This window comes from Delphinus delphis, chromosome 12, assembly GCF_949987515.2.
Source record: "Delphinus delphis chromosome 12, mDelDel1.2, whole genome shotgun sequence".
Lineage (NCBI taxonomy): Eukaryota > Metazoa > Chordata > Mammalia > Artiodactyla > Delphinidae > Delphinus > Delphinus delphis.
The window spans coordinates 31,171,521-31,459,878 of NC_082694.2; the positions used below are offsets into that span (position 1 = coordinate 31,171,521).

General features: G+C 40.9%; 5 protein-coding genes and 2 pseudogenes across 7 annotated transcripts; 2 read left to right on the top strand and 5 right to left on the bottom strand.

Annotated features, from left to right (window-relative positions):
• Positions 1 to 3,721: 3,721 nt before the first annotated feature.
• On the top strand, positions 3,722 to 4,605 carry ASPRV1 (aspartic peptidase retroviral like 1). The gene has a single exon (XM_060027560.1). The coding sequence runs from the start codon at positions 3,826 to 3,828 to the stop codon at positions 4,603 to 4,605; it is 780 nt and encodes a 259-aa protein (XP_059883543.1). The 5' UTR covers positions 3,722 to 3,825.
• Positions 4,606 to 14,016: 9,411 nt separating this feature from the next.
• LOC132435401 (STARD3 N-terminal-like protein pseudogene) lies at positions 14,017 to 14,725 on the bottom strand (annotated as a pseudogene).
• Positions 14,726 to 21,438: 6,713 nt separating this feature from the next.
• MXD1 (MAX dimerization protein 1) lies at positions 21,439 to 47,901 on the bottom strand. The gene is made up of 6 exons (XM_060026429.1): positions 47,609 to 47,901; positions 46,762 to 46,861; positions 41,878 to 41,907; positions 28,049 to 28,163; positions 25,915 to 26,074; positions 21,439 to 25,676 (listed from the first exon to the last, which is right to left on the bottom strand). The coding sequence occupies exons 1-6, from the start codon at positions 47,679 to 47,681 to the stop codon at positions 25,489 to 25,491; spliced, it is 666 nt and encodes a 221-aa protein (XP_059882412.1). The 5' UTR covers positions 47,682 to 47,901; the 3' UTR covers positions 21,439 to 25,488.
• Positions 47,902 to 57,710: 9,809 nt separating this feature from the next.
• Positions 57,711 to 65,959, bottom strand: SNRNP27 (small nuclear ribonucleoprotein U4/U6.U5 subunit 27). The gene is made up of 6 exons (XM_060027562.1): positions 65,833 to 65,959; positions 64,711 to 64,831; positions 63,437 to 63,549; positions 62,550 to 62,629; positions 59,083 to 59,147; positions 57,711 to 58,116 (listed from the first exon to the last, which is right to left on the bottom strand). The coding sequence occupies exons 1-6, from the start codon at positions 65,864 to 65,866 to the stop codon at positions 58,062 to 58,064; spliced, it is 468 nt and encodes a 155-aa protein (XP_059883545.1). The 5' UTR covers positions 65,867 to 65,959; the 3' UTR covers positions 57,711 to 58,061.
• A 4,017-nt stretch (positions 65,960 to 69,976) lies between these two features.
• On the bottom strand, positions 69,977 to 118,542 carry GMCL1 (germ cell-less 1, spermatogenesis associated). The gene is made up of 14 exons (XM_060026430.1): positions 118,115 to 118,542; positions 112,475 to 112,598; positions 110,565 to 110,661; positions 109,370 to 109,467; positions 106,909 to 107,021; positions 105,880 to 105,945; positions 103,733 to 103,817; positions 101,891 to 101,981; positions 98,938 to 99,075; positions 90,816 to 90,885; positions 85,910 to 85,985; positions 80,556 to 80,701; positions 78,388 to 78,475; positions 69,977 to 71,886 (listed from the first exon to the last, which is right to left on the bottom strand). Exons 1-14 carry the CDS (start codon positions 118,372 to 118,374, stop codon positions 71,758 to 71,760), a joined length of 1,581 nt encoding a protein of 526 aa, XP_059882413.1. The 5' UTR covers positions 118,375 to 118,542; the 3' UTR covers positions 69,977 to 71,757.
• A 3,282-nt stretch (positions 118,543 to 121,824) lies between these two features.
• ANXA4 (annexin A4) lies at positions 121,825 to 191,486 on the bottom strand. Of its 3 annotated transcripts, none has more exons than XM_060026431.1 (13): positions 191,348 to 191,486; positions 163,642 to 163,694; positions 157,119 to 157,206; positions 152,436 to 152,530; positions 147,627 to 147,740; positions 146,701 to 146,791; positions 145,029 to 145,108; positions 143,866 to 143,922; positions 137,302 to 137,395; positions 134,023 to 134,118; positions 133,012 to 133,070; positions 131,868 to 131,990; positions 121,825 to 122,933 (listed from the first exon to the last, which is right to left on the bottom strand). In XM_060026431.1, the coding sequence occupies exons 2-13, from the start codon at positions 163,642 to 163,644 to the stop codon at positions 122,874 to 122,876; spliced, it is 960 nt and encodes a 319-aa protein (XP_059882414.1). In that variant the 5' UTR covers positions 163,645 to 163,694; positions 191,348 to 191,486; the 3' UTR covers positions 121,825 to 122,873. The 3 variants fall into 3 exon arrangements, with proteins under 3 accessions (XP_059882414.1, XP_059882416.1, XP_059882415.1); XM_060026433.1 differs by having other exon boundaries at positions 157,119 to 157,202; positions 191,348 to 191,484; XM_060026432.1 differs by lacking the exon at positions 191,348 to 191,486 and adding an exon at positions 163,919 to 164,090.
• A 59,298-nt stretch (positions 191,487 to 250,784) lies between these two features.
• Positions 250,785 to 252,060, top strand: LOC132435403 (elongation factor 1-alpha 1 pseudogene; annotated as a pseudogene).
• The last annotated feature ends 36,298 nt before the right edge of the window (positions 252,061 to 288,358 follow it).

Consider the following 288,358-nt stretch of genomic DNA (forward strand, 5'->3'; position numbering starts at 1 on the left):
TTTTTGTGGACCTGATGCCACGACCCACTGAAGGGAAGCACTGGAAGCAGCTGGGGCCCCGCTCCCGGGAGCTGTGCCATCACCCCTCCCCAGCCCCGCGCTCACGCCAACCCCGGGATGGGGCCTCGGGAGGGACGAGCCGGGGCGGGAGCTCCTTGGAGCGGGGCAGGCCGAGGGGAGCTTGCTCGTGGTGGCAGAGCCGAGAGGTAGGAAGGATGGAGGGAGTCGTGTCCTCGGCTCCGCACCGTGGAAGAAGGGCAGAAGGCGGGACGACCCACTCTCAAAGTGGCATGGCCGTGACTGGGTCTGCTTCAGGGGGTCAGCCTGCATATACACGTCGGCCTTAAACTCTTCAAAACTGGGCTGTGAAACATCTGCATCATGGTTTCATCAGCTTGTAAGCCGTGGTGATGGGACCTGCCTGGCTTTCTGGGCCAGTAAGTGTGCCCAGAGGCTCATTAACATCAGGTTCCTCCAGTAAATACGATATTAGCACTCGGTGGAAATGTGCATGCAAAGAAATCTGTGAAGTGAAAGGTGGGGGCTGAATTCTGTATGCATGTTACGCAATTTCTTTCTTTTTTTTTTTTTTGCGGTACGCGGGCCTCTCACTGTTGTGGCCTCTCCCGTTGCGGAGCACAGGCTCCGGACGCGCAGGCTCAGCGGCCATGGCTCACGGGCCCAGCCGCTCCGCGGCATGTGGGATCTTCCCAGACTGGGGCACGAACCCGTGTCCCCTGCATCGGCAGGCGGACTCTCAACCACTGCGCCACCAGGGAAGCCTATGCAATTTCTTAGTGGTTTTGAACGGAGAATGGTAGTGTGACTGCGTGTCGGGGGTGGGTTTTACGTGTGCAGGATGTGTGCACAGTGTGTGTGGGGGGTGCGTTTCTGTGGACATGTATGTGTGTGTGAGGTGGGGTAAGGAGGGCGTTTGTCTCTCTGTGTGTGTGTGTGTGTGTGTGTGTGTGTATGTGTGTGTGTGTGTGGGTGTGTGAAGAGAAGTCCCAACAGATTGGATGGAGACAAAACCAGCTACATAATTTACAGGGCCTGGTGCAAAATGAGTGTTCGGCCTCTTGTTCCGAACTATTGGGAATTTCAAGACAGCAACAGCAGAGCCTCCGAACGAGCTCGGGCCTTGCTGAGTGCAGAGCACCCGTGACTCCCCAGATCGAATGCCCATGAAGCGGTCCCGGTTAGAGCACCTTCTGTGTCCCCTCAGCCTCCTTTTGCTGCCTGGAACAATCCTTAAATCCCCGCCTGCTCACTCCCCATCCAGCTCCCAGGGTGACCTTGATCTTGGGAGTGTGAGGCACCCACCAGAGCCCGCGTGCCCAGCAAGGGCTGGTGGTGCCCTTCTTTCCCTCCTGGTGTTGCAGTCTGGGCCTCACGGGGGGCCCCAGACTCCATAAAGTGTCTCCAGGCTCTTTGCTCAAAATGATCTCCTGAGAACGTGCGGTTGCCCTCCCAGGCCCCCCTTGCACCCCCTGCACCCTGGGGCCCTGCCCACCACCCTGGGGACTTGAGGGCTCAGGCTCCTCCCCGGGCCCCCAGTGTGGCCCCAGCAGTTGTCAGGAAGCAGACACAGGGACGAGAAGGAGGCACGCAGTTTTTGGGGTGCCCCAGTGCCCACCAAGCGCGTCAGCTGGCAAGCCACCTTGCCTCTTACTTCCCTCGGTCACATGCCAGCCCCTTCACTCCTTCCCACTTCCAGGGGACCAGGTGTTTGGGGTGACGAATACCGGGGAGCCACAGAGCCACTAGGTCAGTTCCCTGGGCCACAGAACAACACCCATCCCAGGGACTGGGAGTCTGTCGACAAACGTCCACTTGCAGAAGGGGTTTCCTGGTCTTGTGGGTGCAGGGCCATTCCTGGGTGCAGGTTTTGCATTATGCAATCTTCTCAGAGACCCACCTGCCCTTGACACCTTCCCACTGACTCCACTTCCCCCTCCTCTGGGCTCCTGGAATGGCATGATGGCCCCACCTCAGCCAGGCAGCTGTGACGAGAGGTGTTGACCCAGCTGCCTCTGTGCTGGTTCACTGTGTCACGTGGAAGAGACTGACACAGCCGCAGGGACTAAGGGTCTTTCGGCATGGTCAGGGACCCTGGGACCGTCCATAGGCAGGACTGGAGCCCGGGGCCTCTGGAATTCAGCCAGGCACTGGGTGATCGGTGGTACAGGCGGCTCGTGAGAAACAGGCTCTGGGCAAGGAAAAACAGCCCAGAGCCACGGGTGTGCCACTGCTTCTCGCTCCTCTCCTGTGTTCATCTCTCCTGTTTGGTGATGGTACTCAGCCAGGCCTGGAGCCCAGCAGAGAGCACCTGCTGGCCCCAGAGTAAGTTTCTACGGGGCCTGGAGACAGACGTGCACGTGCATGAGACGGACTTGTGAACAGACCAGCACAGCCAACGCACGGCTCAACGGGGAGCAGGTACACCAGCGAGGGCCGGAGTAGAGGGCTCCATGGAGGGGCGACATCCGAACGGGGTCATACATGTGGGCCCCCCAACAGCTCCGGTCACCCTGCGCAGGCCCGAGTCAGGCTCCAGCCCTAGGACTCCCAGATCTGCCTTCTGGGCATCCATGGGGTGGCCCGGGGTGGCCCTCCACCCTCCCGCACCCTCCCCCTGCAAGAGGTCCCACAGCCAACCTCCTCCATCCAAAGCCTTCCAGACTCTCACCACTGGCTTTGCCAACATGGTGGACGTTTCCCCCTCTTGGAACACAAAGGAGTGGAATTCCCTGGCTGCTCTTTCCACGAATGACTGGGTGAGGGAATGGACTACAGCACCTGGGGAAGGGGCTCTTGGAAGGTTCCCGGAAGGTGAGAGAGGAGGAGCCCATGGTGGGGCCCACCCAGAGCTAGAGCAGGAGCCCGACTCCGGATTCTGGACCCCACTCCCATAAGTGCAAGATACGCACCAGCCCACTGCAAGGCCCTAATGTGGGTGTGCGGGCCAAGGCTTAGCCCGCAAACACGCTGACTCTGAATTAGGTGTGATCAACGAGGGAAAGTTACTCTAACAATTGCGTTCATGGAAAATGTGTGTGTCCCCTCATTTGAAAATCGATTTATTTCTGGACATTCTTGATTCTGGGACTCTCTTCCACCTCCCTCTCCAGAGAATCTTACGGGATTCTCTACTTGGTTCAGAACGCACGAGAAACACCTAGCCCTCGCCACACGGAGCAGAAGCGCGATAAATGTAAGCTCCTTTCCCTTAACCACTCAGAGGGGTCACTCGAGGTTGATGCAAAGGGGCTTCTCCAGTCTAGAAGCTGATGGGCCTCTGGTCCCTGCCACCCCCTTCCTTCTCCAGCTGATGACAAACACCTGGATATCGTAACATCCCCTGTTGTCCTCATCTGTTATTCTGGGACATAGGCTGGGGAGGGTACCTGAGTAGGGCCCCTCTGACCCAGGCTGGCCTTCCTTGCAATGTGGCTGGCAGGTACCCGTCCCGATGACGAATGCAGGAGGGTGAGGTACTGATCCTGCTAGATGGACAGGATGCTGGCAGGAGGGTAGGAGGAGCAGGGCGGAGCTTCCAGAACAAAGGCAAATGGGGAGCCCTGGGGGCTCAGGCTAGGCATCAAAAAGGCTCTGCAGAGTGAGCAGGCTACAGCAGCTCTCCGTCTCTGCACCCAGCAGTCGGTCAGACAGTCCTCACCTGTTCCCTTCTGCCTGCCCATGGCGAATACCGAGCAACACTTTGCTTAGAGAGGCCTCGTGTCCAGCGTGATTGCACCGACGCTGCTCTGTGGCTTTCTCTGCCTGGTGTGGGTTGCTGCTGCAGTTCCAGAGGAAAGCAGAGGGATGGCCGGGAGTGCAGCCAGGAGCTGGGAGGGCCACCGGGAGCATGCCTTTGTCCTGGAGCCTTTTGATGGAGCCAATGTGGCCCCGCACCTCTGGCTGAACCGCTTTGAGGTCATCAGTGACCTCAGCCATTGGGACCACGCCACCAAGCTGAGGTTCCTGAAAGAGTCCCTCAGGGGAGACGCCCTGGAGGCCTACAGTGGACTCAGTCCTGAGGACCAGGGGGAATACGGGGCTGTGAAAGAGGCCCTCCTGAAGACCACTGGGGGACCCGGGGCGGCCCACAGCTACCAGCCCAAGGAGATCCTCTTTGCCAACAGCATGGGTAAGGGCTACTACCTCAAGGGGAAAATTGGCGACGTGCCTGTGAGTTTCCTGGTGGACTCTGGGGCCCAGGTCTCCGTGGTCCACCCGCGCTTGTGGAAGGAAGTCACCGGTGGCGACCTGGATACCCTGCGACCCTTTGAGAATGTGGTGAAAGTGGCCAACGGGGCTGAAATGAAGATCCTGGGTGTCTGGGATACAGTGATATCCCTGGGCACGCTGAAGCTGAAGGCGGCTTTCCTAGTGGCCAACGCAAGTGCCGAAGACGCCATCATTGGGACCGACCTGCTCCAGGACCACAACGCCGTCCTGGACTTCGAGCATCGCACGTGCACACTGCAAGGGAAGAAGTTCCGCCTTCTGCCTGTAGGAGGGTCCCTGGAAGACGAGTTCGACCTGGAGTTCATAGAGGAGGAGCTCTACTCAGAGGAGGGGCGGCAGCAGCTCCCCTATTGAGAAGCCCCCTTTGCCTCACCCCCCAGATACTGGCGGGAGGACCCACCACGGTGGAGGGGATGGGCACATATCCTCAGGGGTCACTCGGCTTGGCCAGCCCTCTTACACCCACCCTTGCCTTCCTGCTCCTCCTTTGCAGGGCCCTTAATCTGCCCCTGATGGGGGAGGCTTCCATGGGAAAAGGAACAGGTGAGGGAGAGCAGGCTGGCTTTCTTGGGGGCGGTGGCGGGTCCTCGTGGCTGTCAAGCTGCTGCTGGTGGCAAAGACTCGGAGGCTAGAAGAAGGTTCCAAGAAGGCTAGAAATGATTATCTTTGGGAGAGGACTGGGGGACGCCTTCAGGTTCCCTGAGATGTGGCTCAGTCACCTTTGGGCCCAGGTAGCCTGTCTCGGCTGGGCTGGGTCCTGGCTGCAGGGTCCTTACAAGCAAGACCCAGCCCTCATGGTGTGGGTCACAGCTGCCCTGGGGTTCTTCACTGTTGGGTCTTCCCACATGCACAATGTGTGTTTCTTTCTGTGATTTGCTTCGAAACCCATTGAGCCTTGTGCCAATAATTCATTACTTCAAAAACCAATAAAGGTTGACTCATGGGAAAACCATGTCATGTGCTTATTGGGGATGAATGGAATGGATGTGAGAGGGTGGGGAAAATACGCAGTGAACGGAGAACAGAAGGAAGGTTCAAGTATTTACGGAGGGTCTCGCTTGGAGATAGAAGAGAATACATATACAGTGACGATATATCTTGGATTTTCCAAGACAGCCTCAATTTCAAATATCTTGACTTATTCCCTCCATAATTCTTGTCATTTCTAATCTAATCGTGATTCCTCTAATCATTACAACTACAATATTTTAGTATCCAAACTGACTCTTATAGCCAAGAGTGACCCTAAAGTTGTGGTCTTGATTGGGGGTTGGAAAATTATGGTTATTGTAAACAACTGAGAAAGTATCTGCCTGCGAAATAGGTTCTTACAGCCGCCTGGGATCCAGGACTTGGAGGCAGAAAGCAAGGCTGGGGGCCAGGTGTTAACCTGCATGGGGCACCCAAGGGCATCTGGAGGGTAGAGGGGGCCGGGCGGTGGGAGGACATTCTAGATCCAGAAAATGGGGTCATCCTTCTTAAGGGCCTACCTCGTATTTGCTTCCAAGTTCCTGGCCCTCTCTCTAGAACTCAGCAAGGCTGGGAATCTGAAGACTCCCTGGTCCAAAGGGAGACGAAGTGTGCAAAGCTTCAAGACCTTTTGATGGGAGGCAGGAAGGGCATCTTCCCTTCATGAGGATGGAATGAGCTTCTCCTGGGAGTTTCCACCTGGACATCCCTGAGGGAGAGAGAAACAGCCTGAGTGGGAACCAGAGGTGGGGACAAGCCTTCTAAGAAGCCTCTGGGGACTTGACCTTGAACCTATCTGAGCCGAGAGTGGCTGCTTTTTCCTCAGATTCCAGCTATGATTCTCCTGGGAACTGAGGCAACTGCTCAGCCCCTAACCCCTTTGATTACTGAAGCCCCTTCCCTGGGCAGCCCAACATCTTAACTGGAATTAGCTCCATCAGTCCCAGGGCACGTGGGGCCATAGGCAGTCCTGGATCTGGAAAAAGTCTTTCCCCAGGAACGCGAGGACTGGAGAAGGGGCAGCCCAGCCAGAGGCCTTGGCTTGCAGGGGAGAAGGAGAAATGGAGAAGGGGGTGGTCTCGTGGCATCCAGGTCCCCCATCCCCCTTCTCAAATTTGGTTTTCAACCCCCTAACAAATGTAGCTTCTCTCCTAGGCCAAACCCTCCCCCCAGGGGACAACGTAGGTGGCATCTCCCTGTGACCTGGCTAGGTCCTTCAGATCCTAGCCTCCTGCTGGGCTGAAGGAGGGAGGGGAAAGAGTGGGTGGGAGGTGGACAGGGGAATGGGGAATTGGGTGCCAGGCCAGAGTTTCAGGGCAACACCCAAGTGGTCCCCTCCCTGCAATTCCCCACGCAGACAGGGTGCCGAGCCCTGTCCTGGGTGAACAGGAACAGGGTGACCTGTGTCCCAGCCACAGAGACCCTCCCTGCCCTGCTATGAGTGAGGAGAGCGCCTGATCACCGGGCTCTCAGCCAGCTCTCTCTCCTGGAGGAAAGTGAGCGCCTGGGGTGAGCCCAGCCAGACTGACACATCATGGCACGGGCCCCCGGGGAAGAAGGTACTAAGTGGTGGTTCTTACCTGGAGACCTGCTGCGTGTGTGTGTCGGGGGCCGGTTCCCAACGCAATTGTGTGCAGGGAACCTGAGGTGCAGGTTGGGGACACTGCTCTCCTGGGAGCAGGGTGTCAAGGGGGAGGGGGAGGCTGGCAAGCAGCCAGGTAAAGTGGGTTTTGGCCACAAGTCACAGAGGGCTTGACCCCTGGGTGGGGAGTTCACACCTGACTTGCACACAAGTGTCTGAACAGGGAAGGAGCATAGGAAGATTCACCTGGCTTCTGGGTAGAGGACAGAGTAAGGCAGCAGCAAAGAAGGCAGCTTGGAAGCCAGGGCAGTGTTCAGACTGAGGGTCTGAACTTGAGATGACAGATAGGAGGAGACAGATGCTGGCAAGGTCATCAAGGTCTAATCCTGCTGCCCGTTAGAATCACCTGGGAAGATCAATTAACGATGCCTCTTCTGGTGGTCCTGAAGTGCAGCCAGGCTCCAGAACACCTGGTCTTAATCCCAGCTGTATCCACCCCCTTGTGACCCAAAGTGTGATCCCGGGACCAGCAGAAAGGCAGCGACAGCATCACCTGGGAGCTTGTCAGAAATGCAGGATCTCACCCCCACCCAGACACACAGCAGGGCCTGTACTGAGCAAAATCTCCAGGTGATTCTTATGCACACAAATGTTTGAAAATCCCTGGCCTAGAACATTCTGATACCTCTAGTTAAGGGGCAACTCATGGCCCCCACCAGACACACTCTTTAGTAATGACCACCTTACACTAAATGCCTACTAATTCCACCAACTGTGCTAGGTAATTCTTCATGCTTTTATCCAGCAAACATTTATTTTATTTTTGAGCTTTTGTTTCGCTGTAACCCCAGACTTACTGAAGAGCTGCAAGAGTAGCACAAAGAAGTTCCATATATGGTTCACCTGCTTTCTCCAAATATTAACATTTTACCAATTAACTTTATCATTCTCTCTCACATTCTCCGTATCTAGATGTGTATGAACTGTTTGAAAATTGCAAATATGATATACATGTACCTCTAAATAGTGTTTATTTCCCAATAAACAAGGCATTCTCTTATATAACCACAACACAAGGATCAAAATCAGGAAATTAACATTGACATAATATTGCTATTATCTAATCTACAGACTTTATTACGTTTTCCCAATTGTATCAATAATGACCTTTATAGTGAAAGAAGACAATTGTTTTCTGATCCAGGATCCCATTCAGTCACGTGGCATTTAGTGGTCATGTCTCTTTAGCAACCTCTAATCTGAACAAGTCCTCAGTCTGTCTGTGTCTTTCATAACCTTGACATTTATGAAGAGGCCTGGTCAGTTATTCTGTAGAATGAGAATCTACATTTGGATGACTCTGATATTTTCTCAGGATTAGATTCAGGTTAAGCGTTTTGGGCAGGAATACCTAAAAGTGATATTGTGTCCTTCTCAGTGGATCATATCAGGAGGCATGGGATACCTATTTGTTCCATTACTGGTGACGTTAACTTTAATTAGTTGGTCAAAGTGGTGTCTGCCAGGTTTCCCCCTGTAAACTGCATGTATTTTCCCTGTATAATTTTTTTATTAATTAATTAATTAATTTATTTTTGGCTGTGTTGGGTCTTCGTTGCCAAGCACTGGCTTTCTCTAGCTGTGGCGAGCAGGGGCTGCTCTTTCCTGCGGTACACGGGCTTCTCACTGCGGTGGCTTCTCTTGTTGTGGAGCTCAGGATCTAGGCGTGTGGGTGTCAGTAGTTGTGGTGCGCAGGCTTCAGTAGTTGTGGCGCACGGGCTTCAGTATTTGTGGCATGTGGGCTCTAGAGCGCAGGCTCGGTAGTTGTGGCGCACAGGCTTAGTTGCTCCGCGGCATGTGAGACCTTCCTGGACCAGGGCTCGAACCCATGTCCCCTGCATTGGCAGGCGCATTCTTAACCAGTGCGCCACCAGGGAAGTCCCCTTCCCTGTGTAATTAATGAGTGTCTTCTGGGTTGATGCTCTGAGACTATATAAGTAGCCTTTCTCATGAGTCACCCGCTAGATCTGTTGATGATCCTTGCCTGCCCATGGTGATTTTCTAATTCTACCCTTCTACATTTGTTAGCTGGCACTCAACTCTAAAGAAGAGTTTTCCCTTCCTGTTTGTTTGTTATTTATTTATATAATTGTAGGCTCACAGACGCTTGTTTTATTCAGTGAGTTATACTCTGTTACTACCACTATTTATTTTGATGCTCAAGTTGTTTTAAATTTGGCCTCGGGGAACTCTTCAAACTGGTTTCTGTCTTCTTGGCACATGTCCCCGCCATCATCTGAACGCTTCTTTATTTTCTGTCACAAGATGTTCTAGGTTCATCTTGTACCTTCCCTGTACCACCCCTGAAATCGGCCGTTTCTCCAAGGAGCCCTGGTTCCTTTTGGTGGAGTCTGGTATTTAGAAACCAGGATCTGGGGGTTGGGTGTGCTTATTACTACTAGGGTGTCACTCCTCCTAGATCCTCTCAGTGGTCAGAAAAAAATATAGTACATCTACGTATGTTTCTGTGTCTATCTCTCTGTATATATACTCTCTCTCTATATTTAAAATATGAGTTCATACTGAACCTCCAATTCCAATGCAGCATCCCAGGGTTTATTCTAATCTTCCCCCTTTCCATATTTGCAACTTCTTTCTCCAAGGAGAAACCTGACTCCAGGTTACTTATTTGCTCTACCCTAAATACCCATAAAGTAGTTTCAGCATTGCTAACCCGTAGCCTATGAAAAACAAACACAGAAGCAACCAGTTATTAATCACCTACTCAGTGCCAGGTGTGGCTGGGCCTTGGCAGTAAATAAACTTCATAAACGATGAAATCAGACTGCAGTTATCATAAGGAGAGCTAAGGCTCCCAGGTATGCTTAGGTGCCAGTCTATGGCTATTACTTTACCTTGAGGACACAGTGCATCCATCAGGAGGGCAGCTGAGGGAGTGGCCAGCCTCAACATCCCCAGACAGGTGACCTGGCCTGCCCACCTGGTCCTCAGCCCCCCGAGGAGACGCTGAGGCAGCTGTCAGGGCTGATGCCGCCACATGTTCCAGTCCCGTCGGTCACTGTCCTGGCCAGAGTCCGCTGTTGCCAAGCAACCCTGCATAATGAACGTGGCTTCCATGGCTGGGCCACAGAGGGGGAACCCTGGTCCGGCCACTCTAGCCACCCACTCCGCCCAGCTGTTGTTTCTCACTGTGGGCTCATAAATCGGTTCTCAAGTTCTGACTGCTCAGATTCTGTGGGCCAGCCTCCCCCAAGCCTGGATGGGGGTGAATTCTCCACCTGTCGCCTGTGGGACTCGCCTGGGGCTGGCCTTGCCCTGCCCCTTCTCTCTGAGCTCCCGTTAGAGCGTCTTCCAGTCCTGGGAAGTGTGTGAAGTGAGCCCTGCCCTCTAGGGATTTACAGTCTGAAGAGGGAGGCCGCCAGGCAAAGGAACCCCGGATCTTAGAGTGGCCCGGTGTCGCGTCCCCTCCTCACTCCCATCTGTGCAGGGGCAGAGGGAGGGTCACGTGGTGGGGCTGAGGGCCAGGAAGCGTTCCACAGAGGAGGTCTTTAAGCTGAGTCTCAAAAGACAAGTGGTTGCTTTCCAAGACGATGCCGGGCAGAGGAAGAAATGTGAGGGGCGAGAGGGAGGCAAGCCGGGCTGGTGCCGGCTAACGGGGTGACTGGGGCAGCGGAGACAGAGGGCCAGGTGGGAGGGGCCTGCACGGCCTTTGAGGAAACTCCAGAAGGCCAGGGATAGCCAACGCCGGATTTCTTCACCTTTAAGAGGCAATCAGTTCAAAAGTGCATTATAAATTTAATACGTTTTGGAGAAAGAAAAAAATCAACCCTGTTAGCATTAATGTATGCACCCACGGTATATCCTGATTTAAAAAGCAGTAAAATGTGTTTGTGGCGGATGGGAGGGGGGTGGCTGTGGGTCCTTAAGTAGAGAAAACACGTGACTTCATCTCAAGCACCAACTCAGACCCATGCAGCTGTCTGATGGGAGGTGCTGCACAGTATCCTGGGACTGTGTTCAGACACGGCCAGAAAGGTGCCGTGATCGATTAGTGCTGTCTGTCCTGGGAGCTAGTGTGGAGAATAAGCCCCTGCCTCCTCTGCTGTGTGCAATCAGGGGCTCTTCAACCTTAGGTAATGGGAAGGCAGGGAAGTGACACGGTGACATCTGTATTTGTAACACACCTGAGCCTCTCCACAAACTCAGAGATGTGTGAGAAATGTCATTAAAAATTTTTTTTTTCCAAAATTAAAGCTAATTATGTCTAACTCTGAGCCCCCATTCAGCCAGGCTCTTAAGACAGTCACTCTCAGTCATTTTGGGGGCATTTCCTGCTCTGGATTGGGGAAAGGTCCCAGGATCTTATGTGGCACTGAAGCATGGAGGGGAGGGAGGCTGCAAGTCACAGATACCCATGTCTCCGTCCACAGGATCCCTCTAGGCCACGTGACTGTGCTGCTGTCTGTGCCCTGCACAGTCGTACAAGGGGTCTGGGGTCCCGCCTTCCTAGGGACACCAGGCAGCCCCTCCCTGTGATGTCTTATCACTTCTTGGGATGAGGCTGCTGAGTGGTGTGTGGGTGTCTCTTCTCTCCAGGACTGACTACTGTCTGTCCCCTGTCCAGTTAGATCTGTCCTCTTCATCTCCTCTCACTCACCCTGAGGCCACCCCACACCTCCCGTCCTGGGCACTCCAATGAACATATCATCATCTTGGGTTTGGGCAGGTACAGAATACAGGAGGGGGAAGTATCTTCCGTCTTACAGGCAGCACTGACTCTTGGCCCAGTGACGTAAGAGAGCCCTGAAAGCCCTGGCTACTTGACTGAGATGGAAGAATCAGGAGCGAACCACACCTTGGTATTTTCCTGTTCCACAGCCCACAGATAGGGCTCAGGGAATACGACAGGGTCAAGGGAGGTCGTCTGGTGGGGATTTTGTGCTGCTCGGGTGCTGGCTGACGAGGCTACGCAGGCTCAGTAGGGAAGGGGGCCGATTCCCAAGGTAACAAGGAGGAGGAACCAACAGGACTTGGGAACCTCAGTTATGGGGTGCGAGAGAGGGACAAGTCTAAGGCAGCAGCTCTCAGCTGGAGGCAGTTTTGCCCCCAGGGCACATTTGGCAATGTCTGAAGACCTGTTTGGCTGTTACTGCTTTGGGGGGTGTTGGGGGCGGGTGGGGAGGTTGCTAATGGCAACCTCCAGGGATGCTGTAAAGCGTCCTGCAGTGCACATGACACCCCCCACCCCACTCCCAACACAGAATTCCTCAGCCCCAGATGTCAGCAGTGCCAAGACTGAGAGAGTGCGCCTGATGTGACTCATAGGTACTGATGTGGCCACTTCTTTCTAAATTTCAGGAAACCCCTGCAGTGTAGGTTTTATCCCCATTTAACCGATGGGGAAGTTGAAATTGGGAAAAGTTAGTCTGCCCAGTGTTGCTGTAATGGTAAGTGATTGAATGGTAAGTGATTACAGCATTGCTGTAATGGTAAGTCAGGCAGGTTGAAGCCTGCCTGACTTTAGAATGTTCAATTCAGTCCACCGGAGCGGTTTGGACAAACAAAGATTTGGCTAAAATGAATTTAGGTTGTTTGCATTTATTATAAATAGAGCAAGGCAAGACATAGTGGGTGAAAATGAATTTGAACAGCTGAAATGACCAACAAAGAGGTTAACTGAATAAGTGTATTTGCAAAACTCATGAACATGTTAACTGTGGTTGGAAACATTCATTGTTTTTATCACATTTTTTTATGAAAAAATATTCACAAAAATCATCAAACAAGTAGAGGAGAAATATTGGCTGAAAATAAATTAGGAGGGGAAAAAACCCCCTAAAAACCTTACCAAAGTTCCACGACCATTTTTTTATTGTTGCTTCTTACTGCTTGATGATTTTTTCATTGTTTAAATTCCTTTTAGTGTTTTCTTCTTCTTTCTTTTACAAAAGCAGTAGTGCTCATTATAGGAAAACCAGAAAATTAGGTCAATCCAAAAAAATATAAAGAAACATCATGAAGAACCTTGCACCCACTCACCCTCCCTAGGTCAAATGTGGCATATTTTTCTAGATCTTTCTCTATAGACATTCATATGGATGTATTTTCCTTCATTCTTTCTCTTTCACTCTCTTTTCCTTTTCAAAAAGGAAATCCTCGTTTTTCCTTTGTAGCAAAAATAGGATTATGCGGTAATTTCTGTTTTGTAAATTCCCATACTTTATGTGGCCAATTCCCTATTTTTGCAGATTCAGATTATTTCCAACATTTTGCTGTTACAAACTGCACAATAGAGTAATGAGAAGGAACGTACTGCGACCACACGACACACAAACCTCGCAGCCATACTGTTGAGTGAAAGAAGCCAGACACAGACATGTACGCTGTGATTCCATTTATAAAATATTGTAAAACCAACAGGTAAAACTAAACTACAGTGGGTACAGATGTCTCCTCAGGAGGCAAAATTATAAAGACAAGAAAGAATGTAATTAGGGCAGAAGCAGGGTTGGCCTGTCCCTTTGGGCTATGAGAGTTCTGTGTCAGGAAGGGCATTTAGGGGCGCCTGGGGGCTGGCAGCGTCCTGGCTCTTGCCTGGGTGGTGTTTATAATAATTTACTATGCAGTACATTTATGTTTTATGTACTTTTATCTGTATGAGTGACATTTCACAATAAATTTTTTTTTCATTTTGATATGTTGGATTTTATTACCTTTTAAAATTGTACAAATAGTGCATGTGCGTGAGTTAAAAAAACACAAGGGAAATGTAGGGAGTTAAAAAAGAAAGACAAAAGAAATCCGAGACATGGAACAAAACAATTCCATTCTGCAAGTCAAAATAAAAAGATATTTTGCATACTAAAAAAGTGTTATTCCAATATATTAAGAAGTCCTTTGATCAGAAACAGCACAAGACTTTCTGCAACTACTCAATGACAGGTCAGACTCAGTCTCACTGAATACAGGATGGATCATGACATCTTACCAGCCACAGGCAGGTGACTAAATGTATGTGGAGATGGTACCATGTCTGTGAGGTATTACAATCAATAAATTTTTTATTAGCCGTTCAGTAATGTCAGCAGTGGATGTCACCATTTCAGCCTTCAATAGGGAGACCCCCGGTTCCAGTCCTTTTTTCCCTCTGGTGACTTTCAGTGAAGGTTTTTCACGTTTAACAGAAGTCTTACTCATAGTTCTAAAAGTGGTTTTCCACTGTCCTGCTTTTCTTCAGTTTCATTTTCAGATCCTGCTTCGGATCCAGGAGGAGAATAAAACTGACCATCAGAAAGACCACCAGGTATCAGTGCCGCCCTCTCCGAGGCATCCTGAGCTATCGGGAGTGTTTTCTTCTGCCTCTTGAGGTAACACCTTGAAATCCAGGAACCACGTCTCGATCCAGGCAAAGATGAAGGAAATGATGGGCAGCACGTAGCCGAAAGCCCCTTGACAGAAAAGCTTTGAGAGGATCGCTTTTGCTTTTGCTAGTGAAAGGGCACTGGTCACTGCTGTCATCAACGCTATGGCCCACCAATGGTGCAGTCTGCACGTGGCATATGCAAGCGTTAACACTTTAAATTTAAAAACTGCCAAAAGAAATATATCGAAATAAGAAGAGAAGTAATCCTACCGCACCACCTCTTTCTCTAACGTGTTCTCAATACCTCCATTCACATTTAACTCTATTATCCACAGTAACGTTACAAATAAGAGGTCAAAGGGGACAAACAAACAGAAAGTCCTCCTGACGTCAGATATGCCTTTCTTTTCCCTTCCTTCATAGGACTCAATCCTGGCCATGAGTTGCGTGGGGTTGATGGAATGGACGTCGCGCAGGGAAGCGTGCGAGCTCTGACTCCCCATGAGAGCGTTCTCCATGTCTTCTGGCAGGGGGTTCATCCTGCAGGAGGGTTAAAGGAGCCTCTCTCCAGCTCCACCAGTCCTAGAGAGAAGAGATCTCACCAGGTGGTTCCGGGCCGGCTGCCCGAGGCTGCACAACAAATTTTTTTAAATGAACAGAATGAAAAGAAATAGCTAAAATATTAACTAGAAATTTAAAGCAGAGAGTAAAACTCTTCTGAAATTTAAGCAAAATACTTGAAAAGGCACGAAAGAATGCACTCCACTTGCGTGCTACATCAAAATTCCAATGTTTGAAACGTAAGGTGGAGTATATTTTTTAGACCAAATCGTCCTTCGGGCTGAATTGTTTTCCTCTCACCTTGTTCGCAACCAAATTGTTTTCTTTCAGATTTCTTTTGTTTTTGACCACGTCATCTGGATTATTCTAAAGCTCAGGCATTTTCCGGGACCCTCATTATGCTGCCTTCATACAACTCTGATGGTGATGAAGCCCTTCCTGTGTAGTAGAAACCTCACTCCCTGTGTCCCACCATCTGTCCTTGGGGCACGTGACACTGGAGACTATGGTCTGCCTCAGCTCTGAGCCAGAAGTTTGTCTCTTATTCATTCACTCACTCACCCATCCGTCCATCCATCCGTGCTTCTATCCATCCAACCATAAATGTGGGTCACTGAGCGCCCACTGCATGCCAGACACTGGCCTCTGTGCTGGGGTAGAGCCGTAGTGGAGAGTTCAGCCTCTGCTCTGACACAGATGCATTTGAATACCAAACGGACAAAAAGATGATTTGTCCTGTGCTGATGAAGAGAAATGAAGCAGGGTGAGGGGGATAGTGGATTGAATTGATGGGGGATGTGCAATATTATGCTGAGGGGGTCAGGGAGGCCTCGTGGATGAGGTGATGTTTGCGCAGAGACCTGAGTGAAGGGAGGTGGCCGGGATGGCATTCCAGGCAGGAGTAGCGAGTGCAGAGGCCCAGCCCACAGGCCAGGGCGGGCGGAGCAGAGTGAGTGAGGGGTAGGGTGCTAGGACCTGAGCTCGGGCAGGGTGGCCAGGGCCAGATAAGGTGGGGACCCACCACTGACGAGACATAGACGGGCTGCTGAACTTGATGGAGATCAAGGAGGGTTTGGGCCAGTGAGGAATGCTGAGACCTGATGTCTGTTTTAAAGGGGTCATGGATGGGGGTTTGGGGAGAGCCTGGGGTAGGGTGAGGGCAGCAGAGCCAGGGAGGAAACTTTGCTGGGCCCAGTGCTGTCTGGGGCCCTGAGCCCCCATCCCGGGGCCCCTCCTTGCTCTGCTTTGCCCTACGGACCTCTTCATATAACCTAGGGCCTCTGCTTTGTGGTGGCCCCTTCACTCTGGAGACTTGGCGTCGAACCTGCCTGCCGACAGCCCCTCTGTGACAGGTGCATTCATGGCCGAGTACTGGAGTCTGTCCTCTCTCTTAAAATGCGTCTGTCCAAGATGCCCCTCACTTCAGCCTGTCAAGAACATTTGGATCCTGATTCTGTCAGGTGGTCTGGGTGTCATCCCAGATGTGGAGAACATGCCAGCCACACCTGACTCCAAGTTCCCGGGGTCCTGGTGAATGGGTCAGGGCTGAGGACAGTGTTCCATTCACACCGCCTGTCGCTGTCTTGCTGGTCGACCCATGTCCACTCATTTAACCTTGGCGTGGCCACGAGTGATTTGTTAATAAAATACTGAAATTTGCAGGTGATCTACTTTTTAAAAATATGCACTAGAGCAGATTCCACACTAGTCCTGTAAGAACGTTATTCTCATTTACTTTCAATCCAAGGAACTTTCTTGAGTTGGGAAGAAAGGGCGGTGTTCCTTCTGCTTCTGACAGGTGACTCAGACCCACGTCGACTCTGCCGCTGCCTCTGTGGAAACCCCCAGAGGAGCCCCAGTTCCTCTAGACAAGGTGCGGGTTACCTTCTGCCCTGAGGCAGCTCCCTTCTATACTTTGGCAAGTTTATTTCCGCTACTTAGAGGAAAACACACTCACCTTCCCTCTCCTCACTCTTGACCCTCATAACCTCACCCTTGCTTAGTCAACCTCACTTCTCCCTGCTTGCAAAAGAAAAGACTGGAACGTTTTTCATTATACACAGGCAGTGCTCTTTTTTTTTTTTTTTTTTTTTTGCGGTATGCGGGCCTCTCACTGTTGTGGCCTCTCCCGTTGCGGAGCACAGGCTCTGGACGCGCAGGCTCAGCGGCCATGGCTCACGGGCCCAGCCGCTCCGCGGCATGTGGGATCTTCCCGGACCGGGGCACGAACCCGTGTCCCCTGCATCGGCAGGCGGACTCTCAACCACTGCGCCACCAGGGAAGCCCATCCTGCACTCTTTTGATGAGTTCCTTGAAGATGTAGGCATTTTAGCAAGGCCCTCTCTCAGAGCCACCCCTGCACTGCCTGCTTTCTCTTTGAGAGCTACCCTGCAGGGCTGAGGGGCTTAGGGCTAGCTTTGCCCTTCTGAGGAGCAGCAAGGCGAGGGACCACCTGGAAAACGGCCCCTCCTCCACCCTGTCACCTTCAGTCCCTGAGTCATCCTTTCTCTGCTCCTCCTTTCAGTTTAACCACTTCCTGCCCACAATGTGTTGTCTAAATAGCACAGTCAGAATGACATACTTGAACACTTCCCTACCCTCTCATGTAATTTTCCCTTCCAGGCTGATTTCTTTCTGAAGTCAGAATTTTGTTTCCTAAAAATCTAAGTTACGTTCCCAGCACTCCTCCAGCTTCTCTCCTTGCTAGTGAAATAACCAAAATTGCTCATAGGCATTAAATGCTTCCTGACCCTCAGGCACTGGGCTTTCCATACTTCATCTCCTTTAATTCTCCCAAAGAGACCCAGGAAGTAAATACGGCCCACGACACTTGCCCCAGGTCACCCAGAGAGGAAAGGCTGGAGTTGGCTTTGGCCTGCGGATCCATCCCACCAGAGTGTGTGTGCTTGACCTTCACCCTAGGGACACAGTGCTCCCCCTAAGGATCTCTCCTTCCTCCACTTGGCCAGCCCACTCGTCTTTGTTCATCAGAATTAGCTCCAGCGCTTCATGAAAACATCATCTCCTACCTTCCGAGCGATGCGAATATCAGCAAGGCCGGGCAGGAGTCGGTCAGATGCTCTGCTTGTAACTAAATGAACTTTCCAGCAGATGGATGTTGGGTCTCTTATCCCACTGGTCCCTGTGCAGGGCTGGGGACTGCTTCCAGGTGTGACCCAGCCTGGCATCTGGGTGGCCAGCAGGGTTGGCTGGGCCGGTGTGTTTCTCGCTTTTCTCTGTCCCCTCGGCCCTCCAGGTGTCTTTTCTCCCGGGTCACGGTTTCCCTGAAGGTAGACAGATCCCCGACACAGAGCTCCCTGCCTTGACTGTCCTCGTTCATCTCTGCCCCCAGGTGAGGCCAAGGGCATCCTATAAAAGGCGGCCCCTCCTCCCCCAGAGCCTCAGTGAACCTCTCCAGCCCCCGAGACCCTCGGCTACCAGCTCTGTCGTGACTCAGGGGCCATACCCTTTGCTCCTGTGCTGGCTCTTGCCTCAGCTGCCCACTAAATCCAGAGCCTGTCTTCACCAGAGACACTGCCTTCACTCACAAGGAGGGAGGCTCCCAGAAGCTCCAGCCAGGCGGAGCCTGCCCTCCTGTCTGCCTGAAAGGGACTCCCCCTCTCTCTCCCAACCTGCAGCTTCCTTTGCGTCTGGGCAACCTATTCACTCCTAATCAGCAGCCCCATCCACCTTATCTGGGTTCCACATGGATGCCCCAGGAGTCCCACATGGGACAGAGGGGGAGCAGAGCTGATTTGACACCCGGCCAGTGCCAAGCCCTGCTTCCCATGGGGCCCTTGACCCCTGGAAGCTGAGTGTCCCAAACTGATGGGAAGGAAGACCTAGTGGGCAATGGGAACAGGGGCTGCTATTCCAGAGTCTCTGGGCAGGGAGCCTCGGTGTGTCCCTCCTTGTCTAGGTCACAGTGACACCTCAGCAGTGGACAAAGGGGCACTCGATGACAGGGACTTGGAGGCTAAGTAGGAGCTGTATTTAATAAATACTGGTTGAATCAATAGAGTGATGTCACGGGGTCTTCAGCCCAAAAAACGTGGTAGTGGAAGATCGCCTTCAACTCCTCTACAGGTCGTGCTCCCCCAGGAGCAGCCTGGGCTGCTGCCACAGGGCCTGCGTCAGGGTCAGGAATGGCTGGGTCAGGGCAGACTCAGAGGGGAGTAGGGATCCGGCGGTGGGTGGGAGGTGGGAGGGAAATGACTTAGCAATGACGATCCACAATTGTCTTGTGCCTTCCGCGTTTCTGCCCCACTAACAGGAACCGAGGACCCCTCCGTGGAAAATAGGTAGCTGCATTCGAAGCCTTAAAAAAGAAAAGGTGCTCTGCGTGGAAAATAGATTAGAATCGGACACAGTTGCAATTTGCAAAAATGGAGGCAAGGGAGTGTTGGGCTCTGGAGTCAGAGCTCACCGGCTCCGTGGACTTGAGGCAAGATGCCTCAGCTCTCTCTCTGCTTCCTCCCCTGTGACGTGGGCACGACGAGGGCCTCAACCCCAGAGCCGTGAGAGTTCCCCAGGGCACAGAGCAGAGCGAGTTGACCGTGATTAAGACATGGGTCCAAACAGCATTACAAAGGGCACTTTTCATCAGGCTACTGTGAACCAACAAAGTCAGGAAACCTTGGAAATAAGATTTGTCATCTTGTAGGGGAGGCTATCTTTATGTGAGAGCTGTCTTCGTAGTTACCTGTGGTTCAGAGTCTCCTCTCCTCGGCCACAGTAAATGGGGATCCTGAGGCTGGGGCAGAACGTGGCTTTCTTCCATGTTGCTGGCAATGTAGTCTTTGGTGGGTTCAAATTGGAGCCTGACCACAGAGATGGGTTCTAGAATCACATGTCCTAGGAGGGTTCAGATGTGTCCCTCCTTTTTGGAGAAAGCAGAAGAGCTAGGCTACTTTCCCCAAGCAGAAATACCAGAAGGATCCTTTTTTTCATAAGACCCCCAGGCCATCACAGTTTACGTCTAGGGCATCATAAAAACCCTTCAAAAATTTTTGGTGGTATTTACGATAAGAAGTCACCGGTCAAGAAAGAGAAAGACACCTCTTTCCTTCCCCTTAACTCGGAACGAGCGCTCGGCTGAGGGAATGTGCTTCAGGATGATGTTCTTGGCTCAGAAAACTTGCCTGGCCGAGGACTTGAACGCCAGTCGGTTGCACTAGAAAGGCAGCTCCAGAGGGCAGGGTTTTGTGTGTTTTGTTCATTGGTTTGTCTTCAGCGCTAAGATAGAGAGACTAGGCACTCAATCCCTGTTTGTCAAATGAATGACTAAATGTGAATTAACCAAGGGGTTAATATGTAAAAAAACGAATCTCCGAAATCAGGTGACTTTTCTCCTCTCAGTAACTTGTGCAACACAGGAGGTCCTTCCCTGTGTGGTGTCGCCACACCGCCCATCACACACCACGGGCTCCCAGCCACGTCCCAGTCCCAGGAGCTCTCCCTTCCCCATCACCTGCCTCGTTGCACTGGCTGTTCTCTTTCCCTGCAAGGCTTCTTTCCATCCAACACCCACACTTTCTCCAGGGCCCAACTCGAATGCCACCACCTCTGTGATTTCTCACAGCCCGTCCCTGTACGACTTTACTCCACCACCGACTATATTGCATCAAACTGTGAATGCATCTCCCTCTTTCCCACCAGACCACAGGCTGCCGGAAAGACGGGGCAGTCTCGTTTGCTGTGCGGCCCCGAACGCAGCCTGCACGGTCAGACGGGTCGCAGGGAAGCCTATGGAAAGCTAGGTTTTCTGGGATGTTAACAGAGCGAGCGCATGAGCAGGAGAAACGGGAGGAGAGCAGCTGGGAAGCGCTTCAACCAGAGCCACACAATCAAAGCTCCCATCACAGAATCCAAGGGCTGAAAACTTTTGGCCAGCAAATTTTCCATGAAATCAAAAGGGAAAAGAAACCTGATGATCTCAGCTCTGTAAGTAAAAACCATGGAAGGCTAAACTGGGATACAAAACATCCAGAAGACCAAAATATCTTTAATAATGAAATAATTTATTATTTGTTAACAGTTGAACAATACAGAAGTTTACATATACACAGCAAAGATTCTCTGAAACATGAGTAGTTCTCAAAATGCACGTACTAACTGTAGTAAAAAGCACCATTCTCTATGTCTTGACACAGGATTTACATTGGCATCGTATTTACATAAAGAAATAAACATCTGGAAACAGAATTTCATACTCTCATCTGCTGCTCCCTGTTTAGGCTGTGTTCACCGTTAGGAAGATGGCCCCCAACGCTGACGGTTCACAGCAACATTCCCAGAGCACCAATTCTAAGGACAAGGGGTCAAGGCAAGCTTGGTTCTCTGGTAAAAGCTAAAATGAAGAAAGCCCTCTCAATCCTCCACACCCCCTGGACAGAATAAGAAATCAAAATTTAAAATCTGGGTAAATCTTTGAATCTAGTGCTTTACTAATTCTCATTTTACGATTTTGCGAGAAGACAAAGATACTCAACTTCTTCAGCCATTCAACAGCTGACTCTAACGGTGCCAGGCAGTTATTTCTTCTTTCAGAAGAACACAGGGTAAGAAAATCATCCATGTAATAAATATTAATGAAAAAATCAGGATAAATCACATATCGTACCCCCCCAGCCCCGGCCTCATCCCCAGGTATTTTTGAAAACAAAACATCCCACAGTCTACAGAGACGAGAAAATCCACCTCACCTAAAGGGGTCTTTGGGTCGTCTTCTGCCAGGAAGGATTTTTAAAATCAGGAGTAGCCAGCAACCTAAACATACTGCATCCAAGAGTTAAACATAGAAAAATAATAGATTGACTTGTAGGAAATCGCCTTGCAGCCTTTGACTTTCTGGTGTTCAACACACAGGGCCGATAAAGGGGAAAGACAAAGAAACTTGGGGAAACAAGAAGAAAGAAAGGAGTGAGATTCGGGGGAATAAAGCACAATGAAAGTGGTATCCTTGCCAATACAGTATGATATAAAAACCTGAATCATGTGTATGTGTATACTTTTCAAAAATAAGTTTTTTCTTTAACGGATGGGGGAGAGGCAAGAAACAAGCCCACAAAATCCATTATCAAGCCCCAAGATATTGTTAGTTATTTTGAGCATCACAATCTTACCTAGTTTACACACCCCAGGATTTGCTTTTGGCCACTTCAGGGACTGAGAAGAGAGGCTCCTAGGAAACCCAGGTAAGGGCCCTTTGTTTCTTTTGAAAAAAGTAGAGGTTAAAGGAGAATGCCCACCTTCAAAAATAAACCACTCAAGCGGCCGATTGCAGGGTCAGGGCCTTCTTAGTACTCAATTCTGAATCGACACTGAAATTATTTTCATTTTGGGTTGACAGGAAGAAAAATGTAGGTCCTGCTCAAAAAGGTGACACTGAATCACTAGCATTAGATCTGTGACTAGAGAAAGGAGCCACGGTCGCTATCAGCACCTTGAATCCCAGATCTCTGCTTAGCGAAAGAAAACAAATATACCCTGGGCGCCTGCCCGCCATTCTAAGCCAACAGGTATGGAAAGCTAGGTTTTCTGGGATGTTAACAGAAGTACACATATATTTTCTCACTGCATGAAATTAAACTGCACTACATACTCTTTACTTTCCCATTTGCATTGCAATGGTATCAATAAGAGTGTAGACTTGATTTTAGTTTCTTAAAACCAGTTTTCACATAAAAATATGCATGTGCCTATATATACACACATCTGTATTTACGTACAACAGTCAAAGTCTTAAAGGCTGGGGCTTATATCTTTGCCCGCCCCCTCCCCCCAACAACCCTAATAGAAAGGTTTTTCGTTTTGCTTAAAAAAACAAAACAAAACAACAACAACAACAAAACAGAACCAAAAAGACTGTATAGCTCTTAACAGTTATGCTGGTGGATCAGTGAATGACACGACAGATTGGCGCATCAGGGCGGCTGGTCAGCCACGTGGGGAAGGGGATTAGCTGCCTGGGGCTGAGTTCGCTGGTCCTGAAGGTTACAGTTTTGGTTAGAGAGAGGCCTGTCTAGCATTCGGTCTACCTCAAGATTTGAAAGTCGTGTCTAACCCTGGTGTCAGTTTATCACAAGCGCATTAAAAATATAGAGATCTATTAAGTTCCACATTTATATGCTATCAAATTGAAAAGGACCAGACAAACAGTGCAAAGGTCAAATAATTACTATTTTATATTGGGACAGTACATTTCATATTTCAACCAAAAGACAAAAATGCAGTTTAACTCAAAGGCACAACAATTAAAACACAGAAAATAATGGCATCTCTCAGATGCCTTATTTCTAAATTAAACAAACAAATACACAAGTTTTGTTCCCTTCCCTCCCCCAATGCAAGCCCACAAGCTTTTGCCAAAGTCTTGAGTTTTTGATGCCGTACAGGATCTAGCATCGTGGACTTGTGAGGCGCTTGAATGTAGCAATTAAAATGCTTGCGAGGTCTAGCGAATGGCATTCGAAAGGGACCTCAAAGTGCAGGTATATCTTTTTCAAACATGTTACAGGCTGAGCTGGCTCTTTGAACACTATCACTCTGCTTAAATTCAGGAAGCAGGCTTTAAAAATGCAAAAGGCATACAAGTTGTATTTCAGTGCAAATCTTCAGCTGGTAATTGGAAAAGATTCCAACAATAAAAAAAAAAAATCCTTTGTGTCACCTGCCCCTCCCCCCACCCAAACCTGAAATGGAGAGAAAAACAGAACAAAACAAAAACAGAAGAATTACAGATGACTTTGGAATCATTTAGGAATCACTACTTCCAATTAAAAAATTTTAATACATTAAGAAATCCATAAAAAGAAAAAATAAACACAAAAGTAATCTTTGTTTCGACTGTTCTTCACGTCCAGAATGAGCTTCCGTGAGGAGTGCGTTTGAGCTTTTAGTCGTGGGCAAGGAAGAGGCGCTGAGGAGGTGAGTCTGGGGCCGGGGAGACCACAGGCCAGCGGGGGGCACAGGCGCCGCCGCTACTGGTTCAGCCAGGGAGCCCTTAAGTTGCAGTGCTGCTGTGGATTTAGGAATGTTCTCATCACTTTGTGACACACGCTCTGTTTCATCGTCACAGGTTTTACAAATGGTTTGAATTCAATGAAAAAGATTCACCAGAGGCTGAAAGCATCGAGACCTCAAAACTATGAATGCAAAAGTATTAAGGGGAAATGAACCAATTCTGTAGATACCTACATACAAAGTTTCTAGAACATCTATAAAAGCACAGTCATAAGAATTTATTTTCCATTACATTAGTTTATATAAAATGAATAAATAGTATTTATAGATTTAATGTGTCTTATGTACATATACATGTGCTCTGTTTTAGCTTAAATAAAAATGCTACAAAGTGGGAGACCACTTAAGGGAGAAATCATAACCAAAAAGAAAAATCAGCCTTTTAAACTATTAACCCAAAAGCCTCCATAAAGAAGTTTCTGGGTGTGTCCAAAAATAATCAATAAGGAGAGGAATTGTAGTAACACTGTACCATCCCCTCCCGTTCACCTGCAACAGAGAGTAGAAATGTAGACTTCTCCTTGCACTGATGATGGACACTAGCTCAGCTAGTGCCAAAGCTCAGTTATTGCTGCAAGTTAAACAGCAAAATAGATTAGAATTGGACCAAATGTCACTTATTTGGGGGAAAAAACCAAAACCAAAAACAAAACAAAAGAGGCATAATCAGTTTGTGTTAAGTGGGAAATGGAGATCTCATTTATCTCTGAGGTAGGAAAAAAAAATGTTCCAGAGACAAGGAGCATAACCGACTTGGAGGGGAAATGTGCCTTGGGAGAGCAGGACACAGCATGGTCCCAAGGACAGCGCACAAAAATAGACTGTACCGTTCTGTTCGTGAGAACAAACGATGCTGGAACTTTTATAAGCTGTGCTACCCCAAAGACGTGCTCGCAAGGGGTCCGTTTGAGAGTGAGAAATACTGCGGCCATCCACACGCGGGTCGGGGGCGTTGGCGCGGGACGTGTGTGAAGGGTGTGTTTTCTGGAGGTATTCCTGCCTGCTCACAGGCGGTGAGGGCCATGGTTAAGCGCTCTTAAATCCCACTTTCAAAGCTTACTTTGGAGTTCTGAGATCAGGATCTCAACTTTAAAAGTTTTGTTTCCTTCAGTTTCCTAAGCACAAGACACATTCGGACATTTCCGCTAGGCAAGTCACAGAGGAAGCCAGAAAACTTCAGGGAAGGTCTGGTAGACTACACGGGGACAGTAAATAAGAGGGGGAAATTGCCGAGATGTGAGTAAGTGCTTATCCCGTCTAAGAATTCTTGGGTGCTTCAAAGTGATTGGAATGTACAGTCTGTCAGAGACGAATTTTTATGGAAAGAAAGAGAGAAGCTAGAGGATGCAGTCAGAAACCCACAATCCTGGGGACGAGTGGCATTCGGCCACCCCAGACTGAGCAGTAACGGGTCGGTGACGCCCTCAGGTGTCCAGGCTGCACTGACTGGCTCAGCGTGTGCCTACCCTACGCCAGCAGGCGCGGGGGCCCGCTCAACCCCATTCAAGATGGGGATCGTGGATAAAAGAAAAAGAAAGAAAAAAAAAAGAAACCCACACTCCTAAGCACTTCCTTGACAACTTTCGCACAGCTGCTTTTGGTGACGGTGGAACACGGAAGCTGACGTGCGAGGAAATTGTGGGCAGGTCCGATACGCTACCTAATCGAAGCCGACGGGCGGGACCATCCGGGCGGCAGCCGAAGCGACCACGCTCTCCTAGAGCCCAAGACGCGTCTTGTGGCCGTCCTGGAGCTTTCTCCTCTTGATGCTGGAGCTGGAGTAGCCCTCATCACTGCCCAGGCTCTGCATGCTTCCCCGCTCGTCCGAGTCGCTCACGCTGCTGCTGCTCCAGTCCAGGTCGCCCGTGAGATCGTCTGTGCTTTCGACATCCACGTCGATCTCTTCTGTGGGAAGGACGAGACAGAGCGTGGTGAAGGCCTGCTTCGGAAGGGCCAAGCGACTCGGCAGGGCCCCTCCTTGGCCGCGGTGCCTAACCGCTGCAGGAGAGGACGCCTGTCCCCGCAGGCCACGCCCCTCGACTTCTCCGAGTCACGGGGGTTCTCGGCTTCCCCTCGGCTCCGCCTCTGGCAGGCGGCAGGGGGCTGGGGAGGGGCCTGAGGATGCGGGCTCGGGGGGGCTCACCCCTGTCAGAGTCGGAGCGCTCCGAGGAGACCGTGGAGCCGGTGCTGTCCGTCCGTATCCTCTCGATGCCCAGCTGCTCCAGCTGCCTCTTCAGGTGTCGCTGCTCTCGCTGAAGCTGGTCTATTTGGTGAATGGCTTTTCTGTCACAGTCTTCAAGTTTCTGCAGGTCAAAAGGGGTAGTTGTTGAAGGGCACAGGCAGATTTCAAAATTGGTAATGACCCTGCACCTCCCTGCCTTGTGGGGAAATACGGCAGTTTTCCTCAGAAGCCATTTGCTGTGTCCCTTGTCAAGCTTCTCGCAGGGACAGGAAGCTGCCTGGCCGGTGACTCCTGTCTACATCTAACTTTTTCAGCATCGACAACACTTTGGAACCTGCACTGTCGCATGGCTTCCGGGGTGAGCTAACACTCTAGCGTCCAGCACCCCTCAACTGTGATAGTGGAAAGACTGTGGCAGGATCACCCAACCTGTTCTCCCTTGTCTGTTGTGACGCCCCAAACACCTACTCCCTGAGCTAGAGCACTGCGTGTGACGGGCGCTTAAGAAACAGACTTTCCTTTAGAAGTATGTTTATTCAAGTACGTGTCCCAATTACATAGGCGCTTTTTTTTTTGCGTCATGCCAAACCTCATTTAACTTCTGTCTGTTGGCAGGAATAATATTCCCTTTTGAAGTCCTGATTCTAAATTGTCCAAATAAGAGCTTAGAAAACACATTTCCATAGATCATTTTGATTTTACAAATCTGTTCTCTAGCTTCTCAGATAATTCTTCAGATAATTCTGAAGACTGTGTAACTGTGGTTGTTTTGCTCTAAACAGAAGTTCTTTTCCCTCCTACAACTGCCATGTACGCAAGGCTATCAACCATAATTCAAGTAACACGTGTCCAGCTATGACTCTGACTATAAGAACATGCTAAACAGTGATTTTGGCTGTGGCTCTCAGGAGTTACCCTTTGCTATTCCAGCCATATACTGAGTGCTGACTCTGTTTCAGACCCTCCGGGAGGTGCTAGAAATACAAGGTGAACACAAAGATCTGGTCCCCTCCCTTGTCCATACTCTAACAGCATGGACAGAGACAACCAAATAGCCACACAAGCCATGGTCAGGTGTCAACTGTGATAAGTGCTAAGAGAGAGAGATCCAGTAATAATAAGGACCATCTGTCACAGGAAGGAGGTGACCTAGTCAGGGAAGGTTTCCCTGCACGGTGATACCTGTGCTGAGGTCTGAAGGATGACAAGAAGTTAACTAGGTGAAAAAGGGAGGGGAAAGAGTACCAAGCAGAGGGAATAGCACGTACAAAGGCCCTATGGTGAGAGAGCCTGACAAGTGCAAGGGACTGAAAGAAGGGCTGAGGCAGAGAGGGGAGCCTCTGGCACAAGCTGCTGCTGCAAAGGCAGGGGACGGCCGGGTCGGGCAGGCCTGGTCATACAGTGTGTCCTGAGCCATGGAAGACTTTTTTTTTTTTTTTTTTTTGCGGTACATGGCCTCTCACTGTTGTGGCCTCTCCTGTTGCAGAGCACAGGCTCCGGACGCACAGGCTCAGCGGCCATGGCTATGGGCCCAGCCGCTCCACAGCATGTGGGATCTTCCCGGACCGGGGCACGAACCCGTGTCCCCTGCATCGGCAGGCAGACTCTCAACCACTGCGCCACCAGGGAAGCCCCACGGAAGACTTTTAAATGTGGTGACATGTTGATTTGAGCTCCGGCAGGATTGCTCTTGGCAAGCCTGGAGATTAGCTTGGAAGAGGCCTCTGAGGAGTTTACTACAGTACATGATGGACTTTGTGGAAATACAGCAGGCTGTGACATATGTAAGTCTTGGAGACACGTGGCTAAGGAGCAAGATGATCATCAGCAGCAAGGATGACCCTGACTTTCTGGCCTGTACATGAGATGGACAGTTGGATAGACAATTTAACTTCTGGCGCACAGGGGTGAGAACTACTCAGCTGGGTTCTGGACATGTTGAGTCTGTGAGTCATCCAAGACATTGACTTGGTTGGAGTTCGAGGAGTTCAGAGGAGAGAACTGTCCTGGAGACAGACATCTGCTGTCCCTCATAACAACAAACAAACCCTCCCTGGGCAGGTAAAGACAAAAAGGCATCCCAGGATGCACTTACCTTTATGTGCAATTTGGCTTTTGTTAATAAACTCAGTGTAGTGTGTCGATTTGATTCTGGACCAAGTGGCACCAGCCCCTTCAACTTTTCCAGGCATAAGCGAAGGTGGGCCCGTCTACAAAAACAAGATCATAGTAGCATTGGAGACTTTCAAAGCCAGCCGGATGTCACCCGGGAGAACAAGCTCAAACAGAGTATGAAGTCGCCCAGCCCAGTGATGGCAAATGCCACCAGTGACTTCCAGCCAAGTGGACATCTTTTGAAATTATACAACTCTGGTAAAAACCAAGGAAAAGCAAAATCCATGGTTTTCTAAAGTTAAGTCTATAATATGTATGAAGGGGTAGAGATTCATATCTACTATTTTTTAAGCACATGAATCAGGTTATCTCCAGGTTTCTGGGTTATGATGTGACCTACAGAACATCCAAGTTCAGAAAGTAATGACATGCCAGTGAGAGAATCCTTTGAACCCATACTGTTCTTTCCCCTTCCGGGACCACTAAATCACTACAACTATATCTTGCTGTATATAATATTTACCCATGTGAATGACAAATGTATATGGTTATTCATTACAACTTTATTTGTAATAGCAAAGATTAAAACAACCCAACTCATCATCAATAGGGAACTGATCAAATAAAGTATGGTATATCCATACAGTGGAGTACTATGCAGCTATGAAAGAGAATGAAAATGTACTCTATGTACTATGAGGAAAGAACGTTCAGATATACTGTTAAGTAAAGAAAAGCCAGATACCAAACTGTGCATATAACATGCTACATCTTTGGGTAAAAGTGGAGGAAAAATAATTATCTAAAGGCATGTTTTCTTGTATAACATAAAGAAAGCTTGGAATGATACATAAGAAACTAGTAACAGTGGCTGGGCAGAAAGGAGTCAGGGGCTAGTCGAACAGGGACAAGGAAAGGGGGGGAGTTTTTACTGAATAATTTGTTACACTTTTTCGTCCTTCAACCATTCAAAAAGTTAGATGCATTTTTTAGAAACAAGGAAAATGCCCATCAGTGGTATTGCTATACTAACAAGCATGCTGACAGCTGGAGAGAACCACCAACAGGTCTTGCAGTGTGGCAGAATGTGGCAGAAGCACAAGAGTCCCTAAAATTTTGGAAATTAATACTTCACTGAAACCTTGGTTTAGGCTTTATCCTAGAGGCTAGCAGATTCTGTGAATGTGAGAAACAGCCAAGATTCAGAGTTTTTGCTTCAGCCCACCACCTCCTTCAAGTCTTCACAGGCCATTCCAGTCCACAGTGCTTCCTCCATTTTCTGAGTGCGTACTAGTTTATCCTATTCATTGGGAAATTCACTGTTCTGCCTGCCTTTTTTGGTATTTGTGACTTAACCTTTCATTGCCAACTCCTTAGAAAGATGGGGCCGCAACTTAACCATTGCTGGGTTGCCTTGGTGCCTTCCCCTCCCATCGGCTTAATGCACGCTTGCCGCGTGGTTGGTGTCGTCTGTTCCACTAGACTTGAAGCTTCTCGGGGCAGAGTCCATCTCTGCTATGTCTCTGCACCTTCAGTAGTGCTCAGGGTCCTGGGGTTTTAGGTACATGTCCACTGCCCGTCCCCACGGCAACCTGGAGAAGAGGTCCTGGGAGGCTGAGAGGCTATCCTCCAGCTGAACTGGAAGACAACTGGAAAGCTCAGTTTGCCCCTTTTTCCCTCTTAAAAATTTCACCGTATTAACAAAGGTTGGGATCGAAAGAAGAAAACTGCTTCAGAAAGCTCAAATACAGGCCAGTATACCTGATATTGACCAAGGCAGTCAATTCACACCCTTCACATCAAGACTTCAGGAGGTTCCCCCAAGGCAGATCCAACAAGTGGTTCTGAGCTCTCACCTCACCTGCTTCTGAGCCTCCTTCCTCTTCTGGCTCTTGAGGTTGTCCTAGACTCTCCAAGGTCCCCTAAGCCCTGGCAAGCTAGAGAAGTCCAGCATTCACTCCTGAGCTAGAAAGAGGTAGCGGTACAAGAGGCTTACTATTTTACAAGACTTCCGCTTGCTCTGAAAACCTGCCCACATGGAATGGCCACCAGCAAAGAGCCACATTAGAGGTTTGCTCCTCCAACTACTACATGAGGAGAAAAAAACAAAAACAGAATTTGTGTATAAAAGGTACTTGTTCACCTTGGATAATATTCTTCACCAAGAGCCATGAAAATAGATCATGTTATTAGAAACACCATGAGAATGTATGATTAGTCACATATAGTTATTCTCACTACGAAGTTTACAGACTGTCAAGTTTTAAAACAAGTTCAAAAATAAAATTAGATTTAGACATTTTTCAGCCTGCTCATTGCAAAGACTACATGATTCAGAACAGTGTCATATTAGTCCTTTTATGATGTGGGTTTATCTACAGATATGAGTATGTAAATTTTTAAGGAAGTTTGTCTACTGATAAAAATAATAAAGTCATCTTTCCATGCGTCGTCATTCCTAGTTACTCAGGGAGTCTAGCCCAGAAAGTACAATATTCACTACCCAAATGTGGGTTTCCAAAGAACACTCCCAGTTGTGAAACTTGAAATAAGCCATTTGACTACTTCAAGTTTAGGCTAAAACATGTTCATTCAGTGTTTTCTGACCTAGTTTTATGGAAATAGGAGCACAGTGCTTTCTGGATTCTCGTAGAGAGTCAAAGCCAACTTGTATCTTTCGCAGTGCCTGCCTCACCGCTCCAGCCTGATGCCTGCCCTGCCCGCCTGCCGCCTACCTGCAGCACATCCCCGGGGTTGGTGCCTGGGCCACCCCCACGGGAGGGATGAGGTATGTGAAGCAGGCTCAGTTCCATGATATGATAGTGAAATTCAATTCCTGAACCAGACAAAAAAGCAAACAGACCCCTCTGTAGCAGCTCCCACTGAGGGGCCTCAAGCCTGAGACACACCCCGCCCCCCTCTACCCCACGCCGGGATCCGGAATCCTTCAGCCAGCCGTGAGCACCCATGGAGTGCCCAGGTCCCAAACAAGTAGAACAAGCTCCTGTCTCAGCTCTCTGTCCTCAGTCCCGACCACGCCTGTGCCCAGGGCTCTGGCCTTCTAGAAGGAGCCTGCTGTCCCACTGTGAACCAGGCCTAACCCCTCTTTCAGGAACTAGCAGGGGTTTTGCTACATTTCCTCAACAGGAAGTCACCTGGTACCCACATCTGACCCCTACTTGGAGCCCCTCTCATCACATATTCAGACAGAGCTCCCCCTGTTGTCAAGAGCTGCCTCCCAGCTCCCCACTGGCAGCAGAGAAGGGTAGTCAAGTCCTGGCTCCCTCCTGCCCCAACTGCCTCGTCTCTCACACTGATCCAATGGACTTTGACAAACCTCACCTGCTGATTCTTCAGAAATATCACTCTCCTTACTCTGCATGCGCTGATATACCTTTGGTCTCCGGTAGCACACAGAAACCAATCTTTGAGCTACAGTGAGTGACGCTCAGAATCAAGTGTGGCCTATGATAATTAAACTAGATACGAACTAGAGCTTCTCTTCAGTAAGCTTTTTATTGTTTTTTTCTTTTTAGTATCTCAAATTTTATTTATTTTTGTTTTTAATTATTTTTATATTCTGAATCTGTCAGTCACTATACAACCAAATATTAGTGTAGTGATTAAGGGTAAAGGTTTGGGGTCCTGGCCTTGCCACTTATTTCCTGTGTAGCCTTGAGCTACTTAACTCCATGTAGCATCCGTTTCCTTGGCAGTAGAGGGACGATGACAATGCCTCCTGCCAGGGCTGTCATTGAGCATTAACTGAGATAGGGTATGGAAGCCCCGGACCAGGGTCTGACATGAAGTGCTCTGTATGTGGCAGCAGTCATTCTTTCAACTCTAGCTTCCTTTGAGGAAGGATAATTGCTGGGAGCAAACACAGATAATTATAACCCTATCATATTCCTTTCAAAATCAATAGGGAACTCAAGAGTATCTCACAGGGTAAATAGAGGCTATCTGGTAAAATCCAAATTCACTAAACTCTCCCTTAAAGAAAACTGACATCTTTTGTCATTAAAAGATTTAATGGAAAATCTAACCCATTTTCTATGGAAATAAAGATCTTGCTTATGCTAAAGGTATTATTTTTTTACGTTTAAAAATCAGCAAGGACTTTATAATGCTAACCCAGGCTAAAGGAAAGACTCCTTTGGAGCCACCCCCATCGTGTAGAGGCAGGGCTAGAAGGGACTCCAAGGTTGAGGGGGAAGCATCTGAAGCACACCGAGATCTCTGCCTACATCTCTCTACTGTGATGGCCAAAAGAAAATAAAAATTGGGGCAAATATGTATTGACCTTGTTAATCCAAGCACATCTCTGGATGTGTTATCCATACCCAGAGAACCTAAAATATCTCACGTACAATAGCAAGAAGAAAGGAGAGCATGTCTAAGAACAAACTTAAAAGAGTTTGGGGGGCTTCCCTGGTGGCGCAGTGGTTGAGAGTCCGCCTGCCGATGCAGGGGACACGGGTTTGTGCCCCGGTCCGGGAGGATCCCACGTGCCGCGGAGCGGCTGGGCCCATGAGCCATGGCCGCTGAGCCTGCGCGTCCGGAGCCTGTGCTCCGCAACGGGAGAGGCCACAACAGTGAGAGGCCTGCGTACCGCAAAAAAAAAAAGAGTTTGGGAAGGATCTCTGGGAAGAAAACTATAAAACTTTGCAGAGAGACATAAGAAAATCTGAATAAATGGAAAAAACCAGCACTTTCCTAGATATGAACCCTCAAAGTAAAAATGTCAATGCTACCCAAGTTTGTCTACAAATTTAACATAATACCAAGAGAAAAAAATCCCAACTGTAATCTTTTTAATGCTGGGAAATTAGTCTAAACCTCACCTAGAAGCATAACTGTGTGAGAGACCTCCAAAATTTTTGAAAAAGAAGAATGAAGAGGATCGTTTGGTACCAGTTATTAAATTGTATTATAAAGCTGCAGTAATTAAAAACAGAATATACTAATACAGGAAAAGATGGACAAGTCACAGGAAGAGAAGAAAAAATTCCCAGGAACAGACTTTAGGAATAGATATGAATTTAGCATATAACGGAGCTAACACTGCAAATCCTTGGAGATAGCCCAGATTATTCAGAAAATGGCAGGGGAGTGGGGAGATTAACATCAAAATAAATTCCAAATATATTAAAGATTTAAAGTATATTTGGATACCTCAGAGTTCTGTTGTTAGTTTTCCTTCACTCTTGTCAGCCATGAAGTACGGAAAATTAATATGCAAGTGAAGGAGGTCATCAGTGAAGTGGGCTCTGGGCTGTTGGAGGCGCCACCCCAACCCGAGCTTTGGCACTGATGGACGGCACCGGGGCTCACCAGTGCGCTCTCAGACAATTCTGAAGTCTGCTCTTTATACCTCTGCCTCCAGACTCAAGATTTTTTTTTTTTTTTTTTTGCCACGCCACGTGGCATGCGGGATCTTAGTTCTCTGACCAGGGATCAAACCCGCACCCCCTGCAGTGGAAGCACTAAGTCTTAACCACTAGACCGCCAGGGAAGTCCCCAGACTCAAGCTTCTTTGACTTTATTCATACCTCTCTCTCTCTCTCAGGCCAGCAGATTTGTAAATTGGGAGAAAGATGCAACAAAAAAAGTAAGATTACAGGTAGAGACTATGCTACCTGCAGACAGTGCTCCTGAATTTACTCTGTCGTCCCTAAAGTTCTTCCTGACTTGGATGCAGTCAAGACCAGGAATGGTATGAAATCAGGTGTGTGTCTGTCTGTCTTTGTCTGTATTGTGAGGGAGACACTGTTATCAGATATTGCTCTTCTTTATTGAAGATCTAACTGAACTCTCTCCGTCAGACTTTCACAGTGAAGTGTATGACAAAAAAGAATCAGGTTGGGGCACAGTAAACAGTATGGCAGCCAGTTAAGAGGGTAGATAAGTAATTAGGTTCGCAGGTGGAAATCTTGAAATATATGCTTGGCTCTTTCATTCATTTATTCCTCTAGCATTTCTCAAAGGATTACTACATACTGCCACTTTCCTAGGCGCTGGGGATACGATGTTGAGTAAGACCAAGTCCCTGCCTTGAAGGTAAAAGTTTAAAGGTTAAAGTTTAGCTGAAGTGATTAAACACGGAAACAAATTATTGCAGAATTATTTATATGAGCTACCTTCAGACCATGACAAATATCCGTTCCTACTGAAAGTTCTAGAATGGGCTCCCCTTTGCCCTCTACCAAACATATTCTTTCTTTTCCCTCATCCACATCTTGTTTGACTTAACTTCTCCATAAAGGTTTTCAAGCTTTCATAGCCTATCAGAAGCTTTTTTCCCTTTCCAAATAGATCACATTCATTCATTCGTTTATTTGCGTGCTGCAGACCTGCTATGTATTTAAATATTCTGCTTCTTTCATTACCAAATAATGGAAATGACCAAGTCTTCTATTTCGTGTTAACCCACTGGAGCCTAGAAATAATAATGCACCTGCAGATGCTGACCTAAGAGGAGAATCTGATCTCTTTGGTAATTCATGTCCCTTCTCTTTGAGGAAAGCCCTACTTAACGAACATGATACACTGGACCTCACTGAGTACTAGTTTTCATTAAAATTGGGCCCAAGATTATTTCCAAAGAAGAAAAAAAGAGTTGCATAAACAATACCTATTTCCTCTCCTACCTTTGTGTGGACACAGATTTAGCCCATTAAATAGCTTTGTAAATCCTATAGGATAACTGGAAGTTGAATAAAAATAACTTCAGATATGGGTATGTATGAGCTGTGTAGTGATTTAAAAAAAAAGGATATTTAGTATAGACTAAGAAGAAACAAATCTTAATGGGTCAAAAAATTACTCCCTAAAAGTGATTACAGGTCACAGAGATCATAACCTTCTCCAGATTTTGGGTTGAGAACAAAGCCTTACTGGGTTAAACAAAAAATCCAGGGGAAGACTACAAGTCACTCTCTGAGGAAGAAAAGTACTCTCCTTTTTCTAAAATGGACCCTTTAGAAATAATTGCCAAATGCATCATTATTACCGACTTAGGCGGAACCTTGGAAGGTTTGAAGATTTCTCGTAACTGTGATCGTAATCTTTGTAAAATATACAGAGATAGTCATATGCTTACTGTATGGGAACACGGCACTCAGTAAGCAATGTGGAAACAGCAATTCATGGTGGCTACATTTTAAAGTAATAAAGTCACTTCTCTATTAAAGTATTAAATACATAAGTATATATTTAATATTTCCTTTCTAGAGCCCAATTAAAAAATACAAAATATAGATTATAATTAGTACTTGCTAGCTCTTTCTCACCCTTTGACTATTAGTGTCTATGACAAAAAGTCAGGGAGTGCCTCCAATGTTCCCTGTAGGGGACTGGAAATTGGCTGAATAACCAGCATGTCTCTTCTTCATGTTCTTCCAAGAGGTACCGTCCAGGAAAGATGGATTCTAGTAGTAAAAATCAGTGTGCGCCTCCACACCGCCACCATAGACCACACTAATACCTATATTCTTCCTTCGTAATAACCAGGCCATGCCCTTAGCCCCATGTGGCAACAAAGCAATGTGGATTTATTACAACATCCTAGAGTGAAATCTGAATGTGGTCAAGGGCGTTCAGAAGCGGTAAGAATGGTGCAATGCACACCACAACTCAGGACCCTACCCCTTCCGATATAAGGAGTTTGGCCATTTGAAAAACAAGACCCAAGAGAAACCACTCTAGGGAACTGCAATCAATTAGAATATCTTGCCAGAAGAGACCTGACTGGAATGGTTTCTCATGACAGACCAGATGCCACTGAAATACTGTTTGACCAGATGAAAACAACAGCTTAGATCAGGCTGCTGAATCCTCCTCACAGAGCACACAAAAAAATCTTTTGTCATAGAGTCATAAGACTCTGGCAGAGGTAATCTCTCTAGACCAGCTGCCTAATTCCAGAAAGGCCTACATATGTACCATTCCAGAAAAACGAGTGTCTATAATTAAAGGAGATACTAGAACCTTCTTTTGAAAAGGAGCCCATTCAAGCACCTGACTCCTGACCCACTGGCTGCAGCGTATATGTGTTCACTCAGCCTCCATTTGCTGAGTGGCTTATTGAAAGGCATTCAAACAAGAGGAGTTCCCAGCTAAGGAAAGGAAAGAGCAGAATTATCATCAATAAAGGGCATATAACAACAATCAAAGACTAAAAGGTTTCCCACATCCCAACAATAATTAATCAGTAATTACAATGGGAAACCAATAGCAATTTTAAAATATATACAAATAAACCCAGGAATACCTTTTACAAGAAATGTGCAAGATCTATATGGGAACATCAAAAAACTTTACTTAGAGACAGAAAAGAGATCTGAATAAATGAACACACACGTCAAATCCTGGATGGAGAGCTCTAAAATGTCAACATGAACTTTTAAAGGTTAATTTATACTGGAATTGTTTAATTTGGATTTTGAAAATCCCCAAAAGAATTTGGGGTACGGAGAATTGAAGGACTGACTACAAAATTCATTAGGAAAAATAAACTGGTGAAAAGAGCTAAGAACATAGTAAAATAAAAAAAAGGAGGAGGGGGCTTCCCTGGTGGCGCAGTGGTTGAGAGTCCGCCTGCTGATGCAGGGGACACGGGTTCGTGCCCCGGTCCAGGAAGATCCCACATGCCACGGAGCGGCTGGGCCCATGAGCCATGGCCGCTGAGCCTGCGCGTCCGGAGCCTGTGCTCCGCAGCGGGACAGGCCACATCGGTGAGAGGCCTGCGTACCGCAAAAAAAAAAAAAGAAGGAGGAGGGAAGAATAGAGATTTGCTTTACCAGATCCTGAAGTGCATAAAACCACGATGATGAAAACAGTGTACGCTGCCACAGGAAGAGCAGGTGGGTCAGTGGAACAGAAGAACAAGTCTAGAACCAGACTTAGCCATAAGCAAGAACTCAGTATACAACAGAGGCGGCAATTTCAGATAGTGAGAGAAGACTGATTCCGTAAAGGTAAATGACAAACTGGACAATTATATGATACATGAAGAGGCAATCTCTTTCATATATATCCTTCATATAGTAGAATCTTTTAAAAATAAAGAAAAATATAAACTCCTCAGTAGAAAATTGGGCAAAGGTTATTTAACAGGCAATTCACACATACACAAACTGTCAAAGATATGAAAATTATTAAACTGTGCTAGTAATACAAGAAATGCAAATTAAAACAAGTTTGTGTGTTTCTGTTTGCTTTTTACTTATTAAATTCATAAAAGTCTTAAGGTAAAATATAAACTTGTAAAGGTACAAGGAAAATATGACCTATAACCCGCCTGGTGGGCAATCCAGCAGTCAACATCAAAAACCGTAACAATGTGGATACCATGAATTCCACAACTATACATTTACCCTAAGGAAAGAATTACGATGTTGGACAGAGAATTACCCATAAGGTAGTTTAAGCAAGCATCACTTGTATTAGGAAAATACTGGGAAAGGGCTTCCCTGGTGGCGCAGTCGTTGACAGTCCGCCTGCCAATGCAGGGGACACAGGTTTGAGCCCTAGTCCGGGAAGATCCCACATGCCGCGGAGCAACTAAGCCCGTGCACCACAACTACTGAGCCTGAGCTCTAGAGCTGCAAGCCACAACTGCTGAGCCCGCGTGCTGCAACTTCTGAAACCCATGCGCCTAGGGCTGGTGCTCCGCAACAAGAGAGGCCACCGCAGTGATAAGCCCGCACACCGCAAGGAAGGGTAGCCGCCGCTCGCCACAACTACAGAAAAGCCCGCGTGCAGCAACAGACCCAACACAACCAAAAATAAAAATAAATAAAATAAATAAATTAAAAAAAAATACTGGGAAGAACCTAAAATAGGGGATTGGTTATATGAGTTATGGCACATCCATATGATGTAATACTGGGCATTCACTAAAAGTAATGTAAGAAAAGGAGATTTAACGGTATTGGAAAATGTTCATAACGTAGCTTGAAAAGAAGCAAATTATTTACTATATAATCCCATATTGATTTTTAAAAAGTATGCACAAAAGTCTAGGTGGATATAAAACTCAGCGGTTGCTACTGCTGCAAGGTCTATTACATGTAATGTTTATCTTCTTTGTGCTTTTCTGAACTTTCCAATTTTCTACACTAAACTATTTTTAAAGTTACTTTCTAAAAAACAATTGGAAAGATACGTTTCAAAGTTCCATTGGTTTCCTTGGGCTGCTAGAATTAGGGATGATTTAATTTTTAGTATGATTTTCTATATTTCTCAAAATTTTCTACAAGATTAGTTTTAAAAAAAAAAGAAAGAATGACCACACACTCACCAAGGGTGTTTCCTTAGGAGGACAGACCCACAAAATTACTTACAATGCAGAGAAGCACAGGCCAAGTGACAGACATATCTACAGTGAGACTAAATGGAGCCCTCCACCCTGGGGGCTTGGCCTCTGTGGGCTCAGGATCCCCAGCACCATCTTTGGTGCTCCACAAATGCCTAGTCTATTGAATGAAAAATACTGCTGCTGCCACCAATACCACCTCCCACCTCCACCTTTCTAGAAGTCTTTTCTTCTATCTTCCCACCAATGCCAAGATTATTAAATGGGTGGTGTTGAATACAGTATTCTCATAGTGGAGTCCTGATGCACACCAACTCCCCAGAATCTCTAACGTGCCTCAGAAAAGGTTTCTGCATGAAAAAACTAACACAGGTATAATTAACTTCGCAATATTAAAGAGAAAAAAAATCCAATTACTGAAAGTTCTTTTCCTCAGTTGCTTTTTTGTTTTTTTGAGAGCCATGCCCATCTTTTTAAAAAATGTGATGTTAAGGTAAAAAATGGCAAGGGTGTATTAGCCTTTAGCAAAGTGGTACTGTTTTATAGGATTCAGCTACTGAAACCAAGGGGACTACAAATGCAGCTGTTCAGCGGACCACCAAACCCTAAAATCCTAAGCAACTACACTATACGGGAGAAGAGCCCAACAATTTTAACCCTCCCTCCCCCCACCCCGGATTGCAGCAACCAGTGCTTGGTTAAATTAAGTAAATTTGAGTCCTGACTTCCTTCTCTTCTGCTCACATGCTCTAGACTAGAGAAAAAATGCTCAAGACCTTAGAAGACCAAATTCCAAAAAATAAAGGACAATAAGGAAACTAGATAACTAACTTTTCAATAAGCAAAAGTAGACTGGTCACATGCAAGCAATCTGAATTATAAGCAGCTTGCTCAGTGATGACTTCAAATCCAATTTTCTAGAAACTTCGCCTCCACAGCCTCCTGTGCAGACTGTTTCTGTGTCTTTCTCGTTAGACAAACTACATTTCTCTAGGATAGAGACCATGCTGATTTAATACCCCAGTATGAACTTACTTAGTACCCAGTACTGAGCACAAGCTCTTAAGACACTATAGGCAGAAAATAAACATTCTTCAACTGCTAAAATAAACGATAGGGACTAAGGGTCCGCATGCTGCAACTAAGACCCGGCGCAGCCAAAATACATACATACATACATACATAAATATTTAAAAAAAATGATAAAATCGACATCCTGTGGTATTCCTGCAGAGGTAAAAGGCACAAAGCTGTAGTAAGTAAGCCTAAGAGCCCTTACCTGAAGGGATGAAATTTTAATAATAAAAATAAATGCCTAGGGGGAGGAGAACTAGAAGACTTTTCAGCAGAAATAGTCCCAGTTTACCCAGTTCACCCCAGAGGCAGGAAGATGGGAGAGAATCTAAAGATGAGAAAGAGAAGCCACATCTGAAGACAGAAAGACTACCTTTCTGTCTTCAGAAGAGATACTTTGGAGTTTCCAGCTCATGATACATAAATCCCTAATGCATAAAGACGCTCTGATTTCAAACATGGTCAGTCACGATCACAAAGAAACTGAAAGGGGAGAAGAAGGATGGGGAGAAGCACATGTGCGAGGCACACTCACCTTGCATCCATCTCTCTCACACATGCTTGCGTGCACGCACGCACACACACATACACAGTGGAGTAATGCTAGATCTTTGCCCTGTTCCAAGATTTTCCTTCCTAGTCAGGGCCTGGTCTGCCCTTTCACTGACGAAACATGTCATTCACATCCTGACTATCAGAGTCAGGCTCCCTCTTCAAAGAGGGTTTGCATGAAATAACCACATATATTTACAGAACCATCATTACATATCATCTTCTTCATGCAGGCCACCAAGAAAGTCACTCAATCTGGATGGGTAGCCTGTACTTCAAACTGATGGGAGCTCAGAGACCAGAATGAGGCTTGTTAAATGGTTTGGAACCCTGGCTGCATATGAGAATCACCTGGGGAGTTTTTATAAAAAAATACTAGTGCAGACTCTCAACCCAAGCCAATTAAATCAGAATTGCTAGGGATGAGGTCTGAGCATTGGTGTTTTTGGGGGTTTTTTTGCCCTAAAGCTTCACAAAGAATTATTAATTTTTTTTCAGCATGGTAAAAGCAAGTGGTTATGTCTTTTTTTTTTTTTTAATCTTTACTAGAGATAGAAGAAAATGTGCTTTAAAACACTCCACAGAAAGGGGTGGTTTTGACTATACAAGATTGGAAAAATATTGATAATTGTGGAAGCTGGGTGATGGATACATAGGAATTGATTACATTATTCACTTTACTTTTGTATATTTGAAAAGTTCTATAACAAAAAGTTATTTTATAAAATCAGCAGAGGGACTTCCCTGGTGGCGCAGTAGTTAAGAATCCGCCTGCCAATTCAGGGTACGCGGGTTCGATCCCTGGTCTGGGAAGATTCCACATGCCGCGGAGCAACTAAGCCCATGTGCCACAACTACTGAGCCTGTGCTCTAGAGCCTGCAAGCCACAACTACTGAGCCCACATGCCACAACTACTGAAGCCCGCACACCTAGAGCTCGTGCTCTGCAATAAGAGAAGCCACCACAATGAGAAGCCCGTGCACCACAACGAAGAGTAACCCCCGCTCGCTGTACTAGAGAAAGCCTGAGCGCAGCAGTGAAGACCCAACGCAGCCAAAAAAAAAAAAAAAGGCATCCGTAAGAAACAAAAAATAAATACATAAAATAAATCAGTAGAAATAAAAATTTGTTCTCTTACCCCCAAGTATATGAGTGTATGTGTATAATGTATTTCATATAAAAATATTTAAAAACATTAAAATAAAAGCTTTGCAAGTGATTCTAATGTGCAACCAGAGTTGAGAGTGACTAGGCTATGTCATTTGAAAAATAAAGATTTAAATAAGCAGCAAGAGGGGATCTAGGTGAGAGACAAACTCCAGCTTGTGGCAAGATGGAGCCCGGTGCAGGTGGCCGGCCTCGTCTGAGTGCCTCACCATCTCCAATTTCTGCTATGCATACATTTGCCTGACTTTTGAGAATCTTTATTCACAAGTGAACTGTAAATACACATATACACATATGTATGTGTATGTGTATCTATATCTATATAGATCTATATCTATATCTATATATCTGTGTGTGCATGATTTAAGACAGCGCTACCAATTATGTTCAGTAGCATGTAATTTTTAAAAAACACTATTTGTAGAAACACTGCCTCTGACCTAAAATGCTTTGGCCTTAGAATAGTCACACAGAAACACATTGCTCGGGAAGAGCAGGCTGCGGGGGCTGAGGACTGGGGGTGTTGTCTTTGGGTCTATCTAAGTGATGTACGGGCAGTGCTGATTAGAGGACCCTGAGTAAACTCTTGTATCAGGTGCTAAGTGTGGGAACTTAAGAGCCACAACTAAGTCTCAACTTAATGAAAAAAGAATACATCAAAACTCCCCCCATCCCACCCCCAGAACCTGCAACTCACCTATTCTTCTCCATTTCATTGTGAGTCGATCTGAAAGAGGGAACAATAAAAGTAAGATTATTCTTGTCTTAAAGGACTACTCCAACACCAACACAATTATTTTAACTGCTTTCTCTCCCAAGTTGGTAGGAGAGAAGACAGAGAAAGGGCTCTACTAAAGAAATTAGTCCCTTTGGGGAATTAGATAAATGTAAAGATCTAAAACAGAGTTCAAGGAGGAGTGACAAACTAAGAGGCATGCATTCCCTAGTGGAAAAGTAGTCCATTTTAAGAAAGGAAATAAGAGGGTTCTATTTACACAAAGAGGAGAACAGCCGCACACTGCTATGTGAATTTGGGCCGTATAACACCGCAAAGCTCTCTTCAGGCCGAGCGTGCAGCAGTGGAGATGGGGCACCCCACCCCTGCCCTGCAGCCTCAAGGTGTGCTGTACACCAAAATTGTATGCTAAGTTGTTTGACTATAGGATACAGTTTAAAATGGATAAAAATAACCCTTCTTCGCTCAATCTTTCTATTTCCTGAAGTTATTTTATCATGTACAACCTCCTGAAAGATGCTACTGTTGAAGAGCTACCAAATTATTTCAGGAAGAGGCTTCCAAGACTCAGCTCAACAGAAAGACGATAGGCTAGTTAAGGCAGCACTTCGGGTGGAATCTCAAGTCCAGCTTTGCCACCGACTGGTACTGTGAAAGAAATAAAATTCCTTACCATCCTGTCCTCGGTTAACCCCTCTGTAAAATGGAAATAAAAAGGACTGCCAGTTGTCTACTGAACAAGCGTGGATCAATGAGGTAGCAACTGTACAAGTGATTAGAGAGTCTTGGATGAAAGTGGAGGTGTATGTGAAATCATACTCTTAGTGTGTTTATAGCTGACCCTGGTCTAAGGATTTATGGACAGGTTTCCACAGAAGTCATAAGAAATCAGTCAATGTGGCTATTGTCCTTCTCATACAACTCATGCCTAACTAGTTATAAATAAACTTGAGGAACGTCCCAGCATTATAAAGGAGCTGAATCTTGACTTTACTTATGGAAATTCTCTGGACCCTAATCAGTTCAGGAGAGATGACACCCTGGCTCAGGTCGAGAATTCTGTGGGGCCATAACTGGAACCTTACTGGGCCTAGGAGATAAATTCTCACAGTAATCATGGAGGAACACTACCTCTGTGAACGCTCAGCCACTCATTTACATCAAGAGGCACCACCACCAAGTTCATTCACACCAGAGACTGGGGGTGGGGTGTGTGCGGGGTAGTCTTGAATGGGAAATTTCCAACCCAGCACTAAACTTCTCTTCCACAAGGCTTCTGGGGTGCCAATTTTTATTCATGAGGAAAAACAAATAATAAGATAATGACAGTAGTTTCAATTTTAGAATATTTGTTTTCTAGATAAAGGACATGGGAACCTTAAAACTGGTTGACTTAAAAGCTTTAAATTGATTCACTTGGTTATCCTTCAGTGTTCTTCAGTTATATTTTTCTGATGGTATACTTCCTGCAATGGCCATCAGGATATCACAGTTAACAAGAGTCTGGCCTGCAACTGCAAACGTTTGGCTTTAAAGCACGTGGCATTCTGGTTTTAACAGGGAATAACAAGTTCAAAGCCTGACAGAGTTTTTAAATGGATGAAAGTGTATGATGAAAGCTGGTCAAGATTTCCCTGTTTAACTGTAGACAAGGACCATTCTGGGAAGGTGGTGGAGGAGAGAAGGGTGGATATTTGAAAAGAGCATGGTCTCTGATTATAGAAAAATCGTAGCACACAGGGCACCCTTACCCAAAATTTCTGGATTCTTTGAAGATACATATAAAAAAATTCAGAATCCCCAAGATAATCTTTTAAACAAATTCCATAAGCAGCATAACTCCTTCCGAACTTTGAACAGAGCTTTGGAAACTATAGATCTTATCTGATTACTTAAGAGTGCTGAACATATGGTGATTTCTACAAGCGGACTTATACCTAATGGCTAGGGCATTACTGAAGTACATTTGGTTTAGTGAAACTGAATTTTTCTTTAATAAAAAGCAGGCCGTTCAAAAAATGACCAGTTAAGAGACTGCCCGCCAACTCTGTTGATGGGAAAACATTTATATTTTAAATTAAAGCATTATAAGAATATACAGATACTTTGTGTCAAAATCATCTTCCTTGTGTCAAAATCATTTTCCATGTAATTACTGAAAAGATTTGATAACTCTGAAATCACTGATAAAGGTCAAATGTCACCATTTAAAAATATATTCTAACAAAAAGATAACTAAGCCAAACCAGTCCTTGGTTTAAAAAAGACTCACCCTGTCAAGTCAGCTATACGGCCAGTGTCTCATAAAAGAACTGGGAGGCAAGTGCTGAACTTCCTCTTTCACATTACTGCCAATGCCTGCTTTACCAATTTAACAAAACATACTTTTAAAACCTCTGGATTTCAATTCTAAATATTTAGTAACTGATTTCAAAAATCAGTAGGAAAGAAAAAAAAAAAAAGATTCCATCTCCCTGCAGTTCTCTGGATGATTCCAAGACAATCAATATTCACAATTTCATTTGTTTTTGTTCTTTAAACAAGCAGCTAGAGAAACTTAAGATCTGCATTTTCATTTCCCAAGAAGTTTGATATGTAGCTAAATCTTATTTTTTATTGTCCAAGGAAAAGTACACCCCCCCAAACACTACAAGCAAAGAGCCCAGCATTTCAACCTGAATTAACAAGAATAAACTGTTACCAATGGTTATGTAAACCAGCAGTAATCTTTCTATAGCCCTTACCTCAGTTCAAAATCCTGACCATATATGGCCTTGGATATAAGTCTAATTCAAATCAAGGGGTCAAACTGCATTCTCTGGGGAGATGTCTCACTGCTCAGGTAAGGGTCATTCTGAACAGGTCATAAAGGAAGTGAGTACATTTAAACAAAACAACCTGCTCTTGCTTCATATGTTTGCTTGGTGCCATCTTCAGGTTTAATCATGGTCTCTCAGAAATCCTTGCACCACTTAAGTTATTGCACAAATTCATTACTAGTCAAGAGTATGGACAACGGTGATAGCCTCTGGTCTCTAACCATGGAAAGCAAACCAAACCCATTGACAGAAATAACAGAGTTTTTCCCCAAATCCAGAGTTGCAGCCATTTCCCCAGAAATAAAGCTGGATATTAAAGAGAAGAGAAAGAAGCTATTTCCTGAATTGAAATTCTCAACTATCATTATTTTTCTTTCCTAATCAACTTTGGGGCCAAGCTACTTCTCTTCAACAACATCCCCTTCTTTTCCTCACCACTGAACATCCCCTCAACAACTTTCCCGTGAAACTTAGAAAAAAACGAAACTCAGAAAAAAACAGAGAGTGCTAAGGATTAAGCTTAGAAAAAAACAGAGTGAAAACTTTGAAAAAAATAGAGTGAAACTTAGAAAAAAATAGAATGCTAAGGATTAAGCCTTGACTATTAATGTGAGCAATTCCTCTCAAATCATGAGTGGACAAGGATAAAAGTAACAAATGAGCTACACTTATCCAGAAAAATAAACCCAAAGGCTTCAACGTTCTTCCAAAAAAGTTTTTAAAAATACTGTAACAAAAAGCAACACATAAATTGTTGTATACCATTGCATAATACAAGTCAGCATTAACCTTCTTCTTAAAGGCTGTCAGTACTCATGCACAGTTTTACTTGTTACCACCTTCAGATAATGTTAAAGGTGGGAGGGAAATTTACAAATTTCAAGAACTACCAGGTAACTAATTAACAGATCCATCCTTCATGTGCCTTCCTATTCAAGAGCTCGGCACATATGTGCTGTTCACTCATATCCTGTGGTTCTTCCAGTGCTAAGGACAATGGGGTGAATCAAGGACAGAAGAGGCAGCAAGGACAAGGGAGTTTAAGGTTTAAGTGCGAAACCTCTGGCTTTTAGTTGTCTGTATTATGCCACAGAGGTTAACCAAATACAGTTACTCGCAGGGAATTTTCATGAGAATGGGAGACAGATAAGGATTCTAAATCAGTGTTGAAAATGTCAATGTTTTTAATTTACTGGAATAAAAGGTATAATTGAATGAGTCTAATAAAAGCAGATTTCCTAGCTAACATATATTAAGGGCAAAGAGGGGGAAAAAAGGGTGCAATAGCATTAGTGGAGTACTCAACATGTACCAAGAAGTACATTCAGGGTTTTAGTATGTGATTTCATTGACCATTAACCAGTATTTACTTCCCAGTGAAATTTACAAATTTCAAGAACTACAAGGCTAACATAAAAGGGTTGTGGCATATTAATATTTTAATATTATATGTTCCTGCATCACCAAAAAGGCAGGTTTTAGCCTCAGTCGTTCCTCTTTGCCGTTATAAATAGAGTGACAAATTAGATTATCAGACACATAACTGTATTTAATTTACATGTCAAATATGAAATCCTATCACCTATGCCAAGTCAAATACTTTAACACGTCTATAAAATCTTTACTATGAAAAGTAAAAAGTGGATAATGTCCAGTATTTTCAATTATAGAAAACTTGCCCTGAATCTGCAACTTCTGAAGGCAAAATATTGTCACTGTTGCTAATCTCACTTGAAGTTTCCACAGAGTTTTGCTCCAAAAGGGAAGAAAAGCAAAATTAAGTTTTAAAAAAAGTTCATAAAGAAATAGAAAACATTTCCATTTCTCTCTTCTTTTCAGTCCCCTCAACCCAAATAGAAGGGCTTCCTCCAACGCCTTAAGACCATGTGTACATTACTGAATCATGATCGCCACTTCATTTACATGATTATAACCCTGTTATAATCACAACAGGCAACGTCCATTCTGCAGTTTGTATCATCTACAGTATAACCTAAAAGAGAAAGGGAAATATTTACCAAATTACCTGCTACTGCTGTTATTCTTCTTGGATTTGCTCCTCCGTTTTAAGGCATCTCTGTCCTTGTTATTGTATGGTAACATGGAGGCATAACCATGTTCAGCTTCTAGAAAACCGGAGGATCCAGTTAATGAATGAGCCCCGAACATTCAACACTCTCTCCCCTCCACAGTATTTCCCTTTTAAGATTGATTTATTTTTCATTAAAAGAAGATTGTGGAAATAATTAAACGGAGCAAGGTGGAATTCTTAGAACAATGATTGGTTTTTTTTTTAATTGAGTGAATATCCTCAGTGAGGAGCAGGTGTAAGGAGCATTCCAGCTGCTCATTGTTGAGAAAGACAGCAAGTCTCCTGGAGCCTGGGTTTCCCACTGGCAACGTCCAGCAGGTTGGTGTGTATTAAGTGGGACCAGCCTCAGGCGAAGGTGCGGGGCAAACACCGGGAGCCAGAGCCCGGGAGGGACGGTGTGGGGCAGGGGAGGCGCTGCTCCTCCGTCTGCGAGACCCGGCGCCAGGCCCACTTGGGGGCCGGCCGGGACGAGCCCCAGTGAGGTAAACCAAGGGCCTGGCTGAGGGGGCCCCGGGCCCCCCACTCGCGACGGGGTGCGGAGCGGGCGGCGCTCCGGACCCCGGGGCAGCGGTCCCTTTTCCACCCCCATTCATTGCCTTTGGGGCAGCGACGGCCTCCCTTCGGACCGCGCGTGGGGAGAGCTGGAGGGGTTGGGAGCGCTCGAGGTCGCGCTCTCAGCTCCTCCAACTACCCCCGGAGCAGCTGGGCACCCGGACCTGCGGCTGGGCCCCTCAGAGCCCCCAGTCCCCGCTCGGGCCGGACTCCTCCCGTCCCCGTGCACCTCTCTCTCGCCGCTCCAGGTAGTCGGCCGCCTCCAGCAGCATCTGGATGTTCATCCGAACCGCCGCCGCCATTCTGCACCGGGGTCCGGAGCCACTGGACCAACCCCCACTGCCCACGGACTCGCCGCCGCTGCCGCCGGACACCCACGCCCCGCTGTGGACCCCGCAGAGCAGGGCTGAGAGAAGCTCTCTGGCGACCACGCTCGCCGGAAGGGGGAGGGGACCGGTGAGCCGAGCACCACCGACACCGTGACAGAACCCAAAGAAGAGCAGCAGCCGCCACCGCCGCGGAGTGTTTATCTCCGACTCACCGTCCCCCCGCCCCCAGCCCCTTCTCTTGACAGGCCCGCTTCGGCTGCGTTCCTCATTGGGCACCCCAAAGAATGCCCCGCCTCTGGCGCTGTCCGATTGGGGGAAGGCATTACAGCCCCGCCCCTCAGTGTCCGCTCCTCTCGCTGGTTGGTCACGCTTGATAAGGCCCGGGCTCCACCCTCTCTTTCCAATTGGTGATAGGATTCGCAACTCCGCCTCGTGCTCCTTCCCTGTTTTCCATTGGTTCTATACCGACAACCGGGCCCCCTTTTGCTTTGTTAGTATTGGCCAAGAGCTACAGAAAGCAAGCCACTCTGCCTGTATCCCATTGGTGGAACCTTCCTACACCGCCCAGCTACGATGACGTCACCTTTCCCCAAGCCAGCGAGCCCTGAATGGCTGGTGGTCAGCGGCTCGGCTACTCCTCGCGGGATCTGGCATGGGCCGTCAGGGCTGACCCGGGCGCAGACCGGCGCTGATTCACCGGCTGCCGCCGGGCTCGGCTCCACCCGACCCCACCTCGGACCTGTTGCCGGGACCTGTCTCTGGGGAAAAGTTCCGGGGACCTGCTGGGCGTCCCTCGAGTGGAAGCTGGCACCGCGCGTCACCTGGGCGCTCTGCCCCGCTCGGGTTCGGGGCTGGATCCCTGGGCCTGCCGGCCGAGACCCGGAGGTTACAGGCTTCCCGAGGTCGAGGGCCCAGCCGCGAATCTCTCCGAAGGGAGAGCGGCAGACAGCCCGACGGTAGGGCGGTGGGCCTGGGGCTCCGCCGAGCGCCACGTGGCTGAGGGGCTCGGGGGAAAAGCCTGTCTCCTGTCCAGTGTTCGCCGCCCAGCGTTTTTTTCTCTCCTCAGAAAGCGCTGGAGTAGGGAGGCTGTATACAGAGCTGAGCTCTCCGAAGGCACTAGGCACTACCCCCGCCCCAAGTGCTGGCTAATTACTCCCTCACGCGACTGGGTTTTAAAAGCTCAGAAACTTCCTGTACCTACAGATTGGCGTTGAATTCTGAGATTCTTTGACATAAATCTCTTTCGGGGTCTTTCCTTCCCTTTTAATTCTAGAGGAGAACACTCAAAAAGAATCCTTTCTTTTCAAGACGGCTATGAATGGTGTTTGTGTGGTACCAATATAAATGTACATAGACAGAACTAGAAACTTTATTTAGGAATTGTTCCCTAAGCTATCTCAAGACCCAAGTTACTCTGTTAATATACTGACATCTTCATTTTAAGAAACGGAAATAAAACTCTTCGTAAATTGAGAGTCCTGAATATAGAAATGAGTAAAGCATGAACATATTTAACAAAGCTTTTTAGAAAAGTTTATTGTTGCCAATATGTGAAAACAATAGCCTGTCAGGTAACTTACCTACATTATTGCTAATCCTCAATATAACCCCATTAGATAGGTTAATTATCTACATTTTGCACATGAGGAAACTGATGCCCAAGAAGCTAAATGACTTTCCTAGACATCCATTCAGCCAGAAATGGAAACTGAACCTAGATCTGTTTCACTCAGAGCCCATGGTGTCAATGCTCCAGTTGGTAGCTGTTCTAAAAACAAGACAACTAAGAGACGGATTTCTATATGAGTCACAAACAATGACACTCAAACACTGGGGAAAAACAAAGAAACACATTATGATGGTAAGTTTTTAAATGTGTCCTTTTTAATGGTTGACAAATCCATTAAAATTAAATAAACTCAACAGAATTAATACGCAGTAAACCAGGCCTGACATACAGAACACATATTTTCTGGTTTTAATGGTTAATTGGACCTAAAAGGTGATTCTTTATGAAAACTAATAAATATTCACCTTTACCACTGAAGATAAAGGTTTTTAAGAAAGCACAAAAAAGCTAGAAGAATGGGGATATAAGTTTTAAAGAGTATGTTTTAACTGCAAGTTATCTGTAAAACAAATTTGAAAATCATAGTGAAATTCTAAAGAGCCCAAACTGACAGTAAAAACACTTTGATTTCATTACCTTAATTTTGGATTTTGTATACTTCTATATTTTCTCTTTGATTTTATTATGAACACTCAGACTCTCTTTACTCTTTCCCTTACCCTCAACTCTTTTTTTTAAACCCAGTCTTATTTCAAAGTCATGATTCTTCCCCTAGAATTACCCTGACTGAAAATCACACTTATACAAAATTAAAAAAGGAAAAAAGTTTGAAATCTGAGATATGGCAAGGAACCATTTAAACACCAACAGGTCTATCTTAAACTCCAAACAAAAATACTAAGTTATATAACAATCAGAGAATTAGACTAAAGAATGGACCCCTTTCTGTTCCTTGGCAGTGGTGGAAGACAAGATCAGTAAGCCAGCAATACCAACCAGGAATTAGTATCATGAAGAACTCCAAAGGGCATTTGGTGCCATCTACTGGACATCAAGCAGTAAGTATAAAACAAAGGGTTTTTTCTTGTTTTTCTGGAAATTATTTTACACAAATACATTACAATGACCAGTTAAATAAGATAATCTGAAAGTACACATTTTGAAAAAAGAAATGAAATCCTAAAACAAAGTAGAAGTGGTGACTCCCAGCATCTAGCACTTCAAAGGCATTACATAAGCACTGACAGATAGGCACAACCCCCAAAATAAGAATTCGAAATTCCAGAATGTTTGAACCTGAATTTTATGACCAGAATTTTAAATAAAAAGCTATCTGTAATAAGATAAACGTAGGCTGACAATGGTTTATATCTTTGATCAGGCATCAAGCTAAACTAATAGAACTGGGGAGTAAAAGAAAATATTGAAAATGGGAACCACAAAAGATTATACTTGTCAGATAATCCTTACTACATATTTTAGAAAGCCCCAGTTTCCTTCCTCTGAGGGGTTTATACTCCAGGTGGGTATAGGACAGTATGTAAATGCCGGTGCTGAGGGGAAGGTTCATTAAATGCAACAGGAGCTCTGCCAGAGAGGTGCTTTTCAGCGAGTACCTCAGAGTGGCAGGGAAGACAACTGTTGATATTATATAACTGTCTAAAAAGTTCCCAAACTGCTGAATTAAAAAACACTATTTATAACTGAGTTTGACATAGTTAACCACTATGACATTAAAATGAATTCTGTTTTATAAGTTTTTGAGGAATTGATTTTATTCTTCTAAGTGTAAAAATCAGAACTGTAATTTTCTGCTTTAATATCAGTCCCTTTCTTTGTGGCTACTTTGGACACTCAAATATCATGATACCCAATATCAGAAAATTAAAATTTAAAAACCTTTAAAAACACTGCTTTGCAAAAGTTAGTTATTCCACAAATATTTGCTACTTTAAAAATAGAGCAATGGCTAGACAAGGGTACATACATTACACTGAACACTATGTAGCAGTTAAAAAAAAAAGGTAGAGGTACATACGTTGGCATGGAAACATCCCCAAGGCCAGTGCTGAGTAAATAAGTTGTAAAATGATCCCTAAAGCATATTATTTGTGTTAAAAAAAAAAAAAGAAGGCCAAACTGTGTATTTTCCTCATTTCCAACACTAACTCTGTTACATACATACATGCATAAGATCTGGAAGTAAACACCACAAAGGATTCACAGTGAACCAGGGCTGTGCAAAACAGATTTAGCTGTCATAATGTTTTAAAATTTTTATAGGAAAAATGTATTCATTTATGAGTTGGGGAACTAAAGGTTAACTCAGAAACCAAGGAAAGTGGAGTGAAGTAAGTCAGACAGAGAAAGACAAATATCATATGGTATCGCTTATATGTGGAATCTAATGAACCTATTTATAAAACAGAAATAGAGTCACAGATGTAGAAAACACACTTACGGTTACCAAGGGGGAAAGGGGGGAAGGATAAACTGGGAGATTGGGATTGACGTATACATACTACTATATATAAAACAGATAACTAATAAGAACCTACTGTATAGCCCAGGGAACTCTACTCAGTACTCTGTAATGACCTATATGGGAACAGAATCTAAAAAAGTGGATATTTTTATATGTATAATTGATTCACTTTGCTGTATCAGTACAGCAGAAACTAACACAACATTGTAAATCAACTATACTCCAATAAAAATTAATTTAAAAAAAACACCAAGGGAAGTGGTTAAGTGAAAAAAGTTTACTGAACTATATTCATGAATTCAACAGATATTTATTGAGTGCTTTGCTGTGTGCCAGGCACTGTGTGGTGCCGGGGCTACAGCAGCAAACAAGACAGAAGCGCTACTCCTGAAAGTTCAAAGTCTAGTGGAAGAACTAGACAGTAACAGGTGAATATAGAGTGTGTCAGGCCGTGATAAGCTATAAGGAAAAGGAAACTTTGCAGAGCATGTGGAGAAACTGGAACCCTCATACATTGCTGGTGGGAATGTAAAAGAATGCCGTTGCTTTGGAAAACAGTTTTGACAGTGCCTCAAAAAGTTAAACATAGAGTTACTGTATGACCCAGTAGTGCCTCTCCTAGTTATATACCCAAGGGCGTTGAAAACATATGTTCATACAAAAACTTGTATATGAATGTTCATAGTGGCACTATTCGTAATAGCCAAGAAGTGGAACAACCCAAATGCCCATCAACTGATGACTTATAAATAAAAATGTGGGGACTTCCCTGTGGTGCAGTGGTTAAGAATCCGCCTGCCAATGTAGGGGTCACGGGTTCGAGCCCTTGTCCGGGAAGATCCCACACGCAGCGGAGCAACTAAGCCCATGCGCCACAACTACTGAGCCTGCGCTCTAGAGCGCGCGTACCACAACTACGGAGCCGGTGCACCTAGAGCCCGTGCTCTGCAACAAGAGAAGCCACCGCAATGAGAAGCCGGTGTACCACAACAAAGAGTAGCACCCGCTCTCCACAACTAGAGAAAGCCTGCACGCAGCAATGAAGACCCAGCGCAGCCAAAATAAATAAAATAATTTTTAAAAAAATACGGTATATCCCCAGAACAGAATACTATAAGCCATAAAAAGGGATGAAGTACTGATATATGCTACAACATAAATGAACCTTGAAAACATTATGCTATGTAAAAGCAGCACAAGAGGTGCCAGACACAAAAGGTCACGTATTTTGTGATTCCATCCATTTGAAATATCCATTTAAATGAAAACGTCCAGAATAGGCACACCTTTAGAGACAGAAAGTACATTTCGTGGTTTCTGGGGTGGAGGGTAGAGGTGGATAGGGAGGGATGAGGAGTGACTTTAATGAGTATGGGGTTTCTTTTTAGGATGATAAAAATATTTTAGAATTAGATAGTGGTAATAAATACTTAACTCTGTGAATATACTAAAACCACTGAAATGGTGTACTTTATTTATTTACTTATTTTTGGCTGTGCCACACACCGCTTGCAGGATCTTAGTTCCCCGACCAGGGATTGAACCCATGGCCCCTGCAGTGGAAGCACAGAGTCCTAATCACTGGACCGCCAGGGAATTCCCTGAAATGATATACTTTTAAAGGGTGAATTTAATCTCAATTTTTAAACCGCTAAATAAAAAGAGTAAAACAGGGTAAAGGGATAGAGAGGGAAGGGGAAGCTACTATTTTGGACAAGGTGGTTAGGAATGAACTTATTTTGAGCAGTGACCTGAACAACATAACCACGTAAATCTACTAACCATGTAAATCTGAGAGGTGGGGGAGGGGGAGGAGGAACATTCCGGGAAGAAAAGCAAGTTGGAAGACTCTTCAGGTAGATGCATACCTGTTCTCAAGGAACAGCAAGGAGGCTAGCAGCGTGGCTGAGTGCAATAGCAAGGGTGAGGCTGCAGGAAGCCAGGTTCCAAACTATACAGACGTGTAGAGCACAGTAAGGATTGGTCTTCACTCTAAATGATAGAAAACCACCAGAGCCAGAAGCAATGTGACCAGATGTACATTTTAAAAGGTTCACTCTGCTGCTAGGTAGAGAATAAACTGAGGCTGAAGAGGGAAGGAAACCTATTAGGGGGTTACTGTAGTAGTCCAGGCAAGAGAGATGGCTTCTGTTAGTACAGATGGTGAATAGTAGTCAGATTCAGTGTACATCAAATCACAACATACACTTTCAATATCTTAAAATTGTGTGTCAATTGTATCACAGTAAATCTGGGGAAAACAGTGGTTGGATTCAAAATACACTCTGATGTTAGAGCCAAAAGGATTTCTAATGAATCAGATGCGGGGCACAGGAAAAAGAGCGGAGTCAAGGATGACCCCCCTAAGGATTTTGCTCTGAGCAAAGGTGTGAATGGAGAGGCCACTTGCTGAGATGGGGAAGCCTCAGAGAAGAAGACTGGGCAGGGAAATGAGAATTCAATTCATCTTAAATTTGAGCTGCCTAATAATCCAAGTGCATATACAAGCCTGGAATTCAGTAAAGTGGTCAGGCTAGAAATATAAATTTGAGAGCCATGGCAGAAGACGTTTGAAGCTATGTGGATGGACGACTCACCAGAGGGAGATTGGAGAGTCCACGGATTGGGCCCTAGAACACTCTTAGCATTTAGATACTTAGAAGATTTAGCAAAACTTATGTCTTCTGAGAGGCAGTAGCCTGTTAGAGGAAGACAAGGATGCTCCATTTTTCTTATTCTTACAGAATCAGATGATCTGATGGATAAAAGTTCCTTCAAACCAAGACTTCTATTAAGATCAGAGGTGTCTTATCTCTAGATCTTTAAAGATTTCCTCCTGTTCCATTTCTTTGGTGTTAGCTTACGGAGAGTGAACCTATTGACCTACCGGGTATTCTCAGATTATTTCTTTACAAAGTATGCTGCCTTGAGGATCTCAAGTCAAATCTCTACTAAAACCACACTAACATGACAACCCAAAAACCTATCATCTGATTTTGGGCATATTATTTCATCCCAGAAGTTTTAGCTTCCCAATAAGACAACAATTGGGTCTCATTTCTTTAGATGTGCAAAAATGTGGTCAGAAAGTCCTTGTCATAGATAATTTACAGATAGACAGTATTTTGGAGGGTGGGGGTATGAGAATCTATTTAGCTTACCTGGCAAAAAGTCTAAGCAGAATAATCCACCTGCTCGGGGTAGTGACACTTGTGCAATGGGTACTACAAGTTGTGCAGCTGATGCAGCACATTTAAATATTTAAGTAATGAAGCCAGTAGGTAGTGTAAACATTAATCATTTCTGCCTCTAGGTCTGAATAGCCTCAGGTTTCTCATCTGGGAATGGAGATAATAGTACCTGCTCTATCTGATAAGGATTAAATGAACCAAGGTGCTCTGTACACTGTATTATGCAATGCAGTCATACTACTATTATTTTCTTTACAGGGAACTCATTTGCCAGGAAAGCTTTTAGAGACCTACAATAGGTGGTCAAATTTCAGATGCAGTATGGATTTAAAATCCAGCTAGACACTTGTAAAATCATGGACATATAAGAATAGTAATTACATCATTAAAAAAAAATAAATTTATTTATTTGTTTATTTTTGTCTGCATAGGGTCTTTGTTGCGGTGCGCGGGCTTCTCATTGTGGTGGCTTCTCTTGGCGTGGAGCACAGGCTCTAGGCACACAGGTTTCAGTAGTTGTGGCATGCGGGCTCAGTAGTTGTGGCTCATGGGCTCTAGAGTGCAGGCACAGTAGTTGTGGTGCACGGGCTTAGTTGCTCTGCGGCATGTGGGATCCTCCAGGACCAGGGCTCAAACCCGTGTCCCCTGCACTAGCAGGCAGATTCTTAACCACTGTGCCACCAGGGAAGTCCCCACATTATTTTTTTTTAATACCAAAAGATAAGAAACAACTTGAATGTCCAATTATAGTCCATCCTACAACGAACTATAATTGCTGCCCTTAAAAAATAAGGGGCAATATAAGAAACAATCTTAAGATGTAGTAGTAAATGAAAAAACAACAGGTGCAAAATAGTGTGTAGAGTTTGCTCAAATTTGAGTAATAATATACATATATATTATATGCTTGTGTATACATGGAATATCTCTGAAAGGATACACAATTACCTCACCACTATATACCCTTTGTGCTGTCTAAATTGTGTTCCATGTGTTTATATTACTTACTCAAAAAAATACAACACAAAATTTAAAATCTAGCCACAAAGCCTCAAATATCACTGAGATAGAAACAGAATAGGTAATAGTCATTATCTTCAATATAAAAAGAGCTTCCTTCAAATAAGAAAAAGAAAAGCTTGTCAAAAGACAAATGGACCCAAGGTCTGGAATTAGTATTAAACAAAAGAAATATACATGGCTAACACATTCTTAAAATGTTCACCTTCCTCAGAAATTAAACAAAACCAAATGCCATTATTTTAACCTTCAGAGTGGAAACTTAAGAAAAAACTACACTCAATACTGGTACATGTATATGAAATGGAAATGCTCATACTTCACTGGTGAGGGCCGCGGTGCAACTAAGCCTGCATGCCACAACTACAGAGCCCACATGCTCTGGAGCCGGTGAGCCACAACTAGAGAGAAGCCCACGCGCCACAACTAGAGAGAAGCCCACGCACCACAACTAGAGACCAGCCTGTGCACTGCAACGAAAGATCCTGCGTGCCACAACTAAGACCAGATGCAGCCAAAAAATAAAATATTAAAAAAAAGCCTTAAAACATGCACACAAAGGGTAAAACATGCACCCTTTATCTCACCCAGCAATGCCACCTCCAAGAATGAAACGAGGAAATAAGGCAACAAGTACAAAAAGATACGTGTAACAGGGATACTACTCAAGGTGTTGTGGTTTGGTTTGGTTGGTTTTTTTTTTGCCACACTGCATGGCATGGGCATGTGGGATCTTAGTTCCCCGACTAGGGATGCAACCTGTGCCTCCTGCATTAGAAGGCAGGGTCTTAACCACTGGACTGCTGGGGATGTCCTGGTGTTGTATTTTGTTTTTTTTTTTAACCCCTAAATAATCTACTCACAGCTTTAATTCTAATAGCAAATCATGGGAGGGAAGGCAATGTTCACCAATAAAGGATTAATTAATAAATTATGGTATCACTATAACCAACTAGCTATTAAAAGGTAAGTTTTCAAAGAATTTATAAGAGCATTTAAAAAAATGTTCACAGTATGGGCTTCCCTGGTGGCGCAGTGGTTAAGAACCCACCTGCCAATGCAGGGGACACGGGTTTGAGCCCTGGTCTGGGAAGATCCCACATGCCGCGGAGCAGCTAAGCCCGTGCACCACAACTACTGAGCCTGCGCTCTAGAGCCCGCAAGCCACGACTACTGAAGCCTGCGCGCCTAGAGCCCATGCTCTGCAACAAGAGAAGCCACCGCAATAAGAAGCCCGCGCACTGCAACAGAGAGTAGCCCCAGCTCGCCGCAACTGGAGATAGCCCAAGTGCAGCAACAAAAACCCAATGCAGCCAAAAAAAAAAGTTCACAGTACATGGGAGTATAAAGATTAGTAAAAGAGAGCGGCATAAACATTCTGATCTCTTTGGGTAGGGGCAAGAAATACATACCCATAGGAGCCTGGAAACACATATACCAAAATATTAATATTCTGGTGGTAGATTATTGGCTGATTTTTGGCTTTTTCCCCCTACTTTCTGATTTCTTCCAAGTTTTTTTTTTTTTAATTTTTAAAATAATAAGCATGTATTACTTTTCTATTGGGAAAAAATGGTATTTGGGGGGCAAAAAACACAGAAGATACAAAAATCCAGTTATACTTTTTCATTCTTCTAATTTTTAAACTATAAAGAATCATGATATCTAAATCTATGTATGAAAAAAGAAAACGTGTAGGGAGATTCTTTTACCTAGTAATAAAAGTATCAAATACAAAAGGGTAAAAATATTGCTTTATTTGAGAAACTTACTTCCAAATTACTCTTATGTGTTTTAAAAAGTCATAAAGAGCATCCAAGAAGAAGACATATACAGTTTCCATAGGAATAAGGAAAAAAAAATGGGGTTGATGATTGCCCCAAATGAAATTTCCTAAAGGAAAAAAAATGTAATATTTAACCTTTTTTTGAGGCAGGGTAAGTGAACTACACACATCATAAAATTTTCTTACTTTACAAGGAGGAGGGACTGTGATCCTGTTTTTGATGCATATTAAATACAAAATACAAAATCCACTGTTCTCATCAAGATGAGGGGAAAAAAATCATTCTTCAATATTTCAATTCTCATGCAATGAAATCCAAAGGTCTGTTGAATCCACCCTTTCGATTCATGTACTGCCTATGATGAGAAAATTTATTGTCATTAAAAAAATTCTGGATTCGTCTTATAAAAGAACTAATCACTTGCTTCAGAAATTAAACCTATAAACCATTTTTAAAATGGCAGAGTCTAGGGCAAGAAGTATTCAAAGTTAAAATCCAAATAGAGGTACGGAAATATACTTTCAATATTATTTGGGAAGATTCTACAGACTTTAAAAAAATCAACTGAAAATCCATATTTATTTTAGGTAACACTAAACACCTAGCTAGTTTAAGGAAATAGAGAAGAGTTTCAAAATACATACCCATCAAGCAAATCTGATTTCACACTGTACTAGTTCTCCCCATAAGACCTTAATTGAAAGTAATTTTACAATGGACTGTTGATGATTCTGGTACTTTAACTCACAGCAGTCTCAAATCACACTATTCATATTCTAAATTAATTGGAATATTAGTCTTTTATCAGTGATAAATGTAGACAGAAAGGCAATGTTTTAAGATGTCTTGACTTTTCCATTCATTCAGTGAGATTTCAAGTATGGATTGGTTTGTTCTGTGGTATTAATAAAATATACCTATATTTAACAGAAGGATATTTACAGTTGAAATCCTTATACAATCAAGTTAGGTAAATAATTCAAGAGGAATCTATTTTAAAACCTAGAATTATAATGAAATTAAAGCCTAAAGACTTAAGACTATGTTATTTTAAAGAAAGAACTACTTAGAGCCCTAAAATATTTAAGGCAACTACCCTTCTTTATAATAGTTACTAGTTCACATGTAAATGGGAAACTATTTTAACATACAAGAATATAAACAAGGAAGATTAAAACAAGGGACAATATGGAAACTATTAAAGTAAGGGACTGTTTGGAAAACTGCTACATTTCCTACAAACATCATTATCCCATAAAAAATTCTTTCCCAAGCATATAATTTATATTAGTTCAAACATAATAATGGCAGCTATGCATACCTATACTTCCTCTTCTGAGACACATTTATGGCATAGGCATTTACAGAGCCATCCACCTTTTTCCCCTGGAGAAAAGCAAGAAACAAAAAACAAAACACACACACACAAACGAGCAAACAACACACCAGAGAAAGAACATATTATATGCCTTGATCAAAGAGCTGCATCCCACAGACCCTCTTAAATGGCAAGATTCATTTAAGCATGAGGTAGTCCAATGAGTGAAAGAATTTTCAGATCCTGATGATATCCCATGATCTCCCAAGCGTTATAACTCTCTGTTCACATTTTTTATAGTCACACATAAGCAAATAAACCAATATTCAGACCAACAAACACTCATGGTATATGTATTATATGCAAGACATACAGGGAAATTGGGTAGCAGAGCTTCACCTTTTCTGGTCATAGAATTCTTCAAAACCAAATACAAGTTATGGATATTTTCTCTAGAAAAATCCATTCACAAAAATTTAACTTATGACCTTAACTGATGGCATTCTCAAATCAGTCACCATTCCTATCTAAATCCCATTTCTTACATAGGCCTTGAAGTTTTGATTTTTAAATCAAGAATCAGAATAACAGATGCTAATGTTGTATCACTTGTATCTCAGACTTTTTTTTTCAGTAATTCCTTTATGCGTCTTTTGATTCAACCTGTTCCCCTTTCTGTTCCTCATGCCTGAATTGTCTTCCTGACCCCCATCCAATCTTCAACCATCTGGTTCTTATGCATCCTTCAAGGCCCAATTCAAATGATCCAGCTGCCAGGAAGCACCCTCTTCTCTAACTCCCACAGAATGTTAACTGTGCTTTCCTCGCAATACCCTGCATTTTCTACTCTGCATGATCATGATGTATAACATCATATACATGATGTTATTTCCCATCAGACTGCAAGCTCATATGGAGCTTGATGGAGGGATATGGCTGTGAGTGACCTTTGCAACTGTCACATCCTAGGCTACTGCACTTGCAGGTACTCAGAAAATGACTGTTAAATGTATGAACACTGCCAGTTAATGCCACCATGAGTGCATGTGCAGGAACACACACATAACCTCCCTCCCCTATTATTACACATGGGCGTGTACCCTGTTTAGCATACTTATTAGATATCTGTGTTAGGCCAAAAAAAAGGATTCCTATCCACTGGCATGCACAGGTGAGGTATATATTTGAAGTTGAGCTAAAACAAGTATATTTGGTCTTCCTTTTCTATTCCTGTTTTCACCGCATTTTGGGGGCCGGGGGAATACTGAGTAAATTACTTAAGGTGTATTATTTTAACCTCCCAAGAATAGGAGGTAGGCATGACTTGGAAAAAAAAGTAAATGATGTTAACCTTTTTACTAAGTTCAATTACTAAAGGCTTTCTGATTTTTGAAAACTATTTGCAGAGTTGTATATTATTAGCTCTCCTCTCATTTACATGCTGGAATAGAGAACTATCCATTAATAAGCATAGCCAAACTTTGAAACTTTCTAGAATGCTAAAATGGAAGGGAAAATAAGTGACTACGTTGGCATATTAAGAGGTTCCACCATAGATTAATGATGAAATATCACAAGATACACATTACTGAAAAATACAAATGAGCTGAGAGACTTTGTAACTGATAGTCATGAAGCCAACTGCATATGAATTAAATTAACATCCTTGTAGATGTCATTAAAAAAACAACTGACATCATTTGTTCTTGTGGTACTCCATAATTTTTATGGGATCTATAAATTCTCACTTAATTTCTCCTTTATACACAAACATTTAAAAGACTACATTTAAAAGTAGTGGCTCCATCTTTACATCTGATTCTCAGGAATTTCAAACATAATATCCGGCAACAGTAAAACCAAAAGAGAAAAGAATTCTAATAGTGAAGGTCCTTCACTATTCTAAAAACAATAAAATTTAGTTGTCTCACTTTGGAGATATTTTTATCCATATATTTACCCAATATATGTATTAATAAACCAGTTCACTCATAAAATGTTCTTTTGAATAACAAGTAAGGATTTGGTATATTCAGGAAAAAAACCTGAGACATAAACTGCATTAAATTCTAAAATGGGGTTCACATAACCATTTGTGAGAACAAGAGCGCATTCTTAATTTTCTCACCTCATAACAGTCATGCCTCTGGTACTCCTCTTAGGTCATACACTGTCATTTAAAAAAAATACATGGGAGCCCCACATAATCACATCAGTTAGAAAGAAACTCTTATAGCACCTGAGATTACCCCACTCCGTTCACAACTCAATGGAACACAAGATTAGGGGAAGTGGATAATTTTTGACAACTCTCCTCAAAAATTCCAACTTCAATTTGCAAAATTAAAAGGACTTAAAATTCTATAAAAGAAAGTTTTTAAAATATATTTTCTCTCTCTCCACACACACTCTCCCTGCCTATCCTTACTAGCTTCCTCTCTCTATCCTCCCTTCTCTCTTCATTCAATTTCCTCTCTCCCTCCATCTCCCCTTTGCTGTACTTCCCTATCTCCCTATCTCTCTCCCCCCTCCCTCTCTTCATCTCCCACTCCACAAGCCCTCCCACTTTTGCCTCCCCTACTTTCTTATTGTCTCCAGGATTACGGTCAGGGCTAGAGAGCATTCAAACTCCTGTCAACCCCTCTTCTGAGCTATGAGATATGCATGCAACTACGCAATGCCATCTTTATCTGGCAGTTGCGCTTCGTTCTGTTTCACAGCATTTCCCCTTCCTATAATCCTTTCTTTGGTTAACCCTATCAGCCTGACACTTCAGAGTCATCACTGACTACTCACCTCCATCCCACCACCACTAACTCTGGTTCCTGAATGGTTCTCCATATTCCAGCCCCTCTCTCAGTTCAGGCCTTCATCATCTTTCACTGCACGACGGCAGTTCTCTCAGCCTCCCATCTGTCCTCCATGAAGCCCCAGATCATCATTCTAAAACACACGTATGTTACTCCCTTGCTTAAAAACCACTGCTTCCTCTCATCACCTAAAGAATCAACTCTAAGTTCCTCAGCATGGCTAAGGATATCACAAGCCTTCTGCGATTTGCCTCCCACCTCTATTTCTAGCCTCATTCATAGCCACCAGCCCACCAACATGCTTTCACTAGTCACTGAATTTGAAATTCCCACAATACTCTATGCTCTTTAATGCCTACATGGCATTGTCATGAGCTTTTCCCCCTGCTTCAAATCATCGTCCTCCTCTTCTTTGTCTGATCACCTCTACTGGCCCTTTAAGATCTAACTCAAATATCCCAGGCAAATACTCCCTGAATTCCAATGGCAGCTCACCACTTCCTTCTCTTTGCTTTCAAATCCCTTCACACAGATAGTTACTGTCTTCTAACAAAAAACTTGTATCAGTGAAAGAAATTACAAGTGATAGTAAAAGAATATGGAAAAATGGGACAGATCAGTTCAAATAAGAATACTTAACTGGCTACATGTTTTACTTACTTTTGTGGAGTCAAAGGAGGCAAATCCCATTAACTTCATCATTTCTATTTCTTCCTCTGTTTTGCCCTCCAAGTCTTCCTCTACAAAAATAAGTGACAAAATTTTAAACTCTATCATTCTATACATATAAAAAGAGAGGTGGCTTACCAGCAGAGAATACACTAAACAATTAGCTAAAGACTTGAGTTTAATGATAGAAATTCCTCAATTTGGATAGCATATAACTTAAGGGGCAAGGAAGGATTGCGCTCTCCTTCCTCCATCATAAGAGACTGCTTAAAAGGACATGCTTGGGGGCTTCCCTGGTGGCACAGGGGATAGGAAATCTGCCTGCCAATGCAGGAGACACAGGTTCGATCCCTGGTCCGGGAGGATCCCACATGCCGCGGAGCAACTAAGCCCGTGCACCACAACTGCTGAGCCGGCACTCTAGAGCCCACGAGCCACAACTACTGAAGCCCACGTGCCTGGAGCTCATGCTCCGCAACAAGAGAGGCCACCATAATAAGCCCACGCACTGTAATGAAGGGTGGCCCCCACTCGGCAACGAAGACCCAATGCAGCAAAAAATAAATAAATAAGTGTTTTTAAAATGACATGCTTGGAGCCTTTAGGAAGGACCATCTTTAATATCAGACAGAACACTAGTTTTGACGATACTTCCAAAATATAATATTCTCATGTTTTTAACTGTCCTTGTATCTAGAGCACCAGATAACCAGCAACTAAGGTACAACTAAAACAACATCTCAAAACTACATGCAATGAACACTATTAAAAACTTAATAGTTAAATGTTCAAAAATTATACTTTTATAATTTTATCATAACTGTAGTTATCTAAACATGGCTGTACTTTTCCTACAGTTATTTATCTAATAACATTACCAGTTATCTGACGTTCTTTGCTCTTTGTTTCTTTTGTTTCTTTCTTCTCTTCATCTCTTCTTTCTTTTAGTCGAGAAGGGGAAGGAGATGTGGATCTATGTCGTCTTGGGGATCTAAAATTTAATAAGTAAAAATGTCAGAAACAAAGACATACCCGGCCACTTGTGCTGATGAGCACAGATATACATGAGTGCCTGCAAGGTAAAGGCTGAACAAAAGCCAGGCTCTAGAGAACCAGGAATTTGTTCCCCAAAGCAGAATGAGGAAGAAGGCCCTGAATGTTAGCAAAAAATTATTTATTGTTTAATCATCAGTTACACTCAGTATAGCTAGGGCAAAAAAATTTTCTGTAAGGCAGAAAAAAGCAACGAAACAAACAAATGTGTCTGATGCTTATTAAGAATCAGAGTCCAAGGACTTCCCTGGTGGCGCATTGGTTAAGAATCCGCCTGCCAATGCAGGGGACACGGGATCGATCCCTGGGCCAGGAAGATCCCACATGCCATGGAGCAACTAAGCCCGTGCGCCACAACTACTGAGCCTGCGCTCTAGAGTCCGTGAGCCACAACTACTGACACCTGCGTGCCTAGAGCCGGTGCTCCGCAACAAGAGAAGCCATCACAATAAGAGGCCTGCATGCAGCAACAAAGACCAAACGCGGCCAAAAATAAATATATAAATTTATTAAAAAAAAAAAAAAGAACCAGAGTCCACTTCTAAGATTCTTCCAAGATCTCACATTCTGTTTTTTTTTTTTTTTTTGCGGTACGCGGGCCTCTCACTGTTGTGGCCTCTCCCGTTGCAGAGCACAGGCTCCAGACGCGCAGGCTCAGCGGCCATGGCCCACGGACCCAGCCGCTGTGCGGCATGTGGGATCTTCCCGGACCGGGGCACGAACCTGTGTCCCCTGCATCGGCAGGCGGACTCTCAACTACTGCGCCACCAGGGAAGCCCTCACATTCCTGATTATATACTTGAATAAATTATTATCACCAAAAGTAAATAAAAAAGCAAGACAAAAATACAAAACACTTATTTCTTACTCTTGCTAAGTGCTTTTCACGTATTATTTCTCATTTACTCCTCACGGCAACTCTACTATGTGGAATGTTATCAACCCCATTTTATCAATGCGAATGTTAGGTTTAGAATAAAGTGGGATAAAGTTCCCCTCATTTCATGAAATCATAAGTGCCTTTGTAAGTGATAACAACAGAGTCAAGCGCAGCGACTACAAAGCTGTGGTAAAACTTCTGGTTATTTTCTGCACTTACCTGGAACGTCTTCTGTGCGGGGATCGAGAGCGGCTTCTTCTCCGGTCTCGCTCTCGGGACCGGGACCTTTCTCGGCGCCTGCGTTCTCTCTCTCGGGAGGTGGACCGGGACCGCCTACGCTCTAATATAAATACAAAATTGTAGAGCCGAAAATTACCTCCAACATCTACTGGATGCTGCGCCGACCAACAGTAATATAATGCGCGCCATTTCTAGATGTCACATTAAAAAAGTAAAAAAGACGCATGAAATTAATTTTAACAGTATAGATTTAACCCAATATATCCAAACTATTAGCATTTCAACATGTGCTCATTATAAAAAATGGACACTTTATTCTTTCTTTTTTCCGCATTAAATCAAAGAAATCCGGTGTGTATTCGACTTCAACAGCAGCTCTCAATTCCGATTGAGAACATGTTAAGTGCTCAATAGCCCTTTGTGGCTCGAGGGCTCATTTAACTTTTAAGATCAACCCTGATTAGCTGAAGGTGATAAAAACTAACGAGGGGGCAAAATCGAGGGACTACCTGACATCTCCCGATCCAAGTCCTGGCTTCTCTACCTCTCACTGCCCACTTCATGGGCCAGAAGACATTACGAGGTGAGCTTACGAGGTGAGCTCCCTGCACGCAAACTCCTAACCATCGATTTCCCTACTATAAACTGGAAAGGAAACCCTGAGCATTTAAGAACCTGGCGGTATCACATGCTGAGTGTTACGCAGTGTGGCATCAATTCTCACTTCAGTTTTTAAAGGTAAGCAATATTACCCCCAATGTCTAATTACGGGAACTCGGACGCAGGAAGGCTGAATGACTTGCAATCGGTCACCCAGAAATGAAGGGAACCGTGGCCTGACTCTACATTCCCCAGCCACAAGTACAACAAAAGTTACTGTATGAGGGCGACAAAGGGTCGGCGAAACCCCAACTTCGGAAAAAAACTGCCTTCAAATCCGAGGGCTGAAACGTGTAGGGCCCAGGTCTTCGTTCCCCATCCACCCCCTCTCTTCTCCTCCTGAGAAAAGGTCCCTCCTCTCCGCGGCCCTTGGACTGGGAACAAAATGGGAGACGGGTCTTCGACCGAGCCCCAGACCCTCAGAACTGCTTCTGGACTCACCCCTTCGCGGGGACCGGCTGCGGCTGCGACCCATTCGGAGTCCTCCCCAACCTCACGCCGCCCCGGAAACGACTATGCAACAACTTCCGGGAGGGCGGGGAACTGAGCTTTCCCTGCAGCCTGGGAAGCGTCGAAACGAGTCGCCAGGGTTCCGGCTTCTAAGGAAGGCGGGAGGTGATGCGCTTGCGCAGAGTCACGCGGCCCCGGCCCGATGTCCCCTCTTCCGAGTCTGGAGTTTTCGCCGAGAGCAGTTATCCTGTCTGCTCTTTCAACCCCCGTTTCGAGGTGGCTTCCCCATTTTCTTTGTCCACGGTGGGCGTTAAAATGTGTTGCCTGATGTTATTATAGAAATGTCTGGAAAAAGCCATATATAAACCACCCTAATACAGTTCTCATTCCTCCCCACCCCCCATTTTTCTTTCCGACTGTCTTGTCCACATGCATAAAATATTTCATACCAAACCAATTGTAAACACAGCATACGCAAATAGTTTTAAGTCCACCTGGGGAAGAACTAGGGTGGGTCAGGAGGCAGAGGGGGAAAGGGGAAATAAAGTATGGTTGAGAGCTTTTATTGAGTTTTGTGGGAGGGAATAGCAGAGGCTGGGAAGCAGGCTAAGTAGGTTTAAGACTGACTAGTTTGAATAATTACAGCGGGCCTTGGGATTTAGGGGCTGTCCAGAGCTGTTGTTACCTGGCCCTGGGGTCATTATAGCAGAGGAAAAATGCCTTGGCTTGTGAGCTCGATAAAGGAGGTGGTTGGAGAGTACGGGCTTTCCCCTGGCTGGTTTGCATATGAAAGGCACACTCAGAAGGGGAGTCTTTTGCTATCTCTAGAAATTAGCTAGCCCTGGGAAGGGCAGTCTCAGCAAGGCCCCAGATGTCAAAACAGCAGAAAATGAAAGAAATAAAGGCATGATTAATACAATTATTCACACAAATGTTTACTGCACACCTATGTGCCAGAGGATTTAATCAATGAAAAAAACAACTCTGCTCTTGAGTAGCTTGCAGTCCAGTGAGGGATACAGTGTCAAGATGCACTGAGAGGGGCAGAACAAGATATTATGAGTGCACATAAAGTGGGTACCTAACTGGTTTGAGGGGAAAGCTTCTCAAGAAAAGTTTCCAGGAGGAAATGATGTCCAAACGAGACCTTAGGGATGAGTAGAAATTAGCCAGGTTAATTGGGGTGATTTCTGTGGTGTGGACAGGTGGAAGAGATTGTGTGGGCAAAGGAGACTGCATATGCCAGGGCAAGAGGCAAGGGAGCAGACAGGCTAAAAGTAGAGAACTAAAGAAGTATGGCAGCCACCTAGGCAGCAAGAAGTGGAATGTACAGACAAGACTAGAAACCTTGTAAGCTATGGTAGAGTTATCCTGAGGCAAAAGCAATAGCCTTTGAAGGGCTTTGAGGACCGGAGGGAATCACATTTGCGTTTATTCAGAGAACACTTTGGGTAACTGGAGACTTGACTACAGGGGGAGAACACCTAGGGAGGATGGTACAATAATCTAGACTGGAAACTCCAGTGGCCTGTACTAGAGTGTTAGCAGTAGGTAAGGTGAAAAGTGGCTGAATTTGAGAAGTAATTGATAAAACTGGAAAAACTTGATTTTTGGAGACAGAGAATGATAGAATTTTAGATTCAACAATGACATCCAGGTTTGTGCAACTGGGTAGATGGTAGCATCATTTGCTAAGGTACATAATGTAAGTTTTGGGTAAAGACCATATATGTTCAGATCTTGGACATACTAATCCGAGGTGCCATTCTGAACATCCAAAAGGAGATGCCAACTAGATGTGTTATCTGGAGCTTGGAAGAGAGATCTAGGCTGATTTTTTGATTCCAAAAAAAAGGAATCGTCGGAACATAGATGTTCATTTGAAGCCATGAGAGTGCATGAAACCACCCCGGGGAGGCTGAGAGAAAAGGGCCTGGAGACAGCTAGAGGAAGAACCCCAAAATGAGACTAAGGGGGAGCCAGAGAAAGAGAAGGAAAACCCATTGAGTGTGAGGTCAGAGAAGTTTTAAGAGAAGGCTGCTGTTTTTAAGGAGAACAAAGCGGTTAATTTTAAATGTTAAAAGGAATGGAAAAAAAACCCCACATCTAACCTAAAGGATTTAGCAACAAAGTCTTTGCTGACTCAGTTTTAGTGGAGTTGGGTTGTGAATGGCTTTTGCAGTGGAGAGAACTTGTATAACCTTTTGTTTTTTTTTTGGCTGCACCACACGACTTAGCTCTGCCACCAGGGATCGAACCCAGGTCCATGGCAGTGAAAGGCAGTGAAAGCAGAGTCTTAACCACTGGACCACCAGGGAATTCCCTGCATAAAACCCTCTTGAGAAGTTTGGCTTATGCAGGGCAAAATATGGCAGTGGGTGGAGGTAAATGTAGAAGGTTTTTCAAAGATGGGAGAAACTTAAGCATGTTTAAAATATTGGTGTGAGTATAAAGGGAAAAAAAGCAAAGTACAGAAGAGAAAGAAAAAAACCAAAGGAGTAAGTTTCCTAAAGGGACAGCCCTGAGATTAACCATAGGCAGGAAAAGAAGTGGTATGTCTCTAAGTGGCTCCTCCCCCTTTAAGATGTGGGATAGAAACTGTATTCTGCTAGGGCTTCCTTATTTACTGATCAAGTTGCCCGCTCTCAGAATGCAGATTATCCAGCACTGTATCTGGAAGAAAAATCCTGTTTTCAATACCTGAGTTTCTCTCATTCTAATGGCCATTTTAATGGGTTTTGAGTGGAGTAGGGCTTATAACTTCCCTCCCCAACCAGACAGCAATTTTTCAGTAAAGGCAAGCTGTAAAGTATGTATGTACTCTACATAAGAATCAACATTAACCATCTGTGATTCCGGCAAATGTACTATTTTTAGCCTTGGTTAAACTTTGTTTCACCTCTTCTAGTCCTATTTTATGTAAAATCACCAGCCTTTACAAAAGTATCCTACTTGATCATTACAAATGGATGCACGTTGTTGAGTCAGTAATTTCCCCCCCTAATTTAGATGCAGTCTGACCACTAGTTAACAGTGATTGATGATGTTTGAGGTTTTTTTGCTTTTGTATCCCTGTACCGTGGACTTTGGGAAGAACTGCAAACTCTGTGGTTGGGATGAAACTGTACAATGACTTTTGTTTTTGAATGTAGTCAAGTGATTTAGGTACACATTGCTTGAAATTATGATTCAACACATCGTTCTAGGTGATTGACAAGTTATCTACCATTTGCACCCCTGGCTCTATTATCCTTTCTATTCTTTACATGGGTTCATCTTTAAGTGAATGTAACTCCTGACATAGTTTCAGCGTTAACAGTCCAATATTCTAGATCACCTTTGTTGGACAGAACTTTCTGCAATGATGGAAATATTCTATATCTGCACTGTCCAATACAGTAGACACTAGTTACATGTGGTTAACTAAGCACTTACAATGGGTCTAGTGTGATTGAGGAAGTAAATTTTAATAAGTTTTATTTAATTTTAATTAACTTAAATTTAGAAAGCCAAATTGACTCTTGGTAACCCTAATTTTGCATTTGATGTTGAAATCTGCTCATTAATGATGGCAATGAATCCTATTTAAAGACTTGAAATGCGATAAAATGTTGGCTGCTAAACACTTGGTTAAAAAGCTAATGACTACAACATTCATTTAATTTTGCCTACCTTGCTAAGTTTCAAGCCAAATTTATTTAAGAAAAAAAAAAAAGGAAAGGTACACTCATATCTCTCTTTAATAATTTAGCATGGAACTCTAGAACATTTTCTCTTAAGGACCTCTTCTTTACTGATAGCCAAGTAAAAATAATTATTAGTGGGTAAATATTGTTTTCTAGCCCTTGCAACTTAAAAAAAGACTTGGCAAAGGTTATAAGGCAAAAGCTGACAAACACCTTCATATATAATAGTTTATATGATACTTCAGCTGACACTTTTAATACTTTATTGAAAATATTCCAATTATAAAGAATGAAAAGTATGCAAACATTAAAGTATTTGGTAAGAAAACAAAAGCAGATCTTTACTATCAATGTGAAGTACTAGCTGACAATTACCAGTTTCTCCAATGAGAACACAACCTACTTATGACTGAACAAATATTTATTTTATCTGGGAATGACATAAGCAATTTGGCCAGGAAACAAAGAATGGACAGGAACCATATGTAATTCCAATTTGATTAATTCATATAAGTGAAATGAAATAATTTTACTCACTAATATACTCAAATTTTAAGTATCTTTACTCCCAAGATTTGGAAAAATTCAATTATTCAAAGAATTCAATTTGTTTGGTATTTATTTATATTTTTTAATATGTAAGGGTGAGGAACCTCTGATGTTACCATAGATAGGAAAAAAACAAAAGGATCTCATGGAAGAGATATATAGTTATAGCCAAATACAAAAACAAGAAATGAAGCCTCAATACAGCCAAATTATTGGATTTTTTACTACAGTTCTAGGGGTAGAGATAGGGAAGGCATTTAAAAGCTTCCTTTAAATTTACCATGAGGATGAATTTTGAAAGGACAAAAGTGATTTATGAATCTATGGACATATCACTAGGGAAGAAAAACTAGCAATAAATTCTAAAAGTTAAATCTAATTGGAAAAAATCTAACTTGGAAAAAAAATTCTGGTTTCAACTTATTTTTTTATTTTGGTCATTTTATATAATAGCTGATTCTTTTTTCCAAATGAGTATTTATTTGTACAGATACACAAAAGTAATTCCCATTTTTCTTAAAACATACTAAAAATATACATTAACCACAAAAAGTACTCACTTTGACTGGAAAGACAATGAGCATGGCTATTTTCAAAACAGCAGTAAACACAAGAAACCAACATATATAAATCATGACAAATGTACATCTCATTTTTGACAAAAATAAGTTCTATTTGTATATTAATGTTTTATTATCAGCTTCTATATGATATCCTCCGACCTTATTTACATTTACTATGAGATTTCTAATAGCATGTGTAACTCAAAGGCACTCAATTCAGAGGTTATAAAGTCCTGAGCTTAAGTAGGAAATAGGATTCCCAATTTAAAAAATTTGAACATAAATAAAAAGATCACAGAATATGAGAATGTTTAAAGTGTAATATTTGGTACATAAATAATCTGTGACCTAATAATAGAGTTGTACAGAATGTCAAAGAAAAGACCATGTAAGGCAAAGGAATATCCTCAGAATCCAACTGATTTTCTCCCCCATCCAAGTTCATTTGAAAGTCTGGACCTGATTTTTTTGTTGTTAAAGTCTTAGTAAAGCTAAATATCAATAAAAAGCAAAATAAAATAGCATGAAAATGTTTAAGTTAAAGAAAAAGTTCCTCAGTCTTCAAAACCATGAAAAAAAATTTAATGATTAAAAACATATATAGATTGGAAGAATATTCGACTAGGAGGAGGAATCATAAAGAGCAGTTGAAAAAATTAAAGGACAGCTTTAAACACACCAACTGAAACAGCATTTATAATTGGCCAAATTATTCCTTTAGCATTCTTTTAGCCAAATAAAAATAAAACTTACAGATGGATAATCGAGGTTCACTAACATTAGGTAGGATCAAAGTTCAAGCTAAAAATTAACTCTATATTTGGTTGCAGAGAAATGTGAAATTTACCTACGGCAATTTTCTACTGATGCCAAATTAAAAAGCATGAGTCGACATCTTTATAACAAACGGTTTGACAGATATTTTCTTGGCTTTAAAATGTTTTTTTAAATATGCATAGAAATATAATGAGGATAAGAATAGTCTTCTGTATTATCTGAACAGTTCATAAGGCCTTTGTCACTGTTAGTCACCTTAGATGTGAATATCTGCAGGGCCATTAAATTAAATCTGGCCAAAAAAGTTTACAAAGTGCTACTGTTTCCAGCTGATGAGATCCTCAGTTTTCTGGATTTTCTGGATGGTGATTATTTTCAGTTCTTTTTTCTGGCGATATATACAGGAAGTTACAGCAGATATATAAAGGGAAGATCAGAAGCCTGCTGTCCAAGTTCATCACTACTTGTTCCTATAAAACAAATTTGTTGCTTTAATAATAATAGTAATATTATCAAAATAAAACAGAGAACCAAACTATTGAATTGAGTAAACTGAAGGTTAGTATGGTGGTTAAAAGTATGCATCTGGAGTCTGAGAGTCACTGCTCAAATCTCAAAACTCCCACCCACTAGCTGTGTGACCTTTGGCAAGTCACTGACCTTATCAACTACAGCTTCCTTACTGTAAAAGGGGACAATAAGAATACCTACCTCATATGATTACACTGAGGATTAAATGAGACAATGCACATAGAGGGCTCACAAAGCCAGCTATATATTAAGTAATAAATAACGGTAGTAATTTTCATTACTGAAAAATTTCTAATCAAGTAACTACATATTTTATGAACAGACACAGTGCACAAATACACACACTTCTCATTTGGCTTCAACGTCTGATGGTCTTTATGTATAGCAAATACTTGGGATGAAGGTGGGGAGTCATTATTATCACCAATAAGCATGGTTCCCACTCTTGTCTAAGATTTCCCACTGTCTCTAATGCAAACACGTTATTTGTCTCTTGGAACCTAAAATACATTATCATGTAAAATCAGTTTCAGGTTCAGTTACATGAATACACATGAGAATGACCTGAAATTCCACAGAGACAGGAGTTGATACTACACCTGAGAGTGACGAATGGAACCCTCACTCACTCAATGCTACAGATCTCTGGAACCCTTTACCAGCAGTATTTGGTGAACAGAATAAATACTCAGAATATAAGCCGTAGCACTGACATGAGAACTCCTACTTTTTAAATACTTGGATACTGAAATAATATGCATTAGTTTCACCTTTATACATTTTGGAGAATATACCATTAAAATACTGTTTAAATCTAGAATTTAAAATTTTTAACTGAAGCATGTGCTCCTGCAATGAAGAGGGACTAAAACTGCAACATTTGAGTGATTGACAAAGGCTCAACTGGACACAGCTTGTGTTGGGGGAGCAGCAAGATAAATTTGGATAAAGAAGGTAGGGAATAGAAATGTGACACACACACACACACACACACACACACACACACACACACTCTCTATGTTCTCCAAAATGGGCAAAGTGGTGTTTTTTTTTTTTTTTAAGTTAGTGAACAAAATGGATATGATGATAGGTCAGGTGAAGCAATCACCTGGGCTGATGGTGCTAACAGGGTTAAGCAGAGAGCAATTATGTCAAATCATAGTTGATCTTTAGATGCTTGAGTCACCCTGGACTAGTCAACATTTGTAGCAATAACCTGAGTGAAGGCACATGTACTAACTTTGTTGAGGACATATGCTTTGACGATATGTGTATCTGATGACAAAAGCAAGATTCTCTACCACGACCAAACAAAGACTCCAAGGAAGATTAGCATTCTGGTATCTGAATATAGTTAAGGTTGGTGGGGGAGAGGAGATCAAAGGGCCAACTCTGGGAAAAGAAGGGATCCATGCGGACATCACTTGGGGGCTGAATGGACATACCAATTTCTGAATATTGAACTGTATTAATCCCCATTTCCCCTCCCCAAACTAGACAGATCTAATTCTAGCTTCATCAAACCTTTAACTCCACCTGAGGGCTCAATTTACACCTACATTTGCATTGAAGCATCTTTATAGAAAAGCTCCATTTTCCTTCTTCCACTAGGCAGTGGAAGCAGTGAAGTCTACACATCACAGCATCAGAGTGGTGGTATCTTCCTGGGTTTTCATCTCTTTCCAGACCGTTATTTCTATCTTCTCTGCTTTTCTGAGGCTCGTGCTACTTACCTGTACTATAGCTCTATTACTGCCCTACATTCTATTTATAGGTCTAAATTCCAGGATCCATACATCCAATTCCCTACTAGAAATCTTCACTTAGACATAAAGCAGCTCAAATTCAAATCATCAGCTACTGAATACTACCTATTCTTTCCTTTCTTTCTGTGCCATCTATACTTTCACCCTTGCAATTGGCTTTGATTCCCCATCCCAGCTCTTACATGTCTCACCAGATTACTTTTTTTGCCCACCCCTTAAAGACCAGTGTTCCCTAGGTTTCCCTCCTGTCATATTCTTGACATATTTTCCTGTAGCTTATCTCATCCAATCATTATTTCTAGCCCAGGCGTTGCTTATAAACTCCAGACCCATTTATCCACTGGTCTATCAAATTCTCACCTCAATGCCTTCAAATTAAATATGCTTTAAACTGAATTCATCATCTCTTCACCCTCACTTTAAGTCATGTTCATTTTCCTTCCTATAATTCAAATACCGGTAATTATAGGACAGATTATTATTACCACTATAAGTAAGTTGCCCAAGTCACAAAACCAGGTACTATCTTTGACTTCTTTGTCCTCACCCTCACACATACTTAAGCACCAAATTTTATCAATTGCACCCCTTTATTTCTAGAACCCATCAACATTTCTTCATCTTCATTGCTACCTTCCATAAGGTTCTCACCATTTCTGATCTGGATTATAGCAATAGCTTCTAAATTGTCTTCTGCCACTATCATGTTTCTAGTCCTTCTTACACATTTCTGAGAGATCCTTCTATAGTGCAAGGATTAAAGTTAGCATAGTCCTGTAAGAGGGATAGTTTTAAAATAAATATATAAAAATCACTAGCTTTCCTATAGTCATCAAAAACTATTTATAAAGGATTCATTTCATGTTAGTAATTAAAATATAAAATACCTAGCATTATACTTCCAGGAAACATATAAGAATAAATACGGGGAAAAACTAAATTTTAGAGATGTAAGGGAAGACCTGATTAAATGTAGAAAATACCATATTCCAGAAGGGAAGATATCAATTTCTCACAAATTACTTTATATTTAACAGTATATAGCAAAACCCTCATAGGATTTTTTGAGAGGAAACTGGACAAAATGATTCTATACCCCATACAGAAGAATAATCATGCACAAAGAACCCAGGGATTTTTGAAAAGAGAAGGGTGAAGGTGAATTTGCATTACTGGTAATAAAATTCTTTTTAAATTGAGTCTAATTAAAACAAAGCATTATTGTCTCCACAATAAAATCAGTAAAACAGAAATCTCAGAAATGAAACCAAGTATATAAGGCCTTACAGTATATAATAAAAATGGCATTTCAAACACATTGACACATCTGATACACTTTAGATGTATCAAAATACTCCAATGAAAAAATAAAAGGAATAGGAAAAAAACCCAGATGACTATATAATCCCAGTTAGAAGGCCTAAATAGCACATCGAAAGAAGAACTCATTAAAGGAAGAGATTGATAGACTGTTTCATGAAGGGTGAAAGATAAATTACAAAAATGGAAAAAGTATAGCATATCACAAAGTTATTATTCTTAATATATAAAAGGTGTTAAAATTAACAAGAAAACAAACACCTTAATTAAAAAAAAACCATAAACTGTCAATTTACACAATATGTTCAATAAGTAAAAAAAAATATCAGAAACCAAACAAATGAAAACTAAAATAAATGATTTGTTTCCACTTATTATATTGGGAGAAGGACTAGAAAGAATGATACATTTTGTTGCGTATGCTCTCCTGTACTACTGGAGGGAGTGTAAGTTGACAGTAGTTTTGGAGGGCAATTTGGCCATTAGAAAATATATACACCGGGCTTCCCTGGTGGCGCAGTGGTTGAGAGTCCGCCTGCCGATGCACGGGACACAGGTTCGTGCCCCGGTCCGGGAAGATCCCACATGCCGCGGAGCGGCTGGGCCCGTGAGCCATGGCCGCTGAGCCTGGGCTCCGCAACGGGAGAGGCCACAACAGTGAGAGGCCCGCGTACCGCAAAAAAAAAAGAAAAAAGAAAAAAAAGAAAATATATACACCATTTATTTGACAAGAACTCCACTTTGTGGAATTCATCTTCTAAAAAATCAGAAAAACATATAAAGGTACATGTACATTTTTTATAATAGTGAAAAAAAATCAACTTTATCCAAAAAAGCATTATTTAAATTATGGTATATCTAAAATAACTCTTATGCAGTAATAAAAATGATGTTGTGGATATATATTTATTGACAAGAAAAGCTATCTATATACAACAAAGTGGAAAAAGAGCAGGCTACAACATAGTTAACAGTAAGATAAAATTTTGGAAAAAAGATATAGGCGATGAAAAAAATATCAGCGGTGTCATCTCTCAGTGGACTATGTATGATTTTTTTTCTGCTTATTTTTATTTTCTATTTTTCTATAACAAATGTCTATAAGCTACATAAAACACATATGCAACCCCCCAACTAAAATCCTTCCATAGCTCTCTAACAGAGCTCAGGAAAAAGTCCAAACTCCATCCATAGCCCATCATGCCCTGGCTCTACACCTACTGAACCCTTCCTCTTCCAAACCTCTACATTCCTTGAATGACCCATGTGCTGCCTTGCCTCTATCTTTTTAAATTTATTTATTTATTTAATTTTGGCTGTGTTGGGTCTTCGTTGCTGCGCGCGGGCTTTCTCTAGTTGCAGTGAGTGGGAGCTAATCTTCGTTGAGGTGCACGGGCTTCTCATTGAGGTGGCTTGTCTTGTTGCGGAGCACAGGGTCTAGGCGCACGGGCTTCAGTAGTTGTGGCACGTGGGCTTAGTTGCTCCATGGCATGTGGGATCTTCCTGGACCAGGGCTTGAACCCGTGTCCCCTGTATTGGCAGGTGGATTCTCAACCACTGCGCCACTAGGGAAGCCCCCTTGCCTCTATCTTACTCATCATCTGAGGCTTGGTTCAGGTATCCATTCACTTTTCAACTTGTCCAGAAGAGGTTTTCCCTGAACTGTGTCTCTGCCCCTCCCCCAATAACCACACCTGTCCCCAACCCCACAGTAAAGGTTAGAGATGTCTCCCTCAACGTTACACACTCTTTGAGCCCATCCCTCTCCTTCTACTTAGCTATATAAGCTCCTCTTTATTTCCTCCACTCCTAGCATAGAACCTAGCATGAAGTAGTAGGGACACAAATGTTTGCTGAATGAACAAATCAAGGAACACTAGGAATACAACTACTATCTTGGCCTGGTGCTTTTTAATTAAGTCTCTGGCTGCTTTGAGCCATGACAATTCTTTTTTTTTTTTTCCAGTATGCGGGCCTCTCACTGTTGTGGCCTCTCCCACTGTGGAGCACAGGTTCTGGACGCGCAGGCTCAGTGGCCATGGCTCACGGGCCCAGCCGCTCCACGGCATGTGGGATCTTCCCAGACCGGGGCACGAACCCGTGTCCCCTGCATCGGCAGGCGGACTCTCAACCACTGCACCACCAGGGAAGCCCCGACAATGTTTTTTAATGAAGTTCCAAGTTGAAGGTAAACATAGATATTGTCCATGCAGCTCAAGAGGGTGAGAGGGACCAACAGAGAATTCCAATGGAGGCAGATTTGAATCTTCTTATGTATCTACCCTCTCACTTACACCTACCACACGACAGAGCTCCCTCTCACTAAGAGTTCCAACAATGGTTGAGGAGCCTCTGTAAGAATGCTGTTAAAGGAGTTCTCATACAGGGTAGGTGAGGTCAGAACTATCACTTCAAGGTTCCTTGCAGTGCTAAATTTTGATGTTTTATGAGAGTCTCTTCAGTCTGAGGAAAACTGCTAACTTCTAATAATTTATGTGAACCATAGGCTCCAAACCCTTTATTAAAACAGTATGTCCTTTGGAATGGTGGTTAGCTTTACTAGAAATAAACAGCCTTGATTTTTAACAGCTCTCGTTTTACTTTTTGAAACTGGTTTACTTTTTCATCATGACATTTTGAAACTTCTACATGCATGTGATTTATGAAAAAACAAATGGCTTTAGAGATAATTTTGGGAACATTACAGACATCTGTCATTTTAGAAACCTACTGTGCTAGAGGATAATGTTCACTTAATATCTAGGAGCTATGGAGATATACTGGATTGTCTTTAAGATATGTTATTACTGTATAAATAAATGAACACATGGAGAAAACAATTAAGATTCATAACTTTGTGAAGCTCATGTTCAGGATGAATAATTATTTCCTTATTGTCAGCTCTGCCCCTCAAATCAAATTGGTTTTCTTTTTTTTTTTTTTTTTGGTATGCGGGGCTCTCACTGTTGTGGCTTCTCCCCTTGCGGAGCACAGGCTCTGGATGCGCAGGCTCAGTGGCCATGGCTCACGGGCCCAGCTGCTCCGCGGCATGTGGGATCCTCCCGGACCGGGGCACAAACCCGTGTCCCCTGCATCGGCAGGCGGACCCTCAACCACTGCGCCACCAGGGAAGCCCTGTTTTCTTTTTATTATTATTGTTTTTGGTCTTAGTTACACTTCTGGTAGAATGGAGTAAATTATGCAAAAGTGAACATGGTACTTCCATACTTACCTTCAAAAAATTCTCAAACCAATCTTTAAATCAAACATTAAATCTACTTAAGAATTTTCAAAAGAGGAGTCTAAAGGCAAATACTATAATGAAAAAATTAACAGAAAAGTAATCAAACATACCTGGTCCTTTTCAAGTGTAAGTATTTGATAGCCAGTTGTTCTACTACATATTAGTTTTCCACTACTATCAAAAGAAGCCAAACGTAATCTAGAATTAAAAACACACACACACACAAAAACTAATGATTTTTTAAAGCACGTATCAATTTAAATAAGCCCTACCTTACTTTAATAATTACTTTTTTCTTCCATATTCTTTTAATTTTTTAAAATCTTTAAGTCTTTTATTTGTTAAGAATTTAAAGTCTTTTCAAACTATAAACTGATTCCATTTAGATTTACAAGCTTGTGCTATTATACATATCTGAGATATAAAAATAATTTATAAGTATGCCTTTAAAAATTAATTAATTAGGTTACAGCAGGTCTTAGTTGCAGCACATGGGCTCCTTAGTTGTGGCATGAGAACTCTCAGTTGCAGCATGCATGTGGGATCTAGTTCCCTGACCAGGGATCGAACCCAGGTCCCTTGCATTGGGAGCATGGAGTCTTAGCCACTGCGCCACCAGGGAAGTCCCCAAGTATGCCTTTTTTATTGTGATAAAATATACATAAAATTTACCATTTTAACCATTTTTAAATGTATAGTTCTTGGCATTCAACACATTTCACACTGTTCTGTAGTCATCACCTCCATTCATCTCTAGAACCTGTTCTTCTTCCCCAGCTGATACTCCGTACCCAGTAAACATGAATTCCCCATTTCCCCTTACCTCAGCCCCCGACAATCACCATCCTACTTTCTGTCTCTATAAACTTGTCTACTGTATGTACCTCATGTAAGTGGAATCATACAGTATTTTTGTTCTTTTGTAACTGGCTTATTTCACTTAGTGTAATGTCTTCAAGTTTCAAGCTGACATGTTATAGCACATGTCAGAATTTCCTCCCATTTTAAGGCTGAATAGTATTCCATTGTAGGTATACATCACATTTTGTTTTTCCGTTCATCTGTCAATACCTGGGTTGCTTCCACCTTTTAACTGTTGTGAATAATGTTGCTATGTGTACAAATATGTTTGAGTCCTTGCTTTCAATTGTCTTGGGTAAATAACCAGAAGAGGAATTCCTAGATCATTTTGGTAATTCTATTTAATTTTTTGAGGAGCTGCCACACCATTTTCCACAAACTAAGCACCATTTTACATTCCTACTAGCAATGTACAAGGGTCTAATTCCTCCTCATCTGCACCAACACTTTTGTTTTGTTTTTGATATTAGCCATCCTAACGGGTGTGAGGTGGTATCTCACTGTGGTTTTGATTTGCATTTCCCTTATGATTAGTAATGTTGAACATCTTTTCATGTGCTTATTGGTCATTTGTATATTTTCTTTGGAGAAATGTTTATTTAAGTCCTTTGCCCATTTTTGAATCAGGTTGTTTTTTTGTTGGGGAATGTTAGGAGTTCTCTATATAGTCTTATCAGATATACAGTTAGCAAATATTTTTTCCCATTCCATGGGTTGTTTTTTCACTTTGTTAAGTGTCCTTTGACACACAATTTAATTTTGATGAAGTTCAACTTTTTTTGTGGTTGTTGCTGCCTGTGCTTTGGTATCATACTGAAGAAATCATTGTCAAATTCAATGTCATAAAACTTTTCCCCTGTTTTCTTCCAAGACTTCTTTTATGGTTTTAGCTCTTATGTTTAGGTCTTTGATCCATTTTGAGTTAATTTTTGTGTATGGTATAAGGTAAATATATGACTTTTAAATAATCCGTTCATTAAGCTATTTTCCATTTTGTCAGCATCCTCTCCAGAAAAATATTGCCAGCTCAACTATTAGGCAAAGTTGGACATCTGAAATCCTATAGAAAGTTAAGGAAAATACCAGACATGTTTTCCTCTAAGAATACCTTGTTGTATTTCCAGTTTAGACCTTTTATTTTCTAGGAATAGCAGCAAGGCAACAGCTTCAAGCCCAGTATCAATCCTACACCATTCATATTCCAGCCCATTCTTTCTTCCTGACATACTAGATCTGGGTCTTATAATTTTGATTATTAATACATTTTGTAGGAATGGAGCTTTATCATTTCCTTGCAGTTTCATATATATTGTATCTTACCAAAGTTCTACTATTGTTGGTGTAAATTATGGTTTTATTTCATTTCTTATAGTTCTTTTAGAGTGAGGAAGAGTGGGGTGGGAAAATCTCATCCTACCTAAATGCTATGCTCCTTCGAGGTTGTAAACTGACAGATCCACTACATGGCTGATTCAGTGTATTGCGTTTGAAAATGATGTATCGATTGGTGTAAGTTACAAGCAGGTCAAAGCCGAAGTTAAAACCTGTCCACCGCCAGCAGTACTAAAATACAAAGGAGAAAGATTTACTTCAGTTTATCATATTAGCAAGTCAAAAATAAAAAGTTCAAACTGTCTTTTCTTTTTCTAATTCATTTCAAGTATTTCTGTCTTATGGGTCCCTACTTTTTGTCAGTGCCTTAAGGCTTAGCACACACAATATATCTGTGATATATATACAAGGTTTACCACATAGACATAGTATATATCAAAGCCAGCAAAAGCAGCCTCTATGATCATTATTCCTTCAGGTACTTTCCTAATATTGTCTCTTCATGATCTGTTTCATCAACTCTCCACATTTTATCATAACTAATATGTTAAACTAATTAGTTTATCATAACTAATATGGCTTAGTTGATAGTTATAAGCTATACCAACTCTAAGTAGGTATAGTTTAGGGGACTAGGAGTCTAGATAGAGGTAGTAAGAATCCGCTAAAATTTTTCCTGCTTTAAAAATACTCTGAAATACCTTAAGTGATACCTTGTGTGATCCCTCTTATATGTAAAATCTAAAAAAAAATATGTACTAAAAAAAAACAAACCCTAAGCTTACTGATACAGAGAACAGCTTGGTGGGTGCCAGAGGCGAGGGGTGGGGAGTGGGAGAAATGGGTGAACTGTTTTTTTTAGTTTAAATAAATTTTAAAAATACCCTAAAATACCTTAAGTAACTAACCAACAGATACACAACTGAGTTATTTTAAATACCATCATGAGGTTCACAAGTTTGTTTATTCTATCACCTAATAGTTAATGAGAGACTATTAAGTAAAGTGGCATTGTATAATGAAGTAAAGTTAGGACTTCAAGTGTTTGGTTGACCCTCTGAATTACAACATTAAATCAAGAGTTCACTGATATTTATTGAGCACATATTTTGTGCCAGGTACTGCTCCAGCCATTAAAGAAATGGCAGTAAAGAAGTTTCTGCCCTAGTAAATGTATATTTTAATACGTGTGTGTTTGTGTGGAGGAGGAGATGAACAACAAACATGAAATGGGATGGAAGAGGACAGAATAGAATGCCAGGAGAGAGTGACAGGGTAGGGGAGGTGGGCTGGCAGCTGGGGAGCCTGTTGGTTCAGGCAGGTGGTCAGGGAACATCTCTCTAAGGAGGTGCTATGAGACTAGGGTCCTGAGTCAACTAAGGAGTGGATGGGGTAGCTATCTGGGGAAAAGTGACTTAGACAAAGAAAACAAGTACAAAGTTCTGGAGGTAAAAACATGCTTGGCATATCTGAGGAACAGCAAAAAGGCTACGTGGCTAGGGCAATAACTGAGGGGGACGGAGGCTGGAGATTAGTTCAGAGAGTCAGTCAGGGGCCAGAAAACATATGGCCTAGAGTCCACAGTAGGAAAGAGTTTGGATTTCTTCTAATTGTGGTAAGAGGCTAACGGAAAACTTTAGGGAAGGATGTAACATGATCTAACTTGCATTTTAAAAAGATGATTTTGGCTGCTGTGTGGAATACAGAATGTATAAGAACAAGAGTAAAAACAGGGAGAGCAGTTATGAAGCTACAACAGTCCAGGCAAGAGATAATGGTGGCTTGGACTTGGGTCGTAGTGGTAGATGTGGTAAGAATATATTTGGGGGACTTCCCTGGTGGCACAGTGGTTAAGAATCCACCTGCCAATGCAGGGGACATGGGTTTGATCCCTGGTCTGGGAAGATCCCACATGCTGCAGAGCAACTAAGCCCGAGCGCCATAATTACTGAGCCTGTGCTCTAGAGCCCATGTGCCACAACTACTGAGCCCGTGCACCACGACTACTGAAGCCCATGCACCTATAGCCTGTGCTCCGCAACAAGAGAAGCTACTGCAATGAGAATCCCGTGCCCCGCAAGGAAGAGCAGCCCCCGCTCGCCACAACTAGAGAAAGCCCATGCATGGCAACGAAGACTCAATGCAGCCAAAAAAAAAAAAAAAAAAAAAATTATATATATATATATATATATATTTGGAAGATATATATTCAAAGGAACTTCTTATGGACAACAGATATGGAACAAAAGAAAGAAGAACCTGAAGTGTGGAGCTTATGCAGTGGATGAACAGAGGGGTTATCTATGGGCTGGAGAATACTTGGGAAGGAGGAGTTTGGGAATGAAAATCAAAGAGTTCAGCTGGAACCATTATATTTGAGAGGCTATTAGAATTCTAAGAAAGATGTCAAGTGAGTAGCTGGATACAGGAGTTAGGAATGGTGTAAAGTCATGGGACTATAAGAGATCACTTAGGAGTCAGCATAGAGAGTACAGATATGGAAGAAGTCCAAGTGCTGAGCCTCCAGTCACACCAACATTTGTTGAGAAAGAGAAGGATCTAGCAAAGACTTAGAGGGAGCAGCCAACGAAGCAGGAGGAAAACCAGCACAGTATGCTGTCCTGGAAGTCAAATGGAGAAAATCTCCATGGAGTGAGTGAAGAACTCACTTGTTGCCAAGAACTTTCGGAAGACTAAAAACTACTCGACTTGGTAATGTAGGAATCACTGGTGACAATGGCACAGCGTTTCACTTGACTTTACTGGAGTAAATGAATTGGAGTGGATACAGGCAACTTTTTTCAATGAATTTTGCTTAAAAAGGGTGCAGAGAAATGGAGTGGAAGCTAGAGGGGAATGTGAGTCAGGGAATGGTTTAAGATGGGGGATGCTGTAGCATGTTAATATGCTAAATGAGAATGATACAGAAGAGAAAAACTGATGATGCAGGAGAGTGAGGTGATGACTGTAGGAGCAAACTTTTTGAACAAGTGAGAAGGGATGGGGTCCATTATAAGAGGAGGTGGACTAGGATAGAAGCAGACAGTTCATCCATTCTAGTAAAAGGAAAAGCACAGCACACGGCTGCAGATGCAAGGAGACTGGTAGTATTGTTGGTAGGAGGATGCACAGATTCTCTTCCTACTGCTTTTATTTTCTGAATAAAGAAAGAAGCAAGGCCAATGGAAAGAATAAGGGTGGTAGCATTGCCCTTTTGAGAAGGTATGAGTTACTCCAGGAGTAGGAGGATAAATTCACTAGGGAAATGTAGGAGGATCACCATTTAGCACTAAAAACCTGCTTGAAGTTTACAGTTACAACATTCAAGTGAAACCTGCTGGGGTTTGTATGGTGTTTTTCTTTAGTCACATTCTTTGGATGGAAGCAGGCATGGAATGCATGGAAAGGTGGGATTTAACAAGAACTGGGGTTTAGCCTGGTGAATTTGACTGAGTGAAAAAGGGAAAAAGGAAGTTAAGAGTATAAGCCAGGGACCAATTTTTTTTTCACCTTGTATATTGTTTTTAATTAATTGTTACCTACAAAAGTTCCCAGCCTTAATTTTGCTCAATAACTTTTTAAAAATAAATTTATGTATTTATTTATTTATTTTATGGCTGCAATGGGTCTTCGTTGCTGCGCACCAGCTTTCTCTAGTTGTGGCAAGCAGGGACTACTCTTCGCTGCAGTGCGCGGGCTCCTCACTGCGGTGGCTTCTCTTGTTGCGGAGCACGGGCTCTAGGTGCACGGGCTTCAGTAGTTGTGGCATGTGCAGGCTCAGTAGTTGTGGTTTGCAGGCTCTAGAGCACAGGCTCAGTAGTTGTGGTGCACGGGCTTAGTTGCACTGTGGTGTGTGGGATCTTCCCAGACCAGGGCTCGAACCCATGTCCCCTGCATTGGTAGGTGGATTCTTAACCACTGTGGCATCAGGGAAGCCCTGGTCAATAACTTTTTAAAGTTAATTTTTATTGGAGTATAGTTGCTTTACAGTGTTGTGTTGGTTTCTACTGCACAGCAAAGTGAGTCAGCTATACATATATACATATATCCCCTCTTTTTTGGATTTCCCTCCCATTTAGGTCAGCACAGAGCATTCAGTAGAGTTCCCTGAGCTATACAGTAGGTTCTCATTAGTTATCTATTTTATACATAGTGTCAATAGTGTATATATGTCAATCCCAATCTCCCAATTCATCCCACCCCAGCCAGGGACCAATTTTAAGATGGAACATAAAATATAAGTCAAGTAAAGAAAGAAGTAGGGATGTGGTGAGAGGGTAATGGGGAAAAGATAGTAAGAACAATGTATTGTACATTCTAGTGGGGTTAAAAAGTTGTTGGGAGTCCAGGTACTAGAGGGAGAGTGCTAGAAAGATAACACGAGGTGGAGTCTGCAAGTGGTATGCTTAAAATGGAAATTTTGAAGAGGGTACATGAATTAGTGATACAAAAATTGAGGATATGCTTATAAGACATTGGTTCCTGAGGTAGGGTAGAGCACAAGATCACGGAGGGAAGGAAGGTCAGGGAACAGATGCTAAAATCACCAAGACTGATAAGAAGAGTAGGGAGAAAGAAAGCCAGCAAGCCGAGCGAATGATGGCCACAGTCAGAGTAGTGAGTGGTGCAGAAGTATGCACTTCAAAGGAGCTGTGATTCAATGACGATGAGGGTGGAACAAGGTCTGGAAGCGACAATAAGGAGGACTAAGGAATAAATAAGATGCTATTCCTCTTTCATACTCTGAAATTATGAATGCAAACATAAAATAATGAAACTTTCAAAATTAAAGTTAAAATTAGGGAAAATCTGGGAGAAAAATAACCAAATGGTTATCTAAATTAGGCTGAACTGTTTTCAAAGATGAAAATTACAATTAGGGTAGAGTTTTTAAAAAAATGTAGTTCATGTCTCGTTAGTGGCTGTAAAATCAATTTAATGAGTCACAATCAGTTTTTTAAAAAAAATTAAGTAGAAATACATCTATAGGACAAAGTAGCTGTAAGCACTGTTTTGTAATACTTTTGTTTCACTTATATGCATTTGTACTGGGTGTTAATGACATACATAATTTTTAATGTGGGTAGCAATCAAAGCGTTTGAATGTCTTTGATCTAGGGTAACTGTAAAATAGAATTACTTTTAAGACTATGTAACAGCTCCCATTTAACGTCTTATTTATCTTTATTTCTGGTTTGCTGAGGGATCTTCTCATATCTCATATCTAGACCCAGAAAGTTCAACAGTCTCAGGGAAGGCTGAATAATCAATCACCACTGAGTATGTAACTCCTTGCCCAGGAGATCATGCTACAGAAACTAATCCACAAAAAAGCTCTTCTGAGGTATAATATGTATCACGATTGTTATTGAAAGTATATTTTGCACTAATAGTACAACAATTTGTATAAGACTATTAAGAGTCACAACCCATACTTACTTCACCATCTTTGGCAAGCTTTCTACCACACCTCATGCTATTTCCCTCTAGCTCTTCTTTATTGATTTCTTGAGGCCTAGAAATATATACAAAACATGAAATCTCACAGAAAATCAGCAACTAATATTTGAAAAATAACTGTGAGTTACAACAAGAGAAAAACTTTCTACTAGATTTAAAAATAAAATTTTGTAGTACAGATAAAAATCAAAATGCAATGATAAAATCTAGCCCATTACCTCTGCTAAATAAAAAAAAATTTAAATCTTTAGTGTTTCATTTATTGCCTTGACTTCTAGAATACTTTTACTAGGGCCCAGTGAAACCAGAGAAGAGGGGGAAATAATCTATGAGAAATTCTGCTTACCGAGAAAATAAAACACTTAAAAGTCTAACTACTAAGTAAAATTAAATTAAAATCTATTATTTAAGACGTGACTTGGTATCACCTACCATTTGATATTATTGTTTCGCACACAAGCCATTTTTTAAAGTAGTACAACTATACAAACTCAGTATTTAATAGAAAACAGCTGTAGAATTTTATCAGTTAATCTTTACTTGGCCCTCTTACTTTAAAAACCTTAATCAACTAAGAGAAACACTGTTATTTCAAGATGTAATAATAAAATGACATTATTATTAGCTTAGAATTCCAAATGATAAAATACATTCATTCATATACAGCATTTATTAAGTACCTAGATACCGGGGCCATCTTCATCATCATTATCTAATAAATATATTGAAACAAATACAATACATAAAAAATAATGAAATGGAAATAAAACTAATAAAACATATCCTTGACATCCAAGAGCTCAGTCTAGCAGGGAACTAGACATAAGCAATAAGATAATAACGTGGAGAGAACTGATGTTAACAGCATGAAGAAGGCACAGATTTATTGCCTGGGATTAAGAGTGGGGATAATAACAGAGGAAGTATTATTTGTGCCTGAGAGGGAGTTTGTTGGGGTAGACGTCAGGGGTGAACTCTATGCAGAGGAAGGGCATTCCAGGTAGAAGGACTAGCAAAAAAGGACCGGAGCATGAAAGGGTACTAAATGTATGAAGAACTTAGTGCAGCTGGAGCCTAAAATGAGCATGAGAGGAGATAAAGCGAAAGGCATTTGGGACAGACTGTTGAAGGGCCCCACAGGCTACGTTCACAGGAGTTTCAAATTTTCCTGTAGATAAGAGAGAGTTCCCATGTATTTGTTCTGTTACTTTAAAATTTTTTCTTACGAAAACTTTCAAACATATAAAAGTAAATAGGGACTTCCCTGGTGGCACAGTGTTTAAGAATCCACCTGCCAATGCAGGGGACACGGGTTCAAACCCTGGTCCAGGAAGATCCCACAAGCTGTGGAGCAACTAATCCCGTGCACCGTAACTACTGAGCCTGCACTCTAGAGCCCGTGAGCCACAACCACTGAGCCTATGCGCCACAACTACTGAAGCCCACACACCTAAAGCTTGTGCTCCGCAACAAGAGAAGCTACCGCAGTGAGAACCCTGTGCACCGCAAGGAAGAGCAGCCCCCACTCGCCGCAACTAGAGAAAGCCCATGCACGGCAATGAAGATCCAACGCGGCCAAAAATAAATAAATTTAAAAAATAATAAATAAATAAAAGCTTTGCTTAAAAAAAAAGTAAATAGTACAATGAGCCAAATTTTCTCACCATATAGGTTCAATAATCCTGTTTTAGTTTTACTCCCATTTCTCCCCACATCCCTCCCAACTGTTTATTATTGAGGCTGACCCTCCAGACATCATATCCTTTAATCTGTAAATATATATCACACATAAAGCAATAATCCCTAACTATCATCTAATGTCCCTGGTCTTATTTAAGCAGGGAAGTGAAATCATATTTCTACTTAGGAGGCTAATCCTGTTGGCAATGTGGAAAAGCGTTTGGAAGAGGAGAACCCTGGAGGGAGACTTTACTAGATTATAACCTAGAGTCAATGGAGTACACTGTCTTTCTCACTTTAGCAGCCCTACAGTAGCGAGCAGATACTCAGTATGTGTGGAAGAGAGTGCTTCATTAGGGGCAATACAGTCACATACATAATAAGAATGCAAGAAAGCCACTTATTCTAACTCAGTCTCTTCGGTGAGACTCTATATTAAACTCAAAAAGGATACAGATGAGAAAAATCTTGAATAATAGAGAACATCCAACACTTAAAAACTGAATATACAAAAGAAGTAGGTAGGATGGTTTATAAAACATTTCATACATTACAAAATGCTTCAAATCTGAATTCCAGTAAATAATTAACTCTCATTTTTTGGAGGGGTCTCCTATTTCAACAATCTTACTGTATTTGTGCAAGATAAGTATGCTATGAATATATTTGGGAAAAGATGGGATATAAGTTACAAGTAAAGTAGAAACTAAGAACCCTGGATAATAATCTTGCAATCATTATCTTAAGTTTATAGAACCCTTTCACACACTCACTGTTTAGCTATAAACACAACTAGGCTATTATTTTAGGAAGTTCTTTAGTGTATAAAAATAAATTAAAAGAGATCAGGGCAGAAAAAAATTTAAATGTAAAACCTTTTTATGTACTCACAGGTGGACTGTCTCTTCACGCTGCCTATACCAAGGAGCTAGTATAAAGATCAAACAATAAATGTGGAAGTACTTCACTGAACTGCACAGCACTACACATTGAAAGAACAGATAATATGCTTTCTCTTAAAATGAAGACAGTACATAAATATTTTCTAGAGGGGTCATATGCTTTTGATGAAGGCACCTGTGTAACCAGATGGGTTAATTCACCTTATGCTCAAGTCTTCAAAAAAACTATTACAGGGGACTTCCCTGGTGGTCCAGTGTCTAAGACTCCACGCTCCCAATGCAGGGGGACTGGGTTCATCCCTGGTCAGGGAACTAGAGCCCGCATGCCGCAACTAAAAGATCCCACGTGCTGCAACTAAAAGATCCCGTGTGCTGCACCTAAAGATCCCACGTGCCGCAACTAAGATCTGGTGCAGTCAAATAAATAAATAAATAAATATTTTTAAAAAAAGAACTTAAAAAAACAAAACAACCCCTATTATATTAGTGAGAATTTGACAATACTGCCACAAATGAGAAAATTGGCTTTACCTATACATATATATGAAGATCATGCTTTATGAAAGTATTATTCCAGGTAATATTTCAATAGCTTAAAAGAATATCATAACACTAAGTGAAACAAAGTATATCAATTATTCAATTTTACTAATATATAGCAAGTGACAATACAAACATTGTTATACTAATTGACCAAAAAGATAAATATTTATAATATTGATAGTTATAGAAATATAAGAATAAAAGCTGATTACATGATCTTTTTCTCTAACAGCTCTTGACTTTAATACTGTTACTGGTTTTTCAACATAATGAATACATTTAAAAATTCATAGCAAAATCCATATACCTGTGGTCAATTAATCGACAACAATGGAGGCAATAATATATTAATACAATGGAGAAAAGACAGTCTCTTCAACAAGCGGTGGTGGGAAAGCTGGACAGCTACATGCAAATCAATATGAACACTCCCTCACACTACATACAAAAAAACTTCAAAATACTTTAAATACCTAAGTATAAGACATGACACCATAAAACTCCTAGAAAAGAACATCGGCAAAACATTCTCAGATATAAACTGCAGCAATATTTTCTTAGATTAGTCTCCCAAGGCAAAAGAAATATAAGCAAAAATGAACAAATGGGACCTGACCTAATCAAACTTAAAAGCTTTTGCACAGCAAAGGAAACCATAAACAAAATGAAAAGACAACCTAGGGAATGGGAGAAAATATTTGCAAATGATGTGACCTACAAGGGGTTAATATCCAAAATATATAAAGAGCTCATACAACTCAAAAAAACAAACCACCCAATCAAAAAATGGGCAGAAGACCTAAATAGACATTTCTCCAAAGATGACATACAGATGGCCAACAGGCACATGGAAAGATGCTCAACATCAATAATTATTAGAGAAATGCAAATCAAAACTACAATGAGATGTCACCTCACACCAGTCAAAATGGGTATCATCAGAAAGTCTACAAATAATAAATCTGGAGAGGGTGTGGGGAAAAGGGAACCCTCCTACACTGTTGGTGGGAATGTAAATTGGTGCGGCTCCTATGGAAAACAGTGTGGAGATTCCTTAAAAAACTAAAATTAGAGCTACCATACCTAGCAATTCCACTCCTTGGCATATATCCTAAAAAGATGAAAACTCTAATTCAAAAAGATACACGCACCACAATGTTCATAGCAGCACTATTTACAAGAGCCAAGACATCGAAGCAGCCCAAGGGCCCATCAACAGATGATTGACTTAGGAAGATGTGGTATATTTATATACAATGGAATATGTATTACTCAGTCATAAAAAAGAATGAAATATTACCATTTGCAGCAACATGGATGGACCTAGAGAATATCATACTAAGTGAAGTAAGTCAAACAGAGAAAGACAATTATAAGATATCACTTATATGTGGAATCTAAAAAAATAATACAAATGAATCTATATAAAAAACAGAAGAACTCACAGACAAAACAAACTTATGGTTACCAAAGGGGAAAGGGAGGGGTGGCAGGATAAATTAGGAGTATGAGATTAACAGATACAAACTACTATACAGAAAATAGATAAGCAACAAGGATTTACTGTATAGCAAAGGGAACTATATTCAGTATCTTATAGTAACCTATAATTGAAAATAATCTGAAAAATATATATTATACAACTGAATCTCTTAGCTGTATACCTGAAACTAACACAATATTGTAAATTAACTATATTTCAGTAAAAAAAAAAAAATTTTTCTTTTTTAATGAACAATGCTATGATGTACCATACTTACCCCACCTCACTGTCTTGTTCTGCCCGGAGCATAGCAAACCACTGCTGTTTATACACAGAAGATAGCCATTCTAAAATGTAAAAATACATATAAGAATAATAAGAAATATGTAAAAACATAAAGGATTTAAAAATTTTAAGAAGCTGATAAAATTTTTACCATTTTAAAATTCAAGTTTAAAACAGCAATAAGTAAAGCTGGTAATTTGTATTTTATAAACATGCTATAACGATACAGCTTAATGATTTTTAAAGTGGTAAATGTTATCTTCCTTTGCTTTAGGATAGACTCTACTTAGATCACATACATTTAAAACTTTAGTTAAAAGTATATTCTTGTATTTAATAATTTCCTTTTCATAGCTGATACTATTTTTCATTTGTAAGAAACATACCAAAAGTAATATTTTCAGTTTTAACAAAAGCTTTAATAGCAAACTGAATAATGGATTGTTCCTAAATTAAATTATCTAAAAACAATTAATGAGAAATATACCATCTCTAAATTATTAGATGAATTATGCAACTCAAGAAATAATTTTGACACGATTTAGATAACTATTATAATTTAAATTATTGCAAATGGAATATAATAATTATAGATATTCTTCCCTTTAATAATAAGCATATAATTTTTCCACAAAATGAGACTGTGGAAGCTGAAATTTTAATTATTTTACATAAAACATGGATTTATTAAAAATATAAGCAGAACTGGCTTAGCACCATATTTATTTTTTGCTCTTATTTATTCCCAACTAAAAGGGTAGTTTTTCTAATTTTTAAGTTAAATGATTTCTCTACCTCTACCGAAAGGCAGGGGAAAAACCCTAGTGCAATTAAAATCTGGGTTTTCACTTCATAATTCTCTACCTAATAAAAGGTATCCAGATGACTTGCACTGATTTATTGGTGTCCTTCCTTAAAATTCTCTATAAATACACTTATGAGTGCTTCTTTCCCTAAAATAATATTGTTGCTATTATAAGGAATAACTGCTGAATATCTAGGCCACAAACAATTCATTTTCAGTAGGTAAAGACTAACAGCAAAATTTATGTGACTGTATACCTACACACATATTGTTCATCTTATTTGCAAGGTATTTGGATTTTAAAATTCTGTTTTACTGTATTTTATTAAAAAAAAAAAGCTGATCCCTTCCCATTAAAATGATTTCTCAACTCACTACAGGTTATGCCTGTAGTTTGAATAAACTCCTTTAAAACTAAAAGCATTTTGTTTTTTGGCTGCGCCACCTGGCTTGCGGGATCTTAGTTTCCTGACCAGAGATTGAACCCAGGCCTCGGTAGTGAAAGCGCCGAATCCTAACCGTTGGACTGCCAGGGAATTCCCTGAAAGCATTTTTAACAAGTTAAAAATGTGGGTACACATTTTTGTCCCTCCTTTCTTGCCTTAATCTAAAAGAGTAAAAAGTCAAACTAGATATCTTTTTGGTCACAGGTAGTTCATCCAGTAGCAGCAGCCCCAAAATATGTCACTAGAACCACTAGTTCAAATGCAGTGTTGACAGTTGATACACAGGGGGAAATCTCTGATAAAATGAGATTGAAAAACATGGGATAAAAATAAGTGAAACAATTTGCCTTATACAGAGTTTTTAATACGATTATATGCAGACGTATCTCCCAAAACGCAGATACGCTAGGCAGAGTTTCCCAGAATCCTTTTTGGCAGAGTTAGTGTTCAGTGGAAAGATTCTGAAAAAGTGCCTTGAAGAAACTTCCACTCAGTGAAAACAAATTTAAGCACTTTTAAACTTTATCAGACCAAAATACAAAACAAAAACTCAAAACGGGCACATCAAAGTGGCATTTGACAGTGCTATAAATCAGCAGCTGCAGATCTAATCGACAGCAGTTTTGAATGTAAACACAGTACTTTTCTAATAGAATAAATGAGATAAGTCAGAATGAATTTATTTAGATCATTCCTCTTGTCTTATACAAAGGATATGGGGAAGGGGGTCTCCAAAAGTATACTATTTGAAAATCTAAATGTCTTAGATTTACAAAACTTTAAAACACAAACAGAAAGATAAGATACACCCTGAATTTGCCTAGTTTTATTGTTTAAATCAAAGAAACAGTGTATATTCAGGTATATACACATACAAAAATCTACTCACAACCAGTAAAGCATATAGCAAAAAACAGCCTACAGGTTGAATGTTATATGAAACACGTTAAGTCAGAATTAGATCATGAAGGTGAAGGAAGTCTACATAATAAAAAATTCCTATCTGGATAAAAGAATATTTTGTACAGAGCATCTATAGGTATATTAGTATAAAATTATGGAGAAGTTCATCTCAAAGATCTTCATGTATAATAACCTAAAAATCTAGTTCCAAAAGATGACAAATTTACTCTACTGAGTACAGTATTTCTCAATAAAACTAATTACATGAATTTATATACATTTTCATTTTAAGCAACTTATTTTCATAAAATTCATACTGCTTTAACAATTATCATCTCTATTGAATTTACGAAAATATTAAGCATTGTTTCCCCATTATTCCCACAACAGTAATTCCTGATATAAAAAGTTACAAGAATACCTATTTTCTTGCCCACAATGCAAAGTAAGGGAATAAATCTATTGCATTACTTTGTTATCAAAAGCCAAAAAATTAAACATACTCAAAAGAATGGTGATTCAAAGTTAAGTTTGAATTCAAAGTTAAGTTTGCTTAAGTTTCTGCAACTGGATATGCAAACTTAAAGAGATTAAACATAGCGGACTTCTTCTAAGTAAGATGGAGCCAAAAGCAATATGGGCTTTAGAACAGGAAAGACTTGGGGTTGCATTTGAGCTCTGCTTCTCACTAGCTGTATGACAGGATAGTAATACTTCATCTATAAAATGGGAACTACCTTGATAATTTCAAAGATTACGTTACATGATAGGTGTTAAATGTATAATCTGGCATATTACCTGGGACACTGAAGAATCTACACATATTTGTTTACTTTTCCTCCTCCGCTTTAAGGTTCTTAGGTTAGGAGCTAGAACCTAAACTTATCTGATAGAGTAAATACTGTATTAGGCCGTATGTAAGTTAGTATGTTTCAGAAAATGATTTTAGTTCACACAAACTGAGTGCCTACTACCTGTCAAGCACTGTACTATGTACCTGAGAGAAAAAGATGAAAAACATACAGTCCAACCAGGACACAGATATATTCTGTACTACAGTAATCTAGCAAGAGATGACGATGTCTTAACAAGGAAGTGGTAGCAGGCAAAAAAAGGAGGTGAGTTTGAGAATTATCTAGGGAAAAAATCTATAGGACATAGTGAATGGATATGGAGGAAGACAGTTTGAGGAGGACAGGATGACTTGCAGGATTCTGCCATTTTCTGTGAGGCTGGGTGTTTGTTTTTTTTTTGTTTTTTTTTCCCCCCGTACGCGGGCCTCTCACTGTTGTGGCCTCTGCCGTTGCGGAGCACAGGCTCCGGACGCGCAGGCTCAGCGGCCATGGCTCACGGGCCCAGCCGCTCCGCGGCATGTGGGATCTTCCCGGACCGGGGCATGAACCCGTGTCCCCTGTATCGGCAGGCGGACTCTCAACCACTGCGCCACCAGGGAAGCCCGCTGGGTGGGTTTTTAATGTTGATGACTGATAAGCGAACATGGGAAGAAAAAACCAGGGACTAGAGCTGGAGGGGAAAGATATAAGTACGTTTTGTTTTTTTAAAAAAATAATTTATGTATTTACTTATTTATTTATTATTTATTTTTGGCTGTGTTGGGTCTTTGTTGCTGCGAGCGGGCTTTCTCTAGTTGCAGCGAGCGGGGGCTACTCTTCGTTGCGGTGTGTGGGCTTCTCATTGCGGTGGCTTCTCTTGCTGCGAAGCAGGGGCTCTAGGCACGCAGGCTTCAGTGGTTGTGGCACATGGGCTCTAGAGCTTAGGCTCAGTAGTTGTGGTGCACAGGCTTAGTTGCTCCGCGGCATGCAGGGTTTTCCCGGACCAGGGCTCGATCCCGTGTCTCCTGCATTGGCAGGCGGCTTCTTAACCACTACGTTACCAGGCAGGCCCATAAGTACTGTTTTGAATAGATGAACTGAAGCAATTTACACATGGCTAGTAACAGTTGGATATTCAAGTATGAAACTCAGAGGAGAGGTCAGAACTAGAATCTTTCAGTGAGTCATATGAATGAAGGAAATCACTCTGGGACACTATATAGAATGAAAATATCAATGATGCGCTAAGGGCGCCCTCAGGAAGTTAAGAGGTGGGCAGAGTAAGAGAAGCTTACAAAAGAAAAAGAGAAGGAATGGTCAAAGAGACCGGAAAAGAATCAGGAGAGTACAGTATTTCTAAACTAAGGTAGTACTGTAAGAATTTCAAGAAAAAAACTAACAAACCATGATATAAAATGCTAGAGAAGTTAAAGTAAGACTAACATGAGGCCACTAGATTTTACAAACAGGACAAACCTAACTTTCGCTAGAAAGTTTCAGTGAAATAGCGGGGCCAAAGACAGACTGAAATGGGCTGAGGAATGACTGAAAGGTAAGGAGATAGAGACAGCAACTCTGAAGAAAGTGATTATAAGGACAAGAGCAGTTACCATGAAGCGGACTCAGGGTCAAGACCGGGGGCGGGGGGGGGAGGGAGGGATTTGTTTTGTTTTTTAATAAGAGATTTGACCACACTTATAAGCTGAGGGAGAACAGGAGGGGGTTGAAGATACAGATTATTAAATGACAGTGCAAAGTTCCATAATAAACAGGAAGTGATAGGATTATGAACACAGTAGAAGGTTGGCTTGAACAGGGAGGGAGCACCTCAACCTCTGGGACAAGACAGGAAGGACAGGTGAAGAAACCCAGGAATCTAAACAAATTTTTGCCTGATAACCTTGCAAAATTTTATATAAAATTTATATAAAAATTTAAAGGAGAATTTATATAAAATAATAGAAGGAGAGTTCCCATACTCCATACTGACAGCAAGGTTATTGGAGAGGAAGCTTGAACAGAGTGGCAGAGGTTTGATATATAATTGCTGAAGCAAATGAAAATGAGGAATGACCAAGTAAAAGTAGTATATAAGGAGTCCCAAGGTCCAGGCTTAGCACTGAAATATGAGTTTGCAGTGGCACCAATACAAAAGTTACAGAATGCTCTGGAGCAGCACTCAGCACAGAGTAGAGGGTATAGAAACAAAGAAGGTTTAATGTAGTTTTAGAATTTTGTAAAGTAGAAGGACAAAGAGTTGAAAGCAACTGTGAAAGAGAGTGGTCCAGATGATCTAACATGAAATCCAGGCCTGAAAGGAAGAAAAGGCAGGAGGTTTGAAAGACTGGCAGAAAATGGGGGGCTTAAAACGGATTGGAGGGCTTCCCTGGTAGCGCAGTGGTTAAGAATCCGCCTGCCAACGCAGGGGACACGGCTTTGAGCCCTGGTCTGGGAAGATCCCACATGCAGCGGAGCAACTAAGCCCGTGCGCCACAACTACTGAGCCTGCACTCTAGAGCCTGCGCAACACAACTACTGAAGACCACGCGCCTAGAGCCTGTGCTCTACAAGAGAAGCCACAGCAATGAGAAGCCCAAGCACTGCAACGAAGAGTATCCCCCGCTTACAGCAACTAGAGAAAGCCCGCACACAGCAACAAAGACCCAACTCAGCCAAAAAAAAAAAAATAAATAAATTTATTTATTTTAAAAAAACGGATTGGAAAGCAAACAACAGTGTAAAAGGAATGAGGCTATGAACATGCTAGAAGGTTACAGCTTGCAAACTACTGGATTTCTCATGCTGAGAAGTTCTGGGTTACAACAAGGTTCATAGGTGGCAAGTGCTTAACGATCAGCAAAGATAAATGTTACAGGAGTTGAGGTCAAATTACTAGGAGGCTAGGGTACTAAATGGAATGCTAATATGGACACATTATGTTACTGAACAGGTGTAGAGAGGCAGACAGAAATTAAGTGCCCAAGTCTTAAATGAATGTGGAAGAATGCCTAGGGATCAGAAGAGAAAGAATAGAGGGTGAGCTGGATCATATGCAACAATGATTTGGAAAGGGCACTGAGGGGGCTGGCCCATTACTATCTGGCCTCCTAACCCTTTATTAGCAGGGTGTCTTAAGAGACAGAATGTCCTCTACAGAGGGAAAATAGTCTCTTCTGGGAGAGCTAAATAAATGGAGAGAAGAGATGGAAGACATGAGAAGACAAAAGAGAAAGGTTAGGGAGGAATGGCAACAAGAGAGGTCAGAGGTATCAAAGGGAAGGGAAGTATGACAATGAAAGCATGGAATGAAACACACATAATGATCTGACCTAAGGTAAATCTAATTCCATGATATAATGGAATTCAACTGTGCTTGACACAGTTAAATCCTAAAATACAATGCTTCTATACAAAATCCTGATTTAATTTGGAATTAAACATATTTCTATTAAAATTTTAATTTAAATTTAATTTTTTCTATTTTAATTTCTATTTGAATTTAATTCTGACCTAAAGATGATCAAAATGTATGCATTAAAATTCCCCAGATTACTGAATGCATGACTTTGAATAATGTTAACACGTGTTTGGCACTATTTCTGAAAAATGAGCAGTCAATTTTAGCTAAGTAATTGAAATTATTTTCATTTATTTCAAACCTAGGATACATTGCTATTGACAGCATTTACCAATGTACCTTAAAAATGTGACCTATGTGGCCACTTTCTGCCCTCTCGCAAACAGCATGGGATATAATTTTAATTTATACTCTGCTTTTGAAATGATAACTTTTATTTGGATATATAGGAAAAACTATTTGTCCATTTATATTCTAAAAGGAAAAAATAATGCCCTTTATTGTAATTTTAGGTCAGGAAAAAAAATGGCTGAAATCTGGTCAGAAATTTAGGATACAAATTCTTTTTAATTTTGTAATAAATAAAATATTTCGGACTAGAAATACTTGTACCCATTTGCATTCCAAAAATACAAAGCTTATCCACTTGCGTCACAGAAACGCCTAAATTAAACTACTTTACAACAGACTTTATCTTTTAACCTCTTTCAAAATTCATTTCTAGAGAGCCTTAAAAGCAAGTATGATTAGAGTGGGAGTATGTAATAGGCCTTGGCATCTAATATTACACCATTGCTAGGGTCTGGTGTATACACAAACTAAAACTATTACAGAACTGCTATACTGTAAGGGAACATAAGCTTCAAGAGAAAGTGTGGCTTAAAAAACAAACAAACAACAAAAAACCCCCAGACCCACGACCCACACAAACGTAATACAAATGATTTATACAAAATTAACCAAAAAAACCACTGTCTATAAACCTGCCTAGAGTGATTTTATAAAAAATGCATTATTTTAAAACTACCAGAAATGTTAACTCTGGGTTTGTTTTCCATTCAATACTTTTGTAAATAAATTACAGATTTCAGTTAACAATTTAAATCTATAAACACACAGCTATATTAAAAACCGAGGTGTCAAAAAACTTACAACTTTCAGACAAATCTATACAAATTTACAAGTCAATCTTCAAACAAATTCTATTTTCTGTTTCTTAAATGCAAATATAGTACTAAACTTAATCCTACACAAGCACTAGATACTTAACTTAAAAAACTAAACCAGTAATTGTTTCAAAATTTTAATTGGCAAAGATATTACATTTACTTTGACATAAAGTCTTAATTAGGATAAGAAAAAAACAGAAAATAACAAATTTAAGGAGTATTAATAGAAAAAGCAGTTGACCTCTAAATAGTACTTCAAAAGTCTTTTTTATTTTATTTAATTAATTTATTTTTTTTTCAAAAGTCTTTTGAAAGTCTAGTCCAAAATAGTGTGCTGGTTAAGCAAATTAAAGAACACACACATTATAGAATACTATATAGCCATTTAAATGTTCTGAAGAGTATTTAATGATATGGGAAAATACAATATATAATGTGAACACAGAAAATTATCTATATGGTATGATTCTGCTTTGGTATAAAAATGTATACCTTATTGGAATTAAGGATAATTTCTATTTTCCTCATTATTTTTTCTATGATATTACTATTATAATCAGAAAGATATTACTTAAAATCATAATTTCATCATGTTCTTACCTGAAGGTACTAGAGAGTCTTGTTCAATAATTCTCGCGGAGGCCAAATCACTGATAATATACTGTAACCTTAAATGTCTGAATACTGACATAAATGGTTTTCCTTGCTCAGTTTCAAGGAAGGTCATACCTTCAAAATCTGTAAAAGAAAACAAAAAAACAGATTAAATTAAATAGCCATTCTTTTCAAATCAATCTATTTATTCATACATGTTTTTATGGGCAGGGACACACACACATACACATACACACACACACACACACACACACACACACACACACACGTCTACTAGAATACAAATAAGCTAGTTTCAAAGTTTTCAAGGATTTTATAAACTTTGGGTGTGTGGATTAAAAACTTGGGGAGATTTAGAAAAAAGCCCCAGGAAATTAACTTTGGTCCTAATTAGACCCTTGGGCTGGGAACTCAATTGACACCTTTCTGGAATTTGGAGCTTACAGTGCAGCAAGGTGGGAAAAGAAGGTTTGAGAATGGTGGTTAGGGTTCAGGTATCTTTCCAGAATCCCACCACTTCAGTGGAACTCTAGAGCCCAGATGCCTCACTCAAGGGTCTTCACAAGATACACAGGACATGGAACATTTCTTGGGATCTTTCTAATTTATGCTTTAGTTACATGTGATGAACACTAGTTAATATATTAATTCTCTATTAAAATACAAAATAAGATACAAAGACATGGTAGCCATGGATTTGCAACACAAGGGTAGTATTTATTGTTAAAATAATTCAAGTTTATCAATTTTTTCTTATAGGGATAATTTAAGGTTATTTCTAAAAATACTCTCAGTTGCATTCTAATATGCTTTCATGAGTGGGAAGGAAAGATCTGGAGTTACTGCTATCAAGCAGAGACTTGTACATAATCCCTAGCCTGTTCTCTATTACAAGGTATACCCATGGCAGTATACTCAGCCTTGCTGCTATTAAGGATAGTAAATAAAAGAAGCAATCCCTACATATAATTGTGCAGAAAAATTTCTATTGTTCTGATGGTCCTGACCCATATATATCGGCAAAGTCAAATAATTAAGAAAACCTAAGAGAAATATACTAAAATATAGTGGGTGAGGGGACCATGAGTGATTTTTTTGGTCTTATTTCCTGAGTATTCATCACTTTTATAATTTAAAAACTGTATGAAATAAACCTATAAAGTCCTCACTGATAAACAACTTATAAAGTCCTCACTGAAAAACAAGGGCATCAGACATACATTTTGCCTTATGCAATAAATGTTTCCCTGAAAAGTTATCTTAAAATGTATACTTTTACACTACTGAGGCTGGGATGGAGAGCCTGGAGTGGGAAAACCAGAAGGGGACCACAGCTTCTTATTCTAGTTTCTGCACTTAGGCTACAGAATAATTTCTCTCTTGATGGACTGCTGCAGTTAATCCAACTGGAGCTCAAATGAGAATAAATTTATGTCAACATTTACCTAACATCTATTGTTTCCATTGAGTCCCTTTGCTCCTCACACCCACAAATATTTATTTTATTTATTTTGGCTTTGCTGGGTCTTAGTTGCGGCATGTGGGATCTTCACTGTGGCATGCATGCGGGATCTAGTTCCCCGACCAGGGATCTAACCCAGGCCCCCCCTGCACTGGGAGCATGGAGTCTTACCCACTACACCACCAGGGAAGACCCCCTTTGCCTTTTTAGCTTCTCCACGGTCCGTATCTTTTTCAGCTTTCATCTCTGTTTTTTAAGTTAAATTTTCTCCTCTACTTTTTTCCTTTATAATTTCTCAAATTCCTCTTTAAATGCCATAATGTAGCTCTAAAGTGTAATTTAAGATAGAAGTTTAGCATTTTGTTCTTCAAGCAAATCAAGTTAGATTTTATTGATATGGTCATTTACACATTTTTGGTTCATGAGCTTGAAGGAAAAATAATTAGCTAGTAAATCTCACTACATAAAATAATTCCCAAAATTTGTTTAAACAAGACAAAAAGAGCACTAAATTTTAATATAAGAACCTCTATTCATCAAAAGACACCTTCAGAAAAGTAAAAAAAACACTACAAACTGAAAGATAAATGCAACACACACTTATGACAAAGAATCAAGAATATATAAAGAATGCCGACAAATCAGTAAGAAAATACAATATTAAAATAGGAAAAAAACCTGAACAGACATTTCACAGAAGAAGAAACATATGGCCAATAAACACACAAACAGGTGTTCAGTCTCCTTAGTTTTCAAGGAAATGAAAATCAATACCACAATATGAAATAGTTCAATAACAAAAAAACAGGATGATATATTGTCCAGTGGTGTGCTGGATCTGGCTTGTGCTGGCTCACAGGAGCCGATGGTATGCATTTCTTCCCAACTCCACATTCAGCGGTGTCACGTTAGTAGCCTGAAATTAGCCATGCTGGGAGAATTTGTATCATGAAAATATAAAAAAATGCTACAAATAAGTGATTATTTTTTCAGAGAGGCAGCTTACCAGCACATCACTATGTAACGCATTCATGTAAAGACGTGCAAAATGCCATAACATTAAACATTTTTTAAAAGCAAAGTCAGAGGGACACAATAGGAAAGAAGCCCATGAGCAGACTGAAGTTACTAATGTTCTAGTACTTGAAGATTAGTTCACTGAGGTTCAATACATTATTTAAAAAAATGAAAAAGGTGGCCATGCATGGACCAAAAATGACAGTAAACTGTGAAAATCATGAGCTAAGGATTACGATTTTTATCCACTTCTTTGCATCTGAGGGCCATTAAAATTTTGTTTTTTCTATGTCTGTTTTATCCAGTCTCAATTTTCTCAGTGTAAATGCAGAGTTGAATTAGATCATTGCTAAGGTCCTCTCCAGCTCTAAAATCCCCTAGGTTTATCAGGGCCTGATTTTAATTAAATTTCAATTTAAAACAAAAAAGACAAGTTCTCAATAAAAATTTCAGGCATACCTTTTCTCCTGTTAGAAAACCAGACATCTGTTTCAGTCAAAAGCTGTTTTAAAGATCCATTCCAAGAAGGCACAAGTTGAAGGAACATCCACTAGGTTAAAAAAATAAATTTAAAAAATTACAAGACTTCATCTAGTTTATGATTTTACATTTTCAAACTGCTTCCTTAAAACATAATATCGAAAAAATTTAATTTCCATTTTACAAGCAATTGAAAGAAGTAGAACTATCACAGGATATGCTCAGAATTCTTAAATTCATCATGGCATTAATCATGGTCCAAAGATAAAAACTAGATGAGTATATGATAAGGAATAAGCTAATCTCTGAAAAGTACTTATGGTCTCAAACACACTGTAATTATAGTATTAAAAAGGTAAATGTTCTATGTGTGTGTGTGTGTATATATATATATAATATACACACACTATTATGTATATTATATATAATATACTATATATATATAAAATATACTAATTTATTCTACTCACCAATTAATTCAGTTTCACTACATACTATGTGAGATTATAAAAGAAAGAAATTAAATATGGGAAAAAGGAGTTTCTTATTGTCTTAATTGCTGTTGAGACAGTATGCAGAGTAATGAAGAGCATCACTGTTTTTTAAATCCTAGCCCTGTCATTTAATAGCTAGGGAAATTACATCATTATGTAATCTGGGCCTTAATCTCTTCATTTGTAAGATGAGCATGATAATATGTCAATGTCACAGGACATTAAAAGAATTAATATGTGTAACATACTTAGAGCAGTGCCTGGCACATAGTAAGCATTCATCAATAATTACGGGAAAGAATGAATACTACCAGTGGCTCAGAGATAGAAATGGACTCTGGTTAACACAGTTACTAAACTTCCCTGAGGAAAAATAGTAATAGAGTCTCATCTCTATCATAAGACAAACAATCCCAATGATATAACCTAGAAGGTAACTATTCCCAGATTTTATGACCGCGTTAGTATAGACTCAACTACACTGTGAGTGTAGACTCAACTACATTTTTTTTTTTTTGGCGGTACGCGGGCCTCTCACTGCTGTGGCCTTTCCTGCTGAGGAACACAGGCTCCAGACGCGCAGGCTCAGCATCCATGGCTCACAGGCCCAGCCACTCTGCGGCATGTGGGATCTTCCACATGCGCCACCAGGGAAGCCACTCAACTACATTTTTGTCCCATGTTAGCTAGGGACAAAGGCTAAAGGCAAAATTATGCAGTGGGAAAAGCAATGGACTGGAATTCACAGGCCTGGGCTCTGCCTCGAGCCTGCCACTTAATAATTGTAAGAGTTCTAAGTTTTACCATCTACAGATCAAGAGTAATAGTCAATTTGTCTCTTCAGAGACGTTGTGAAAACAAAATTATATTAAAAATGTTGAAACCTTTCAAAAGGATGAACTGAAATATATGCCTGAAGTACAAAAGACCTTTAAAAGAATTTCAACATTCTCTAGAAAAACATGTGAAAACTTCATCATAAAGTTATTAATTCAACTAAAGCTCAATTTTGCAAACATTTCTGAAAAACATATAAAACATTTAACATTTCTGATTATGTAAATAACAACATGTTAACTGTTGAAAAAAATCTGGGAAAAAACAGAAATGTATTCTTAGGAGAGGAAAGTATAAAGAATACCACTGAAATCAATCATGATATCAACTCCCTAAACACAAAGACTTCTTAACATTTTGGCATATTTCCTTTTACTTTTCTCACATTTATAACCATTCCCTTACCACTGGACACTAGCTGTTTCCAGCTTTTCAATATTATAAGCAATGCAGTGGGGATATCTTTACACACATCATATTATGGCAATACCTTTTTAAGGGCTGTGTATACATCCATCTCCACTTGCATCACAAATAAGTTAGATGAACCAATGAGTTGTTTCATGACATTTATACTAGAAAAGATAAAATAGAAGTAGTGAGCCTCTCTTCATGCACAAGCTAAAAGAACCTGGTGGAACTGAAAACTTTAAGTCTTTTTTATCAAAAGAGACTGTGGAATTAAAAATTACATCAGTCTTTTTGCCCAAGACAAAGAATCTATCCGAACATAAGGATACTTTTAATTCAGACAGTATGCTGTGAAAGGTCTTTTCTTGCACTGACAAGGAAAAAAGAGCTTTGCTGTGCTAATTTATCAAGTTAAAGCAAGGTCCCAGTAAGATAAGTTTTAGTATGCTCTGATAAAGTGGCAGCCTTCCTCTTTTTTCCTTCCCCCTCATTCAATTTAAAAAAAAAAAAAAAAAAGACACTTGTCAAAATTCACTGAAAGAGATGTATCTTCAAATTTATCTTTCACCTCTAGGCTTAAGAGAATTGCTTAGTCATAAAACATGTTTTTATTACTGTTAAGGAGATTAAAATCAAGAAATATGTGTTAGTTTAAATTTAGAATGGAAATAATATCACTAGCTGTTTTCTTTTCTTTTTTCCTTTTTCTTTCCTTCCTTTAAGCCACAAAAAGCCAGAAGAGCATCTGGGGCTTTAAGATGACCACTATGATTTATCTTCCTTTTGAAAAAACTCAACGAGAAATTATAAAAGAGAAAAAGTGTTTCGAATGACTTTTAAAAAAAATAAATTTATTTATTTATTTATTTTTGGCTGCTTTGGGTCTTTGTTGCTGTGCGTGGGCTTTCTCTAGTTGCAGCGCATGGGCTTCTCATTGTGGTGGCTTCTCTTGTTGCAGAGCACGGGCTCCAGGCACGCAGGCTTCAGTAGTTGTGGCACATGGGCCCAGTAGTTGTGGCTCGTGGGCTCCAGAGCGCAGGCTCAGTAGTTGTGGCACACAGGCCTAGCCACTCTGCGGCATGTGGGATCTTCCCGGACCAGGGCTCGAACCCACGTCCCCTGCATTGGCAGGCGGTCTCCCAACCACTGCAGCACCAGGGAAGTCCCCTAATGACTTTTAAACCAAACATACTGCAGAGCTTTGTTTATGCCTTGATATCATTAGGTGATGATTTTTTTGGTAGAATAATGCTTCTCAAACTTTTCTACCAAAGTACCTCTTAAGGGCAGAGGAAAGGAAAGGACCCAGGAATCCAGGAGTAGGCTAGCCATAAGAATAACATTTCTATTAATTTTTGTATTTCATCTTGTAAATCCAAAGAAACTTAATTCTCTCTATTCCACAATGTACTTAAACATAAAAGTGTTTACTTCTCTCCTACTCCTCCCCACACCTCCCCCCAAAAATCATTAAAATTGACATCCCAGTAAGCTATGCAATGTTAAGGCTTTGGTTTTGCATATTTCCATCAGAATGCCACACATTCCTAGGGACATTTGTACCCTTGTCTCAGAAGCACCACTGTCAAGGAACTGCAAGCCTGAAAGTGACTGCATAGTCTACTGGCCTTTAAAAGTTCATTCCCACTCTGAATTTCTCAGACCCAGGGCAGATAAGTCATCTCCATTATTACAAATAAGCTCCTAGAGGGCAGAGACCATGACATAATCACCTCTGCCTCCTTCACAGCCCTTAACATAGTACCTTTACACACAGTAGACATTCAGAAATTATTTGTTGAAAGAAGGAATAATAAGCAAACTTAATTCAAAAGACCAACTTAATTGTGAATTTAATTTCACTAAGCTTAGCAAAAAGTTTAAAGCAATTTCCTCAAATGTAATTTCTCAATGGGAAAAGATGGTTTTTAAAATAAACTTTTAGATTCTCTAAGAGCCCAGCAAAAGTGAGGTAACCCTTTTTCTATAGTTTTATAGCAGCAATGAATTTTTACATTAAAATTGGTTAAAGGAGTATTCATAATACACATTGTATCATTTACAACAAAGAAAAGAAATTTGTGTAGCATTTTTTCAATTCATGATGTAGTCAAGATACCTTTCATTAAATTGTTCACTTTTTCATAAGCAATATATTTTTCCTTTATACAAAAATGTCTTGCATACTTTAACAAATGATAATAAAGTTATTTAAAATTCAAGTACCTGAGTTCTTTAAAAAGTTCAACATTCTGGTGAGTCATCAGATTGTTTAGAAGCCATTCAAGGCACCTGAAATTAAACATGGAATTATTACATTATATATCATGTATCTATGATTTATTAAGTAGTACATACAGTTAAAATTAAAAAAGAATATTAATCTTTCTAGGACATGCGCAAATTTTTAAATTTAACAATTGGAAAGTTAGTATTGTTTTTGTCAGCAGTTAGTAAGGGAATATTCCCTTTATATTAAAAAGAGCATTTCTAATTAAGAAAACCTCATTTTCAAGTTTGTGTTAAATGGTTTATGAAGGGGTTTACATACTTCTATTACCTTCTTTATAATTTGAAAATGGGTACTGCAATTCTCAAGAATTAAAAACATTGCCAGTAGTTGCACTGATATACAGTCAGCCCTCGGTATCCGCGGGTTCTGTATCCATGGATTCAACCAACCGAGAATTGGAAATATTGGAGAAAAAAAAAATAATTCCAGAATGTTCCAAAAAGCAAAACTTAAATATGCCGCAAGCCAGCAACTATCTACAAAGCATTTACGTTGTATTTGTAACTATTTACATAGCATTCACATTGTATTAGGTATTTATAAGTAATCCAGAGATGATTTAAAGTATACAGGAGGATGGTTATTTGCAAATACTACACCATTAAATAAGGGACTTGAGCATCCGCAGATTTTGGTATCCACCCAGGTCCTGGAACCAATCCCCTGCGGATAGTGAGGGACGACTGTAATGACTATTATGCCTACTGCTTAAAAAAATTTAATAGAGATGTGCTGTAAAGAGTGGCCATAGTTTTAATAAGCATGTATAACCCACCCACAATCACAAAGACCACACTTTTGAGGAATTTACTAAATAGTCCAAATGTAAAAACAGACCTTTTATAACAAATTCTATCCTCCCTTTTTTTTCTTTCTTTTTATAGCTATACATTCTCTTAAGAAACCAAAGCAGCCAAATTCCCTAAAGCAGGATAAAAGGAAAAACAAGAACGGTAACTCACTTTTTCTTTACAGAATCCAGTCCATAGGTCCCTGCTGATGTGTAATAGCCACATACGGTTTTCACATTAACTGTTTCCTTCATTGTCTCACCACACTGCTGTATTAAACCATCCTGTAAATATAAATAAGCACTGGAAAGGCCCATTTCACATGGGAAAAATAAGCTCTGAATATGTGCTTTTACATATTAAAAAGTAAAAAAAAAAAAAAAAAAGGAAGAAAGAAAGAAAACTCATAAGTGCAGCAAACCTAAGTCTTTTTATAAGTCCAGTAAAAATACCTAAAAAAATCCAGCAAGTATTAAACTAAATACTTGGAAGTGAAAATGGAAGGGAGGAAGTAAAAGCAGTAAGACAGAGGTGAATATTGCTATTCTCTCTTTTCTGTCCTTCCCCTCTCTGGGACCTTTGCAAATTTAAGCAGCATTCTGTCTGTTTTGCCTGTTCTTTTAAAACTAAGACCTCTTTATATAGTCAGATGACCAGGTGATGGGCTAGGTAAGTAAACAATATGAATCATCAGAAAGTTTTTATTAGTTTAAAACACCTATCAATACCTAAGAAATACACCTAAAACAAATAATTATTGTTTAAAACTTACAATGAATTTTTAATCTAAAATGTTTATATGGAAGATTTCAAATAGCTAACTTTATTTAATATATGGAAAGGACCCCGTCATTTTTTACTCAAATTTCTGGATATATTCATCATGCAAGTGTATTATTGTTAAGTAGTTAAATCATAAAGATAATGCAGAAAGTGAGTTAAGAACGAAACCAAAAAAGGATTAAAAGTTAAAAAATAAAGTATAATTATTGGAAATAAGTATTGAAAGGATCAAAACATTTATAAAAAAACAAATTACCTCAGCCAAGGATATTTAGCAAGCTATTAACTAATACTTAAAATAAATCAGTTTACAAAAGTCACATAAAAAGAAACAACTTTTTAAAATGATCAAAATAAAATGTTGACTCCACTGTGATTTTACACTTACCTGGAAGCCATTCTAGACTCCTTCCCTTTCCTTTTAATATCTCACCTGTCACCAAGTCCAGTGGATTATCCCTGCTTAACCTCTCCAGTAACCAGTTTTCCTCTCCATGCTTTGTGCTACTACCCTCATTTAGACCCTCCCGTGGATTACTGCAATAGGTTTTTTTTCATTTTCTTCATATTTAATGGAATGTACAGTAATTTTAATATATCTAGTATAATTCTCCTAGATGTGGCAACAAATTTTTAATGTTAATATACCTTGAGTTTTTTTCTCATCATTATTTTTCTAATTTATTTATTTATTTTATAATTTTTATTGGAGTATAGTTGATTTACAATGTTGTGTTAGTTTCAAGTGTACATCAAAGTGAATCAGCTGTTGGTGGGAGTGTAATAGGTTTTATACTCATCTTTCCTTCAGTTCATCCTTCACACTGTTCCCAAAGCATTCTGAAATATAACTTTGTCTTTCCCCTGATTAAAACTTTCCAAAAGTACTTATATGTAAAGTCTCAACTTCTTAAAAGGTATTGATTGAGGGGCTTTCGTGATCTGGTCTCTGCCTCCCTCTCTCGAACCCTTCTTATATTCTGTGCTAGATCTATGTTCCACTCAGATTCTCTAATCCTCCGTTGTTTCATATTTCTAGGTCTTAGTTTTCTGTCTGAAATGTTCTTTCTTCCCCTCTCTTCTTACTTCACAAGATAAATACATTTTCAATTTTTAAGGCTCAACCTCAAACACACCTTCTTTCTTTGACACCAACAGGTTAAACCAACCACTTTGTGCATCCACTAAATCCTACAGAAAGTTTACCATCACATCTATAATATTGGATAGCTCTTACTTTACCTTTGAGTCTGTATATCAACCCTCCCTCCCCCACTCTACACACTCATTATATTGTGAGCTTCTTAAAGGTGGGGATTATATCTTTATTTACCTTTGTATCTCTATGCCTAGCTTGACACACTGCTCAATACACTTCCGATGAATGAACAAATCTGTCATTCTACCAATAGATTATATACATTTAGGTGGTTTACACACAATTATTTCATAATTAAGAAAACATTTACATAGTAAGCACTCAATGTTTCCCAAACCCATGAACTATATGAATTAGTAATAAGCCACCTGCTTAAAACAGTCAAGATAAGTTATTAACGAATAGAAATCTGTAAATGGATTTAAGACAAGTACCTTCCTTCCACATTATAGTCATTCTAAGATATCCACACAGAAATAGCTTGCATTCATTTTACATAGGCATCAAGACCATCTCATTTGTAATAAACTGCTTTTCATTAAACATTTTAAATGACTTATCATGAATGGAATATTTATACATTTCATTTAAAAGTTATAAAAAAGCTAAGTTTTATTATGGTTTTTGGAACAGATACCTTGAAACAAAAATACAAGTGTGATCCTTTTTTTCAGTACTATGCATACTTACCAACTGCAGCATACTAGCTGCTGCCAAAATGGCAATAACTCGACTGGGCTTTATTAAGACATCATCTCGATACAATGACCCAAATGCCACCTGCAGTGCTTAAAGCAAAAGTACACAGGTAGAATGAAATAACAGTTATAGCTGTAAGAGTATTACAAAAATAACAATGACAGTCTTCATACACTAAGACATATGTCTAAATCTAGTAGGTACAGAAAAGGATAAGATTAGTATCATTAATTTAACTATTAGTAATGGTTATGGATTGATGGTGCTAATTTAATAACAATGTTATACATTTCCATCTGTTCTACCAAATCATGCTGGATTTTTCTACATCTAATCTTGACATTAGTTAGTTGTCAGAATTAAGACACCCTTGGAAAAAGTTTTATAAAGATATCCCTGAGTAAACCAATCATTAAGTACAACTACACAGACCCAATGATAATCTTAACCCTGGTGCTTTCAGTGCTTTACCACTGGGGAGTGTGGAAAAGCTCCTGGTCCTATGCATGCCACACTCTCACCCAGCTGCCACAGCTATTTAAGTCTGTCACCCTTTTCTCTACTGCCATTCTCATGCATGTCCTACATGGTTTGCTTTATAAATGTTCCTTTCTGTTTGCCTATGCGGTGAGTGCTGGGTACTTCCACTTCAGTTATCAAAGACAGGAGCAGGAGCACTAGGACAGGAGTTAGGAGACCTACGGTCTGATGTAGGCTCACTAAACCGCTCTGAGACCTAAAGTAAGTCTCTTAAATCCTCTGGACCTCAGCTTCCTCATCTAAGGTCCTTACAGCTCTAAAACAATACTGACTACATGATTCATATACTTATTCCCAGAAAAGGTCTTCATATATAGGGAATAATCAATGAATAATGTTTATTGGCTTATTGTTTATTGGTCATACTTCTCCTTCCTTCACTCCACATCCTCTATATCCCAGGCAGATATATTTACAAACATGAAGTAAACAGATTGATAAGGCTGACATGACTAAATAGATTAAAGATACTAGAACAGAACTGATAAACTCTGGAGTAAATTAATATAAAGTTGTCACCTTAGGGTGTTAAATGGAGCTTTTCTCTAGCCAACAAAGTTAGAAGAAAATATTTATTTTCTGTGAAAAGAATACAAAGTTTATGTTTTTATGATTTTTGCATAATAGTAATCATGGTGGCGGTTACCTTCTATATCAATATTCTGGTCTGGAATCTCCAGTTCAATAATATTCATGCTGGACTCCTTCCATGAACCACTGAACATACTAGAAAAGTAGCCAGACTTAAAAACAAAAACAAAAACAAAAAACACACTTATGCAGTACTTTCTGTGTCTTCCAAATTATTTTCCCATTTCTAACTCTAAGCAACTATTCTATCAAAACTAATGCATCATATTATTTCAAGAGAAAACAAACTGCCAGATAGGAGAAAAGAAATTAAGATAAGGACACTCATTAGGCTTATCAAAATACTTGAATTATTGAAAACCAAACCAAATTCTCGTATTACTATCTGAACTGACTTCCTATGTTACTATTTGAACCAACTAAGCTTTTTACTTAGTTGAACAATTTCTGAGTATATTACATGAATATGTTTTCCTTTTCAATAGCATTCTAAATTCAAGCTTAGAAATTATATCATATATTTAAGTATCTCTCATAAACATATAACAACACACAACGTGGATACAAAATAATGTACTGAGGAAGAGAGAAGAGAAAACTAAAAGCTGTTGAGTCCTTACTCTATCTCAGTGGCTATAAAGGGTCCAGACCAGTCCCAAGTCAACACTAATAGGATGATCCCCAAGGAATTAGGGGAAATCCAAAGTTTAGTTTTATCTTATAAAAAAAATTCCAGAATGAATCTGAATTATTGGAAAGACACCAGAATGGATGAAGTCTTTAGTTACCTTCTAGGTAGCACCTCCCATAACTAGAATTACTTTGGAACGGATCAAATACTAACTACTAATTTTTTAAAATTTACTGAGTATGTAGTTTAAGGCACTGTGAATATAGCAGAAAACAAAACAGACGTTTCTGTTCTCAGGGGACTTATAATTTAGCATGTGTCTTGCACTATGATCAATCCAGTTTCTCTTGAGAGGGAAAGCCTTAACAGAGGCATTTTCACCCTTGAATTCACAAAACTGCTTTCCGAGATCAAAAAGAAAGATATGGACCATGTCCTCAAGTTAAGACCAGTATTCTGATATAGTCTCTGGGGTATATAATGCAAGCCAAAGTAAACTTGTTCAAAAAAATTAAATAAAAAACATGATTAAAGTGTAAGAGAAAAAATTCCTTTCAAATGCTTCTACTGAAAAATCTTATACTATACCGTCTTACCAGTAATGACTGTCATATTGTGAAGAGGAGAGGGAAAATATAAGCTCCATAGGATAAAAAGTGAATTGTTCACTGTTCTATTCCCACTGCCTAGACCAATGACTTGAAAACAGATTTGATGAAGGAATAAATGATTAAAATATTTGAGCCATTAGAACATTTTCTTTTATTTTGAAAGTCTTGAATCTTTAAAATGGGGTGGCTGATAATAATATTTTCACAGAAATCAAACAGGTATATCAGCTAAATGACTTAGTCCATATACTTTTTTGGTTTTGGTTTTGGCATTTTCCAGGAGAGAGGGAAGAGTAAGTGCCAAGAACTTTCCATTTACATTCAGTCTTAACTACAAAGCAACATTTCAGCTGAATTTATCCAACTGAAATAATCATATACAAAATAAACAAATTCAGCAATCCTAACTTAAACGTTGAATGGTTTTTCCCTTTTTGTCAACAGAAGGCACCAAAATAAGCACCTTATTGGAGTAATGACAAAAAGGCTGGTATGACAATGAAAACTCAAAATCTGTTTTCTAGACCAAACTAAGTTTTCACTAACAATGTTCACCATATCTCTTACAAAACAAGACTTTTCATCAGACAGGACTTGAACAACAAATGTTCATGCAAAAGATTACTGTGAAATGCAATGAGAAAGAACAAGACTTATAAGAGTGTGAGTTGTTTTAAGTGACTACCTTGGTTACTCAAATATATAGAAAAATAAAATACTTACTTGACATAAATATATTTTGTGTAAGCTCCACTCTTCTCCTAGAGCACAAATCTTAATGTCACTGTTTTCACCATTTAAAAATAATGTTTGATAAATATATTTGGATGTACTCTTCAATTTTTTCCTGTTAAACGAAATACAAACATTACATATATGTAAAACTGAATGTTTTACTGATTTTGCATGTAACTCAAAATACTCCTTTTGCTCAATTTCTATTAAATAGAACCAATTTGTCCACTGTATAAAAAGATAGAGGGATATTATATATTCAAACGTGCTCATGTATGAAAGGGTACATAAGAAACTAATAATAGTGGTTACTGGTGGGGTACTCTATTCCCAAGAGGGGGAATAGTGGATAGATGGGGGCAGCGTGGAAGAGAGACCTTTCACTATACAGCTTTTTGCAATTTCTGATTTTTGAACTAAGAGAATTACCTATTCAATAAAGAAAAGTCAGCATGGTGATTTTTGCGTATTTCCTTATTTAGTAACCAGCACTATGGATGATGTAATACAGCTGCAATAATACTGCTACGCAATTACAAAATGAAGACCAAGAATAAAAATTTCACCCTACACAAATAATTTTAAAAATAATTTACATTTAATCTTATTTTAGTATCGAACTATTCTTAAACTCCTTAAAATGTCTTTTTCCCCACATTGGACAAATGGTTTGCAGCCTTAGACCAAAGGTTTTCAAAATTATGCTCAATGGAGAAGTGTCTTAGGGGCCACCAGGGAGAGCCGAGGTGTGAACTCTGGGCATCCCATCTAACTTCAACCAGAGCAGCATCATATATTATATTTGCAAACACCCTGGATTTGTGCATAAGATTTAATTTAAAGGAAGAATTGTTATTTTTGTTTTGACAATCATTGCTCAAGATGGTTCAGTAAGTAAGCAAAGCCCTAGGCAGAGGCTGATCAATATCTTTTATATTCCTGGCCAATCCTGATAGCTTTCCTAGGAAAATTTTTAAATCTTTTTAAAAAATGAAGTAATTGTTTCAGATGGTGTCTTAACAGTGTATTGAACACCCCTTCCCAACAGACGGTAAAAAATGTACATGCTTCAGTGCAGACAGACTTGGGTTTGAGTCCCAGCTCTACTATCACAGCTCAGTTACCTTAGATGTGAAAAGAGGATATTACTATCCACTTCATTGGGTTACTGTAAGAAATAAATGAGACAATGTAGTTTCCAGTTCCTGACAGCACTCTCCCCAAATTATATGAAAAGATTAAAAGTACAGAAAGGAATAAACCCACAACAGGAAAAAGGTGAGGGTGGGCTTATCACATGATGAGAGAATTCCATGGATCTGGAAGTTAGAAAATAAACTGGAATGGAAAAGAGCAGTGACAACCACAGCCCAAAAGATATCACGGTCTAGGATGGACGTTGAAGCCCATCTGCCCTTCAGAACCGTGGGGGTAGGGATGGGGCTGGGAGGATGAGGTCTCAAGGGAAACAGAAGGCAGAAGTGAGGAGTGAGGCAAAAAATGGGGAAACTTGTTCCCCTAATGGCCTCCCCCACTCTCTATGAACACAGAGTACAGATAACTTATACAAACAGATTCCAAGGTTTTTCTAGAAAGAAACTGAACAAATCTATCAGGAAGATCTAAGACTTTGGTGTAGGTGCTGGTGCCCCAGACAAAGCAATCCTCATTCTGGCATTTGAGGAATCTGTAGCCTGTTAGCTCCCAACCTATTCACCCTAAATCATGGTTCCCAAACTGTGTGCCAAAGCACCTAGAGCACCACAGCAAATTCAGGGATGCATGTGGAATATTCCAAAATTAAAGGAAATCACAGAAACATCTTTCAGATACCATGCAATCTACGCTATTAAGTTGTTTGGACCTAACTATGAGATATTTCTTCAGGACCAGAGGTGCCATGAAAAAAATTACTGAGACACTAAGGGCACTGTGAACCAATAAGGCTTGTGAATCTCTGCTCTAAAACAAAGCATGCCCCACCCATATCCAACTTAGTAGTCAGTCTACCTACTGAAAGGGAAGGCCCAGCAGAAACAGATCTATTTACTCAAGACACACACACACACACACACACACACACACACACACACACACACACACACACACACACACACACACACACACACACACACACACACACACCAGTGACTCATTCTGAAGCAGACAATCAAGGATCTCTCAACATGAGGAAAATTAACAGCATTAAAGACTATTTTAAAAAAGAGAAAAATTGGCATCAGAGGAAACATATAATTCAGGGAAAACAGAACTTAAAAAAAAAACTCTAACACTCTAATTATAACTAGTACATCTAGAGAGTTAAGATTACTACATTTATAAAATAATAGGATGCTAAGCTAAAGTATTACTCAGAACAAGGGGGAAAAAAAAAAAGAGATCTTTGGGACCAAAACTACAGTTGCTGAAATTCAAAAAAACAAAAGGGAAAGTTAAGGAAATTTCCCAGAACACAAAGCAAAAAAGACCTAGAAAGGAAAAAAAGAAAAGAGAAAAGAGGTACAATCCAAGAAATCCAAAATCCAGTTAAGAGGGGTCCAAGAAAGAGAAAACAAAGATAACAGGAGAAAGAGAATTTCAGAAGAAAGTTTCCCCAAACTAGTCTCCAGATTGTAAGGATCCACCAACTACCAAGGCCATTAAAAGACCTACAGTTAAGCACCTTCTAGTTAAATCCCAAAACACTAAAGAAAAAATTCCCAAAGTTCCAGAGAGAAAAAAAGTCGCCTAAAAAGAAAAGAGAATTAGACCAGCATCACATTTTCTCATCAGTATGGTTGGCTAGAAGACAATGAATTAATACCATCAAAGATATCAAAAGTTATTTTAGATTTCTGCACCCAATCAAAAGATGACTAAAGTGAGAGATTAAATTTACAACTAGATAAGCACAAATTACCTTCCTTTGCACCTTTCTTAGGAAAATAATTGAGGATGTAGTTCCCTCAAATGAGTTCAGAAACAAAAAGATACAGGCTACAGAAAACAGTGGATCCGATCCTAGAGACAGAGTCAAAGTAAGTCCCAGGATAAGTGTAGACCTAGAGAGCAATGGATCCAGATTGGAACAAGAAGATGCAGGGACCCAGGAGGGAGGTCTTGGGTTTAGAGAAGAAGGACTCCATGCAAGTGTGTTAGGAAAGAGAAAAATCTGAAGATATGATGAAGGAATATTATTATTTTGTCAATGGCGGGGGTGGGAGGGAAGGCAGTCAGAAAGTCTAAGAAAATAAAAAAGCAATACGAAAAAGTATTGTTCTAATAAGCTACAAATGAAAATAGGGCCCAACATGATGGAATGTAAAAAAAAAATTTCATTTAATTATGAGGTTAGAAAATTTCTCCCAAGAGAAAAACAAGGGGTTGTGACATTGGACCCAAGAAGTATGATTTATAATCCCAGCACACTACTTGACTCTGCAGTGAACAATATTTACATAGCTATAACAACAACTAACTGTTTACTAGATTTCAATGTTTAGAGACAACCTATGAACGAAAAACTAAAGATCTGGTTGCTGAACAGTTGAGTTTTAAGTCTTGTTAACGTAAAAGTAAAACATGCACTTGACAAAAGGTATAAGGTAGAGAAGGTGGGCCTGGAGGCCAAGGCTTTTCATGGAGTTGTTAGTTGAGGTGGAAGTGCACATGAGACAACCTCAGGAAGCATATTAGTGCCAACATACAAGATTTTCTTACACCCTTCATCCATGCTGAGCTGAATAAACTAGGCATCTTGTACTGATACAACACATACTAGACTCGGACATGCATTTTCCAACAAAAATTTGCTTTAGAAGCTTTCCATTCCACTCCACTCATGTAGTTCAGAGGCTGGCAAACTTTTTCTGTAAAGGTCTAGACAGTTAATATTTTCAGCTTCGTGGACCAGACAGCCTCCAAGCTAGTTTTGTTGGCATGCCAGCGGGCAGTTTCTCGCTTGCCAGTCTCAGCCTTCCACATCTTAGCAAACTCCATTACCATCCAGTGGGCCACAACTCCTCCAACATCTGAATCTCAGCTTGGGAAAGGTGGTCCTAGCCCAAATTTGTTCCTTCCTTGGGTATTCTGTCTCAGTCCTAGAAGTAGTGACAGCTCCCTATGTCCTCTATTCCTGTATTTTTTAGAGATCTCTTTACCTTAGTAACTTACCTTTAGTAGTTAATCGCTTGTTACTTCCTAATAATGGTTATTTCAAACTTTCCCTGTTCAAATTACTGTGTGATTTCTTTGAAATGGACCCCTGACATATATATTTCTATAGTGACACTGAATGCAAGCGGTCTAAATACTAATTAAAAGACAGAGATTATCCTATTGGATTTTAAAAAAATCAAGACCCCACTAAATGCTGTCTACAAGATACTTAAAGACACAGGTTTAAAGGGAAAGAGTGGGAAAAGATGTAACATTTAAACACTTATCAAAAGAAAGTGGCAGTGGCTATAGTATCAGGAATGTAAATGTCTTTACATTTTGTAAAGATAAGGGGAGCCAATTCATCAAGGAGTCCTAATATTTACTGAGTGCTTCCATACCTGGCACTGTGCATCACATGCATTCTAATATTTGTCAAGTCCTATAAGGCAAGTATTAGTATCTCCATTTTACATATGAGGAAATAAGGCTATTAAGTGCAAAGTACAGACTAGAACTCAGAATCTGAGCTCTTAAAATACTAATTCTCCAAAAAGGTAACTGAACAGTTTGGAAGTGGGGGTCCATTTTTGTAAATATAAACATTCATACATAAAACTGTATGAAGGGATTTATAAATCAAACTACTAACAGAGATTGTTTATGATACTCTTATTTGACAATAAATATGTAACACGTGTAGCATAAAATTTTAGAATCTTTCAAACTTTCGTTTAAAAAATTACATCTATGTGACCCACAGATGGCCTTTAAAAAAAGAGCAACCGGATTTTTTATGTGAAAATTTATTCCACTTATAAACTACATTTTAGTTCACAAGTAAATATTCCGTTTTTCACCTCTTCTAAAAAAGGTTAAGCAAGCTGCCTTACATATATCCACGGTCAACGACTTCGAGTACTAGAGACGTTGAAAGACTCTGTTCCTAGTGAGGAACAAATGTACACAGTACTGATAAATTTCACCTGTACAGCGAGAGTTCCTGTTTGTAATCATTTCCCTTCCACTGTGGACCGACAACAGGGGTGCCCACTTCAGAGCCTAAATTTACGTGTCTTGGCCCATAGAAGGCAGCCGGATGCAAAACATCTTATTCTACTGCCACCCGCTCAGAGAGGACCAAGGTGTATTACGAAGGGCCAGCCGGCCGGCCCTGTCTAAGGTTTAATGAGGCGCAAGTTCTAGCTTGGCGTTTCTCAGTCTCGTCTTGGGGCTGTAGCACCACCCTGGCGGCGTCTGTGGTTTACAAACCAGAATACCGAGCGTCTCCCCAGGTGCTCCCCATCCGCCCTGCCTCGGACCGGCTCCCAGGTCTACCCCATCAAGGGCACGTCCGCTCTTCACAGGCTGGGGAGCGCCGCAGCCCCCGAAGCCCCCCGGGCACCGGGCTCATCCCCAGGCCGGACCGAGGCAGCCGCCCAACAGGTGCGGGCGCGTCCCCCCACGTACCTTCGAGGGGTGTTGAGGAGTCGCTGCTGCTCGTCCCCTTCCTCCTCATCCTCGTCTGTCTCGGAATCGGGGTGACAGGAGCAGAAGGCCTCTCCGCTCCGCTTGCGCTTACGGCTGCCCGGACAGTAACAGAAGCCGTGGGCGGCCGCGTCGCCACCACTCTCCAGCCTCCGGGCCGAGCCCCCAGCCCCAGAACCCGGCTCCTGCTGGCCTCGGGCTCGCCCCGGCTGGCGTAGCACTCGGCTGCTCAACGAGCCCATGGGTCACGGCTCGCCGACACTTTCAGGGAGCGCACCTCAGGGAGTCCAACGAAAACGGTCTCCCGCCATGGCCCGACCACCACCGCCGGCCTCCACGTAGCGCGCGTGCCTACACCGCCACCTTCTCACGCGCAACCCCGACCGTTGCGTTGGACGCTACCGCCTCCATCCTCCGCCACGCCCACCGCGTCTCGCCGCGCAGCGCGCGCGGACCTCAGGACCTTGCCCCCAGACTTTCGCAATAAAGCGCGAGCCGTAGAGCGCATGCGCACGGCGAGCCCCCGGAAGGGGCGGGGGGAGGTGCGTGTACGTCACGGATGGAGCCTGCGCAGAATGGGATGAGGGCGGGAGCGCGGACGTGCGTGGCCAGATTGGCGCTTTCTGCCGTGAGGTCAGCTAGGCCCACCTGCAATCCTGAATTGGGGGCCGGGCTAGCTTTTAGAATTACTTTATACATCCCTTTGTGTTAGCAAGACCGGCAATTCCACCTCGTTTGTTCTTTCTGCGAAGGTTCCTTAAGCTCCAGATGTCTACCGGGCCTTGTGTTAGGCAAGGGGCAAAAAAGACATTGCTGTTTGGGGTCATCTTTGGAGGAGTTCACCATGTGCTAGGGTCACGCCCTGCGCAGGCTTTCCAACAGAGGAGGACCTAGAATGTGGAACTTTGCTAGGCCCTCGGGTTTCTTAAGCAGCACCTCTCCGCTGCCCTTAACTGATTATGGCAACCGTTCCATGCTCTCTTTTCCTTCCCTCCCAGCGGCAGTGGGATGTCTGAATAGGGTCTGAACCGGGACTCTCAGGTTTTAAAGTGCCTTCTGGAGACCCAAGCAAAATTTACAGGTGTCTGAGCAAAAATTACAGGCGTATGCCTGGAGTTTGCAGCCATTGCTATGGACCCTGGACAGTCAGCTTTCATTCCCTGATTCCCTTCGGCTACTTTTTTTTTTTTTTTTTTTAGCATTTTTATTGGAGTGTAATTGTTTTACAACGTTGTGTTTCTGCTGTGTAACAAAGTGAATCAGCTATATGTATACATATATCCCCATATCCCCTCCCTCTTGCGTCTCCCTCCCACCCTCCCTATCCCACACTTCTAGGTGGTCACAAAGCACCGAGCCGATCTCCCCGGGTGATGCAGCTGCTTCCCACTAGCTATCTATTTTACTTTTGGTAGTGTATATATGTCAATGCTACTCTCTCACTTGGTCCCAGCTTACCCTTCCCCCCTCCCTGCGTCCTCAAGTCCATTCTCTACATCTGTGTCTTTATTCCTGTCCTGCCCCTAGGTTCATCACCCTTCGGCTACTTTCTAAATAAAATGTTTATAATGAAAATATTTATAATGAAATACCATAAATGAAATATTTATAATGAATTACTCAAATCGAGTAATATGATAAATACCTATCACCACAAGTATAATAACTTAAATTTTAATAAAAACTTCAATGTATAATACTTGTTTTGATTAATTCTTTTAAGTAGAACAATACAGATAGGCAGAAGCTCCCTCTCCATCTCAGTCTGTTTCTCTCCCTCCACTCTAGTGACCACTATCCTCAGAATGGTGTATATCATTATTCCCATGCGCGTTCTTATACGTGTACCCATAGCAATACGTTTTCTTTTGCACGTTTAGACATGTAAGCTAAATGGAATCATTCATACCTATCATTTTGCACCTTTCTTCTCTCTCAAAATTATACTTTTGAGACTTATTCAATTAACAAATCTATAGCTAATTTTCACTGCTCTTGTGTGACACCCAAAATTTATCCTTTCCCTCACTGAGGGAGTTAGGTTGTTTCTACTTTACTACTCTTATAGAGCAGCATTAAACACCATGTGCAAGAGAGTCACCAAATAGATCCCCAGAAGTGAATTTGCTGGGAACTTTTCAACTTTATTATCTGTTGCCAAATTGCTCTCTGAAATGACTGCACCAGTTTATACTCCCATCAGCGGTATGTGTAATTTGGACATCCCAGTGTACTCACTCTGAGAAGTCTGAACTGAGAGAGGCTAGCAGAGGCAGCTTGGTGGAGGTAGGGGGTAGGGGAGGAGCAGAAAATGATTGCTGCTAGGGGATCAGCCTGCATGCCCAGAATTTGTCAGCACAAAGGATACGCATGGAACAAATGTGGGCCACTATAAGACAGCCAGCATGGAATCATCTTAGATCCTGTCTAAAAGGCCTGGGTGGAAAGACAAACAGACTTCAGCACAAAGAGCTTGAATTCCTAGGGGCTGAAAAAGGAGAACTGCATTTGCTTTGCCAAAGGAACTAAAGATGAGTATTTTACTGGTGATGGAGTTGTAAAGGAACTCAGGAGAATGCCAACAAGAATCAGCTTTAAACTTCTGACAGAACTAAAAAGCAAAAAACATCTGACAGGGTCACACAGCATTGATCATCTACCACCACAGCACTAACAGATAAGAACTTTCCTGCTCCCATTTACTCTCCTCCCTTCTGCTAGGTAGGGGAGGGGAAGGTAGGGTCTAGAAAGAAGACTAGGTGAAGAAAGAAAAGAAGCCCACCATATCACCCTCCCCAAACTCCAGCTTCCTGCTGGCAATAAGCCAGATCTGAATGAGGGGAGAAGCCTCAACTGTAAATGAAGTTTGGAATTTTGAATGAAAACATTAATTGCTGAAATGACACAGTTCTATAGTAGGACTTTTTAAAGCCAAAGAATGACCAGAAAAGTCACGACCCTATCCTCTATCTGAATTTTCATCTAAAGACAGGAGAAGAACTGGACCCAATGAATAAATGTAAATGGACAGTGGGAGAAAAAAAACAAAGTTGCTTCCTAGTTATATTACAAAGTCATGCTTGTTCAGTACATCAATCATTCCTCCAGGGTGGCTTTAACCTACTCTGTAGAAAGCTTCCCATCAACATATGTAATTTGTTTTAAAATTCTGGCTAAGCCATATATAATTTAAAGATAACCCCCCCCCAAATTTGTAATGCTTCCAAAGCCAAATAACGTTAATTTGGAAATTCCATGCTCTTCTGGGTAGGTATTGAAGCAGCAGTACTATTTCCTATAATTAACTGGAATGACTAAGTATTCATGTAAATAGCTTTCACCAGTAGTCAAGCACTTGTAATAGGCAAGTAGAAACAAATCCTTATATTTCACCCATCAAAATACAGCAAATAACTATAGAATGAAGAAGACAAATATTCTTATTTAATATGAATGTTCTACTTAGAACCGAGAGCATCACTCATTTCCAGAGATAACTTAAATATACTATTTTATATCATTAAGTAGTGTTTGGTATATATGAACATTAGTTTTACAGCAGTAGAGGTACATAAGATTAAATATGTTATTTTGCCTAATGTTGTACTTTCTAATAGAAATTGAGTAACACAAATCCTTCAAAAATATCTACTTTCAGAGTCCAGGATGAAAAAACTCACAAGCAGAAAAGTCAGTCAGAGAAAGCATACACGTCATTTGAAAGGCACTGTGTTTTATTGAAATTATTTTTCCATGTTGTATACAAAGTGAACTTTTAAATTAAATCCAAGTACACCTTTACAGTAATTCTAGAGTTGAAAGGCACAGTGCAAGTATAAATTACTACAAATCAACAAAACTGAAAATGATTTTAAAAATTTTGGGCACAAAAATTTTTCTTTAAGTAAAAATAAATTCAGAGCACTACACCATCACCAGAATACGCAGTTTGACACAATTCTTTCACATTCATCTTCAAGCTGGATCAATACCATTATTATTATTTTATTATATTGTTATTATTAACCATAATATTGTGGAATGTTCAGCATTTATGTTTGGTAACCAGACATATATGATCTGTATAACCACATTTAGAATTGAATTCGTTCAGAAGAGTTGGTGAGTTTGGTATACTTTAACCTGGAGAGACTGAGATGGTAACATAAGATGTGATGGAGGAAGTCTCTAATGCCAAACTTAGTAAAGATCAACTAACACTTTAGACAAAAACCTAAACAAAGGAGATCTGTGGATGCTTTCAAACTATGACATGTAAAATAGCAAATTGGATAGATTTTCTTACTAACTAGATGCTCACAATTTCAAACCAAGAAATTACTAGCCACTCTAAAAATAGAATTAGGGAAGAAAAGTGATTTTAGAACAGTCTTCCATTTCAACAGTTTTCACCAAAAAGAAAATATGAAATAATTTAATATAGTCCAATTTCTGTGAAACACAAACAAGGAAGAAATCTGTTGAAAACATGGAGCACATTCTTATTTCTAATTTAAAATCTCCTTTTAGGTTTTATAAGCTTTGAAAAGCAAGTACAGCTTTAAAGCATCATAGTGAGTAATTACAGATGAATAATAATGCAGTCTATATCTTAGGAGGCATCTGTAGGCATTTTAATTGGAAATAACCATTCTGAGGTAATGCTAGTAGCAGTGTAGAAAAATGAAGTTAAAAAAAATGCGAAGTGTAGGGAATCCTCCTATCCTTTCTGGATTTTATTTTAATCATCTCCTCCACAGAGAATGAGCAATACCTTCTTATAGTCTCCAGATGTATCACCCTGGGGATAAGGAAAGCAGAGTTACAATCAGATAAATGGGTTTAAAAATAGAATACACAGCTCAAAGTCATCTAGGTTAACTTTTTCAGTCTTGCCAGGATCATTCTTAGAGAGGTTTTTTTTTTTTAAATGACATTTGTTATTTTTTATTATAAAAAGAACACCTGTTCAATGTAGAAAATAGACATAAAAGAATATAAAAACATCATCTATAATTCTAACATCTAGAGATTACTCTGCCTAACATTTTGTTTTTTGCATATCCTTCCAGACTTTTTTCTATGGATATAGATTCCTACATGATGGGATTGTAGTATTCTTCCATATTCTACTTATTTAAACTTCTATACCTATTTCCCTATTTTAATTTATTAAATACTCTTCCACAGTATCATTCCTTAATGGTTACAGAGTATTCTATTGTACATAGGTAAAATAATTTATTTGATTACCCCCCATTGGATATTTATGTTTTTTTTCCAATTTTTCACTATTATAAACACTGCTGCAATAAACATACTATAAATTTTTGTGCATTTTTTGAATGATGTATTCAGGATAAATGTTCATAAAATGGGAATTACCAGATTAATGATCATGTATTTTCTTTGAATATGGGTTGCAAAATAGCCTTCCAGAAAGGTGCTATAATTTCTACATAGAATTTTTCATGGCCTAAATAATAGATCAATTTTTGCTAGTGCTTCATGGGCACTAGAAAAGATGGGATGGGATTCAAAGTTTAATGTATATCTATTAAAATCAATCTTAATACACCCTTGTTTATACTTTATCTCATTGATCTGCCAAAAGAGAAGGATGTGTTAAAGTCTATCTAGCATAGTATTTCCATCAACGTCTTCTTTTGGAGCCTCAAGTTTCTTATTTATATATTTGAATGCAATACTATTTGGCAACTAACGTTTTATGGTAATTTAATCTTTGTTGTAAATTGTTGCTTTTATCAATATAAAGTGATCTATTACTTTGTCCTATTTAATGCTTTTTCCCCTTAAATTCTTCTTTTTACTTATAGTATAATCCCTGCTTTCTTTTTGTCAAATGTTCTTTTCCCTGGCCTTTTCTTTTTAAAGCTTCTTACATATCACTGTATTTCAATTGTTCCTTATAAACAGCATAGAGTAGGATTTTATATTTTTACCTAACCTGAGAGTTTATTTATTATTATAACTTAAATTTGTAACCTTACTCCTGTCTTTTTTCTATTATTTACATATTTTCTATTTCTATTCTGTTTCTTTTGACAATTTTTATTGAATGGGCAATGTATTCTTTATTTTAAATTTCTTCCAGTGTTGTGTGAGTGTGTGTATACACATATTAACGTATTTATATATATACAAACATATAATGTAAATGTATTTATTGTGCTGTTTCCCCTAGTCAATCAATATTTTTTACCCCATCATTTTAGTGTCTGTATAGTATTCCACTGGATAGATTTCCCATAATTTGAGTCATTCTCTATTGGTTAATAAAAATTAAAATAATGTGTAATAAACTCTGTAACCACTAAGCAAGAACTTCCTATTCCCCTTATCCTCCAGCCCCTGGTAAACTCTAATCTACCTTCTGTCTCTATGAATTTACCTAGTCTAAATATTTCATGTAAGTAGAATCATATACAGTATTTGTCCTTTTGTGTCTAGTTTAGGTCACTTAGCATGTTTCCAAAGTTCATCCATGTATCGGAAACTTCATTCACATTATGTGTGTATATATCACGTTTTGTTTATCCATTCACCTGTTCATGGACCCTTAGGTTGTTTCCACCTTTTGGCTATTATAAATAATGTTAACATTGGTGTCCAAATACCTGTTTAAGTCCCCTTTTTCATTTCTTTTGAGTATACACCTGGAAGTGGAATTGCGGGGTAACATGGTAATTCTATGTTTAAATTTTTGAGGAAGTGCCAAACTGTTTTCCACAACGGCTGCACCATTTTACATTCACACCAGCAATACACAAGGTTCTAATTTCTCCACATCCTCTCCTACATTTGTTATTTTCCATGTTTTAAAAATTATAGCCATCTTAGTAGGTACGAAGTGGTATTTCACTGTGGTTTTCATAATGATGTTGAACAGCTTTTCACGTGCTTATTGCCCATTTGTATATCTCCCTTGGAGAAATGACGATATTTAAATCCCTTGTCATTTTTTAATTGGGTTGTTTGTCTTTTTGTTATTGAGTTTTAGGAGTTCTTTATATATTCTGGATAGTAAACCCTTACTAGATATTATTTTCTCCCATTCTGTGGATTAGCGCACTTTTATCTTATTATTTTGCCTAAAGATATTCTTAAATATATAATAACTAAGTAAGAGGTATAGTTTATTTTTTAAACATTTATTGGCAAGTTGCCTCCCCGGAAAGTTAGACTAGTTTATAGTGCTTCCATAAGAGACGGCGAGATTTTCCCAAGCCTTTCTCAATGCTGGTTATGACCTCTTTAAACTTTTTTAAGGTATTAGGTGAAAAATGATGATTTGCTTTTATTTGCAATCCATTGTATATTAGTGAGATTAAACATTGTACATATTTATTGTCCATTTGTGTCTCATCTTTCATGAAGCTCATGTTTTCTTTCTGTCCAGTTTTCTTTTAGGATTTTTCTCCTTGTTCTTAGTAATTTGTACAAGTTCCTCATATAGGGATATTAACCCTACATTATAAGTATATGTTACAAATATATTTTCCCATAGCTTCATTTATGGTCATCCTTGATTCTTAAAATTGTTTTGCTTACACCTAGCTATATTTCAGCTCTGCAAAAAACAGTGACCTCACAGACTGTACAGAAATAGAAACAAGTTCCTAAATGCCTTGTAGACATAGTCATAAACTCTGCAGCTCAAATCACCTAGTAGTTAAACCTCTCCAAGCTATGAGTAGGATCAGAATATTTAATTCACAGATCAAATCCTGATCTGTGCTGGCAACACCAGCTTCTAGGGAAATGGGTTTGGCTTCATATTCCTGAGGCACTTCTGGCATCCTCAAGAAGCAAAGTCCCAGTAATGAGGGGTTTTGAGAGACGTGAATCATTTCGCATCACTCCCATGCCATGTTAGGACTCCTAGAAGTCTGGTGCAAGGTAAAGAATAGCAATCCAGGATGACTATCATGTTTTCCCATATTTTCAGCAGACCTCAGCTGGCCCTGGATGTGGTTCTGGATGACTGATTCAGTTGCTTCTCTTTTATTGTAAGCAGGTAGAAATGGAAATTGTGCTCTTAAAACCATTCATTAAAATATAATCTTTCTTGAGAGGTGGAGGGTGGCTGTGTCTCACCGTGAGGACAAGGACACTGGCAGCAGAAGTTCTAGGAAGTACTCCTTGGCATAAGCCCTCCCAGAGTCCGCCATTACCCCCACCAAAGAGCCCAGGTAGGTTCTAGTGTTGGGTCGCCTCAGGCCAAACAAGGAGGGAACCCAGCCCCACCCACCAACCATCAAGCGGATTGAAGTTTTACTGAGCTCTGCCTACCAGAGCAACATCCAGCTCTACCCACCACAAGTCCCTCCCATCAGGAAACTTGCACAAAACTCTTAGATAGCCTCATCCACCAGAGGGCAGACAGCAGAAGCAAGAAGAAATACAATCCTGCAGGCTGTGGAACAAAAACCACATTCACAGAAAGATAGACAAGATGAAAAGGCAGAGGGCTATGTACCAGATGAAGGAACAAGATAAAACCCCAGAAAAACAACTAAATGAAGTGGAGATAGGCAACCTTCCAGAAAAAGAATTCAGAATAATGATAGGGAAGATGATCCAGGACCTCGGAAAAAGAATGGAGGCAAAGATCGAGAGGATGCAAGAAATGTTTAACAGAGATCTAGAAGAATTAAAGAACAAACAAACAGAGATGAACAATACAATAACTGAAATGAAAAATACACTAGAAGGAATCAATAGCAGAATAACTGAGGCAGAGGAACGGATAAGTGACCTGGAAGACAGAATGGTGGAAATCACTGCCATGGAACAGAATAAAGAAAAAAGAATGAAAAGAAATGAAGACAGCCTAAGAGACGTCTGGGACAACATTAAATGCAACACATTCGCATTATAGTGGTCCCAGAAGGAGAAGAGGGAGAGAAAGGGCCAGAGAAATTATTTGAAGAGATTATAGTCGAAAACTTCCCTAACATGGGAAAGGAAATAGCCACCCAAGTCTAGGAAGTGCAGAGAGTCCCATACAGGATAAACCTAAGGAGAGGCACATAGTAATCAAATTGGCAAAAATCAAAGACAAAGAAAAATTATTGAAAGCAGCAGGGTAAAAATGACAAATAACATACAAGGGAATTCCCAAAAGGTTAACAGCTGATTTCTCAGCAAAAATCCTACAGGTCAGAAGGGAGTGGCATGGTATAATTAAAGTGATGAAAGGGAAGAACCTCCAACCAAGATCACTCTACTCAGCAAGGATCTCATCCAGATTTGATGGAGAAAGCAAAAGCTTTAAAGACAAGCAAAAGCTAAGAGGATGCAGCACCACCAAACCAGCTCTACAACAAATGCTAAAGGAACTTCTCTAAGTGGAAAACACAAGAGAAGAAAAGGACCTACAAAAACAAACCCAAAACAATTAAGAAAATGGTCATAGGAACATACATATCAATAATTACCTTAAACGTAAATGGATTCAATGCTCCAACCAAAAGACACAGGCTTGCTGAATGGATACAAAAACAAGACCCATCTATATGCTGTCTACAAGAGACCCACTTCAGACCTAGGGACACATAAAGACTGAAAATGTGGGGATGGAAAAAGATATTCCATGCAAATGGAAATCAAAAGAAATCTGGAGTAGCAATACTCATATTAGATAAAAGAGACTTTAAAATAAAGAATGTTACAAGAGACAAGGAAGGACACTGCATAATGATCAAGGGATCAAACCAAGAAGAAGATATAACAATTATAAATATATATGCACCCAACATAGGAGCACCGCAATACATAAGGCAACTGCTAACAGCTATAAAAGAGGAAATCGACAGTAACACAATAATAGTGGGGGACTTTAACACCTCACTTACACCAATGGACAGATCATCCAAAATGAAAATAAATAAGGAAACACAAGCTTTACATGACACAATAGACCAGATAGATTTAATTGATATTTATAGGACATTCCATCCAAAAACAGCAGATTACACTTTCTTCTCAAGTGCGCACGGAACATTCTCCAGGATAGATCACATCTTGGGTCACAAATCAAGCCTCAGTAAATTTAAGAAAATTGAAATCATATCAAACATCTTTTCTGACCACAATGCTATGAGATTAGAAATCAATTACATGGAAAAAAACATAAAAAACACAAACACATGGAAGCTAAACAATACGTTACTAAATAATCAAGAAATCACTGAAGAAATCGAAGAGGAAATCAAAAAATACCTAGAGACAAGTGACAATGAAAACATGACAATCCAAAACCTATGGGATGCAGCAAAAGCAGTTCTAAGAGGGAAGTTTATAGCTATACAAGCCTACCTCAAGAAACAAGAAAAATCTCAAATAAACAATCTAACTTTACACCTAAAGGAACTAGAGAAAGAAGAACAAACAAAACCCAAAGTTAGCAGAAGGAAAGGAATCATATAGATCAGAGCAGAAATAAATGAAACAGAAACAAAGAAAACAATAGCAAAGATCAATAAAACTAAAAGCTGGTTCTTTGAGAAGATAAACAAAACCGATAAACCATTAGCCAGACTCATCAAGAAAAAGAGGGAGACAACTCAAATCAATAAAATTAGAAATGAAAAAGAAGAAGTTACAATAAACACCACAGAAATACAAAGCATCCTAAGAGATTACTATAAGCAACTCTATGCCAATAAAATGGACAACCTGGAAGAAATGGATAAACTCTCAGAAAGGTATAACCTTCCAAGACTGAAACAGGAAGAAATAGAAAATATGAACAGACCAATCACATGTAATGAAGTTGAAACTGTGATTAAAAGTCTTCCAACAAACAAGTCCAGGACCAGATGGCTTCACAGGTGAATTCTATCAAACATTTAGAGAAGAGCTAACACCCATCCTTCTCAAACTCTTCCAAAAAATTGCAGATGAAGGAACACTCCCAAACTCATTCTATGAGGCAACCATCAGCCTGATACCAAAACCAGACAAAGATACTACAAAAAAAGAAAATTACAGACCAATATCACTGATAAATATAGATGCAAAAATCCTCAACAAAATACTAGCTAACAGAATCCAGCAGCACATTAAACGGATCATACACCATGATCAAGTGGGATTTATCCAAAGGATGCAAGGATTCCTCAATATATGCAAATCAATCAATGTGATACACCATATTAACAAATTGAAGAATAAAAACCATATGATCATCTCAATAGATGCAGAAAAAGCTTTTGACAAAATGCAACACTCATTTATGATAAAAACTCTCTAGAAACTGGGCATAGAGGGAACCTACCTCAACATAATAAAGGCCTTATATGATAAACCCACAGCAAACATCATTCTCAGTGGTGAAAAACTGAAAGCACTTCTTCTAAGATCAGGAATGATGAGACAAGGATGTCCACTCTCCCCACTATTATTCAACATAGTTTTGGAAGTCCTAGCCATGGCAATCAGAGAAGAAAAAGAAATAAAAGGAATACCAATTGGAAAAGAAGAAGTAAAACAGTCACTGTTTGCAGATGACAGCATACTGTACATAGAGAATCCTAAAGATGCCACCAGAAAACTACTAGAGCTAAACAATGAATTTGGTAAAGTTGCAGGGTACAATATTAATGCACAGAAATCTCTTGCATTCCTATACACTAATGATGAAAAATCTGAAAGAGAAATTAAGGAAACACTCCCATTTACCATTGCAAAAAGAATAAAATACCTAGGAATAAACCTACCTAGGGAGACAAAAGACCTGTATGCAGAAAACTATAAGACGCTTATGAAAGAAATTAAAGATGATACCAACAGATGGAGAGATATACCATGTCCTTGGATTGGAAGAATCCGTATTGTGAAAATGACTGTACTACCCAAAACAATGTACAGATTCAAATTACCAATGGCATTTTTTACAGAACTTGAACAAAAAATCTTAAAATTTGAATGGGGACACAAAAGACCCCAAGTATCCAAAGTAGTCTCGGGGGAAAAAAATGGAGCTGGAGGTATCAGACTCCCCGACTTCAGACTATACTACAAACCTACAGTAATCAAGACAATATGGTACTGGCACAAAAACAGAAACATAGATCAGTGGAACAAGATAGAAAGCCCAAAGATAAACCCAGACACCTATGGTCAACTAATCTATGACAAAGGAGGCAAGGATATGCAATGGAGAAAAGCCAGCCTCTTCAATAAGTGGTGCTGGGAAAACTGGATAGCTACATGTAAAAGAATGAAATTAGAACACTCCCTATCACCATACACAAAAATAAACTCAAAATGGATTACAGACCTAAATGTAAGTCCGGACACTATAAAACTCTTAAAGGAAAACATAGGAAGAACACTCTTTGACATAAATCACAGCAAGATCTTTTTTCATCCACCTCCTAGAGTAATGGAAATAAAAATAAACAAATGGGACCAAATGAAACGTCAAAGCTTTTGCACAGCAAAGGAAACCATAAACAAGACCAAAAGACAGCCCTCAGAATGGGAGAAAATATTTGCAAACGAATCAATGGACAAAGGATTAATCTCCAAAATATATAAACAGCTCATGCAGCTCAATATTAAAAAAACAAACAACCCAATCCAAAAATGGGCAGAAGACCTAAATAGACATTTCTCCAAAGAAGACATACAGATAGCCAAGAAGTACATGAAAAGCTGCTCAACATCACTGATTATTAGAGAAATGCAAATCAAAACTACAATGAGGTATCACCTGACACCAGTTAGAATGGGCATCACCAGAAAATCTACAAACAAGAAATGCTGGAGAGGGTGTGGAGAAAAGGGAACCCTCTTGCACTGCTGGTGGGAATGTAAATTGATACAACCACTATAGAGAATAGTATGGAGATTCCTTAAAAAACTAAAAATAGAATTACCATATGACCCAGCAATCCCACTATTGGGCATATACCCAAAGAAAATCATGATTCAAAAAGACACATGCACCCCAATGTTCATTGCAGCACTATTTACAATAGCCAGGTCATGGAAGCAACCTAAGTGCCCATCGACAGATGAATGGATAATGAAGATGTGGTACATATATACAATGGAATATTACTCAGCCATTAAAAGGAACGAAATTGGGTCATTTGTACAGATGTGGATGGATCTAGAGACTGTCATACAGAGTGAAGTAAGTCAGAAAGAGAAAAGCAAATATCGTATATTAACGCATATATGTGGAACCTAGAAAAATGGTACAGATGAACCGGTTTGCAGGGCAGAAATTGAGACACGGATGTAGAGAACAAACGTATGGACCCCAAAGGGGAAAGCGGCAGGGGGTGTGGGGGTGGTGGTGGGATGAATTGGGAGATTGGGATTGACATGTATACACTAATGTGTATAAAACTGATGACTAATAAGAACCGCTGTATAAAAAAATAAATAAAATAAAATTCAAAAATTAAAAAAAAATATGGACACTCCAAAAATATATATATATAATCTTTCTTTGTCTGGGGTCAACATGAAATAATTAACTCTATTTAGAAAGCAAACATTTCCAGCTTCTAACCAGGCAGAGATTTAAACATCTGTGGGAAAGGAGAGAGACTGGAAATATCTGAATTAGAGTACCATCCTTAAATGGAATGATGTCTGCCAAGGAGAGGATAAGAAGTGTCTAAAAACCTAGGTCAGAACCCCCTCCTTTCATCAGCACTTTCCTCTGGGCCAAGGCAAGGCTGCTGTGACCCACCTTGATGAAGGAGTACAGAGACTTTCCGTAGAGCCTCTTGAAGTTTGCCCGGATGTCCAACATGTCAATCTCCGCTCGAGAAACCATCACTCTGATAAGGGTGTTGTCATCAGTGCCCAAGCCCTAAGGAAGAAACAAGATCCCTGCATGCAAAGCTGAGCTAGTTTTCAGACAGTGCTCTTTGTTAGTCTATCAAGGTAAACTATGTATCAGTCTCCCGATGACATCCCTTGTACTCTAACCTTAGAGGCCTGTGGAGTCTGGTTCCTTACCACGGAGCTCAAGGGTTTCCCCAACTTATCTTTTCAACACTCAGTGTTCTGACCAGAGGAGATAGCTCTCTGCCCTTCTAGAGACACACCCTGTGTTCTCCAGCCCTCCTGCCTCACATACAGTGATCCACCCACCATGTCATCCTCCCTTCCCAGCTTTACCGTCCTTCCTACCATGTAAAACCCTCTGATGTAAAACTTCCTTTAAGGTCCTGCTCAAATATACCAATTTCTTTATATGTCCTTTTCTGATCCTCACCCCCAAACAAATATTTTTTTAAACACCCTTTCCTCTGTGTTCCTATAATATTTGGATCCTCAACTACCGTCTTACATTCTATTTTGTTCTTACTGGTGTTTTGCACATAGCTGCCTTCCTCTCAGAGCTAGAAGTTCTTTGAGACCAGGGATTGCATTTTGATCTCTCTTGCCCCTCCCATGGCTCTCAGCAAGGGTGCTTGCACGGAGTACAATGCATGGTTAGGAGCTGGGGCTCTGAAGTTGGACCGCCAGTGTTTGCATCCCTGCTCCATTCCTTTCCTCACTGAGGACCCTGGGCAAATTGCCTATCCTCTTTATGCCTCAGTTTTCTCATCTGTAAAATGGAAGATGATAACAGTACCTGCCCCACAGAGCTGTTGTGGGGATAAAATTATACATGCAAAGTATTAGGAACAGTGATCACACATTATAAGTACTCAATAAATATTACCTAGCATTATTATTAGCAAGCGCTCAGTGAAGTATCTGAAGAATTGAACTGAATAGCTCGAGCTGATTTTGGCTAATTTGCATGGGGGATATAAGTAAGCATATGAAGGTGGACACAAGGCCCTCAGAGCCATTCAGATGCTAACAGGGAGGCCATTTACCTTCATAGATTTATAAAGCCTTTCAGCAAAATATGCAGATTTGTTCCTCATGCACTTTACTGTCAAGAGATAAAAAGAGAAATGAAAAGATTACAGATAAAATCTGCAAAACAAGAAGAGACAGTTGTTCCCATTGTTTCTACAAGGTGTGAAGTAGTATCTTTTGATTGCTTTGTCGAAAAATTTAGCCAAACAATGTTTTATGAGCATAGGCTATGCTAAAAGCATTTTCACAGATGGAAAGTACCCTCAATTTATTGTCAAGTTCCTAGACAAATAATTAATAAAGGCCATTAAAGCAAAAGGCAGGATAAAATTTCAAAAAGATTATTGCTATCTGTACCATATGAAACAGTTATTAGTTCTAACCATTCACAGACTTGCAAGATGCAGCTAGTATAGGATTAACCTTTCCACGTGCTAAGATATAAAGGCACAGAGGATATAAAATAGATAAAGCCACATGGTACAATAACAATCAGGTTATGTATAATATTTCTCGCTTAAAATTCTGGGTCACACGGGACTTCCCTGGTGGCACAGTGGTTAAGAATCCACCTGCCAATGCAGGAGACACGGATTCAAGCCCTGGTCCAGGAAGATCCCACATGCTGTGGAGCAACTAAGCCTGTGTGCCACAACTACTGAGCCTGTGCTCTACAGCCTGCAAGCCACAACTAGTGAGCCCGCATTCCACAATTACTGAAGCCCACACACCTAGAGCCCATGCTCTGCAACGAGAGAAGCCACCGCAATGAGAAGCCCGCACACAGCAACCAAGAGTAGCCCCTGCTCGACTCAAGTAGAGAAAGCCCGTGCACAGCAACGAAGACCCAGTGCAATCCAAAATAAACCAATTAAAAAAAAAATTTCTGGATCACACGTCATGAATGATTTAAACAATTTTTTTATCCCTGAAAAAAATTTCTACAACCCATGACCACAAATTGATAATAAGGAGGAAAGTCTATAAATATTTGTTTCTCCACTCCCCACCCCCTACCAGCTTACCTATGGCCAGCAGAGCTTCTTCGAAGCTACCAGATGTTTCAGATTGAATACTCTGTTCAATATCCTTCTGTGATATCCTTTTATATTCATCGAACACTACAAACAATAACAAAATGAAATTATAAATAATAAAAAAAGAATAGAGGAAACTAAACTGTACAGAGAGAATGAGCATCTTTTAACTAGACTATACTATTATTCTTTGGCATATTTCAAGAGGAAACTAATTAGCAATGTGGGTGAGAACCAGGATGCATATGGCAAGTGGAATGGAACAGAGGAGAGGAGGAAGGAATATTGTGAATCTTGGAGGACATCAGGCAAGTCATTTCCCTTATGTGGGACCCTGTTTTCACTACATAAAGTGGAGATAACCTCTGGAGAGATTTGCTTTTTTTTCTCCTTGTTTCCTTAATAAGCTTGGCAATCACCTGTATGTTCATCTTCCTTTCAGCACATCAAAACTAGAGCAATTCCTGTTTACAAGAGCCAAGACGTGGAAGCGACCTAAATGTCCATCGACAGGTGAATGGATAAAGAAGATGTGGTGTGTGTACACACACACACACACACACACACACAATGGAATATTACTCAGCCACAAAAAAGAATGAAATAATGCCATTTGCAGCAACATGGATGGACCTAGAGGTTATCATACTAAGTGAAGTAAGTCAGACAGAGAATGACAAATTTTACATGATATCACTTATATGTGGAATCTAAAAAATGATAAAAATGAACTTACACAACAGATACAGACTCAAAGACATAGAAAACAAACTTATAGTTACCAAAGGGGAAAGGTGGGGGAGGGAAAAATTAGGAGTTTGGGATTAGCAGATACAAACTATTATATATAAGATAGATAAACAACAAGGTCCTACTCTATAACACAGGGAACTATATTCAATATCTTGTAATAACCTATAATGGAAAAGAACCTGAAAAAGAATAGATATATGTATATACATATACATATAACTGGACCAATTTGCTGTACACCAGAAACAAACACAACATTGTTAATCAGCTATACGTCAATTAAAAAAATAACTAGAGCAATTCAACCTTTTCAAAACTTGGTCACATTTGGTAACAGTTGCTTGCATCTTTTAATAGACTTTAACATAATTAAAATTTCTCCCCTTTTCTACCAAGTATTTTTGAATATTATGAACATATTTTTCTCTCTTGCTGCCTCCTTCTGGAGCCTTCTTAGAGTGGATATCTGCTGTTTATCTTCTTAACACTGCCTTCTTTGGGATGCTACTCCACCCCCATCAGAGTGATTCTCACAGGGCTGTCAATCCAGGAACACCCCTACCCCCCAACATACATGACAAGCTCTAACCAATGAGTGAGCAGTTCATCCAACCAGGGCCAATCAGTCTTACTCTCCCGGGAATTTTTTAACTGAGCAGATATGATGAGGATAGCCAAAAGCACTGAGTCATCTTTAACTTCAGAGAACATAAGAATCACCTGGGAAACCTGTTAACTCCTTGCGTGTCACTCTCAGAAATCCTAAGTTAGCCAGTCTGAAGTAGGGGTCCAAGAATCAGCATTTTTAATGGAGACGAGATTTCAGGAAACTCTGCCTTAGAAATAAATCCATGACTCCCCTCTACTGAGATCCTCAGAACTGCCTTGATTTCTAGTCTTTCTGGAGCTGTTCAGCTCTCCCTTCAATTCAATGGACCTCTAGTATTTCCCATTTTCCCTCTTGTCCCCTTCTATATGATTTTCTCTTTTCCTATGTAATTATTCAGTGCCTATTTCTTGGAATTTAAAAATCTAATTGACACATTTTCTAAGACTCAGTGTTCTCCACTGTAAAATGGGGAAAATAATGGCTGCTTCACTGGGATGTTTATAATATGCTTAGCACTGCACCTAGAAGATAATTAACAAAATCTTAGTTATTATGAGTCCTCACTACTATTGTTGGTTGGTAAGAAAATTATGATGTTTTCTTTATTCAAATAATGCTGAAAAGATTTTCTTCCAGTGGCTTACAAGCAAATGTTTCATAACTGCCCAACTATTGACTTATGCCTGGATGCGAAAATTGTTACAAATATATTTGCATTAAATCGGCTTCTGAGGACCTGCAGTTCTTGGAAAATAACACCAGGGAGAGATTTGCCTTACTAGTAATCAGGCAAGGGAAGGCAAAAAAAATAAGGATCTGAGTCAGAAGTTGGTGCATCTGATGACTGCCCATGACATTTATTAACTGGAGTAATCACCTACTGTCACTGTGGAATATCTGAAATAATTGCAACTTCCAAATGTGTTGTAATTTTCCATTTTTTTCACGTTTTCAATTTAGCAAACTCATTCTTCTCAAATTTCCCACAAGTTTTATAAATTGTGAGTGATGATAAGGGCATGATGAGTTTATAAAATTAGGATATAGCATAAAGACCTCAAAAGCTTATATAAAAGATGAAATATTTTATTAAACCTTTATTGCTGTTTACAAGAAGAAAATAAACCTGACAATAAATATTCTACAATCGTATAGTACCTTTTTCCCAAAGAAGTTAAAATCACATTAAAAAGACTAGCATTATCAGAAGCAAACTAGAAACTTTACACATAGGAAATAAAATCTGAAATCATCCACTATTCATCTTATGCAACACACCCCCTAAAAAAATCACTTCTATTAGCTTTTTTTTTTCTTTGCGATACGCGGGCCTCTCACTGTTGTGGCCTCTCCCGTTGCAGAGCACAGGCTCCGGATGCGCAGGCTCAGCGGCCATGGCTCACGGGCGCAGCCGCTCCGCGGCATGTGGGATCTTCTCGGACCGGGGCACGAACCCGTGTCCCCTGCATCGGCAGGCGGACTCCCAACCACTGCGCCACCAGGGAAGCCCTCTATTAGCTTTTACAACTTGGATGTTAAATAGGAATAAATGTCAACCAACATTTCTATTTTATTGCTTGCTGATGTACTAAAGGTTTTGTCTTATGTAACTAAATTTAAATGGAACTGCTTTAGAAAAAGGACTGACTATGGAGGTCAGTTTCCTACCAACAGGAATTCCAAACTTCTATGAATATATCTGCTAATTATTCATAATTAATCTTTCAGCAATTGGCCCTCATGCACATTGTTGCACCCATAAATTTCCAAGGTAAGACATCTAAGACAGTTCAGTAAAATTAGATCTTTGTACCAAGTAAAGGGAAAAAGGTTATCAATTACAGGTGATATAGTTTTCACTATCTTTCAAATAGTTTCTTTAGACAATGAGGCAAGTGCCTTACCATGCAACAGATGATTTTGATTCCGGGAACAGAGAACACTTAGAAATTTCACCTCATCTGTCCCCCATTTCTTCTCTCCAGCCTCATACAGGTCCTGAAGCCAAACAAAGTACAAGTTTAAAACACAATGGAGCAGGTGCCAGGACATATGTAAATATTTCCAGAACTTCAGAGAGCAGAGTTAGCTTAGTTTTATTTTGTTGATGATGGCGGTGGAAGTGGTGTTGGCAGTGAGTGGAAATGACTCGGGATTTTTCCTTAGGTATAAAACTAATGGGACTCTATAATATCTCCCTGAGAGTCAGGGCAAACACCAGCAGCTCCCTACATGCAGACTACATGTTTCTGTCTTAAGACCCGAAAGGAATGCCCTAGACTTGGGCTGTCCTATACAGTAGCCACTAGCTACATGTGGCTATTTGAATTTTAATTAATTAAATAAAATTAAAAATTCAACTCCCCAGTCATACTGGCCACATTTCAAGTGCTCAGTGGCTACTTGTGGCTAGTGGCTACCCATACTAGACAGTGCAGATGTAGAACATTTTCAACATCACAGAAAAGTCTATTGGACAACACCACTCTGGAATGATCTGTGATTTGCTTGAGACTACAGAAGGTCTCACAGTAGAACCAGGACCCCATTAGTAATTGCTTATATTCCAACCTGGTAGAAATATAAGAAATTGATTCTGGTTACTTTAACTATATTATTACTTTTTTTTTTTTTTTTGGTTGTGCTGTGAAGCTTGTGGGGTCTTAGTTCCCCGACAAGGGATTAAACCCACTCCCTAAGCAGTGAAAGCGTGGAGTCCTAACCACTGGACCGCCAGGGAATTCCCTTTAACTATACGGTATTATCGATAAATCAAAACTACTGTTCATAACACCTCACACCCGTTACAATGGCTGCTATTTAAAACAAACAAACAGAAAATAACAAGTGTTAATGAGTATGTGGAGAAATTGGAACCCTTGTGCTATGTTGGTGAGAATGTAAAATGATGCAGCTACTATAGAAGACAGCATGGCTTTTCCTCAAAAAAAGTAAAATGAAATTACCATATGATCTGGCAATACTACTTCTTGGTATATCTCCAAAAGACTTGAAGTTAGGATTTTAAAGAGTTATTTGTATACCCATATTCAAAGCAGCATTATTCACAATAGCCAAAAGGTGGAAGCAACCCAAATGTCCATTGACACATGAATGGATTAATAAAACATGGTATATACACACACAATAGAATACAAGGCAGTCTCAAAAAGGAAGGAAATTCTGACACATGCTACAGCAGAGATGAGGCTTGAGGACATTATGCTAAGTGAAATAAATCAGTCACAAGAAGACAAATACTGCATAATTCTACTTATATGAGGTACCTAGATGCATCAAAATCATGGAGCCCAGAAGTAGAATGATGGTTGCCAGTGACTGGGGCGAGGGGGAAATGAGTTGTTTAACAGGCATAGCGTTTCAGTTGTGCAAGTTCAGAAAAAGTTCTGAAGACTGGCTGCACAGCAATGTGCATATATTTAACACTACTGAACTGTATGCTTAAAAATGGTTAAGATGGTAAATTTTATATGTATTTTATTAAAAAAAATTTTTAAACCCTACTGTTCATTTATAATCAGCAGCTGGCTTGTTCATTTTCTCAAAATTCCCTACCTTGATACATTGTGTCATTCCTTGGGCTTACCTCCATTTACTCAGCTGTTTCTTCACTTCCTTCTCTAATTCCCACACTATTAAAGAGTCAGTTCATAGGACCGTGGAATTTTAAAGCTGGGAGGGCACAAAAGGTTCATCTAATTCAGTGTTTTTCAAACTTGAATCTCAGCAGGCTTGTGACTGCTTCAATCACTAAAGCATGGTGGCAGTGACACTGATTTCTGAGGCTAGGTCATAAAGGTCAGGCAGCTTTGGTTCTCGTGGAGTGCTGCCTTTCCAGATGGTCCCTCTTGAAATGCAGCCGCCATGATCTGGGAAGCCCACGCCACCTGGAGAGGCCACATGTAAGAGATCCTTTCGAAGCCCCAGATGAGCCCAGCCTTTGAGTCACTGCAGCCCAGACACCAGACACATGAGTGATGGAGCCTTCAACCCCAGCCATTTGAGTCACCTCCAGCTACTCAAGTCTTCCCAGCTAAGACCTCTGACATTGCAGAGAGGAGACAAGCCATCTCACCTGTGCCTTGTGTGGATTATTGGCCCACAGAATCCACGGTCGTACTAAAATGGTAGCTGTTTTATGTCACTGAGTTTGAGGTGGTTTGTTATACAGCAATAGTAACTAGAACATGTGGGCAAGGAATGAACTTTCAATCTGTCACAGAATGATACTTTTGTAAAATACCGTAAGAATGAAGTTGAGTAAAGTTTTAGTAATGGGTAGAAGATGGTATCTTTCTGTGTTAATTAAAAAAAAATAACTAGTGAGGTTGGTCATCTTTTGGTGTATTTGCCATTTCTATTTTTCCTTTTTTTGAGTTGCCTGTTAATACACATGGACCATTTTTTTTTGAGAAATGGGGCATTCTTATTCATAGTATCAAAACTGTAGTTTACTTATGTACTTTATATATTAAGCTTATTATACATAAGGTGAAATTTCTTCCCATTCTATCATTTGATCTTGTAATTTTGTTTGTGGTATTGTTTGCTAAGACAGTGCATTTTTTTTTTTTTTTTTTTTTTAGCAAACTATCAACCCTTTTCCTTTATGGTTTCTGCCTTAAAAGAAAATGCATACAAAATCCTTTCCCAGCTCCAGATTTAAAAAAGAATATTTAACTATATTTTTATAGTACCTTTATGGCTTGCTTTATTTATGTTAAAAATTTCAATCTATTTGGAGTTTATTACGATGTCAGGTGAAAGTTGGGATCTAACTTTATTGTTTCCCAAATGGTTAGCCAATTGTCCCAACTCCACTGAGTAATCTGTGTTTTCTTCACTGACTTGAAATGCATCTATTCTGTATGTATTCCTGAATATTCTCACATAGGCTTGGTTCTGCTCTTAGACTTTCTAATCATTCCATTGATTTCTCCCTATTCTTACACCAGGACCAGATGCTTTAATTTATTTGTACATTTATTATGTATTGAAATATATTTTAGGGCAAATTTGTCCACACCCTTCTTGTTGAGATTCTAATCTCCACAGTGTCTCCTCTATATTCTTCCTCTTCTCTGATTGCTTTGTCCTTTTCTTCTGAACCCTGGAGATTTTTTAGTACTGCCTTCCACAATGATTGTTTTCTGCAATGTCATTTCTGATCATTTCTGCTTCTAATAAACATTTAGATTCTGTCTTTCCTTGTTCCTAAGAACACCTCTCCTCCACTCATGTAGCTCTCTCTTTATCTCTGCTTGCCCTTCATCCAGCTCCATTTTCATCTCCATTATTTTCTCATTGCATCTTTTTTATTTTTGGCTCTTGTTTAATTAAAATCTGTCGTTCTCTCATTTGTGTCAAGATCCAAAGCGATCTGAAATCTGTCTCTTCCATACAGTGAGCCCATGTTTGCCTCCCTTTGTGGCCCAGTTTGTTCACAGACCACAAACTGTTTGAGTTGGGATTTGGTGATGTTCATGCTCTTTGATCTTGAAATGATGAACAGTATATCCAGACCTGGTTTTTCCCCCAGAACGAGGTGAAGTGGATTCTCCTTTGAGCTCCTCACTTTTCATTTGGATGAATTTCAAACAGGAGGACATGCTGCTAGTCCAGTGGAGGCACCTGAGACACAGCCCAAGTCTTCCCTGAGGAGTTTCCCCATTTGCAGGAAGCCGCTGTGTCCATTTCTAGTGGGGGCAGGGCGTGTGTGTGTGTGTGTGTGTGTGTGTGTGTGTGTGTGTGTGTGTGTGTGTGTGTGTGTGTGTGTGTGTGTGTGTTAGCATCTTTTCTGGGGCAGGAATGACTCTCCTGCATCCCTGGCCCAGCTTTGCTGCCCATCTGGCATTTTAATGGCCCTCCTCCACAGTTTCCAGTGTTGATGCAGATTTTTCTCTATTTTTGTATTTCCTGGTTTGTTTGTTTTTCAGAAGGGAATCAAACATGTGCCATCTTCTAACAAAAGCTCCAAGGGGCATTATAATGTGGCATTAATATCCTACAAATTTCTTTTTAAAGTAGGAATTCTGAATACTGCCTGCTATTTCCTTCAATGCAGTTTTCATACCAAGAATAGATAAAATTGGACTTTTAGATAATAGCCTCTCTATACTTTAAAATTTCTGCATTTGATAATAAATTACTAGCTAATTCCACTTGTTCTGATAATTCTTTTCATCTCAAACTCATTTACTTTCCTACATCAAAATTCAGCTATAATACCCAAAGTTTGCATATATCCGTTACTGCTGACGTATGTTAAAGAGCGAAGGTTGACCAGGTTTTCCTACTGTCTCATCTTGGAAGAAGAGCTGAAGCCTTGACTGGAGTTGTTCTTAAATTCCTTGCCTCTCTGTAAGACTTGGAGGATCCAGAAAAACCCTATTCTGAGTTCTACTGCTTCTACTCCGTCCAACTTCTCCCAGCCCAAATTTGTTTGGAAGCACCTTTTCATCTGGTCACTTCCAAGGAGAACTGTGCTCCTTGAAGAACTCTCAAGTATTTGTTGAATCGCATGGTTTTCGTTGTGTGTATTTTTTTTTAATTTAGGTATAACTGACATATAACGTTATTTTAGTTTCAAGTGTAAAACATAATGATTTGATATTTGTATGTATTGAGAAATGATCATCACAATGAGTCTAGTTATCATCTGGCACCATACACAGTTACGAAATTTTTTTTCTTATGATGAGGACTTTTAAGATCTTTTTCTCTTTGGAACTTTCAAGTATGCAATACAGTGTTATTAACTGCAGTCGCTGTGGTGTACATTATATCCTTATGACTTACTTATTTTATAACTAAGTCTACCTTTTGATCCCCTTCACCCATTTTGCCCACCTCCACCCCTGCCTCTGGCAACCACCAATCTGTTCTCTGTATCTATGAGGTTGGTTTTTTTGGTTGTTGTTTGTCTGTTTAGATTCCACACATAGGTGAGATCATACAGTATTTGTCTTTCTCTTTCTGACTTATTTCACTTAGCATAATGCCCTCCATTCACATTGTTGCAAATAGTAAGATTTCATCCTTTTTTTATGGCTGACTAGCATTATTCCATTGTACATATACACCACAATTTCTTTATCCATTCATCTATTGATGGGCACTTGGGTTGCTTCCATATCTTGGCTATTGTAAATAATACTGCAATGAACAAGGGAGTGCATATATCTTTTTGAGTGTTTTCATTTTTGAGGGGTAAATACCAGAAGTGAAATTGCTGGATCACAAGGTAGTCCTATTTTTATATATTTTTTGAGGAAACTCCATACTGTTTTCCATAGTGGCTGCACCAATTTACATTCCCACCAACAGTGCATGTGGGTTCCCTTTTCTTCACATCCTCGCCAACACTCGTTACATGTTGTCTTTTTGATGACAACCATTCTGACAGGAGTGAGGTGATATCTCACTGTGGTTTTGATTTGCATTTCCCTGATGTCTAGTGACGTTGAGCATCTTTTCATGTGTCTGTTGGCCATCTGTATGTCTTTGGAAAAATGTCTATTCAGATCTTCTGCCCATTTTAAAATTGCATTGTTTGGGTTTTTCCTATTGAGTTGTATGAATTCTTTACATATTTTAGATATTAACCCTTTATTAGATATATGATTTGCAAGTACTTTCTCTCATTTAGTATGTTGCTTTTTCATTTTGTTGATGGTTTCTTTTGCTGTGCAGAAGCTTTTTAGTTTGATGTAGTCCTACTTGTTTATTTTTGCTTCTGTTGCTTTTGCTTTGGTGTCAGATTAAAATAATTATTGCTAAGACCCATATCAAGTAGCTTATCACCTATGTTTTCTTCTAGAAGCTTTATGGTTTCAGGTCTTACTTTCAAGTCTTTAATTCATTTTGAGCGAAGTTTTGTGTATGGTGTAAGGTAGTGGTCCACTTTCATTCTTTTGTTTATGGCTTTTCAGTTTTCCCAACAAAATTTATCAAAGAGACTATCTTTTGCCCATTGTATATTCTTGGCGCCTTTGTCATAAATTAATGCATGGGTTTATTTCTCAGCTTTGTATTCTGTTCCATTGATCTGTATGTCTGTTTTAATGCCAATACCGTACTGCTTTGATTACCATAGCTTTATAATATGAATTGCATGGTTTTAAAAAAATCAAACAGATCTGGATTCAAAGAGCACAATTCCACCAGCTATGTGATGTTATACAAGTTACTTAAATCTGTGCATCTGTCTCCTAATCTATAAAACAGAAGTAATAACATCTACTTCACAGATCTGTTGTAAGGAAGAAATGTAAAGTAGTTAACACAATGCCTAGCACCTAGTAAACCCACAAAAAGGTGAGAGTGGGTATATATATATATATATATGTGTGTGTGTGTGTGTCCACCAACTAGGACACAGCTAGTGTCCACCAACTAGGGTCTGTCTTATTGGCAAAAGAGAAGAAAGAAGCTGCAGTTCTACTGACCTGGGCATCCTGTCTCACGAGAGCATCATCCAGATAATTTCCTTCATCCCTGCCACCCTGAGGATGAGAAAAACAAACCCTGAGCATGAGAAAAACAAACCAAAGAGACTGAGAGAGGATCCATGAAGATTTGGGAGGTCTGATAAGACAGAGTGTGTGGGAACCCAAGGACATGGTAATTAGACAGAAGGGGTCCTGAGTCCAGCTTAGGGAGAGAGGACAGATGTCTTTGAACGTGCTTGCGATATTCCCACAGTTCTGAGCTGACCGATCAGAAGGCAAGCTCGGTGTGGCTCCCTGATGTTGTGTGGGCGTCTCTGCCAGCTGAAGGGGCAGGAGGACACATATGGCCTGGTGACTGCTCCCTCTGGGACAGTCCTCTACTCCTTCCTCCCCTGCCCCCACTCCTGTGTCTTCCCTGCTGACTTATGCCTTCCTAACTGGCAAATGTACACTGATCAATTCTGCCAAACAGGAGCTGGAAAGACAGGAGAATCAAGAGACTCTGGGGCCAACGGTGGGGGCTTGAGGAGCACCTGAAAGTGCCCCATCCCTCACCAACACCAGCTCACCAGGAAGGCCTTGCAAATCCATCTCTCTTTTCTGGCACCCCTGCTCCCACACTAGCCCAGACCTGCTTTTTTCACGGTATCTGGAATACCGAGGTAACCTTCCTGCCTGGGCTCCCCGCCTCTGGTTCAATTCATCTAACATATCGCTATAACATTACTCTTCCTGGGACTTCCGGGGCAGTCCAGTGCTTAAGACTTCGCCTTCCAATGCAGGTGCGATTCCTGGTCGGAGCTAAGATCCCACACGTGCAAAAAAAACCCGAAACATAAAACAGAAGCAATATTGTAACAAATTCAATAAAGACTTTAAAAATGGTCCACATCAAAAAACAAAAAACAACTTTAAAACAAACAAAAAAAGAGCACCTGGCATGTATCCGGTGCTTGTATGTATAAATGAGAACAAATGGGCCTACATGACTAGCCAGAGTCTTTAAAGGAGAGAGGATAAAATAACAGAGACCCAAGAAAAACACAGGGGAATATGCCCATTTGGGAGGGTGAAAAGATGAGAAAGGCTGGAAAAGTGGGTAGAGAGTAAGTGTCTCAATAACACCCAACCCTCCCCCGCAAAAGGAGGGAGCGACTCACAGCAGACAGAGACACCAGCACGCGCTGGAACATAAGCGACGTGTCAGAGCGAATGTCATCTTCAAGGCTCCGCCCATATTCTAGCAAGAGAGTAAAATCAGTGACATCAGAGTAAGGAACCCTGCCCGGCACCACATCACACCCCAGAGCCTCCCACCCTCTTCAGGACCTGTCTACTGAAGCAGCTCCTCGTGAGGTTTTTCAGCCCACACACAGTTTTCCAAAAACTAAACTCTGGTAAAATGGTCAAGATAAGTTTAGCTTGTCATTAGAGGGGAAATGAGATGCTCTTTTTCCTTGAATTGGGCAGTTGAGAAGGCCGGGCTGTGATCCCCACTCTGTGGTTCCTACCGTCCAGGGGTTTGTCCTGAACATGGTTGGCAGTGACGCAGAGAAGCAGCTAAGCAGCCCGTGGAAAGGCAAACAGAGTGGGGTTTCTGAACCTGTGTTTGGGGACAGGCCAGGGACTGTCCATAGGGAGAAGTCCTGTATGCGGCAGACGTGGGGAACCAGCGCTAGAACCAGACTCCCGAGGTTTAGAATCTCCAGATCTGAACACTTACCAAAAAACTCTTATTGTTTTGTTTTCTTTCTACCAAAGTGTATGTGTTTATTACAGAAAACTTAGGAAAAAACAACTAAGTAAAATGAAGGGAGGAAAAGAAAACCTCATCATGAATCTAATCACCCAGAAATAATAATCATTGATAACATTGTGGTGAATATCCTTCCTCATTTCCCCCCATACACACATATTCTTTTTCTTTCTTTGAAAAACGGGATCATAGCATCCCATTTTATGATTTGTCCTTTTCACTTATCCATACACCATACCACTTATTGTAATTTAATAATATCCTTCAATATACGTTTTGATGACTACATTGTGTGTGTGTACCATATTTTGTTTAGCCAACCTGTTGGACATTTTAAGCTAATATAAGCAACACTGTGTGATCTAAACCTTTGTGCATTTTTATTATATTCTTAGGGTAAAAAGGTAGGCATCTTTTAAAGGCATGTATTGATGTATTGTTCTCTGGAGAATTTTTTTTTTTTTTTTGTGGTACGCGGGCCTCTCACTGTTGTGGCCTCTCCTGTTGCGGAGCACAGGCTCCGGATGCGCAGTCTCAGCGGCCATGGCTCACGGGCCCAGCCGCTCCGCGGCATGTGGGATCCTCCCGGACCGGGGCACGAACCCGTGTCCCCTGCATCGGCAGGCGGACTCCCAACCACTGCGCCACCAGGGAAGCCCTCTGGAGATTCTTAAGAGGGGAGCAAGTGGTTATCCCTCTGAGGTGGCTGCAGGACCTATAGTCCAGTCTGAAGGTAAGAAGTTGGGCAAGACTGCTCCTCCAGGCCATTCCCTGGAATGCTAAGATTCAATGGCACCACCACTTTTGAACAAGCACCTTTGATTCTCTGCTTGATAATAAGGAACCCCTTTCCAGCTTTCAGGGTAATAAAACCCTGGGTAGCCTAAGTAGAGTGGCAGGTGCATCTAAGAAGTCTTGAAAAGCCAACAGTCATTTGTGTAGACAGGGATCTGCCTGAAGGCAGAGCTTGGAACTGAGGATCCCTCATGGTCAGTGTTTCAGTGGGTAACCACCTGCTGTTACCCTAGGTCTCAGAGAACAGGGCCTCAGCCAGGGCCACTGAGGATGCTACATACGCAGCTGGTAGGTCTGGTTTATGCGCCGGATCTCCTCGGGCATCCGGGAGGCCAGGATCTCAATCAGGCAGCCCTCATCCGTGCCTGCGCCCTAAATGCAAAACCCAGAGGAGAGGGCTATGAGTCAGTTTACCAAGTTGAGTCCCACACACAGGAGGAATACAACCAGGAATCTGCAGAGAATAAAAACAACTCACCAAGTTCTAGCAACAGGATTTGCTCCTTTTTAACTATCCGACCCAAATTCCAACATGTTTACTACAATCATTATTAGTCATAACATACATTTATAGGCTGTTTCTATGTGCTGGTTAGGGACAGTTTCTGCCCTCTGGGGGCTGTCTTTCCTTGCCCTCCCCTGTACTTTTCCTTTGCAGGGCAGAATCTTCTGGCAAAGGCTGTTATCTCTTTGTTTTTCCAGAGTCTAGCCCAGAACCTTCCACGAGGCTGAGTATTTACTGACATGGTGGAGGAGGGTAGTTGTATTTGAATTTCATACTTGGTCATTAACAATCGGCAGACCCTGGGGTAGGGCACAGTGGATCCAGCATCCAGCTGAGAACACTTTACCAGTTCTGAGCAGACCGAGAGGCCCCCAAGATGTCAGTCAGAAGTTTCATATCTCAAAAGTAGCTAATATAGCAAGAAAGCTTCTGGAGCTGCACCAAAAGCACAAGTTTAATCAGTCCCCAGTGAGCCACAGGAAAGAACAAATGATTCCTTAACCTCTGGAGAGACAACTTTTAAATTACAGTGGCTAGAATGCAATGTCATGTTTTCAAGTTGTCATAAATGCAGGAAAATCTTTCTCCTATATCTCCTCCTCCTCACTCTCAGGAGGCCTCTATCACTGATTCTTGAGAAAGCCCGCCAGCAGCCAGCATTTACACAAACAGCACCGAGAGCAGGAGGGGAGGACCACGAACCTTCAAGGCCTTTCGCAGCTCCTGCACGTCGTACAGCACCGTGGGCGTCATCATCCCCAAGATCACCTGCTCGAAGTTGCCACTCAGTTCTGACTTCAAGTCGTCCATCAGGTCCTGGGACACAAGAAAGCACGCTGCTTAACTGCTACAGTAACGGAAACCAGCCACCCTCAGAGGGGTCCAGGGACGGCTGGGGGCTCCAAGACCCTTTCAGGGGCTGGTGTGCACAAAACCAACTTCGTAATAACACTAAGACGTGGGATCTGACTTTACACGCTCATCCTCTCACAGTTGTCCAGGGAAGCTTTCCAAAGGCTACTCGGTACGTCTACAGATCTACAGTTATGCGAAAAGGCTATTAAAATACTCCTCCCGGGCTTCCCTAGTGGCGCAGTGGTTGAGAGTTCGCCTGCCGATGCAGGGGATACGGGTTCGTGCCCCGGTCCGGGAGGATTCCACATGCCGCGGAGCAACTGGGCCCGTGAGCCATGGTCGCTGGGCCTGCGCGTCCGGAGCCTGTGCTCCGCGACGGGAGAGGCCACAACAGTGAGAGGCCCGCGTATTGCAAAAAAAAAAAATAATAATAATAATAAAATATTCCTCCCTTTCCCAACTACCTATCTGTACAAGACCAGATTTCCTTCCTACTTCAACCAAAACCACATATCGCAACAAGCTGAAAGCAGAAGCAGATATGAGAATCCAGGGTATTCCATTAAGCAGACATTAAAGAGATTTGCAAAATATTAAAAGAATGCCAATCCTCTCACTAATTTTTTCTCTTTTGGAATATAAAGCTATTTTTTCCTAAAATCGTTATTTATGTTAACATGTAATATGTTTTTATAGATTTTTAAATAAGTTAACAAATACCTATTTTTAAATGTCCTTAATTTAAATTAAGTTTTAATTTTTAAAATGGTTAACATCAATAGATGTAACCCACAAAAACAGAAAGGTCCTCAATAATTTAAGAGTGTAAAGGGGTTCCAACATCAGTGTATTCGCTCACTTAACAATATACCCTGAATGTATTTCCAAGTCAATATTTACCTACAACATTTTTAACAGCTGCAGAAATTTCCATATGTAGAGGCAATATAATATCTTTAATAAGACCCCCGTTCTATTTTTCTACTATTCTTCTAAACAAGCATTTAGCTGCATCCTTGTGATCATTCATGATTATTTCTTAACGCTCAATGATTAAAAAGAAATGCAATTATTTGGACAAAGGACCAATTTCTTTTTTTTGTGTGTGTAAACAGCTCCATGAGTTTTTACTAGACATTTTTTTAACCCACAAAAATGGAATTATATCAACCGCATTTTTCTTTTTTTATACAGCAGGTTACTAGTCATCAATTTTATACACATCAGTGTATACATGTCAATCCCAATCGCCCAATTCAGCACACCACCATCCCCAACCCCCCACAGTTTTCCCCCATTGGTGTCCATACGTTTCTTCTCTACATCTGTGTCTCAAATTCTACTCTGCAAACCGGTTCATCTGTACCATTTTTCTATGTTCCACATACATGCGTTAATATACGATATTTGTTTTTTCTTTCTGACTTACTTCACTCTGTACGACAGTCTCTAGATCCATCCACGTCTCTACAAATGACCCAGTTTCGTTCCTTTTAATGGCTGATTAACATTCCATTGAATATATGTACCCCACATCTTCTTTAACCATTCATCTGTCGATGGGCATTTAGGTTGCTTCCATGACCTGGCTATTGTAAATAGTGCTGCAATGAACATTGGAGTGCATGTGTCTTTCTGAATCATGGTTTTCTCTGGGTATGTGCCCAGTAGTGGGATTGCTGGGTCATATGGTAATTCTATTTTTAGTCTTTTAAGGAACCTCCATACTGTTCTCCATAGTGGCTATATGAATTTACATTCCAACCAACAGTGCAAGAGGGTTCCCTTTTCTCCACACCCTCTCCAGCATTTGTTGTTTGTAGATTTTCTGATGATGCCCATTCTAACTGGTGTGAGGTGATACCTCATTGTAGTTCTGATTTGCATTCCTCTAATAATTAGTGATGTTGAGCAGCTTTTCATGTGCTTCTTGGCTATCTGTACGTCTTCTTTGGAGAAAAGTCTATTTAGGTCTTCTGCCCATTTTTGGATTAGGTTGTTTGTTTTTCTAATATTGAGCTGCATGAGCTGTTTCTATATTTTAGAGATTAATCCTTTGTCAGTTGATTCGTTTGCAAATATTTTCTCCCATTCTGAGGGTAGTCTTTTCGTCTTGTTTATGGTTTCCTTTGTTGTGCAAAAGCTCTGAAGTTTCATTAGGTCCCATTTGTTTATTTTTGTTTTTATTTCCATTACTCTAGGAGGTGGATGAAAAAAGATCTCTGTTAAACATTTCTGGCATCTTCTTGATCTTTGCCTCCATTCTTTTTCCGAGGTCCTGGGATCATCTTCACTATCGATATTCTGAATTCTTTTTCTGGAAGGTTGCCTATCTCCACTTCATTTAGTTGTTTTTCTGGGGTTTTATCTTGTTCCTTCATCTGGTACATAGCCCTCTGCCTTTTCATCTTGTCTATCTTTCTGTGAATGTGGTTTTTGTTCCACAGGTTGCAGGATTGTATTTCTTCTTGCTTCTGCTGTCTGCCCTCTGGTGGATGAGGCTATCTAAGAGGCTTGTGCAAGTTTCCTGATGGGAGGGACTGGTGGTGGGTAGAGCTGACTGTTGCTCTGGTGGGCAGAGCTCAGTAAAACTTTAATCCCCTTGACTGTTGATGGGTGGGCCTGGGTTCCCTCCCTGTTGGTTGTTTGGCCTGAGGCAACCGAACACTGGAGCCTACCTGGGCTCTTTGGGGGTAATGGCGGACTCTGGGAGGGCTCATGCCAAGGAGTACTTCCAAGAACTTCTGCTGCCAGTGTCCTTGTCCCCACGGTGAGCCACAGCCACCCCCGGCCTCTGCAGGAGACCCTCCAACACTAGCAGGTATGTCTGGTTCAGTCTCCCCTTGGGTCACTGCTCCTTCCCCTGGGTCCTGATGTGCACACTACTTTGTGTGTGCCCTCCAAGAGTTGAGACTCTGTTTCCCCCAGTCCTGCTGAAGTCCTGCAATCAATTCCCACTAGGCTTCAAAGTCTGATTCTCTAGGAATTCCTCCTCCCGTTGCCGGACCCCCAGGTTGGGAAGCGTGACGTGGGGCTCAGAACCTTCACTCCAGTGGGTGGACTTCTGTGGTATAAGTGTTCTCCAGTCGGTGAGTCACCCCCAGCAGTTATGGGATTTGATTTTACTGTGATTCCGCCCCTCCTACCGTTTCATTGTGGCTTCTCCTTTGTCTTTGGATGTGGGGTATTTCTTTTGTTGAGTTCCAGTGTCTTCCTGTCGATGACTGTCCAGCAGCTAATTGTGATTCTGGTGTTCTCACAAGAGGGAGTCCAAAGGACCAATTCCTAAAGACATTTAGTCACATTTCCTCCTAGAACAGGTCAGAGAATTTAAGAACCTGCTTAAGATCAACCGATAGGGAGTTGATTTGGTTTCAAGTTCCGATCTCAGATTCTCACAAACCTGAGTCTGCAACACTATATTTCAGTCTATTGTGCATATTTTTATGTTACATCCACACGTATCAAATAGATGAATGAACAAATAAATTAGCGTTCAGTCACTCCATTAAGGTTGGTCATCTAAACAAACTGCTGTCAGATCAGCTTAGTTCTGAAGCTGAATAATCAACCCCAAATGTGTGGCAACACTTTGTCTCTAGCTCACACATCTCATGCATGTTCATTAAATTTCCTTGGGGATGGAGAAGAGCTTAAAATGCCCAGAAGGTACTCTGAGCAATCTGAGGGAGGAATCCCATTGGTGCCCAGCCAAGGTTTGCATATAGATGCTCCCAGGAAGAGCTGAGCCAGCCGTGCCCCACCCAGCAGCTTAATGCCTGCCTTTGAGAGGCAGCCCGTCTGACTAGCTTTTATAAAATTATCCAAGAATAGAAATACTTATCATGGAGTTAACAGCACTCTGAGACCTGGAAGCACTCATTGATAACATTACCTCAATAAAAAGATTCTCTAATCACACAGATGGGCTTCCAGTGATGTGGAAAGATTGGGTCAATGACCCTGGTAAGTAAGCTGTTGAAAACGAGACTGAGACAGGGTTGCTCAGGGGTGTGGAATTCAGAGAGGAAGGGGAAAACGTGGTGAGTGAACCGCCTTTGAATGCATAAGCCACTAAAATACACACACACACACACACACACACAGAGCCCCATTCTAGAACTGGAGGGGGTGGCTCTCAATTAAGGATCATTCAAAGGAATGAATATATACTACAAAGGGGTTTATGTAGAAGAGTTGGATAGACCCTAAATCCTCGGAGAGCCTGTTTAGAACAAACTGGATTTAAACATTTTAGTCAGTTTGGAGGATCTTCATTAGCACGTGGCCTAAAGGAAAGGCCAAGGGAAGCAACACTGAAATCTGTGCCCTGCCCAGTGCTCCAAAGGGTAGGGGGCTGAGTCCATTCCACAACCAAGTCCCTGAAAGGACTTGTGGGGGAAGAGACTAAACTTAGCCTTGAATTTTGTGAATCAAGAGCTCCCTGAAATCACTTCTGGCTATGGACAGTGGAGGAACTCTTGAACGTGTTGAAAGTGTTTTTTGTTTTTTGTTTTTTCCAAGAACATCTTTACACAAGGCAAAGGATCCATCTTTTAAAAACCAAGGGCCACTACTTCAGGATTCAAGAAGGAAGGGGCCCCTGCTCCCTTACTGCTGACAGGTCCCTTGTCAAGCCAGAGAGCTGCTACCTACCCTGCCGATGGTGGTCTTGTAGGCCGTCCTGATTTCCTGGCGCTGGGCCGTGTTGCGATAGGCCAGGACGTTGATGATGGCATCTTCATCCGTGCCTGGTGAGGAGCGGAGACAGGGAGTGAGTGTGATTTGAGAGAGGAATGAGACAATGGGTTCCTCTGCGGACACTGGTGTAACCCAAACACACGCAGAGAGCTTTCTAAGAAAAGAAGTTCTTGTTCAGAGGGTTTGTCTATTTTGGTGGGAAAACAGACCCTAGATTAGAGTCTCGGTCTCTCCTTTCATTAGCTTTTTTTTTTTTTAACATCTTTACTGGAGTATAGTTGCTTTACAATGGTGTGTTAGTTTCTGCTGTATAACAAAGTGAATCAGCTATACATATACATACATCCCCATATCCCCTCCCTCTTGAGCCTCCCTCCCACCCTCCCTATCCCACCCCTCTAGGTGGTCGCAAAGCACCGAGCTGATCTCCCTGTGCTGTGCAGCTGCTTCCCACTAGCTATCTATTTTACATTTGGTAGTGTATATATGTCCATGACACTCTCTCACTTCATCCCAGCTTACCCTTCCCCCTCCCCATGTCCTCAAGTCTATTCTCTATATCTGCGTCTTCATTTCTGTCCTGCCCCTAGGTTCTTCAGAACCTTTTTTTTTTTTTAGATTCCATATATATGTGTTAGCATACGGTATTTGTTTTTCTCTTTCTGACTTACTTCACTCTGTATGACAGACTCTAGGTCCATCCACCTCACTACAAATAACCCAATTTCGTTTCTTTTTATGGCTGAGTAATATTCCATTGTATATATGTGCCACTAAATGAAAGAGTTAACTTCTCTGAGCATTAGTTTCCTTATCTATGAATGTGAGTGATCATTGTACTTTCCCTCTTTAGATCGCCCATATTTATCTTCCACGTTCTTGCCTTTCTCTCCTCACTTTTATCTCTTTATCGTCTCCTCTGAGTTTCAAAACAGTTCAAACCTGTCTTTTAATTCATGATTTGGCACTTCACAGGGTTTAAATTGGCTGCTCATTGTATCCACTGCGTTTTAAGATCTGTATTTGTGTTTTTCTTTTCTAAGCTCTCTTTCCTGATCTCTGATCAGGAAACTTTTTATAACTGCCCATGAATTCCCATGATGCAATATCCTACCAAAACTTTTCACTATGAGTTACAGTTTTTAAAAAAATATTTTTAAAAGATTATCTTTGCTCTTTTTAAAAAATTTATTTGGCTGTGTCGGGTCTTAGCTGCAGCATGCAGGATCTTTGTTGAGGCATGTGGGATCTACTGTTGTGGTGCGAGGGCTCTTCATTGTGGTGCATGGGCTTCTCTCTAGTTGTGGTGTGCGGGCTCTAGAGCGCATGGGCTCAGAAGTTGCGGCACGCGGGCTAATTTGTCCAGCAGCATGTGGGATCTTAGTTCCCCGACCAGGGATCGAACCCGCATCCCCTGAATTGGAAGGCAGATTCTTAACCACTGGACCATGAGGGAAGTCCCTGAATTACAAATTTAAAATATCTTAAATTTTGTTTGCCTGTTTCTTGCAGCAGCTTTTACAGGCGACTTTCACAGCTGGGTGTTCATGTATGCTGGGTGAGTTTTCCATTTTCCCATATACTGTATGGGAAGATGTGATAAGTTATAGGAGAGTCTATTGAAATATTTCAGGAAGAAATCAAAAAATGTATAGATTTACGAGTTATTCTTTGCAAAATTAGAGATCTAGAAAAATGTGAGGTGTACGGAGGAAGCTATAGAGGTTTTTTTTGTTTTTTGGGGTATTTTTATTTATGGCTGCATTGGGTCTTTGTTGCTGTGTGCGGGCTTTCTCTAGTTGTGGCAAGCAGGGGCTACTCTTTGTTGCGGTGCACGGGCTTCTCACTGCAGTGGCTTCTCTTGTTACGGAGCATGGGCTCTAGGCGCACGGGCTTCAGCAGTTATGGCACGTGGGCTCGGTAGTTGTGGCTCGCCGGCTTAGTTGCTCTGCGGCATGTGGGATCTTCCCAGACCAGGGCTCAAACCCGTGTCCCCCACATTGGCAGGTGGAGTCCCAGCCACTGCGCCATCAGGGAAGCCCGCTATAGAGTTTTAAGTTTACATAACTTAGTGACCTACTCTGTTCTCTCGGGGGGGGAAAAAAAAGAAAGAGGGTAATAGATACAACCATCCTTTTTCCAGGAGAACTCTCAGCTGGTGGGAGAAGGTTCATTGCCTTTTGCTTTTTTAACCAGTTTCTGTGAAAGGCACCACCACTCTTCCGGTCTGTCAGGCTTGAACCCTCAAAATAGCTTTGATTATTTTACCTGCTCTCTTCCTTCACATTCAGATTTCCTGTCAAGTCATGCAAAATCTAGCTCTAAAACCCTTTTTGTATCTGTCCCCTCTTTTTAATTCCTATGACAACCACTCCAGTTCAGCGTTTCTTCTTAGACAACTTAAAGTCTGCTAAGTAGTAGTCTCACTTCCTAATTGGTCTTTCCAACGTCTTGCTAGATTCATTTTTCTAAAACAACAAACTCTCACAGTGTCCCTCCCCTGCTCAGGATACACGATGGCTCCCCACCATTTGCTGGATTTACTATCTGCACTGCTGTCTGGCATTTGGGACTCTCCACCATACCCCATTCACTATTGTAAATATCCACATAAAAAGTTACAGGCAGCCAAATCCAGAGACTTAGCTCCTGAACTCCTGTACTTGACCCAACTACACTGCACTCCTTTCTCCTGACCTCCTTCATTACCAGTCTATGGGCTTAGGTCTCCCTAAACCCCTCCATCTAGCATCCTGATTCTGGCATTTGTTGTTTCCTGGACAATGCCTCTGGGTCATCCTCCCATGTCAGTAGCATCCTCAGGACCCGCCCCATGGTACCTGCCTTCCCAGAAGTCACCTAAAAAGTCAGCTCCTGCTTTGTAAGTACATCCTGCTGCAAGCCATGTATTTACATGGCCTGCAGCTAAGTGTCTCAGCTAAAATGCAAAACAGGGCAATGCTCACACTCATCCCATGCCTTTGCTCACACTGTTCCGTTCACCTGAAACCCATTCTCTCTTATCTATTTATTTACTTACTGAATAAATTTAACTCATCTCCCAAGGCCCATCTCAATTTCTACATCCTCCAAGAAGTGTTGCCTAATGCTCTCAAATGACATGTGACCTCTCTGACTCCTAATGGGATCTTACTTGTGCCCCTCCCGTCGCTATCATATTATGAACCGATCATGTTTCTGCGCATGCCTTGGCTGCCTAGCATCCGTGGACGACTGAACCACAGGACTAGGTTTATAGTCCTTGTCTCCTCTAACCTTCACTGGCCCACACAGCGAGCACTGAAAATGGTTTGCTGTATCCAATGCCTCCTGACTCTGAGAATTCCGAATGCCATGTGGTCTACGTTCTGAATTATGGTGTTCTTGCTATCCACCAAAGAATTAGGATACCCCTGAAAAAAAGGGCGGGCCGAGTACCTTTTCCATTTTATTTATAAAAAGGGAAAATGATAGATTCAGGGTAATGTCCTGTTCAGAGGTGGGCAGCAGCACAGCACAGTGGCTTGAGTTCCGGCTCTGGAGTCGGACTGCCTGGAATTGCCTAGAATCCTGACACGTACAACCCCAGACACCTCGGGCAAGTTAGCTCATCTCCCTAAAGCTCAACTTTCTCATTAGTTAAACAAGCTGCTGTCAGAATTAAAACATAATCTATGTAACACATTGTGCCTGACACACAGTAGAGCTTAATAAATGCTCATTATTATTGTTCCTGTTAGTAGCATTGGGGCTAAGGTGAATTCTTCTTGGATAGAAAAACTGGGAAATAATGCCTCATGGTCAAACGTTTTTATCCAAATCTTGAGGAGATTCTAAATAGCAGCTACGAAACAGAGAGCACTTCTCTGGCCAAATGTCCACTCAGGCAAGTTTGGAGGCAGGGTCTAAGTCAGCATAGCCTGCAGTGCCCGGGCATGGCTGTGCCCACCCAGTGGGAAGCCTTTGCCCACGGGAGCTACCAGAGGGTGGTGCACTGGAAGACAAGCCCTTCTGGTCACGTACGCACAGCCTTCTCACCTAAAATCCCACATGCTACACGGGGGTACTGACCTAGCTGTGCGTATTACAGCAGCAACAGGCGGGGGGCTGACTCAAGGGAAAGAACATGGACTTTGAGCTGGCAGGCTCTGCTGAGTGTGACTCATGACTCAGTTCCACTTACTCTGTGCCTTCCTATGTTACTTCTCTGAGTCTCAGTTTCACATCTGTAAAATGGGGCGAAAATAACAATAGGACCAGCTGCTTTCACTACATCACAGGATTGTCGCACGTATTCGTTCAGATAATGTTTGTCAAAGTGCTTTGTAAACCTTCTGGCACGACATGCATACGTGGGTTAACTGGAAAACAAATACATTTCTCAAATCTGATATATAGATTCATAATACCGGAATGTAAAACAGATTTAAATTATCAGGGAGGTCCAGAATGAGTTCATAACATTTAAAATTCTTAGTAAAAAACCCTCTCGTCTAGTTTGCCTTGAAAAGTCAACTTGTTCCCATTGTGTTTTCTTAGCCTGAGACGTACTCACAGTTGCCTGTGGACACAACACCCTCTGGGTGACTCTGTCATGCACAGCACATGAGGGGTGTTTACCTCCAGTGGGACACTTACCGAGACCTTTCATGGCCTTCCTCAGGGTCTGGGCATCTTCAGTGGCACTGAAGCCTGAAGCAGCTTTGACGGTGCCTCCCTTGGCTGCCTGAGTGCACAGAGAAAGATGGTGACTGAGAGGCACTTCTCACCAGCATGGCGCCATCTCACACAGCAAGTTTGCTGAGCACCCACCATGGGCCAGACACTCTTCCAGGTGCTGGGACACGGCAGTGACTGTGGGAGATGAGGCTCTTGCTCCCCTGGAGCTGATGTTCAAGTTCAGCAGGAAGCAGACAGCAAACGAGCCGACAAACAAATATTCCACCAGGCGGCCGGTGGTGAGAAGGGCTACAGGGCAGACAGAGAGGTCCTGGAGGGGCTGCTCTGAGGAGTGACATTCAGGCTGAGGTCTGAGTGACAGGAAACAGCTGACTGTGCAAAGATCAGGGGAAAGTGTTACAGGTAGAGGAAACAGCTGAGACAAAGGCACTGAGGCTGGAGCTGCCTTCTGCGGGAGGAGTGGGACAGAGGCCAGTGTGGCTTGAGTTGGTGGGCAAGCTGGGGAGTGGTAAGATAAGTTACACCGTTACCTACAAAGTAATCTTGTCTCCCCTGAAAGGGGAAAATCAAACCTGAGTTCAATCAAGCCTCTAAGGCCAAATACCAATTTATGGTAAATAGGAGAAAGAGGAAAGAGGAAAATGTTAACCCACCCCACAGGGCTGTAACCAGCACAATCCAGACTGTGAGAAACACTACTTGATGAACGATCTAGTTTCTTCAACAAATAAACTGCAAGGAGAATTAGAAAAGAGAGAGATGGAGGGACTTCCTTGGTGGCGCAGTGGTTAAGAATCCGCCTGCCAATGCAGGGGACACGGGTTCGAGTCCTGGTCCGGGAAGATCCTACATGCCGCGGCGCAACTAAGCCCGTGCGTCACAACTACTGAGCGCACGTGCCACAACTACTGAAGCCCACGTGCCTAGAGCCCGTGCTCTGCAACAAGAGAAGCCACCGCAATGAGAAGCCCGCGCACCGCAACGAAGAGTAGCCCCCGCTCGCCGCAACTAGAGAAAGCCCGCGCGCAGTGATGAAGACCCAACGCAGCCAAAAATAAATAAATTAAATTAAATAATTTTTTTTTAAAAAGAGAGAGAGAGAGATGGAGGGGAAATATAGCTTAAAAGAGATTAAAAATGCACATCAATAATCATAATGGGTGAACTTATTGGGATCCTGAATCAAACACTAAAAAAAAATGACATTTATGAGACAGTTGGACATTGAACACTGACTTGATATTTGATGCCATTAAGCAACTAGTGTTAACGGTATGATAATGGTATTGTGGTTATATTTTACTTTTTTAAGAGTCTGAATCTTATACACACTGAAAGAGTTTATAGATGAGAGGATAAGATGTCTAGAATTTGCTTCAAAATAACGGGTTGGGGGAAGTAAGTGGAGGTAAAGAAGAAACAAGGCTGACCATGAGTTAATAATTACTGAGTTATTATTATGTAATATAATAGTTACTGACCATGAGTTAATAATAATTATAGGTACGAAGGGGTTCTTTTTAATATTTGGTCTACTTTTGTATGTGTTCACCTTTTTCCATAATAAAAACTTTAAAAATGAAAAAGAAAGAAAATCAGAGAGGTTTCAAGGGCAGAACAAGAACCTTCACAAGCCAGTGAGGAGTTTCTGTTTTATTCTAAATGCAGTAGGAGGCACTGGCAGGTTTTCAGCAAAGGGATGGACGAGATGATCTGATTTACATGTTAAAAAGATCACTTGGGCTGCTGTAGGGAGATACAGAGACTAGTTGAGAATCTGGGCCATGATCCAGGGATATGATGATAGACGAGGGTGAAACAGTAAAAATGGAAAGAGACAGACAGACTCAGCACATGTTTTGGAGCAAAGGCGGCAGAACTTGCCAATGGACTGATGTGGGAGGTGAGGAAAGAAAAGAAGCAAGTGTAACTCTAAATCTTTTTCCCTGAGCAGCCAAGCAGAGAGTGGCATCCTCTACCCAGATGGGGAATGCTGGAGGACTACCAGATTTGGGATGGCAGTGGGGAGTGGGATTTAGAAGTTCTATTTTCAAAATGTTAAGTTTGGGATGTCCATTAAACATCCAAGTGGAGTTGTCAAAAGGATGGCTGGTTATACAACGTAAATCTAGAGGGCAAGTCTAGAGTAATAAATTCAGGACACATCAGCGTTTGGATGGTATTGGACGAAATGACCTAGGGAGAAAGTGAAGAACAGGGGTCCTAGGACAAGCCTGGGCCTCTCCAGCAGAGAAGGACCAGAATGGATAACCAAGAAGGACTGGTCCTTGATGTATAAAGAAAACCAGGACTGTGTGTTGTCCAGAGGCTGAGGAAGGAGGAAGATGTCAGTGCTTGCTAAGGTAGGTGTGAGTAGAGGACACAGAAGGGATGGTCAGATTGGGCAACACGGAAGGTCCTGGTGATCCTGATAAAGGCTTCTGCAGTGGAATGGAGGGGACAGAAGCCTGACCAAGTGGCAGAGGGAAGGATGGGAAGTCACGAGGAGGAGACGGCAGTCTAGACACTGGAGATGAGGATTAGCATCACCGGAAACGACCAGCATGCCTTAAAGTGAGAAATACTCTGATGCATACAAGGGACAAAAAGTTAGTGAATCTGGGCTTCCCTGGTGGCGCAGTGGCTGAGAGTCCGCCTGCCGATGCAGGGGACACGGGTTTGTGACCCGGTCCGGGAAGATCCCACATGCCGCACAGCGGCTGGGCCCGTGAGCCATGGCCGCTGAGCCTGCGCGTCCGGAGCCTGTGCTCTGCAGCGGGAGAGGCCACAACAGTGAGAGGCCCGCGTAACGCAAAAAAACAAAAAACCAAACCAAACAAACAAAAAAAAAGTTAGTGAATCAGACCCTCTGCATATACAGACTACAAATTAAAAACATCAACAAGTAAAACATGGGTTAGTAACCAGTAGGTACCATTCAGTTGACTTATGATTTAGAGATAATGTACTGATTAAGATCGAGGTGCCCTGAGTATTTCTAATCTATTTACTAATTTATTAATGTTATTTATGTACGTGAGGCAGCAAAGAGAAACATAATTCAGTACAAAAGATAAATAAATAGATGAAGAAGTTCAGTGACAGGACACAAAGCATAGAAAATTACAGTAAAGAAGGGGGTAGAAAGGAAACGGAAACAGAGACCTTAAGGGCCTGTGTAATTATTCGACATGAGCCACAGATTTCTCTGTCTAGAAGCCAAACAAGAGGGAACTGCAACCAATAATGAGATTCACAGTGTCCATAAAAGGCAAAGAGATCAATTGCACCAAATTGCATCCCCAAAGAAAGATATGTTGAAGTCCTAACCCCCAGTACCTCAGAATGTGCCCTTGTTTGGAAATACTGTCATTACAATGAATTAATTAATTGTGATTAATTAAAGCAAGATGAGGAAGCCGCTAATTCAACATGACTGGTGTCCTTCTTAGAAAACAGCACGTGAAGACAAAGACACTCAGGGAGAACACCACATGATAATGTGTTGTTGACTCCAATGTCTGTCAAAAAATGCCTAAGATTGCTAGCAAACCACCAGAAGCTAGAAAGAGACAAGGAAGAATTCCCCTACGGATTTCAGAGGGACCATGGCCCTGCCAACATCTTGATTTTGGATTTCTAGCCTCCAGAAATACAAGACAACATATTTCTGTTATTTTAAACCACCCAGTTTGCGGTGCTTTGTTACGGCAGCCTCAGGAAATTCATGCAGGCATTCTACTTGTTTTCTTCTACTGTATATCTGTAGTAATAAGCAAGCTGTGCTTTGCTGTCAGCATTCCAAATGGCCTAGCTCAGCTCTTGACCCCACCAAGACAGCTTTCTGAGTCAAATGTCTCTCAATGTTCTTCTGGAACTCCAGTGTTGAAAAAATTTTGGATGGTACTTAAACACTCTATTTGACTTTTAAAGCAAATTGCGTTGCTGAGGGACACTAGTATGGGATTAAAATTAATATCTAACAAGATGAATCGATAGAGAAATGTGCAAAGATAATACAGCTTATCTATCAGCATCTTTTTTCCAGAACAAGATAAGCCCAGAAAATTGGTTCCTGTTAGCTCTAAAGTATCCATATCAACTAAATTCCAGGGAATAATGTATCATTATCTGTTCCAGGAAGGCAGGGGATTCCACCCCAGGAAGGCTTCTTGTGGCAGCAGGCAAAGGAAACAGGCAGAGGATGTAGGGAAGAATGATGAAAACAAATAGCTAGAAATCAGTGATACATCACAATCAATGAAATGTCATTCAGTTATTAAAATAATAAATAATGATGAAGATAAATGTCAAAAGATGGGAATACGCTACGATGAAATATTTAGCAATGAAAAGGAACAGAGGAACAAACTGCTGATACAGCATCAGGGATGGATTGCAAAAAATATAATGCTGACAATAAAAGAGCACATGCTCTATGATTCCATTTATAGGATGTTCTCAAACAGGCAAAACTAATCTATGGTGAAAACAATCAGAACAATGGTTCCATTTCTGGAGTGGAGTGGAGAGCAGGGTGGGGACTGATCTGGAAGGGGCATAGAGGAACTTCCTGGAGCGATGAAATGTTCTATCTTGATAAGAGGGGTAGGTCACACGATACATACCTTTGTCAAAACTCATCTACCAGTAACCTTAAGAGCTGTGCATTTCATTGTATGTAAATTATACCTCTAAAATTTTTTGGTAAATATTTGAATACAATGGCTTTTAAAACATATTTTCCTTTTAGAAATGTGTCATATGGTCATTGTAGAGATTTGGAAAAAAAATTTTTTTAAGAATTAAGAAGAAAATCTCGGGGGTAGGGGGAGGGATAAATTAGGAGGCTGGGCTTAACATATACAAACTACTATGTATAAAATAGATAACCAACAAGGACCTAATGTATAGCATAGGGAACTATACTCAATATTATGTAATAACCTATAAGGGAAAAGAATCTGAAAAAGAATATATACATAATATATGTATAACTGAATTGCTATGCTGTACACCTGAAATTTACATATTGTAAATCAACTATACTTCAATAAAAAATTTTTAAATAATTAAGAAGAAAAATACAACACCCATAACTCCACCATCGAGAGTAAATAATTTTAATATGCTATAAGATGTAAAATAAACGTGTTAGCATAGCAAAGACTAGAGTGAATACATTAACTGTTCTTTACATTCTTATTACTACTATTTCAAAACCACTGTCATACAAGTAGGGTCTAAAATAAAGTGATGAAAAATAATTGGGAATTACAACATTGTGATTATATTGTATGGTTTTCCTTTCTTTTAAAGAAGCCCTTTATCTGTCCAATAAATAACAGTCATAATGGAAAAACAGGTTCTAGGAGGAAAGATGAGAGCAACTGAGGTAATTTTCCTCAGTGGAAAGCTCACTAAAGGGTCACTTGGTTACTGTCTTCACATGTAGAAAGGCTGCGAGCTTGTTCAGAACAGGAAGACTGTCCCATTAATTATGGGTCCCCAGAGCCAAAAACCATGCACAAAGTAGGGGCACTGTAAACATCTCTGAATAAATGTTGTACATGTCCAGGGAGAACCCATCAAGAACAAATGGATTTTAAAGGACAGCATAAGAGATTTGGTGCAGACACGAGTAAGCCCTTGACTGTCAGAGATGATGAAGAAAATTCTAGAATGTCTAATGTTAAAAAAAAGATGTTAAGAGTATATTACTCTTTGTTCAGGATAGTTTACACATCCATCTTCCTAAAGGGAAGTGTGTAAGTTGGCGGAATGTCTAGTTCCTCTCCAAGTATGAGATTCTACTGCTATTATTTCTTCCTAGAAGACCAGGGATCAAGCATCACCTGCCTATTGAGAAGCTTTATTTGGGCAGGAGAAGGAGAGCAGGTGGCCAGCCTCAGGTACAGCCACGTTTGTAGCTGAAAGGCTCAGCTTCCACAGCAGCAGTGAGCTTTATGGAACTCTCAAAGGGATCCAATTCCCTGCCTGTCCCTGAGATCAGGTAACCAAGCTCTGAGGAGTCCAGTCACAGCCAACAGCAGGAGGCAGATGACAAGTGTTTCTTAGCTGATGAGCCTGAAATGACGGGGTTACACAAAGTGTGGACAGTGGTCATCTCCTAGAGGAGGAAGCTGCGGGATTTTGAGTTTTTCCTTTTTATTTGCCTACAATTTCTAAAATGAATATGTAGTGTTTCTGCAGAGAGAAAACTATAACTTGTTTCTGTATCTCAGGATGTTAGAAGGATTCAAAGGAGTCCCTCTTTGAATGAATTTTCAGGGTCAGGTTACTCACCACCCCTGAAAGAAGTTAAAATGGTGTTTTCGAAAAAAGAAACTGTCTTTCCATTTCCTCGTCCCTCTCCTCTGATGAGCAAACAACTCTTTGTATAAGGCAACAGTCCCTGAGTACACATCCTGTACCTGTCTGCAGCTGGCACCAGGGAGGGTGAGGCACGTCTCCAACTTACCATGACTTTTACTATGTCAGGATCAGAGTTCAGTCAGCCAAGCAGAAGTTTCTCTGTGATAAAAGCAGAAGGGACATTACTGCGATAAGAGAAGTGTCATTAAAATCATTAATCAGGATGACGTACAATTTGCACAAAGTTAAGGCACAGGGAAATAACACCCAATTTCATCAAAAGGCCAGCTACTGATTAGCCAAAGAGACAAGGGCCAGGCTAATCATTAGAGAGAAACTGTGCTAAGGGGCGAGTTAATTACGCCAACAAAATACTGTCCTACCTGCTCTTCTGTTTGGAGATAACACATTACAGAAATCATTCCTCTTGCTTAGTTAGGGTGAGGTACATTGCTTGTACTCAAGCCAAACCTAGATTCTGAACTGGAAGCTCTAGTGGATCAGAAGAGGTGCCTCTCGGAGAGAAAAGAGAATCCGACTGCAACAGGGAAAGCACTGCACTCCAGCCTTTACCCTAAATGAGGGAGTGTGTGTGTGTGCGCACGCGCATTTGTGTATAATGACAGGCCACTGGCCCAACCAACATTAGACTTTTCATTTCCCAATGACCACTTTCACTGCCACCATCTCAGGACTTAAAGGTGCTTCTTCCCTTTAAGCTGCAGCCTTACACGCTCAGCTTGGCCCTTAGTTCTCTTCAACACCCCCTCCTTCAGCAAGAAGCCTGGAGCCATCACTCATTTATTCAGTCGTTTAGAATGCAAGAAATGTCTTTATTGAAGGCAGGCCTCTGAGGAGCAGGCCAACTGGCTTCCTGTTTCCACATCCAGGTCTTATGGAAAAGGTTCCTTTCCTGAGCATTTAGTTGGATGCTTGATACTCAAAGAATCATCCCAGAACCAGAAGCATGGGCATCACGTTGGAGCTTCTTAAAAGTGCAGAATCCCAGGGCTTCCCTGATGGCGCAGTGGTTGAGAATCTGCCCGCTAATGCAGGGGACACAGGTTCGAGCCCTGGTCTGGGAGGATCCCACATGCCGCGGAGCAACTAGGCTCGTGAGCCACAACTACTGAGCCTGCGCGTCTGGAGCCTGTGCTCCGCAACAAGAGAGGCGGTGATAGCGAGAGGCCCGCGCACCGCGATGAAGAGTGGCCCCCGCTCGCCGCAACTAGAGAAAAGTCCTGAGAAAGTCCTCGCACAGAAACGAAGACCCAACACAGCCAAAAATAAATAAATAAAAAAGATTTAAAAAATAAATTAAAAAAATTTTTACAAAGTGCAGAATCCCAGGCCGCCACTCCAGACCTACTGCCAGAATATGCGTTTTAACAAGATTCCCTGAATATCTGTCCACACAGTGGTTTGAAAAGCACTGGCCTAGATAACCCTGCCAGGCAGCCCTTTTCAATCGTTCTCCCAGAATAACTACATCCTTCTTGCCCCACTTTATCACCAACTGAGTTATGTTTGGCCACGTTCATTCTTCATCTTCCACTTTCTGAGGCTTAGCTCATTCTTCCTTGTTTCCCATCACTCGCTACAGACTTATCTCCTATGACCTAGGGGTCAATCCCTTCCTACGGGGAATGTCCACTGGCTCTGGGGCACAGCCGGAGCAAAGGTGCAGAGGTGGGAATGAGCAGTGGCTTCAGGGACAAGAAGGTGACGAGGCTGCTGGAGCAGAGGGCTCCTTACAGGGAAGGCTCAGAGATACGGGTGGAAAAGCAGGTGGGGAACTGATTACCAAGGGCCCTGTACGTGCACCTGAGGAGTCTGACTTACACTGTAGGAATGGGAAAACAGTGAAAAGGTTTGGGTTTTGCAGAGAAATGATGTAAGACAAAATATACTTCAGCAAGTTACTATACTAGAGGGTAGACTAGAGTCAGAGACAAGGGGTCAGGAAGGCTCGAGGTATTAGTACAGGAACAAAGATCTGCACTAAAACAGAGGCAAAGATCTGGGTAGGATGTGGCCCCTGGAATAGGATATACACATGAGATATTTGGAAGGAAGACTTTATTGGATTTAGTGGCTCCTAAACTATATGGATTTATTCATTCAATCACTAAATATTCATAACACACCTCTATATCCCAGACACTGTTCTAGTTGATAGAGATAATACAGTGAATAAGACAAAGAACCTGCCTTCATGGAGCTTACAATGTACCAGGAAAGACAGACAACAAACAAACAAATGAATACGTAAGGCAATTTCAGATACCAGTAAGATGAAGATATAACAGGATAATGGTATAGAAGAGGGATTGGCAAACTTCAGCTCAGGGGCCAAATTCTATCTTTCTACAGTCTACAAGCTAAGAATGGTTTTTTACATTTTCAACAGTTGATCAAAAATCAAAAGAATAATATTTGATGACACATTAACATTATATAAAATTCAAATTTCAGTGGTGGCTTGAGCAAAGCTTTCTGGAAATACTGAGAGTCATTATTCAATGAGCTAGAAATGTTTTACTAAAGGAAAAAACTGTATCACACTTGAACACAGGGTGCTTTTAGCCAGACAATTTATTTTAAAACTTGGACAGCACACAGCATAAGTCCATTTATATAAAGACAGCTGTTGTATATTTATTATTTACTAGTACCAACAGAGTTTCTAAATAGATTTTAGAAATGAATGCAGTAAAAGGCACCCTTTGATTCTTTCATTAGATGTCAGGTAATACGTGTAAAGTGAACCCACACACATGCTTACTAGCACAGTATCTGGCACCTCAATAACTCTTGGCAAGAATGGGGGAAGGAATCGAACACCCCCCTCTCCCAATAGAGAATTGCTGTAGGCCTCTTCTTAATTGCGCAGAATAATCAGCCTCCAGAGGATGAAAGGCCCTTCTACCTGAAACTCCATCCCTAAAAGGCCACCCGCACGTCCGCAGGCCTGCAGAGCCAAGGATTCTTTATAGGAATCCTCTTCTGCCTCAGCCTCCTTGATCCATTTGCTCTTTCTCTCGGAAGGCCAGCCTACAGTCACATAAACTGACCAGTGTGATCGAGTTCACAACGACTCAGACTTTGTATTGGGGTTGTACAAGCTCCTTTGTGGCTCACAAGGGGGCAAATAATTAGCAACTTGCCTCAGTCTTTACATCTGTGAAATGCAGACACACTCAGTCTTGGGTGTCACTCCAATGACCTTAAAAGCATCAGGACACTTCAAGATGGAAAGATGAAGGCTGAAGGGACCATATGTTTGCGATGCCTTTTAAAAAAAAAACTATGGGTTATGCAGTGGGTGGGAAACTGCATCTTCTTTATAATATGGGAACTCCTCACCTAGGGCTCAGGATAGGATTCCTGAAGATTTTAGGACATAGTTTTAGAGCAACTGAAAGAAAGCTGGGAACTAAATGTAAGAGACTTATCCCAATGGCAGTTACATAAGGGAATAATAAGTTATAAATAAGTTCAACCTATTTCAAGTAAGATTACATACACTTTCAGAAATAATTTATGATGAATGCATAAAGAAAAATTAGGTATGTCGAGAACACATCCCTACTGTTTTCCTCTAGTATGTCCAGAAGGATAATAATTGCACTACCCTGCAGTCTGCCCTATTGTATCACTGCCCGAAATTGGCAAGCCAGGTACTGACTCAAGCATAAAGTTTCTCCTGTCCTTACGGCAGACTGCAGGTATGTGAACAAGGCCCTGACTCCTGGTAATATTTCAGTAGGCCATATAGGCAGCAGTGTGGTGCATTCCTCCCCACTCACCCAGAATTTGGAAAGCAGGCAAATTAGACTCGCTAGTAAAATCAGTAAATAATCATCAAAACAAAGATATGCAAACTCATCTCAAGGAGAAAGAATGGCTTCCGAGATGAAGCTAGCTTGCTGAAGGGTATTAAGACATATTTAAAGAAAAATTGTGTCCACCAACAATGCAAGCTCAACCCAAAACCATCAGAGAAGAGTACTTTGAAATATTTATCAAAACCCTGGCCTCAAGAAAGGGTGGCTTGGCCCCACAATCAATGGTTCAGGCGCCAGACATTTCCCCACTATGAAGATGAATTTTATCCATTTAAAACGCTTTGTTTTGATTCCTCGGGTGCCAAGCAACCTCTGGACTAGAGTTTGGCTTCCCATGTGGACCTGTCTACAAAGCACTGGAGTCTGAGGACTTTTGTCTAAGTAACAGTTATATTTCTCAACATAAATAAATTAGCGTGTGCAAGCATGTGAATGCATTATGTGTGATAAGCCTATAAATATGAACCCGTCCCTGAGAGGTGAACCCCTTCCTGATGTGCTAACAAATACAATTTCTCTGGTACTGCTGGATGCGGCACCATGATGAATTCACCCCAGTACCACATGCTCTCCTTGAGACCCCAACATAACTTGGCAGCCTCCGTTCAAATTCATAACAGTGACTCACATGCCAGGACAGGCAACCTCCACCTTCATTGTGAAGGGATCTGATGTCCTTGTGACACATTCTTACTGAATCCTTCTCCTCCCTGGAAGATCACATGTGAGTGAGTCATTCACCATTTTTCTTTGGTACATGGTTTCATTTTACATCCCACAGGATGACAAATTTAAACATTTAGTCTGTAGATCTGTGGAGTGCGAGTGGGCCCCACCCAGGCACTAAAGGTTTTTAAAACTGTCTATGAAATGGGAACATGAAAGCAACTCTTTTTCCTTGGAACTCAGATTCTTCTAAAGGTAAAGGATGGACTTCCCTGGTGGCACAGTGGGTAAGAAGACTCTGCGCTCCCAATGCAGGGGGCCTGGGTTTGATCCCTGGTCAGGGAACTAGATCTCACATGCATGCCGCAACTAAGAGTTCTCATGGCACAACTAAGGAGCACACGTGCCACAACTAAGGAGCCTGCCTGCCACAACTAAGACCCGGCGCAACCAAATAAATAAATAAATAATAAAAACAAAGGAAATTTTGTTGCCGGGATGGCGTTTTCGTTTTCAAACATTTAATCCAAGGCAAAGTGTGCAAGCTAAATGAATGGAAAGTTGGAAACCTATTTGTTAAGCAATTACAGGGAAGAATCTATTCCAACCCATCATCTGGCAAGTAACTTATTAACAGTCTTTTGTCCAAATTTTAGCCACTTATTCATAGCATTGTTGGAAACAGTAATAATAATTTCAATCCACAAATAATTAAAAAACACAGGTTTTACATATAATTTAAAACATCCCCACTCCTTCTCTACCATTCCTACATCATGCCAAAGTCTATTAAAGTTTTCTACTCTGATTCCTTTGTCCAAAAGGCAGGGAGAAGGAGGGAAGGAGCATTTATTAAACACTCTTCTACATGATCTTAATCTACCCAGTAACCTTTGGAATCATGATATTATCTCCACTTTACAAACCAACTGGGTGATATAATAATGAAAGCTGGCTATGGTGAGTTCTATATTGTATCAAGAGATAAGATTAGAAAAATAAAAAGAGCAATGAGGTGGCTTTAATGATTGCCGGAGAGCTGGTTGGGCCCTGCACTCTTAGTTCAATGCTTGCTTTGCTACATGTCCTTTCTACTTCACATAATACCTCAGTGTCCCCTCCCCACGCACAAGCTTCAAGCAGGGCACAAATCAACGCATATTCTAATAACTTTTATAAGTGTTTCTCTGGGTACTGTATTCATCTTCCATAATATAAGGCTTCAAATTTTCCTAAGTAATTTTCTTTCATTATCTGAATGACTCCAAATGCTACCTGTGGACTGGAGATCTTTGGAATTCTGGTTGGCTGTTTTTTTTGTTGGTGGTGGTGTTTTTAAATTATTCTGCCTTTTAACTGCAGACAAACTTCCCCTTGTCCTCTCAGGCTAGTGACCGTAGAAACAAGAAGCTGATGCACTGGTAACACCAATTATTGCTCTCAATCATGGAACTGATAGGATAGTTTCACTGATGTTTCACGCTCATTCATTCAACAAATATGATCTGAATGCCTGCCCCAGGCTAGGTACCATGCTAGGTGCGAAAAGGCACACCTTCATCACCCCGTCTATTCCCTTCATACAGAAAATTATCCCCTGTGCCTTGTCTGTTCAAGAGTAGCCTATGAGTAAAAAAAAAATCCTGCAGGCGGTTGGCGAGAACTCTGCTGAACTTCCTTCCCATTGCAAGGACTCTACAACCTTTCTGAAGGCTCATCTCCTAGCCTTTAATCTCCTCCTTCTGGTCCTGGGGCTCACTCCGCCGTGCGACAGCCTCTGCCACTGCTCAGCATCAGGAATGCTGGCCTTGTATTCCTTGTCATGTGTGCTGGAGCTGGAGGGACTTTATTTTTAAATAAATATTTATTGACCATTTAGTTATACTGTGCGCCTGGGTCCTTTATCAATACTCTATCTTTTCGCCTTCTCATTGTACAGTGAACTGGGCATGATAACTTAAATTTTAGAAAAGTTAAGCATGATGCCCAAAGTCACTCATGTAGCGGGTGGTAGGAGCTGTGTTTTCAGTCACAGCCGTGACCCTAGAGACCTTTATACTCTACCACGTTAAATGCAGGCATGTGTACACACGTGTACCATTATGCATTAGGGCAGGCGTAATGCTAGAAGCTTTTAGAGTAATAATGGAATCAAAACTTTAAATTGTCACTTCTTTTGCTGAGCTAAATACTTTCTTCTTCTTCATGTCTTTAACAAGCTGGATGCAAAACAAAACAACAACAAAAACATTCCTCTCCCAGACTTATCCATTGGAAACTAGACCACACTTTGACTGGCAGACAGCTCCCAGTCAACAGTGTTGATTACAAGACTGTTGGCTATTTGAAGAGACCATGTTTCTAACCCCACACGCCCCTGCCCTAGTTCAGCCGTCCAGCCTTTCCAGTGGGAGAACAAGGCAACATGGCTCTGTGACAGTGTCTCTTGGAGTTGACACGTGGCCAGAGTCGTGCCATTTCCAGCTGAGAGGGACATAAGGAGTCCATCCAGGCGCATTCTGTGCTTCTCCCCCCCATAACAGGGCCCAGAATCCTGTACTCAGTGCAGGGGTTCCAACCACAATATCAAAGTACCCCAAGTGCAGCCTGCTTCAGACTGACTGATGCATCACAACCTTGGGATAGTTTGAGTCCAGTGTCAAAGGTTTAAAATAATGGACCCATTTGGTTATGTTTATCCTAATGTCAGCAATATTTAGACTCACCAGTGTACACGAGTAGGGAGAGAAAGAAGGGTTGCTAGAAATAGCTCTTCCGGCTTATGCTACGAACCGAAAACAGCACGGGCTTTCATTCAAAGTCTAACATGGATTTGGCGCAGCTCTGACATGTTTTCCCAAGCCCCAGATGCCAGTTTACTTACGCTATTAGAGGCAGTGCCCCTCCAGAATTAAGTCACAACTATTCTTTTGATCTCCCAGAGTTGATTTTTCCCCCCATTTCAGATCAAAACGTCTAGCAAACCACAGGTGAGAGAGCAATCCAAGGCCATGATGTAAGTACACAAAGAAAGAGGGAGTAGAAATGGAGCGGAAATGCCTGCCCCAGAAAGAGCTCATTTCCACCAGTGCTGGATTTTAAGGGTAGAGAAGGCTACAGAGAGCGCCCAGCCCACCCCTTCATGTAGACATGAGATAGCCCTGTCTACAGGTAAGTGGTGGGTTCGCCTCTGGGTAACATGCGTGGTAATAACGTGTTGGATTCATTCACTGACCCAAGGTCTGGCAGGTGCTGGCAGCATGGGTGGGACAGGTTCACACTAGTACAGGAGAATCCGTGCTGTCCTTATGATGGGAAACACCCGTGGGAAGGTCCAAATCTGAGGGTGGTGCAGCCAACGCCACAGTCCAACTGGGGTTTATTTCTCACCCACATAGGAGAATATATTCTCCACCCTGAAGTAGGCAGAGATTTCTTAGATAGGACACAAAAAAGTACTAGCCATAAAAGCCAATATTGACAAGATTCATCAAAATAAAAAAGGTTTGCTCAATAAAAGACACTATTAAGAAAATTAACAGAAGAGCCATAGATTGGGGAAAAATATTCACTGCACATACATCTGACAAAGGACTTGAATCAAGAGTATATAAAGAACTAAAAATCATAACACAAGGATGAACAAGGCAATTTTTTAAATGGGCAAAAGGCTTGAACAGACACTTCACAAAAGATATATGAATGATCAGTAAGTATATGAAAACATGCTTGTTATTGGTTATGCAGAAAATACAAATTAAAACCACAATGAGATACCATTTCACATCCCCTAAAATGGTGAAAAAAAAGGGGGGTCGGCTTCCCTGGTGGCGCGGTGGTTGGGAGTCCGCCTGCCGATGCAGGGGACACGGGTTCGTGCCCCGGTCCGGGAAGATCCCACATGCCGCGGAGCGGCTGGTCCTGTGAACCACGGCCGCTGAGCCTGCGCGTCCGGAGCCTGTGCTCCGCAACGGGAGAGGCCACAGCAGTGGGAGGCCTGCGTACCGCAAAAAAAAAAAAACGGAAAACAAAAACCGGACATTATTAAATGTTAGAGAAGATATAGAGCAACTGAAACTTTCAAACACTGTGAACTTGAGAGAACTATTCGGCAGTTTAAAATAAGGTTAAAGATGAATCTACCCTTTGACTCAGGATTCCATCTCTTATTTACCCAAGATAAGTGAAAACCCATATCCACAAAAACACTTGGGCAAGAGGGTTCACATGAGCCCTATTCACAACTGCTCCAAACTGGAGACAGCTCAAACTGGAGACAGCTCAATAGTCAACAAATTGCAGAATATTCATGCAATGGAATACTATTCAGTAAACTACTGATATAGTGATAACATGGATGAATCTAAAATATTATTCTGAGTGAATGAAGCCAAATAAAGTGTTTATATGAAATTTATATGAAATTCTAGAAAAAACAAAGCTAATGTATAATGCCAGAAAGCAAAAAATGGTTGCCTAGGGTCAGGGGTTGGCGGGTGGTGGTGAGGCGGAGGGGATATACCTGCCCAGGAGCATGAGGAAAGGAACTTTAGGGGGTGACTGAAATGTTCCTTATCTTGACTGGGGCAGTGGTACCCAGCTGTATACATTTGTCAAAACTCATTGAACTCACCTCACACCCATTAGGATGGCTACTACTAAAACAAAACAAAATGGGACTTCCCTGGCAGTCCAATGGTTAAGACTCTGAGCTTCCACTGCGGGGGTGCAGGTTTGATCCCTGTCAGGGAACTAAGATCCCACATGGTGCGGCCAAAAAACAGAAACAAAAACAAAAACAAAACAAAACAGAAAATAACAAGTGTCAGTGAAGATGTGGAGAAACCGGATGCCTTGTGTACTGCTGGCAGGAGTGTAAAATAGTACAGCCACTTTGGAAAACAGCATGGTGGTTCCTTGAAAAGTTAAAAATAGAGTAATTACTATGTGATCCAGCAATTCCACTTATGGGTATATGTATTCTAGGTATATACAATCTGGAGATATATATATATATGTATGTATGTATCTTCCAAAAACATTGAAAGCAGGGACTGAAAGAGATATTTGTATATCCATGTTCACAGCAGCACTATTCAAAATAGCCAACAGATGGAAGCAACCCATGTGTCAACTGACAGATGAATGGATAAACACAATGTGGTACATACACACAACGGAATACTATTCAGCCTTAAAAAGAAAGGAAATTTGACATGTGCCACAACATGGATGGACCGTGAGGATATTACACTAAGTGAAATAAGCCAGACACATAAAGATCAATACTGTATGATTCCACTTATATTAGGTACTTAGTCAAACTCATAAAACAGGAGGTAGAATGGTAGTGCCAGGGGGTGAGAGAAAGGGAGGAAAAGGAGTTACAGTTTAGCAGGTACAGAGTTGCAGTTCCGCAAGATGAAAAGAGTGGTGGTGATAGTCGCAAAACAATGTAAATGCATTGAACGCCACTAAGCTGAACCCCTAAAAATAGTTAGGATGGTAAATTCTACCTTACGTATTTTACCGCAATTTTTTTAAAATAATTTTTTTCCGATAAAAATTGAATTTTATTTTATTTTTTTATACAGCAGGTTCTTATTAGTTATCTATTTTATACATATTAGTGTATATAGGTCAATCCCCATCTCCCAATTCATCCCACCGCCGCCCCACCCCGCTTTCCCCGCTTGGTGTCCATACGTTTATTCTCTGCGTCTGTGTCTCTATTTCTGTCCTGCAAACCGGTTCATCTGTACCACTCTTCTAGGTTCCACATATATGCATTAATATACGATATTTGTTTTTCTCTTTCTGTCTTACTTCACTCTGTATGACAGTCTCTAGATCCATCCACGTCTCTACAAATGACCCAATTTCATCTCTTTTTATGGCTGAGTAATATTCCATTGTATATATGTACCACATCTTCTTTATCTTACGTGCATTTTACCACAATTTTTAAAAAATAATTTTTAAAAAAATAAAAAAAAACCTCCTTGAACTAAGCACTCAAGATCTGTGCATTTTTTTGTATGTAAATTACACTTCAATAAGATAATAAACATGTCTACAGCCAAAAGTATATGATTAAGATAACACACACCTATACAGCTTTGTAGGCTGACAGTGGCCTCTCAGGGGAAGCCTGCTGCTGTTCTCTTTCATTTAGCAATACCCACTCAAAGGCAAAGTCCAACTCAGTGGAATCCAAAAATCCATACAGCTTTTGCACAGCATCACGGGTAAAACCATGGCTCCTCAGGGATAACAACTATTCAAAGAGAAAAATCTGTTCGGCATAGTTAAGCTTTGCCCCAGGTTACACTGTGTTCCCGATCCATTTTCCGAGTTATTTTAGAATTAGAGGCCCTCAAGGTAATGTGAAAGGTCACTTAATTCCATGTTCCCCTTCAGAAATACCATAAGTAAACTATTCCAGGCAAGTAAGACTCTAAGACAGGAACCCCACTAGCTGTTCACCTAGGATGATCACAAAGCTACTCGTGCTGATCTCCAGTTCTTGTCTCTCCTATCACCAGAGCTTCTGTATGTCCATCTGCACCTGGGTTACCTGGACCCCTCCTTATGAATCACAAACAACAGGCCGCATATTTTGAGACCCAAATTTCAAGGTTGACCAGTACTCTTGATCTCCTGTCTTGTCTCAGCCATCATAAGTCTTAGGGGTAAACAAGGGGAGCGCCTCATCAGAAAAAAGAACCCTGAATCTAACATCTGGCCTTTCTCTTATAATCTTTCCCAGAGAAACTAAAATCCACTCCATCGTTCTTTACAAAATCCTTGTGATGCAGGAAGGGAGGAGACAGACGGGGCCGAATGAGAAACTATAGTACTGGAGGGGAGTGATCGGTAAAGAGGCGGTGAGAAAGTCTGACGCGGCCAGGCGTCCTCCCGTCCTGCTAGGGTTTGTTTGCCTGTAGGTAGGAAAACAGGTATTATGCAGCCCAGGCCTTTCCTTACCAATACCACCACTTCTGTTCGCCACGAGGGAAGAAAACACTCTTCCTAAACAAACGGGAAAAGCAACTAGGTTTTCCTTCACAGATTTACACTGCTTCAACCTTGGAGATCTGGAAGCGAGCAGAGAATGAACACTGCTCTCTTAAATGTCACAGACTCTTCTGGCACCTCCACGCCCTGCAAATATGCAAGATCTAGCTCTGTGGGCAGTGCCACTCCCCCCTGGATCAGACACTCCCTCAGTGGGCCAGCGCAGGGTTCTATTTCCAAATCTTTCCAGAGTTCAAGCTGACTCTGAAAGAAGAATACAAAAACAGAACTGTTAAAATTCTCCCACAGTGGATGTCTGATTCACACAGGGAACTTGCTATTTCTGATGCCGCCTCTCCCAGTTTTTTCATTAAAAACCTCACGAAGCGGGGGCGGTGGTGGGATGAATTGGGAGATTGGGATTGACATATATACGCTAATATGTATAAAATAGGTAACTAATAAGAACCTGCTGTATTAAAAAAATTAAATTAAATTAAAAAAAAAAAACTCATGAAGGCACGGGAAGGCAATGGAAGAAACTCCGTGACAAAACCCAAAGCTCTAGGACTGACATGAGACAATGTCAGAAGCTGAGAGGAACTGAAACTAACTTGAGGCAGATCGAGTGAGTGTGTGTGTGTGTGTGTGTGTGTGTGTGTGTGTGTGTGTGTGAGAGAGACAGAGAGAGAGAGAGAAAGAGAGAGGGAGATAGTGGGGAGACGGGTTACACACCTCCATCAGCTGTCTGATGTGGGGATCCCTCCAGAAAACCCCAGCCCAGCCCAGCCCAGCCACCTGAGTTGAGAAGCTGTGAGGTGGACCCTTAACTCATCCTACTCATCCCCAAACCAGACAAGAGGCAGAGTAGAGGCAGGAAAAGGTGACCAGTGAAAAAAACCCTGGTGGAAATGCATCATTTATATATCAGAGAACCGGGCATTGGGGGTAGGAAAAGATGCTACCTCGGAGAGGCAGAAAAGAAACAAAGAGAAAACCAGCTAGAGGTGGGAATTCGATCAGGCACTGTACAAACAACCTTCTCTCCTGCTTAAAGCTGATGCCGGGCTTCCCTGGTGGCGCAGTGGTTAAGAATCCACCTGCCAATGCAGGGGACACAGGTTCGAGCCCTGGTCCGGGAAGATCCTACATGCCGCGGAGCAACTAAGCCCGTGCGCCACAACTACTGAGCCTGAGCTCTAGACCCTGCGAGCCCCAACTAATGAAGCCTGTGTGCCACAACTATTGAAGCCCACACGCCTAGAGCCTGTGCTCTGCAACAAGAGAAGCCACCGCAATGAGAAGCCTGAGCACTGCAACAAAGAGTAGCCCCCGCTCTCAGCAACTAGAGAAAACCTGGGTGCAAGGAAAGACACAATGCAGCCAATAAATAAATAAATAAATAAATAAAATGAATAAATAAATTAAAAAAAAAAAAGCTGATGCCAACACAAAAAGGTGCACAGAATGGGACCAAAGTGTTCCATCCACCCTATCCTTGACAGACAGTCTATACCTGTGCCGTGCAATACCATAGCCACAAGCCACAAGTGGTTATGAGTAACTGAAATGCAGCTAGTGTGACAGAGAAAATAATTTTAAATTTTGTTTAATTTTAATTAAGTTTAAAGTTTTAAATTGAGGCAGTATAAGATATTTTTCCATAACACACAGCTGCAATGTTTTGGTGGGGTCACATTTCACTTTAACCATTGCACTGTGCAGTGCGCATGTCAGGCACGTTGCATCTGTTCTAGTTTTACATCTAATCACACCGCCAATCCACTTGGTGTCAACGGATTGATTCACTTTGACTGATGTTATCTATGGATTGATGCAACATTTTTAATGTGTTTATTTGAATATGTCTTGCAGACAGCATGAATTACAGTGATATCTATGTAAACTGTAATTTGTAATCACATTTAAATACTTATTTTAATTATAACATTTTCTAGTGTGAAAAAATAGCTATGGACACATTTAAAAATTTTAAATGAAGGCAGCTTACTGATGTGGAATTGAGTGGAGAGGCAGAAGCATTATGACTGGCACAGTAAGGAAAAAGAGATTCAATTGGCATAAGAGTTAGTGAATTAACTGGGACAGGTGCAGTTTTAAAAGTGATATGCTGGGACTTCCCTAACGGTCCAGTGGGGAAGACTCTGCACTCCCAATGAAGGGGGCCTGGGTTCCATCCCTGGTCAGGGAATTAGATCCCACATGCTGTAACTGAAAAGATTCTGCATGCCACAACTAAAACCCAGTGCGGCCAAAATAAGTAAATAAATAAATAAATATTTTTTAAAATAAAAAATAAATAAAAGTGATGTGCTTTTCATTTGAAAGTCAAATCAATTCTAAAAAAGATGAACCACGTTTTTCAATGTGGATGCAAATATTAAAGGAAAATTATTTTTTGGTACTTAAGTTTTTTGGAAAACTTTTATGTATGGTTGAAATAATGTGAGTCTGTGAATCTACATGAAAACTAAATTTTACTAAATCTAAATGCAGATCAAGTATTTCTGATGAAACTTCAGCAACAGAATTCAGATGTCCTGTCAGTGTAAAATACACACCGGTTTGTTAAGACTTAGTACGAAAAGAATACTGTAAAATACCTCATTAATCACTTCTTACACTGATTATACATTGAAATGATAATACTTTGAATCTATTGGGTAAGATAATTGATATTATTAATTTCACCTGTATCTTTTTATTTTTTAAAATGTGACTACTAGATAATTCAAACTTACATTTGTGGCTCACTTTATATTTCTATTACATACCTTGTGTAATAATTATGAGAGCTATTTTTGAGCACTTATAATGTGTCAGACACTGTTCTAAGCACTTGACGTGAATGATTATCTCAGATTATCTCTTTTAGATCTCACCAAGAAAATTATTTATCTTCTTGGTGCCTGAATTTCCCCATTTGTTAAAAAAAGAAAGAAAAACACATAATGGGTCTATGACAAAAGAACAAAAGCCTCAGAATATTTAAAGGCAAAGCTTATCCCTGAAAATAATTCACTTAATTATTCATAAGAAACATTCAGGGAACCATTGGCAGAAGAACACGTTCTAAATAGGAGGAGAAAATGATTAGCATAGTAACATCAAGAAATCCTTTGAGACTAAAGAGCTTGGCTTAAATATTCTGTATTCAGCACATCAAGGCCGAGATTAATTTTCTATGATCACCCTTTTCCTCCCTCCCGAGTGGCAAGAGATTTTTTTTTTTTTTTTTGGTTTAATTTTATAAGAAATTTACTTTTGAAAAACAGTGACTTTTTTTTTTTTTGGCTGCGTTTGGTCTTCGTTGCTGCGCGCCGGCTTTCTCTAGTTGTGGCGAGCGGGGGCTACTCGTCGTTGCGGTGCGTGGGCTTCTCATTGCAGTGGCTTCTCTTGTTGCAGAGCAAGGGCTCTAGGCGCGCGGGCTTCAGTAGTTGAGGCTCGCGGGCTCAGTAGTTGTGGCGCATGGGCTTAGTTGCTCTGTGGCATGTAGGATCTTCCTGGACCAGGGCTCGAACCCGTGTCCCCTGCATTGGCAGGCAGATTCTTAACCACTGCTCCACCTGGGAAGTCCCGTGGCAAGAGATTTTATTTTTAAAACACTCATGTGTATTTAAGAGGGCTTACCAAATCACATCTAAATAATATTCTTTTCACTACTGTTTGGATTCAACTATTTTTTCCCCCATAAAAATAAATCCTCCAGGGTTTCCCTGGTGGCGCAGTGGTTGGGAGTCCGCCTGCCGATGCAGGGGACACGGGTTCGTGTCCCGGTCCGGGAGGATCCCACATGCCGCGGAGCGGCTGGGCCCGTGAGCCATGGCTGCTGAGCCTGCGCGTCTGGAGCCTGTGCTCCGCATCAGGACAGGCCATAGCGGTGAGAGGCCCGCGTACCGCAAAAAAAAAAAAAAAAATCAATCAATCAATCCTCCAGCAGGAGTCCTTCTAAAAGACATGGAGACTATCTGCAGAGATCATAAAAAATCTAATATTAACACCTTAAGAGGGACTTCCCTGGTGGTCCAGTGGTAAAGAATCCACCTTACAATGCAGGGGACACGGGTTTGATCCCTGGTCGGGGAACTAAGATCCCACATGCCGCGGGGCAACTAAGCCCATGCGCCACAACTACTGAGCTCACAGCGCCTCAGCTAAACAGCCCGCGAGCTGCAAACTACAGAGCCCATGCACTCTGTAGCCTACGCGCCACAATTTGAGAAGAGAAAACCCCCACACCACAACTAGAGAGAAGCCCAGGAGCTGCAATGAAACATCCCGCATGCATTAACAACAACCCCAGCACATGCTGCAACTAAGACCCAACGAAGCCAAAAATAATAATAATAATAAAAAATAAATTAAAAAAACACCTTAAGAGATCACAGAAAAGATAAAACAGAAAATACTGGGTAGCTTTTAAAAAATAACCTTTATTTATTATAAAATGTACGTGGCAGACAATTTATTATTTGGTTTTATTTCTGTTTTAGCAACCTCAGGATTTTGTAATTGTAACAATGATGTATGGATCCAGGATGGTTAGCATTAACTTTATTTGTCACCTCTCTTTCCCTCCAGTTGTTATTATTTAAGTTGCCTGCATGGTCTGATAAACTTGTTTCCCAAACCCAGTGAGAATGTGGGCAGAGGTAGAATTTTCCAGTGCAGTGCTAATAATTATGGATCTTTCCTACAAATGGAGAAGATCAACTTTCATAGAATTTTAGAGACTATAAGGTCTTAAGTAATCACATCTATTTCCCCCTTTGATTTTATTTTGTAAATTATTAAGTCAACTTTAAGCACTGAAAAGGTCATTTAAAAAACATGTAAACTTACCATCAACTTTCACTTACTGTTTGTTCCAATCTTTTAGCACAGCTGTAATCACAGTATGTATATCATTTTATGTTCTACTCTCTCCTCTTAATTTTCCTAATTCTACACAATCATCATATTTATTATTTTACTAAATTTATATTCTTCCACTGTATTGATATAATTTATTCAATGTCCCTCTCCTATTGGTTGTTCAGGTTTTTTTATGCTGTGACTACAATCTTTAGAGTTAGCATTGTAGATTTTATTCTTCTTTTGACCTATTCCTTGTGATATCTGATAATTACATTTCCAGTTGTCCTCCAAAGTTAAAAGGCTATCCAAATCCCAGCCAGCCATAAGCTTGTTTGCTTGCTTTATTTATTTATTTACTATTTATTTATAATTTAATGTTTAGGAGGTGTAGTACTGAACCTTACCGTTGGTTTAACTTGCTTTTTTGAATGTGTAGCAGGAACGCTCTCTTCTCTTTTTCCACTTGTATCCTTCTTTGTGAATTATTTGTTTGCATTTTTTGCCCATTTTTGGGATCTTGGTGCTTCACTAACACATTTCTAGAAATTACGAATATATTATAAAATTTAATATTTTATATCAAGAATTTATTATGTATCTTTCCAATTTCATATTCTCCTTTTAGTACAGTCAAAATTCGCGAGGAAAATTGTAAATCATACCTTTGTACTTTGTACTCTTCCCGTCTTTTCCTTCGTACTCTTCCCTCTTATTATTACTTCAATGGTTAGAAAAGTCTCTTTTTTGGTGAAATGTTGATAATTGTTGAGCTGGGTGAGGAACAGGTATATGGGGCTTCATTTTAGTGTTCTCCCACTTTGGGTATATGTGGGGAAAAGTCCATAATGAAAACTTTTAAAAAAAGTATCTCTTCCTCATTGCTAGAATAAGTGCTTTATTTTATTTCTACTAGTTTTTCTCCCACCCCTTCCAGTTGAGAAAACTCTTGCCCAGGAGGTTAAAGCCACTCACTTACTATATGACTCATCCAGTTTCCTACCCACTAAACTTAGCCATCACGTCTTCTTTTTCAGGCATGGGGAAAACACCCAATGACATGGCTATTTGGAAACAGCTAGAATTAAGTTCAAGAAAGTCTGGCTGGAAGATCCCAAGTAGCTGGTGCTTTATCCCTACAAGCTTACTCCAACCCTGCTCCACCAGTGAGACATGAGGAGACCAGGGGTGTGCTAATAATCTAACAGGAGCTCTCCAGGGAAAGAAAACCCTGGTTTGTCTCCATTTCTTTGGTGTAAATATTTCCAACATGACCAATTTCAACTTACTTATGTGGTGTCACTGAACTTGGAGCTGGGAATAAGTAGGCAGTAGTACACCATTATATAGTATTTCCACGACACAGGTATAAGAGACCATATATAATAGTAAAATGTAGTAAAATAATTGGAAAGTGATGGGTTGTTTTAAATAAAACTTATTTAAAAATAAATACATAAAACTTATTTATAAATGTCTATTTTAATGTAATGTATTTACGCCTAAGTTCATTTAACTGAATTTTAAAAAATTGATTTATTTTATTTATTTATTTTTGGCTGTGTTGCGTCTTCGTTGCTGCACGCGGGCTTTCTCTAGTTGCGGCGAGCGGGGGCTACTCTTCCTTGCGGTGCGTGGGCTTCTCATTGCGGTGGCTTCTCTTCTTGCAGGGCAAGGGCTCTAGGAGCGCAGGCTTCAGTAGCTGTGGCACGCGGGCTCAGTGGTTGTGGATTGCGGGCTCTGGAGCACAGGCTCAGTAGTTGTGGCCCACGGGCTTAGTTGCTCCATGGCATGTGGGATCTTCCCGGACCAGGACTTGAACCTGTGTCCCCGCATTGGCAGGCGGATTCTTAACCACTGCGCCACCAGGGAAGCCCTAACTGAATTTTAAATAGTGGCTATATTTAGCAATCAGCTTGCGAAACCCCTGAACATTTAACAACCATCTCTGATGGACTGATACAAGAACGCTCCAGGACACCACTGGGAGAACAGAGATGAAGGATGATTTTCTTTTTAATTGTGGTAAAATATGCATAACAAAACTTACCATTTTAACAATTTTTAAATGTACAATTCAGTGGCATTAATTACATTCCCAATATCATGCAACCATCACCACATCCCAAACAGAAACCCTGTACCCATTAAATAATAACTCGATATTCCCCCCTCACCCCAGCCTCGGCTAACCATCATTCTACTTCCTGTCTCTATGAATTTGAATTTGGCTTTTCTAGGCATCCCCTATACGTGGAATCATATTTGCTCTTTTGTGTCTGGATTATTTCACCTGGCATAATGTTCTCAAGGTTCTCCTATCAATATGTTTGAGCACATACCAGAAATTCATTCGTTCTTAAGGTAAAAGCAGGAGTTTAAGACCAATATTTAAGGCCACCTTTAGTGCCCAGACAACCATGCTTGGCCTGGAGGGAGGGCGTGTGGATGCCACTTCATCTTCTCACTTCTGAGGAATAAGCCTTCCCCAGATTCACTGAAGTACAGAAAACCCTGGGAATCCAGTCCACCCAAAGCATGGCTCTGGTGGGGAGGTCACAGGCAGCTTTAATAGGGAGCACAAAAGAACCTGAAAAAGGCAGAAGGCGCCATGTGCATGATTAAAATCCCACTATGTTTATCTTTTCAATAAATCCAGACCAGTATTTCAACCTAAAAGAAGTTCATACAACCTAGTGGCTGTGAAAGTATGGTTCCCAGACCAAGAACGTCACCATCAACTGAGAATTTGTTAAAAGTGTAAATTCTCAGGCCCAACCTCAGACCTACAGAATCCAAAACTCTGGGGCTGGGGTCCAGCAATTTAGTTTTTAAGAAGCCCACCAGGTGATTCTGATGCATCCTCAAATTTGAGAACCACTGCTTTAGAGTAATGATTCTAGATTCCAACTACTGATGCCTAAAATGGTCCCCAAACCATCCCATGGGCATTTTATAACTGTAGATTCCCACTCATGATCTTACATCAAGAATAAGGTCATGGGGGGAAAAACAGGCAAAATTTTATTAATGGAAGGGGGGGTATCATAACATTAACACCGTTTAATATATACAAGCATAGCTATGCCTAAATATGACTCAGGAAATATGTTTGCCAAAGATTATTTAAACAGTAGAGTTCTCAAAACCACCCACTGCAAACATGCTTTACTTCTGGCAGGCCTGAGCTGTTAATTTATAAGATCTGTGAAACTCCAAATTCAAGTCTCTTCCTACATGTGAGTGGTGGCCTAGGCTATAAAGGAGGACATGCAGCGCTGGAGGTAGGAGGCTGGGAATCCAGAACAAGGGCGGAGCTCCAGTCCCTGCTTCAAGGTTCACCCCCACTGTGAGAGCCAGTTTATTCTGGCATAAATCTGAGATAGCTGTGTCTATTGTGCAGGACTTCTGCCAGGATTAGCAACAATGTCAATCGCCATCATACCCTCCTTCCTCATTAAGAGAACCTTCATGAGTTGACAGACTGGGTTTGGTAAACCAGGAAGGTGGGACTCCCCAGGAAGAAATAATGACTGGTCCAAGGCAAGCCCATTCCAACCGCCACAATGGTCTATGAGTGGCCATGTGACACACTCTGGCCAATGAGAAATAAAGGCAAGCCTGCCAAGGGGCTTGGAGACAGAGTGTCCCCCAGGCTAAAACAGATAGAGTCAGCCGACCAACTTCCTCCTTCCTTGGGGCCTTGGATGATGTCAGGACTTGGCGTCTGGAGCTATGGCTTGAAAAAGATTCTAATTAGTACAGAGGGTAAGGCACCTAGCACGGTACCTGGGAAAAGTCCTCAAACTTTAGTGTGCCCAAAAATCACTCAGGGAGCGTTCAGAAAAATGGATTTGGGGGATGCTAGACTCTAGAACTTGAGTCAGTAAATCTTGGGTGGGGCTCAAAGACCTTATGTAATCAAGTTCCAATAAGCACCCCTGCTTATTCTCCTCACACCCAGTTCCAGGCCCTGATTCTCATTTAGGTAGTCCCTGCATGAGACCTCCCCATTCCAAAAGTGCCACTTGCTGTGTGGGCAGCCACTCATCGTCTTTACTTAAATAGTTATTGTGCCCCAATCAGGTACTAGGCATTGTGAGAGAAACAGAGACGGAGAAGATCTTGCTAACCAATCCAATGACAAAGCAGCGCTCGGCAACTATCATAAAACCTTCAGGGTAGCGAGAGACTACAGACTAAGTCGTCCCACCACCACCCAAGAGAGTCAAAAAGCTCTCGTTTGATAAAAGCTTAGAAAGACAGACAGGATTTAAACAGCAAAGAGGTCTGTAGGCAAAGACAGTAAAAATGAAGCCTCAGCTCTGATTATGAATGGTAAGACTTATTTGGAAAAGAGTATAGTTGACCCTTGAACAATACAGGTTTGACCTTCCCCAGAGCCACTTATACCTGAGCTTTTTTCACTAAATTCTAGTGCGCCAGTTTGCCATCCACAGATGGTTGAATCCGCGGGTGTAGAGCCAAGGATACTGAGGAACCAAGGATAAGCGGATGGACTGTAAAGTGATACGTGGATTTTCAACTGTGCAGGAAGTGAACAACCCCCGAGGTGCTCAAGGGTCAAATGCATTAAGTGCGGAGTTGGGCTGGTTTAAGGACATGAAGAGAGTAGAGATAAAGGCTGGAACAGTCATTTTCAAAAATGGGTCATTCTGTGGGGCCTGGAGGTTGAACTGAATTTTCCAGGCCATGAAAAAGAGCACATTCATTCAGCATCCCTTTGGTGAGCACCTACTGTGCACTGGGCCAGAGGACGGGGGGCACACGGCCCTGCCCTCAGAGGAGCTCAAAGCTGAGGGGAGGGCACAGGCCTGTAATCAGGCACAAAAGTGTGAACATTCCTGTGGTAGGGGAATCACAGGGAGACAGGAGCACCCAGGGGAGACCCCTCACCCAGATTAAGCCAATCAGGGGTGAAGAACATATCTAAGCCAAACCTTAAAGAGTTGGCCTAGTGTAGGGCAGGGAAGCAGGGAGCCTTGTTTTTCCAAGGCTGAATCTCTTCCTTCCTGGTACCCAGAGCTTCCTTTTTATTTAAAAACATTTATCACATAACTGTGCTAAGCATTGGAGCAGATGCAAAAGAAAACAGGGATTTTTAACCTAGGCCAGCAGTTTGTACTATGGGATGCCTGGACTCTCTAAGACCTATCCCCCAATAATTGGTCCTGTCTCCCATGGGCCTACAGAATGGCCTTAATTTCCCTCCCGCTCTGGCCACTGGGACTAGTCCTGCTCTGGCTGACATGCCACTCCTCCACTGTGCCTGGTCTTGCTTTCTCATCCCCATGCCTGTGCATAAGCCCTTCTTCTCCTAGCCCATCTCCAGGATGGTTCCTCCTCCAGGAAGCCTCCTCTGACCACCCAGGATGGAGTTAGGTATACCCCCTCAGTTCTACGGCAGTCTGTGCATAATGTATCAAATCATTTATCATGCAATGATAAATGCAGTGAGGCAATGGAGTGAACCTCTGCAGACTGCCCTGTGCCCCAGCCTCAGGGCCCACTTGTTGGGACAGGACACTCTGGCAGGCAGCAGCATCTTCTGTACTTCTCAAACTGGATGACTGCTGACCAGAGGCCAAGTGACCAGCTCAAAATGGACTTATTTGCTTAAAGCTAATCGAAGTCACCTTTACCCAGCATTGCCTAGTTAAGTGGTTCTGGAGGTTGTGAATCCCCTGTAGTTATAGACATCTTTGTATCTAAATGCCTGGCTGAGAGCAGGTTTAATAAATGTATTTGGCTTCTGTTAAAAAAAAAAATTGCATGCAATCCTATGATTTTTTAATTGTTGATTTGCTTGTTTGTCTCCCTAAGGATGGGGTCTGGGTATTTTATCCTTGAATAGCTAGCATATGTCACACTGTATAATAAATGAATGACCTTTTTTCCATTTGGCGGGGGCCACTGACATCCTGCCTACCACCTGAAGACCCTTCTCTGAGGTGCTGAGCTGCCTCTCTTGCCCCTAGATGCTGCCCCAAGTCTTGCTCCCATAGGGAGGCACCACCAGCATCATGACACAGCACATCATCCTCGTTTGATGTCTGCTCCACTCCCCACCTAACAGCTGGGACTCCCTGCCCACTTAGAATGACCCAGATGACATCAAATCCATCTTGGACCAGTGGTTTGGACATAGCCTCTACCTCTTTACCTCTGAAAAAGTCCAACCCCGTAGTCAGCTTAATCTACCAGCCCTGCCTTCTCACGCTGATTCCCCACTTTTTTTTTTTTTTTTTTTTTTTGGCGGTACGCGGGCCTCTCACTGCCGTGGCCTCTCCCGTTGCAGAGCACAGGCTCCGGACGCGCAGACTCAGCAGTCATGGCTCATGGGCCCAGCCGCTCCGCGGCATGTGGGATCTTCCCGAACCGGGGCACGAACCCACTTCCCCTGCATCGGCAGGCGGACTCTCAACCACTGCGCCACCAGGGAAGCCCTGATTCCCCACTTTTAACCCATTATATAGTATAACAGAGTAGTAAGCACAGGAGATAGAATCAGACTGCCAAGTTCAAATCTTGGCTCTACCACTTGATAGTATGTGATGTCGAGCAAATTCCTCAATCCCTTTGTGCCTCAGTTTCTGCATCAGTATAATGGAGACGACATTAGCAGGACCAACCTAACATAGGTGAAAAATTTTTTTAAAATAACATGCCAGGTGTTTGGCACAGGGTCAGGCTCATAGGGGATACTAGGTTTCAGCCTACAGAGAGGCAGAGACCTCACAGACTGAGCCGCAGAAGGAGGCCCAGGCTCTGAAGCCAAAGCCAGGTCTCTGAGTGCCCATGACCTGATATCACTGTGAGGACTTTCTCTGACAAAGCGCCCTGCCCCAGCAGGTCTATCTAGTCTACAAGCTGTGCCTTATCCCATCTACCTCCTCTCTCTGCTTCTGCAGCTAAAAACACATGGAACCATCGGACCATTTAAATGCAGAACTTTCCCCACCATGCAAGTCAAGGCACCTTACAATATTTTTGCAACCAGTTAAAGTATAGCCAGATGAAATGTATGGAAACCAAAGCACATTCCATGCTAGCTCTTTGTACACAAATAAGAAAGTATATGACCATATATTAATTTTAAGGTTGGAAAACTTGATAATTGTACATTCTTCATTTCTGTTTCATTCTCCCTCTTCACAAGCAGTGTTAAATGGACAGGTGCTATCTGTAACTCTCTGTTTTAAAAAGCTGACAATACATGAACATGATAAAAAAAAACAACTCAAATAGTACCAAAAAGTATATGTTGATAAGTCTGTAAGAACTTCACCTCCCTCCAACTACAGTGGCAGTCATAATTTTCCTGTGTAACCTTTCAGAAGTATTTATGCATTAACAAGTACCTAAGAATATAAATAGTCTCCACGATTCTTATATACAGAAATGTTAGCATATCTTGTAAAACTGTATTTTACTTTAAATATATGTATATATATCTTCAATATCATTCTATATCTGTTCCTATCAACCTGCACCACTTTTTTTTTTTTTTTTTTTTTTGTGGTACGCGGGCCTCTCACTGTTGTGGCCTCTCCCGTTGCGGAGCACAGGCTCCAGACGCGCAGGCTCAGCGGCCATGGCTCACGGGCCCAGCCGCTCCGCGGCAAGTGGGATCTTCCCGGACCGGGGCACGAACCCGTGTTTCCTGCATCGGCAGGCGGACTCTCAACCTATGCACCACCAGGGAAGCCCCTGCACCACTTTTTAACAGCTGCATTGTATTGTATTGCATGGATGGTCCATAACTTAACCAGTCCCTTACTGAGATTTAATCGTCTCCAAACTTTTGGTGCTACAGACAATGCTGCAATGTATATATCCTTGTACACATGTCTCCACACACATGTCCAACTATATCTTTAAGATAAATTCCTAGTATTCAAATTGATGGAACAAAAGTAAATGGATTTTAAAATTCTGAGAAACATTGCCAAATTTTAGGGCAATTCTTAACACAATGTCTAGGCATCCATGGTTGGGATTAGAAGGGTGTCCGTAAACCCCTTGAGACTGTATGGGAAAATGTCAAATGCATGTTTATTCTTCTCAAGAGGAGATTCGTGGCTTTAATCAGATTCTCAGGGACTTCCCTGGCGGTCCAGTGGTTAAGACTCTGCGTTTCCACTGCAGGGGGCACGGGTTCAGTTCCTGGTTGGGGAACTAAGATCCCACATGCTGTGTGGCACGGCCAAAAAATAAAAATAAATAAATAAAACAAGAAAAGATTTTCAAAGGGGTCTGTGACTCTAACAAGGATGAGAACCAGTGAGTCACTGGGTCCTTGTACAGCATCAAAAAGCAGCAATAACAGAAGCTGAAGCTAAGCAGGGTCCAGAAAATGCCTTCCTGAGGCCCTTGGAGAGGAGTGAGAAGGCAGGTGCTGGGGACTGTTGATACCACCGGGCTTGTGTCCACAAAGGACCTCCTCCAGAGGAGATGGCTCCACTACACAGGAATCAGGAGAACTTGTTCCCATTCACCACAAGGCCCCTCTACACTAGCTCCTGGTAATAATTTAATGTTACCTGTTGGGTGGTGGGGGGAGGTGAGTGCCTTAACCCAGCGGATTGAATCTACAGTGACTGGGCAGGGACGTCTTTCTGATGACTTGACAAAAGTCCACCCATGGGGCCTCCTGATCTGTTTCAAGTCAGGCTGTCCATGCTGTGTTATATCCGGGCCTTAAAGGGTTAATGATGTTGCGGGGGAAAAGGTGAAGGTCTTTTCCAGAGTAACTTACAGTCTGGCCTTTGGCTGCAATTTATCCTTGCTGCCGATTGCGGATAAAATGTTCCACATGAGTTTTATGTCTAGCAGTCCGGACCAAGAAGCAGAATGGCAACTTACTGACCTCAAGCATCTTGAACCTTTAAAATAAATTCTTCAGAGGTGGTGGTGCAGGTTCCCACAGCAAAGCTCTCTGTCCAGTTCAAACATAACTGAACACTAACAAGTTATTCCCAATAAAACCAATGACAGGCAGATTCCTGGGTCCCACCCTGTCATACTGATCAGAACTTTGGGGGCAAGAATCTGTGTGCTGTGCAAGCTTCCGGAGGGATGTACCTGAAGTTTGGAAACTATGGCTTTAGAAGTCATCTTAGTTTAACCTTGTCCCCTTCCCAGCTCCATCAGAAAGGGGCTGTTCGGCCTCTGCCCAGATATCTCGGGGGAGAGACTCCCGCCAGCTCCAAAGTCACCCAGCCTACGGGTTTCAAAAGCCACTTCCTTAAGTCCAACCAGAACCTGCCATCCAAAAATTCCTGCCCAGCTCTGCCCAGTGCCACAAAGAGTGAGTCTATTCCCTCATCCACAAGCCAAGCCCTTCCCGAATTTAGGGCCATTCACCTGTATCCCCACACTACTGCCAGGTCCAGTTCTTCCCACCATGGTTTACATATCAGCTTGACCAGAAGAAAGTTGAAAAGGCAAAGAAAAACACTGGTCAAGATTTAGTTAATAAGCCAGGAAGCCACAAATCCAAATGCCATATCACTCTGAACCAAGCACTGACAGAGCCACAGTAGGACAGAGAGGATAACAGAACAGGCTTTAGTATCCAGCAGCTGGATTTAAATGTTCGCAAAAGGTCTGACCTTGACTAAGGACCACCACTTGGAGCCTCAGGATCCTCTTCTGTAAAACAAGCTTAATAACCCCGCCTCAGGTTGAAATAAAGATTAAACAAGTAACCTAGTACAGCTGTTACTCAAAGTCCCTCCATGAAGGATACTGCAGCATCGATCAAACTGCCTCCATAAGTAGCCCTAACTGCAGTAAAAGCAAACTCCCAAAGGTTAGGTTTGGGCCAAATTGCAGCCCAAAGCCCAGGCAAAACGTTTAGAAGTGTTTGTTTTATACGAAGAAGGTATCTAAATTCTGAATCCTACTACAAAGTATATCTGTAATTGTTTTTGTATGAAAAGTGTTTTCATCCTCAAATACCTGGATAAAATTGACACCCAAGGAAAATTCCCCCTCTGGTTTATTCTGAAGCTACAAGTACTCCCTGGCACAAGGTCTGTTATCCCGGCGCCCGCCCCTCCCCTCCGTCTCCCTTGGAGAAGAGCAGGCTTAGTCTACAAGCAGATGTGCAAGGCTGAGAAACAAATGAGCGGCTAGACATAAGCAAAGAAATGGGCCACAAGATACAGTCTGAGGATGACCAAGTGGCTTCTCACCCTACAGATACTGAGGGCTGGTGTGCTCGGACTTAACTGCAATGTTACCCTCTAAATAGCTTTCAGAGAAAAATTATCCCTAACCAAATGCAAGAACATCTAGGAGGGAAATTCACAGACACCTTTGATCCAGTAATTGTGTGTACGTCTGTGCCCGCACGTGTACCCCCAAAGCAACAGAAATCTGATCTAAGCTCATGTAGGGGATCCGGCCTTGGCCAGAAAGGGCTCTGGGAAGTCAGCCGGTCCTGGGCGGCTATGGTTACCCATTTCCTCATCCCTGTCCCCTTCCTCTGCTGCTTGCTCTTCCACCTCTGTCATCTGAGAATTCCCTGGCAACTAAAGAGCGAGGGCTTCCCTATCAAGAGAGTTACTTGCAATGTAAGGAGGAGGTGGAGGGTTCTAGAACTGATGGACAATGGGATGGATCATTTGGGGGGGGGGACCCTATTCATTCTTCCCACTGTCAGCTGGAGACAGCAGATGCCCACTTTTCATGAAAGCTGTGGGTTACTCAGGACCCACATGCTCCCAACAGCTTACAGAAGACTTGCATCAATTTGGGAAGCACTTAAAGTTGGGCAGATTGTTGAAAAGCAATAACCTCTTTGGTCCCAAAGTCTCCAGCTGGTTAAAACCATGACTAAAGAGTGAGGCTGTGCCATCGGCAGACGCTGGTCATGGATCTCATAATAATATCAGATTCCCATGTTCCAGGCATTGTGCTGAGCACGTCAGGTGCACACGGAGAGAAAGGGTAAGAGACTAGGAGAAAGGAGTACGTTTCTTAAACGGAGTAAAGAAAGAATTAAAAAAGCAAAACTTGGGTGTTGGACTGAGTCAGCTCCAGGGAATATTACTCAATCCTTTGTAATGCCTAAATCCAGCACCGTGCTTGGCACATGAACTCAATAAATAGCTGCGGTGGTCTCTAACTGGTGTACATCCTGAGCTGCATAAACTGCTCTGGAGGTTCTCCTGGAAGGTGCCGGTGAATAAGGGCGGTGTTTGCCTCTCCCTTGCCCACCCGGAGCGAGTCCGGCTCGCTCCACCCTGTGCCTGCCCGGGCGGGCCCGCAGGCCGGCCGCGGGCACTCCCTCCTGGGAGCGGCGCGGCGCCGGACCCGCCACCCCCGCGAGGCTTTCCCGGGCTGTTGCACCCCTTCCGGAGCCCGGGACCCCCTTACCCCTGGGGCCGAGACGGGACGGCGTTCCTTCTGTGCGGTCACCGAGATCACACCCTGACGGGGCCGGGCAGCGGGTCTTATCCCAAGCGGACCCGCCCCGCTTCGGGGTGGAGACTGAGCCCGAGTTCCTGGTTGTCCCTCTCTGCCCACGAGACCGGAAAAGCCTACGCGGGCGAAGCGCACCTGGACGCCGGGGCCGGGACCGCCGCGCCTGGCGCCCGGGGAGGGGCTGCACCGGCCTAGAGCCCGCGCGTCGCGCTCTCGGCTTTGTCCCCAGCCTGGATCCCAGCCTGCCCGGCCCCGCCCGGGCGCGCTCGTACTCCCTCGAGTCGAAGCAGTCGGACTCTCAGGTCTCCGGTGCTCGGGCGCCCTCACACCCTCGGAGGGCCGCGCCTCGGGACCTCTCCCGCACACGCCCTGCGCCCACCGCGGCCGGAATTCCGGCAGAGAGTCAAAGCTTCCTCCCCGCGACACTGCACTTTCTCACGCCGGAAAAGTGGAAAGTGAAATCAGAACGGCACATTTCGTTTCCCTCTCAGCACTATACATACCCCAAAGTTCCCCGTAGTTCCACCTTCTCCCTTGAGAAAAGCCGAGTTCCCTTTCCTTGGGGAAACCTTTGGAAATGGGAGTTCGGAGCAGTTCCAGATCTTTCTCGCTACCATTACCTGGGTTCGCTGCTGGTCAAGTAGCTCCCGGGTTCGGCATTGAAACAGCGCTCTCCCCTTATTATACAGTCTTTGTTCGTATCTGCCTCCCCGGTTGGACTCAAACAAGGCACTGACTGGGTCTAAGTGGTCTTTGCACTCACACCTAGTACCGTCCTGGCACATGGCAGTGAATGCTCGCATAATGAACCTATTGGGTATATCGGCAAATTCGGATTTCATTTAACAGAGGGTAGGTAGCTTTGGGGAGTGTGTGTGTGTGTTTAAGAATCGATTTTATTTATTTTTTATTTTTGGTTGCGTTGGGTCTTCGTTGCAGCGCACTGGCTTTCTCTAGTTGCAGCAAGCGGGGGCTACTCTGCATTGCGGTGCGCAGGCTTCGCAGTGCGGTGGCTTCTCTTGTTGCGGAGCACCGGCTCTAGGAGCGTGGGCTTCAGGAGTTGTGGCTAGCGGACTCCAGAGTGCAGGCTCAGTAGTTGTGGCACAGGGGCTTAGTTGCTCTGCAGCCTGTGGGATCTTCCCGGACCAGGGATCGATCCCCTGCATTGGCAGGCGGATTCTTAACCACTGCCTCACCAGGGAAGTCCCTGGGGAGTGTGTTTTATATCGAACAGATCAAAATGCAAGTGACTGTTAGCAACCTTAAAGCTGGAGAGGTGAGCCTCCCTGGTGGCTCAGTGGTTAAGAATCCGCCTGCCAATGCATAGGACACAGGTTTGAGCCCTGGTCCGGGAAGATCCCACATGCCTCGGAGCGACTAAGCCGGTGCGCCACAACTATTGAGCCTGTGCTCTAGAGCCGTGCGCCACAACTACTGAAGTCCACAGGCCTAGAGCCTGTGCTCCGCAACAAGAGAAGCCACTGCAGTGAGAAGCATGTGCATGGCAATGAAGAGTAGCCCCTGCTCACAGCAACGAAGACCCAACGCAGCCAGAAATAAATGAATAAATAAATTTATATTAAAAACAAAAAGCTGGAGAGGTAACATTAAATTATTTCCTTAAGATGCAACTAAAGGAGGTGGTTTAATATGGTTGAGAGCATGGGTTTGGGGATCAGACTGGTCTGGATTCTACACCTGGTCAGCCCCTTTTCTCTGCTTGATACCTTTAAGTTTCTGAGCTTCAGTTTATGAACTAACGTGGAGTCAACTAAAGAAGACAAACAGTGGGGAAAAAATGAAATAAGGATAATTCATTTCCTCAGAGGGATTAGATCCACTACTTAATCCTTAAATAATTAATAAAATAAAAAAGAAAAGGTTAGAAATGGAGCAGATGCACCCTGCCAAGATCACCTTTACTAGGCGGGTGTACCCAGCTCACAGCGCCCCCTTTTCTCCCCATAACTGCCCTCACTCCAGGTTGGGAAGCCACAGTCAATGCTAACCTTACAGGGTACAAAAGGCCAAGAATTAATCTATGATATCCTTCCTAGTCCAGAGCTCCCATGGGCTTAGGCTGAGGCTAAATTTCAGCAGAAAACCCTTCTGTGCTTTGCTTCTTCCTCTGCGATGTCCTGCTTGACTCACAGGTTCTCCTGAGAATACCTCCTCACTAAGACACTTACACAAGAATCCCTGTCTCAGGCTTTGCTTCTAGGCAACCTGATCTGTGAGTATTTTATTTCATTTAATGTTTTAAGTTTTTTTTAGGAGTATTTACAAAATTAATATAGGGACTTCCCTGGCTGTCCAGTGGTTAAGACTTTGCCTTCCAGCGCAGGGGGTGAGGGTTCAATCCCTGGTCAGGGAACTAAGATCCCACATGACTCTCGGCCAAAAAACCAAAACATAAAACAGAAGCAATATTGTAACAAATTCAATAAAGACTTTAAAAAAATGGACCCCGTCCAAAAGAAAATCTTTAAAAAAAAGAAAGTAAACAAATCAACAGCCTCTGAGCAGTTTAAAAAAATAAATAAATAAAAAATTAATGTAACAGTTGAAATTAAAGATTCAAAGGAGACTTTAAATTAAAGATAGCAGAATGAACACATGCATTTGCCTTGCTCCCTCTTGAAATCTCACTAAAGTAATAGTAGATTTTTTAAAAGAATGAAATAGGGCAAATTTGTAGCAACATGATGGACCTAGAGATTATCATACAAAGCGAAGTAAGTCAGAAAGTGAAAGATCAGATAATACCATATAATATCACTTATATGCGGAATCTAAAATATGATGCAAATGAATATATCTACAAAACAGAAACACTCACAGAGAACAGACTTGTGAACTTGTGGTTGCCAAGGGGGAGGGGGGTGGGAGAGGGAAGAATTGGGAGTTTGGGATTAGCAGATGCAAACTATTATATATAAATACGATGGATAAACAACAAGGTCCTACTGTCTAGCACAAGGAACTATATTCAATACCCTGTGATAAACCATAATGAAAAAAATATAAAAAAGAATATACGTATGTGTAACTGAATCACTTTGCTTTACATCAGAAATTAACATAACATTGTAAATCAACTATACTTCAGTAAAAAAAATTTTTTTAAATAGTAGATTAAAAAAAACTCTCAAGAGGGACTTCCTGGGTGGTCCAGCGGTTAAGACTCCACGCTCCCAATGTAGGGGGCCAGGGTTCGATTCCTGGTCAGGGAACTAGATCCCGCATGCCTCAGCTAAGAGCCTGCATGCCACAACTAAAAGATCCTGCATGCCACAACTGAAGATCCTACATGCTACAGATCCCGTATGCCTCAACGAAAATCCCGCATGCTGCAACTAACACCTGACACAGCCAATAAACAAACAAACAACAACAAGAAACTAACCCCCTCCCCCCAAGAAAACCTCACAAGAACAAGTGAGGAAAAATAACAAAATTTTGGAAACCCGAAAGCAGATAGGTGATAATTGACATAGCAGACATGAGAAAACTGACTCCTAAGCCAGGAGTAGGGAAAGCCAAGAAGCAACATGATATTGTAGAATTTCCCAGGGTAACACAGGTATGTGCTGCACCAAGTGCTTCTAAGAGTGGGTATATAACTAAAACTAAAAACAGGAGGATTTTTTGTAGGTCTGTACTGGAAGCAGCCAATCTCCTCCATCTCCTTCCCAATAGTACGCAGCTGCCACTGCCCTCTCCCACTTGGGCAGCAAATCAGAAACATAGTCTCTGAAGGGGATAAAGCAGAGGATCTCTGGAATGGGGCATACCAAATGTAGTTGAGATGTTCTGGTTATCTAAGGCTGACTAACAAACTAGCCCAGAACTTGGTGGATAAAAACAATGACCATTTTATTACATCTCCTGATTTTTTTGGTCTGAATTTGGACAGGGCTTGGCTGGGCATTTCTTCTGTTCCACGTGACATCAACAGAAATCACTTAGTCTCACACAGGTCAGGATATCTATTATCAGAAAGACAACCGATAAGTTGTTGGTGAAGGTGTGGAGAAAAGGGACCCCTCGTGCACCGTGGGAGGGAATGTAAATCGGTGCAGTGACTATGGACAGCAGTATGGAGATTCCTCAAAAAATTAAAAATAGAACTACCCTACAATCCAGCAATTCCACTTCTGGCTATCTATCCAAAGAAAACGAAAGCACTAATTAGAAAAGATATATGCACCCCTATGCTCATTGAAGTGTTATTTACAATAGCCAAGATTTGGAAGCAACCCAAGTGCCCATCAATAGATGAACGGACAAATAAGATATATATATATATATATATCACTCAGCCATAGTAAAGAATGAAATTTTGCCATTTGGGACAACATGGATGGACCTAGAGTATATTCTGCCAAGTAAAATAAGTCAGACAGAGAAAGACAAATACTGTATGATTTCACTCACATGTAGAATCTAAATGACAAAACAAATGAAAAAACATAACCAAACAGAAACAGAGCCATAGATACAGAGAACAAACAGGTGGTTGCCTGAGGGGAGGGAGGGGAGGGGAGAGAAGGAGAGACATAGGTGAAGGAGATTAAAAGGTAGAACTTCCAGTTACAAAATAGATAAGTCACAGGTATGAAATGTGCAGTGTGTGGAATATAGTCAATAATATGTAATAATATGTAATAACGTGTAATATGTATGGTGACAGAGGACAACTAGACTTATGGTGATTATTTTGAAATGTATAGAAATATCAAATCACTATGTTGTATACCAGGAACTAATATATATATACATATATATATATATATATATATATATATATACACACACACACATATATATACACATATATATGTATATATATACACATATATGTGTGTGTGTGTATATATATATGTATGTATGTTAAAAATATACACCAGACAAAACTTTTTAAACAAGTCACTTGATGGTATTCAGCTGGCAGATGGGCCAGTCTGGAGGATTCACTCACATGTCTGCCACCATGATAAGGTGAGCTGGAAGGCTGATCTCAGCAGGCACTGTCCACAGGAGCACCTACACGTGCCCTCTCCACATGGCAGTTTCAGGGTAGTCAGATTTCCTGTGGAGGCTCAGGGCATGCAAAAAGGATACTCCAAGAGATCCAAGCAAAAGTTACTAGGCTTCTTATTATCTAGGTTTGGCAGCCCCTGGACGTTATTTCTGTTGCATTCTATAGCTCATGGAAGTCACTAAGGCCAGCCCAGACTCAAGGAAGGGGCATTAGGCTTCATCCCTCAATTGGGAGACTAGCAAAAAATTTGCAGCCACCTTTAATCTACCACACAAGGCTGGGGGCGTGGCCCTGAAATTGAAGATCTATATGAAACTTAATATAATGAATGTTGAGCTGCTCAGTATTCCTCCTTCACTTGACTCCTACAACCCTGGCAACCAAGATGAGGAGTCTGGAATACTCTCCTCTGGGGAAGAGAAAAGACCTAAAGAGACTGTCATTGGTTATTCAATGAAACCGGAGCAATCCTTTAGTGACTTCACCATAGTCAAGCCCCACCCCTTACCCAGGCATACAGAGCTTCCAGGCAGCATTTTATTTTAATTTTTAAATGTTTGTATTTTATTTTATTTTTTCTTCCAGTTTTATTAAGATATAATTGACATACAACACTGTATAAGTTTAAGGTGTACAGCATAATGATTTGACTCACATACATCATGAAATGATTAGCACAATAAGTTTAGTGAGCCTCCATCATCTCATATAGATACAAAATTAAAGAAATAAAAAAAAATTTTGCGTGTGATGAGACCGCTTAGGATTTACTCTCTTAACAACTTTCCTGTATAACATACAGCAGTGTCAATTATATTTATCATGGTGTACATTACATCCTTACTATTTATTTAATCTTGTAACTGGAAGTTTGTAGTACCTTTTTTTTTTTTTTTTTTTTGCGGTACGCGGGCCTCTCACTGTTGTGGCCTCTCCCGTTGGGGCACGGGCCCAGCCGCTCCGCGGCATGTGGGATCTTCCCGGACCGGGGCACGAACCCACGTCCCCCCTACATCAGCAGGCGGACTCTCAACCACCGCGCCAACAGGGAAGCCCTCCTTTTGACTGCCTTCATCCAATTACCCCTCCCGGCCCACTGCCCAGCCTCTGGTAACCACAAATCTGATCTTTTTTCTTATGAATTTGTTTGTATGTTTGTTTGTTTGTTTTTGAAGTATAATTGACCTACAACACTATGTTAGTTCCTGTTACTCAACACTGATTTTTTCCATATGTTTCAAAATGATCACCATGATAAATCTAGTTACATGTTGCTATACAAAGCTATTACTTAGTTATTGACTATATTCCCCAAGCCTTCATACCCATGACTCATTTATTTTGCAACTGGAAGTTTGTACCTTTTAATCTCCCTCATCTATTTCTTTCTTCTCCCCAGACCCCTTCCTTCTGGTAACCACCTGTTTGTTCTCTATATCTATAACTGTGTTTCCATTTTGTTATGTTTGTTCATTTGTTTTGTTTTTTAGATTCCACATATAAGTGAAATCATACAGTATTTGTCTTTCTCTGTCTGACTTATTTCACTTAGCATAATATCTTCTAGGTCCATCCATGTTGTCCCAAATGGCAAGATTTCATTCTTTTTTTTTAATTTAATATTTTTAGCACAGCAAGTTCTTATTAGTTATCTATTTTATACATATTAGCGTATATAAGTTAATCCCAATCTCCCAATTCATCCCACTCTTTTTCATTCCAGGCAGCATTTTAGATCTTAGTCTTAGGGCTGCTAGATAAAATACACGACACTTAAAGTGGAATTTCAAATAAATAACAAATAATTTTTTACTAAATTATAAAATTCTTATATACAGTATGTCCTAAATATTGCATGAGTATATTTATACTAAAAATTATTTATTGTTTATCTACAATGAAAAGTTAACTAAGTGTCCTGTTTTGTTTGTTTTACTAAGTTTGACACTACTAAGTAAGAACAAACATTCAAAGGTCATCAGAATTTAAGGGAAGGATCTGATATGAAACAGAGCAGAAAAAAAGAAACTTGGAAGAAACAAGACTATATGGAGAGTTGAAAACTTTGAAAAATCTTTCATTGATCTCCTTTGAGAAACAAAAATAGAATAAAATAGAATAGAAATACAATAGATTCTCTAAAAACTGAACACTCAGAGAACCAAACAGAGCTCTTTTAAATTAAAACTATGATAGCAAAAATGAAAAACTCAGTAGAATGGTAGGAAGATAAAGTGAGGAAATGTGCTAGAATGTGTAGATAAGAGACCAAAAAAAGAGAAGGATGTAAGAAAGGATAAGAAAATTCAAAAGTCAGCCCAGGATATCTGGGAAACAGAGTGGAAGAAATCAATTAAATAATTCAATCATATATTTTTAGAACTAAAGGACATGAGTTTCCACATTGAAAGGGCTCACTGAACCCAACAAAATGGACAAAAACAGAACCACACCAAGGCACATCATGATAAAATTTCAGAACACTGGGGACATAGAGTAGATCGTAAGCACTCAGAGGGAAAAATGAGGTTTCACACAAAGGATCAGGAAGGATCAGAGTGGCATCACTTCTCCATAGCAACACATGAAGCTGGAAGACAATGGAATAATGTCTTTACAATTCTGGGAGAAAATTATTTCCAATACAGGTTCTTATACCCAGCCAAACTATCAGTCAAGTGTGGGGGTAAATAAAGATATTTTCAGACATGCAAGATTAAAAATATTTTTTTATCTTCCAAGAATCTTTTCTTAAGAAGCTTTCAGATGGTATGTTCCACCAAAACAAGGAAGTAAACCAAGAATGTTTAAAAAAAAAAAGTGAATAGTGGAATGGACAACTGAAAATTGAATGGCAGGGAAGGGTGGTTAGTTAACACTATAGTTATTGAGTCTAATTTACTTAACTGTAGAGTACAGCTAACATTTATATAAGCACTTAGCATGCGCCAGTCACTATTCTAAGTACTTTAGATACGCTGTTTTAATCAGTTAATCCTCACAACAGTTCTCTGAGTTAGATACTTGTGTGGAGTATGTGTCAGTAAGTTTTACTATTGATGGTATACAATCACTTACTAATTGAACAAAATTGTATTAAACTTCCTGTGGCAGATTGTATTTTTCAGAATTGGTTGTAATAATATATTCAGTCTCTCATGCTGTTCCAACACCACTCTCCCCACCCCAGTCAAGAGATAGCATCTCTGTCCCTACTCTTTGGACCTGAGTGGACTTGTTGGGTGAGCTTCCGTGATTGCATAACAATAGTAATGCTTTTGAAGCTGGGTCTTAAAAGATGATATAGCTTCTGTCTAGTTCTCTCACTCAGAGCATATGCCTGTGGAGCCCTGAAGTACAGCTTCCCTGAAGCCACCATGCTGTGGAGACTACGTGGACAGACCACATGAAGACAAAGAGAGTCGGAGGAGTCCCACCTGTTTCAGCCCCAGCAGTTTGAACTTTCCCAGACCCAGTGGTAGACAAGCTAATGAAGAAGCCAGATGACCCCAGCATCATCCCTGTCTCACAGCAGCCAGATGAGAGACACTGAGTGAGAACCACTTAGCTGAGCTCAGCCAATCCCCAGACTCCTGAGAGATGACAATAGTAAATGATTATCATTGTTTCATACCATGAACTTTGGGATGTTATTTTATGGCACAACAGATTTCCAGAACACTTCTAGATAGGAGTGGGGGTGTCTAACCCAGACTTCTGAATCTCCCTTCCCAGTACTCACTGAAATGCCCCAGAGCCTTTGGGGGGGGGGGGGCGGAATTTTTACCCTGAGTGGCAAGCTCCTCTCTGATATCCATTCTGGCTGCTGGCCGAGAAGGAGGTGAGGACAAAGACCAGATAACCTTCAGCCCTTTGGGACAGTGGCTTTGCAGAAACTTTGAGAAGAAGCCTTACAGGGGTGACCTTCCTTGCCAGATGGCTCTCTTCACAATCCTTACAGGCTGCCGGAAGGTAATCAATCCTTCAGCTTAAGATATGAAGAAGATTCTAACAGCATCCAAATAGACAGGCAGGGAGCCAAGAAGCATTAGCTCATACTGTTTGGGAACAAGTGCAAAGCATGGTTAAATTCAAGGATGAGTAAGCGTAAAAAAGGTTATAAAACCATGAAAAAATTCTGGAACAAAGAAAAGAAAACAGCATCTAAGAGGCAGAAGAAGAAACTAGTTTTCCAAGTTTTACAATATGAAACAGAAGTAAGTTTTAAACTGTCTCTGCTATGACTTTGATAGACCAAACACCAAAAAACATACAAGTGATTGGAATAATATTATTTATGAGGTAGAATGAATAGTTATGAACTGGACTGGACTCCATGTTCTACAGAGAAAGCAGCTTCCTTTCAATCATCTACTGAATATTCACAAAAACTGACAAAATATTTATTGCAAAGAAAACCTCATAAAATTCCAAAATAAAAATAGGGTTTGAATCCCAGCTAAACCATTTCTTAGTTGATGACCTTAAGAGAGTCAGTTATCTTTTCTGTGCCTTAGTTTTCTCATTTGTAGAATGGGAATAATGATAGTACCTACATTATAGGTGCTATGTTATAATAATTAAATGGCATATTTTTTGAAGAGTTTGTTGTAACTCTATGTTAGTGTTAGCTATTTTTCTGATCACAGTTAACAAAATTAAAATTCAATAACAAAACTATTAACCAATCTTTCCCTTTTAAAATCAATAGTATTTGCTACCACCTAATTATATTAAATGCCATGCTTGGGGGCTCATAAGGAAACTAAATTTGACACCGTCCTTCAAGATATCTCTCCATGGTCTCCTAGAATCCACTGGTATCAAAGAAAAATTTGATACTCAACTGGTTCTTTTTCCTTAGTTGATAATCTAGTTTTTCTCACAAGAAAAACTTAAGATCTCCTCTTTCCCTTGAAGAATGTGTTTAGGAGTGGACCTGTTTTGCTTGTCCTAATTGGCACTCTTAGGTTGTTCATTAAGACTGAAATATTTTCCAAACTCAGAAAAGTTCACCTATATTATATCTCTCTTCCATTATTTCCATTCTTTTGTTCTGGAATTTCTATTTGATGCTGTGGGAACTTTTGACTTTATCCTCCATGTCACTTAACCTTTCTTTCATTGGTTGTTTTTGTTTTATTTTGGCTTTGTTTTAGTCCTTTAGCTCTGAGTTTGAGAGAATTCTTAGGATTAATCTTAATTCAGTTCATTAATTCTATTTTTAGTTGTGTCCATTTTATTCAGCCCATCTACCAACTTTTTTTAATATACAGCTTTGATTTTTATCATAGTTGCAAATGCACATAGTTTTTTGTTTTTTGTTTTGCGGTACGCGGGCCTCTCACTGTTGTGGTCCCTCCCGTTGCGGAGCACAGGCTCCAGACGTGCAGGCTCAGTGGCCATGGCTCACGGGCCCAGCCGCTCCGCGGCATGTGGGATCTTCCTGGACCGGGGCATGAACCCGTGTCCCCTGCATCGGCAGGTGGACTCTCAACCACTGCGCCACCAGGGAAGCCCAATGCACATAGTTTTAAAAGACAAATAGTTCTACAAGATTTGTTACAAAAAGAACAGCAGTTTTCCATCTCCTCTCTCTCTCCATCTTTCTGCCAGGGAACTAGTGCTGCTTTAGGCACAAACCCATCTGGGACCATAGAATCCATTGATTTCTGAGATTATATAATAGGTATCCCAATCACAGGTCACAGCAGTGTATAAGGCTTGCTAAAATAAAGTCTGTGAAAGGTTTGCAAGAGGGATTCTCATGAAGAAAACCTGTGTTTCCCAATTTGAAAAGATACATTCACCACCACATTCCTTGTAGCATTATTTACAATTTCCAAGATATGGAAACAACCTAAGTGTTCATTAGTGGATGAAGAGATAAAGAAGATGTATATATACACAATGGAATATTACTCCGCCATAAAAAAGAATGAAATCTTGCCATTTGCTACAACATAGATGGACCTCGAAGGCATTATGCTAAGTGAAATAAATCAGACAAAGATAAATACCATATGATCTCACTTATAGGTGGAATCTGAAAAACAAAACAAACAAACAACAGCACCAAAAACCAAGCTTATAGATACAGAGAACAGATTGGTGGTTGCCAGAGGGAAGTGTGTGTGTGTCGAGCAGGTCAAAATGGGTGAAGGGTGTCAAAAGCTACAAATATCTGGCTATAAAATAAAATCATGGGCATGTAATGTACAGCATGGCGATTGTAGTTAATAATACTACAGTACATGTTGGAAAGCTGCTAAGAGAGTAGATCTTAAAAGTCCTCATCACAAGAAAAAAAGAAAAGAAAAGAAAATTTCTGTAACTGTGTGGTGATGGATGTTAACTAGACTTATTGTGGTGATTATGTCACAATGTATATAAATACTGAATCATTATGCTGTATGCCTGAAAGTATTGATAATATAATGTCATATGTCAATTATACCTCACTTTAAAAACAAAATAAAATTTAAAAAATTAAGAAGATATCTGTTTCCAACCTGCTAAATTGAAGGTAAGGGAAAGAACAGTGATGAGAAAACAGACAGAAAATCAAGTCTGCTTGGCGACACCCCTGCCCAATGGTAGTGACAGTTCTACCTTCAGTGATTAGCATTGGACTTCCCTTTTTCCCACCTCCTCAAACCTGAGCCAGCAGATCACTGCCTCCATGGAGAAGGTGACACTGCAACTTGCTTCACTTCCAGCCTGGGCTCCTTCAAGAAATTTAAGGCATAACATGGCAGCAGATGAGCAACATGCCTACATTAGTACAAACTTTGGATTAGGTCCTCTTTTGGTGCTGTAATAATATTTATTCAATGAATTGGTGTTTGGAAAGAGGTATTGCCCAACTTATCTCATTTTTAGATATTAGGATCTCAGAAATTTATGTTTGCCTAACAGACAGACATCGTAAGCAGTGGTGATGAATCCTCTATGAACCCCATTCCCCATCAGGAGATAGTCTAATTCTACCAGAAATGTATCAAAGAAAAACGTGCAGCACTTGCTGTTTTCCTTTTTCAATGACCCAAAAGAGGAATGTCTTTTTTCTCTTCTTCTCCAAAACCTATTTTGGCTACCATAAGATGCTGCAGCTCAACCAAAAGAGAAAGCTGATTTGACCTCAGAGAGGTTAATCACTTGCATTACAACAGTATAAACTTTAGCAAAGTTTGACAAGCAAATAACAATGCATTTGTAGATCACTGGCTCCAGGGAAGTGCCCATGTCCACGTTTTACCCCACTCAGAAGCCTGGCAGCTGATGAGGAAGGTAATTTTCTTTCAAGATTGTTGACCTTTTTTTTTTTTTTTAAGCATCTGCTCTTCTAGCTTGTACTTTTCCTGCTGCTGTCCTGCAGCTCACATATATGCCTCATAAAATCAAACCATCATTATGAAAATTAGCTCTGATCATAGGAGTCATCATGGTCTCATTTGTTTTTGCAAATACCCCAGATGAACGTGGACAGCCCTGAAGTGATTGCAGGTAAGTCACCTATCACAAAAACACAGCAGCTGCAAATAGTATAGGGTGAGAGCTAGCATGATAATCCATTTTTCTATACAGCTGTCCCTTGGTATCCATGGGGAATTGGTACCAAGACCCCCCCCCACTGACACCAAAATCCCTGGATGCTTAAGTTCCTTACATAAAATGGCATAGTACAACATACAAGACTCAGGGTGGCCAAGATGGCAGAGTAGGAAGACCCTGAGCTCACTTCCTCCTATGGGCACACCAAAATTACTATTTACAGAGCACCTGTTGATGAGAAAGACTGGAATCTACCAGAAAAGATCTTCTACAACTAAAGATATAAAGAAGGAACCACAACAAGATGAGTAGGAGGGGTGGAAACACGGTATAGTCAAGCCCCACACCCCCGGGTGGGCAACCCACAAATGGGAAGATAATTACAATTGCAGAGGTTCTCCCCAAGAAGTGAGTGGTCTGAGCTCCACATAGGGCTCCCCAGCCTGGGGGTCCTGCACCAGCAAGATGAGCCCCCAGAACATTTGGCTTTGAAGGCCAGCGGGGCTCACTTTCAGGAGAGACAGAGGGCTGTGGGAAATAGAGTCCATTCTTAAAGGATGCACACAAAATCTCACATGCTCTGGGACCCAGGGCAGAAGCAGTAATTCAAAACGAGCCTGGGTCAGGCTTACCTACTGATCTTGGAGAGCCTCCCAGAGAGGCAGGAGGCAACTGGGGCTCACCCTGGGGTCATAGACATTGGTGACAGCCATTTTTGAGAACTCCTTCTACCAGGTGGACACTGGTGTTAGTAAGCACCATTTTAGAATCCTCATTGTTAATTAGCACCAGGTCCAGGCCTCACTCACTAGCCTGCTGGCACAGTACTGGGACACCTAGGGCCAAGCAACTAGCAGTGTGGAGAGACAGCCCCATCCACTAGCAAGCCTGCTGCCTTAAGACTCCATGAGCCCACAGTACCACCTGGCCCTGGCCATGAACACCAGTGCACCAGCACTACCCCCTGGACCCATAGGGACTTGTAGCCAGGGACCCTGGGACAGGCTCTGCCCACCAGTGAGCTGACACTAGCCCCAGGACCCAGCCCTGACCATCAGCAGGCAGACACCAGCTCCAAGACACCTTGGACCCCACAGCCAGCCATGTCAGGAAGCCATCCCAACCACCAGCAGGCTGACACTAGGTCTGGGACTCCTGGCCTTGCAACCACCCACTCATGAACCTGGCTATGCCCAACTGTGGGCCAGCACTGTACCCCTAGGGCCCACAGCCAGCAGGCTTGTAACCCAGCCCCCACCCACCAATGGTCAGCAGCCTCCACACAAGGCCAGGCCTGAAAGCCAACTAGACCAGCGACCAGCCACACCTACCAGGCTGCCCACAGTAGTCAGCTCATCACAAGAGAAGGACACACACAGCCCAAATAGAGGACACTCTTAGAGTAACAGTTCTGGTGACCAGAAGGGAGTGCCCTCCTGGGATGCATAGGATGTCTTCTACAAAAGGGCACTTCTTCAAGGTCAGGAAAAATAACCAACCCACCAAATACATAGAAATAAAAACAGCAAATTAGGCAAAATGAGGTGACAGAGAAATATTTTCCAAAGGAACAAAATTAAGTCCCTGAAGAAGAACTAAGTGAGGTGGAGATAGGCAATCTACCTGATAAAGGGTTCAAGGTTATGATCAAACAGACGTCCAAAGAACTCAGGAAAAGATTGGGTAATCAGAGTGAGAAGTTATAAGCTTTTAATCAAGAGTTAGAAAATATAAAGAACAACCAAACAGAGATGAAGAATACAATAACTGAAATGGAGAAAACACGTGAAAGAATCAATAGTAGATTCAATGATACAGAGGAATTGATCAGTGAGCTGGAAGACAGAGTGGTGGAAATCGCTGAAGCTGAACAGGAAAAAGAAAAAAGAATTAAAATAAATGAGGAGATCACTGAGATTTAAGAGATCTCTGAGACAATATTAGGCCTACTAACATTCACACTGTAGAGGTCTCAGAAGGAGAAGAGACAGAGAAAGGGGCAAATAATATATTTGAGGACATAATAGCTGAAAACTTCCCTAACTTGGGAAAGGAAACAGACAACCAGGTCCAAGAAGAACAGAGTCCCAAACAGGATCAACGCAAAGAGGACCACACCAATATACATTGTAATTAAAATGACAAAAGTTAAAAATAAATAGAGAATATTAAAAGTAACAGGGGAAAAGCAACAAGTTATACACAAGAGAATGCCCATAAGGCTATGATCTGACTTTTCAGCAGAAACTTTGCAGGCCAGAAAGGAGTGGGATGATATATTTCAAGTGATGAAGGAGAAAAGCCTACAACCAAGAATACCTGGCAAGGCTTTCATTCAGATTTGATTTAGAAATCAAAAGTTTTACATAAAGGCAAAAGCTAAAAGATTTCAGCATCACCAAACCAGCTTTACAAGAAATGTTAAAGGGACTTCTCTATGAGAAAAAGAAAAGACAGTCCACACAAAAGGAAAAAGCTCACTGTTAAAGGCAAATATACAGTAAACGCAGTAAATCAGACACAGCTAACTTCACACTCAATGGTGAAAAGCTGAAAGCATTTCCTTTAAGATTAGGAACAAGACAAAGATGCCACTCTCACCATTTTTATTCAACATAGTATTGGAAGTCCTAGCCACAGCAATCAGACAAGAAAAAATAAATAAAAGGAATCAAAATTGGAAAGGAAGAAATAAAACTGTCACTGTTTGCAGATGATATGATACTATATATAGAAAATCCTCAAGACACCACCAGAAAACTGGTAGAGCTCATCAATGAATTTGGTAAAGCCACAGGATACAAAATTAATATACAGAAATCTGTTGTGTTTCTATACATTAACAATGAAATATTGAAAGAGAAATTAAGGAAACAATCCCATTTACAATCATATCAAATAAATAAAATACCTAGGAATAAATCTAACTAAGGAGGTAAAAGACCTGTACTCAGAAAACTATAAGACATTGATGAAAGAAATTGAGGATGACACAAATAGATGTAAAGACATATCGTGTTCTTGGATTGGAAGAATTAATATTCTTAAAATGTCCATACTACCCAAGGCAATATACTGATTCAATGCAATCCCTGTTAAAATACCAATGACATTTTTGACAGACCTGGAACAAAATAATTCTAAACTTTGTATGAAAACACAAAAGACCACAAATAGTCAAAACAATTTTGAGAAAGGAGAACAAAGCTGGAGGTGTCATTTTCCCTATTTCAGACTATACTGTATTACAAAGCTACTGTCATCAAAACGGCACAAAAACATACACATTGATCCATGGAACTGAATAGAAAGCCGAGAAACAAACCCACACTTATATGGGCAATTAATCTATGACAAAAGAGGCAAGAATATACAATGGGGAAAAGACAGCTTCTTCAATAAGTGGTGCTGGGAAAACTGGACAGCTATATGCAAAAGAATCAAACTGGACTACTCTCTCACACCATGCACAAAAATAAATTCAAAATGAATTAAGGGGGCTTCCCAGGTGGTGCAGTGGTTAAGAATCCGCCTGCCAATGCGGGGGACACGGGTTCGAGCCCTGGTCCAGGAAGATCCCACATGCCGGGGAGCAACTATGCCCGTGTGCTACAACTGAGCCTGTGCTCTAGAGCCCGAGAGCCACAACTACTAAAGCCCTCGAGCCTAGAGCCCGTGCTCTGCAACGAGAGAAGCCACTGCAATGAGAAGCCCGTGCAACCCAACGAAGACCCAATGCAGCCAAAAGTAAATTAATTAATTAATTTAAAAAAATAAATTAAGGACTTAATGTAAAACCTGAAACCAGAAAAAATCTACAAGGAAACATACGCAGTGTACTCTTTGACATCAGTCTTAGTAATATTTTTTTGGATATGTCTCTGCATACAAGGGAAACAAAAGCAAAAATAAACAAATGGGACTATATCAAACTAAACTCTTTTGCACAATGAAGGAAACTATCAACAAAATTAAAAGGCCACATGCTAAATAGGAGAAGATATTTGCAAGCAATATATCTGATACGGGTTAATATGCAAAATATACAAAGAACTCATACAACTCAATATCAAAACAACAACAACAACAACAGCAATCCAACTAAAAAATAGGCAGAGGATCTGAACAGACATTTTTCCAAAGAAGAAATACAGATGGCCAACGAGCACATGAAATGATGCTCAACGTGGCTAATCACCAGGGAAGTGCATATCAAAACCACAGTGGGAAATCACCTCACACCTGTCAGAATGGTTATTATCAAAAGGACAACAAATAACAAGTAACAAGTGTTGCCGAGGATGTGGAGAAAAAGGATCCCTCATGCACTATTGGTGGGAATGTCAATTGGTGCAGCCACTACGGAAAATAGTATGGAGAGTCCTCAAAAAATTAAAACTAGAACTACCATATGACCCAGTAATTCCACTCCTGGGTATTTATCCAAAGAAAACAAAAACACTAATTAGAAAGCAAAGTCTGTGCTGAAGAAGATGAAATCTAGAAGTATAAAGATATCAAGACTTAATAAGGTCCTGTGACTTCCCTGGTGGCACAGTGGTTAAGAATTCACCTGCCAATGCAGGGGACATGGGTTCGATCCCTGGTCTGGGAAGATCACACATGCTGTGGAAGAACTAAGCACATGAGCCACAACTACTGAGCCGGTGTACCTAGAGCCTGTGCTCCACAACAGGAGAAGCCACTGCAATGAGAGGGCCGCGCACCCCTGCTCACTGCAACTAGAGAAAGCCTGCGCGCAGCAACAAAGATCCAACACTGCCAAAAATAAATAATAAATTTATTTAAAAATTTAAAAAATAATAATGTGATCCTTAAGTCAGTGTGGCACTCACACAAAGATAGACAAATAGATAACTGGAACAGAAGAGAGAGGGCAAAAATAGACCTTCACCCACACAGTCACTTAATTTACAACCAAGGTAGCAGTGCAGTGGGGAAAGTGCACCATTCATTTTCCATGAATGGTGATGGGTCAATTTACAGCATATGAAAAAATAATGAATCTTGGTAGTTACCTAAAAGAGAATCAATTGCAGATGGACTGTAGATCCAAACATGAAAGAAAAAAAAAAATAAAGTTTTTAGAAGAAGACAAGTCAATGTTTTAGAATAGGTCAAGGTTTCTTAAGTAGGATACAAATAGTTCTAATCATACAGGGAAAATGATCAATTTAATATTAATCTTAAGAACTTCTGTTCATCAAAAGACATGAAGAGCATGAAAAGGCAAGTCTTAGAGTAGGGTATGATATTTACAATACACATATCAAAAAGAGGACTAATAACAAGTATATATATATAATGCTATAAATTTAAAGCATTTTAGAGTAAAAGAGTGGCCAGAAACAGAATATTTATGTACTATCTTACTAGATATTTACTAACTACAAAGGGAAAAATGGTAACTTTATGGTAGAGACACCTGACAGATATCACCTTAAACCAAGTGATCAAAGTTGACATCACTCCGGAGAAGACAATTGACATCATGTTCCTCCTGCTCTTATGCACTGAGAAGGATACAACATCACTCCTCCAAAGATACATGACCTGAATTTAATCATGAGGAGACATTAGACAAATATAAATTGAGGGCATTTTACAGAATAACTGACCAGTACTCGTCAAAAGTGTTAAGGTCATAAAAGGCAAAGTAAGACTGAAGAATGATCCCAGATTAATTGGGACTAAGGAGACATGTCAACTAAAGGCTATGGGTAATCCGGGATTGAATCCTGGTCCAGAAAAAATCATTAGTGAGACAATTGATGAAATTGTAATAAGGTCTGTAGTTGAGTACCAATGTTAAATTATTGGTTTTGATAACCAGACCATAGTTATGCAAGATATCAAGATATGAAGCTGGGTGAAGGGAAAATGGGATTTGGGGGTACTAATTTCAAATTATTTCAAAATGAAAAGTTAAAAATAAAGAAGAAAATAACTTTGGTAAAATGCCTGTTCAAGTATTTTGCAGAAAATTGGCACTTTACAAAAAGGGATATTCAAATAGCCAATATAACATAAGAAGTGCCCATCTTTATTAGTCATAAGAGCAATGCAAATTAAAGCCCTGGTGAGATACCACTGCACACACCAGAATGTCTAAAATGAAAAAGACTAGTTCTATCAACTATTGTCAGATCAGAGCAACTACTACTCTCCTACACTGCTGATGGGAGTGTAATTAGTACACCCACACTGAGAAACAGTTTGGCAGCATCAATTTAAGCTGAACAAATGTAGATCCTATGACCCAGCAATGTGTAGGTAATGTGCACCAATAGATATTTTCAAAAATTTTTATAGCAGCATTATTTGTAATAGACAGTAACTGGGAACAATATGTATGTCCGTCAATGGTGGAATAGATAAATAAATTGTGGTATGGTGACACAACACAATACTCTACAGCAAGAGCAAGAACAAATTACAGCACAACAGCATGAATGTCTTCTCAAATAAAACATTGAGTGAGGGACTTCCCTGGTGGCACAGGGGTTGAGAGTCCACCTGCCGATGCAGGGGACACGGGTTCGTGCCCCAGTCCGGGAAGATCCCACATGCCGCGGAGCGGCTGGGCCCGTGAGCCATGGCCGCTGAGCCTGCGCGTCTGGAGCCTGTGCTCCGCAGGCCACAACAGTGAGAGGTCCGCGTACCACAAAAAAAAAAAAAAAACAAAAAAAACATTGAGTGAGACCAAATGTAAAATAGATAGCTAGTGGGAAGCAGCTACATGGCACAGGGAGATCAGCTCAGTGCTTTGTGTCCACCTAGAGAGGTGGGATAGGGAGGGTGGGAGGGAGACGCAAGAGGGAGGAGATATGGGGATATATGTATATGTATAGCTGATTCATTTTGTTATACAGCAAAAATTAACACACCACTGTAAAGCAATTATACTCCAATAAAGATGTTAAAAAAAAAATTGAGTGAGGACTTCCCTGGCGGTGCAGTGGTTGAGAATTCGCCTGCCAATGCAGGGGACACTGGTTCAATGCCTCGTCCAGGAAGAGCCCACATGCCGTGGAGCAAGTAAGCCCGTGTGCCACAACTACTGAGCTTGAGTGCCACAACTACTGAAGCCTGAGTACCCTAGAGCCCACATGCTGCAACTACTGAAGCCACCGCAACAAGAAGCCCACGCATCACAACAAAGAGTGGCCCCTGCTTGCCGCAACTAGAGAAAGCCTGCATGCAGCAATGAAGACCCAATGCAGCCAAATATAAAGAGAAAAAAATTGAGTGATACAGATAGAGAACAGACTGTGGTTGTCAAAGGGGTGGGGGTTGGGGGAGGGATGGATTGGGAGCTTGGGGTTAGCAGCTGCAAACTATTATATATAGAATGGATAAACAACAGGGTCCTACCATATAGCACAGGGAACTATATGCAATATCTTATGATAAACTATAATGGAAAAGAATAAGAAAAACTACACATATATATATATATATATATATATATATATAATTAAAAATAAAACATTGGGTAATAGAAGCCAGGCACAAAGCAGCACCTAATATACAATTCTATTTAGGTGGAAAGTCCAAAAGCAGGTAAAATCCATCTATGTTCTTAAAAGTCAGGGTAATTGTTACCTTTGTAGAGACTAGAAGGGCTTGTGGGGTTCTGGTAACTGTTAATTGATCTGGGTGCTGATTACATGGTGTGTTTACTTTGTGTAAATTCATTGAGCTGTGCACTTTCCCATATGTATGCTTTGCATTTCTCTAGCAGAGTAATAAAGGCACAGCCAGTGCAGACTGACAAGTGAATTAAAACTCCTGGGCTGACGAATGCTTTGATTGGTTCTTCAGGAAAAATTAATTTCAAAACAAATCAGTGGTCTCACTAAACAGTTTTGATAATTTTCTCAGCTGCAGCCCAACAATTGCATAGTAAAAGAACTTTATGAGAACCAATGACTTTACAAAGAAAGGACTAAACACATTTTAGAGAATTTCATATTTTCCATGTCATATCTGGAAGAAAATTATGTTACTAAAACGCTGGGTAAAATGAAATGGTTCTTAAATGCCATTTCTTTCTTAACAATAAACGGTTGTTTGAAAACCAGGAAACAGGGTTGTGAGTAATTAAGAATTTTATTGAGTTTCTTCCATAGCAAAGATCAATAAAACTAAAAGTTGGTTCTTTGAGAAGATAAACAAAATTGATAAGCCATTAGTCAGACTCATCAAGAAAAAAAGGGAGAAGATTCAAATCAATAGAATTAGAAATGAAAAAGGAGAAGTAACAACTGACACTGAAGATATACAAAAGATCGTGAGAGATTACTACAAGCAACTCTATGCCAATAAAATGGACAACCTGGAAGAAACGGACAAATTCTTAGAAAAGCACAACCTACCAAGACTGAACCAGGAAGAAATAGAAAATATAAACAGACCAATCACAAGCACTGAAATTGAAACTGTGATTAAAAATCTTCCAACACACAAAAGCTGAGGACCAGATGGCTTCACAGGCGAATTCTATCAAACGTTTAGAGAAGAGCTAACACTTATTCTTCCCAAACTCTTCCAAAATAAGCAGAGGGAGGAACACTCCCGACCTCACTGTATGAGGCCACCATCACCCTGATACCAAAACCAGACAAAGATGTCACAAAAAAAGAATACTACAGGCCAATATCACTGACGAACATAGATGCAAAAATCCTGAACAAAATACTAGCAAACAGAATCCAACAGAACATTAAAAGGATCATACACCATGATCAGCTGGGGTTTATCCCAGGAATACAAGGATTCTTCAATATATGCAAATCAATCAACATGATACACCATTTTAACAAATTGATGAATAAAAACCATATGATCATCTCCATAGTTGCAGGAAAAGCTTTCTACAAAATTCAACACCCATTTATGATAAAAACCCTCCAGAAAGTAGGCATAGAGGGAACTTTCCTCAACATAATAAAGGCCATATATGACAAACACACAGCCAACATCGTCCTCAATGGTGAAAAACTAAAACCATTTCTACTAAGATCAGGAACAAGACAGGTCGCCCACTCTCACCACTATTATTCAACATAGTTTTGGAAGATTTAGCCACAGCAATCACAGAAGAAAAAGAAATAAAAGGAATCCAAATCAGAAAAGAAGAAATAAAACTGTCACTGTTTGCAGATGACATGATATTATATATAGAGAATCCTAAAGATGCTACCAGAAAACTACTAGAGCTAATCAATGAATGCGGTAAAGTATCAGGATACAAAATTAATGCACAGAAATTTCTTGCATTCTTATACACTGATGAAAAATCTGAAAGAGAAATTAAGGAAACACTTCCACTTGCCACTGCAAAAAAAAAAATGAATAAAATACCTAGGAATAAACCTACCCAAGGAGACAAAAGACCTGTATGCAGAAAACTATAAGACACTGATGAAAAAAATGAAAGATGATACAAACAACTGGAGAGATATACCATGTTCCTGGATTGGAAGAATCAACATTGTGAAAATGACTATACTACCCAAAGCAATCTACAGATTCAATGCAATCCCTATCAAACTACCACTGACATTTTTCACAGAACTATAACAAAAAATTTCACAATTTGTATGCAAATGCAAAAGACCCCAAATAGCCAAAGCAATCTTGAGAAAGGAAAACGGAGCTGGAGGAAACAGGCTCCCTGACTTCAGACTATACTACAAAGCTACAGTAATCAAGACAATATGGTACTGGCCCAAAACAGAAACACAGATCAATGGAACAAGATAGAAAGCCCAGAGATAAACCCACACACCTATGGTCAACTAATCTATGACAAAGGAGGCAAGAATATACAATGGAGAAAAGACAGTCTCTTCATAAGTTGTGCTGGGAAAGCTGGACAGCTACATGTAAAAGAATGAAATTGGAACACTCCCTAACACCATACACAAAAATAAACTCCAAATGGATTAAAGACCTAAATGTAAGGCCAGACACTATAAAACTCTTAGAGGGAAACATAGGCAGAACACTCTATGACATAAATCACAGCAAGATCCTTTCTGACCCACCTCCTAGAGAGTGGAAATAAAAAGAAAAATTAACAAGTGGGACCAAAGAAATTTTAAAACTTTTGCACAGCACAAGAAACCATAAACAAGACAAAAAGACAACCCTCAGAATGGGAGAAAATATTTGCAAACGAAGCAACCGACAAAGGATTAATCCTCAAAATATACAAGCAGCTTATGCAGCTCAGTATCAAAAAACAAACAACCCAATCCAAAAATGGGCAGAAGATCTAAATAGGCATTTCTCCAAAGAAGATATACAGATTGCCAGGAAGCACATCAAAAGCTGCTCGACATCACTAATTATTAGAGAAATGCAAATCAAAGCTACAATGAGCTATCACCTCACACCAGTCAGAATGGCCATCATCAAAAAATCTACAAACAATAAATGCTGGAGAGGGTGTGGAGAAAAGGGAACCCTCCTACACTGTTGGTAGGAATGTAAATTGATACAGCCACTATGGAGAATAGTATGGAGGTTCCCTAAAAAACTAAAAACAGAACTCCCATATGACCCAGCAATCCCACTACTGGGCATATACCCTGAGAAAACCATAATTCAAAAATAGTCATGTACCACAATGTTCATTGCAACTCCATTTACAATATCCAGGACGTGGAAGCAACCTAAGTGTCCATTGACAGATGAATGGATAAAGATGTAGCCCATATACACAATGGAATATTACTCAGCCATAAAAAGAAATGAAATTGAGTTATTTGTAATGTGGTGGATGGACCTCGAGACTGTCATACAGAGTGAAGTAAGTCAGAAAGTGAAAAACAAATACCTTATGCTAACACATATATATGGAATCCAAAAACAAAAACAAAGAGGTTCTGAAGAACCTAGGTCCAGGACAGGAATGAAGATGCAGACGTCGAGAATGGACCTGAGAACATGGGGAGGGGGAAGCTGGGATGAAGTGAGAGAGTAGCATGGACATATACACGCTACCAGATGTAAAATAGCTAGCTAGTGGGAAGCAGCCGCATAGCACAGGGATATCATCTCGGTGCTTTGTGACCACCTAGAGAGGTGGGATATGGAGGATGGGAGAGAGACGCAAGAGGAAGGGGATATGGGGATATATGTATATGTATAGCTGAATCATTTTGCTATATAACAGAAGCTAACACAACATTGTAAAACAATTATACTCCAATAAAGATGTTTAAAAAAAAGAATTCTATTTAATTTCTTATAATGCACGCTATCCTCAAGGCCACATACTCCCTGCTCAACCCACTGTTTGCACTCCCCTGGGCCTTAAGTCTTCTTCAGGTCTTGGGGGTTGACTTTGAAGGCAGACAAGAGACCTTACCATCATGAAGGATACGTTCTATATCCTAATTGGGGTGGTGGTTACACTGGCATATATATTTATTAAAACACACTGAACATTACACTTAAAAATTTTGTCTTTAAGCAGGGATGGGGGGATAAATTAGGAGTTTAGGAGTAACATATACACACTACTTTATATAAAATAGGTAAACAAGCACAGGGAACTATATTCAATGTCTTATAATAACTTATAACAGAAAAGAATCAAAATATATATATATGTATAACTGAATCACTTTGTTGTACACTTGAAACTAACACAATATTGTAAATTAACTATAGTTAAATGAAAAATCATAATGAAAACTTGACTAAAAAAACCTTCTCCTTAAAAAAAAATTATACTTTTAAATATAATGTAAATTATGCCCCAATTAAAAAAGAAGAATGCTAAAATGATTAATAGCTATTGGTTGCCTGGAATCAGAATTTATGAAACCAACACCCCATGATGTTATCAATAAGGCCTTGTAGTATTTCCCAGAAATACTAGTTTTCAGGGAACTGTGTTCCCTATGCCTTTACCTGTGTCTCCTGGATTTAAACATCTGTGGATTGAAATATATCCAGACGAACAAGAAAAAGAGAAGAGGCTCTATATGAGCTTGGTGAGTGCTGTGAAACTGTTACTCCATTTAATAAAATTACATGACAGGATGATAAGGTATTTCCCAAATCACATAATAAAAAAAAGGCTGGTATCAAACTAAAGTCCGTTCTACACAGGCAGCCCCTGCATCCCCACTTCCTCTGTCTCCCCACTTTAGTCCTCAGTGAAGTCTCTTTATAGTACTTGGGGGAGGTTGCCATCTTGTGGCAGGAGAAGCAACTGCAGGGCTACAAGAAGCATGGGGGAAATGAGCTTATCTTTGCCTTTTTACGGAACTCAGAAGGTCTCCTGGCAGAGGATAATTCTCCATCCGTGGATTGCCAGTGATGCGTTAGTCATCCACCAAAGGGCTTGAGAAGATCCTCTGAAAAGATACTTTGAAGCTGAAGAGAATTGAGGGAGCTTTTTTTTTTTTTTGCGTTACGCCGGCCTCTCACTGTTGTGGCCTCTCCCGTTGCGCAGCACAGGATCCGGAAGCGCAGGCTCAGCGGCCATGGCTTATGGGCCCAGCCGCTCCGCGGTATGTGGGATCTTCCCAGACCAGGGTACGAACCCGTGTTCCCTGCATCGGCAGGCGGACTCTCAACCACTGCGCCACCAGGGAAGCCCGAGGGAGCTCTTTTGAAAGGAAGACTCTCAGGGACAGGGAGACTCTCAGGCATGACTCTTCTCCTAGCTGGAACAGCACAGTGATGACAGCCAAGGACATAGGCCTGCAAGTAGCCCCTACTCACTGATGCATTTGTGCCAGATTAAAAAAGCGTTCTTTCATCTGGGTGGACAAAGCCCCAGGGTGCACAGCCTGGTAAGTGGAATACAGGCTGTATCTCAGCCCTCCTCACCACCTCTGCCAGGAGCTCTTGTGCAGTGGACAACCTGCACAACCATGACTGCAGCCCCGATGCAGCCATAGAACCTTCTCTTGGCACCTAAAATGCCCACAGCAAACACCAATGCCCAAAAGCTGGGGCAGAAGATGGGCACATCCCACCCTCATATGTATGCTTAAGGTAGTTCGGCACCCACTGTTACACGTGAATTTCAGTTTTCTTTCCAACAGGCACTACCATTTCTATTCAGGCCAAGGTGTTTCCAGGTGAAACAGAATAAATGTTGTGAGCCTCTAACGTAGGGTCTTTAGGAAAATAGCATCACACTGCTTTGCCATGAAAGACTGTAGAATGGACAAATTTGAAAGTTATAGGTAAGGGGCTAAGGAAAATTTTACATTTTAAAATCCCTGGACAGACAAAAGACACATTGGAGAATAAGACAGAGAAGATGTTTATTCATTTAGCAAACATTCCTTAAGCACCCTGATTTGAGACGCCGGGCTAGGAAGGAGTTACAATGATGTTTAGAACAAGAGTCTCTCTGCCTGGAAGACACACACACACACACACACACACACACACACAGACACACACACACACACACACACACACACACACACTCTGTGCCCTAGAAAACTTCTCTCCCAAGTTCACAGTTCAAAAAGCTTGCCTTTGTGGAGACCTCTACTTCCCTTTGCATTTAGGAGTTTCTTCATAGCGATTTTATGAGTGAATCACTTTTAGCACTTATCACATTTTGTTATAATTACTTCTTTTTATTTGGTTGTTTATATTTATTGTTTTATTAGCTTTCCTCTTCCACCGAATCGGCTTTTGGCTGATTTGATTTTCTCTATTGTTTCTTTGTTTTCTATTTCATTAATTTCTGCTTTTATTCTTACTATTTTTATTATACTTTCTTTAGGTTTGCTCTGTTGTTTTTTTCTGCTGTCTTTCCTTGAACTCGAACCCATTTGTTTATTTATTTATTTTTAATTTAATTTAATTTTTGTTTATTTATTTTTGGTTGCGCTGGGTCCTCATTGCTGCGTGAGGGCTTTCTCTAGTTGCGTTGAGTGGGGGCTACTCTTTGTTGCAGTGCGCAGGCTTCTCATTGCGGTGGCTTCTCTTATTTATTTTCTATTTTTTTTTAATCTGATCCAGTTTTTAAAGTCATTATTTAATGTTTTACAATATTGCTTCTGTTTTATGGCCACGAGGCATGTGGAATCTTAGCTCCCTGACCAGAGATCGAACCCGCACCCCCTGCATTGAAAGGCGAAATCTTAACCACTGGACTGCCAGGGAAGTCCTGTGGTGGCTTCTCTTGTTGCAGAGCACAGGCTCTAGGAGCATGGGCTTCAGTAGTTGTGGCACACAGGCTCAGTAGTTGTGGCTTCTGGGCTTAGTTGCTCCGCGGCACGTGGATCCTGGACCAGGGACTGAACCCAAGTCCCCTGCATTGACAGGCGGATTCTTAACCACTGCGCATCCAGGGGAGCCACCCATTTATTTATTTATTCGTTTTTATTATGGTCAAATATATAAAACAAAACTTGCCATCTTAACCTTTTTTTTTTTTTTTTTTTTTTGCGGTCTGCTGGCCTCTCACTGTTGTGGCCTCTCCCATTGTGGAGCACAGGCTCTGGAGGCGCAGGCTCAGCGGCCATGGCTCATGGGCCCAGCCACTCCACGGCATGTGGAATCTTCCTGGACCGGGGCACAAACCTGTGTCCCCTGCATCAGCAGGCGGACTCTCAACCACTGCGCCACCAGGGAAGCCCCATCTTAACCATTTTTAAGTGTACAGTTCAGTGGCATTAATTAAGTACACAGTGTTGTGCAACCATCACCACTATTTCCAAAATTTTTCACCACCCCAAACAGAAATTCTGTACCCATTAAGCAACAACTCCCCGATCTCAACCTCATCTCCAGCCTCTGGTACCCTCTAACCTACTTTCTGTCTCTATGAATTTGCCTATTTTAGAAGTTTCATGTAAGCAGAATCATACAGTTTTTGTCTTTTTGTGTCTGGCTGATTTCACTTAGCATAATGTGTTCAAAGTCTATCCATGTATCAGAACTTCATTCCTCTTCTTGGCAGAATAATGTTCCATTGTATGTACATACCACATTTGATCATCCATTCATCTGTGGATGGACACTTCAGTTCCTTCTACCTCTTGGCTGCTGTGAATAATGCTTCTATGAACATCGGTATACAAGTATGTGTTCAAGTCTCTGTTTATAATTACACTATTTTGGGTATATACCTTATAATAATCTCTTTATATCACTGGTACTTGGAATAGACTATAGACCCCTAGGGCTTGTAGTACTCATTTTATATTCCCAAGCCAAACACAGTAGGAATGGGTATGATGGGGGGAATAATTGAATAATGATAGTTCTTTACATCTATGAATCACTTTGAAGTTTATAAAGCATTTATCATATATATATGATAAATATATATATATCATATATCATGTATATACATATATATATATCTTTAACATCTTTATTGGAGTATAATTGCTTTACAATGGTGTGTTAGTTTCTGCTTTATAACAAAGTGAATCAGCTATACATATACATATACATATGTTCCCATATCGCTTCCCTCTTGCGTCTCCCTCCCTCCCACCCTCCCTATCCCACCCATCTAGGTGGTCACAAAGCACCGAGCTGATCTCCCTGTGCTATGCAGCTGCTTCCCACTAGCTATCTATTATATGTTTGGTAGTGTATATATGTGTTAGCATACAGTAATTGTTTTTCTTTTTCTGACTTACTTCAGAAAGTAAGTAATAGACATGTGTGATAGACGCTAGGTCCATCCAGCTCACTACAAATAACTCAATTTCGTTTCTTTTTATGGCTGAGTAATATTCCATTGTATATATGTGCCACATCTTCTTTATCCATTCATCTGTTGATGGACACTTAGGTTGCTTCCATGTCCTGGCTATTGTAAATAGAGCTGCAGTGAACATTGTGGTACATGACTCTTTTTGAATTATGCTTTTCTCTGGGTATATGCCAGGTAGTGGGATTGCTGGGTCGCATGGTAGTTCTATTTTTAGTTTTTTAAGGAACCTCCATACTGTTCTCCATAGTGGTTGTATCAATTTACATTCCCACCAACAGTGCAAGAGGGTTCCCTTTTCTCCACACCCTCTCCAGCATTTATTGTTGGCAGATTTTTTTTTTTTTTTTTTACGGTACGCGGGCCTCTCACTGTTGTGGTCTCTCCCGCTGCGGAGCACAGGCTCTGGACGCGTAGGCTCAGCGGCCACGGCTTGCGGGCCCAGCCGCTCCGCGGCATGTGGGATCCTCCCGGACAGGGGCACGAACCCACGTCCCCTGCATCCGCAGGCAGACTCTCAACAACTGCGCCACCAGGGAAGCCCTGTTGGCAGATTTTTTGATGATGGCCATTCTGACCGGTGTGAGGTGATAGCTCATTGTAGTTTTGATTTGCATTTCTCTAATGATTAATGATGTTGAGCATTCTTTCATGTGTTTGTTGGCAATCTGTATGTCTTCTTTGGAGAAATGTCTATTTAGGTCTTCTGCCCATTTTTGGATTGGGTTGTTTGTTTTTTTGATATTGAGCTGCATGAGCTGCTTGTAAATTTTGGAGATTTATCCTTTGTCAGTTGCTTCATCTGCGAATATTTTCTCCCATTCGGAGGGTTGCAAATATTTTGTCCCATTCGGAGGGTCTTTTTATCTTGTTTATGGCTCCCTCTGCTGTGCAAAAGCTTTGAAGTTTCATTAGGTCCCATTTGTTTATTTTTGTTTTTATTTCCATTTCTCTAGGAGGTGGGTCAAAAAGGATCTTGCTGTGATTTATGTCATAGAGTATTCTGCCTATGTTTTCCTCTAAGAGTTTGATAGTGTCTGGCCTTACATTTAGGTCTTTAATCCATTTGGAGTTTACTTTTGTGTATGGTGTTAGGGAGTGTTCTGATTTCATACTTTTACATGTAGCTGTCCAGTTTTCCCATCACCACTTATTGAAGAGGCTGTCTTTTCTCCACTGTATATTCTTGCCTACTTTATCAAAGATAAGGTGACCATATGTAAATGGGTTTATTTCTGGGCTTTCTATCCTTTTCCATTGATCTATCTTTCTGTTTTTGTGCCAGTACCATACTGTCTTGATTACTGTAGCTTTGTAGTATAGTCTGAAGTCTGGGAGCCTGATTCCTCCAGCTCCGTTTTTCTTTCTCAAAATTGCTTTGGCTATTCAGGGTCTTTTGCGTTTGCATACAAACTGTGAAATTTTTTGTTATACTTTTGTGAAAAATGCCAGTGGTAGTTTGATAGGGATTGCACTGAATCTGTAGATTGCTTTGGGTAGTAGACTCATTTTCACCATGTTGATTCTTCCAATCCAAGAACATAGTATATCTCTCCATCTATTTGTATCATCTTTAATTTCTTTCAGCAGTGTCTTATAATTTTCTGCATACAGGTCTTTTGTCTCCTTAGGTAGGTTTATTCCTAGAGATTTTATTCTTTTTGTTGCAATGGTAAATGGGAGTGTTTTCTTAATTTCACTTTCAGATTTTTCATCATTAGTGTATAGGAATGCTAGAGATTTCTGTGCATTAATTTTGTATCCTGCTACTTTACCAAATTCATTGATTAGCTCTAGGAGTTTTCTGGTAGCATCTTTAGGATTCTCCATGTATAGTATCATGTCATCTACAAACAGTGACAGCTTTACTTCTTCTTTTCTGATTTGGATTCCTTGTATTTCTTTTTCTTCTGTGATTGCTGTGGCTAAAACTTCCAAAACTATGTTGAATAATAGTGGTGAGAGTGGGCAACCCTGTCTTGTTCCTGATATTAGTGGAATAGGTCTCAGTTTTTCACCATTGAGGACGATGTTGGCTGTGTGTTTGTCATATATGGCCTTTATTATGTTGAGGAAAGTTCCCTCTATGCCTACTTTCTGGAGGGTTTTTATCATAAATGGGTGTTGAATTTTGTCGGAAGCTTTCTCTGCATCTATTGAGATGATCATATCGTTTTTCTCCTTCAATTTGTTAATATGGTGTATCACGTTGATTGATTTGCGTATATTGAAGAATCCTTGCATTCCTGGGATAAACCCCACTTGATCATGGTGTATGATCCGTTTAATGTGCTGCTGGATTCTGTTTGCTAGTATTTTGTGGTGGATATTTGCATCTATGTTCATCAGTGATATTGGCCTGTAGTTTTCTTTCTTTGTGACATCCTTGTCTGGTTTTGGTATCAGGGTGATGGTGGACTCATACAATGAGGTTGGGAGTGTTCCTCCCTCTGCTATATATTGGAAGAGTTTGAGAAGGATAGGTGTTAACTCTTCTCCAAATGTTTGATAGAATTCGCCTGTGAGGCCATCTGGTCCTGGGCTTTTGTTTGTTCGAAGATTTTTAATCACAGTTTCAATTTCAGTGCTGTGATTGGCCTGTTTATATTTTCTATTTCTTCCTGGTTCAGTCTCAGAAGGTTGTGCTTTTCTAAGAATTTGTCCATTTCTTCCAGGTTGTCCATTTTATTGGCATAGAGTTGCTTGTAGTAATCTCTCATGATCCTTTGTATTTCTGCAGTGTCAGTTGTTACTTCTCCTTTTTCATTTCTAATTCTATTGATTTGAGTCTTCTCCCTTTTTTTCTTGATGAGTCTGGCTAATGGCTTATCAATTTTGTTTATCTTCTCAAAGAACCAGCTTTTAGTTTTATTGATCTTTGCTATTGTTTCCTTCATTTCTTTTTCATTTATTTCTGATCTTTGTGATTTCTCTCCATCTGCTAACTTTGGGGTTTTTTTTTTTTTTGTTCTTCTTTCTCTAATTGCTTTAGGTGCAAGGTTAGGTTTTTATTTGAGATGTTTCTTGTTTCTTAAGGTAGGATTGTATTGCTATAAACTTCCCTCTTAGAACTGCTTTTGCTGCATCCCATAAGTTTTGGGTCTTCGCGTTTTCATTGTCATTTGTTTCTAGGTATTTTTTGATTTCTTCAATGATCTCTTGGTTATTAAGTAGTGTATCGTTTAGCCTCCATGTGCCTTATTTTTTACAGATTTTTTCCTGTAATTGATATCTAGTTTCATAGCATTGTGGTCGGAAAAGATACTTGATATGAGTTCAATTTTCCTAAATTTACCAAGGCTTGATTTGACCCAAGATGTGATTTATCCTGGAGAATGTTCCATGAGCACTTGAGAAGAATGTGTATTCTGTTGTTTTTGGGTGGAATGTCCTATAAATATCAATTAACTCCATCTTGTTTAATGTATCATTTAAAGCTTGTGTTTCCTTATTTATTTTCATTTTGAATGATCTGTCCATTGGTGAAAGTGGGGTGTTAAAGTCCCCTACTATGATTGTGTTATTGTCAATTTCCCCTTTTATGGCTGTTAGTATTTGCCTTATGTATTGAGGTGCTCCTATGTTGGGTGCATAAATATTTACAATTGTTATATCTTCTCCTTGGATCGATCCCTTGATCATTATGTAGTGTCCTTCTTTGTCTCTTGTAATAGTCTTTACTTTAAAGTCTATTTTGTCTGATATGAGAATTGCTACTCCAGCTTTCTTCTGATTTCCATTTGCATGGAATATCTTTTTCCATCCCCTCACTTTCAGTGTGTATGTGTCTCTAGGTCTGAAGTGGGTCTCTTGTAGACAGCGAATGTACGAGTCTTGTTTTTGTATCCATTCAGCCAGTCTATGTCTTTTGTTTGGAGCGTTCAATCTTTTTACATTTAAGGTTATTATTGATATGTATGTTCCTATTCCCATTTTCTTAATTGTTTTGGGTTTGTTATTTAGGTCTTTTCCTTCTCTTGTGTTTCCAGCCTAGAGAAGTTCCTGTAGCATTTGTTGTAAAGCTGGTTTGGTGGTGTTGAATTCTCTTAGTTTTTGCTTGTCTGTAAAGGTTTTAATTTCTCCATCAAATCTGAATGAGATCCTTGCTGGGTAGAGTAATCTTGGTTGTAGGTTTTTCTCCTTCATCACTTTAAATATGTGCTGCCACTCCCTCTGGCTTGCAGAGTTTCTGCTGAAAGATCAGCTGTTAACCTTATGGGGATTCCCTTGTATGTTACTTGTTGTTTTTCCTTTGCTGCTTTTAATATTTTTTCTTTGTATTTAATTTTTGATAGTTTGATTAATATGTGTCTTGGCATGCTTCTCCTTGGATTTATCCTGTATGGGACTCTCTGCACTTCCTGGACTTGATTAACTATTTCCTTTCCCATATTAAGGAAGTTTTCAACTATAATCTCTTCAAATATTCTCAGTCCCTTTCTTTTTCTCTTCTTCTTCTGGGACCCCTATAATTCAAATGTTGGTGCATTTAATCTTGTCCCAGAGGTCTCTGAGACTGTCCTCAATTCTTTTCATTCTTTTTTCTTTATTCTGCTCTGCAGGAGTTATTTCCACTATTTTATCTTCCAGGTCACTTATTCTTTCTTCTGCCTCAGTTATTCTGCCATTGATCCCTTCTAGAGAATTTTAAATTTCATTTATTGTGTTGTTTATCATTGTTTGTTTGCTCTTTAGCTCTTCTAGGTCCTTGTTAAATGTTTCGTGCATTTTCTCTATTCTATTTCCAAGATTTTGGATCATCTTTACTCTCATTATTATGAATTCTTTTTCAGGTAGACTGCCTATTTCTTCTTCATTTCTTAGGTCTGGTGGGTTTTTACCTTGCTCCTTCATGTGCTGTGTGTTTTTCTGTCTTCTCATTTTGCTTAACTTACTGCGTTTGGTGTCTCCTTTTCACAGGCTGCAGGTTCGTAGTTCCCGTTGTTTTTGGTGTCTGTCCCCAGTGGCTAAGGTTGGTTCAGTGGGTTGTGTAGGCTTCCTGGTGGAGGGGACTAGTGCCTGTGTTCTGGTGGATGAGGCTGGATCTTGCCTTTCTGGTGGGCAGGTCCACATTTGGTGGTGTGTTTTGAGGTGTCTGTGGCCTTATGATTTTAGGCAGCCTCTCTGCTAATGCATGGGGTTGTGTTCCTGTCTTGCTAGTTGTTTGGCATAGGGTGTCCAGCACTGTAGATTGCTGGTCGTTGAGTGAAGCTGAGTCTTGGTTCTGAGCTGGAGATCTCTGGGAGATTTTTGCCATTTGATATTATGTGTTGCTGGGAGGTCTCTTGTGGACCAGTGTCCTGAAGTTGGCTCTCCCACCTCAGAGGCACAGCCCTGACACCTGGCTGGAGCACCAAAAGCCTTTCATCCACATGGCTCAGAATAAAAGGGAGAAAAAATAGAAAGAAAGAAAGAAGATAAAATAAAATAAAAGAAAAGAAAATAAAGTTATTAAAATAAAAAATATTATTAAGAAAAAAAATTTTAAGTAAAAAAAAAAAAACGTATGACCAGAACCCTAGGACAAATGGTAAAAGCAAAGCTATACAGACAAAATCACACACAGAAGCATACACATACACACTCACAAAAAGAGAAAAAGGGGAAAAAAATATATCTTTGCTCCCAAAGTCCACCACCTCAATTTGGGATGATTCGTTTTCTATTCAGGTATTCCACAGATGCAGGGTACATCAAGTTGATTGTGGAGATTAAATCAGCTGCTTCTGAGGCTGTTGGGAGGAATTTCCCTTTCTCTTCTTTGTTCGCACAGCTTCCCGGATTCAGCTTTGGATTTGACCCCGCCTCTGCGTGTAGGTTGCCTGAGGGCGTCTGTTCTTCGCTCAGACAGGACGGGGTTAAAGGAGCAGCGGATCCGGGGACTCTGGTTCACTCAGGCCGGGGGCAGGGAGGGACACGGAGTGCGGGGCAGGCCTGCGGCGGCAGAAGCCGGCATGACGTTGCACCAGCCTGGGGCGCGCCGTGCGTTCTCCCGGGGGAGTTGTCCCTGGATCCCGGGACCCTGGCAGTGGTGGGCTGCACAGGCTTCCCAGAAGGGGGGTGTGGATAGTGACCTGTGCTCACACACAGGCCTCTTGGTGGCGGCAGCAGTAGCCTTAGCATCTCATGCCCGTCTCTGGGGTCCGCGCTTTTTAGCCACGGCTCGCGCCCGTCTCTGGAGCTCCTTTAAGCGGCGCTCTTAATCCCCTTTCCTTGTGCACCAGGAAACAAAGAGGCAAGAAAAAGTCTCTTGCCTCTTCGGCAGGTCCAGACTTTTTCCCGGACTCCCTCCCAGCTAGCTGTGGAGCACTAGCCCCTTCAGGCTGTGTTCACGCTGCCAACCCCAGTCCTCTCGGAAGCCCGAGCCTCAGCTCCCAGCCCCGCCCGCCCTAGCGGGGGAGCAGACACGCCTCTCGGGCTGGTGAGTGCTAGTCGGCACCGATCCTGTGTGCGGGAATCTCTCCACTTTGCCCTCCGCACCTCTGTAGCTGCCCTCTCCTCCATGGCTCCGAAGCTTCCCCCCTCCGCCACCTGCAGTCTCCGCCCGTGAAAGCGCTTCTAGTGTGTGGAAACCTTTCCTCCTTCACAGCTCCCTCCCACTGGTGCAGGTCCCTATTCCTTTGTCTCTGTTTATTCTTTTTTCTTTTGCCCTACCCAGGTACGTGGGGAGTTTCTTGCCTTTTGGGAGGTCTGAGGTCTTCTGCCAGCGTTCAGTAGGTGTTCTATAGGAGCTGTTCCACATGTAGATGTATTTCTGATGTATTTGTGGAGAGGAAGGTGATCTCTCCGCCTTACTCTTCTGCCATCTTGAAGCTCCTCCTATCCTATATTTTATTTGATCTTCACAATGACCCTGTGAGGCATATAGGAGAATCTGATATTATTTCCACTTTACAAAGGAGGGCAGCAAAGGTAAGGGGATCAGAGTCAAAGTCACTTAAAATTTCCAGATATTTTGCCTTCTATTTCAATTCTATTGTCATCCTGTTATTTTGCTATTATTTCTGAAAAATTACTGGGTAAAAGTATCCATTCTTAAAAAACTGATTACAGGAATGTAATTGATTACAGGAATGTAAGAGAGCTGCAGGAGGCTGAGGGGTCTTGATTTGTCTTCATTATCTCGTACAGTAGTTCCTGTACTTGGAATATAAACAATCCAGGCTGATCATTTAACATCACAGATTTCATTATATTATTGCTCTGTATGAAACCTTTCAATGGCTTCACACTGCTTCCAAGGTCAAAAACAAAATCCTTAACAAGTCTCCCACCCTGTAGAGTTTAGCTCTTGACTTCCAAACTCTAATCCCGATAAGGACCAGGCAATTGAGTTAAATGAGTGAGCTGGCTGGGTGTAAGATGAAATAGCAACTGGCCTTAGCTGCAGTGGTGGAAATTGATAGCAAGTGGTGGGGACTGCGATGGCCTGGGGAGTGTTGACAGTGGACAGTCAGTATTTGGTTTGTTGCTGTGGAGTCATGCAGACCCAGTGTGGCCAGATCTTACAACTTTCTTAGAGAAGCAGAAATTTGGATATTTTGTGTATTTTTTAATATTGGCAATTATTCACACTTTTAATAGGCTATTTTTTAGAGCGGTTTTAGGTTCACAACAAAATTGAGAGGAAAGTACAGAGATTTCTCATATACCTACTGTCCCCACTCATGCATAGCCTTTCCCCACTATCAACATCAGTCACCAGAGTGGTGTATTTGTTACAATCCAGGAACCTACATTGACAGGTCATAATCACCCAAAGCGCATAGTTTACATAGGAGTCCACTCTTGGTGTTTTACATTGTATGGGTTCGGACAAATGTATAATGACATGTATCCACCATTATAGTATCATACAGGATGGTTTCACTGGCCTAAAACCCTCTGCACAACTAATTCAAATTTAAAAACCAGTTGGGGCAAAATTAGTGTGAATCAGAGAAAACAGAACAGGTTGATCACTAGCCTAGTGAACAGGGACTCCCTGCATGTTTCTCCTGCCTTACCCTATGTCCCTCTATACTCCAGCTGTACTGAACATCTTCCAGTACCTCTAATGGCATGGCTCTCAACCCTGGTTGCACATGAGAATTACTGGTGAATCGGAAGAAAAAAAAAATGATGTGTGGTTTCCACCTCTACATGTTTCTTTGTGGGTCCCCAGGTGATTCTCATGTGCAGCCAGGATTGAGAACATGTAATTGCCAGCTGAACTTCCTGCCTCCAGCTCTGCCCTCCTCTGGGCAATTTTCCACACTATTACAAGAGGAAGCTTCTAAAAACATACATCTGATCAAGTCGCTCCCCTGTTCAAACCCTCCTTTGGCTGCTCCTTGGCATAAGGAGACATTCTTTTGCATAATTGGAAAGTCCTTCAAGAGCTGGCTCCTGTCAAGAGCCTTCCAGCCTCATCCCTTCCCATCACTGCCTCTGCTCCTTTCCACATGAATGCACTTTGTTTCAGCTACCCTTGATTTCTTGAGTCTGGATTTTCCATGGATTTCCATGCATGCTCTATACTCTTTCACCCATGAGTCTTTGAACACGTGCAACTGGAGAAGCTTGAATGAAAGTGGTCACCAGGGCACTGCTGGAGAGGGAGTCGGGGCTTGAGAGGGTCTGACGCGGTGCAGAGAGGTGACCAACACTAGTACCATCCTCAAAAAGATGGAAAACTCCTTAAAGGCAGAGATTACAGTTAGTATTGCCAGTTTCCCTTTCTCCTATCACTCAGGGCCAAGCCTTGAGGATATGAAGCAAATTCTAATTAGAATTGTATTCTCTGGAAATACTCCCTAGTTTGTTTAGTTATTTTGGAAGGGAGCAGCAGGTCTAAAGTATTAGAGTTAAAGGAAAATGTGGCAGGTTCTGGAAAGTACAAGTAATTCTACAAGTCTGAACCTGAATGATTCAGTGACCTCTTCCAGGGATCTCGGGTTCTGGCTTCACATAGCTGAAACAGCATCTAACTGAGAAAGTTAAATATAATTTTGTTTATGGTTAGTGAATTACATCCCCTAAGAATCTCTTAAGAGACTGTAGGAAAGAGAAGAAGGAAGGGTGAAATGACAAACATCCAGAGGATGAGGGTGACCTTTATATTGCAATTAATAGCCTTCTTTGGGAATTCTAACCATCAGGGAGGCCCTTTGCCCAACAGTTCAAGCTTTTTTCCAGCAAATGTGGAGTCCTTGCTTCTGTTATGTAGATGAAAAGCAAGGTTCTCCTGGGGTCACACAGCAGGAGCTTGACATTTGGGGAATGTGATTGATGAGTTCTGTCCTCCCACAGAGGAGTTCCATGGTGAGAGAGGACTCCAGAAGCCAAAGAGCCAAGGGACATTCCAAACCAAACATCTGCAATGAAATGCAGAAACTGTTGAGATGTGCCAGACCCAGCTAGACACACAGCCCTATGTTCCCATGAGAACATCTCCCAGCCAGACTTTCCACCATTAAAACAGCTGTTTTTAATTCCAGCTTTCTCCCGAGAAGACTCCTTTGATAACATCCGAGGGGGAAGGGATCACATAAACTGTGTAAGTTTCTCAGCTTTCCTGTCACCTGACAGAAATCCAATCCCCAAGGGCATACACTGTAGAAGTCCAGGCAAATTCAGAGTTTAGGCATCACCTGAGATGAGTGAATCAGATGAGGTACCATTCCAGGGCATCATGAGGGCCCAGGCTACCTGATGTTGAGGCAAGCCTTTGGCGGGGAGGGGCCACAGGGAATAAGATATTCCAAAGAAGAGAAGAGCATGGGCAGGGGAGTTCCTTAAAGGCACCTAGCCTACTTCCCAATTTTCTCTAGGACTGGCCAACACTCAGAGTCATGATCAAATCCATTATCTTTGTCCCTCCTCTATTCTTCTCTTAGGACCCTATAGAAAAAAATATTAACAGCAAAGATTAGGCCCAACAGACATCAGCAGAACACTAAATTTCACCCTGATTTTTTTTTTCATCAGTGAATTGTTTAGATTGTCTAAGTTGTTAAATTTTTGTCTTAAACCTTTAAAAATTAAAGTATGACATATATACCGTAAAGGGAATAAATTGTAAGTTTGAGAAATATATATAAGGGCACAAATTATCATTAAATGAACCCATCCAAATAACCACCCAGGCCAAGAAAAAGAATATTACCTTTATCCCAAAGCTTCCTTGTGTACATTTCTTTTTCTGTTTTGGCCACACTTCATGGCATGCGGGATCTTAGTTCCCCAACCAGGGATCCACCTTGTGTCCCCTGCAGTGGAAGCACAGAGTCCTAACCACTGGATGGCCAGGGAAGTCCCTCTTTGTTTGTTTTTTCATTTGTTTTTGTTTCTTGTCAACAGTTCATTGATTTTAAGTACATGTATACTGTTGTGCAACCTTCACCACAATCCAGTTTTAGAACACTCGTATTGTGACAAAAAGTCCCTTCCTGCCCGTCCGTAATCATTGTCTACTCTTGCCTTCAACCCAGGCAACCACTGATCTGCTCTCTCTCTATGGCTCTGCCATTTCTAGAAATTTCATATAAATGGAATAATATAATACATAGTCTCCTTTCCTTAGCATAATATTTTTGAAGTTCATCCTTTTTTCTTTGCATGCACCAATAATTTGTTCCTTTTATTGCTAATAAATACTACATTGTATAGATATACCACAACCATTTATCTCTTCACTAGTTGGTGGACATTTGGATTTTTTCCAATTTGGGGCTCTTAAGGATAATGCCAGGGCTTCTCTGGTAGTGCAGTGGTTAAGAATCCACCTCCCAACGCAGGGGACACAGGTTCGATCCCTGGTCCAGGAAGATCCCACATGCCGCAGAGCAACCAAGCCTGTGCACCACAACTACTCAGCCCATGTGCCACAACTACTGAAGCTGGCACGCCTAGAGCCCATGCTCTGCAACAAGAGAAGCCACCACAATGAGAAGCCCGCACACTGCAATGAAGAGTAGCCCCCGCTCGCCACAACTAGAGAAAGCCCACGCGCAGCAACGAAGACCCAATACAGCCAATAAATAAATACATTTAAAAAAAAAGGAATAATGCCATTTGGAATACTTGTGAGCAAGTATTTGTGTAGACATATATTTTCATTTCTCATGGATACATAGGTAGGAGTGGAATTGCTAGGTTGTAAAGTATATTTAGCTTAAGAAACTGCTAAGCTTTTCCAAAGTAACTATCATTATACACTTTCACCAGCAATGTATGAGGGTTCCAATTTCCCCAAAACCTCAACAACACTTGTTATATTCTGTCTTTTTGCTTATAGGCATTCTAGTGAGTCTGTTGTGTATTCTCTGTAGTATTAACTTGCATTTTCCTAATGATTAATGATGTTGAGCATCTCTGAGTGTGATTATTATCCACTTGAATATTTTCTTTGATGAAATGTTTACTCAAGTCTTTTGCCTATTTTTTTTTATTAGATTTGTTTGTCTGATTAAGTTGTAAGAGTTCTTTTTGTGCTCTGGATACAAGTCCTTTATCAGATATATGATTTAAAAATATTTTGTCCTAATCTATACCTTAATCATTTTCTTAATGATGTCTTTTGAAGTGAAAAACTTGAATTTTTATTGATATATAATTCACAGACCATAAAATTTACCCTCTTAATGTGTAAAATGAAGTGGATTTTAGTATAGTCACAGGTTGTGCAACCACTCCCACTATCCAATTCCAGAACATTTCTATCATCCCTCAGAAGAAACCCTGTTCTCATTAGCAGTCACCCCCATTCCTACCTCTTCCCACCCACTGAACCACTAATTTATATTCTGTCTCCATGGATTTGCTCATTCTAGACATTTCATATAAATGGAATGGTATAATATGTGGCCTTCTGTTTCTGGCTTCTTTCATTTAGCATAATGTTTTCAAGGTTGTAGCATGTATTATTACTTCATTCCTTTTTATGGCTGAATAATACTCCATTGTATGGGTATGCCACATTTTATTTATCCACCCCTCAAAGTATAAGTATTTGTGTTGTTTCCACTTTTTGACTATTGTGAATGCTTCTATGAACACTTATGGGCAAGTTTTTGCATGGACATATGTTTTCAATTCTCTTGGATCTATACCCAGAATTACAAAGCCATGTTGTAACTCTAACTTTTTTGAGAAGTGCCAAATTTTTTTCCACAGCAGATGCAACATTTTATAGTAATAACAGCAATGTACAGGGGTTCCAATTTCTCCACATCCTAGCCAACATTTTTCATTTTCCATTTTTTGATTCTAGCTATTCTAATGGGTGTGTGGTTGTATCTCATGTGGTTTTGATTTGCATTTCCCTAAAGAGTAATGATGTTGAGTTTATTGGCCATTTTTTTGTCTTCTTTGGAAAAATGTTTTTTAAAATCCTTTGCCCATTTAAAAATTAGGTTATTTGTCTTTTTATTATTGAGTTGTAAGGATTCTTTATATATTCTGGATACTAGACTCTTATCAGATGTATGTTTGCAAATATTTTCTCTCCTGTAGGTTGTCTTTTCACTTTCTTGATGGTGTCTTTTGAAGTGCAAAAGTGTTTAATTTTGTTGAAGTCCAACTTATCAATTATCTCTTTTATAGATACTTTTTCTGTCTGAAGAAATCTGTGCCTAACCCAAGGTCATAAATATTTTCTCTTATGTTTTCTTCCAGATGTTTTTTATAGTTTTAGTTCTTACCTGTAGGTCTATGATCCATTTTAAGTTGGTTTTTGTGTATGGTATGAGGTAAGGGTCTAAATTCTTACTCTAATTCTTCTCCCCTTTCTACTCCTCCTTTTCTTTCTTTTTCTTATTTTTTCTCCGTCTCCCTCTTCTTCTTCTTCCACCCCTTCTCCTTCTCCTTCTCCTCCTTCTTCTTCTTCTCCTTCATGCGTATGTGTGTGTATAGATATACAATCAACATTACTTGTTGAAAAGAATATCCTTTCTGCATTGAATTGCCTTGGTACATTTATCAAAGATCAACTGACCATAAAGGAGGGTTTATTTCTGCACTCTCTATTCTGTTCCATTGATCTACATGTTTATCCTTATGCATTGTCATGATTATTGTAGATTTAGAATAGCTGCCTTAAAATCAGGTAATGTAAGTCTTCCAACATATTCTTTTCAAAATTGTTTTGGCTAGATGTGTTGAATACAACTGAATTGTACACTTTAAAATGGTTAAGTGTTGCATCCAAATTGTAAGGGAAGAAATAAAACTGTCACTGTTTGCAGATGACATGATATTATATATAGAAAACCCTAAAGTCTCCACCAAAAAACTATTAGAACCAATAAATGAATTCAGGAAAATTTCAGGATACAAAATTAATATACAGAAATTTGTTGGTTTCTTTGTACACTAATAATGTACTATCAGAAAGAGAAAGCAAGAAAACAATCCCATTTAAAATCACATCAAAGAGAATAAAATACCTAGGAATAAACTTAACCAAAGAGGTGAATCACTTATCCTCTTAAAACTACAAAACATTGATGAGAGAAACTGAAGATGATACAAGGAAATGGAAGGAAGTTCCATGTTCATGGATTGGCAGAATTGATCTTGTTAAAATGTCCATACTACCCAAAGCAACCTACAGATTTAATGCAATCTCTATCAAAATAGCCATAACATTTTTCACAGAACTAGAACAAATAATCCTAAAATTTATATGGAACCACAAAAGACCCTGAATAGCCAAAGAAATCTGAGATAAAAGAGCAAAACTGGAGGTATCACATGCCCTGACTTCAGAATATACTACAAAGCTACAGTAATCAAAACAGTATGGTACTGGCACAAAAACAGACACATTGGTCGGTGGAACAGAATAAAGAGCCCAGAAATAAATCCACACAGAAATGGTCAATTAATCTATAACAAAGGAGGCAAAAATATACAATGGGGAAAAGATAATCTCTTCAATAAGTGGTGCTGGAAAAACAAGACAGCTACATGTAAAAGAATGAAATTAGAACACTTTGTCACACCATACACCAAAGTAAACTCAAAATGGGTTAAAGACCTAAATGTAATACCTGAAACCATAAAACTCATAGAAGCAAACATAGGCAGAACACTCTTTGACATGTCATAGCAATATTTTTTTTGGATCTGTCTCCTAAGGTAAAGGAAACAAAAGCAAAAAAAAAAAAAATAAATGAAAAAAAGAAAAAGAAATGGGACCTGATTAAACTTTAAAGCTTTTGCACAACAAAGGAAACCATCAACAAAATAAAAAGGCAATCTATTGAATGGGAAAAAATATTTGCAAATGATATGTCATATATCCAAAATATATAAATAGCTCATACAACTCAACATCCAAAAAGCAAACAACCCAATTAAAAAATGGGCAGAAGACCTGAAGAGACATTTTTCCAAAGAGGACATACAGATGGCCAACAGGCACATGAAAAGATGCTCAACATCAGAGAAAGACCAATACTCTATGTTATCACTTACATGTAGAATCTAAAAATTAAACAAACAAATGAATATAATAAAAACAGACTGTGATGGGAGGAGGGGCAAGATGGGGTAGGGAACTAAGAGGTACATACTACTATGTACAAAATAAGATACAAGGATATATTGTACAGCACAATGAATATAGTAAATATTTTTACTTTAAATAGAATATAATTTATAAAAACATTGAATTGCTATGTTATATACCTGAAACTAAAATAATATTGGAAATCAACTGTACATTAAATAAATAAATATTTTAACAACAACAACAAAATAAAATGGTTAAGGGTTAATTTTATGTTATGTGAATCTTATCTCAATACAAAAAAAAAAATTAGGAAGACATTCTGGAGATGTAACCAGTGCAGAGGCAGAATTAAAGTGCTTGGGACTTTTGACTAGCAAAAATGCCTTCTAAGCTACTCTTGAGTCGAACTAGGCTGCATATGTTGGTTTACAAGTGTGTTTTGCTTAAACCAGGAGGTAAATTGTTAAATTCTTTGATGTTTCTAAACACAGATCAGAATTTTATTTCTCTAAAAAAGTTGAATAATTAGTAAAATTTATATCTTAAAAAAAAAAAAGACTGCAGCTTTCATCTTGGGTTCTCCCTTTCTTCCTCTCTCAAATCACTCTCTCTGGGGTAAGCCAGGTGCCATGAGGTTAGGCAACCCTATGGAGAACTTCATGTGGTCAGGAAAGGCCTCCAGCCAATGACCAGCAAGGAACTGAAGCCAGCCAGCTGCCACCTGAGTAAGCTTGAAAGCAGATCCTCTCTTAGTTGAGTCTTCAGGTAAGACTGCAGCCCCACCAACAGCTTGACTACAGCCACATGAGAGACCTTGAACCGGAGGTACCCAGCTATACCACTCCTGGATTCCCGATGCACAGAAACTGTGAGATGATAAATGCTTGTTGTTTTAAGCAGCTACATTTTGGAGTAATTTGTTACACAGCAGTAGATAACTATTACAGCTATAGATTTCCACTGTTCCTATCTGAAGGTCTAGTAATTTTTCAAGAATAAATGTTTCCTAATTTGTTTTCTGCCTGTGGTCAATTTCCAGAGCCCTAACACTTTATTTTATTTTTTAAATAATTTAATCCAGTTTTATACTTGTTTTGTTTTTGCCAAGAAGATTCACCAACCTTTTCACACAGCCATAGCCAGAAGTCCCTAAGGCTGCCTGATTTTTATCTTATGCATAAACTCCATGAGATTATTCAAAATGATCTCATGGCAGTCCTCTTTAGTTTGCATAAACATTTCCTCAAGAAAGAGAAATTGTTTATTACACTGACCAGGCTTCCAAGGTAATACCATCATTTCAACACAGCCCCAAACAATCAGCCCCCCAGATGGTGACCTGAACTTCCCAGCTTTTGAGGAAACCACCCAAACCAAAACCCCTGCCCAGGCAATCTAAAAACACAGGAATTCACCTTAACTACTTCATGAATTTTGTGCCATTATACAAGAGCCCCTAAAAAAAGAAACAAATTGTAATGTATTTTGAATTTTAAGTAACACTTCAATTTAAAGAATGTTCTGGGAGAAACACTGATTGGCTTGAGTAGCAGACCTGGAGTAGGTGGGATAAAGCAACATGACTTCAGGGTCCTTGAAGAGAAACCAAGTTTTTAGATGCTTGTGTTCAAAGAGGAAACAATTATAATAGAAAGATATGGGGATGGAGATTCCAGAAAAAGAAAGGAACAGACAGCAAGTATTTCTGGTTCAACTCAAAATAAGATCCTTTGACTCACAAAATAATTTTGTCTGATGCCCTGTAAACCTTGGCCTCTGTTGCCCTTATTTATGATGCAGGGATAATGATCAGATACCACCTGCTTGTGCCAATAAGCCAGGCCTGCCAATTACAGAGCAGATGCCAGGATGGGTGTTGGGAATGCGGGATGAAAGCTGCTGGATAAACAAAGAGGAATTGATGGGAGTTTCCCACGCACTAGCCTCAGTTTTCTGCCCTGAAGCCTCTTGTCACATCATGGCCAACCTTGAGGGCATAGCCAGGTAAAGAAGGCAACTTTACCAAATGGATGGATTTTTTACCGGGCATGTTCATATTTGCATGAATTTGGGAACATTCATTTTGTGGCAGCCTCCTCCACCCTTGGGGCTTCTGCATTTCCTAGCAGCCAATCACCTAAGCTAATGAAGCCCCTGCTCTACGTCATCTCTATCACACAATGCTGCTTTATTGTTTACCAGGCACTTACCTATTTCTTTGTCTGTTTATTATCTGTTTTGCCTTTGCTGGAGTGTAATCCTGGGGCAGCATAAATCTGACTGTATTCTTCTCAGCACAGTGCTTGACCAGTAGTAAGCATGTAGTAAATAGTTGAGTTGATGACTCAGAACTCTAGAAAATTTTCCAACTCAGGCATCTCTTTTAATATACATACTGGACAATTCCATTTCAAAGTCTGGCACATACTTCAACCTTGCAGTGATGAAAATGCAATTCTTTTTGTCCCTGCCCTTCCCTCCAGCCAATGGCAAAGCCAAGAACTTGGGAGTCATTTTCCATCCTGACCTCTCTCCTGGATTCCTGGAGCAGCCTCCTGTTGAAACTGCCTACTGCTGTGTTCTCTCTTACGTTTATCTCCCGAGTGATCTTCTGAAACAAGTTTGATCACAGCATACCACTGCTGAAAACTCCAGGGTGGGCCTTTAGGTTGCTTCCATGACCTAGCTATTGTAAATAGTGCTGCAGTGAACATTGGGATGCATGTGTCTTTTTGAATTATGGTTTTCTCTGGGTATATGCCCAGTAGTGAGACTGCTGGGTCATATGGTAATTGTATTTTTAGTTTTTAAAGGCACCTCCATACTCTTCTCCATAGTGGCTGCATCAATTTACATTCCCACCAACAGTGCAGGAGGATTCCCTTTTCTCCACACCCTCTCCAGCATTTGTTGTTTGTAGAGTTTCTGAAAATGCCCATTCTAACCGGTGTGAGGTGATACCTTATTGTAGTTTTGATTTGCATTTCTCTAATAATCAGTGATGTTGAGCAGCTTTTCATGTGCTTCTTGGCCATCTGTATGTCTTCTTTGGAGAAATGTGTATTTAGGTCTTCTGCCCATTTTTTGATTGGGTTGTTTGTTTTTTTAATATTGAGCTGCATGAGCTGTTTATATATTTTGGAGATTAATCCTTTGTCCATTGATTTGTTTGCAAATATTTTCTCCCATTCTGAGGGTTGTCTTTTTGTCTTGGTTGTGGTTTCCTTTGTTGTGCAAGAGCTTTTACGTTGCATTAGGTCCCATTTGTTTATTTTTGTGTTTATTTCCATTACTCTAGGAGGTGGATCAAAAAAGATCTTGCTGTGATTTATGTCAAAGAGTGTTCTTCCTATGTTTTCCTTTAAGAGTTTTATAGTGTCTGGTCTTACATTTAGGTCTTTAATTCATTTTGAGTTTATTTTTGTGTATGGTGTTAGGGATTGTTTTAATTTCATTCTTTTACATGTAGCTGTCCAGTTTTCCCAGCACCACTTATTGAAGAGACTTTCTTTTCTCCATTGTATATCCTTACCTCCTTTGTCATAGATTAGTTGACCATAGGTGTGTGGGTTTATCTTTGGGCTTTCTATCCTGTTCCATTGGTCTATATTTCTGTTTTTGTGTCAGTACCATATTGTCTTGATTACTGTAGCTTTGTAGTATAGTCTGAAGTCAGGGAGTCTTATTCCTCCAGCTCCATTTTTCTTTCTCAAGATTGCTTTGGCTATTTGGGGTCTTTTGTGTCTCCATAAAAATTTTAAGATTTTTTGTTCTAGTTCTGTAAAAAATGCCACTGGTGATTTGATAGGGATTGCATTGAAGCTGTAGATTGCTTTGGGTAGTATAGTCATTTGCACAATATTGATTCTTCCAATCCAAGAACATGGTATATCTCTCCAACTGTTTGTGTCATCTTTGATTTCTCTCATCGGTGTCTTATAGTTTTCTGAGTACAGGTCTTGGATAAAGAAGATGTGGTACATATATACAATGGAATATTACTCAGCCATAAAAAGGAATGAAATTGGGTCATTTGTAGAGATGTGGATGTATCTAGAGACTGTCATACAGAGTGAAGTAAGTCAGAAAGAGAAAAACAAATATTGCATATTAACGCATATATGTGGAATCTTAAAAAATTGTACAGATGAACCAGTTTGCAAGGCAGAAATAGAGACACAGATGTAGAGAACAAACATATGGACACCAAGGGGGGAATGTGGTGGGATGAATTGGGAGATTGGGATTGACATATATACACTAATATGTATAAAATAGATAACTAATAAGAACCTGCTGTATAAAAAATAAATAAAATAAAGTTCAAAAATTCAAAAAAAAAAAAAAAAAACAACTCCAGGGTGGCTCCACGTTGACCTCATATAAAAACCAAATCATCTCAGCAGGGCACTAAGGCCTTGTCTATCTCTCCACCCCTCCACATGTCTCAGCTCTAGCCATACTGAGCTATCTGCAGTTCCCCAAATGTAGCTGTTATTATGCATCTCGGCCTCTGTCTCTCTTCTCTTCTTGTCTTTCTTGTCCCTTCTTTCTTGGGTTACCTCATCTATGAAGATTTTTTTTTTTTTACCAATATTACATTTCTCAAAACTTGCTTTTAAGTGACAGAAACCCACCACAAACTTCAGTTTAAAAGGGGGGATGTATTAACTCATATACGTGACGACTGGTTGGAGTCAGCCTCAGGAATGGCTGGATCCAAACACTTGAATGGTGCTGTTAGCTCTGTCTCTGTCTCTGTCTACACACACACACACACACACACACACACACAAACTTTGGTTTCTTGTTATGAGTTTATCTCATTTTCTCTTGCTTGGGGAAAATGTGCTCCAGGCTTATACACAGTTTAGACATCTCAGGGGAGAGCAAAAATTTCTTTCTCCTAGTTTTAGCTTATAAAAATTACGGGAAAAACTAAGGTTAGCATGGCTGCAGACATATGCACAGTCATTAACCTGTGGATGGCGGGATAAAGTTATGATTGGCCAGGCCTTGGACCATCCCTATGGACCTGGGGAGGGAAGATGGGTACTCCCTTTGTTGAGGAGCCATTCTCCAATAAAAGAGAAGGCGCTGTTACCAGGAAAAGAAAGTAGACCACCAATGTCTACCACGATCATCTTCTCACCCTCCCTACTGCTCCGTTCATGTTCCCACTGCCTTCTGTGCAGAGACAGTGGGCCTAGTGGGGGATAAAGCAGATCTTTGAGTCAGATGAACATAGATTCAATTATTGTCTTGATAATAACTCTATGACCTTGAGCAAGTTCTAAGCCTCTCTGTGCCTTTACTTTCTCATCTGTACAATATTTTAGGATTCTTGTGAGTATTAAAGACAACATAGGTAAAGTATCTGGCATACAGTAGGTAGCATTATTAATAACACCCATAATAATTAATTGTATTTGCCTATCTCTTCCTTCTAGGTCATGAATTTCTGAGGCAGGGCCTTGTTTTAGGTACAGTAAAACTTAGTTATAATAGCTGGGCTCAAATATATCATAGACTGATGTATCAGTTTGCTAGAGCTGCCTTAATAATTACCACTGTAAGGTTGGGCCACCCAAGATGGCTGTTCTCTTGCTCTCAGTACATCCCCTGCTTGACCAGTCCCTGCTTCACCCACACCCTACTTACATGACTGACCTTCCCCCTTAATCATAGAGCCTAATCAGTAAGTGCCTATGTACTTGCCTCTGGCCCCAGCTAGTGATTATTCTAATCTTTAAATCAGAACTATCTCCACTATGATAGTTTGTCAAAGGGGTTGTGAGGGGTGCACCACTCTGCTGGTTTCCCTGGCAACCAGTGAGTGAACCAGATGTCAATTCCTCCTGTAATTGGTAATCTCCCTCTTCCCCTGGGAGCGAAGACTGCCGCCACGTCCTGCCCGCCATCTGCCACAGACGCAGGGGTGTCGCTCCAGGACCTTGCTTCATATGTGTAAGCTCCCCCATCCATTAAACCATTGATGTCTCAGCCATTAACTCCAGGCTCTTCTTCAGTTTTGAGGCTGGGCGAGTACAGGGCTTACAGGCCTGTGGGGTGCAGGCCAACACCCACAGACTAGGTGGCTTGAACAATAGAAATTTTTCTTACAGTTCTGGAGGCTCAAAGTCTGAGATCCAAACATGAGCAAGATTGGTTTCACCTGAGGCCTTTCTCTTCAGCATGTAGATGGCTGCCTTCTCTCTGTGTCTTCTCATGGTCTTCCCTCTGTTTGTGTCTACATCTTAATTTCTTCTTCTTGTAAGGATACCAGTCATACTGAATCAATGCCCACCCTAATGACCCCATTTTACTTCACTACCACTTTAAAGGTCTTGTCTCCAAATACAGTCACATTATGAAGAAATGGGGGTTAGTACTTCAACATACACATTTTGGGGAAAAACAATTCAGTCCATTACAATTGATTTCTTTCCACTGAAATAATATGCTACTGAAAAGGTATACAGGAGAAGGCAAGTTTTGAAGACAAGGGAAGCGTTTACTTCTGTCCACTTCAATCTTGGCTTTACAATAATGATCCATTGCATTTATATAGACTTCCTTTTTCAGTTCTCCAAAGCATCTTCACATCTATTATTTGACTTCACCGTGTCACTCTAGAGGGCCCTGGATTAGTTTCATGAACCAAATTGACCAGAGATCCAGAAGACACAAGGTTAACCAGAAATGGTCAGCAGGGGGCATTTGTGAATAAGCCCCAGAAACTCCAAGGAGAAAACTGCTGTGGTTTTGAACTCAGACCTGGAGCAGGCCCAGCGTCCTACTAACTGACTCAAGCACCTCTGGACGTGGGGGCCTGGCTATTGGCTGGGCTCAGGTTGAACCACGTTTGCCTTCCAGGGCATCTCAGCACAAATTAGGTCCCAGTCCAGGGATCTGGCCCAACATAAGCACTCTCCCATGCTCAGGAACTGAGTGGACAACATAAGTTCGATGGGAGCCCAGCCAGCCTTTCAACCCTGCCTGGGTCCCAGGAAATAAAGTGCTGATGTTTGGGAAAGCCTGTATCTCCAGGAGTAGCAGTGGGCCCAGCGGTGGACACACTGTGGACAGTAGGCTGGCTGACCTGGGTTTGTACCTGGATGCAGGCTCTGAAGAAGGCTTTAGTGCTTTGAGAGGTCTCAGTCACTTTCCCTCACTGAAGCCCCACTATCTGATTTTCTTGTGCTTCCCCGGCTTTGATTATTGGGAGTAGATGCTTGTATTCTATCAACTCATTTATGCCTGAAGTCCTGTGGTGGATGCCTTTGGTCCTCACGTCATACTTCTTTCCTTCTGGAAACAGTATACTCCCCTCCTTCGGAGAAATTTAACCCCCATTCCATGGGATCTGGATGGGGCTGTCAATCATGATGCTCTCACATATCTGCCCTGACCCCCCAGCCCAGGGCCCAGCCTCAACAGACAAGAAAGAGCCAGGGCTTGTGGGATGGTAAACCTGAAAGGAGAAAAGCCTCCAAAAGGGGAGGTCAGAAATGTGCTCAGAGTCCAGGCTGGAGTCTTACAAAGATGTTACCCAGCACTGGGAACTCATTTAGGACAGGGACGCAGACTGAAGACTGTCCTTGTCCCTTCCTTGTGGAGGACAGAGCAGCAGAGAGTGAAGTTTCTATGAACTGGGTTTTGTTCATGCTATATTAGGTTTTCCCTTCTCCTTTTCAAGGCAGGTCGCCTGGCCTTGGTGTTCCTTCATCAGGTGAAGTCTGTGTTGTAGGGTAGAAAGCAGAAAATGCTAAAAATAACATTTCTTTCTTTTCTTTTCTTTAATTGTGTGTATGTATGTGTGTGGGTGTGAGAGAGAGCGAGAGCGAGAAGGAGGGAGAGAAAGGCTGAACTTCTCCAAGTCCCAAACTCCTTAAAGAGTTAGGTGCCCCAGGGAAACAGGTGATGCTTTTCGGGAAGAAGTGGAAGCAATGGAGCAACAGAGGAGGAGATCTGGGGTCTGTTAACAGCAGGGAGCTGAGGCCCACATAACCATGTTACGTGGGTGTTGATGTGCTGCTGCCCCACATAACAGCTCATGGGAGCTGAGTGCTCAATTTTCAGGAATTTTGCAAACTGGTTTCCCTTACTTCAGTAGCTTGAAATCAGCCATGGTGGAGGTGTTTACACCATGGGAACTGGCCTGTGCTGCAAGTCAGGGCTCTTCCCCCATCCCAAAGCCAATTACTAAACATTTGCTGCTGCATGTAAGAGTGACCTTTCTCCTAATACCATTCTGGCAAATGGCTCCTTCCTTGGGGAGAATGAGTGACAGGGGTGGGAGATAGTGCTCTCCTCTAAAAAGCAGACTGGAAGGTTCTTTATGAAAACATATGGAAACAGAAGTAGAGGGCATCCCCCTCCCTCCCTTCCCTCTCTCCCTTCTTCTTTTCTTCCTTTTTCTTTTTTACCTATAATAATACCTATACTGGAGATTTTCGAGAAGGATAGGAGGCAGCAGAGTATGAAGGCTGAGAGCAAGCCTTTGCAGTTAGACAGAATTTGGGCTCACCCCCTGGCTCGCACACTCTCTAGCCATGTGATATTGTATGAAGTGGAGTAAAGTTGTTGGAGTGAGAAGCATCCTGATGTGTGTTTGGGGCAGAAGCCAAGCCGCTTTGTTCATCAGCTCTCTCAGAAGATCTCGATGACCCCAAATAGTCCTACCCTGTCCTTCTCTAATGTGATAGCAGTCCACAAACCTGGTCTACTACTAGACCAGTTTTCATTCCCATCAGCAAAATATGAGAATTCCAGTTGCTCCTTATCATTTAGTAGGAGCTGGGTAGGATGCTGGGCCTGCTACTAATGTGATAGCAGTCCACAAACCTGGTCCAGAGAAGGTGGATAGTATCTAAGCGCTCTCCTGACAACTCGTGGAGAACCCAGGCCTCAATAGCCCGAGAAGCTCTTGTCTGCCTTTCCTAAAAACAAAATGCCAAACTGCCCTGAACATCTGTCCTTTGGTCCTTTTTAATGAGGGAGTGGGTAGATTCCATTGCTTTCCTAAATTTTAATTTCCTCAACTATAGGATGGAAATAAAAATACAGCTTCATTGCCTTTCGTGGATACGGAATGAAAGGCCCAGAGCCATGGCAAATTTGTTATTGAAAGTTTTTGGAGTTTCCCAGTTGGATTCAATTAGGATCATGACTGGTGTGGTTGCCTCCGCCAGGTTGAAAGAAAAATGCCATCATTAACCTTTAATTATTCACAACAAACCCATAGGAAAAGTCCTTGGCCCAAGTCCTAATGGAGTTATTAAAGCTCTTTTCCTATTCCACTGTTTAAACTCAAGGCAAATAACCTGGTACTTTTCTGTGGCTTCTCCCTGTAGAATGTGAAGGACCAACAGTGAACCCTCCCTACCACGTTAGGGCACGTTAGGGCAGGGGCTAAACATCTTTAGCTTCTTGGAGTTTTTTGCTTTACTTTGTCCACCTATTGTTCTCATTTGGTTGTGTTATTGTTGATGTGTGTGTGGTCTGTTTAGAGGGAGACTTTGGAAGCACAGAATGGTCACACGTGTTGTGTAAGAACCCCTGAGAAAAGGAAACACCAAGAGAATAAAGAGGGAAAAAAAGAAATTAAATTGAGACAAGAACAGGCAACACAGAAAAGCCTATGTACAATAATCATCTTTCCTTTTCTCAATTTTATGCTTTCCTTCTTACTGCATATGAGTTTTTTTTCCTTCTCATTTCTATATGTCTCTTTTCTCTCTCTGTGCCCTCATTAACTCAACCTCATTAACACGTCCAAAACCAGAAGTCATTATCCTGATACCATCCTCTGCATCCCTCAAGTCCCACTTCTCTTTCTGAATTTCCCCATGTGTTCTCGGGTTCTACTTCAGGTCAGCTGCCCAAGTGAAAAACAACAACAACTCAGAATCATTCCTTATTTTAAAAATCTGCTTATTGAGATGTAATTTACATACAAGAAAAATTCACTCATTTTAAGCACACAAATTTAATGTGTTTTAACAAATGTACAGTCATGTAACCATCACAACAATCAAGACATTTCCACTACCTCAAAAAGTTTCTTTCTGTCACTATAGTTTTGCCTTTTCTAGAATGTCATATAAATGAAATCATATAGTAGTCTTTTGTGTCTGGCTTCATAGCATATTGCATTTGAGATTTATCTGTATTGTTGCAGGTATCAATAACTCACTCATTTTTATTGCTGAGAAATATTGCATTGTATAGATATATCACAATTGTTTGTTTACCCATTTACCAGTTGATGAACATTTGCATTGTTTTGTTTTGGGTTATTATGAATTAAGTGCTATGAATATTCACATATAGGTCTTTGTGTGGACATATATTTTCCTTTTTTGGGGGAGTAGAATTTTATTTCATTTCTAGGAAGACAATTGCTGAGTTGTATGGTAAGTGTAATTTAACTTTATAAAACACTGATAAACTATTTTCCAAAGGGACTGCATCATTTTCATTCCCATCAGCAAAATATGAGAATTCCAGTTGCTCCTTATCATTGTCAACACTTTGCACTGTCAGTTAAAAAAATTTTAGCCATTCAAGTAGATGTGTAGTATTACTTCATTGTCCTTTTAATTTGTGTTTCCCAGATGACTAACGTTGTTAAGTATATTTTCATGTGCTTATTTCTCTTGAGTATATCTTCTTTGGTAAATTGTCCACTTTCTTTCCCATTTAAAAATTGGGTTGTTTGCCTGTCAGAATGGCTATCATCAAAAAGAATGCAAATAAATACAGCAAAGGAAACCATAAACAAAAAGAAAAGACAACCTACAGAATGGGAGAAAATGCTTGCAAATGACATGACTGACAAGGGATTAAATTCCAAAATATAGAAAGAGCTCATACAACTCAATATCAAAAAAACAAACAACTCAGACAAAAAATGGGCACAGGATCTAAACAGACATTTTTCCAAAGAAGACATACAGATGGCCAACAGGCACATGAAAAAAATGCTTAGCATTGCTAATTAGAGAAATGCAAATCAAAACTACAATGAGGTATCACCTCACTCCAGTCAGAATGACCATCACCAAAAAGTCTATAAATAATAAATGCTGGAGTGGGTGTGGAGAAAAAGGAGCCCTCCTACACTGTTAGTGGGAAAGTAATTTGGTGTAGACAATATGGAGAATAGTATGGAGGTTTCTTAAAAAACTAAAAATAGAGCTGCCATATGATCCTGCAATCTCACTCCTGGGCATATATCCAGAGAAAACCATAATTCAAAAAGATACATGCACCCAGTGTTCACTGCAGCACTATTTACAATAGCCAAGACACAGAAGCAACCTAAATGTCCATTGACAGAGGGATGGATAAAGAAGATGTGGTATATGTATACAATGGAATATTACTGAGCCAAAATAAGAATGAAATAATGCCATCTGCAGCAACATGGATAGACTTAGAGATTATCATACTAAGTGAAATAAGCCAGACAGAGAAAGACAGATACCATATGATATCACTTACATATGGAATCTAAAATAAACTATAAGTGAACTTATTTACAAAATAGAAAAAGACTCACAGACATAGAAAACAAACTTATGGTTACCAAAGGGGGAGGGATAAATTAGGAGTTTGGGATTAACATATACACACTACTATATATAAAATACATAACCAGCAAGGACCTACTGTATAGCACAGGGAACTATACTCTATATTTGTAATAACCTATAAGTGAAAAGAATCTGAAAAAGTATATATATGAATCACTGTGCTGTAAACCTGAAACTAACATGACACTGTAAATCAACTATATTTCAATTAAAAAAAAAAGAACACAAGTAACAAATGTTGGCAAGTATGTGGAGAAAAGGGAGCCCTTGTACACCGTTGGTAGGAATGTAAATTGGTGCAGCCAGTGTGGAAAACAGTATGGAGGTTTCTCAAGAAACTAAAAACAGAACTACCATATGACCCAGAAATTCCATTCCAAGGGTATACATCTGAAGAAACAAAAACACTAATTCAAAAAGATACATGCACCCCAAAGTTCATAGCAGCATTATTTACAATTGCCAAGATATGGAAGCAACCTAAGTATCCATCGACAGTTAAATGGATGAAAAAGATGTGGTATACATACACAATGGAATACTACTCAGTCATAAAAAGAATGAAATTTTGCCATTTGTAGCAACATGGATGGACTTGGAGGGTATTATGCTAACTCAAATAAGTGAGACAGAGAAAGACAAATACTGTATGATGTCATTTATATGTGGAATCTAAAAAGTACAACAGGGACTTCCCTGGTGGTGCAGTGGTTGAGAATCCGCCTGCCAATGCAGGGTACACGGGTTCGATCCCTGGTCCGGGAAGATTCCACATGCTGCGGAGCAACTAAGCCCATGCCCCACAACTACTGAGCCTGCCCTCTACAGCCCGGGAGCCATAGTTACTGAAGCCCATGCACCTAGAGCACTGCAACAAGAGAAGCCACCACAAATGAGAAGCCTGTGCACCACAACGAAGAGTAGCCCCCGGTCGCCACAACTAGAGAAAGCCCACGCGCAACAATGAAGACCCAATGCAGCCCCCCAAAATAAAATAAATAAATAAAGTTTATTAAAAAAAAATACAACAGGGCTTCCCTAGTGGCGCAGTCGTTGAGAGTCCGCCTGCCGATGCAGGGGACACGGGTTCGTGCCCCGGTCCGGGAAGATCCCACATGCCACGGAGCGGCTGTGCCCGTGAGCCATGGCCGCTGAGCCTGCGCATCCGGAGCCTGTTGCTCCGCGACGGGAGAGGCCACAACAGTGAGAGGCCCGCGTGCCGGAAAAAAACAAACAAACCCAACAACAACAAACTAGTGAATATAACAAAAAAGAAGCAGACTCACGGTTATAGGGAACGAATTAGTGGCTACCATTAGGGAGAGGGAAGGGGGAAGGGGCAATATAGGGGTAGGGGATTAAGAGGTACAAACTACTAGGTATAAAATAAGCTATAAGTGTATATATTGTGCAACATGGGGAATATAGCCAATATTTTATAATACTATAAATGGGATATAACCTTTTAAAAGTGTGAATATTGTACACCAGTAATTATATAATATTGTACATCAACCATACTTCAGTTTTTTAAAAATGGGTTGTTTGGTCTTTATTATTGATTTGTAAGAGTTTAAAAAAATATTCTGGATAGGGAATTCCCTGGAGGTCCAGTGGTTAGGACTTGGCGCTTTCACTGCCAGGGCCTGGGTTCAATCCCTGGTCGGGGAAGTAAGATCCCACAAGCTGCATGGCGTGACCAAAAATAAAAAATTCTGGATACAAGTTCTTTATCAGATACATATTTTGCCTATGGAAATAACCCAAAATACAGACAAAGAGTCATTCATGAGGTTTTTCACATCAATGTTATTTACAATTGTGATGAAATTGGAAATAAGTTACAATCTAATAAAAGGGAAACTGTTCACTTCTTTACGATTCAAAGGAATATTTTACAGCCATTTATTAATATTAAAAATGTAAAGACATAGAAACCTGCTTTTGATGTAATTTTAGGCAGAAAATAAAATTATGTATAATATCAGCTATGAATTAAGAAAGCCTGGAAGTATATGCCAAAGCAATGAGGGTAATACTGTCTAATTGGTAAGATTATGGCTGGTGTTTAGATTCTCAATACTTTTCCAAACTTTTCAAGGTTGATACGGTAAGCCTTAGTTAAACAAGAAAAAAGCATCTCATAAAGAGGTAAATGGTTACCACAGTGGTTGGTGCTTCCTTTACAAGCTCACCTAGACTGAGGCATGATTTGTGATACCATTAATAACCAGATGGGTTAGTCAATAGCATAGCAGACCAGCCAAAAGCTTTGAACTGTAATTCCAGCTCTGCCCTTGAACTTCAGGCTGTTTTTCACTCCTGTTTAAAATGGGACTCAGAACTGTGAAGTACTTAGCAAGACTGCCATGTAGCTTTCTGGGGAACTGCTTCCCAGGTATGTACTCTCAAATATGCAACAGCTCTTGAGATTTGTTGAGTGACTTGGGAAGATAATCTTGAGAAGTCAGGCCTGCCTTTAATATTTAGAAGGGAGAGCCTCTGTGCTTCTGCCGATACACAGATACAAAGAGCTGGAGGGCAAGCAACAGGGGTAGTTAAGGAGAAAAGCCTTGGGGTGAAGAAAATATGGGAGGCAAGAAGAGAAAGACAAGGGTGAAAAGAGGAAATGGACGAAAGAATTGAGAATCCAAGCAAATAAGTCTCTGGACTGAGAACTGTCATACTTTGAATAAGAATTTTGTAGCTACATTTTGCACCTGTAAAGTCTTACTCTGTAAATGATTTGTATCCTTTTACTCATTTTCCTTTCTAGTTCTACAGCTATTTATGTCATCCTCTGGAGACTGGAAAGAGAGGACAATTACTACTGGGTTTACTGAGAGGAAGGAATTTAAGGTGCTTCTATAGGAATGACTCTCATAAGAAGGCAGTTTCCTAAGGCAACATATTTTGTCAAGATGAGTGATTCAGCTCATATCAGAGATATTTTTGAACCTGGTCAATTACTTTACCTAAGGCAGCCACACTATATATGTTTGCTGATGTGTAACTCATGAAACCAAGAAATAATATTCAAATGATTATTTAGAAGATCAAATAGAGGGTTTTAAAAAAAATTGGTAGCCAACAAAATCTAGCCAAAATTCTTTTTTGAAACTTGATAATATGGAAATGCAAAGGGCCTAGAATAACCCACACAATCTTGAAGAAATACAAAGTGGGAGGACTTACTCTACTGTCCATTACATGTATTATAAATAATTGTGTCACAAGGATGGACATACCGACCAATGAAATAGAGTATAAATCCATAAGAAGATCCATGCCTATGTGGATATTTTATTTATGACAAAAGAGACACTGCAAAGCATTAAAGAAAAGATAATCTTTTCAATAAATGGTGCTGGGAGCATTGAATAAATTATGTGGAGAAACTTGACACCTACCTCATACTATACATGAAAATTCATTCCATCCCCATGCACTTGCAGTCCATGAGCCAAAGGGATATGCAAAGATGCTTAATTAAACATTTCAGGGCTGGTTTCTCTGTTCATATCCAATTCTGGTGCTTAGGAACAGGGACCATGCTGATGCCCAAGGGCAAAAAGCCCCACTTCCTTTAAGGAAGGGAGCAAGCCTGACCCTGATGCCCAGTAAGGGGCAACCCTGGGCTTTTTGCTTTTCATGCTTTTCTTTTTGTTGGCCTTGTGCTGAGTTTGTTTACAAAAGATGTATTTTGTTTAACCAAATATTAAAAATGGAAAACTTGGTACATTAAAAAATTCAATCTAGATGTATCATAGACTTAAATGTAAAAGGCTAAATAAAGCTTCTAAAGGAAGAAGAGCTTCATGACTTCAAGATAAGAAAAGATTTTTAATAAGTACTAATCATAAAGAAAAAGATCATTTGAGTACATTAAAATTTAAAACCTCATTAAAGGCAAGGAAAGACTTTTAAAATAGGAGACAAAAAGAACTGATCATAAAGAAAAAGACTGATAAATTTGAGATTAATTTAACATTGGTATAAATACTTTCCATTTATTAAAGGATACAGAATATGCAGAAAATATTTGCAAACCTATAACCTACAAAGAGCTCATGTATGAAATACATAAAGAAATCCTATAAACCAATAAGAAAATGACAGTCAACCCAGAAGAAAAATGGGCAAAAGATTTGAACAGATGCTTCTGGGGAAAAAAAAGGATATCCAATGGACAATAAACATATGAAAAGATACTTAACATCCCTAATAATTAGAGAAATGCAAATAAAAACTATAACCAGATATCATTATATACCCACCAGAATGGCTAAAATTAAAAGACCAGCACTACCAGGTGTTGGTGAGGATGTGGACAGCAGATACTCTTATATGGTGCTGGAAGACTGCAGAGTGGTACAACACTTTGGAAAATTTTTTATAGTATTTAATAAAGTTGAAGGTACATATAAATTTTTACCCAGCAATGCCATTTATAAGAATATACCTAATAAAAATATGTGTACATGTTCTTTTTTTTTTTTTTTTTGGGTACATGGGCCTCTCACTGTTGTGGCCTCTCCCGTTGCAGAGCACAGGCTCCGGACGCGCAGGCTCAGCGGCCACGGCTCACGAGCCTAGCCGCTCCGTGGCATGTGGATTTTCCCGGACCGGGGCACGAACCCGTGTCCCCTGCATCGGCAGGCGGACTCTCAACCACTGCGCCACCAGGGAAGCCCCTGGGTGAATCTTAAAAACATATTGTTGAGTAGAAGAGGCCAGATCCACAAGAATATACATTAGCTTTTTTCCCAACGGGTTTGCCACCAGGACACGGGTGTCCTAAAAACCTAAGCAAAACCTAAGCAAAAACGGGAAAGGAGAAGACCCACATCAACATCGTTGTCATTGGACACATAGATTCGGGGAAGTCTACCACTACTGGCCATCTGCTCTACACATGTGATGGGATAGACAAGAGAACCATTGAAAAGTTTGAGAAGGAGACTGCCGAGATGGGAAAGGGCTCCTTCAAGTATGCCTGGGTCTTGGACAAACTGAAAGCTGAACGCGAGCGTGGTATCAGCATTGATATCTCCCTATGGAAATTCAAGACCAGCAAGTACTATGTGATCATCATTGATGCCCCAGAACACAGAGACTTCATCAAAAACATGATTACAGGCACATGCCAGGCTGACTGTGATGTCTTGATTGTTGCTGCTGGTGTTGGTGAATTTGAAGCAGGTATTTCCAAGAATGGGCAGACCCGTGAGCATGCCCTTCTGGCCTACATTCTGGGTGTGAAACAACTAATTGTTGGAGTTAACAAAATGGATTCCACTGAGCCACCCTACAGCCAGAAGAGATAGGAGGAAATTGTTAAGGAAGTCAGCACCTACATTAAAAAAATTGGCTACAAACCCAACACAGTAGCATTTGTGCTAATTTCTGGCAGGAATCGTGTCAACATTCAACCATTCCAACATGCTGGAGCCAAGTGCTAACATGCCTTGGTTCAAGGGGTGGAAAGTCACCCGTAAAGATGGCAATGCCAGTAGAACCACACTGCTTGAAGCTCTGGATTGCATCCTGCCACCAACTCGCCCAACTGACAAACCCTTGTGTTTGCCCCTCCAGGACGTCTAAAAAATTGGTGGTATTGGCACTGTCCCTGTGGGTCAAGTGGAGACCCGTGTTCTCAAACATGGCATGGTGGTCACCTTTGCTCCAGTCAAAGTGACAACTGAAGTGAAGTCTGTTGAAATGCACCATGAAGCTTTGAGTGAAGCCCTTCTTGGGGACAATGTGGGCTTCAATGTCAAGAATGTGTCTGTCAAAGATGGTCGTCATGACAATGTGGCTGGTGACAGCAAAAATGACCCACCAATGGAAGCAGCTGTCTTCACAGTTCAGGTGATTATCTTGAACCATCCAGGCCAAAGCAGTGCTGGATGTGCACGTGGGCTGGATTGTCACACAGCTCACATTGCTTGCAAGTTCGCTGAGCTGAAGGAGAAGATTGATCGCCATTCTGGGAAAAAGCGGGAAGATGGCCCCAAATTCTTGAAATCTGGTGATGCTGCCATCGTTGATATGGTTCCTGGCAAACCCATGTGTGTTGAGAGCTTCTCTGGCTATCCTCCTCTGGGCTGTTGTGCTGTTCATGACATGAGACAGGCGGTTGCTGTGGGTGTCATCAAAGCAGTGGACAAGAAGGCAGCTGGAGGTGGCAAGGTCACCAAGTCTACGCAGAAAGCTCAGAAGGCTAAATGAATATTATCCTCAATACCTGCCACCCCAGTCTTAATCAGTGGTGGAAGAACGGTCTCAGAACTATTTGTCTCAATTGGCCATTTAAGTTTAATAGCAAAAGACTGGTTAATGATAACAATGCATTGTAAAACCTTCAGAAGGAAAGGAGAATGTTTTGTGGACCATTTGTTTTGTTTGTGGCAGTTTTAAGTTATTAGTTTTTAAAATCAGTACTTTTTAATGGAAACAACTTGACCAAAAATCTCTCACAGAGGGCTTCGCTGGTGGCGCAGTGGTTGAGAGTCTGCCTGCCGATGCAGGGGACGCGGATTCGTGCCCCGGTCCGGGAAGATCCCACATGCCGCGGAGCGGCTGGGCCCGTGAGCCATGGCCGCTGAGCCTGCGCGTCCGGAGCCTGTGCTCCGCAACGGGAGAGGCCACAACAGTGAGAGGCCCGCGTACCGCAAAAAAAGAAAAACAAAAAAATCTCTCACAGAATTTGAGACCCATTAAAAAAGTTTAATGAGAAAAAAAAGAATATATATTATATAATTCCATTTATATAAAGTTTAAATACAGGTCAAACCAAACTATACTGCTTAGGGTTCCATGCTTAGGAGAAAAACTACAATGAGAAACAAGGAAATAATTATCACAGAAGTTAAGGTAATAATTATCTTTCAAAAGAAAAGGAGTAGTGATTAGGGGAAATCACTTTTGGGGTTTCTGGAATATTGGCAATTTTGTATTTCTTGACCTGTGTGTTGCTTTGTGAAATGTCATCAAGCTGTTTCGTAAACTTCACTGTTTGTCTGTTAGACTGGCCCAAGAAGAAATAGAAAAATTGAATAAACCAATATCCATAGAAGAAACTGAAATGGTAGCCAAAGATCTACTTCCTAAAAGAAACCAGATCCTATAACTCTATGATTAGATTCTATGAAACTTTTAAGGAACAAATATTTCCTACCTTATCCAACTCTTCCTGTGCTATAACTCACATCAGAACTAAATTTAAAAGCAGGAGAAATTTAAAATAATAAGCTCACTTATAAAAAGATACCAAGATTCTAAATAAAATACTAGCAAATTGAATCTTGCAATTCATTAAAAGAATAATTATCATGACGCAGGATTGAAAGGATATTTTAACACCAGAGTATCAAGAATTCTACTAACTAGAAGGATGATGTAAGCATGAACTTAGTAGATGCCACAAGATCATTCATGTGTGGTATAGCCATACAATGGGATATCATTCAGCCATAAAAGGAATGATGTCCTGATACATGATACAACGTGGAGGAAGCTTGAAAACATGCTTAGTGAAAGAAGCCATGCACAAAAGTCCACATACAGGCATACCTTGGAGATACTGCAGGTTCAGTTGCAGACTACCTCAATAAAGCGAGTCACAGGAATTTTTTGGTTTCCCAGTGCACATAAAAATTATGTTTACACAGTACTGTAGTCTAATAAGTGTGCAATAGCATTATGTCTAAAAAAAACAATTAAACATTGAAAAAACAGCCTTAATTAAGAAATAGGGCTGTTGGAAAAATGGCATCAATAGACTTGCTCGATGCAGGGTTGACAGAGACCTTCAATTTATAAAAAACACAATATCTGTGAAGCACAATAAAATGAGGTATGCCTGTATCGTACAATTCCATTTGTATGAAATGTCCAGATTAGACAGATCCATAGAGACATAATTTTTCTACCAGCTGTAACAAAAAACACACCCCTGTCAAATCAGACTCATGCCAGAAATGCAAGTAGGTACTGAGCATATACCCTGAGAAAACCATAATTCAAAAAGATACATGCACCACAGTGTTCATTGTAGCACTGTTTACAATAGCCAGGACATGGAAGCAACCTAAGTCAGCAAATGAATGGATAAAGAAGATGAGGCACATATACACAATGGAATATTACTTAGCCATAAAAAGGAACGAAATTGAGTTATTTGTAATGAGGTGGATGGACTGAGAGTCTGTCATACAGAGTGAAGTAAGTCAGAAAGAGAAAGACAAATACCGTATGCTAATGCATATACATGGAATCTAAAAAAAATGGAACTGATGAACCTAGTGGCAGGGCAGGAATAAAGACACAGATGTAGAGAACGGACTTGAGGACTTGAGGTGGGGGAGGGGAAGCTGGGATGAAGTGAGAGAGTAGCACTGACATATATACACTACCAAATGTAAAATGGATGACTAGTGGGAAGCTGCTGCATAGCACAGGGAGATCAGCTTGATGCTTTGTGACCACCTAGAGGGGTGGGATAAGGAAGGGTGGGAGGGAGGCTTAAGAGGGAGGGGATATGGGGATATATGTATACGTATAGCTGATTCACTTTGTTATACAGCAGAAATTAACACAACATTGTAAAGCAATTATATTCCAATAAAAAATGCAAGTATGGTTCATTATTTGGATTTGCATTAATATGACACTATATTAATAAATCAAAGGAGAAAAACAATATAATCATCTCAATAGATACTTAAATACCATTTAGCAAAATTGATTTCTGACTAAACAAAACAAAATCAGGACTTCCCTGGTGGCACAGTGGTTAAGAATCTGCCTGCCAATGCAGGGGACACAGGTTCGAGCCCTGGTCTGGGAAGATCCCACATGCTGCAGAGCAACTAAGCCCGTGTGCCACAACTGAGCCTATGCTCTACAGCCCGCAAGCCACAACTACTGAAGCCTGCATGCCTGGAGCCCTGCTCCGCAACAAGAGAAGCCACTGCAATGAGAAGCCCGTACACCACGACAAAGAATAGTCCCCAGTCGCCACAACTAGAGAAAGCCCGCGCACAGCAACAAAGACCCAATGCAGCCAAAAAAACAAAACAAAACAAAATCAAAACAAAAACCAGAAAGGCTTACTATCATGAATAGCTAGATTTTTTTTTGCCATTATAAAGATCCAGTATCATACTTTAATTACCATAAAAGTAAGGAAGAAGACATTATACCTTAATAATGTTCTAGAAATCCTAACCAGTACAGTTAAATAAGAAAAGAATTTAAGAAATATCTCTTAAGGTAGGAGATACCTTTCATACCTTAAGTAAGACACTCTTAAGGTAAGAAAGGTTTATTATTTGTAATTGTATCAAAGGATAACGAGAAACCTGAAGAGTAAAAAGAACTGTTAGGAAGTTGTGGGAAATGCAAAAATGGCTACGATATTTTGAAGCTCTTCTCAGGAGTGGAGTATATTTCTTCACACTTTGAATTTGAGTTGAACTATATGACTTTCTTTAGAACATTGGGAAATTAGCAAGTTTGAAAAGTGCTTGTGCATTGGAACTTGCCCTCTTTTATGTTTTAAGGAAATCTGAGACCACTACTCTGTGAATTAAGCCTAGGTTAGCTTGCTGGATGGTGAGACACATGTGTCAAGTCATTGACATTACCCAAACTGACACAGAACAAACTCCCAGACCCATGAGGCCATCCCAGACTACCTAGGCCAGTTGAGGTGCCAGTTGACTGCAGAGATAAACTGAACTGGCCTAGACGAGGACACCAGTTGATCTGCAGAGTCTTGAGGAATAACACATGCTTGTTGTTTTGAGCCACTATGTTTTGGGGTGTTTTGTTATGCAGCAAAAGCTGACGGATACAGAAATTATAAGTGAACTTATTAAAGTGGTCAGCTACTTTTTTACCATTAGTGTACAAAATTGACAAATGGTTAGAAAATATAATGGAGGAAAGATCCCATTTACAACAGCAACACTACCACCAATATACCTGAAAATAAACATAACCAGAAATAGACAGGACCTATATAAAGAAAATGTAAAATCTCTATTAGGGAATATTAATTCTTGCTAAATTAATCTGTAAACTCAATGTGATCTCAATCAAAATGTCAAAAAAATGTAAACATTAGAAAATCTTAATGGGTTCATTAGTAGAAATAAACAAGAAAACTATCTGAATGGAAAGATATTTGGGGGGGCAGTCAGATTAGATATTTTATTGCATTTTGAAGTTACAAGAATTAAAAACAGTTTCATTCCAGAAAAATGTAGAGAGACCAACAGAATCAAATAGAGAATCCAGAGCAGATTAAAATACACATGATTTTAGTAAATGGTAATGGTGACATTTCCAATTCATGAGAGGAAAGATAGATTATTTTTAAAAGTGTTGGGACTAGTTGGGGGAATAAATTCAAGCTGTATAACCCCACTTCTTTTATCAAAGTAAATTCCAGAAGGAATGTAATGTAAAATGTTAAAATGAAACTATAAAGGTACTAGTAGTAAAGAAGCCAGATACAAAAGGTCACATTTTGTATGGTTACTTTTATGTGAAATGTCCTGGGAATCCATAGAGAAAGAAAGTAGATTAGTTGTTGCCGGGGGTGGGGGGCGGACAGGGAAATGGGGAGTGACTGCTTAATGAATATGAGGTTCCTTTCAGGGTGATGAAAAATTTGTAAAATTAAATCGTGGCAATGGTTGCACAACTGTGAAAATACTAAAAATCACCGAATTGTATACTTTAAAAGGGTCAATTTTATGGTATGTGAATTATATTTCAGTAACACTCTTCCTTAAGAAAAAAAGAGGAAGAAGAAAATGAAAAGCCCAGAGACTGGAGAGTCCAGGGGAGGCTCTGACCCAAGTAATGAGGTCAGGTACAGTGGAGCTGGGTCTGGAAGGGTTATTTTTCGGAAGTAGATGTTTTATACGAAGAAAGGGAGCAAAAGAAATTACCTCTCTTGGCTCTGATTACTGCATCACTCAGCCTCTTCCCAGGACTTATGGACTCTGCATGCCCTGGATAATTATTTTAAACTTAATAAATGGTTTTCAGTAAAAAAAAAAATTACTAGAAGAAAACATGAGTGAATTCATTTATAATCTTGTAATGAATACCTTTCTAAGCATGACACAAAACCCAGAAGTCAAATGGAAAATGATTGATCCATTTGCATAGAAATCAGCAGTTTTTATATTAAAATACCACATACAGGTAATAATATTATTTAAATAATATTAAATATTAAATATTATTTAATATTTAAATATTATTATTTAATATTTAAATAATATTTAAATATTATTTAAATAATAATTTTTAATAATATTTTTATTAAAATATTATTATATTTTAATATAATATTAAAAATATTAATAAAATTAATAAAAATATTAATAAAAATAAAAAATAATAATAATAATAATTATAATAATAATAAAAATAATTATTTTTATTATATTTATAAATATATAAATTATTTTTATTATTATTATAATAATAATATATAATAATAATAAAAAATAAAAAATTAATAAAAATATTAATAATATTAAAAATATTAATAAAAATATTTAAAATATTAAAATATTATTATATTTTTAATATAATATTAAAAATTTTTTAATAATATTTAAATATTATTTAAATAATATTATTTAAATAATATTTAAATAATAATATTTAAATATTATTTAAATAATATTATTTAAATAATAATATTTAATATTATTAAATAATATTAAATATTATTTAAAAACATAACTATAATAATAGTATTATAGTTATGTTTTTAAAAGATTTTTTGTCTTTAGAGATACGTACTGAAACATGTGTGGATGAAATGATATGATGTCTGGGATTTGCTTCAAAATAACTTGGGATGGGAGTGAAGTTTGGTAATGAGTCCATGGGATACTCTTCTCTCTAATTTTTTTAAGTTTGATTTTTCCATGACAAAAAATTAAACAATAAATAGCAAGAAAAATGTATGTACAACATAAAAAGATAAACTGGGAACAAATATTTGCAGCATAAAACATTAAAAGGGCTTGGGACTTCTCTGGCAGTGCAGTGGTTAAGACTCCATGATCCCAATGCAGGGGACATGGGTTCGAGCCCTGGTCTGGGAAGATCCCACATGCCGCTGAGCAACTAAGCCCGTGCACCACAACTACTGAGCCTACACCCTAGATCCCGTGCTCCACAACAAGAGAAGCCACCCCAATGAGAAGCCCGTGCACTGCAAAGAAGAGTAGCCCCTACTTGCCGCAACTAGAGAAAGCCTGCATGCAGCAGCAAAGACCCAATACAGCCAAAAATAAAATATAAATAAATTTTAAAAAATAAGTATGGCATTTATTGCCAAGCAAGAAGAACAGGTACCTTGTGCTCAAAAGACCCAAACTCCCACATGGCTTTCGGGGAAGGGTTTTTAAAGACAATGTGAGGGAGAGGGTCACAGGTTTGCGTGATCCAGCCCATGCATATTTCTCTGATTTGTTGACAGTGAGTTAACAGGGTGCTGTTTTGGGAATCTCAATTATCAACCTTCTGTGTCCAACCGGTCTGGGGTCTATGTGCTAATGGTCAGCATGCAGTTAACTTCCTCCACCTGGTGGGGGTTTTAAGTATCTGCAAAACAACTCAAGGATATGGCTCAGGATATTATCTATAGCCCTTGAGGAGGAACTAAAGGTCCTTGACTTTGTTTTATGGCTAAACTATTATTATTTTGTCTTGCTTGACTGCTTTTCTTTGTTTCTGCATTTTCTCACTTCTCTGATTAAATTTATTCTTTGGGGCGTCCCAGGTGGCGCAGTGGTTGAGAATCTGCTTACTAATGCAGGGGACATGGGTTCAAGCCCTGGTCTGGGAAGATCCCACATGCCGCGGAGCAACTAGGCCCGTGAGCCACAACTACTGAGCCTGCGCGTCTGGAGCCTGTGCTCCGCAAAAAGAGAGGCCGCGATAGTGAGAGGCCCGCGCACCGCGATGAAGAGTGGCCCCCGCTTGCCACAACTAGAGAAAGCCTTCGCACAGAAATGAAGACCCAAGACAGCCAAAAAAATAAATAAATAAACAAATGTGGGGTTAAAAAAAAAATTTATTCTTTGGAACGAGGGGAAGGCCTAGGAGGTTAAAACTTTTCTACAAATAAGAGGCAGGGGACACGGGGGTCTGTCCCCGAGAAAGCCTTGCAGGATCCTGCTCATTTTCAGGTTGATCTCTAAGATACATTATTACGAAATCAAGGCAGTAGAGTTTCACAGAGTGTGTATTGTATGGCCCATATGTATACATTTTAAGAAATGTGTGTGTTGTATGTGCATGTGATATGTTTATTATAATTTTTATATAACCATAACACATTTTTCTAGAGTTATAAATAAATTATTAATAGTGGGGAAAGGAGTAGTGATGTTGGTGGTGAAAGTAAGATTTAATTTTAAAACTTTTTGTAGTGCTTGGATTCCCCTTCCCCCATTTGCATGTATTCATTTTAATTTTTTCTAAGTTTAAAGGAAATGGAAGCTTTTGCACTCAAAGGCTGTGAACCTTGGCATATGGTTTACAAGATAAAGTTCCATTTGTATGTAGTAGCTAACCATCCCTTTTTTTGTCATTTTTCCCTTGCTGCTTTCAATAATTTGTCTTTAATTTTTGCCAGTTTGATTACTATGTGTCTTGGCGTGTTTCTCCTTGGGTTTATCCTGTATGGGACTCACTGCGCTTCCTGGACTTGGGTGGCTATTTCCTTTCCCATGTTAGGGAAGTTTTCGACTATAATCTCTTCAAATATTTTCTCTGGTCCTTTCTCTCTCTCTTCTCCTTCTGGGACCCCTATAATGTGAATGTTGTTGCATTTAACGTTGTCCCAGACGTCTCTTAGGCTGTCTTCATTTCTTTTCAGCCTTTTTTCTTTAATCTGTTCTGTAGCAGTGAATTCCACCATACTGTCTTCCAGGTCACTTATCCGTTCTTCTGCCTCAGTTATTCTGCTATTGATTCCTTCTAGTGTATTTTTCATTTCAGTTATTGTATTGTTCATCTCTGTTTGTTTGTTCTTTAATTCTTCTAGGTCTTTGTTAGACATTTCTTGCATCTTCTTGATCTTTGCCTCCATTCTTTTTCTGAGGTCCTGGATCATCTTCACTATCATTATTCTGAATTCTTTTTCTGGAAGGTTGCCTATCTCCACTTCATTTAGCTGTCTTTCTGGGGTTTTATCTTGTTCCTTCATCTGGTACATAGCCCTCTGCCTTTTCATCTTGTCTATCTTTCTGTGAATGTGGTTTTTGTTCCACAGGTTGCAGGATTGTATTTCTTCTTGCTTCTGCTGTCTGCCCTCTGGTGGATGAGGCTATCTAAGAGGCTTGTGCAAATTTCCTGATGGGAGGGACTGGTGGTGGGTAGAGCTGGCTGTTGCTCTGGTGGGCAGAGCTCAGTAAAACTTTAATCTGCTTGACTGCTGATGTGTGGGGCTGGGTTCCCTCCCTGTTGGTTGTTTGGCCTGAGGTGACCCAGCACTGGAGCCTACCTGGGCTCTTTGGTGGGGCTAATGGCAGACTCTGGGAGGGCTCATGCCAAGGAGTACTTCCCAGAACTTCTGCTGCCAGTGTCCTTGTCCTCACGGTGAGACAGAGCCACCTCCCGCCCCTGTAGGAGACCCTCCAACACTAGCAGGTATGTCTGGTTCAGTCTCCTATGGAGTCACTGCTCCTTCCCCTGGGTCCCAATGCACACACTACTTTGTGTGTGCCCTCCAAGAGTGGAGTCTCTGTTTCCCACTGTCCTGTCAAAGTCCTGCAATCAAATCTCGCTAGGCTTCAAAGTCTGATTCTCTAGGAATTCCTCCTCCCGTTGCCGGACCCCCAGGTTGGGAAGCGTGATGTGGGGCTCAGAACCTTCACTCCAGTGGGTGGACTTCTGGTGTATAAGTGTTCTCCAGTCTGTGAGTCACCCACCCAGCAGTTATGGGATTTGATTTTATTGTGATTGTGCCCCTCCTACCATTTCATTGTGGCTTCTCCTTTGTCTTTGGATGTGGGGTATTTTTTTGGTGAGTTTCAGTGTCTTCCTGTCGATGATTGTCCAGCAGCTAGTTGTGATTCCAGTGTTCTCGCAAGAGGGAGTGAGAGCACGTCCTTCTACTCCGCCATCTTGGTTCCTAATCTGCTAACCATCCTTTTTAATAGGTAAAATTTCAAAATCATAACATTAAACCTTATTTTTGCCTTTCTACGCCTTTCTTCCATTCCTCCTTCTCTCCTTCTGTTCCCCCTAGGTGTTCCCTTCCCTGTCTAAGCCCAAAACCACTGAGCATGTGGCTGTTACACAAGGCATTGCGATGTCTTTGGAAGTGCTGCCTCATACTTTTTCACAGCTCTCTTTGCACCTGGTACACTCACAGCACGAACTGAAAACTCAATACCTATTTGAAAACAAAAATTTTCTTGGGCACGATTGATACCCTTGCTTTGAAAGTCGCAAAGCTGTAGTGCTGAATCCTTCATTTCCAGCACGTCAATCATGCCCTTCTTTTCACTCAGGATCCCTCACTTTTTAGGGATATCACGTCCACTGCAAGTGCCAAGCCCAAACCTCTCACTATGTGGGCATCCACTAACTTTTCACAGATGGTTTTCCATGTCTTTATAAAGGATCCTTTCGCTTCCTTCTCAGGGTGGGCCAAGTACAGAGAAGAGCCCTGGACCCTTGAGCCAATAGAACAAAGTTTAGCCCCAGCTTGGCCACCAACTCTAGACCCAATGTCCTCGTCTACAAAATGCAGATGAACTCTAGAAACCCTCCCACCCCTGATCCCCGCATTCTCACTTCCGGTGCTAATGCTCTGCAAAGAGCATCACGCCCTCCTCTTCCCTCACCATGTATATCTTAGTTATCCCCTGCCCAGAATCTTTCCTTCAATTTACTAGCTCTTTAAGATATTAGCATAGTATATTTTCCAGGCTTTGTTGTTTAGCTTTTTCCCCTGTTTTCTCTCCTTATCCTCTTATTTTCTTCGGAAGGATAATGACTCCTTCACTCAATAATTCAAATCATAAATATCAATCTAGTTTGATTGCGTCTAGGTAGACACCTCTTCTTCTCCCTCTTAAATGAAATCACAACTCAAAGCCACCCCCTTGTAGAGCATTTGTAGTTTATATCACAGCCTTGAGAAGCAAGGGATAAAGCTTGACAGGGCAGAAAGCATGTGAGTCTCAGAGGAACAAGGACGAGAATCAACTCCCAGCACCACTACTCCTTCTCTTAACCTGCTTGACCCTCAGTTTCTTCATCTGTATTACAGAGGCAATAATAGTTCACTCTTGCCCACCTCCCAGTCCCCCTGCCCCACCTGGTCAGAGCTGACAACTCAGTCTGTCCTCAGGATCCATCGTCTCTACAGGTGGCACCCCCAGTGCCCAGGCCTTCCAGGAGTCCTTTTCTGCTGCCGTCGTACCCCACTCACTGCTCTCATGGCTTGCCTCACTCAGCCTATCCTCCTCAGGGAACCGGAGCTCCCTGTGTAGAAACAGTGGGGAGAGGCGGGTGGAAGGAGGCCACAGAGGAGACAGATGAGTGGAGAGGGCTGAAGGGCAGTTCTCCAGCTCCAAAAAAATTCAGTGTGAACAGACTCCTCATGTAGTCACTGTTCCCCCAAATGGACATTTAGAATTATCTCAGAGGTAGGACTGCTTTTTGTTTGGAGATAAATCTTAACAGGGTGAGGTGACTCATGCTTTCATTCCATTGTTTGGGAGGCCAACAGCCTCCTGAAAGCAGATACCAGCTCTCCCTGCATGGTTTCTCCTTCACTCGGTTGCTTCCATCTAAGCATCGAGAAGAGCTTGCAGGTGTTGTTTTATTTCACACTCATGGTGCGCTGTTCTGTGTTGTTTGTTACAACGCTTCCCACAACTTTCTTTTTCTCCCCCATCTCCAAAAATAGCAAATGACATTGCTGACCCGGATTTTCCACCTGAGTCTGTTTTTCATTTTGAGAGAGCGCAACATGGGTGCTGAGTGTTGCCTCAGCACCGACTAAATACTGATATTTAACTCTAGGACAAAGTCAGAGGTTATCCGTTTCTGCTATGCAGCTGCAAATCTGTCTTTATTCTTGGCATGAGAAGAAAGGATGTTATTTGTGATGGAAGAATTACATATGGGAAAAGCTTGGATGTGCCTGGATTTCTGCACAAAATATGTTCCTGAAACTTAATGTGTACATAGATTTATCTTAGAGCAAAGTCAAGCTTACCCAAAATGACTGGTAAACACAGTTTCCATGATAACAAGTATCTTGAGAGAAGACTTACCCTTTATATGACACATGTGTAACCTGGTTTCTGCAGGCCACACCACCCAGGGCATTCAAGGGGGGCCATAGGACCAGTGATAACTCCCTGGCAGGACCAGCTTCATGGGTGGGCACCCTATGTAGCTGTCCGGGCTCCGCCCTCCGGAAGGTCCTGTGCTGTAACGTGCTGCTGTCACCATCATGAAATCCTGAAATTTTAAAACAAAGGGTCTACATTTTAATTTTGCCCTGGGCTCTGCAAATCATGTAGCCAACCTTGTTCCCTGACTCTTGGTCCATCTACTTTTGTTCCCCATTGCTACAGCCTCTGGTTAAATCCAACCCCAGTGATGTCCAGGAGCCCCCTGGGGGTGGGTTTCGCAGAGGTTGATGAAGCCATCTCGTCACCTACTTTGTGCCCACTTCATTTCCTTCCTCTCCTGCGCTCACAGGCACTGTGGCCAGGATTTGTGGCAGCCCTCAGGGAGCTACAGACAGGGTGCCGTGTCCTCTGGACTCCCCAGAGGGCTGTGTGTTCCGGCAGAAGTGTTCTCCACTCTCTTGGTAAATACATTTTACCTTTCGCCCCTAAGCCCATCTGCTTGCGCCCCAAATGCCTCACACAGCTTAGTGAGAAAATGCCCCTCCAAGGTCTGCTTGTGGCCCCCTCCCTTGTCTCAGCCCCTAGACAGCAAGCTTCTACCTTCCCAGTCTCCCGGTCAATGCCTCTCCTCCAAACCTTCCCTTTTCCCCTTCCAGCCACCTTCCTCCCACCTAGAGCTTCACCATCCACCCTTTGGTTCCTGTTTTCCTTGGAAGCCGTCACTAAACAGGGATGAGCACTTTTCAAAGAACCATTGCATTTATCAACTCTCTGTGTGTTTTTCAGAACACCTTTTCTGGCATATGTTAATAAATGCAACAAAACAGAGGGAGGTTCACTTATCATATGAATTGGGAAAAACTGCATATTAGATGCTTTTCTCAGAGATTTAACTAATCACTGTTAAGTAAGTTGAAAGTTCAGGGAAGAAACTATTTAACACAGTGTTTACCAAATTGAATTGGGCATTCAACACTTACTGCAAACACACACACACACAATTAAGTTAGCATTCTGCAGACAGTATACTTGGGGGATGCTCACTAAGAGTATAATAAACTTAATTTATGTAACTTCATTCTTAGCATAATTTAATCTTTTCTTGAGGACTCATAAGGTACCGGTATTTATCAACTGATCTCTGGACAAATGGAAATTAAACACACTCTGAATCACACTTAAAACACGCTAAGGACATTTAGCCTTACATAGAGCTAGGTACATAGATAGCACAGACTTGCTGCATTACTGAATTTAAAGAAACTCTTTGGGCCTCAGTTTCTTATAGGGGTTGGGTAGTTGGTCTCTAAGACCATTTAATAAATGTTGAGTCTTGTATGCCAGGCACTGAGATGTGCAGAATAGGCTCCTCCTCCAACAGAACTCACAGTTCAGTAGAAAACAAGCAAGAAACAAATAACGATACTACAACATGATATTGTTACAAGAGATATATACTTAGTGATATGGGACACTGAGTTGGGTCTTAAAGTGTGAGCAGGTGTTTGTTAGGATGAGAACATACGGGGAAAGGGACTTCCAAGCTAAGTGTACAGCACATATAAATGCATGGAGGCTTAAAGCACTAAAACTTTTAGAGACACTCTAGGTCTAAATTCCTTGACTTTAAAAAGTTTTAATAAATATTAATAAATTTCATAATGCAAAACATCATGCCCCAAATCAGAGTTTGATATGTTAAGTCTCCTTACAGTGGAATATTCTGAGCTTGCCAGAATTCAGGTAATATTCTGAGGTTTTCTTAAGATAAATTACTGGATAGTAACTAATCCCACACCCCTTCAAAGTCTGCATATGCCAGGAAGCCCGGCAACAGTGGCCAAATAGCTCTGGTCCTGCTAGTGGTTCCCATTCTGCAGACTTCTGTCCTGCCCGAGTGACATCTGGACGGCTCACGAGGGTCAGTCCAGAGCCTCACGTCCCAGGCTTTTTCCAGTTGTGCTCCACAGCTCTCTGGGTTTCAACAGCAGCTTCTACGGTTCTGTGGCTCGTTCCAATGAAATAGTGTGTGCGTGTGTGTGCGTGCCCATGCACGTGTGTGTATAAAATTACTGAGGCTTCTCATATTTGACCTTTGAGCCTATAATTTTGAATCTGGTTCCTTTTTCTCTTCTGTCTCCAGAAGAGAACGCAGAGCAACTAAGCCCGTGTGCAACAACTACTGAGCCCACGTGCCACAACTACTGAAGACCGCGCGCCTAGAGCCAGTGCTCTGCAACAAGAGAAGCCACCGCAATGAGAAGCCCGCGCGCCGCAATGAAGAGTAGCCCCCGCTCGCCGCAACTAGAGAAAGCCCGCGCGCAGCAACAAAGACGCAATGCAGCCAAATATAAATAAACATTAAAAAATTAAAAGGAAGATTAAAATATAAAGCACATCATGATAATGCTGTCAGAAAAATCTATTGGAGAAACTGCTGCCACAGCCTCCATTCCTAGCATTCATGTGTACCTATGACTTATCATTATTCTTTTATTTATTTTTATTATTATTATTTTTTTGTGGTATGCAGGCCTCTCACTGTTGTGGCCTCTCCGTTGCGGAGCACAGGCTCCGGACGCGCAGGCTCAGTGGCCATGGCTCACGGGCCCAGCCGCTCCGCGGCATGTGGGATCTTTCCAGACCAGGGTATGAACCCGTGTCCCCTGCATTGGCAGGTGGACTCTCAACCACTGCACCACCAGGGAAGCCCTCATTATTCTTATTTATCAGTTATTTCAGGGTGTTTCTTCCCAGCAAGGTCCCAGGATACATTTTGATTATGAGTTTCTTTGTTTGCTTTATAAACAATACTAAACCACTATCAACTAAAATATGGTGCTTAATAAAGCAACCAGTGATGCCCTGATATACATGCATTTGAAGTCAAGGCCTGGTTACTTAGGAGAGGTGACTCATTAGGTGGGTAAAGCTTTTGCAGGAGTTATTTTTAAATGAACCCCTGAGCATGCATTGTCACCTAAAAAAAAGAAGGGTTTTTAGAGGATGGACAAAAAATGGGCTAATTTAGATGCCTGAGAAAATAGCTTGAAAAATATAGGCCATTTGCTCAGGCTAGAGAGGGTACCCCAGGGGTAAGGACATAGGAACTGGACAAACAGAGCAGAGCCACTAAATAGAAGGGAGAGAGGAGCTGAGGGAAAATTTTGAGAGGTGCCTAAATTTTACCTTGGTTGACCATGCTTAATGTTATAATGCTTTACATTTTTATTTTGATTAGATGTGTCTAATGTTAGACTTGGAAGTCTAACATCCAAGTAACAGTATGTTCAATCCACACAACAGAGTACTACACAGCTGTAAACACCAATGAGTACTATATGGAACAATCCTGCAAATACAGAGTTAGAGAAAACAAAGTAAGGTAGGAAAAGTGTCTATGCAATACTACTGTTTTATCTAAGAAGGGAGATTAAATACACAAAAATATTTGCTTTTCTTTTTTTTTTTCTTTTTTTTTTAACATCTTCATTGGAGTATAAATGCTTTACAATGGTGTGTTAGTTTCTGCTTTATAACAAAGTGAATCAGTTATACATATACATATGTTCCCATATCTCTTCCCTCTTGAGTCTCCCTCCCTCCCAACCTCCCTATCCCACCCCTCCAGGCGGTCACAAAGCACCAAGCTGACCTCCCTGTGCTATGCGGCTGCTTCCCACTAGCTATCTACCTTACATTTGGTAGTGTATATATGTCCATGCCTCTCTCTCGCTTTGTCACAGCTGACCCTTCCCCCTCCCCATATCCTCAAGTTCATTCCCTAGTAGGTCTGTGCCTTTATTCCTGTCTTACCCATAGGTTCTTCATGACCTTTTTTTTTTCTTAACTACCATATATATGTGTTAGCATACGGTATTTGACTTTCCCTTTCTGATTACTTCACTGTGTATGACAGATTCTAGGTCTATCCACCTCATTACAAATAGCTCAATTTCATTTCTTTTTATGGCTGAGTAATATTCCATTGTATATATGTGCCACATCTTCTTTATCCATTCATCCGATGATGGGCACTTAGGTTGTTTCCATCTCGAGCCTATTGTAAATAGAGCTGCAATGAACATTTTGGTACATGACTCTATTTGAATTATGGTTTTCTCAGGGTATATGCCCAGTAGTGGCATTACTGGGTCATATGGTAGTTCTATTTGTAGTTTTTTAAGGAAACTCCATACTGTTCTCCACAGTGGCTGTATCAATTTACACTCCCACCAACACTGCAAGAGGGTTCCCTTTCCTCCACACCCTCTCCAGCATTTATTGTTTCTAGATTTTTTGATGATGGCCATTCTGACTGGTGTGAGATGATATCTCATTGTAGTTTTGATTTGCATTTCTCTAATGATTAGTGATGTTGAGCATTCTTTCATGTGTTTGTTGGCAGTCTGTATATCTTCTTTGGAGAAATGTCTATTTAGGTCTTCTGTCCATTTTTGGATTGGGTTGTTTGTTCTTTTGTTATTGAGCTGCATGAGCTGCTTATAAATTTTGGAGATTAATCCTTTGTCAGTTGCTTCATTTCAAAATATTTTCTCCCATTCTGAAGGTTGTCTTTTGGTCTTGTTTATGGTTTCCTTTGCTGTGCAAAAGCTTTGAAGTTTCATTAGGTCCCATTTTTGTTTTTATTTCCATTTCTCTTGGAGGTGGGTCAAAAAGGATCTTGCTGTGATTTATGTTCATAGAGTGTTCAGCCTATATTTTCTTCTAAGAGTTTGATAGTTTCTGGCCTTACATTTAGGTCTTTAATCCATTTTGAGCTTATTTTTGTGTATGGTGTTAGGGAGTGATCTAATCTCATACTTTTACATGTACCTGTCCAGTTTTCCCAACACCACTTTTTGAAGAGGCTGTCCTTTCTTCACTGTACAAAAGATAAGGTGACCACTTATCAAAGATAAGGTGACCATATGTGCGTGGGTTTATCTCTGGGATATCTATCCTGTTCCATTGATCTATCTTTCTGTTTTTGTGCCAGTACCATACTGTCTTGATTACCATAGCTTTGTAGTATAGTCTGAAGTCAGGGAGCCTGATTCCTCCAGCTCCGCTTTTCGTTCTCAAGATTGCTTTGGCTATTCGGGGTCTTTTGTGTTTCCATACAAATTGTGAAATTTTTTGTTCTAGTTCTGTGAAAAATTCCAGTGGTAGTTTGACAGGGATTGCACTGAATCTGTAGATTGCTTTGGGTAGTAGAGTCATTTTCACAATGTTGATTCTTCCAATCCAAGAACATGGTATATCTCTCCATCTATTTGTATCATCTCTAATTTCTTTCATCAGTGTCTTATAATTTTCTGCATACAGGTCTTTTGTCTCCTTAGGTAGGTTTATTCCTAGATATTTTATTCTTTTTGTTGCAATGGTAAATGGGAGTGTTTTCTTAATTTCACTTTCAGATTTTTCATCATTAGTGTATAGGAATGCAAGAGATTTCTGTGCGTTAATTTTGTATCCTGCTACTTTACCAAATTCATTGATTAGCTCTAGTAGTTTTCTGGTAGCATCTTTAGGATTCTCTATGTATAGTATCATGTCATCTGCAAACAGTAACAGCTTTACTTCTTGTTTTCTGATTTGGATTCCTTTTATTTCCTTTTCTTCTCTGATTGCTGTGGCTAAAACTTCCAAAACTATGTTGAATAAGAGTGGTGAGAGTGGGCAACCCTGTCTTGATCCCGATTTGGTTGAAATGCTTTCAGTTTTTCACCACTGAGGATGATGTTGGCTGTGGGTTTGTCACATATGGCCTTTATTATGTTGAGGAAAGTTCCCTCTATGCCTACTTTCTCCAGGGTTTTTATCATAAATGGGTGTTGAATTTTGTCAAAAGCTTTCTCTGCATCTATTGAGATGATCATATGGTTTTTCTCCTTCAATTTGTTAATTTGGTGTATCACATTGATTGATTTGCGTATATTGAAGAATCCTTGCATTCCTGGAATAAACCCCACTTGATCATGGTGTATGATCCGTTTAATGTGCTGCTGGATTCTGTTAGCTAGTATTTTGTTGAGGATTTTTGCATCTATGTTCATCAGTGATATTGGCCTGTAGTTTTCTTTCTCTGTGGCATCCTTGTCTGCTTTTGGTATCAGGGTGATGGTGGCCTCGTAGAATAAGTTTGGGAGTGTTCCTCCCTCTCCTATATTTTGGAAGAGTTTGAGAAGGATAAGTGTTAGCTCTTCTCTAAATGTTTGATAGAATTCGCCTGTGAAGCCATCTGGTCCTGGGCTTTTGTTTGTTGGAAGGTTTTTAATCACAGTTTCAATTTCAGTGCTTGTGATTGGTCTGTTCATATTTTCTATTTCTTCCTGATTCAGTCTTGGCAGGTTGTGCATTTCTAAGAATTTGTCCATTTCTTCCAGGTTGTCCATTTTATTGGCATAGAGTTGCTTGTAGTAATCGCTCATGATCTTTTGTATTTCTGCAGTGTCAGTTGTTACTTCTCCTTTTTCATTTCTAGTTCTATTGATTTGAGTCTTCTCCCTTTTTTTCTTGATGAGTCTGGCTAATGGTTTATCAATTTTGTTTATCTTCTCAAAGAACCAGCTTTTAGTTTTATTGATCTTTGCCATCATTTCCTTCACTTCTTTTTCATTTATTTCTGATCTGATCTTTATGATTTCTTTCCTTCTGCTAACTTTGGGGTTTTTTTGCTCTTCTTTCTCTAATTGCTTTAGGTGCAAGGTTAGGTTGTTTATTCAAGATGTTTCCTGTTTCTTAAGGTAGGATTGTATTGCTATAAACTTCCCTCTTCGAACTGCTTTTGCTGCATCCCATAGATTTTCGGTCGTCGTGTTTCCATTGTCATTTGTTTCTAGGTTTTTTAAAATTTCCTCTTTGATTTCTTCAGTGATCATTTCGTTATTATGTAGTGTATTGTTTAGCCTCCATGTGTTTGTGTTTTTTACAGATCTTTTCCTGTAGTTGGTATCTAGTCTCATAGCGTTGTGGTCAGAAAAGATACTTGATACAATTTCAATTTTCTTAAATTTACCAAGGCTTGATTTGTGACCCAAGATATGATTTATCCTGGAGAATGTTCCATGAGCACTTGAGAAAAATGTGTATTCTGTTGATTTTGGATGGAATGTCCTATAAATATCAATTAAGTCCATCTTGTTTAATGTATCATGTAAAGCTTGTGTTTCCTTATTTATTTTCATTTTGGATGATCTGTCCTTTGGTGAAAGTGGGGTGTTAAAGTCCCCTACTATGAATGTGTTACTGTCGATTTCCCCTTTTATGGCTGTTAGTATTTGCCTTATGTATTGAGGTGCTCCTATGTTGGGTGCATAAATATTTACAATTATTATATCTTCTTCTTGGATCAATCCCTTGATCATTATGTAGTGTCCTTCTTTGTCTCTTCTAATAGTCTTTATTTTAAAGTCTATTTTGTCTCATATGAGAATTGCTAATCCAGCTTTCTTTTGGTTTCCATTTGCATGAAATATCTTTTTCCATCCCCTTACTTTCAGTCTGTATGTGTCTCTAGGTTTGAAGTGGGTCTCTTGTAGACAGCAAATATATGGGTCTTGTTTTTGTATCCATTCAGCCAATCTGTGTGTTTTGGTGGGAGCATTTAGTCCATTTACATTTAAGGTAATTATCAATATGTCTGTTCCTGTTCCCATTTTCTTAATTGTTTTGGGTTCATTATTGTAGGTCTTTTCCTTCTGTTGTGTTTCTTGCCTAGAGAAGTTCCTTTAGCAGTTGTAAAGCTGGTTTGGTGGTGCTGAACTCTCTCAGTTTTTGCTTGTCTGTAAAGGTTTTAATTTCTCCATCAAATCTGAATGAGATCCTTGCTGGGTAGAGTAATCTTGGTTGCAGGCTTTTCTCCTTCATCACTTTCAGTATGTCCTGCCAGTCCCTTCTGGCTTGCAGAGTTTCTGCTGAAAGATCAGCTGTTAACCTTATGGGGATTCTCTTGTGTGTTATTTGTTGTTTTTCCCTTGCTGCTTTTAATATGTTTTCTTTGTATTTAATTTTTGATAGTTTGATTAATATGTGTCTTGGCATATTTCTCCTTGGATTTATCCTGTATGGGACTCTCTGCACTTCCTGGAGTTGATTAACTATTTCCTTTCCCATATTAGGGAAGTTCTCAACTATAATCTCTTCAAATATTTTCTCAGTCCCTTTCTTTTTCTCTTCTTCTTCTGGAATCCCTGTAATTCGAATGTTGGTGCATTTAATGTTGTCCCAGAGGTCCCTGAGACTGTCCTCAGTTCTTTTCGTTCTTTTCTTTATTCTTCTCTGCAGTAGTTATTTCCACTATTTTATCTTTCAGGTCACTTATCCGTTCTTCTGCCTCAGTTATTCTGCTATTGATCCCATCTAGAGTATTTTTAATTTCATTTATTGTGTTGTTCATCGTTGCTTGTTTCATCTTTAGTTCTTCTAGGTCCTTGTTAAATGTTTCTTGCATTTTGTCTATTCTATTTCCAAGATTTTGGATCATTTTTACTATCATTATTCTGAATTCTTTTTCAGGTAGACTGCCTATTTCCTCTTCATTTGTTAGGTCTGATGGGTTTTTATCTTGCTCCTTCATCTGCTGTGTGTTTTTCTGTCTTCTCATTTTGCCTATCTCTCTGTGTTTGGGGTCTCCTTTTTACAGGCTGCAGGTTCGTAGTTCCTGTTGTTTTTGGTGTCTGTCCTCAGTGGCTAATGTTGGTTCAGTGGGTTGTGTAGGCTTCCTGGTGGAGGGGACTAGTGCCTGTGTTCTGGTGGATGAGGCTGGATCTTGTCTTTCTGGTGGGCAGGTTGACGTCTGGTGGTGTGTTTTGGGGTGTCTGTAGACTTATTATGATTTTAGGCAACCTCTCTGCTAATGGGTGGGGTTCTGTTCCTGTCTTGCTAGTTGTTTGGCATAGGATGTCCAGCACTGTAGCTTGCTGGTCGTTGAGTGAAGCTGGATGCTGGTGTTGAGATGGAGATCTCTGGGAGATTTTCACCGTTTGATATTATGTGTAGCTGGGAGGTCTCTTGTGGACCAGTGTCCTGAAGTTGGCTCTCCCACCCCAGAGGCACAGTACTGACTCCTGGCTGCAGCACCAAGAGCCTTTCATCCACACGGCTCAGAATAAAAGGAAGAAAAAGTAGAAAGAAAGAATTAGTAGAAGTAGAAAGAAAGAAAGAAGGGAGGGAGGGAGGGAGGAAAGAAGGAAGGAAGGAGGGAAGAAAAAAAGAAAGAAAGAAGATAAAGTACAATAAAATAAAGTAAGATAAAATATAATAAAGTTATTAAAATAAAAAAACAATTATTAAGAGAAAAAAATTTAAAAAAACAAAAAACGGACAGATAGAACCCTAGGACAAATGGTGGAAGCAAAGCTATACAGACAAAAAATCACACAGAATAATACACATACACACTCACAAAAAGAGAAAAAGGGGAAAAAATCATAAATCTTGCTCTCAAAGTCCACCTCCTTAATTTGGGATGATTCGTTTTCTATTTATGTATTCCACAGATGCAGGGTACATCAAGTTGATTGTGGAGCTTTAATCCGCTGCTTCTGAGGCTGCTGGGAGAGATTTCCATTTCTCTTCTTTGTTCTCATAGCCCCCAGGGGCTCAGCTTTGGGTTTGGCCCCGCCTCTGCGTGTAGGTCGCAGGAAGGCGTCTGTTCTTCGCTCAGACAAGACGGGGTTAAAGGAGCCGCTGACTCGGGGGCTCTGGCTCACTCAGGCCGGGGGGAGGGGCGCGGAGTGCGGGGCGAGCCTGCGGCGGCAGAGGCCAGCGTGACGTTGCACCAGCCTGAGGCGCGCCCTGCATTCTCGCGGGGAAGTTGTCCCTGGATCCGGGGACCCTGGCAGTGGCGAGCTGCACAGGCTTCCCGGAAGCGGGGTGTGGATAGTGACCTGTGCTCGCCCACAGGCTTCTTGGTGGCGGCAGCAGCAGCCTTAGCGTCTCCTGCCCGTCTCTGGGGCCCGCGCTTTTAGCCGCGGCTCGCGCCCGTCTCTGGAGCTCCTCCAAGCAGCACTCTTAATCCCCTCTCCTCGCGCACCAGGAAACAAAGAGGGAAGAAAAAGTCTCTTGCCTCTTTGGCAGCTCCAGACTTTTCCCCGGACTCCCTCCCGGCTAGCCGTGGCGCACTAAGCCCCTGCAGGCTGTGTTCACGCCGCCAACCCCAGTCCTCTCCCGGCGCTCCGACCGAAGCCCGAGCCTCAGCTCCCAGCCCCGCCCGCCCCGGCGGGTGAGCAGACAAGCCTCTTGGCCTGGTGAGTGCCGGTCGGCCCTGATCCTCTGTGCGGGAATCCCTCCGCTTTGCCCTCCGCACCCCTGTGACTGCGCTCTCCTCCGCGGCTTCGAAGCTTTCCCCCTCCGCCACCCGCAGTCTCTGCCCGCGAAGGGGCTTCCTAGTGTGTGGAAAACTTTCCTCCTTCACGGCTCCCTCCCACTGGTTCAGGTCCCGTCCCCATCCTTTTGTCTCTGTTTATTCTTTTTTCTTTTGCCCTAACCAGGTACGTGGGGGGTTTCTTGCCTTTTGGGAGGTCTGAGGTCTTCTGCCAGCGTTCAGTAGGTGTTCTGTAGGAGTTGTTCCACGTGTAGATGTATTTCTGGTGTATCTGTGGGGAGGAAGGTGATCTCCGCGTCTTACTCTTCCGCCTTCTTCCCAGAAGCCCCCGCTCAAGTTCAGATTTTGTTGCCGCTTGATCTTCCACTCAGTCTTGAATTGTATCTGCTAGTTTAGGAGGGTCTCCCGTGGAGGCAGGGGTGGCTGTGGCTCAGTGCAGGGGCAAGGACACAGGCAGCAGAAGTTATGCTTTTCTTTTTTAAATGGAAGAATAAACCATAAAATTTTGTTTTTTAAAAAAGATTATCTTGGGGCTTCCCTTTTGGTCCAGTGGTTAAGAATCTGCCTTCCAATGTAGGGGACACTGGTTCGATCCTTGGTCGGGGAACTAGGATCCCACATGCTGCGGGGCAACTAAGGCCGTGCACTGCAACCACTGAGCCCGTGCATCACAACTAGAGAGACTGTGTGCCACAACTAAGACCTGACACAGCCAAAAAAAAAAAAAAAAAAAAGATTATCTCTTTTGGGGGTAGGGGTCAGGTGGAGGGGACTGGAGAAGAAGCCACTGTCATATAAATATGCCTGGTTTGAGGACTTGACTTCAGAAGCTGGTAAACATTTTACATAATTTCATTAAAAAATATTTTTCGTAAATTTTTTAAAAACTGAAATCAAAATGAAACAAATGAACTAAAATGTACTTGGAGAAGTAGCAACACAGAAAGGCACTATTTCAAGGAACTATTTCAAGTGACTAATTTGATTTTCATTGTTATTATATACCTTAAAAACAAAAATAACTACACAGCAATCTTAAATGGATTCCAGTAATCATATTATGGGTGGAAGTGTTAGAACAGGTTTTCTAAGACAGCTGCACGTTTATTGTAAAATAAAACAAATAAATAATGGTGTTGATGTCTTTGAGGACTGGGATTTTTGGTAAGAGAGAAAGAAAATACAAATGTAACATTGGTGAAGTTAGGAAATATCCTGTGACTTCTCTGGCCATCTAGTGGTTAAGACTCCGTCTTGTTTGAAAATGTCATATAAACTCATGACAGACCTTCTCTGAAAGAAAAGGAGTATTTCCTAACTTTCTACTGAAATGGCCCAGAAACCATGATCAACCCTGTAGCCTGACAACCCTAGAGGTCAGAGTATTGTCTCTAAATCTCATTGCCCATTAAAAGGAATCAGGGCCCTTGGAGTAATGGCTGATTCCAGATCTGAGGCCAAAAATTCATGAGCTGAGACCGGAATATAAAGAATCCTGTTATACTAGAAATCAAGAAAATTACTAGTATCATATTTAAAAGACTCAGAAGCCAACCTGAATAAACTCCCACTGGCCAAATATGGCACAAATGAATATTAATAATAATAATAATGGCAATGGATTGAAATACATTAAAAACCATGAGTTCATGATGATACTTAAAACAAAACAAAATCAAACACTCACTGGCCAGCTTTGGCAGATGCTAGGGAACCAATTCATTATTTTGAAAATTAGTGAATAATCATTTCCTGTATAATCTGTACTTCAGGGTACAAATAATTGATGAGGGGTACTTCTTTAGAGAAGTATTTCGGCTAATAAATGGGGAAAGAATGATAGAATATCACCATTTGCAACTCCTAATTAATTAACGGACCTAGACACTTATCAGTGGCTGCTGACACAGCAAAAAGAGAGCCAGACATTCTTTGCTTCCTAATGAGAAATATACAATACCACCCATGAAGTATTCTGCCCCCCAAGATCAAACATAGATCTGATCACAGGAAATATAGGGGACAGAGGAACATGTTAAAGACATCCTAATAATATAGTCGGAAAAATCCAGTCTGAGAAATTCTACAAGACAGATGACTCAGCACCTTCAGCAAATAAATTGCCAGGGAGAAAAAATAATGAAAAGGTAAACCTATAGATTAAAAGAAACTTAAGAAACACATCAACCAATTGCAATGGGTGGACCTTAGACTTATCCTGATTTGAGCAAATTCAAATTAAAAAATGTATGAGACAAATGGGAAAGTTTAAACATTGACTGGATATTAGATGATATTAGGGAATCAATATTAATTTCTTAAGTGTGATAAAAGTATTGTGGGTATATTTTCAAAGAGTACTTGTATTTTAGAGATACAGGCTGAAGTCTTTATAGATGCAGTGATATGAAGTCATGAATATGTTTCACAATGATCTAGGGTAGGGGTATAGATGATACAAGATTAGATACAAATTGATAATTATAGAAACTTGATGATGTATTCATTGTATTATTCTTTCTACTTTTTAATTTTGAAAATTTTCCCTAATAAAAAAAAGTTTTTTCATGTGCACTGTACTACCCTTCTAATTAATAAGAGCCAAGCAAAGCCAGGAGTAGGGGATGCCTCTTGGCATGTACCTAGAAAGAGCAGTGCATCAAAATACAGGAACTCATAGACTTGAAAGAGACCCTATTCCCTCCTCTGTGGCTTGAACCACCTCTACATTGTTCCTAAATATTGTTGCCCATATTCTGCAGGATTACCTTCAGCCTGTTCCACTTGTGACAGCTTTGAAAGTTCTTCCTCATCCTGAGCAGAAATCAGTCTCCCTGTATCTTTCTGCCACCCATAGATTATAGGCCTAAACCTTCCTCACACAATAGTCCTTCAAATATTTGAAAACCAGCATTCACCTGTCCCTCTCGCCCTAACTGCACATGCAGGTCTTTTGAGCTTCAGCCCTAATTTTGTCCCCACAGGCCCAATACTTTGGTTTTCTGCCATCCTGGCTGCTCTGCTCTGATCTCAGAATAGTTTGACTTGTAAGTCATGTGCTCTGGAATGAAGTGATCTGGGTGTAGCCTGACAATCACAGAGAACAACAGGGCTATCGCCTCCCTTGTTCCAGTTACCACATTTTTTGTTGTTGTTGTTACCCTGGGCTGGAGCCTGGATGCACAAATTTCCAAGAGCTGGGGTGTTACATTTTCAAGAATTCTGTAGGCCAACTGTTAAAGGCAGTCATAATTAAAATTTAAATTACATAAACTTACAATTACATGTTATATTAAAAGGTAAAAAATACTTAAAATGTATCACTTCCTTATTAGTTTACTACATACTACTATTATCTCTTCCTTTGAGGTTATTTACTTTGACTGCATTTGTGTAGCGGAAATACTGTAATGTACTGGTATGCTACTGCAAATCTCTTCCAAACTGGATTCAGTGACATCATTGGTAACTTGAAACTGGCCATGGTGGGAGTATTTACACTACAGAAATTGGCGGGTGCCATGAATCAAGGTGTTTTCTTCCTGCAGAGAGCTAGTTGTGAAACATTTTACCACCACACCCCTAGACACAGCCTGAAGTTTTAGGGTTTTTTTGGCAGCCACGTTACACTTCTGACTCAAATTAGGCTAAGGCGCTTAGCTTCTGCTAAAGCAAGTATAACCCATTCTTACTGATACAAATTAGTTCATCAGACCTCATATTAATAATTTTCAAATTGTTTCCTTTTAGATTCAACTCACTAATTCTGATTTTGTCATCCAAGTATTCATTAGACCTCCAACTTCAGGTTACCAATAAATTTAATGAGCACACCTTCTGTATATTTATTCTGAAAGCATTCATGAGGGGAAGAGGGACACAGCCCTTGGACTCATCATTATATATTGTACTTTCTTACAGTTTGATATCAATTTGTTAGTCGGCACCTTGTGCATATAATCAACTGGTTACTAATTCATCAACAATGCCAGAGTCCAGTTCGTTATTTCCCCATCTGGTCCAAAAGAAAATCATGAAAAACCTCATTAAATGTCCAACCAATGATGAAATACTCTCTCTCTAAGGGCTTTCCCCGAGCTGCTGGGCAGGTAACCTTGTCAAAGAGGGAAGGAGATAATCAGCCTTGGCTGATTCTGAATGAGCTCATTCTGAGTCAACCATTACTTCACCTAGAACCTGAAACTGTTCGTCTAGTCACACATTCTAGAGTTTTGCCTGAGATTGAAGTTACAGACAATGGTCTACAAATTTTCTGGTTCTGCCTTCTCTCTTGTTCTGGAAAATTAGGATATCCCACTGTCTCCAGTCTTCTGATAACTCTCCTACTCTCCGTGATGTCCCCCAAATCACTGACAATTGGTGATCCCATACTGTTTTCCTCGGGGCCCTAAGACGTTATTTCTCAAAGCTGGGGATTTGAACTCACCTGGAGCAGTTCTGGGCTTTTTCACATTCTATCACTCCATCTTGGGCTTCCATCTTCCCTTACCAAGGTTCATTCTTTTCTCTATTCCTCTTCATCTTACTCCTTCCATGTGGAGAAGAAATGTCTCTGCCATGAAAGTCAGAAACAAAAGAAAATGGAAAAGCTCTATTTTCTTCGTATCACCCACTGGCAGTGGTCCCAAGCTGAAGATCCTATCCTTTACCTGATGTTAGTTGTCAGACTTTACTAAAATGACAGTAATAACAGAACCTTGTAGTTTTAGAATAACTTGAGTGTATTGGGAGCTTTAGCTTTTCTGATACTTATGACTGTGTCCACGAATATTCCAGCACAAAGAATGACAATTTGATGGTAGGATAGATATATGATGAGATTCCTGACCTTTCAGAAGTTGTGACATCACATCCTTGTTTGAATTTGCAACAAGCTCCCTACCGTAGGGCATGATATATATTAATTTTAAAATTTTTATTAATTTGGTCTTGAGAATTTTTCACCTTGAAGTGTTTTAATAAAACACTGTAGATAGTTCTGATAATTACAAAATTACAATCAAGGGGAACGGCAAATACGGAAGAACTCAGTATACTTGGGAGCTTTTTTCTTTAATTTTACTTAGCTGATCTTTAATATAAAAACACCTCTTAATATAACCAACTCTTGTTATTCAGCATTTTTTACCTGGAAGTCTGTAAGTTGCCCTTATACACAGTTCCAAAAAATGTTAACGATGTTTATAGGTTTTAACTTGGAGGCCCTGAACTAAGAGATATGAAACCTAGGTTTTCCACTTTGTTTTGCTACTAATCAGTCGTGCCATCTTGAAAAATCCCTTTGCCTTTTTTGTTCACATCTAAATATTGTTGTAAGTCCATTCCAGATCTAAGAGCAGAGAGCAGTAAAATGCCCAGCTATCCTGTCTACGGGTTCTTGGCTGTCTTCACTCACTCTCTGTAGTTGATGTGAGTATGCGGGTATGTATGGGGGGACAGGGAGGAAAGGTTTGAGTTGGGAGCCTTGGTAGGGAAAGGGGGAAGAGGAGGAGGAAAATAGCCCATATCATTCCTCTGAGGTTTTTCACAAGAGGTAATTTCAAAACAAAACTAAGTCAACTTATCAAAACAAGATAATGACAAGGGAGAAAGTAAAAGTTTTTGGCCAAATCCATCTCACAATCATTCTTTCCTGTCCCCACAAAGCTATCTGAACTGAGATCTTGTTAGTGAACCTCCATTTCCAGTAAACATCACTCACTTAGAACAAAAACGGGAAGCTCCCACATGTAGCCACTGGAAACAGTCCCAGATGCAGGAAGAGGTTTGTATGACATCATCCAGAAAGTTATGCATTGGGAAGGTCTGCAGATTAGAAGACTAGCTCACCTAAGGGTACTTTTCACTAGGAATTTTTATCCAGTTTTAGAAGTCCCAAGTTTCCTGGAAAATATATTTATTGATAAGTGTGTATATTTAACCCATATGTTGAAATGTATATACCTTACTGGAAATTGCTCAGATGCTAAAGAAATGTTATTCATGTGTGTAAACATTTAATTAAATAGTAGAAAAAAAAAGACAAATATTATTGTTCCTCTGTATGTGAAAAAGTTTTGTTCATGCTTTTAAAAATAACTCGGTTGTTTTAGTAAAAATGATATGTGCTCATTGCAAAATATTGAAACAAATCAGAAAAGCACAAAGAAGATAAGAAAAATCTGCTGAAGCTTCATTAGCCACAAATAAACATTGACAGAATTTTGGTAGACTCTCCAGACATTTTTCTGTGCATATGTACGTTTAATTTTACAGGAGTGGCATGTTTTTTATTTGCGGCGTTGTATTCTTCCTTCCTCCTCAATAATGTCACTAACATCTTTATGTGTAACCAAATATAGATATATGGTGTGACTTCAGAGGACTCCATAATTTTTCATTTTATTTTGTTTGTTCCATATAGTTAGTCGATTCCATGTGGATGAAAATATAGGTTGTTGAGAAAGAGCTTTTTTAAGCTTCAAAAGAACAGTTATGTAAAGAATATAAAGTTATGTTAAGTAACATATTTGCACAAGAATCTGGTTTGGTTATTCCTCCTGCAAAAGCTTGAAATATAGTAAATGAACAGTGAGTGTTATAGACATGTAAGATGTATCTGAGCCGTTAATACAATTAAGTGTTTTAAAAAGCAAGAATGAATCACAAAGTAAAACTCAACATATTTAACAACACATTGAATAAAAGAGGCTGCACAAAGCTCCCTACCCACTTCTGCCATTTGAAGATACAGGAGACCTGCGACCAGGAACAAGGTCCTCACCCGACCACCCTGGCACCCTGATCTCTGACTTCCAGTCTCCAGGACTGTGAGAAATAAATGTCTGTTGTTTGTAAGCCATCCAGTCTCTGATATTTTGTTATAGTAGCCCAAATGGACTAAGACGGACTTTGAACAAGTTAACTAGTTACCAGTTCTGGGTCTCCCACAATTCCAAAGTCTTCTTCATTTCCCATGAATCTACAAACCACATCTGTTAATTTTAGTTTTAATTTCCTTTTGAGGCAAAATTCCTTTATTCATTTGTTTCTGAACCTACAATTCTGAAACCCAATGAATTTTAACATTAATGTATTTATTATTTACATATTGTCCCATTTCAAAACAAATTTGAGGCAGTAAATGTTATTACTTAGTAATTAACAGTTTAGTTTTTTTTGTTGTTTTTTTTTGCGGTACGCGGGCCTCTCACTGTTGTGGCCTCTCCCGCCGCGGTGCACAGGCTCCGGACGCGCAGGCTCAGTGGCCGTGGCTCACGGGCCCAACCGCTCCGCGGCATGTGGGATCCTCCCGGACCGGGGCACGAACCCGCGTCCCCTGCATCGGCAGGCGGACTCTCAACCACTGCGCCACCAGGGAAGCCCCATTTTAATGATTTTTAAGTTCAATGGCATTAAGTACATTCACATTTTTATACAACCATCACCACCATACATCTCCAGAACTTTTTCATCTTCCCCAACTGAAATTCCCATTAAACAATGACTCCCCAATCCCCCTTACTCCCAGCTCCTGGTAACCACCATGCTACTTTCTGTCTTTGTGATTTGACTATTATAGGTAACTCAACTTTGTTCGGTTTTAAGCCTTAAATAAATCTCTTCTCTATCTTGGTTGAGAACTCTGCTAGTTTGAAAGAGGCAGCTTTAAAAAATCCAAATGTTTTTTACGTGGAGGTGACATTTACATACCACAAAATGCTTACAGATACTTTAAAACATACAAAATTTTACCTATCTTTATGTGAATGTATATGTGATAATGTATTATCAGCATGATTATAAAGTCATGAGACTCGTGTGCCATTTTATTTTGAAGTCACATCATACCCCTAAACGAAATAGCAGAATACAAATCTATATGCTGTGATTTCACCATGTAAAAAAGAATATCTTTGTATAGAATAAGACTGGAAAGTAAGAACATGGGAAAATAAAAATGGCTTATTTTTAGAGTGGTGCAGTTTTTGCAACGTGATTTTTTTTTTTTTTTTTTTTTTTTTGCGGTACGCAGGCCTCTCACTGCTGTGGCCTCTCCCGTTGCGGAGCACAGGCTCCGGACGCGCAGGCTCAGCGGCCATGGCTCACGGGCCCAGCCGCTCCGCGGCATGTGGGATCTTCCGGGACCGGGGCACGAACCCGCGTCCCCTACATCGGCAGGCGGACTCTCAACCACTGCGCCACCAGGGAAGCCCCGCAACGTGATTTTTAAAAAAATTATCAATAGTGTTATCAAGTTGGAGAACAGTTTTTTTTAAAAAATAAATCAATTTATTTATTTATTTATTTATTTAATTTATTTTTGGCTGCATTCGATCTTTGCTGTGCGCCGGCTTTCTCTTGTTGCAGCAAGCGGGGTTACTCTTTGTTGCCATGCGCGGGCTTCTCATTGCGGTGGCTTCTCTTACTGGGGAGCACGGGCTCTAGGCGCAGGCTTCAGTAGTTGTGGCTCGCAGGCTCTAGAGCGCAGGCTCAGTAGCTGTGGCGCACCGCTCCGCGGCATGTGGGATCTTCCCGGACCAGGACTCGACCCATGTCTCCTGCATTGGCAGGCGGATTCTTAACCACTGCGTCACCAGGGAAGCCCCTAGTTTTTTTATTATAAGAGAATAGCAGAAAATAGATATTAAATTCACAGATTAATGAATGAGAAGAGAAAGGGCTGATGTTGTCTTGTATCTCAAAGTTTCTAGAAAATCATTTCCATGAAAACTTTTCCCAGGTCCAACCAATTTGAATGTGGAAAGCATTTTTTTTCCCCTCTCTGAAAATAGACACAGAAATCATTGAGTACACCTATAGAAAGGCTGACCCACAAAATGTCCATTATACTTCTACACATTAGGCATAAATTATAAGCCAAGGGGAATGTGGGCATATAATTTTAGGAAAATTAACTCAAGATCTTTTCCATTTTCAAATGAATTGTGTCCTAAAATTGACCTGCCTGTGGTATAGGTATGTGCTCTTTTCCACCTTTCCTTTCACAATAGTCTTTCTCCCACTTTACAAAAGGAAAGCGTACCTGTCACCATTTACCTCACTGTGCAAAACCCTCCAGACAGGCAAACAAAAAGACTATGCAAAATAATTGGTCTCTGGGAAGCATCTTAATCACAAATCAAGTCACTAAATTCACACGCTAAGGCTTATACTTATTTCTGTTAAAGGAGAAGCTAGGGGTTCGAAATGGAATATTTGGTTCTTGTTGAGGTGTATCTAACTCAGTGTGAATCTAGGACTTTTATTTAATGACTTTGCCTCTTCTATTCCTTAACTATTGTCAAAGGATGCAGCATTTTTTAGAAGTTCCATAAGGGGAAAGCAAAGACAGCATTGGTGAAAAGTACTGAAGTGTGTAAGCAGCTTTTTAAAAACAAGCAATTCTTTTAGGCTATTCTTAACACTCATCCTTAGGCCATATCATTAGCTGGAGAGAAAAGCATGTTCAAACTGAATAAGCAGAACAAGCCTGTGGCACTGACTCTTCAACATAATTTGAGGGTTTTCTGGGACTACTGTATATGATTTTAGATGAAAATTTTACTTAATTTGTTTAAAATTCAGTGTGAATCAATAAGCTACAATCTATTTTATAAAGCATATAATGAAAAATTTATTCCAGCTATAGTCAATATTCATCTTATTTCAACTAATTCAATATTTAGTATTTTCTAAATCCTAATAAAAACAAAAAATAAAAGTAGATGCCAGCTGCGAGGCCAATTAGTTTTAGTAGTATCTTTCTTTTTTATTAGATACACAAGGAAAGTTTGAACATAATATCTAAGGAATTAACAGGGCTATTTCTGATTTTTGTACATGATTCTTATTCTGAAAAGCCAAACACTTGTATTTGATACATGGCACACATCTTTAACAAAAAGCATGCAGTGACTTTTATCACACTCCTTGCTTAATAAGTAACTTACCTGTAACTTCAGCTACACATGCTAGTTCATTATTTCAAAATAGTAATAAAGAAATAGCGTATTCCTTTCATCTGGTTTTATAACATAAAAAGGAAAAACGCCAATTATATTAGATATACATTATTTTAATCTCAAATTCTTTCAGTAATGTTGCCAGATACTATCTATAATTTACTTCACAATGCTTTATAATCTTTCTTGAAACATACAAATACATACTGTATATGTATTAAGTAAAGTTGGGGGAGGAAAGAAGCCAGACTTTTCTCACAAACGAAGTCTGATTTACATGGTTTCTCTGACCGAGAGGACTGATTTTACCAATTAGATTACATGATGTACTCATAAATTAAATGTATTCACAAATTAAATGAGTAAAATCTATCTCCACAATTTTGGCAAAAATATATTTAAATCACGTTATAAAAATAGCATTTTATTAATAAATATATTGAAAAGGGTGCTTTGAAATTTACATTATTTCTATTACCTCAACCCTTTTTTTTCTTTTATTTTTTTATACAGCAGGTTCTTATTAGTTATCCATTTTATACATATCAGGGTATACATGTCAATCCCAATCTCCCAATTCATCACACCACCACCAACACCATCACCACTTTCCCCCCTTGGTGTCCATATGTTTGTTCTCTGCACCTGTGTCTCTATTTCTGCCCTGCAAACAGGTTCATCTGTACCATTTTTCTAGGTTCCACATATATGCGTTAATATATGATATTTTTGTTTTTCTCTTTCTTACTTCAATATGTATGACAGTCTCTAGGTCCATCCACGTCTCTACAAATGACCCAATTTCATTCCTTTTTATGGCTGAGTAATATTCCATTGTATATATGTACCACATCTTCTTTATCCATTCATCTGTCGATGGGCACTTAGGTTGCTTCCATGACCTGGCTATTGTAAATAGTGCTACAATGAACATCGGGGTGCATGTGTCTTTTTGAATTATGGTTTTCTTTGGGTATATGCCCAGTAGTGGGATTGCTGGGTCATATGGTAATTCTATTTTTAGTTTTTTAAGGAATCTGCATACTCTTCTCCATAGTGCCTGTATAAATAAATATTCCCACCCACAGGGCAAGAGGGTTCCCTTTTCTCCACACCCTCTCCCGCATTTGTTGTTTGTAGATCTTCTGGTGATGCCCATTCTAACTGGTGTGAGGTGATACCTCATTGTAGTCTTGATTTGCATTTCTCTAATAATTAGTGATGTTGAGCAGCTTTTCATGTGCTTCTTGGCTATCTGTACGTCTTCTTTGGAGGAGAGTCTATTTAGGTCTTCTGCCCATTTTTGGATTAGGTTGTTTGTTTTTCTAATATTGAGCTGCATGAGCTGTTTCTATATTTTAGAGATTAATCCTTTGTCAGTTGATTCGTTTGCAAATATTTTCTCCCATTCTGAGGGTAGTCTTTTCGTCTTGTTTATGGTTTCCTTTGTTGTGCAAAAGCTCTGAAGTTTCATTAGGTCCCATTTGTTTATTTTTGGTTTTATTTCCATTACTCTAGGAGGTGGATCAGAAAGGATCTTGCTGTGATTTATGTCAAAGAGTGTTCTTCCTATGTTTCCCTCTAAGAGTTTTATAGTGTCTGGTCTTACATTAGGTCTCTACTCCATTTTGAGTTTATTTTTGTATATGGTGTTAGGGAGTGTTCTAATTTCATTCTTTTACATGTAGCTGTCCAGTTTTCCCAGCACCACTTATTGAAGAGACTGTCTTTTCTCCATTGTATATACTTGCCTCCTTTGTCATAGATTAGTTGACCATAGGTGTGTGGGTTTATCTCTGGGCTTTCTATCTTGTTCCATTGATCTATATTTCTGTTTTTGTGCCAGTACCATATTGTCTTGATTACTGTAGCTTTGTACTATAGTCTGAGGTCAGGGAGTCTGATTCCTCCAGCTCCGCTCTTTTCCCTCAAGACTGCTTTGGCTATTTGGGGTCTTTTGTGTCTCCATATAAATTTTAAGATTTTTTGTTCTAGTTCTGTAAAAAATGCCATTGGTAATTTGGTAGGGATTGCATTGAATCTGTACATTGCTTTGGGTAGTAGAGTCATTTTCACAATATTGATTCTTCCAATCCAAGAACATGGTATATCTCTCCATCTGTTTGTTTCATCTTTAATTTCTTTCATAAGTGTCATGTAGTTTTCTGCATAAAGGTCTTTTTTCTCCCTAGGTAGGTTTATTTCTAGGTATTTTATTCTTTTTGTTGCAATGGTAAATGGGAGCGTTTCCTTAATTTCTCTTTCAGATTTTTCATCATTAGTGTATAGGAATGCAAGAGACTTCTGGGCATTAATTTTGTATCCTGCTACTTTACCAAATTCATTGATTAGCTCTAGTAGTTTTCTGGTAGCATCTTTAGGATTCTCTATGTATAGTATCATGTCATCTGCAAACAGTGACAGCTTTACTTCTTGTTTTCCAAATTGTATTCCTTTTATTTCTTTTTCTTCTCTGATTGCTGTGGCTAGGACTTCCAAAACTATGTTGAATAATAGTGGGGAGAGTGGACATCCTTGTGATCTTAGAGGAAATACTTTCAGTTTTTCACCATTGAGAATGATGTTTGCTGTGGATTTGTCATATATGGCCTTTATTATGTTGAGATAGGTTCCCTCTATGCCCACTTTCTGGAGAGTTTTTATCATAAATGTCTGTTGAATTTTGTCAAAAGCATTTTCTGCATCTATTGAGAGGATCATATTGTTTTTATTCTTCAATTTGTTAATGTGGTTTATCACATTGTTTGATTTGCATATATTGAATAATCCTTGCATCCCTGGGATAAATCCCACTTGATCATGGTGTATGATCCTTGTAATGTGTTGTTGGATTCTGTTTGCTAATATTTTGTTGAGGATTTTTGTATCTATTTCATCAGTGATATTCGTCTGTAATTTTCTATTTTTTAGTATCTCTCCCTGGTTTTGGTATCAGGGTGATGGTGGTTTCATAGAATGAATTTGGGAGTGTTCCTTCCTCTGCAATTTTTTGGAAGAGTTTGAGAAGGATGGGTGTTAGCTCTTCTCTAAATGTTTGACAGAATTCACCTGTGAAGCCATCTGGTCCTGGACTTTTGTTTGTTGGAAGATTTTAAATCACAGTTTCAGTTTCATTATTTGTGATTCGTCTGTTCATAGTTTTTATTTCTTCCTGGTTCCGTCTTGGAAGGTTATACCTTTCTAAGAATTTGTTCATTTCTTCCAAGTTGTCCATTTTATTGGCATAGAGTTGCTTGTAGTAGTCTCTTAGGATACTTTGTATTTCTGCGCTGTCTCTTGTAACTTCTTCTTTTTCATTTCTAATTTTATTGATTTGAGTCCTCTCCCTCTTTTTCTTGATGAATCTGGTTAATGGTTTATCAATGTTGTTTATCTTCTCAAAGAACCAGCTTTTAGTTTTATTGATCTTTGCTATTGTTTTCTTTGTTTGTTTTTCATTTATTTCTGCTCTGATCTTTATGATTTCTCTCCCTCTGCTAACTTTGGGTTTTGTTTGTTCTTCCTTCTCTAGTTCCTTTAGGTGTAAGGTTAGATTGTTTATTTGAGATTTTTCTTGTTTCTTGAGGTAGGCTTATATAGGTATAAACTTCCCTCTTAGAACTGCTTTTGCTGCATCCCATAGGTTTTCAATCATCGTGTTTTCATTGTCATTTGTCTCTAGGTATTTTTTGATTTCCTCTTCGATTTCTTCAGTGATTTCTTGGTTATTTAGTAATGTATTGTTTAGCCTCCATGTGTCTGTGTTTTTTAAGTTTTTTTCCATTGTAATTGGTTTCTAATGTCATAGTGTTGTGGTCAGAAAAGATGCTTGATATGATTTCAATTTTCTTAAATTTACTGAGGCTTGATTTGTGACCCAAGGTGTGATCTATCCTGGAGAATGTTCCGTGCGCACTTGAGAAGAAAGTGTAATCTGCTGTTTTGGGATGGAATGTCCTATAAACATCAATTAAATCTGTCTGGTCTATTGTGTCATTTAAAGCTTGTGTTTCCTTATTAATTTTCATTTTGGATGATTTGTCCATTGTTGTAAGTGAGCTGTTAAAGTCCCCCACTATTATTGTGTTACTGTTGATTTCCTCTTTTATAGCTGTTAGCAGTTGCCTTATGTATTGTGGTGCTCCTATGTTGGGTGCATATATATTTATAATTGTTATATCTTCTTCTTGGTTTGATCCCTTGATCATTATGCAGTGTCCTTCCTTGTCTCTTGTAACATTCTTTATTTTAAAGTCTATTTTATCTAATATGAGTATTGCTACTCCAGATTTCTTTTGATTTCCATTTGCATGGAATATCTTTTTCCATCCCCTCATTTTCAGTCTTTATGTGTCCCTAGGTCTGAAGTGGGTCTCTTGTAGACAGCATATAGATGGGTCTTGTTGTATCCATTCAGCAAGCCTGTGTCTTTTGGTTGGAGCATTTAATCCTTTCATGTTTAAGGTAATTATCGATATGTATGTTCCTATGACCATTTTCTTAATTGTTTTGGGTTTGGTTTTGTAGGTCCTTTTCTTTTCTTGTGCTTCCCACTTAGAGAAGTTCCTTTAGCATTTGTTGTAGAGCTGGTTTGGTGGTGCTGAATTCTCTTAGCTTTTGCTTGTCTGTAAAGCTTTTGATTTCTCCATTGAATCTGAATGAGATCCTTGCTGGGTAGAGTCATCTTGGTTGTAGGTTCTTCCCTTTCATCACTTTAAGTATATCATGCCACTCCCTTCTGGCTTGTAGAGTTTCTGCTGAGAAATCAGCTGGAAACCTTATGGGAGTTCCCTTGAATATTATTTGTCACTTTT

What these genes read in the sequence shown, in the direction of transcription:
- SNRNP27 (XM_060027562.1), bottom strand. Translation starts at nt 65,866, where the DNA reads ATGGGTCGCAGCCGCAGCCGGTCCCCGCGAAGGG. An exon ending in CCGCACAGAAGACGTTCCAG is followed by an intron (nt 63,550 to 64,710) that starts GTAAGTGCAGAA and finishes ATTAAATTTTAG; the next exon opens with ATCCCCAAGACGACATAGAT. An exon ending in TCTCAGAAGAGGAAGTATAG is followed by an intron (nt 58,117 to 59,082) that starts GTATGCATAGCT and finishes TTCTCATCATAG; the next exon opens with GCAGTACATGAATCGAAAGG.
- GMCL1 (XM_060026430.1), bottom strand. Translation starts at nt 118,374, where the DNA reads ATGGGCTCGTTGAGCAGCCGAGTGCTACGCCAGCCGGGGCGAGCCCGA. An exon ending in ACAAAATATATTTATGTCAA is followed by an intron (nt 110,662 to 112,474) that starts GTAAGTATTTTA and finishes TTTGTTTTTAAG; the next exon opens with TCTGGCTACTTTTCTAGTAT. An exon ending in CCAGAATATTGATATAGAAG is followed by an intron (nt 109,468 to 110,564) that starts GTAACCGCCACC and finishes TTTTGCTTTAAG; the next exon opens with CACTGCAGGTGGCATTTGGG.
- ANXA4 (XM_060026431.1), bottom strand. An exon ending in ACAAGACCACCATCGGCAGG is followed by an intron (nt 147,741 to 152,435) that starts GTAGGTAGCAGC and finishes CTTGTGTCCCAG; the next exon opens with GACCTGATGGACGACTTGAA. An exon ending in GGCTTTATAAATCTATGAAG is followed by an intron (nt 131,991 to 133,011) that starts GTAAATGGCCTC and finishes TTTCTTCCTTAG; the next exon opens with GGCTTGGGCACTGATGACAA.
- ASPRV1 (XM_060027560.1), top strand. Translation starts at nt 3,826, where the DNA reads ATGGCCGGGAGTGCAGCCAGGAGCTGGGAGGGCCACCGGGAGCATGCC.
- MXD1 (XM_060026429.1), bottom strand. Translation starts at nt 47,681, where the DNA reads ATGGCGGCGGCGGTTCGGATGAACATCCAGATGCTGCTGGAGGCGGCC. An exon ending in AAGAATAACAGCAGTAGCAG is followed by an intron (nt 41,908 to 46,761) that starts GTAATTTGGTAA and finishes TCCCTCTTTCAG; the next exon opens with ATCGACTCACAATGAAATGG. An exon ending in GCGCTCCGACTCTGACAGGG is followed by an intron (nt 25,677 to 25,914) that starts GTGAGCCCCCCC and finishes TCCTTCCCACAG; the next exon opens with AAGAGATCGACGTGGATGTC.